We start from the raw sequence: 288,358 nt of genomic DNA on the forward strand, positions 1-288,358 counted from the left end.
ATTTTACCGCACACGGAACGGTGTAAACGCACCCCCCCCAAAAGAAATTCATGAAACGCTGGTTTTTGTTCATTCTGCGTCCCAAAAATCGGAATAAAAAGCGATCAAAAAATTTCACGTGCCCGAAAATGGTACCAATAAAAACGTCAACTTGTCCCGCAAAAAATAAGACCTCACATGACTCGGTGGGTCAAAATACGGAAAAATTATAGCTCTCAATATGTGGTGATGCAAAAACTATTTTTACAATAAAAAGCGTCTTTTAGCGTGCGACAGCCGCCAAACATAAAAACCGCCATAAATAGTAAATCAAACCCCCCGTTATCACCCCCTTAGTTAGGGAAAAATAATAAAATTAAAAAAATGTATTTATTTCCATTTTTCCATTAGGGTTAAGGCTAGGGTTAGGGCTAGGGGTGAGTTGGGGTAGGGTTAGGGTTAGGGTTAGGGTAGGGTTAGGGTTAGGGCTAGGGCTAGGGTTAGGGTTAGGGCTAGGGTTAGGGTTAGGGCTAGGGTTAGGGCTAGGGTTAGGGCTAGGGTTAGGGTTAGGGGCGTGTTGGGGTTTGGGTTGGAGTTAGAATTGGGGGTTTCCACTGTTTGGGCACATCAGGGGCTCTCCAAATGCAACATGGCGTCTGATCTCAATTCCAGCCAATTCTGAGTTGAAAAAGTCAAATGGTGCTCCTTCCCTTCCAAGCTCTGCTATGCGCCCAAACAGTGTTTTACCCCCACATGTAGGGTATCAGCCTACTCAGGACAAATTGCAAAACAATTTTTGGGGTCCAATTTCTCCTGTTACCCTTAGGAAAATAAAAAATTGGGGGCAAAAATATCATTTTTGTGGAAAAAAATGATTTTTTTATTTTCACGTCCGAGTGTTATAAACTTCTGTGAAGCACTTGGGGGTTCAAAGTGCTCACCACACATCTAGATAAGTTCCGTGGGGGGTCTAGTGTCCAAAATCGGGTCACTTGTGGGGAGTTTCAATAGTTTAGGTACATCAGGGGCTCTCCAAACGCACATGACACCCGCAGACCATTCCATCAAAGTCTGCATTCCAAAACGTCACTGCTTCCCTTCCGAGCCCCGACGTGTGTCCATACAGTAGTTTTCTCCCACATATGGGGTGTCAGCGTACTCAGGACAAATTGGACAACAACTTTTGGGGTCCAATTTCTCCTGTTACCCTTGGGAAAATGAAAAAATTGGGGACTAATTGATCATGTTTGTGGAAAAAATATGATTTTTTTATTTTCATGCCCTGGCATTATAAACTTCTGTGAAGCCCTTGGGGGTTCAAAGTGCTCACCTCACATCTAGATACGTTCCTTAGTGGGTCTAGTTTTCAAAATGGGGTCATTTGTGGGGGGTTTCCACTGTTTAGGTACATTAGGGGCTCTCCAAAGGCAACATGACACCCGCAGACCATTCCATCAAAGTCTGCATTCCAAAACGTCACTACTTCCCTTCCGAGCCCCGACGTGTGCCCATACAGTAGTTTTCTCCCACATATGGGGAATCAGCATACTCAGGACAAATTGGACAACAACTTTTGGGGTCCAATTTCTCCTGGTACCCTTGGGAAAATAAAAAAATGGTGACTAAAAGATCATGTTTGTGGAAAAAATACGAATTTTTATATTTTCACGCCCGGGCGTTGTAAACTTCTGTGAAGCACTGGGGGGGTTCAAAGTGCTCACCACACATCTAGATAAGTTCCTTGGGGGGTCTAGTATACAAAATGGTGTCATTTGTGGGGGGTTTCCACTGTTTAGGTACATTAGGGGCTCTCCAAAGGCAACATGACACCCGCAGACCATTCCATCAAAGTCTGCATTCCAAAACGTCACTACTTCCCTTCCGAGCCCCGATGTGTGCCCATACAGTAGTTTTCTCCCACATATGGGGTATCAGCATACTCAGGACAAATTGTACAACAACTTTTGGGGTCCAATTTCTCCTGGTACCCTTGGGAAAATAAAAAAATGGTGATTAAAAGATCATGTTTGTGGAAAAAATACGAATTTTTTATTTTCACGCCCGGGTGTTATAAACTTCTGTGAAGCACTGGGGGGGTCAAAGTTCTCACCACACATCTAGATAAGTTCCTTAGGGGGTCTAGTTTCCAAAATGGTGTCATTTGTGGGGGGTTTCACTGTTTTGGTACATCAGGAGTTTTCCAAACGCGACATGGTGTCCGATCTCAATTCCAGCCCAAAACGTCAAATGGCGCTGCTTCCCTTCCGAGCTCTGCCATGCGCCCAAATAGTGGTTTACCCCCACATGTGGGGTATCAGCGTACTCAGGACAAATTGCACAATAACTTTTAGGGTCCTGTTACCCTTGGAAAAATAAGAATTGAGGGTGAAAAGATCATTTTTGTGGAAAAAATATGATTTTTTAATTGTATGACTTTATGTTATAAACTTCTGTGAAGCCCATTGGGGTTCAAAGTTCTCACCACACATCTAGATAAGTTCCTTAGGGGGTCTAGTTTCCAAAATGGTGTCATTTGTGGGGGGTTTCCACTGTTTTGGTACATCAGGGGTTTTCCAAACGCGACATCGTGTCCGATCTCAATTCCAGCCAAAAACGTCAAATGGCGCTGCTTCCCTTCAGAGCTCTGCCATGCGCCCAAATAGTGGTTTACCCCCACATGTGGGGTATCAGCGTACTCAGGACAAATTGCACAATAACTTTTAGGGTCCTGTTACCCTTGGGAAAATAAAAATTGGGGTGAAAAGATCATTTTTGTGGAAAAAATATGATTTTTTAATTGTACCGCTGTACGTTATAAACTTCTGTAAAGCCCTTGTGGGTTCAAAGTTCTCACCACATATCTAGATAAGTTCCTTGGGGGGTCTAGTTTCCAAAATGGGGTCACTTGTAGGGGGTTTCCACTGTTTAGGTACATCAGGGACTCTCCAAACGTGACATGGCGTCCAATCTGAATTCCAGCCAATTTTGCATTGAAAAAGTCAAAAGGCGCTCCTTCCATTCTGAGCTCTGCCATGCGCCGAAACAGTCGTTCCCCCCCACATATCAGGTATCTGCGTACTCAGGACAAATTGCACAATAACTTTTGCAGTTCAATTTCTCCTGTTACCCTTGGTAAAATAAAAAAAATTGAACCTGAAGTATTTTTTTTATGAAAGAAAGTTAGATGTTCATTTTTTTTTAAATATTCAAAAAAATTCCTGTGATGCACCTAAAGGGTTAATAAACTTCTTGAATGTGGTTTTGAGCACCTTAAGGGGTGCAGTTTTTAGAATGGTGTCACTTTTGGGTATTTTCTATCATATAGACCCCTCAAAGTGGCTTCAAATGTGATGTGGTCCTAAAAATAAAATGGTGTTGTAAAAATGAGAAATCGCTGGTCAACTTTTAACCCTTATAACTTCCTAACAAAAAAAAATTTTGGTTCCAAAATTGTGCTGATGTAAAGTAAACATGTGGGAAATGTTAGTTATCAAGTTTTTTGTGTGCCGTATCTCTGTGATTTAAGGGCATAAAAATTCAAAGTTGGAAAATCGCGAAATTTTCAAAATTTTCGCCAAATTTCCGTTTTTCTCACAAATAAACGCAAGTTATTTGAATGAAATTTTACCACTAACATGAAGTACAATATGTCACGAGAAAACAATGTCAGAATCACCGGGATCCATGGAAGCGTTCCAGAGTTATGACCTCATAAAGGTACAGTGGTCAGAATTGTAAAAATTGGCCCGGTCATGAACGTGCAAACCACCCTTGGGGGTGAAGGGGTTAAAGTAAGGGGTCTAGGGCTTGAGACATTATTACAGGATGGGCCTTGGATGTGAAACATTATTACAGAAAGGGTCCTAGAATGGGGATCATTATTATAGGAAGAGGCCAAGGATAGAGGACATAACTACAGGATGAAGGAAATTATTTCAGAAAGCAGCCCAGGATGAAGGACATAATATCAGGGAAGGGCCAAACATAGGGGACATTATTGCAGAAAAGAGCCAATAATGGGAGACATTATTATAGAACGAGACCCAGGCTGGAAGACATTAATACCAGACGAGACTAGGATGGGGGACATTATTACAGGATGGGGGCTAGGATGCAGAACATTGTTACAGTAAGGCACCCAGGATTGAGAACATTATTGCTTGAATGAGGGCCAGAATGAGGGATGTACATTAATAGTTTATGGTGGCAAATGGAGGACTTAGTTATTGTAGGGCGAATTAATGGACATTATTACTGCTGTAATATATTTTACTTGTGAGGATATTGTTTCTCTGGGGGGAACAAAAGGGAGGTCCTGTTACTGTGCTACTTTTTTTCTTCATCTGGAGTCATATAGAAAGCGGAGAAAAAATGGGAAATGTGCTTCAGAAGTGATCAGCTATAGATGTTTGTGTTACTTTCTGCAGAGACGAGTCCTGGCTGGAAGAAGTGAAAGTGGTCTGCGCCGGATGAAGAAGAAAAGCGAATTACTTTAAGTAGAAATGTCACTGGTAATTCACTGTATTACCTGTATATAAAGGTCCTGTGAATAATGTCACCGGTGGCAATGTTAGTGTTATTGTATTGTAGTTTTTATTAATCAGTATTGTCGTATTTGGTCATTCTGGAGTGGTAAAAAGTAGTCTGGTCATAGTGTAGCGGTATTATTTGTCCCTTTTTCTGGAATTATTCAGCCACAATGTGATAATAATATGTGGTCTGGTCATTGTGTGGTAGTATTTGTCCTATGAATGCGCTATTATTCACTCCCTGTTGGGTAGTAATAAGTAATATTTGTCCGTTGTATGTGGTATTATTGGTATATTGGTCCTGGAATAGTGGATTGGTTTGTGTATGAAGATAGTTTGTTCTCTCTTATATCAACAAGGAGAAGATTCTTTATTTCCATCAAAGATTAAATACTTTGAAGTTTAACCCCCTTCATTGTCTGTGACATACTGTTACACAGTGTTAAAGATACACTTATAGAGGTTCTCTGGTAAAAATAAATTATCATCTACCCACAGAGTTTGTGATAACTTGTTGATCAGTGGAGGTATGACTGCTGGGACTGTCAGAATGTGGAACTTTTATCCCTATTAGAATTGAGCAGCATGTTTGACTTGACCACTGATCCATTCATTCCAAGTGGCAACTTAGCACTCTATTTGGCTTTTTCTGGCAGGCCCAAATAAGATAAAAGTGCTTTGTCGGGAAATAAAGTTTACCTATTTTTCTGAGTGTTGCGGTCCCCAATGGTCGGACTCCAATGATCAATAAGTTGTCACCGATCCTGTGGATGGGTGATAACTTGTTTAAGAAACTCGTTTAATTCACTTTAACTATTAATTGTATATCAGATCAGTTATGGTGTATGCACAATAGATGTGAGAGAGCCTACTGTATTTTACACATGATGATCCATTACATAGGGGATAATGCTTAAAAGGTATTTGCATATAGTTGTAGTGTGGGCCCCTAGAGTCAATTCCTCCTGTGGACCCCCATACTCAGTAAGGTTGAAAAAAGAAACAAGTAATTCAAGCTCAACCTATAGCTTAACATGTTAATCCAGAAGAAGACACAACCTCCCTAAGGTTGATGTTAATTACTCCATATTAGGGGAAAAATTCCTTGTCGACTTGACATAGGACAATCAAATTAGTTCCCTGAAATAAAGTTCCATCACAGAATCTAAGCATTATAATGTGTAATATATTTTTCAAGATAGATATCCAGGCCCTCTTTGAACTTTTTTAGTGAATTGACCATTCCAGCTTGTTTTGGCAGAGAGTTTCATAGTCTCACTGCTCATACCATAAAGATTCACTATCTGTAAGGATGATTAAACCTTCTTTCCTCTAAATGTCGAGAATCCCCCTTTGCCATCATTGCAGTCCGAAGTATACAGTAAGAAAAATATTAGAAAGATCTCAGTACTGTCCATTAACATAATTGTACCTTTTAATAAGAACCCCCCTAATTCTTTGTTTTTTTTCAATCTGAATAACCACAAGTTTGATAACTCTTGAAACTGCAGTTTACCCTTTCTCTTAGGCCGGTTTCACATTTGCGCTTTATGGTGCAGCGACGGCCTGCGCATGGCCGCTGCTAAGCCCCGCCCCCTGCCGGCTCCCTGCCCGCCCCTTCCGGTCATCGCCGCCTTCTAGCGCACATGGACGCTTGCGATCTGCGCACCCTATCTTTACCATAGGGTGCGCAGATTGTGCGCTAGCAGGATTTTGCCGTGCGCTGCGCACTTTTGAAGGTGCGCTGTGCACGCCGAAATGCAACATGCTGCGTTCGGCGCACACGGGCGCACCTTCAAAAGTGCGCAGCGCACGTCAAAATCCTGCTAGCGCACGGCCAGCGCACGATCTGTGCACCCTATGCTAAAGATAGGGTGCGCAGATCGCAAGCGTCCATGTGCGCTAGAAGGCGGCGATGACCGGAAGGGGCGGGCAGGGAGCTGGCAGGGGGCGGGGGCCTAGTGGCGGCCGTGCGCAGGCCGTCGCTGCGCCATAAAGTGCAAATGTGAAATCGGCCTTAGCAAGGGCTCATTCACACTAGAGTATAAACTGTACTGGTGCAATCCAATAAAAATGTTCGCTTATGTGGAGTGGACAAAGTACTCTGTACTGGATCCGTTATCCTCAGGCCCATGTTTGCTCGTACTAGGACATTTTTCAGATTATCAGATCTTCTGTTGAGAAAAAAAGTGGATAAGCACATCCAAAGATAAAAAATTATTGAAGATTTGTCATATAAATATAATGAATAGTGGTACAGAAACCGTTCTTATGTGTTTCTGGAGCTAAAAGAGCATTAAGATCTTTTGATGCATATTAATGGTGGAACCAGAAATTAAGGAATAGTGGGATAGGAATTGCCAAGTAACCAATGTCAATACAAAATTCTTTCTGTTCCTTTGAAAAGGGAGTATGTTTATAAAGAAATTATTCCAACACAAAGATACCAGTAGAGTGATAAATGGTAATATATAATCTATTTACGTCTAAGGCTAAGTTCACATTTGCGCCGTTTTGCGCAGTGTTTCGAGCACACATAAAATGCATGCAAAAAACGGTTGCAAACGCTGCGATATTTTCTCGCATCAGCATGCGCATAACAACAAAAAAACGCAGCGTTTGTATGCGTTTTCAAGCGTTTTCCATGCGTTTGCGTTTTTTATGCGCATGGGTTGTCTAGGTGTCACATTTCACAGGAGGAAAATCCTTGCAAAATTCTTGCAACAGGCTCCACCAATGGGACATCAGTGGGCGTGTGTCATGGGAATTCTTTATATAGACCCTGTTTACAGCCGAATTCTTCACATTTGCTTGCCTTTTCTCTTATCAACATAGATCTGCGCTGGAAGAGTTTTCACTTCAACTTGGATCTAAACATTGCCATGGCTCAGGCTTATGCAGTTGCTTGCCAGCAACAAAGAGAGAGAGAGAGAGACAGTGAAGACGGAAGCGGCGGCATTTGTGGATACATCCGATTATTGAACTCCGGGAGAGCCGTGGAGTGTACCACACCCTCTACAGCGAGCGACAGGCAAACCCGGAGAAATTTACTGACTATACCCGGATGTCACAACAATGCTTCAGGAATTTACTTGTTCAACAATCCATCCGGAGACAGGACACACAGCTCCGTCATGCGATTCCTCCAGAGGAATGGCTCCTGGTCACATTACGGTACGTATTGCAAGACTAATGCCTGTATAATTTTCTTTGTTTGACAAAAGCCTGCAGAATTATTTTTATGCCATGTACTAATTTTTATTTTTTATTTTTTTGTTTTAAAAAACCATATACATAAATAGAGTTGAGCGACTTTTGCTTTTTTAGGGTCGCGTTTCGTTTCGTGAAACCCGACTTTTCCAAAAGTCGGGTCGAGCAAGATCGTCCGATTATAGGGAAAAGTCGGGGTCGTCCCGAAACACGAAACCCAATGTAAGTCAATGGGGAATAAAAGTCGGCAGTGAGAGGAGGACAGGAAACACACCTACAGTGCCCATTTGAATGCCAAAAGCATCAATTCTTCTTACTTAAGCTTGTCAACCTTAATTAACTTCATAATACAAGTTACGCACTGAAAAATGGGGGTTATTTGGCTAAATTTGTGGGGGGGGAGGGCTGGCTGCAGGTTTTCATGTGCCCTGGGCGAAAGAGCGCCCCTTTAACACATACCACAACTCATCATGCTCCGATACGGCAGAGAAATAGTGGTATAGTACAATAAAAAATACCTCACTTTTTACATCTCATGACGAGGCCCATCTATTTCTCCATACAAAATCATTGGTCCCATATAATGTTTGAAACAGTATATGATGAGCTCCACATAATGCTACAGTATATGTTGGTCCCCATGGATGAAGCTCCACTGTCTTATGGGCCCAAATAATGCTCCAAACATAATGGGCCCCATTTCTACTGCTCTAGTGTATAATGGGCCCTGTAAATGCTGCTCCAGTGTCTGATGTCCACCTTTGGAATGTTCCTGTGTATGGTAGGCCCCATCTATCATTCTCCAGAGTATAGTGCTCCCCAAAAATTGCTGTCCCAACATAGAAAACAATCAAATAAGTCTCCTCGCTAGGGAATCCCTGTACTTGTCTGGACAGGTGCTGTAGCTTGCTTAACAGCTCGCCAGCCGTTCTCACGCCCAGTATGGATTGCACGTGATTGCACAAAGGTTAGAAAGGGTACCGTATCCCTGGATAACATGTATGGATAGCGTACACATTCAAAATATATGTCTATACAGCATGAGGCAGGCTCAGACGGTGTTAGGCCCAGCATGGATTGCACGTCATTGCACAAAGGTTAGAAGGGGTACCGTATCCCCGGATAACATGTATGGATAGCGTACACATTCAAAATATATGTCTATACAGCATGAGGCAGGCTCAGACGGTGTTAGGCCCAGTATGGATTGCACGTCATTGCACAAAGGTTAGAAGGGGTACCGTATCCCCGGATAACATGTATGGATAGCGTACACATTCAAAATATATGTCTATACAGCATGAGGCAGGCTCAGACGGTGTTAAGCCCAGTATGGATTGCACGTCATTGCACAAAGGTTAGAAGGGGTACCGTATCCCCGGATAACATGTATGGATAGCGTACACATTCAAAATATATGTCTATACAGCATGAGGCAGGCTCAGACGGTGTTAGGCCCAGTATGGATTGCACGTCATTGCACAAAGGTTAGAAGGGGTACCGTATCCCCGGATAACATGTATGGATAGCGTACACATTCAAAATATATGTCTATACAGCATGAGGCAGGCTCAGACGGTGTTAGGCCCAGTATGGATTGCACGTCATTGCACAAAGGTTAGAAGGGGTACCGTATCCCCGGATAACATGTATGGATAGCGTACACATTCAAAATATATGTCTATACAGCATGAGGCAGGCTCAGACGGTGTTAGGCCCAGTATGGATTGCACGTCATTGCACAAAGGTTAGAAAGGGTACCGTATCCACGGATAACATGTATGGATAGCGTACACATTCAAAATATATGTCTCAGGAGGCAGGCTCAGACGGTGTCAGGCACAGTATGGATTTGACGGCCCAGATTACACAGTGGAGGAGCAGGGAGAGGTAAAGATTGCAAATGCTGGGGCCCTGGCCAAGCAAGGGGGGCCCACTCGTGGGCGTCGGTACTGGCACTGGGCCCCTCATAGTACAGCGGTGTGTCTGACGGCGGGTGTGCACCACCACCGTCAGAGACACTTGATTGCACTATGAGGGACCCTGTGCCAGTGCCCGCGCCCAAGAGTCGGCCTACCCACCTGTCCAGGGCAACGGCACTCGCACGGTGTCGTGCGCTAGGTGGTGACCCCGGCCATGGGGGGGGAGGCAGCACAGTTAGGGAGTTTTAGAAAGTGGCATATGTTGATGTTGGACATTCAACTGATGCAAAAGGCGAAATAGGTGAAGTACCAGGAAGAGGTGGACCAAAGCAAGCCATTTTTCTGTCACCCTATGTGTCATCAGGGGAAGGTGGGACAAAATCCTTGGAAACCCATGCGTGGTTCATTTTAATGAAGGTTAGATCATCCACATTTTGGGTTGACAGACGGGTCCTTTTTTCTGTCAGGATTGATCCAGCTGCACTGAAGACTCTTTCCGATAGCACACTTGCAGCTGGGCAAGCGAGCTCCTGTAAGGCATATTGGGCCAATTCAGGCCAGGTGTCGAGTTTAGCGGCCCAATAGTCAAAGGGGAATGACCTGTGTGGGAGAACATCGATATGGGAGGAAAAGTAGTTTGTAACCATAGTTGACAACTGCTGTCTCCTGTCACTTTCCATCGATGCAGTATTACCAGTTGTGTGAGCGGTATTTGAAAATTCAGTCCACAACATTGTCATGAAACCCCTGTCTCCAACGCCACTTCTGCTGTGTGCACCACGAACACCTCTGCCAAGCTGCCCCCGGCCCGTACGGCTCGTGTGAGAACCATCACCGCTGCTGTGTGCTGGGAATGCCTCAAGCAACCGATTTACCAGAGTTGCTTGTTTATTAGCCAATATTAGGTCAAGGTTCTCCTGTGGCATGATGTTTTGTAATTTGCCTTTATAGCATGGATCCAGGATGCTGGCCAACCAGTAGTCGTCATCGTTCATCATTTTGGCAATGCGGGGGTCCCTTTTTAGGATCCGCAAGGCATAATCTGACATGTGGGCCAATGTTCCCGGTGTCAATGATGCACTGCGAGTGCTGGGTGGAGGAGCACTTTCTGGCAAATCCACATCCCTCCAGTCACGCACAAACCCTGTACCAGACCTTGCCACGCCAACATTTTCACTTGCCCCACGAGATGCATCCTCCTCCCCTAAGTAATCATCCCCATCATCCTCCTCCTCCTCCTCCTCTTCTTCCTCCACCTCGTCCAGGAGAGGTCCCTGAGCAGACAATGGCTGAATGTCATCAAGGATTCCCTCCTCCTCTTCCTCCTCATCAACATTGGCTGCAGACGCCTGCTCCTTATGGTGCGTCAAAGTTTGCATGAGCAGACGCATAAGTGGGATGCTCATGCTTAGTATGGCGTCGTCTGTGCTTACCAGCCGTGTGCATTCCTCAAAACACTGAAGGACTTTACAAAGGTCTTTCAGCTTCGACCACTGCACGCCTGTCAACTCCATGTCTGCTCTCAAAGTGCCTGGCCGTGTATCCTCCCACAAATGCATTATGGCCTGCCTCTGCTCGCACAGCCGCTCCACCATGTGCAGGGTGGAGTTCCACCTTGTTGCAATGTCGATAATGAGGCGGTGGTTGGGAAGGTGGAGCAATCGCTGCAGCTTCTGCATACGAACGGAGTGTACAGGCGACCGGCGGATGTGCGCGCACAGTCTTCGCACCTTCTGGAGCAGGGCTGTTAACTCTGGATAATTTTTGAGGAAGCACTGCACCACCAGGTTCAAGGTGTGAGCCAAGAAAGGTATGTGGCTGAGTTTTGAAAGGGCTATGGCTGCCACAAAATTACGGCCGTTATCACTAACTACCTTGCCTGCCTCAAGATGTACACTGCCCAGCCATGACTCAGTTTGTCGCTTCAAGTACTCGGCCAGCACCTCGGCGGTGTGTCTGTCGCCCAAACACATCATCTGCAACACAGCCTGCTGACGCTTTCCACTAGCTGCTCGATAGGGGGACACATCGTGTGCAACAGTGGCAGCTGCAGATGGAGTGCTCGTACGACTGCGCTCTGTGGACGAGCTGTCGCTTCTGGAGGAGGAGGAGGAGGAGGAGGGTCGAACGCCTACAGCCAACTGTTTCCTATACCGTGGGCTAGGCAGCACTGTCCCACCACCGCTGTCCCCTGTGGACCCTGCATCCACCACATTAACCCAGTGCGCAGTGATGGACACGTAACGGCCCTGGCCATGCCGACTGGACCATGCATCAGTTGTGAGGTGCACCTTTCCGCTCACTGACTGCTTGAGTGCATGGACAATGCGGTCTTTCACATGATGGTGGAGGGCTGGGATGGCTTTGCGAGAGAAGAAGTGGCGACTGGGTAGGTCATAGCGTGGTACTGCATAGGCCATGAGTTCGCGGAAAGCTATGCTTTCCACCAACCGAAAGGGCATCATCTCAAACGAGATTAGTTTGGCAATGTGGGCGTTCAAACCCAGTGTACGCGGATGAGAGACTGAGTACTTTCTTGACCTACTCATAGTGTCTGGGAGGGTGAGCTGGACTTGAGAGCTGCATATGGTGGAAGTAGCGGTGGACAGGGCGGACTGAGAGAGGGTTGATGATGGTGATGGAGTTGGTGTTCTTTCTGATGGCCTAGAATCAGTCTTTCGTTGATATAACAGTGGGATTCCCTGACTGCTGTGGCCTTGCAACGACACCTCAACATTTGCTGCTGTGCTAACCGGTGGGCTTACAGTGGGGGAAACAATGTAGCGTTGCTGACTACCTTCGTTGTGATCAGTTGCACATGTGGCACTTGAGGTGTGGTGTTGTGTCCACGCTTGCAAGTGCATGCTGGTTAAATGTCTAAGCATGCAACTGGTATTCAAATTTTTCAGATTTTTCCCTCGGCTAAAGGTCTTTGCGCACTTCTTACAGATAACCTTGGCCTGATCATGAGGATTTTGTTCAAAAAGGTGCCACACTGCACTCTTCCTACTTTGGCAGACATTTTGCGGCCTAGCACGCTGTGATCTTTTGACCCTCTGGACAAGCTGTCCAGCAACTCTTTTGATGTTTGGAACCTGTCTTTGGAGTGCTCCGGGCCTGCTAGATAACAGCTGTTGCGATGTCGATGTCTGCTGTGGATGCTCCTCATCTGAGCTATTGGAAGCAGCACCCTCTTCCCCCAATGGATGCCAATCTGGGTCAACAAGTGGGTCATCCATCACCTCCTCTTCTATGTCATGTGCACCTTTCTCTGTGTCACCGTGTATGGTGGTATAGTGTGCGGGAAGGGGCACCTGAGTCTCATCAGGGTCAAAATCTGGCTCTGTACACTGCGAGGACAATGTAGTGCTCTGAGTGAATGTACCAGCAGAATCATCCATCAGCGGCTGTGCATCAGTGCACTCCATGTCAGATTCATCTTGGCCTGGGTAATTCACCATTTGACTTGATAATCCAGGCATGGTATGTGAAAACAGCTCCATGGAGTAATCAGTAGTATGGCCTGCGTCATCCTTCAATCTTGGTTGGGGTGAAGGACACAAGGAAAGGTGTGGTTCATGAACATGAGCCTCCAATGACGACTCAGTGCTTTTACTTTTTACAACTGAAGAAGAGGAGGCGATAGAGCTGGAGGCTGAGTCAGCAATGTAAGACAAAACTTTTTCCTGATGCTCTGCCTTTAAAAGCGGTTTGCCAACTCCTAGAAAACTAAGCGTTCGAGTCCTTATGTAGCCAGACGATGATGCAGGGTCAGCACCTCCTGCATTCGGTCCTATTTTGCTCTTGCCACTACCATCAGATCCACCACCAACACCATCATTACCAGCTGCCAACCCCCGCCCAATTCCACGGCCTCTTCCACCAGCCTTCCTCATTTTTGGTAGAAATGTAGACAAAATCCAACAAACTATATAGTAATGTAAAACAAGGTACAAGGTGTCTATAGGACTTGTGGACAGTGGACACTTGTGGATTGTGTGTGGCCCACTGCTATCTGAGCGCTATGTGACACGCTCGATGGCACAGCTGCCTGTGACCAAAGTGACGAGAGGATAATGGAGATTTTGAATCTCTGCGTACACTTGTGGACAGTGGACACTTATGGATTGTGTGCGGCCCACTGATATCTGAGCGCTATGTGACACGCTCGATGGCACAGCTGCCTGTGACCAAAGTGACGAGAGGATAATGGAGATTTTGAATCTCTGCGTACACTTTTGGACACTGGACACTTGTGGATTGTGTGCGGCCCACTGATATCTGAGCGCTATGTGACACGCTCGATGGCACAGCTGCCTGTGACCAAAGTGACGAGAGGATAATGGAGATTTTGAATCTCTGCGTACACTTTTGGACACTGGACACTTGTGGATTGTGTGCGGCCCACTGATATCTGAGCGCTATGTGACACGCTCGATGGCACAGCTGCCTGTGACCAAAGTGACGAGAGGATAATGGAGATTTTGAATCTCTGCGTACACTTGTGGACAGTGGACACTTGTGGATTGTGTGCGGCCCACTGATATCTGAGCGCTATGTGACACGCTCGATGGCACAGCTGCCTGTGACCAAAGTGACGAGAGGATAATGGAGATTTTGAATCTCTGCGTACACTTTTGGACACTGGACACTTGTGGATTGTGTGCGGCCCACTGATATCTGAGCGCTATGTGACACGCTCGATGGCACAGCTGCCTGTGACCAAAGTGCCGAGAGGATAATGGAGATTTTGAATCTCTGCGTACACTTGTGGACAGTGGACACTTGTGGATTGTGTGCGGCCCACTGATATCTGAGCGCTATGTGACACGCTCGATGGCACAGCTGCCTGTGACCAAAGTGACGAGAGGATAATGGAGATTTTGAATCTCTGCGTACACTTTTGGACAGTGGACACTTGTGGATTGTGTGCGGCCCACTGATATCTGAGCGCTATGTGACACGCTTGATGGCACAGCTGCCTGTGACCAAAGTGACGAGAGGATAAGGGAGATTGGATTGCTTTTAAAAAAGCAGTTTGCGGAGCAGTGGGTAAACAGCAATGCCAGCGTGTCAGGAAGCCTTAAAAGGCAGCCCAACAACCAACACCACTGATACACCACAATATAGCCTCCCCTTGCACTGCACACACAGTGACTTGTGTGTTGTGCAGGCCAAATCGCTAGCAGCAGAAGCAGTTTTTTTGTCTTCTTCCCTGCCTAACGCTCTCCCTACAGAATCAGCAGCAACCTCTCCCTATACTAAGATCGGCAGAAGTAAGATGGCGGTCGGCGTGCACGCCCTTTTATACCCCCTGTGACGCCCACCAAAGCAAGCCAATCACTTGCATGCCCTTCTGAAAGATGGTGGTGACCCGTGCCTATGTCATCACGTTGCCCACAGTGTCCGTGGATCCTGATTGGCTGAAAAAGAGCGCAAAACAAACTTTTGAAACGCGACTTTGGCGCGTAAGTCGCCGACCTCGTGGCCGACCTCATCCTAGGGTCGGGTTTCGTTTCAGGAAACCCGACTTTGCCAAAAGTCGGAGACTTTTGAATTTTTTCGACCCGTTTCGCTCAACTCTATACATAAATATTAATTTTTGTTCTTTCTCTGTTTCACAGATTCCTGGCTACTGGAGAGAGCCTCTCTTCACTCCACTTCCAGTATCAGATTGGAATATCCACCTTGTAGGGAATTGTTGTCTACACCTGCTGGGCTTTGTGGAACGTTCTCTGTCCAAAATTTATGCCCCTGCCCACTGCCGAAAAGTGGATGGAAATAGCAGAAAAATTCTGGACAGTCTGCAATTTCCCCAACTGTTTGGGAGCAGTTGATGGGAAACACATCCGGATAATCAAACCCAAAAGAACTGGCTCTGAGAACAATAACTACAAAAAGTACTTTTCTACAGTACTCATGGCCATTGTGGATGCAGACTGTATGTTTGTTGAAGTGGACATTGGGGCATTTGGCCGTGGGAATGACGCCAAGGCTTTTAAGAACTCGGACATGGGCCACAGGTTGTATGGATACCATTTCAATTTCCCCATGCCACGGCCTCTTCCCCACACGGAAGGTCTGCCACTGCCATTTGTAATGGTTGGGGATGAGACCATTCAAATGTGTGCCAACCTGCTGAAACCCTACTCCAGCCGGGACTTGGACCACACAAAAAAAATCTTTAATTGCTGACTGACCAGGGCCAGAAGAACTGTAGAGTGTGCCTTTAGTATACTTGTCTCCAGATGGTGCATTCTCGGTACAACCATTAATCTGAAATTGGAAACTGTGGATGAGGTGGTGAAGGCGTGTGTGGTTCTTCATAATTTTGTGATGGCTAAAGAGCACCCGATCTTTGAACTCAATGATGCAGCTCCTAACCCATTGCCTGAATTCAATCAGCACCCTCTCCGGTCATCCGTTGATGTTGGCCAAATGAGGGACCAATTTGCGGCCTACTTCATCTCAGATGTAGTATGGGTGGAATGGCAAGATCAAATGTTGTAAAACATTTTCCTTGTGTGTATGTTAATAAAAAACCTGTTTTGATACCTGTACCGAGTGCACTCTGTCTTTTTACACTCCAATACAATAATCAACTGGCCAGTTGTACCAGTAAATTCATGATGCTATTTTGTGCATCATGAATTTACTAGTACTCCTGACCAGGTGACTATACATACACACACACAAGTTGTATGACCTTTATCATCTCTACAGTTTGCATTCAATTTGCAGCGACGGTGGAGATAATACAACTAATATTTGTGTCACCTGGCCTGATGTTACAAATTGTGATTTGACGATGCATTAGCACCTGTCACTCTTTATGACACCTGACCATGTGACTATAAATATTATTTGTAGGATCACCACTGTGGCTTGAGTTTGAACACAAACTGGAGAGATAATAAAGGTTATACAACTACAATCCCCATGTCTGGTATCATGCTGAAGTGAGGACGCCCAAAATAACGCATCCTAACTTCAGAATGTTATTACACATGGGCAGGTGAATACACATATGAGTTAAACTGCAGCATCGCTCCAGTGTGTGTGAAATAGATAATGCAGACTGAAGCGATGCTGCAGGTTAACTCATATGTATATTCACCTGGCCTGGTGTGATAAATAGTTATGATACAAGGCCAGGGTATTGTAAATATGATGTGTATTTTCCCCATCATCTCCTCAGTTTATTAACCACACACTGAATAGATGATGTGGTTAATTACAAGGTATATCTAGAATCCCCTGGCCTTGTGTCACAAATAGTTAAATGATGATGGTAAAAACTCACCATCCTCAATTAACTTTTTATGATACCTTGCAAGGTAACAATAGATACTGTATGTCTTGCACTCAACACCATCCTCTATTCAGTCTGTGCAATATTAGCAGAATGAAGAGACTGGTGGTGAAAATACAAGTCATATATTTGTGTTTTTGACTACACATATCTCCAACAACCAACACGTCTGATGCACAAAAAAACACTGAAGTCACATGACTTTGCCCCCATTATATCAGCACTCTGGTATATACTGAAAGCAAAGCAATAAGAGACCAATATAACATCGGAGAGAACAAACTGACACAAGCAGTAACATATGGGCAGTGATCCAGCACAGCCCCAGCAGGAGCAAGCTGACCCACACAAAGCAGAGATAGACAAAACTAGATCAAATGCAAAAAGATTAGCAAATGAAACACTTAGCTGAATCATGCAGGAACAGAGCAGGAGACATCAGACCTCAGAAGGCACAGGAAGAAAATCACCAGCAGGGATTGAAGGAAGTCAGCTGTCTTAAATACACCAGTCAGAAATCCCAGATCTCCAATCATCATCATCATTATCAGGTGGCAAGCCTCTGTCAATCTGACCTGCTCCACTACCTTCAGTAACCACCAGAGGGAGCCCAGAAAGACAATTCACAACAGTACCCCCCCTTGAGGAGGGGTCACTGAACCCTCATCCATGCCACCAGGCCGGTTAGGATGGGTCCGGTGAAAAGCACGAACCAATCTCTCAGCATGAGTGTCAGAAGCAGAGACCAAAGAATTATCTTCCTGACCATAACCCTTCCACTTGACCAAGTACTGGAGTCTCCATCTAGCCAAACGAGAATCCAATATCTTCTCTACCTCATACTCCAAATTACCTTTAACCAATACAGGGTCAGGAGGAGCCGCCATGGGAACTATTGGCTCCACAAACCTCTTCAACAAAGATTTATGAAAAATGTTAGGAATCTTAAACGTAACTGGAAGAGCCAAATGGAAAGAAACGGGGTTAAGGATTTCCAAAATCTTATAAGGTCCAATGAATCTTGGCTTGAATTTTGGAGATGCAACCTTCACAGAAATATTTTTTGAAGACAACCAAACCATATCACCCTCTTTAAACCGGGGACTAAAGGTCCTATGCCGGTTGGAAAACTGTTGGGCCTTTTCCTCAGAGTGGGACAACTTATCCACTACTTGGTCCCAAATCTGCTGCATTCTCTCAGCCACAGAATCCACACTTGGGCAGGCCAAAGATTCCATCTGCCCTGAAGAAAATCGAGGATGAAACCCAAAGTTACAGAAAAAAGGCGATATCAAAGTGGCAGAACTAGCCCTATTGTTTAGCGCGAATTCGGCCAAGGGCAAAAATGAGACCCAGTCATCCTGATCAGCAGATATAAAACATCTCAAATAGGATTCCAAAGTCTGGTTTGTTCTCTTAGTCTGCCCATTGGTCTGAGGATGAAATGCAGAGGAGAAAGATAACTGAATTCCCAGTTTGGAGAAAAAAGCTCTCCAAAATCTGGAAACAAACTGGACCACCTGTTGTAAAAACAAGGGCATCAATTCAGAAGAAGATGGCAACTTTGGGAGTGGTACAAGATGGACCATCTTAGAAAATCTATCACAGATCACCCAGATACAAGTCATTCTCTGAGAGACAGGAAGATCATAAATAAAAACCATTGAGATATGGGTCCATGGCCTCCTGGCACAGGCAGGGGCATCAACAAACCACTAGAAAGAGAACAGGGCTTGGACCGAGAAAAAGTCCCACAGGACTGCACAAAATTCCTGACATCACGAGATAAGGCAGGCCACCAAAAAGACTGACTCACCAAATCTCTGATACCAAAAATAACTGGATGACCAGCCAACGTGGAGCAATGAACTTCAGACATTACTCTTTTCCTCCATTGGTCAGGGACATACAATTTTCCCAAAGGGCAACGTTCAGGTTTGTCCTTCTCAAATTCCTCCAGTGTACGTCTCAAATCGGGTGAGATGGCGGAGAGAACTACACCCTCAATTAGAATGGTAGTGGACTCAGTCACATCAAGAGAATTCACAAAGAAACTCCTAGAAAGGGCATCCGCCTTAACATTCTTAGTGCCCGGAAGAAAAGAGACCATGAAATTAAAACGTGTGAAAAACAAGGCCCACCTAGCCTGTCTAGGATTCAAGCGTTTGGCTGATTCAAGATAAATCAAATTCTTGTGGTCGGTGAGGACCACAACTTGATGTCTAGCTCCCTCCAACCAATGTCTCCACTCTTCAAATGCCCATTTCATGGCCAACAATTCCAGATTCCTCACATCATAGTTACGTTCAGATGGGGCAAATTTTCGAGAAAAGAAGGCACAGGGATTCATCTTAGAAGTCACCAGATCTCTTTGGGACAAAACGGCTCCTGCAGCATTCTCAGAATTATCTACCTCCACCTGAAATGGGAGTGAAACATCAGGTTGCCGTAGAACCGGAGCAGAAGTAAATCTCCGCTTAAGCTCCTGAAATTGCGAGACTGCCTTTGGAGACCAATTCACCACATCCGCGCCCTTTTTGGCCAAGTCAGTCAGTGGTTTAACAATAAGAGAAAAATTACTTATAAATTTACAGTAGAAATTAGCAAATCCATAAACTTCTGGAAAGCCTTCAAAGAAGTGGGCTGAACCCAATCATAAATGGCCTGTACCTTGGCTGGGTCCATTTCAATAGCAGACGGGGACAAAATGAATCCCAAAAATGAAATACTCTGTTCACCAAAGAGACACTTCGATATCTTAACATACAGAGAATTTTCCCTCAAAATCCGGAACACAGTCCGGAAATGTTCCACATGAGAGTCCCAATCAATGGAAAAGATCAAAATATCATCCAGATAAATGATCAAAAACTTATCCACAAAGTCCCGGAAAATATCGTTCATAAAAGTTTGGAAGACAGAAGGGGCATTAGTGAGCCCAAAAGGCATCACCAGGTACTCATAATGTCCCTCCGGGGTATTAAACGCCGTCTTCCATTCATCCCCGTGCTTGATGCGAATAAGATTAAACACCCCCTGAGGTCAAGTTTGGTAACCAACAGGCAATTTTATCTCTGGAAAATAAATCAGAAATCAGGGGTAATGGGTACTGATATTTAACAGTGATTTTGTTAAGGGAACGATAGTCAATACATGGCCTTAATGAACCATCTTTCTTGGCCACAAAAAAACCCCCAGCACCTAAAGGTGAAGAGGATGGTCAAATATGACCCTTCTCCAATGACTCCTTGATATAAGATCGCATAGCGTCATGTTCGGGTACCGATAAGTTGAAAAACCGACCCTTGGGACATTTACACCCGGGCATTAACTCAATTGCACAGTCATAACTCCTATGAGAAGGCAAAGACGCAGACTTACTCTCACTAAATACATCAGAAAAATCAGCCAAATAGTCAGGAATATCATGAGACTGGGGAGAGGTGGAGAAAACAGGAGTGTCACTAAGAACACATTGACAACCCCAACTCACCACAGACACCGATTTCCAGTCCAAAACAGGATTGTCAGAGACACCGCACTGCACTTGCTCATAGAGCCAGTGCGCGTGTCCTGAGTACAGAAGCAGTGCTAAAAGCTACCTGTGGACCAGGGCAGCAGAGGTGACCGTGCGTGCTTCAGACTAATAGTGTCAGGGTCCAGTGCTGGAAAGTAAAGAGGCACAGGACCTGCGGACACTGAAACTGAATAGTCTGCACGGGACCTATGGTCATGTGACTGCAAGGGGGCGGGGCTTAGCGTCCTGTATTCAGATAGGACAGGACACCATACAACAACTCAGAGTCAGGCAAAACGGAGGTCACACACAGTACGGGCAAACGAGGTACAGGAGGGACAAGCAGACGGGTAGTCAGACAGAGCCAAAGGTCATACACAAGAGGGCGACGTGGTACCAAGGGGACGAGCAGAGAGAAATCGGGTCACAAGCAGAGAGTCATACACGAGAGGTAGCGCAGTACAAGAGGGGCAGGCAGAACTCGTAACAGGGACAGAACCAAATCAAAACCACACAAGCAAGCAAGATATCAGGCACAAGGCACACGTATACAAGAGGTCACTTAACTCAGCCGAGGGCAGGAGTATAACTGACACCGGACCCAGGTCCAGTGAGCACTAAATAGCCTCCTGCTGCCAGAGAGAGGCAGCACAATTAACCCATAGTCTAACCAGGACGGGTCAAAGCGAAATCCTGTCCTGGATCATGACAAGGATTATGAGTTTGCAACCAAGGAAAACCCAGAAGAATAGTATCATGCAAATTGCGCAACACCAAAAATTTACAATTCTCTTGGTGGTCCGGGGCGACCCGCATTATCACCTGGGTCCAAAACTGGGGTTTAATTTCCGCCAAAGGAGTAGCATCAATACCCTTCAAAGGGAGAGGAGTCCGCAGGGGTATCATGGGAAAACCACAATGTTTGGCAAAATCAAAATCCATCAGATTCAAAGCTGCTCTTGAATCAACAAAAGCCTTAGCGGAAAATGTAGACAAGGAGCAGATCAGGGTAATCGCCAAAAGGAACTTAGGCTGTACACTGCCCACCGCAAATTCGTGAGCAAAACGCTTTTCTCGTTTAGGGCAGACAGAAATAGTATGAGAGGCGTCCCCACAGAAAAAACACAACTTATTACGCCTTTTGAACTCCAGACGTTGCACCCTAGACAAAACCCTATCGCATTGCATGGGTTCAGAAGCTCGTTCGAAAGGCGGTAACGCCTCTCGAGTAGTTTTACGTTCACGTAAATGCCGATCAATTTGAATAGCCAATGACATAGAGTCGACAAGACCAGAGGGGACAGGAAATCCCACCATAACATCTTTTACGGTTTCTACTAAACCCTTCCGAAAGAGAGCTGCTAGGGCATCGTCATTCCATTTAGTAAGGACCGCCCACTTTTGGAATTTTTGACAATATAACTCTGCAGAATCCTGACCCTGGTTCAATGCCAATAAGGTTTTATCAGCTTGATCAATAGCATTAGGTTCATCATACAAAAACCCCAGGGCTTGAAAAAACGGGTCCACATTAGCCAGAATAGGATCTCCGGATGTCAAAGAAAAGGCCCAATCCTGGGGATCGCCATGCATCAGGGAGATGACAATTTTAACCTGCTGCACAGAGCTCCCCGATGAGTTAGGTTTCAAAGCAAAAAACAGTTTACAATTATTCTTAAAATTCAAAAATTTAGACCGATTCCCAGAAAACACATCAGGAGTAGGAATTTTTGGTTCAACAGCAGATGATTGAGCGAGATACGCAGAAATTCCCCGCACTTCAGCAGCGAGTTGCTCAACACGATCAGACAATTGCTTAGTCTCCATTTAGACAAAAAAAAATAACCTCCTACGGCCCCAGAAAAAAAAGAGGAAAAAATATACGAAAAAAATATTCTGACACTCTTTTTTTTTTAAATACTTTCCTTCTTTAGAGTACCCTAGAGTCTACAGTAAGGCTGCTGATTCTGTTATGATTGGGTCACCGAGGAGGATAGCAGGACCAGGCTAAGCCACAGAAAACCAGAGAAGTTGGTAACTAAGCGAATTGCAGACCCCTGATCCTATCCACACAACTAGCAGTAGCCGTGGAGCGTACCTACGATGCCCTAGATGTCTCAGCACAGCTGGAGAGCTAACTCAGCCTAAAGCAAGAAAGGTGAAATCTAAACTGCCTCAGAGCAGATCCCAAAGGAAAAGATAGCCCCCAAACATATATTGTCGGTGAGACAAGATGAAGCACAAATGCAGGCAGAAAAATTGACTGAGCAAATGATGGGGCCCAAACTGACTAGACAGGACTGGAAAGGAAAGACACTGCCTGCAATCACACAAAAAACCCTGAAAAAACCAACACGTCTGATGCACAAAAAAACACTGAAGTCACACGACTTCGCCCCCACTATATCAGCACTCTGGTATATACTGAAAGCAAATCAAGAAGAGACCAATATAACAGGGGACAGAACAAACTGACACAAGCAGTAACATATGGGCGGTGATGAAGCACAGCCCCAGCACGAGCAAGCTGACCTGCACAAAGCAGAGATAGACAAAACCAGATCAAATGCAAAAAGATTAGCAAATGAAACACTTAGCTGAATCATGCAGGAACAGAGCAGGAGACATCAGACCTCAGAAGGCACAGGAAGAAAATCACCAGCAGGGATTGAAGGAAGTCAGCTGTCTTAAATACACCAGTCAGAAATCCCAGATCTCCAATCATCATCACCATTATCAGGTGGCAAGCCTCTGTCAATCTGACCTGCTCCACTACCTTCAGTAACCACCAGAGGGAGCCCAGAAAGACAATTCACAACAGTACCCCCCCTTGAGGAGGGGTCACTGAACCCTCATCCATGCCACCAGGCCGGTTAGGATGGGTCCGGTGAAAAGCACGAACCAATCTCTCAGCATGAGTGTCAGAAGCAGAGACCCAAGAATTATCCTCCTGGCCATAACCCTTCCACTTGACCAAGTACTGGAGTCTCCATCTAGCCAAACGAGAATCCAATATCTTCTCTACCTCATACTCCAAATTACCTTTAACCAATACAGGGTCAGGAGGAGCCGCCATGGGAACTACTGGCTCCACAAACCTCTTCAACAAAGATTTATGAAAAATGTTAGGAATCTTAAACGTAACTGGAAGAGCCAAATGTAAAGAAACGGGGTTAAGGATTTCCAAAATCTTATAAGGTCCAAGGAATCTTGGCTTGAATTTTGGAGATGCAACCTTCATAGAAATATTTTTTGAAGACAACCAAACCATATCACCCTCTTTAAACCGGGGACTAAAGGTCCTATGCCGGTTGGAAAACCGTTGGGCCTTTTCCTGAGAGTGGGACAACTTATCCACTACTTGGTCCCAAATCTGCTGCATTCTCTCAACCACAGAATCCACACTTGGGCAGGCCGAAGATTCCACCTGCCCTGAAGAAAATCGAGGATGAAACCCAAAGTTACAGAAAAAAGGCGACATCAAAGTGGCAGAACTAGCCCTATTGTTTAGCGCGAATTCGGCCAAGGGCAAAAATGAGACCCAGTCATCCTGATCAGCAGATATAAAACATCTCAAATAGGATTCCAAAGTCTGGTTTGTTCTCTTAGTCTGCCCATTGGTCTGAGGATGAAATGCAGAGGAGAAAGATAACTGAATTCCCAGTTTGGAGAAAAAAGCTCTCCAAAATCTGGAAACAAACTGGACCACCTGTTGTAAAAACAAGGGCATCAATTCAGAAGAAGATGGCAACTTTGGGAGTGGTACAAGATGGACCATCTTAGAAAATCTATCACAGATCACCCAGATACCAGTCATTCTCTGAGAGACAGGAAGATCATAAATAAAAACCATTGAGATATGGGTCCATGGCCTCCTGGCACAGGCAGGGGCATCAACAAACCACTAGAAAGAGAACAGGGCTTGGACCGAGAAAAAGTCCCACAGGACTGCACAAAATTCCTGACATCACGAGATAAGGCAGGCCACCAAAAAGACCGACTCACCAAATCTCTGATACCAAAAATAACTGGATGACCAGCCAACGTGGAGCAATGAACTTCAGACATTACTCTTTTCCTCCATTGGTCAGGGACATACAATTTTCCCAAAGGGCAACGTTCAGGTTTGTCCTTCTCAAATTCCTCCAGTGTACGTCTCAAATCGGGTGAGATGGCGGAGAGAACTACACCCTCATTTAGAATGGTAGTGGACTCAGTCACATCAAGAGAATTCACAAAGAAACTCCTAGAAAGGACGTCCGCCTTAACATTCTTAGTGGCCGGAAGAAAAGAGACCATGAAATTAAAACGCGTGAAAAACAAGGCCCACCTAGCCTGTCTAGGATTCAAGCGGCTGATTCAAGATAAATCAAATTCTTGTGGTCGGTGAGGACTACAACTTGATGTCTAGCTCCCTCCAACCAATGTCTCCAATCTTCAAATGCCCATTTCATGGCCAACAATTCCAGATTCCCCACATCATAGTTACGTTCAGATGGGGCAAATTTTCGAGAAAAGAAGGCACAGGGATTCATCTTAGAAGTCACCGGATCTCTTTGGGACAAAGCGGCTCCTGCACCAATCTCAGAATTATCTACCTCCACCTGAAATGGGAGTGAAACATCAGGTTGCCGTAGAACCGGAGCAGAAGTGAATCTCCGCTTAAGCTCCTGAAATTGCGAGACTGCCTTTGGAGACCAATTCACCACATCCGCGCCCTTTTTGGCCAAGTCAGTCAGTGGTTTAACAATAAGAGAAAAATTACTTATAAATTTACAGTAGAAATTAGCAAATCCATAAACTTCTGGAAAGCCTTCAAAGAAGTGGGCTGAACCCAATCATAAATGGCCTGTACCTTGGCTGGGTCCATTTCAATAGCAGACGGGGACAAAATGAATCCCAAAAATGAAATACTCTGTTCTCCAAAGAGACACTTCGATATCTTAACATACAGAGAATTTTCCCTCAAAATCCAGAACACAGTCCGGAAATGTTCCACATGAGAGTCCCAATCAATGGAAAAGATCAAAATATCATCCAGATAAATGATCAAAAACTTATCCACAAAGTCCCGGAAAATATCGTTCATAAAAGTTTGGAAGACAGAAGGGGCATTAGTGAGCCCAAAAGGCATCACCAGGTACTCATAATGTCCCTCCGGGGTATTTAACGCCGTCTTCCATTCATCCCCGTGCTTGATGCGAATAAGATTATACACCCCCTGAGGTCAAGTTTGGTAACCAACAGGCAATTTTATCTCTGGAAAATAAATCAGAAATCAGGGGTAATGGGTACTGATATTTAACAGTGATTTTGTTAAGGGAACGATAGTCAATACATGGCCTTAATGAACCATCTTTCTTGGCCACAAAAAAAACCCCAGCACCTAAAGGTGAAGAGGATGGTCAAATATGACCCTTCTCCAATGACTCCTTGATATAAGATCGCATAGCGTCATGTTCGGGTACCGATAAGTTGAAAAGCCGACCCTTGGGACATTTACACCCGGGCATTAACTCAATTGCACAGTCATAACTCCTATGAGTAGGCAAAGATGTAGACTTACTCTCACTAAATACATCAGAAAAATCAGCCAAATAGTCAGGAATATCATGAGACTGGGGAGAGGTGGAGAAAACAGGAGTGTCACTAAGAACACATTGACAACCCCAACTCACCACAGACACCGATTTCCAGTCCAAAACAGGATTATGAGTTTGCAACCAAGGAAAACCCAGAAGAATAGTATCATGCAAATTGCGCAACACCAAAAATTTACAATTCTCTTGGTGGTCCGGGGCGACCCGCATTATCACCTGGGTCCAAAACTGGGGTTTATTTTCCGCCAAAGGAGTAGCATCAATACCCCTCAAAGGGAGAGGAGTCCGCAGGGGTATCATGGGAAAACCACAATGTTTGGCAAAATCAAAATCCATCAGATTCAAAGCTGCTCTTGAATCAACAAAAGCCTTAGTGGAAAATGTAGACAAGGAGCAGATCAGGGTAATCGCCAAAAGGAACTTAGGCTGTACACTGCCCACCGCAAATTCATGAGCAAAACGCTTTTCTTGTTTAGGGCAGACAGAAATAGTATGAGAGGCGTCCCCACAGAAAAAACACAACTTATTACGCCTTTTGAACTCCAGACGTTGCACCCTAGACAAAACCCTATCGCATTGCATGGGTTCAGAAGCTCGTTCGAAAGGCGGTAACGCCTCTCGAGTAGTTTTACGTTCACGTAAATGCCGATCAATTTGAATAGCCAATGACATAGAGTCGACAAGACCAGAGGGGACAGGAAATCCCACCATAACATCTTTTACGGTTTCTACTAAACCCTTCCGAAAGAGAGCTGCTAGGGCATCGTCATTCCATTTAGTAAGGACCGCCCACTTTTGGAATTTTTGACAATATAACTCTGCAGAATCCTGACCCTGGTTCAATGCCAATAAGGTTTTATCAGCTTGATCAATAGCATTAGGTTCATCATACAAAAACCCCAGGGCTTGAAAAAACGGGTCCACATTAGCCAGAATAGGATCTCCGGATGTCAAAGAAAAGGCCCAATCCTGGGGATCGCCATGCATCAGGGAGATGACAATTTTAACCTGCTGCACAGAGCTCCCCGATGAGTTAGGTTTCAAAGCAAAAAACAGTTTACAATTATTCTTAAAATTCAAAAATTTAGACCGATTCCCAGAAAACACATCAGGAGTAGGAATTTTTGGTTCAACAGCAGATGATTGAGCGAGATACGCAGAAATTCCCCGCACTTCAGCAGCGAGTTGCTCAACACGATCAGACAATTGCTTAGTCTCCATTTAGACAAAAAAAAATAACCTCCTACGGCCCCAGAAAAAAAAGAGGAAAAAATATACAAAAAAAAATTCTGACACTCTTTTTTTTTAAATACTTTCCTTCTTTAGAGTACCCTAGAGTCTACAGTAAGGCTGCTGATTCTGTTATGATTGGGTCACCGAGGAGGATAGCAGGACCAGGCTAAGCCACAGAAAACCAGAGAAGTTGGTAACTAAGCGGATTGCAGACCCCTGATCCTATCCACACAACTAGCAGTAGCCGTGGAGCGTACCTACGATGCCCTAGATGTCTCCGCACAGCTGGAGAGCTAACTCAGCCTAAAGCAAGAAAGGTGAAATCTAAACTGCCCCAGAGCAGACCCCAAAGGAATAGATAGCCCCCAAACATATATTGTCGGTGAGACAAATGAAGCACAAATGCAGGCAGAAAAATTGACTGAGCAAATGATGGGGCCCAAACTGACTAGACAGGACTGGAAAGGAAAGACACTGTCTGCAATCACACAAAAAACCCTGAAAAAACCAACACGTCTGATGCACAAAAAAACACTGAAGTCACACGACTTCGCCCCCACTATATCAGCACTCTGGTATATACTGAAAGCAAAGCAAGAAGAGACCAATATAACAGGGGACAGAACAAACTGACACAAGCAGTAACATATGGGCGGTGATGAAGCACAGCCCCAGCATGAGCAAGCTGACCTGCACAAAGCAGAGATAGACAAAACCAGATCAAATGCAAAAAGATTAGCAAATGAAACACTTAGCTGAATCATGCAGGAACAGAGCAGGAGACATCAGACCTCAGAAGGCACAGGAAGAAAATCACCAGCAGGTATTAAAGGAAGTCAGCTGCCTTAAATGCACCAGTCAGAAATCCCAGATCTCCAATCGTCATCATCATTATCAGGTGGCAAGCCTCTGTCAATCTGACCAGCTCCACTACCTTCAGTAACCACCAGAGGGAGCCTAGAAAGAGAATTCACAACAGGCGGCTGCGGGCTGGTATTTGTAGTTGGGGGCCAATATCCATGGCCCATTCCTAGGCTATGAATATCAGCCCACAGCTGTCTGCGTAGCCTGACTATAAAATATAGGGGGACCCCACATCATTTTTTTTGAGGTCCCCCTATTTTAATAGCCAGTAAAGGCTATGCAGACAGGTGTGGGCTCATATTCATAGCCTGGGAAGATACATGGGAATTACCCCCTTCAGAGGCTACAAATATTGGCCCCCGGCCGTTGGCTTTCCCTCTCTTGCCATTTTTTTTCAAAATTAAACAAATTGTTCATTAATAAACGTCGGCCTTGCTATTATTTATCTATCTGTCCATAGATATATCAAAAGATAGATATATGCCTAGATATATCTATAAATGTAGATATATTCCTAGATATATCTATGGATATATCTTTGGATAGATATGGATATATCTTTGGATATATCTATAGCTATATCTATGGATAGATATATCTATCTATCTATCTCCCATATCTATCTATCTATCAATCGAACCCATATTTATCAATCTATCTATCAGCATAAGGGCTGTGATGCCCTGAAGCAAAATGGCGGTTCTGAACAGTGTGTCCAGTAAGCATGCTCAGGCACCCTGCGGTGATTGGCTATGCAGTGATGAGTCACATGATGGAGCTGGGTAGCGACAAACAACGTTGACCATAGCAAGTAACCAGCAGTGACAGAGAGCTGCATGGATATGAGTAAAGTATACCAACTTTTTTAACTATATAAGCCTTAGTACCCTTATAGGTTGTGTAATGATTGGTTTATTGGCAAAGCTGAGTCTTTTTAAAGCACTGTATATGCACTGTTGCACTTTGTAATCCAGATCTCCGGCCATATGCACATATGTTTTATGGAGCACTTATAAATGTTACTATGGCAATGGCCATTTTGAATATGTAAAAAAGATTAATTATTTGAATTGTATGCTCATGTGTTACCACTATTTAAATTTGTACTGACTATGAGCACGTTGCTTGATAAAGACGGGTCGCCGTTGAAACGTTGCCACCTGAGGATCAGTAAAGTATCCACTTTTTTCGCATTTAATTTTGAGTGCCGCCCATTTTTTTATTTTATTAACTCGGCTGTTTGGACACTGCTGAATAGGTTTTGCGCCAATTGTATAATTTTGGCGGTGCTGCCCTTTTTTTGATTTATTCATTGTCTTATGGGTTGTGCACACGTTTTTTTCTAAAAAGTTTTTTCTAAAGAAAATTTTTTTGAAGAAATTGTAATTTTTTTTTTTTTGGAGTGGGTAATGGAGAGTACAAGAGATCCTTTTTCGTTTACATAATTAGAGGAAGATGGTGACAGGATTGTTGGAGCCATAGGAGGTGATGGGTTTTTTTTTGAATACCCCCTCGATTTTGGATCTCAAAAGAGACTAGATGTGTATTTCCTGAAGGAAGTACAGATAGTGCTTTGAAATGGTGCCCGGGCTGCCCCTTTAAGAGAAACTTGCCTGCTGCCCCTGCAAGACTTTCAACTCAGGATCCATTTTAACTGTGGGTGCCTCTCAGGGGCCACTTTGGCCTCAGGGTCTGATTTGGTGGGTGGGGCCCTTCAGGATCCGATTCGGTGGCCTGGGCTCCTCAGGGCTTGAATTGATGGCCGGGATCCCTCAGGGTCCGATTTTGTTGGTGTGGCCCCTCAGGGACCGATTTTGTGGGTGTGTCCCCTCAGGGTCCAATTTTGTGGGTGGGGCCCTTCAGGGTCTGATTTTGTGGGTGGGGCCCCTCAGGGTCTGATTTTGTGGCCGGGGCCCCTCAGGGTTCAATTTTGTGGGTGGGGCCCTTCAGGGTCTGATTTTGTGGCCGGGGCCCCTCAGGGTCCCATTTTGTGGGTGGGGTCCCTCAGGGTCCGATTTTGTGGATGGGGCCCCTCAGGGTCTGATTTTGTGGGTGGGGCCCCTCAGGGTCCATTTTGTGGTTGGGGCACCTCAGGGTCCGATTTTGTGGTTGGGGCCCCTCAGGGTCCGATTTTGTGGCCGGGGCCCCTCAGGGTCCGATTTTGTGGGTGGGGCCCCTAAGGGTCAGATTTTGTGGGTGGAGCCCCTCTGGGTCTGATGTGGTGGGTGGGGCCGCTCTGGGTCCGATTTGGTGGATGGGGCCCCTCAGGGTCCGATTTGGTGGGCGGGGCCAATCTGGGTCCAATTTGGTGAGCGGGGCCACTCTGGGTCCAATTTGGAGGCCAGGGTGGCTCAGCCTCCGATTTGTAGGCCAGGGTCGATCAGCCTCCGATTTGGTGGCCGTGGTGGCTCAGCCTCCGATTTGGAGCCTGGGGTCACTCAGCTTTCGATTTGGCGCACCGGCCCATTAAGACTCATTTCGGTGAGCCGGCCCTTTAAGAATCACTTTGGCGCGTCTGCCCTTTAAAAGCTAGTTTGGCTCGCTGGGCTTCTAAATAAACTTTGGTGCACATTCTCTCTCAGGGGCATGCGTCATGTGATGAAGCTAGATTTGCATTTGTGCTGTTGGTTTCGCTTTAAGAGCTGATATTATCTGCCAGAATCTGTGTCCTGGGGGGTCATGTGAAGTTCGGGGTCTGCCTGCGCATATCAATGAGCTTAACTGCCATTTGAATTGCCTCAGGGCATGTTTTCCCTGTGGCAACATTTTCCCCTTGAAATGCATTGAGGAAAATGTTTTTTCAAATGCAAATTGCGCAAAAACTACAAATCCGATCGACACGAAAATTACTTAGCACACCTCTCGTGGACGCTGGCTTCGAAACGACACCTCAACGGAGTCTGTGCATGTAGCGGTTTGGGCCGCATTAATTGTGGAAAATCAACTGAATAATAATAACTAGATGTGTATTTCCTGAAGGAAGTACAGATAGTGCTTTGAAATGGAGCCTGGGCTGCCCTTTAAGAGAGACTTGCCTGCTGACCCTGCTAGACTTTCAACTCAGGATCCGTTTTAACTGTGGGTGCCTCTCAGGGGTCACTTTGGCCTGTGGGGCTCCTCAGGGTCTGATTTGGTGGGTGGGGCCCCTCAGGATCCGATTCGGTGGCCTGGACTCCTCAGGGCATGAATTGGTGGATGGGATCACTCAGGGTTCAATTTTGTGGGCGGGGCCCCTCAGGGTCTGATTTGGTGGGCGAGGCCCCTCAGGGTCTTATTTGTTGGGTGGGGCCCCTCAGGGTCCGATTTGGTGAGCAGGGCCCCTCAGGGTCCAATTTGGTAGTCGGGGCCACACAGAGTCTGATTTGGTGGATGGGGCCCCTCAGGGTCTGATTTGGTGGGCGAGGCCCCTCTGGGTCCGAATTGGTGGGTGGGGCCCCTCAGGGTCCGATTTGGTGGGCGGGGCCCCTCAGGGTCCGATTTGGTGGGCGGGGCCCCTCAGGGTCCGATTTGGTGGGCGGGGCCCCTCAGGGTCCGATTTGGTGAGCGGGGCCCCTCAGGGTCCGATTTGGTGGGCGGGGCCCCTCAGGGTCCGATTTGGTGGGCGGGGCCCCTCAGGGTCCGATTTGGTGGGCGGGGCCCCTCAGGGTCCGATTTGGTGAACGGGGCCCCTCAGGGTCTGATTTGGTGGACAGGGCCCCACAGGGTCTGATTTGGTGCGCGAGGGCACTCTAGGTCCGATTTTGTGGGCGGGGCCCCTCAGGGTCCGATTTGGTGAGCGGGGCCCCTCAGGGTCCGATTTGGTGGACGGGCCCCTCAGGGTTTGATTTGGTGGGTGGGGCCCCTCAGAGTCCGATTTGGTGGGTGGGGCCCCTCAGGGTCCGATTTGGTGGGGCCCCTCAGGGTCCGATTTGGTGGGGCCCCCTCAGGGTCCGATTTGGTGGGCAGGGCCCCTCAGGGTCCGATTTGGTGGGCGGGGCCCCTCAGGGTCTGATTTGGTGGGCGGGACCCCTCTGGGTCTGATTTGGTGGGTGGGGCCCTTCAGGGTCTGATTTGGTGGGTGGGGCCACTCTGGGTCCGATTTTCAACTCAGGATCCGTTTTAACTGTGGGTGCCTCTCAGGGGCCACTTTGGCCTGTGGGGCTCCTCAGGGTCTGATTTGGTGGGTGGGGCCCCTCAGGATCTGATTCAGTGGCCTGGGCTCCTCAGGGCTTGAATTGGTGGATGGGATCACTCAGGGTCCGATTTTGTGGGTGGGGCCCCTCAGGGCTCAATTTTGTGGGCGGGGCCCCTCAGGGTCCGATTTGGTGGGTGGGGCCCCTCAGGGTCTGATTTGGTGGGTGGGACCCCTCTGGGTCCGATTTGGTGGGCGGGGCTGCTCTGGGTCTGATTTGGTGGGCGGGGCCCTTCAGGGTCTGATTTGGTGGGTGGGGCCACTCTGGGTCCGATTTGGTGGGCGGGGCCACTCTGGGTCTGATTTTGTGGGAAGGGCCACTCTGGGTCTGATTTTGTGGGTGGGGCCCCTTAGGGTCTGATTTGGTGGGCGGGGCCACTCTGGGTCTGATTTGGTGGGCGTGGCCCCTCTGGGTCTGATTTGGTGGGCGTGGCCCCTCTGGGTCTGATTTGGTGGGCGGGGCAACTCTGGGTCTGATTTGGTGGCCGGGGGCACCTCAGGGTCCGATTTGGTGGGCGGGACCCCTCAGGGTCCGATTTGGTCGGCGAGGCCCCTCAGGGGCTGATTTGGTGGGCGGGACCCCTCAGGGTCCGATTTGGTGGGCGGGGCCACACTGGGTCCTATTTGGTGGGCGGGGCCATTCTGGGTCCGATTTGGTGGGCGGGGCCATTCTGGGTCCGATTTGGTGGGCGGGGCCACTCTGAGTCCGATTTGTAGGCCAGGGTCGATCAGCCTCTGATTTGGAGGCCGGGGTGGCTCAGCCTCCGATTTTGAGCCTGGGGTCACTTAGCTTTCGATATGGCACGCCGGCCCTTTAAGACTCATTTCGGTGCGCCGGCCCTTTAAGAGCTAGCTTTGCCCACTGGGCTTCTAAATCCACTTTGGCGCATGTTCTCTCTCAGGGGCATGCGTCATGTGATGAAGCTAGATTTGCATTTGTGCTGTGGGTTTCGCTTTAAGAGCTAATATTATCTGCTAGAAACTCTGTCCTGGAGAGGTCATGTATAGTTCGTAGGCGTTGGCATAGTAACTGGGTCTGCCTGCGCATATCAATGAGCTTAACTGCCATTTCAATCGCCTCAGGGCACGTTTTGACTGTGGCAACATTTTCCCATTGAAAAGCTTTGAGACAATGCATTCCAATGACGGGAAAAGAAAATTTTCAAACGCAAATTGCGCAAAAACTACAAATCCGATTGACACGAAAAATACTTAGCACACCACTCTTGGACGCTGGCTTCGAAACGACACCTCAACGGAGTCTATGTGTGTAGCGGTTCGGACCACATTAATTGCGGAAATCAACTGGAAAATAATAAGAAGTTAGCAGCGTTCGGATTACAAGATAGTGCTTTCTTCAAAGCACTATAAATATGAGAATGACATGAAAAAAATTGTCACTCAACAGTTACATCTAACAACCTTTGATGAATATTATAAAGCACGTATGATCCCAAGAGGCTTGAGGTCAAACATTAGATCTAATCATATGATAAACAGTGTTCCTTTTTGTACACGGTTTACTCAAATCTCTGACAAATATGCAATGGACACTATGCTATTGAACATGGAGTATTTACAGGATGAGATTAAACTTTTACAAGAAAAAGTGGATGTTGTGTGTGTAAAAATCAAGAGTAAAATCAAAGAGGAGAAGTGGAAGGTGTTTTTCGTTGTAATCAAGGGGAGAATTGATAAATTGCGTACAGAACTAGAGGATAATAAACGAAAAAAGTGGATCTGTGATTCTGAAGATTATAAAACAGGAAACATCTATAACTGGCAGAAAGACAATATAAGATGGAGGAGAAGAGGTCACTGGATTAATAGGATTTATGAGAGACAATTGATGGGTAAAAATAATGTAACTAACCATAAATTTATTCCTAGCAGAATTAGATCACCCTCCTCAAGGAAAAGGTCAAAAAGGAGAGGAGGAAGGCTACAATGGAAAAGAGAAAAAAGAGAAAAGAGGCGGAAAACAGAAGAATTACAACCAATTACCGAAACCAGTGACACGATCCAACAACCAAAACTAGTGATCAATTTACCTAAAAAGGTATTGACTGACTCACAATTGTCACTTCTGAATAAGGGTCCCTCTTTCTGTATGAATACGCATGTCGATTGGTTTGACTGTAAAGTTGATCTGAACAAGTTTTTCAGAACAGTAAAGTTAAAGGAATAGTTTCATAATAAGAGTAAAAATATAAGTCAGGATGCTGACTTATGTATGGCAAAGATGGATTTGAAAAAGAAAAGTCTATTTGTACCTCCAAATAGCTCTGCAGCAATAGAAACATTTGTTGAGGCGGTTACATGAGATATTGAATCTCTGCGGTCAAAAGGAATGGAGTGTTTTACTAAACCAAATTTGAGAACAGAGGAGGTTAAAGCAATGAATGAACTAATCCATGATGACACAATTATTATAAAAAGGCAGATAAGGCTGGTTTCACACTTGCTTTTTTTTGCAGCGAGTTTCTCCCGCAAAAAAAGCATTGAAAAAACGCATACAAAAGCATACAACTGCTGCGTTTTTTTCAAGCATTTTTATGAGCATGCATGAAAAAAACGCAGCGTTTTTATGCGTTTGTATGCGTTTTTAGTGCGTTTTTACCGTGTTTGCGTTTTTTCCAAACATTAGGTGGGCCCTCACCCTAACCCAAACCATGACTTTACTAACCCTAACCCTGACCCTAACCCTAACCCTAACCCTGACCCTAACCCTTAACCAAACCATACTTAACCCTAACCCAAACCCTAAACCCTAACTAACCCTGACCCTAAACCTAACCCTAACCCTGACCCTGACCCTAACCCTAACCCTTAACCAAACCATACTTAACCCTAACCCAAACCCTAAACCCTAACTAACCCTAACCCTGACCCTAAACCTAACCCTAACCCTAACCCTGACCCTAACCCTAACCATAACCCTAACCCTGACCCTAACCCTTAACCAAACCATACTTAACCCTAACCCAAACCCTAAACCCTAACTAACCCTAACCCTAACCCTGACCCTAACCCTAACCCTGACCCTAACCCTAACCCTAAACCCTAACTAACCCTGACCCTAACCCTAACCCTAACCCTGACCCTAACCCTAACCCTAACCCTGACCCTAACCCTTAACCAAACCATACTTAACCCTAACCCAAACCCTAAACCCTAACTAACACTAACCCTAACCCTGACCCTAAACCTAACCCTAACCCTGACCCTGACCCTAACCCTAAACCCCCTTAACTAACCCTAACTCTAACCCAAACCCCTAAATTCCATGGTTAACAAAAAAAAACGCATGTGCAAAAAAAGCATACATAAGCATGCCAATGCGCACATATGCGCACCCATAGACTATAATGGGTGTCTTGCTGTAAAAAAACGCATTGCGCGCGCATGCGTTTTTTTGAGGCAAGTCGGACGCACCAAAAAATGCAACAGGATGCATTTTGTGCGCCCGAGCGCATACCGCAAAAAAACGCATGCGCGGTAAAACGCGTACAAACGCATGTGTATGCGCACATAAGCGCATCCCATGCAAAGTATAGGAAAAAAAACGCATGCGCTATTTAGCGCTAAAATACCGCGAAAAAAAAACGCAAGTGTGAAACCAGCCTAAGGGCGGGGCCCTGGTGATCATGGACAAAGAAAATTATGTGGCTGAAATTAAGCGACAGATAGGAGATCAAGATGTATACAGGAAGTTATCCCAAGATCCTAAGTTCCAGATTATTAGAAATATTGGGAATATTGTGAAACCTGCATTAGAGCAAGGATTGATTGATAAAAACATTTGATTTTTTTATTACATATTACACCAAGGACACCTATACTTTATATTCTGCCGAAAGTGCATAAGTCTATGCGAGACCCTCCAGGGCGCCCCATTGTGGCAGGGACTGATTCAGTGCTCAGTCACATTGGGGTGTACCTGGATAAGATTTTGAATCCATTGGCATGAAGGGCCACTTCTTAAAAGACACCACTGATTTTCTTTTGAAGATCAATGAGTTAAAAGTGGGGGAATGTGATTGGTTAGTATCATTTGATGTAACATCACTGTATACATCTATTGTCCATAAAGAAGGTTTGGAGGCAGTAAAACAAGCCTTATACACAACCAATTTTACTAATCAAGCCATAGTGATGATCATGTCCCTGTTGGAATTGGTATTAACAAAAAATTATTTTATGTTCTGTGATGAGTATTATGAACAAATAAGGGGCACAGCTATGGGGGCAAATATGGCCCCCTCATATGCAAACCTCATGATGGCTGCCCTGGAGGAGAGGTTCCTCTATGTGTCACCCCATTTCCCCAAAGTAGGGGGATTGGTGACGATCCATAGATGATATCTTTCTGACTTGGACTGGATCACGTGAAGAGCTGCAAGAGTTTTTTGACTTTTTGAACTCTATTAATGAAACCATAAAATTTACAATGGAATGCTCCAGAGAAGAGTTTAATTTTTTGGATGTGTTGATAAAAGAAGGATGGAGAGAGGTTGGATACTGAACATTTTTGTAAGAAGACCGATCGAAACAACCTCCTCCATTATTCTAGTCATCACCCACAAAAAATGCTGGATGCGATTCCATATAGTCAATATTTACGTGCCAAGAGAATAGTTAGCAAAGAGAAAAAACTAACAGAGACAATCGACAAGTACAGAGGGGGTACCCCAAAAGTATATTGGCTAAATAGAAAAGGAGACTGGATGAGGTGGAAAGGAGAGATTTGTTTGAGGAGAAAAAACGGGATAACACGAGTAGAATTCCATTTGTGAGTAATTTCTGTGAGGAAAGTCCACAAATATCCAAAGTCATAATGAACCATTTGCCAATTCTGAACAAGGGGTGTTCACAAGTAGAGGAATTTTAAAAAAAACCCAATTTTTGCATATAGAAATAGCAGAAGTCTGGGTGACAGATTGATTAAAGCAGATATTTTGTCATTTAAGCAAACCAAGCAGTTTACTTTAACAAACACTCAGCGGAAGGGTAGTTTTCCCTGTTTATCAGGTGTGAACTGCCCATTAATGCTTAAAGGCTCCACATTTCAAAATCCTCGTACAAGACAGACACTAAACATCGGACATTTTTTAATGTGCAATACAGACTATGTAATATACATGTTACAATGTCCATGTCCACTTTATTATATTGGAGAAACAACATGTGATCTGAAGACACGGCTAAATCAGCATAGGTGTGACATATGGAAAAAACGCAAAGATCTGCCTGTCCCTAAGCACTTTAGTGAACAAGGACACACAGAGAAAGATTTGAGATTTAGAATTATAGATTATGTACCGGTACATAGACGAGGAGGGAACTGTTATGATTGAGTCACCGTAGGAGGCAAAAACAGAAATGCTAGCTAAGTCCAGAAAACCAGAGAAGTTGGCAGCTATCAGATTGCAGACCCCTGAACCTATCAACACAACTAGCAGTAGCCGTGGGGGGTTCCTACGATGCCCTAGACCCCTCGATCACAGCCGGAGAATTAAATAGGCCTAAAGAAAGAAAGGGGAAATCTAAACTGCCCCAGAGCAGACCCCAAAGCAAAAGGCAGCCCCCAACATATAATGATGGTGAAGCAAGATGAAAACACTAACACAGGCAGAAAGATAGACTGAGCAAAGACGGGGCCTAAGCTAACTAGATAGAAAAGGACAGGAAGGCTGCTGTCTGCAATCCGTGAAAAGCCCTATGAAAATAAGAGCCAACAGACTGACAGTGAAAAAGGCCCTGAAGACGCTAGGCTTCAAAAAAGCTATGTCAGTACTCAGGAATATTCTGAAGACAGAGCTACAGGCAAAAGGAGATTCAGCTCACCCCAGCAGGGAATGGCAGAATACAGAAAAGCAAGGAAAACAAAAACAAACACAAATGCTAACAGGCAAAGCAGAAAACTTAGCTTTAGAGGAGCAGGAATCAGACTGGTGTCCTAGAAGTCCACAGAGAAATCACCTGCAGGGCAGAAGGGCGTCGGCAGCCTTATATCCAGTCCGTGACTCCACTCAGCCAGTCATCCTCATTAGGCTCAGGTGCCTGATAATCAGGCTCATTACTTTCCTTTACCAGAATAGGGAGTTCACCAGACCTCAGTGACGAAGGGGAAAATGAACTCACAACAGGGAACCGCATGGAAGTTTTTAAAAAATTGGAAATGAGATGGATATATGAGCTGGGGACATTAAAACTGGCAGGATTAAACGTTGATTTTAAGGTACATATGTTTTGAGAAACTCCTTTTTTGGTTTTAACTTTCCATGCAACCTGACTTCTGTGTGATGCATGTGCTATTGATATTTTAATATATATGGATATTTTTATAATTATATCCTTTTTTTCTTTCTCCAGATATATGATGCTGTGAAGAGAGTGACTACAAGACTATGAAGGGTACTTAATAACAGGTTTTAAGATAAGACGAATATTTTTCATTTTTCTATAGAATGAGTTTTATGGCCATTTCACTGCAGTATACTAATGCCTGGTATGTGTGAAACAGAGTGAATGGGAACTGCATAAAGAGTGACCTCTGGTGGTGAAGGGTATTCAGGAATGGTTAATGCTGTAAAGAGAGACTGAGTGATGTTGTCATCTCTTGTAAAAACAGCAACACAGCCACATTGTCACCTCGCTGGGTGCCTCTAAGGTTTGTGGCCATCCCAGGTGTAAATCCGCAACCCCAGGCACTAATACATGCATTTACATGGTATCAGCATAAGGGCTGTGATGCCCTGAAGCAAAATGGCGGTTCTGAACAGTGTGTCCAGTGAGCATGCTCAGGCACCCTGCGGTGATTGGCTATGCAGTGATGAGTCACATGATGGAGCTGGGTGGTGACAAACAACGCTGACCATAGCAAGTAACCAGCAGTGACAGAGAGCTGCATGGATATGAGTAAAGTATACCAACTTTTTTTAACTATATAAGCCTCAGTACCCTCATAGGTTGGGTCATGATCGATTTTATTGGCAAAGCTGAGTCTTTTTAACCCCTTCACCCCCAAGGGTGGTTTGCACGTTCATGACCGGGCCAATTTTTACAATTCTGACCACTGTCCCTTTATGAGGTAATAACTCTGAAACGCTTCCATGGATCCCGATGATTCTGACATTGTTTTCTCGTGACATATTGTACTTCATGTTAGTGGTGAAATTTCATTCAAATAACTTGCGTTTATTTGTGAAAAAACAGAAATTTGGTGAAAATTTTGAAAATGTTGCAATTTTCCAAATTTGAATTTTTATGCCCTTAAATCACAGAGATACGGCACACAAAAAACTTGATAACTAACATTTCCCACATGTTTACTTTACATCAGCACAATTTTGGAACCAACATTTTTTTGCTAGGAAGTTATAAGGGTTAAAAGTTGACCAGCGATTTCTCATTTTTGCAACACCATTTTATTTTTACGGATCACATTACATTTGAAGCCACTTTGAGGGGTCTATATGATAGAAAATACCCAAAAGTGACACCATTCTAAAAACTGCACCCCTTAAGGTGTTCAAAACCACATTCAAGAAGTTTATTAGCCCTTTAGGTGCGTCACAGGAAGTTTTTGAATATTTAAAAAAATATGAACATCTAACTTTTTTTCACAAAAACAATACTTCAGGTTCAATTTTTTTTATTTTACCAAGGGTAACAGGAGAGATTGGACTGCAAAAGTTATTGTGCAATTTGTCCTGAGTACGCTGATACCTTATATGAGGGGGGGAGCCACTGTTTCGGCGCATGGCAGAGCTCAGAAGGGAAGGAGCGCCGTTTGACTTTTTCAATGCAAAATTGGCTGGAATTCAGATCGGATGCCATGTCACGTTTGGAGAGCCCCTGATGTACCTAAACAGTGGAAACCCCACACAAGTGACCCCATTTTGGAAACTAGACACCCCAAGGAACTTATCTAGATATGTGGTGAGAACTTTGAACCCACAAGGGCTTCACAGAAGTTTATAACGTACAGCGGTACAATTAAAAAATCATATTTTTTCCAAAAAATGATCTTTTCACCCCCAATTTTTATTTTCCCAAGGGTAACAGGACCCTAAAAGTTATTGTGCAATTTGTCCTGAGTACGCTGATATCCCACATGTGGGGGTAAACCACTATTTGGGCGCATGGCAGAGCTCGGAAGGGAAGCAGCGCCATTTGACATTTTTGGCTGGAATTGAGATCTGACACCATGTCGCGTTTGGAAAGCCCCTGATGTACCAAAACAGTGGAAACCCCCCACAGATGACACCATTTTGGAAACTAGACCCCCCAAGGAACTTATCTAGATGTGTGGTGAGCACTTTGACCCCTCCAGTGCTTCACAGAAGTTTATAATGCCCGGGCGTGAAAATAAAAAATTCGTATTTTTTCCACAAACTTGATCTTTTTAGTCACCAATTTTTTTATTTTCCCAAGGGTACCAGGAGAAATTAGACCCCAAAAGTTGTTGTCCAATTTGTCCTGAGTACACTGATACCCCATATGTGGGAGCAAATTATTGTATGTGCACACGTCGGGGCTCGGAAGGGAAGTAGTGATGTTTTGGAATGTAGACTTTGATGGAATGGTCTGCGGGTGTCATGTGCGTTTGGAGAGCCCCTGATCTACCTAAGCTATTGAAACTCCCCACAAGTGACCCCATTTTGGACACTAGACCCCCCACGGAACTTATCTAGATGTGTGGTGAGCACTTTGACCCCCTAAGTGCTTCACAGAAGTTTATAACGCCCGGGCGTGAAAATAAAAAAATCATTTTTTTCCACAAAAATGATATTTTTGCCCCCAATTTTTTATTTTTCTAACTGTAACAGGAGAAATTGGACCCCAAAAGTTGTTTTGCAATTTGTCCTGAGTAGGCTGATACCCTACATGTGGGTGTAAAACACTGTTTGGGCGCATTGCAGAGCTTGGAAGGGAAGGAGCACCATTTGACTTTTTCAACTCAGTATTGGCTGGAATTGATATCAGACGCCATGTTGCATATGGAGAGCACCTGATGTGCCCAAACAGTGGAAACACCCAATTCTAACTCCAACCCTAACGCCAACACAGCCCTAACCCTAACCCTAGCCCTAACTCTAACCCTAGCTCTGGCCCTAACCCTAACCCTATTGGGAAAATGGAAATAAATACATTTTCTTTTAATTTTATTATTTTTCCCTTACTAAGGGGGTGATAACGGGGGGTTTGATTTACTATTTATGGCGGTTTTTATATTTGGCAGCTGTCACACACTAAAATACGCTTTTTATTGTAAAAATAGTTTTTGCATCACCACATATTGAGAGCTATAATTTTTCCGTATTTTGACCCACCGAGTCATGTGAGGTCTTATTTTTTACGGGACGAGTTGACGCTTTTATTGGTACCATTTTTGGGCATGTAACATTTTTTGATCGCTTTTTATTCCGATTTTTGGGATGCAGAATGAACAAAAACCAGCGTTTCATGAATTTCTTTTGGGGGGGTGCATTTACACCATTCCGCGTGCAGTAAAATTGATAAAGCGGTTTTATTCTTCAGGTCAGTACGGTTACAGGGATACCTCATTTAGGTCTTTTTTTATGTTTTGTCGGTTTTATGCAATAAAAACTATTTTATATAAAAAATAATTATTTTTGCATCGCTTTATTCTGCGAGCTATAACTTTTTTATTCTTTTTCTGATGATGCTGTGTGGTGGCTTGTATTTTGCGGGACAAGATGACGTTTTCAGCGGTACCATGGATATTTATATGCGTCCTTTTGATCGCGCGTCATTGCACTTTTTGTTTGGCGGTATGATAATAAATCATTATTTTTTGCTTCGTTTTTTATTTTTATTTTCTAAGGGGTTCGCAAAAGGGGTTAACTAATGGGACTGTTTTATAGGGCAGGTCGTTACGGATGCGGCGATACCTAATATGTGTACTTTTATTGTTTTTTTTTATTATTTCCAAAAAATGGATTTATTGGGGGAATTTTTTTTTTTTTCCTAATTTATTTGGCGATTTTTTTTTTTTTAAAATTATTTTAACACTTTATTTTTTTTTTTAACTTTATTACATAGTTCCAGGTGGGACATCACTGTCCTGTGACAGATCGCTGATCTGTCACATCACAGGTCACTGTGACAGATCAGCGATCTGTCACAGGCATAGACGCAGACTCCCTCATGCCTGCGCTTTGCAGGCACTGAGGAAGCCGGCTCCCTGCAGGCCCCCTAATCCCCCCCATTGCCATCTTGGATTCGGGGGCCTGCAGGGAAGGAGCCCCCCGCAGCAGCGCTGCACATTGCGCTGCCGTGGGGGGCTCAGGGAAGCACGGAGGGAGCCCCCTCCCTGCCGATGCTTCCCTTTAACCCCCAGTACAACGCGATCATGTTTGATCGTGGTGTGCAAGGGGTTAACGTGTCGAGGCGGTCTATGACCGCCCCTTACACATTGTGCCGGGTGTCAACTGTGATAATTAGCTGACACCCGGCCGCGATCAGCGGCGCTCACCACGTGGGCGCCGCTGATCGCGCTAGACGTACTATCCCGTCCGTGGGCATAGGGGCCCGGGTCCCATGGACGGGATAGTACGTCTGATGTCAGAAAGGGGTTAAAGCACTGTATATGCACTGTTGCACTTTGTAATCTAGATCTTCGGACATATGCACATATGTTTTATGGAGCACTTATAAACGTTACTATGGCAATGGCCATTTTGAATATGTAAAACAGATTAATTATTGGAATTGTATGCACATGTGTTACCACTATTTAAATTTGTACTGACTATGAGCACATTGCTTGATAAAGACGGGTCACCGTTGAAACGTCGCCACCTGAGGATCAGTAAAGTATCCACTTTTTTCACATTTAATTTGGAGTGCTGCCTATTTTTTCTATTTTATTAACTCGGCTGTTTGGACACTGCTGAATAGGTTTTTCACCAATTGTATAATTTTGGTAGTGCTGCCCTGTTTTTGATCTATCTATTTATAGATCTGTGTGTCTATCTGTCTATCTGACAAATGTAAAAGAGGAGGTTGGACCAGAAATGACATCACAAATCTTTTTTTTTTTGTTAAATAACATATCTTTATTTAGCTTACAAAAACGCATACAATCCACATGAACAAACGTATGAAAAACGCACAACTTTTTACCTGCGTTTTCTGCCAAGAGGTGCAGATTCTGTGAAGAAAATTCTGCAGGCAAATCTGCAATGTGTGCACATACCCTAACGTTACTAGTAATAGGTGTCTAATCAGTCTGTAATAAATGACTGGTGGTGGCAACTAGTTTTCCTTTGGTTATTGTCGAACTTGGTAGTAACTGTACCAAAGTATATATACACACCCTTGTGTTGGAATCGAATGTGTACTATACGTTCATTGGGAATTGGCCAATAATAACCTGCCTTGTAGCAAAAGCAGCTGCGGATTCATCCATCAACCATTAGTCAGTTGTGTGATTGTACTGAAAATTGGAGGTTATGGAGTGCTGTTAGTGACATGTTGGGTCATGAGGTTTCACTTATTGAGAAATTCTAGGTTTGCATCTCTTAGGAAACTTTCGAAGATTTTGTCCATATTAGAGGATAAACATACCAGCCTATAATATTCAGGCTTAGTTTGTAACCTTTTTTTTAATATTAGCACCACATTTACTATACACCAGACCTGTGGTACCGACAGTGTAAGTAAGTAATCAATGAATATTTCAAATAATGGTCTATCATGGTACTTAAAATCGTTGTTCCACAAACAATGAATACTTTAATCAATAGATCCTGGAATAAAAAGAAGTTCTATAATTGGATGTGTTAAAAAATGTTCCTGAGCTGAGATATTCTTATAAATGTGCCCCTGTTATGTACTGTGTAATTGTTGTGCCTCATCAGTCAGGAACATGGCTGGCGCATACAACAGCTTTTGGTGAGGGGAGAAAGCAAGAGAATATACATACAAGAAAGCATGGGATTGCAGCTTATTCTTTCTATGAGGTAAAACATTTCCCTTCCTATTTTTAAAAACAGATAGTGCCAGTCCATATCCAAATATTACCGGTATACAGTAGTGATAATACTAACATACTAATCAGTAGTCACAACCACTGTACTAGATCTGATATTACCATCATACAGTGACCATATAATGGTAATATCACTTGTTCTGTCCTCACTAAATGGAGGTAGGCTCATGTAGCTATTCAGGCAAATAAACCACTATATCGGGGTCCAATAAGGAGATTGTGGTTGAGTCTGTGCTTTTATTGAACGTGATAGTATATTGGAATGGTGAAACTGAAAACAATCATATACATACCATAAGTGCATGATACAGCAGAAATACATACTACACATGTTGTACATTATGCATGAACATTTACAAAGCTAGTAACTGACCTAGGGATACAATTCAGTAAGCTAGGCTAATATTAGAGCAGAAATTACCTACAAAAAGCATAAATACATACCGGCAATGCAGTCGCAAGGAGACAGTAATGTATGTGCTCCTTCTGGGATACAGGATGAAGGAAAATGGAGGCTGAGCTACGATAATGCATTGCAAAAGGAGACTCAGAAACAAGAAATAGAAAATAGGACTGCAAACATCACTCTGGCCGCTAGAGGGAGCCAAAACACTACAAACAAAGATTATTGTGGCGCCCCTGAGGGTTCAGTCGCCACAGAGGTACTGCACCTCCTCCTGAGGTGTGGTACCCCACCATCCAGGTAGGGTGGAGACACCTGACCACACTCCAACATCTGCATCCCACACAACACAGTAGTGTAGCAAAGCACCCTTTGGTGGTTCCCTGCTTGGAACACAAAGCGTGCTGGGAGGCGGGTGGAGTTTAGTTAGCATCAAAAGAGTGGGAAGAGTTTAGGATTTGGTCAGTCTGACAGAGTCAGAGGAAGAGTGAAAATCCCCTGAGTGGGATGGATGAAGGAAGTGCTGCAGCCGACCTCAGTGACCTGGGTCCGCTGGCACAGGAAAGGAACATTGATAGAAAGCCTGATTCTCTCCATAAGAAGGATTAGTACAGAACGTGAGGAGAGGAGGACTAAGGATTAGGGTTAGAGGAGAACCCTTCCCAAGTTCACAGCGCAAGGCCGGGGTCCGGTCCCCGAGGTTGTAAGGATACTAATGGTCCTGCAGCACACACTGGAGGAATAGAAGTTGTCACCACTTTATTCCCACACAAGACTTGGGGGCACAACAGCAATGTGAGAGAGCCAGGACTTAGTAATAAAGAGTCCCCGAAGCAGGCTACAGCTGTCTGCCGTACAAGTAGAGTTGATAGGAACATCTGACAGGAGGAACTCCAGTGTAACTCAGTACTGTGAGTACTTCACTACAGGCGCTAAGAGGGAGACGTTCAGAAAAGGCACATATGTTGGCGGAGTGTTGGAAGGGAGTACTTCATCTTGCCTGGAAGTTGGCTGAGCCCCTGACCCGGAGGACACGGCACCGAGGCGGGTACCTGTACCTGCAACAGACTGTGAGTAAAGCTTTGGAACTACATGCCCTGGTGTCCTCCACTTATTCCTGTGTCAACACACCCAGCACTGCTACATCCTTATGCCTAGCCCTGCACCATCCACGTCTCTCCCCTATCTCTTCATCTACACTGCCCTGGGACTACAGCCCTGCCTGTGGAGGGCTACACCATCATTGCTGCACCACACCATCTGTCCCAGAGGATCTGTCGGCTTAACATCTTCTTTGCCGAATACCACAGGTGGCATCACGAAACATCCATTAATAAACTTTATTCCATCACTCAACATTCCCTTTTTTACAATGGACTCCCAGGGCCACGGACCGGGTCATTGCCACTGTGACATCTCCCATTGAAACCAACGGGCCCGGTACCGAGTACCCCACCGCCCTGGCAAGGGGGCGCTCCATTATGAATATGCAAGTTTCTCTATACTCATACTAATGAATAACTGCAAAATAATGCAAACAGATAATCAAAGGTAACAAATTAGATGTCGGAGACCGAACATCACTTTTTACACCAGTGCTATGCAAATCATATATGTGTATACTGTATAGGCTCCCACCAGTGACATTATTGCTGATTGTATTCATTCATTTCCCCATTTTCTTTTCCTTTCTGGACAGTCCACCATCACCACTTCTTCCAACCATAAGTTGTGCCTACAAGGCATAACATACAGACATTTGTGGCTTGTTGCCTTTTCAGCAGCCTACTCACATTCATGTAGTTCTATAACCAGTTCTTCAGACATTAATAGTGCCCCTTCTGTGCTCTGTACAGTAATAATAACTTCCTTTTGTGCTCCATACATTAACAGTTCCCCTCTGTGTACCAACACAGTAATAGTGCCTCTTAAGCACACTATAGCAAGTGTCCCCATGTGACTCCTGTAATAAATATCACCCTTTAAACTTTATAATTATGACCCCCTCAGTGCTTTCTTAGAACATTAATTACTCCTGTGCTTCCACTATAATTACAATCCCTCAATGTGCCTCAATATAATAATGCCCTCCATCCTTTTGTTCCTTCTTATAATAATGATTCTCAGACTCTCGTTATTGTAATATTGCCCCTGAGCAGGGGTATATATAGAAAAGACATGTTTTCATAGCAAAAGTCTACCGTGGCACATAGGCACAGTCACAGAAGGGCATACGTCCTAACTTTTAAAGACACGGAGAGGGATCTGTATTACGGCACTTACAGTTACAGACAGTATATTGCCCCTACTGAAGCCCCTTAGTAATCTCATCCACTGTGATACCCCTTCTTTACAATATGATGCCCCAAAGAATGACCCCACACAGAACGATGTCACTGCATACCTTCACATACACAGTATGATGCCCCTCAGCACCCCACACAGTAAAATGACTAACACAGTCCCACACACAATATGATGGCCTTACAGACTCCACAGACAGTATGAAGGTCTACATAGACCCACACATAGTATGATGCCCTCCATAATCCTACCATACAGTTTGATAGGCATCACAGCTTCCCCACACAGTGTTAGGGCCTCACAGGTTTTACACAATGAATGATGGCTTCCTCAGCCCCCCACACAGAGGGTGGAGATTTCATGGAATCACATCCGCTTTGCTTGGAAATTTAGACTATGTTCACATGTAACATAATGCTGCATATTTTCTGCTGATTTTTGCACAGAAATTCTACTGGGCTTAACTGTCAAAGCAAACTGGATGTGATTTCATGAAAACTGCACCCCGTGTGTGTCTAAATATGCTGCTGAACTGTGCAGTTTTGGTGCTTTTTTTTCTCTTTTTATGTTGCGCATAAAAAAACACATGCAAAAAAAATGCAGTTACTTTTTATGTGCAGAATCAATTCTTTTCTCTGCTATAAAAAAACACATTAAAAAATGCAGCTTCACATCTGCACCAAAAATGCATCAAATAAGTGGGAAAAGGCCTAAAAAAATAACAATAATCAGAGGAGATTGCTATTGTGAAATTTGGTGCAGATCCTGCAGAAAACAAAAAAACACAGTATTTATGCAACATGTGACACAAGGTATAGTCAAGCTACATAAAGGTTAGAAAGTTCTGGCCTCTCCGACTATGAATGAATGAACGAAAAAAAAATCCATAGGTCTCAACTAGAGATAAGCAGGACGTTCAGATGGCGTCATGTCAGTCTGGGCTAATCAAGAGCCGTGCTGGGGATGCCGGAAGGTAAGAGATTCACAGTCTCTTATCCAACCACCGGGTATCACTGATCTAGACACTGGACCGGAGACCTGTGAATCGAGGCGCTCATATCCAGTCCCCGTTGTCCCAGATTTGGGTCTACACTCTGCAGTTTTGGGCATCTGCAGAATTTCCCTCACAGCCACCGCCATTTTGACATTTCCTCCTGCCATGGTAGAAAGAAATGGTAAATGAGCGTGGCTTGAGTGTGGCTAGGGGTGTTGCTAAAATTTGCTGCGGTGCAGCTTCATAAGTTGGGAGGTATGTACTGGAGTAAGTGATGGAGCAGAGGACACTGGTACTGTTATCAGTTTTGCCTATAGCCCAACTGGCCCTTCTTGCAGTTGCCAGATTTGCCCAATGGTTAATCAAGCCCTAGATCTGCATATAAAATGTGAACAGTGCTAATAGTATGTAGGATGATTTGCAAAGACTGCATAAAACATCTGCCATAAACAGCAAGTTTTTTTCTACTAAGGAAACTGTACAAAATTAGACTAAGCAAAGAAAAGGAACACATGAATGCAATACTGGAAGCACTTGCACATCTGACAGTGGATTAAGATGTAAAAGGTAGCCATATTGCTATGTAGCTTAGGCCGCTTTCACACTTCCGTTTTTGACAATCAGTCAAGATCCGCCGATTTGGAAAAAAAACGGATCCGCCATTTTTCTTTGCGGATCCGTTTTTTTCCCCATTGACTTTCATTATTGGCGGATCTTGACGGATTGCCGTCCGTTGCATCCGTTTTTGTGCGGATCCGCTAAAATGTTGCTGCCCGTCAACATCCTCAAAGACTTCCAAACGGAGCTTGCAAGGTTTTTTTGGCCGGCGGATCCTCCAGACACTGATTTAACCCGAAATTCTGTCTGGGTGCCGGACAATAAAAAAAAAAAATTCTCTCACTCTCTCTCTCTCTCTCTCTCCCCCCAGCCAGCGGTTCCTTTAAATTTCCTCATTCTGTGGATCCGTCAAAAAACGGATCCTGTGGCATCCGTTCACATCAGTTAGGAACGGATCCGCTTTTCCGCCTTTTTGGCGGATTCTAACTGACACAAAAAACTGAAGTGTGAAAGAGGCCTTACCTGATTCATAACACTTATTAAAGGGAATCTGTCACCCCTTTTTTCGAATATGAGCTGCCGGCACCGACATCAGGGGCTTATTTACAGCATTCTGTAATGCTGTAGATAAGCCCCCAATGTAACCTGAAAGATAAGAAAAAAAGAGTTAGATTATACTCACCGGGGGGGGCGGTCCTGTCCGATGGTCGTCGCTGTCCGGTCCGGCGCCTCCCATCTTCATACGATGCCGTCCTCTTCTTTCCTTCCTGTCGTGGCTCTGGCGCAGGCTCACTGCTCTGCCCTGTTGAGGGCAGAGCAGAGTCCTGCAGTGCGCCTATGCAGGAGCCGAGGGAGAAGTAAGGGGGAGGACAGCAACGTATGAAGATAGGAGGTGCCAGACCGGACCGCAACACCCATCAGACCGGACCGCCCCCCCCGGTGAGTTCAATCTAACTCTTTTTTTCTTATCTTTCAGGTTATATCGGGGGGCTTATCTACAGCATTACAGAATGCTGTAGATAAGCCCCTGATGTCGGTGCCAGCAGCTCATACTCAAAAAATAGGGTGACAGATTCCCTTTAATGCACTAGAGACAAGACCTGAGACAGATCTGACACTAAAATTTGTATAGACCTGGGATAGTAGATTCATACTAGAAAAGAAAGGAACTTATGCAAGACTCCACAAAAGTTGACCGGGGAATCACTCTGAATGATTTAATTATATTTAGTGTGAGTCAAAACTGCCAGGAATGAGTTAAAAAATTAGAATCTTACATTTACATCTCCATAGAGAGAGAGAAAGCGAGATAGAGGTGGGGAGAGAAACAGAGACAGGGAGAGAGAGAAGAACAGGGAGAGGGAGAGAGAGAGACAGGGAAAGAGAGAGAGGAAGAACGAGAGAGAAAGTGCAAATGGTTTATTGCTTTGTAATGCCTTCTGTGCCCTCACAATTCAGCAAAATGTCAGTGTAAATCAAATCTCAAAAAATTTGGATTCCCTTGTATCTAAATATTTGAGGAAATTTGTGGTGAAATTGATTTGTTTTGCTCCAGTGCTATAAGCTGTCCTACATTCTCAGGCTTTGAGGGTAAAAAGGAATGTTTACATTACTGATATCTTACAGCCGACATATGTTAAAAAGCAAAAATACAAGTTTCATAATTTATTATTGATAGGTCCAACAAAGCAAAACTAAGCTGCAGCTGTCGGTTTATGATATGACGACCAATTAAAAATAAAAACAAATGTATCTTTGTTCTTTTTACTACAATCATCAATTTATTTCATGTCAACCTTTCGTACATAGCTATTATCATTAAGATTATTATTTTAATAGGAATATGCCCTTTACACACGAGTCTAAAAGTACTGTCACACTTAGCGATATCGCTATAACTTGTGACGTTATAGCGATATTGCTAGCGATATCTCTGTGTGTAATACCTACCTACGACCGGCTCCCCCTGCTGGTTATCGCTGATTGCGCGAGAACGTTCAGGACTGTTTCTCGTCGTCAGCTTCCTGCGGCGCTTCCTGTGGAGAGACGAGCGACGCATGGAGCCGGGCGGGAGGACGTCAGGATCGCCTAGTGTGACAGGTAAGGGTGGTTTCACATTAGCGCTTTTTAAGCGCACGCACGGCCGGGGGTAGCTCCGCCCCCGAGCCGGCTCTCTGTCCGAAAAGTTTGATTTTGGCGCGCACGGCGCACCGTCAAAAGTGCGCAGCGCAGGTCAAAGCGCAACTAGCGCACGGCCTGCGCACGATCTGCGCACCCTATGCTAAAGATAGGGTGCGCCGATCGCAGGCGCCGCTGTGCGCTAGGAGGCGGCGCTACAAGCAAGGGGCGGGCACGCCGGGCAGAGAGCCGGCTCGGGGGCGGAGCTACCCCCGGCCGTGCGTGCGCTTAAAAAGCGCTAATGTGAAACCAGCCTAAGTAGCGATCCCCAACCCCTGCGATGTCGCTTGTGAGATCTGCCTGTGTGGCAGCTCACTAGCGACCACTTAGCGATGCACCAGCGATCCTGACCGCGCCATATTGCTGGTCGGGATCGCTGGAGCATCGCTAAGTGTGACAGTACCTTTATGTTATTTGAGATTGCCCAGAAAATAATTGCAGTAAAAAAACCTACAAGGGGTTGCCAAGTAAATATAAGCTATCTCCTATACATAGGATAACTTGCTGATCAGTAGGTGACCACCAATCAGCAGAATGGGGAATTTGAATACACAATGGAGAAATGTCATCTCTTACAAAATGATTGGACACGCACTGCTCCATTCATTCTGAATAGGGCTGAGTGCATAGTTCAGCAGTGCCATAGGGAATGAATGTAGCTGTAGCTGAGCATGCACTCTACCGCTCCATTCTAACTGAATGTCCCAGAAGTTGGACACCCCTCAGCCAGCACTTTATCACATATCCTGTGGACCAGAACCATTGCTAGTGTCGTGTACCAGTTTAATGACAAATTACACAGACGATGATAGGAAACAAGTGAAAACGAAAGGACACTTGTGTAATACAATAGATATTTGGGCACTGTTATAATGTACTATCCTTAAAAAACAATACGTTGTAGACTATAGACACTTTTTCACTGGAATGTTTTTTGGTATTAAGTAGGGAAGAGGGGAGGGTAGGAGCTTGACACGCTGTGAAAAAAATAGGAATTGTTGCAGACAAATAAACCTGGTGGATACTGTACCTGCCAGTGACTTCAAGCAAAATTGAAAGGGTGATTCCAGAACATCCACCCATGAAAATAAAATCTTATTTTATTAGAACAGTTTAAAAATGTTTGAAATAAGTGGGAAAGCGCTCCAACGTTTACGCGTTTCTGGGGCACTTCAGCGCTCTTAGTCATAGGTTTGGAGGGTGTCCCTCTTATTTTAAACATTTTTAAAATAATAAAAGAAGACTTGCGCTGGAATCACCATTTCATCTCTTTTTTGTTTTTTGGTATTGTTTTTTTTTTTTTTTTATAAAAATGCAAAATTATATGGTAATTAGATGCAGCGACACAGAGGCACAGAACAAGGGTTAACAGGGATAAACAATTGTTTGATTTAATTATTACAGGGATAAATCTTGTCCCAGGGAGCAACAGGGGGCTAATCAGATTAATGCTAGGGATTACAAAAGGATGGACAATTTAGGGTGGCAGTTTATATCTAATCTATTTCACTTAGTTTGAGTTTGATGCTTGTCACTTCCTCTAGACCAAATGCTGGTAGCTGGCTGAGGCTGGTGCTGAGGTCTTCCGGCTTCCCCACTTAACAAATCAGTCTTCTCTCTTCTGGTGATGGCGGGCAGTTACTGGTCTGACCCGCTGAGCCCCTAGTCTATCACGATGCTCTGTTGCCAAGAGTATTTCACAGAAGTTTTCCGCTCCGCGTGTCCTCTGCTGCACGACCGACAACGGTCCCGGGTCCTTTCTACACCTGACCCTTATCACTGCCGCACAGTCTTTCATTATTCGCGGCACGATGCAGGTCCTCACTCTCACCTCTCTCTGGTGAGAACACCTTCTCCCTTCCCGCACAAAACCCCTTATACTCTTCTGGCTCACCATGCCCTCTCTACGCAGGTCATGGGTCTCCTCCGTCCTCAATTTCCTTCCCCTCTGCAACAAAAGGCTTGGCCCCAGTAGTTCCGGATCTGGTGCCCTGTCAGCACCCACAGCCCAGTCTTCTCCCCTATACCCCCAGTCTCCTTTAACTTTCCATTCCACGAGCGAGAGCTTTTTCACCAGAAATTCACATTCTTTCACTTCTTAAATGATTCTGTTATGAATAGGTCACCGAGGAGGATGGCAGGAATAGGCTATGCCACCAGGAAACCAGAAAGGTTTCTTAACTTAGTGGATTATATACCCCTAATCCTAATAACACAACTAGCAGTAGCCGTGGGGTGTACCTACGATGCCCTAGATGCCTCGGCACAGCTGGAGAACTAACTAAGCTTAAAGCAAGAAAGGTGAAATCTAAACTGCCCTGGAGTAGAACCCCAAAGGAATAGATAGCCCCCAAACATATATTGTCGGTGAGACAAGATGAGGTACAAACACAGGCAGAAAATAGACTGAGCAAATGATGGGGGTCAAACTGTCTAGATAGGATACGAAAGGTAAGACACTGTCTGCTATCACGCAAAAACCCTAAAAAATCCAACACGTCTGATGTACAAAAACACTGAGGTCTCACGACATCTCTCTCACTATATCAACATTCTGGTGTGAACTGGCAGCAAAGCAAAAGAGACTAATATAACAGGGGACTGAACAAACTGACGCAAGCTGTAACATATGGAGTGGGGTCCAACACTGCCCCAGCAGGGAGCACGCTGAACCCTCACAGCATAGCAGAAAGAGGCAAAACCAAATCAGATGTAAAGGATTAGCAAATGAACAACTTAACTGAAAAATGCAGGGTCAGGCAGGAGACAGCAGACCTCAAAATACACAGAAAGAAACTAATCACCAGCAGCAACTGAGGGAAGCCTGCTCACTTATATCCTCCCAGTCATTAACCCCTGATTTCCAATCATCGTCGTCAGAAGGCAGACTTCTGTCAACCCGGGCAGCTCCACTACCCGCAGTAACCACCAGAGGGAGCCCCGACTCAGAAGTTAGATCAAGAGAATTCACAACAGATTCGTTGCCAAATGAATTGAAATGAACTGTTGTTCTCTCGGATCAGCATAATCCAGGTTGACTGATGGGAGGTGGGGAGCTACTTTGATCTGATGAGCCTGCTGCGCCTGGAGCTTCAAGCATTGGCATCTCGGTGCTCATTTCCCTGGGGGTCGTAGGTATTGAACTGTTGCGGTCTGCGGCGAGGCCGGCATCTCTTCTTCGTCCAAGTCGAGAACCGTCGAAGTGAGCATCTTGATAGTTTTCTGCGATTCTTCTCCACCCTCAGGCCATTTTGACAGGCAGGACCGCAACATGCTGAGGTGAACTACTCTGGTAGGCACTCCTTCTGCCCATTCAGGCTGGACTTCATACACCGGCCCGTCAGAACCGACATGTCGTGTCACTCGTTGTAGGGTGCGCTCCCATTGCTTTTCCAACTTTCCTTGGGGCCATTTGTTCCAAAAAAACACCCAGTCCCCTGGTCTTAAAGCTGTCCCACGAATAGGTGACGTCTCATGTTGCTTGAGTTCTTGAAACTTCGTCTGCACGAGCTGGCGGAGGGTTTGAAGTCGATGCTCTCAGTCCCAAAAAGACACCCCGTCCATGGGTAGTCCTCCACAGGGTCCAACTCAGTGTTCTCTCGCCCCTTTCGCCCGAACAACAAGGTATGCGAAGAGAAACCTGTTGTACTGTGCACCCACACCTACTAATTCAGCCACAAACTCAGGCCTTCGTATCTTCCGATTGTCCTCTAACGTTTGAAGCATCTGGATCAGCATCCGATTGAAGTGTTCACAGGCCGCATTCCCCTGAGAGTGGTAAGGAGTAGTTCTTCACTTCTCAATCCTATATAAACGGAGTAACGCTTCAATCACCCGGCCTTGCAGGCAGGCACTTTGGTTGGAGTGGATACTCTTTGGGTAACCATACACCTGGATGAAATCCCTGCAAATTGCCTGTGCAGCTGATCCAGGAACCTCAAAACCCTGTCTTGCCCTGCACCTAAACCCTCACTAGGGAATTGGTCAGCGTGGAAACTAATCCCACCACTGCACTAAACACACATAAGGAAAAGTGACAAAACAGGGGAAACACCACTTAGCTTTGCTCCGTTACGTACGCTCCCAGCAAAAGAACCCACCACCTGCGTGCATCTTTTCCTCCACCATGTCCGACATCTGAGTCCAGCTTTTCTGCCAAAAAGTCCAGCATGCTTGAGTCGAGCTCTCAGCAACCAAGTCCAGCACCGTGAGTGCGGGCACTCCTTGTCGACACCATCGCTGCGACTCCACCATGCCATGCCAGCACTCCTTGCATACACCATCGCTGTGCACTGTCCAGAAACAGACCTTCTCCGCATCATAGTGCAGCCTTAGAGCAACCAGAGTCCACCACCTCCATGCAGCTGTCCAGAAACGGAGTCCTGCAAATGAGTCCAGCTTTTCTGCCAAAAAGTCCAGCATGCTTGAGTCCAGCTCTCAGCAACCAAGTCCAGCACCGTGAGTGCAGTTCTACGCCGCAACTGCCACTCCACCAAGCCATGCAGGCATTCCTTGCTGACACCAGCGCTGACTCCACCACGCTATGCCAGCACTCCTTGCAGACACCATCGCTGACTCCACCAATCCACTCTAGGACTCTCTCTGAGCTGCCTGTGACTCTCCTTTAGCTCCATCCTTCACCCAGGCTTGCTTGCAAATTAAAACTTTACAATATCACCAACAGTGATTAACACACCTGATACTCTCTTATAGAGCTGTCACACCTGATACCTAATTACGTGCACAAACTAAGATAACCAGAGTGCAATGACCCTAATGGCCACCGGGGGGAAAACTACAACTGAAATCACCACAGTGCAATGACCCTAATCGCCACCGGGGGCAAAACCACCTTTGGCACAGAGCCAAAGGAAAAAAAAGGTTACCTTGTGCATTCAATCTGTCAGATCCAACCTGGATCATGACAATACCATGCTACCAAGAGAGAGGATAGGTCATATGGCAAATTCCCTTTTAAACATTGTGGAGGTCACCTGTGGCAACTAGAATAAAGGTCTTAAGCCCTCCACGACTCTTCATAGCCTAACTAAAGTGCTGAGTAGCGTTAAAGTTGAGGTTGTCAAGCATGTGTCCAGCAGATTCTTTATATAAAATATATGGGGCCAAGCATTGTACTTGGCTGTCTTCCTCAGTGCCTTTGACTTCAAATGGAGTGGGACTGTACATCCTAGACGACTGCTCAATTCAATGATGTCCTCACTGCAGTCATGCAACGAGCAGGAAGTTGTTACCAAGGCCCCTCGTTCCTTTGTTTTATGAGGTCAAATTAACAGGAGAGGGGATATTTATCACCTCTCCTGTGAGTAAGTGTCTAATGAAGGAAAAGGAATGTGAAACATTGTCTTCTGACTGCAAACTGGTTCATGGTTATGATGGCTGGATAAGATCCGAGACACACATGTCTTAAAAGGGTTGTCCCATAAACAACATATTTCATTTATTCACACAATAGGTAATATATCTGACTACTGGGCCACCCCTAGTCATGAGAAGGGGGTGCTCCATATAAAAGGAGTATTAGTTTGAATGTGTAAACACCACTTTTACAGACAGCAAATGATACAGTGGTCCCATGCTCAGGTCCCTATCCTGTGCTTTATAAACAACATATTTTATCTATTCATAGGTTATTATATGTCCAATTGCTGGGATAACCATGATCATGAGAAGGGGTGCCCTGTGTAAAGGGAGTATTAGTAAGAATGTGCAAACATCACTTCTATCGACAAAAGATGATGCAGTGGTCTGATTATCATGCCCCAATCCTGTGGCCCATAAACCTCATCTATCAGTGATAGATAGAACTATTCACACAAACCGAAATTACACTCATCCAATGAAAGTTATTAAACACTGAGGTTTCGTTATTTTCATCTTCAGCTGGGGGTAGCTATCAAGATCCCATCAATGCACATTTAATATTTACCTCACATATGTTCCTGCTCTGGCTGTAGAAGTTACGTGAGCAACCTGCTTGCAGGACATCAGCTGTCATTTCCTCTTCCTGTACAAGAGCGCATTATTGATAGAAATATTTCTGACAGGAGAGAGATCAGTGCTGCCTATGTTGTTATGCAAAATTATCTATAGTTAGCATGCTATGATTTTATCATTAATTATTATGCTATTCAGATAGATGATAGGTCTCTATATAATATAAAAATATGCTAAACATCTCGCTTTGGCACATGTTAATTGGCAACAAGCTTAAATAAGAATGTAATATGTTATTTACATTGCAACAATCCTCAACCAATAAGATAGCCACAGGAGTCGAGCAATCTATTTTTCCATAGAAAAGGTCTCCACTTTTCTGGAGCCCCATAGAATTCACTCTTCTTAAGTACAACTTGGTTCACCTCTGAGATTCCTCGATAGTCATTTAACACAAATGCCTCTAAGATTAGAACCAGTTAATGCATAATCCATCTTTGCCTTTGGCATGTAATGGGCCTGTCAAAACTATTTATCAACTGCACATATAAATAATTCAAAGTAGGAAATGCTGCTACCTGGTTAAGTGATTTCTTCCATCTTTCCACAGCCTCCATCAATTCATTTTAAAAGTTGGAGTGGTTACCTGAGAGAGAAGGGAATTTTCTGCAAGTTTACCACGTCACTGCTATGGGACCATCTCTGTGCTTTTTAGAAGTACATTTATCTGATTGATTGTTCTGAGTAGTTATTAACCCTTGACTAGTGTTGAGCGATACCATCCAATATCGTGAAATATCGGATAGGATTGGATGGGACTGATACCCAAAAAGTATCGGATATCGCCGATTCCGATACCGGAAACCAGTCAATGGGACAGAAATATCGGAATTAAAATAAACCCTTTCTTTCCTTGTAGGTTAATTCTACATGAAGAAAAACAACTAATAATAATGTAGAATGTATTGGGGGAGGTGGAGGAGACATTAAAGGCATAGAGGTTTAGCCCAATCAAATGGAATAGCAGGAATTAATTTTTTTTTTTTAAGACGTTCGGAGTTACAAAGATATTGACTATGTAAACCTTTTTTATATATTGTCAAATATGTATGTTTCACTACTTCCATGCTCTTCACCTTCTTTTTTACTTCTCCCACACTTTCTCCTTCATGATCCTCAGCAGCAGCATCTTTTTCATCAACTTCTTCTTTACCTTATTCATCTTCTTCTTCACCTTCTTCCTATTATTCTTTTTTTTACATTCTTCATATTCTTCTTAGTCAACTATTATTCTTCTTCATATTCTACTTCTTCATCTTCTTCCTATTCTTCTTCTTCTTCATCATATTCTTATTTGTGACAGGCATTCCTGTAGTTGTTAGCTATAAAAGTTTGAAGATTACACCAGCCGTTCTGCCTGTCACAAAAGATTTACAACAGGATTTGTCCGCGTTCAGTTTGGTCTGCAGCAGCAGGCATTTTCCAGGGGCACCACGATGAGGAACGGACTCACCCCCATACACTGCTTAGTCTTCTTCTGCTTAGATTTTAGATAATATATTTTGCTCTGATTTTTAGTCTTATGCTTAATGTTCTTCTGCTTTTTGCTCTTCTGCTTCTTGGTCTTCTGTCTCTTGCTGTTCTGTATCTTGGTGGTTGTCTTCATGTTCTTTGTCCTCTTGGTCATCTTCTTCAGGGTCATCTTTTTGGTCTTCTTTGGGGTAGTCTTCAGGGTCGTCGTCAGGGAGATCCAGAGTGATTACCAAAAACCATTTCAAAAAGTTTGAACTTGGAAATCTAGCAGAAGGTACAAGAAGGCTGAGGAACTGCCAAGAACCAGCTGACGGTACTGGAACATGGATGGGTAGCAGAAGGAACAAGAGCCAATGGCACTACCGAGGACCAGCTGATGGTACTGGAACCCGGTTACTAAGCAGGAGGTACCTGTGCTAGAAAGCACTACCAAGGACCACCAGACGTTGCTGGAACTCGGATACCGAGAAGGAGGCACCTAAGCCAAAGGCACTGCCGAGGACCAGCTGACGGTGCTGGAACCCAGATGGGTAGCAGAAGGTACCCATGAAAAACAAAGTTGCAAGGCCGCGAGCCGTCCACAGTTACCGAAACCCACAGTCCTACAGGGGGTGCTTGTCCTATTGGCACTACGGAACCAGCCTTTATTGCCAGGTCCCGCAGCTCACATAGGAAGCATCTAAACTGCAGGCACCATAGAGTCAGCTAACCCAACCGCAACACGACAGGACAACGTATTGGTGGCAAAGTGACATTGACACTACACGGAAACAGCTGGCATGCTGGAACCATGCTGGGCAGGAGGGAGTACCCGTGCAAAAGACACTGCCGAGAACCAGCTGATGGTGCTGGAACCCGGAGGGGCAGCAGAAGGAACAAGAGCCAATGGCACTACCGAGGATCAGCTGACGGTACTGGAAACCATTTACTAAGCAGGAGTTACCTGTGCTAGAAAGCACTACCAAGGACCAGCAGACATTGCTGGAACTTGGATACCGAGATGGAGGCACCTAAGCTAAAGGCACTGCCAAGAACCAGCTGATGGTGCTGGAACCCGGAGGGGCAGCAGAAGGAACAAGAGGCAATGGAACTACCGAGGACCAGCTGACAGTGCTGGAACCCGGATGGGTAGCAGAAGGAACAAGAGCCAATGGCACTACCGAGGACCAGCTAACGGTACTGGAACCCGGTTACTAAGCAGGAGGTACCTGTGCTAGAAAGCACTACCAAGGACCAGCAGACATTGCTGGAACTTGGATACCGAGATGGAGGCACCTAAGCCAAAGGCACTGCCGAGAACCAGCTGACGGTGCTGGAACCTGGAGGGGCAGCAGAAGGAACAAGAGGCAATGGAACTACCGAGGACCAGCTGACGGTGCTGGAACCCGGATGGGTAGCAGAAGCTACAAGAGCCAATGGCACTACCGAGGACCAGCTGACAGTACTGGAACCCGGTGACTAAGCAGGAGGTACCTGTGCTAGAAAGCACTACCAAGGACCAGCAGACATTGCTGGAACTCGGATACCGAGATGGAGGCACCTAAGCAAAAGGCACTGCCGAGAACCAGTGGACGGTACTGGAACCCGGATGGGTAGCATAAGGTACCAATGAAAAACAACCCGCGAGCCGGCCGCAGGTACCGAAACCCACAGTCCTACAGGGGGTGCTTGTCCTGTTGGCACTATGGAAACAGCCTTTATTGCCAGATCTCAAGGCCCACATAGGAAGCACCTAAACTGCCTGCACCATAGAGTCGGCTAACCCGACCGCAACACGACAGGACAACGTATTGGTGGCAAAGTGACATTGACACTACCCGGTAACAGCTGGCGTGCTGGAACCAGGATGGGCAGGAGGGAGTACCTGTGCCAAAGACACTTCTGAGCAGCAACTGGCGGTGTTGGAGCCCAGGGATTACAGTAGAAGCAGAGTGTATCCAGAGTCCTTAATTGGAGCAAGTTTAAAATCTGGAGTAGTGTGAATGTGGACAGAGCAGGCGAAATTGCCGGACACACAGCAGGGGATCAGCTGACGTTACTGAACCCCACTAGCACTGGAGCATGTGTTTTTCTCTGTGCAGACGGCACTTCTGAGCAACAACTGGCGGTGTTGGAGCCCAGGGTCATTCATGGAGTAGGCTAAGGCCTAATAGAAGCAATTTTAATATCTGATGTTGGGATGAATGTGGAGGGAGCAGGACATATTGCCAGACACACAGCAGGGGAGCAGCTGACGTTACTGAACCCCACTAAAATACAGGAGCTAGTGTTTTTCTCTGTGCAGACGGCACTTCTGAGCAACAACTGGCGGTGTTGGAGCCCAGGGATTACAGTAGAAACAGAGTGTAGCCAGCGGCCTAATTGGAGCAAGTTTAAAATCTTGAGTAGTGTGAATGTGGACAGAGCAGGCGAAATTGCCAGACTCACAGCAGGGGATCAGCTGACGATACTGAACCTCACTAACACTGGAGCATGTGTTTTTCTCTGTGCAGACAGCACTTCTGAGCAACATCTGGTGGTGTTGGAGCCCAGGATCAATCATGGAGTAGGCTGAGGCCTACTTGGAGCAAGTTTAAAATCTGATGTAGTTTGAATGTGGAGGGAGCAGGAGACATTGCTGGAAACACAGCAGGGGAGCAGCTGGCTTTACTGAACCCCAATAACACAGGAGCTAGTGTTTTTTTCTGTGCAGACGGCACTTCCGAGCAACAACTGACGGTGTTGGAGACCAGGATCAATCATGGAGTAGGCTGAGGCCTACTTGGAGCAAGTTTAAAATCTGATGTAGTTTGAATGTGGAGAGAGCAGGAAATATTGCCGGACACACAGCAGGGGAGCAGCTGGCGTTACTGAACCCCACTAACACAGGAGCTAGTGTTTTTTTTCTGTGCAGACAGCACTTCCGAGCAACAACTGATGGTGTTGGAGCCCAGGATCAATCATGGAGTAGGCTAAGGCCTACTTGGAGCAAGTTTAAAATCTGATGTAGTTTGAATGTGGAGGGAGCAGGAGATATTGCCGGACACACAGCAGGGGAGATGCTGGTGATACTGAACCCCACTAACACAGGAGCTAGTGTTTTTCTCTGTGCAGATGGCACTTCCGAGCAACAACTGGCGGTGTTGGAGCACAGGGATTACAGTTCAGGTGGTAGAAACATGAACACAACAGGAGACATGGATAGTGTTGCCAACCAATTATTTATTCTGGAGGAGGACTGGCAAATTCCGGCGAGATCCAGGCCTTGTTCATTTTCAGAAAAGTAAGCCGGTCAACGTTATCGGAGGATAGTCGCGTGCGACGGTCTGTTAGTACACCACTTGCGGCACTAAAGACACGTTCCGATAATACACTAGCAGCAGGGCAAGCCAGCACCTCCAATACATAATGGCTAAGCTCTGGCCATGTATCCAGCTTAGAGACCCAAAACTTGAAGGGGGAAGAGCCGTTTGGGAGCACACTGAGAGGACAAGACATGTAGTCTGTCACCATCTGACGGAAACGTTGCCTCCTGCTGACTGGAGCCGTCTGTGATGGTGTAGACATTTGTGGTGGGCACACAAAACTTTGCCACATTTGGGCCATACTAGTCTTGCCTTGTGCTGAGGCGCTGCCTCTGCTCCCTCTTTGTGCAGAGTTTCCTCCACTGCCTCGACGCACAAAGCTGCTTTCTAAAGCACTAGCAGCACTGCTCTCGGGTGGAATGGAGAACATGATGGAATGCACCAGTGTGTCTTGGTAATCCCGCATTTTACGCTCCCGGTTCAACAGTGTTATGAGGCTTTGTAAGTTGTCCCGGTAGCGAGGATCTAGGAGGGTGTACACCCAATAATCAGCTGTGTTGAGAATGTGGGTGATGCGGCGGTCATTTCTCAGGCACTGCAGCATGAAATCAACCATGTGCTGCAGACTCCCAACTGGCCAAGAAACGCTGTCCCCTGCTTGAGGCGTCATCTCTGCCTGCTCTGCATCACCCCACCCTCACTCTACATACTGACTACTACAGTATTGTGTACCTCCCTCGTCTGGAGACAACCGCTCCAACATATGTAACATTGAATTCCACCTGGTGGGTAGGTCACATATGATGCGATGTTCCGGAAAGCGGAATTGGCGTTGCAGAGCTGCAATGCACGATCTTGCCATGCTGGAACGCCGCAAGTGAGCGCACTCTATGTGGACCTTGTGCAGCAGTGCATCAAGATCAGGATAGTCCCTTAGAAAGCTCTGCACGACCAAGTTGAGTACATGTCCCAGACATGGGATGTGAGTGAGGTTGCCTAGGCCCAGAGCTGCCACCAGATTTCGGCCATTGTCACACACTACCAAGCCTGGCTGGAGATTCGCTGGCAGAAACCACAAGTCGCTCTCCTGCTTGATGGCATTCCAGAGCTCCTGCGCTGTGTGGCTTCGATTCCCCAAATAAATTAATTTCAGTACCGCATGTTGACGTTTGGTCACGGCTGTGCTCATATCGGTCGTAACAGGTAAGCGTTCACGGGTCCATGTGGCGGTAGACCATGACGGCTCCTGCAGCACTGATTCTGAGGAACTGGAGTATGAGGAGGAGTCAATGTGTACAGGCTGGATTCCTGCAATCCTTGGAGTTGGCAGAACACATACAGCGCCACTCTCAAGATCTGTACCCGGCTCCACAACATTGACCCAATGGGCAGTGAGGGAAAGGTATCGTCCCTGTCCATGGTTACTGGTCCACGCATCGGTGGTCAGGTGGACCTTGCTACTGACGGCGTTTAGTAGCATATGTTTAATTTTTCCCTCCACATGCTTTTGCAGGGCAGGGACGGCTTGCCTGCTGAAATAAAAGCGGCTGGGCACGGTGTATTGTGGGACTGCCAATGCCATGAAGTTACGGAAGGTGTCAGTCTCCACCAGCCTGAATGAAAGCATTTCAAGGGCCAGTAGTTTTGCAATGCCATCATTCAGAGCCTGTGCTCGGGGATGGTTTGCCGAGTATGGCCGCCTTTTCTCCCATGCCTGTGCTACAGATGGCTGGAGAGTGGCCTGGGAGTGTGAGGATGACAGGGAACGTGATGCTGTGGGTGGAATGTCACTGGGTCTCTGGACAACAGTTCAGAGGTTCTTCCATGGCAATCCTGTGAGGAAGCCGAACCAGCTGTGTGTGAGCTGGAGGAAGAGGCTACAACACGAGTTGAAGAGATGGTAGGTGGTGCTGTAGGTTGGCCTATGTCTTCAGTGTGTCTTTGTAACTCCACCACGTGCTTGATCCGCACATGTTTCCACATATTTGTGGTATTCAGCTTGCTGACACTTTTCCTTCTTTTGACTTTCTGATTACACAGCTTGCATTTGACAAAGCAAATGTAATCTGCAACTGTGTCAAAAAAGGACCACGCACTGCAAGTCCTGGGAGCGCCCGTTTTGGGTTTTGGAAGAGGAATGCTCCTAATGGGTGCCAAAGTGGAGGCTACAGGCAACCAAGTCTGCCCCCTCCCTCTCCCTCCTGTTTTGGCCGTTCGGGGAATCTCTTCCTCAGAGCTGCTCCCACCACCTTCCTGTTCCTCACGCCATGATGAGTCAAGGACCTCATCATCTACACTCCCCTCTTCAAACACCTGCTTCTCTTGGGTCGTCTCGCCAGCACAGTACGCACCAGAAAGTGGCACCTGGGTCTCATCATCTGATGAGTACTGAGGTGTGCTGACCATAGGCACTGGCCCACCCGCCTCTTCAGATTCAGAGGGACAAAGCAGTTGCTCATCACTGCATACTCCCTCTTCTTCACATTCTAGAATGCTGCTTGGCTGACCCCCTGTTTCCAAGCCAAGAGATTCAGAGAACAGAAATAGAGATGGCTCCTGTCCAGGGCTCTCTGACTGCCTGGGCAATTTGGCAGGTGATGAAGAGACAGATGGTTGCTCTTCAGTGCTCTGGCCCTGAGAGGATGTGGAAGTAATTTAAGTTGATGCGTTAGCTGCCATCCATCCGACAACGGCTTCAATTTGTTCATCCCGCAGCAGTGGGGTACGGCGAGGTCCTACAAAGCTGTGCATAAAGGACTGCTCCCTGGTAAAACTGGGGGATGCTGAGTCACTGGTTCCCGCTGCAGGCACAGAATCCCCACGTCCTCTCCCTGCTGAAACTCCACGCCCACGACCACGTGCCTTACTCCCTGTCTTCTTCATCTTGGTACACTGATAAAGATAGGCAGAAAAGTACAAAGGGGGGGCTTAGTGTGCTTATTCCTGAACAGCTGATAACAGGTATAAGAAACACTAATTTTATAAAGTGTGTGGACTACACTTTAATATGAGCTAATGTGGCCCACACAACGGTCAAGTGGAGTGTTTGGTGAACTTTATTTATGTGTTTTTTTTCAAAAAAACAAAAAGGATATGACCAAAGATGTGAAAGCGATAGTATCACAAACTTTTTGGAGCTATTACATTGCAGGAAGGTAACCTACAATGCAATAGATGAGGCTCCAAAAAATAGGCTAATACTAATCTGGCTGGGGCTGCAGGGCACAAGCCAGAAAAAAGGCTCCTCTATCTACTCCTTATATAGTGTTTGCAACCAATCTAGCTGGATACAGATGGAAGCACACTAATAGGAGATATTCTGGAAAAATAAGCAGCACTACAGCAAAAAAGAACAATGTATGAGGCAGTGACGCACACTGCGCAGACTACAACCAGAGGTGGCTGCAGAACACACTACAGCGTGAGCTGCACTCACACACAGAGACCTCACAGACAACTGTGCACTAGCACTGAAAGGCTGCAGAAAGGCTCTGCTGTCTACTCCTGTATAGTGTTTGCAATCAATAAGATGGATACAGATGGATGCACACTAATAGGAGAATTAATGAAAAATGAGCAGGAATAAAACAAAAATAAATATGTATGAGGCAGTGATGCACGCTGAGCGGCCTACAACCAGAGGTGGCTGCAGGACACACTACACAGTGTGAGCTGCACTCACACAGACCTTGCAGACAGCTGTGAACAGCGCTGCAATGCAAAAGAAAGCTACAGTGGTTGAAAATGAGCAGCAATAAAACAAAAATAAATATGTATGAGGCAGTGATGCACGCTGAGCGGCCTACAACCAGAGGTGGCTGCAGGACACACTACACAGTGTGAACTGCACTCACACAGACCTTGCAGACAGCTGTGAACAGCGCTGCAAGGCAAAAGAAAGCTACAGTGGTTGATAATGTAGCCTGGGTAAAGCACAATATTATATAGCAAATCGCTATCTCTAACTGTCCCTCAGAGTCTTGAACAGCAGCCTGTCCCTAACTGAATTCACAGCAGAGTGAACCCAAAATGGCGGCGGCTTTTATAGTGCATCATGACATCATTTCAGCAGCCAATCACAGCCATGCCATTAGTTAACATGCCTACATGCCTAACAGGATGTACCCACACTTCTGAGGATTCCTCATTGGCTGAATCAAATCAAACTGGCTCATAGCATTATGGGAACTTCTGATTCCGGTATTCGATATGCAAAAAGTATCGGCACTCAATATCGGAATTCCGATACCGCGAATGTCGGCCGATACCCGATATTTGCGGTATCGGAATGCTCAACACTACCCTTGACACATATATGTAAAATAATAGCACAAACAGAAATAATAATTTCATCTGATTTTTCAGAAAATTGATGTGCCAATTCTACATTTCCATATGCTGTTCATTTGTGGTTTGTGTACAGTACCTATGGTTCAACATACAATAAAGAATATCAACTATCATTTAGTATTAACATTTTTTCCACAGTATCAAATTATCTACATCTATGATGTTTTTTGAAATAAAATAACTGCTACTCATTCAAAGTCTACTAGGGCTTTACCAATGGTTCTAGAAAGGAAGAATTGTTTCTTAATTGTTTTCATTACAGGAAAAATTTATGTTTGTGTCATGTTAGCCAAGAGATAGAAACATTTTACAATTTGAGAGTTCTCCATGGTTGATACCTTTTAATGGCTAACTGAAATAACTTAAATGATGTAACAAATAGCAACACAGGTCTCTTCATCAGGCTCAGTGGAACACAAAATCTGAAGTGTCATATATACTGTATTTATACACAACAGGACAAAGAATAGTACAGTAAATAAGTGACTGAAGCAGAACTATCGGTTTGGGAAGGGGAAAAACACTTGTGGCAGTAAATTTTGGAGCAGTTCATAGACAATGAGTGTGAAAGTTTTCTTGTCCTATGAATGAGGTCTGGTCCATGGTTCTGATGTCACCAAAAGGTCTGAGGAGCATGGCCTTAGTTGATGTAAAAAAAAAATACAAATCCATGAGACAAACTGATGCTGTGCATCACCTGTATATGAACAGTGCCTCATGCAAGTCTTTATTGTGCATTAATATACCAAACAACCACTCTCTCCATGGTTTGGTAGGCTGTAAGTGGTTGTCTCATTGGTAAGTTTGCATCTGTGTTGCCGCCATCTTAACTACATGGGTCCACTGCATTTGTTTGGAGGTCTGGGCAAGTAAACAGTCCCGGCCTTTTTTTTCTACAGTTTTTAAATTTTCAGAGAATTTTTAAGTCCTCTTTTTGTGTTTTCATTGCACAGCCTGAGTTGTGGCTGAGGATGCAGTGGTTGTCATAGTTGCATCAGCTGCTACTCAACTGTGTGCCTCTGGGTTCACACAAAGTAAGATCTGCAACCTCATCATCATTCTCTCTGTTCTCCTACTCCTCAGCCTGACAGTCACTCTCCTCCTCTTCCTGCCCTGACAGCACAGTACAGTACGTGTGTGTCTAAGGTATCTAAGTCTCATCAGGATCACCTCCACCCCTGGGAATTAACATCTGTTGACTAGGGTCTGGATTGGGCAGTTGGAGAGTTGTGATGTGAGGGAAACAAGGGTAATTGGGGTGCCACCTCTAAGAATTACACTGTGATTGATGTTAAGGTGGAGAAGATGAGAAGAGGCCACCTGATGAAGCACTTGCCATCCACTGGAACACATGCACTTTCTGGCCCTCATCTACAAGGTGTACTGCTGTGCAGCTGTCAAAGAAAGGGAGTCAAGTAGCCTGTCCAGTTACAGAAGTTGTCAGTTGTCTTTGGATAGTTCAAGCCGGTGTTTGTTCAGTAGAGCTTTCAGTAACATTACACATTAAGTTAACAAAATAAAAAGAATAATAGTCTGCTGCTTCTCTGACTTCTCCCCAACCTCCCCTCATCAAACACATCCCTCCACTCATCATACAGCACCACTATCCTAGCTAAAGTCCTAACAAAAGCATTAGTGAAACTCGATCATTTACCGAGCTTTGGCTGAATTTTGCTGAATTTTAGGAAAATGTTCAGTAATCCGAACACAAATGTGCAAGGTTTGTGCCAAATTTGAGATTGGCAAACTTTTTCTGAACAACTTCACTCTTCTGTTTATCTGGGATTTGAAGTTACATTTCAATAAAAGAAATTTCTTATCCATGATGTTGTGATCAGGGCTACAAAAATGTTCGGTTACAGATAGATATATGTTTTTTCTTTTATTGTGAGGGGATGAGAATTCATCCTTGTTCTAAGCTTTTGTCCTTCCTCACCTACAGTAGGTACGGAAAGTATTCAGACCCCTTTACAATTTTCACTCTGATTCATTGTAGCCATTCGGTAAATTCAAAAATGTTCATTGTTTCTCATTATTGTACACTCTGCACCCCATCTTGACTGAAAAAAAAAACAGAAATGTAGAAATTTTTGCAAATTTAGTAAAAAAGAAAAACTGAAATATCACATGGTCATAAGAATTCAGACCCTTTGCTCAATATTGAGTAGAAGCACCCTTTTGAGCTAGTACAGCTATGAGTCTTCTTAGGAATGATACAGCAAGTTCTTCACACCTGGATTTGGGGATACTCTGCCATTCTTCCTTGCAGATCCTCTTCAGTTCCTTCAGGTTGGATAGTGTATGTTGGTGGACAGCCATTTTCAGGTTTCTCCAGAGATCCTCAGTTGGGTTTAGGTTAGAGCTGTGCCTGGGCCAGTCAAGAATGGTCACAGAATTGTTCTGAAGCCACTACTTTGTTATTTTAGCTGTGTGCTTAGAGTCATTGTCTTGTTGGAAGGTGAATCTTCAGCCAAGTCTGAGGTCCAGAGCACTCTGGAAGAGGTTTTCATCCAGGATTTCTCTGTACTTGGCCACATTTATGTTTCCTTCAGTTGCAACCAGTCATCATGTCCCTGCAGCTCAAAAACGCCCCCATAGCATGATGCTATGATGCTACCATCATTTTTCACTGTTGGGATTGTATTGTGCAGGTGATGAGCAGTGCCTGGCTTTCTCCACACATACTGCTTAGAATTATCAACAAAAAGGTCTATCTTCATCAGACTAGAGAATCTTATTTCCCATAGTCTGGGAGCCCTTCATGTGTTTTTTAGCAAACTCTATGCAGGCTTTCATATGTCTGGCACTGAGGAGAGGCTTCCATAGGGCCACTCTGCCAAAAAGGCCCATCGGGTGGAGGGCTGCAGTGATAGTTGACTTTGTGGAACTTTCTCCCATCTCCATACTGCATCTGTGGAGCTCAGCCACTGTGATCTTGGGGTTGTTCTTTACCTCTCTCCCACGATTGCCTAGTTTGGCTGGATGGCCAGGTCTAGGAAGACTTTTGGTGGTCCCAAACTTCTTCCATTTAAGGCTTATGGAGACCACTGTGCTCGTAGGATCCTTGAGTACTGCAGAAATTCTTTTGTAAGCTTGACCAGATCTGTGCCTTGCCACAATTATATCTCTGAGCTCCTTGGCCAGTTCCTTTGACCTCATGATTCTCATTTGGTCTGACATGCATTGCAAGCTGTAAGGTCTTGTATAGACAGGTGTGTGCCTTTACAAAACAAGTCCTATCAGTTTAATTAAACACAGATGGACTCCAATGAAGGAGTAGAACCATCTCAAGGAGGATCACAAGGAAATGGACAGCATGTGACTTAAATATTAGTGTCTGAGCAAAGAGTCTGAATACTTATGACCATGTGATATTTCAGTTTTTCTTTTTTTAATAAATATGCAGAAATTTCTACATTTCTGTTTTTTTCAGGCAAGATGGGATGCAGAGTGTACATTAATGAGAAAAAAATGAACTTTTTATAAAGAACCCTGACCTAAACCCAATTGAGCATTTCTGGAGAGACCTGAAAATGGCTGTCCACCAACATTCATCATCCAACCTGATGGAACTGGAGAGGATCTGCAAGGAAGAATGGCAGAGGATCCCCAAATCCACATGTGAAAAACTTTTTGCATCACTCCCAAAAAGACTCATGGCAGTACTAGCTCAATACTGAGCAAAGGGTCTGAATACTTATGACCATGTGATATTTGTTTTTCTTTTTTAATGAATTTGCAAAAATTTCTACATTTCTGTTTTTTTTCAGTCAAGATGGGGTGCAGAGTGTACATTAATGTGAAAAAAATGAACTTTTTGAATTTACCAAATTGCTGCAATGAAACAAAGAGGGAAAAATTTAAAGGGGTCTGAATATTTTTCAAACCCACTGTACCTCAATTAGAGAACAATAAAATTGTCATACTCCTTATCTATGAACCGCTCCACTATTTACTGCCACAACTGTTTCTGATCTTCCCATTGTCATGATCCATGCTGGATCAGGACTGATAAAAAGCACAGGTAACCTTTTATTTTCTTAAGCTGTGCTTAAGTTTGTTTTTTGCCCCCGGTGGCCATTAGGATTATTGCACTGTGGTGTTGTTTGTTCTTAGTTTGCCCCTGGTGGTGAGCGTCATTGCACTCTTGTTTCTTTAGTTTAGTGCACATGATTATAATGCAGGTGTGATTGCTCTGGCTGCTGTAAAAGAGTCACAAGTGTTGCAATCAGTGTTGGTGATAGTTTTCATTTCAACCATCCTTGGTGGAGGAAGGAGCTGGAGAGTGTTCCTTGCAGCACTGTCTTAGCCCTGGTGTGGAAGGAGTCATAGGGGATTTCCTTGTAGCTTGACAGAGCGTGGTGGCAGTGATTCAGGAGGAGAGCTGCATTCTGGTGGTGGACTCTGTTGCCAGGAGCAAGTGCAACAGAGTAAAGCTAAGTGGTGTTTCCCTGTTTGTGTTTTTCCTTAGTGTGTATTAGTACAGCGGTGGGGCCAGAGCCTGCGCCACCCTGCTCCCTAGCAAGGGATAGGTGTAGGGTGTGCTAGGGCGACAGGTTCCTGATCAGCGCCCGGTGCGGAACCGACATAGGGAACGTTAGGAGCGTTAGGGATACTGACTCAGGGGAGTGCAGGAGGTCTCCACGTCCCCTTTCCCTATCGCAGGGCCCACCGTTGTAACTGTTTCCCCTTTACCGGTGTCTTGTTGTTTTAGTTACCGGCCTGCGGGCCGTGTCACACAGGACAGTATCACGTGCCGCGTCTTGTTGTTTTAGTTACCGGCTTGCGGGTCGCGTCACACAGGATGGGTCATCATGACACCAATATTGATAGTTCTGCTTTTGTCACTTGTCTTATCTATTGCATTATTCCTGTGTCCTGTTGTATTTAAATTTGCAACTCTTCACATTTAACTCTTCCCCCAGTGCCACCCATTTGGTAGCGCTGGATCATACTGGAGTGAAAATGCTAAAAGTTACAAATGTACTGCACAAAAATTTACTACCTTCACGGTGTTTCATACCAGTATTTGCCTAATTAGTCCCTCAAAAGTATCAATGAACACTACAATTTGTCTTGCAAAAAAAAATAAGTCTCATAAAACTCAGTTGAAGAAAAATGTAAAGATTACTCTGTAGAAAAATGATGTTATTGCACAAAAGTAGCAAAACATAACAAAAAAAAATTAATTTAGTAATTAATTAACCTCCTTGAAAACTGGTCAAAATACAATGGTATTATGACTTTAATTAATCACAGGATTCCAATAAATGATTATTTAAATGAATTGATAGAAATGAAAATAAAAATTCATTGTCCCTAGCAAAACACAAATATCAACCATATAATATCTGATACTCCTGTCCAATGGTTATATTGCAAAAAGACAAGCGCAACCTTATGGAGCTGTAATTAAAGATGCTATAACTGAAAGGAGTAAGCAGAGGAAACACACATATGTACCTTAAAATGAAATGAGTTTTCAGTACTTAAATTCCCAAATGTTCAATATGCTCTAAAATGCTATCAGTGATCATCAGGTCTCTAGCATCCTAACGCTGCCATTCAATTTAATGGGACTGTTTGAAAAGTCTCTGTATATCTTATGCTCACTCTAAATTTCACAGCAATAACGTTCTTCTAATTACCTCCACTAAACTGTCATCTACAGACGTGTCGGAATACAGCCACTGGGAATATGGAAGTGACTGGTGGGTTTTATTAAACACTTCAATGGGTACATGTATGTGTCTAGCTCCTGGGACCCTTTTTATATTTTATTGTAAGCATTACACAGCTAGACGGCAAATTGCATGCCTTTGCTTTACTTATTGCCGAGTCCGAGGAGAACAGATCGCAGTACTCTCTATTCTTCATTTTAGCCTTTCTTAATCTCTACTAATGCAGTTTAAATCCCGTCAGAAAGTGCCTTCTTATGGAAATCCAGATATCGTAAAACTGTTAATTAATCAGCATTTCAAATGCTAAATGGCCCAAAGAACGCCCGAGAATGACTCTGAATTATAAGAATCACTTGACTGCTAATGTCTGGAGCTGTTGCTTCCACTGCCGATTATGTTGAAGGAAAATGAACATTGGTCGTGAAATATAATAAGCCACAGAACTCCAGAGCGAAAGCATTCAGCCGTCAGTGCAAATAACTACAGCTCTGGAGAAATTATAGAAATTACGGGCTCACCTATTAGGCATGAGGACTACTGCGATGGGTAACATTAACACTTAAGTGCTTTTTATTATTTCTTAATTATCATTAATGAGAAATTAGACAAAATGTTCCAGGAGATAAGTATCATTTTATTGTAAGGGGTTTTGATCATAGGGATTTTTTTTTTACCAACTGTGTGGCTTCATTCAGATAAGAGTATGATATCCAATCTTAAGATATGATTTACCGTGTGGATTTCAGTTGCATCATCCAAACTCCCCATGGTTCCGCAAACCCAAACTTCAGCTGGAATAGATCTTATACTTAAAAAAATCATTAAAATATATCCTTTCTACAAGGTTTAAGACATTCGAATTCTGAATTCATAGAAAAATACTAAGCTAATTAAGCCATTTAGGGCATGTTCACACAATATTTTTTGGCACAGTAATGTCAAAATGACTTGCTGTGCTTATGTTCTGTCTTTTTGAACTTCTTTTGACTGCTTGAGACTTTGAAAGCAGTGAAGAGGCTAAAAGAAGTGACCTGGTCATTCTTCAGAGCCATTTTATACATATGGTTTAAAAAAGGACAATGCAGACGTCAAAAAAGACTCTTCAGGAAAAACACCGCTGGCGTTTTGCTGGTGTCTTCTGTTTCAAAAACTATGCGGATATTCCAGCATCTATAAGACGCCATATTTTAGATAATTTTTACATGGCAGTATTTTGGTCAGTATTTCGCACCAGCATTAATATATAAGATCAAGAGCTCATATTTTTGGTCTGAGTGTTGCCTGTGAAAAAAATGGACAGCACTCAATGCTATTCAATGGGGCAGTGCAAATGAGCGATTTTTTTTCACTGACCAAATCTGCGCGTGAAAAAAAATTGCAGCATGTCCTGGTTTCTTCTGTAAATTGGATGATGCTTACCCATTCAAGTGTGTTAAAAAAAATCTGATACCATACACAGCATAATATAGCAGTTTTTTACAGATACATTGCAAATCTGTAGCATAGGAAACTGTAAAAGGTCTTGAAAATGATTAATTAATAACTGCCGCTGTAAGAAAAAATGGATTGTAAACAGACTGCACATGGATGACAAATAAAATAAAAATCGTTTGATTTTTCTGGATGAAAATCTGATGATTTTTTACACGGTTAAGTAACTTTCTTATTGGTCTTCGTTAAATATTTTCTATCATTTTTTGATGCTGCAGATTGTCTGTAAAGCCTTTAGAGACATAACTAGGGGTTCAGTCCAGGGAGGACCAAAACACCTGAGTGAGCTTACAACTTGGGTAACAATTGCTGAAAGACCACTGCCTCAGAGCAATGTTCACAAATAGAGTTCATACTAGACAGTTGGTGTCTGGTGCTAACTGCCGAAGACGGAATTCTCCCGGAAGTCCATTGTAATGTTTGGAGTTCCGAGGAAAAAGATAGAGAATTGTCCAGATCCAAAGTTTGGGTCCCCATTGTTTTCAATGGTGTTTGGGTTCTGGCTAGAATTCTTGTACAAGTCTGGTACCTGAACCAAACTTTGGACTAAAGTTCTGGTCGGGTACGAGATCCCGAACTTCCACGGGTCCGCTCATCACTACTTGCAAGCTCAATAGAAAGGTAAATTGCAAAGTTGCTTATTTTTGGAACATTTATGAACAGGAGATAGGTTTGGACTCTTTTAACATTCAGGCCATACACTTGAAAAAAATAGACACTGCCAGAACAGAAGTCTGACAAAGTACAAAATTAATCCATCTTCATTATAGTGAATAACTCTACCGAGGTTCTTGCTTTTTAGGGCTTCAGAAGGAACCACAATTGTGATTTGCCTTCCTCAGGGTGATTTTAGGAAGCGAGGCTGTGCCATAGGAAAATGGTATCTCCCAAACTATTTTTCATTTTCTTCTGTTTTAAAGAGAAAATTGACAAATTTTCAGTCCTCCCAATCGCTAAATTTATTATGTCACCGGCTCCTGGGCTCTGCATACCCTTAGGGTGTGTTCACACCATGCCTTCTCATATAATAATCATTGAGACCAAAAAAAATGTGCACTGATTTAAAAACAAGTAAAAACAGAATGCCCCGAAGAAAGGCATAAATCAGTGCACATTTTTGGTCTCAATAAAATTGAAATTTTTTATAGAGGTGTGCTTCTGTACTCTCTTTTACGCTGTTGCACTATGCCTTCTCATTTTGCATTTTTGCCAAAATTTCATCAAAATGCGTCAAAATAGCATTTTTTATGATTTTGAAAATTTGTAGCAAAAATTCATTGCAAATACATGATATGAAGATACCCTGTTCTAATGCCCATTTTCCCATAATGCAATAATGCTGTAATTTTGGCTTTTGGTTTAAAATATCTTGCCGAAAACCATATAGTTTTATTGCAATTTCAGAAATCCACAGCCAAAAAAAATCCCCATAGTAGGAAGGCCACGTGCACACATTGAGTAACTGATGATTTTTTTTACCTCAGTATCTGTTAGTCAAAACCAGGAGTGGGTGATAAATACAGAAGTGGTGAGGTGTTTCTATTATTCTTTTCTTCTGATTTTTCCTCACTGATTTTGTCTTACAAATACTGAGGTAAAAAACTCAACAAATACTCAAAGTGTACACGTGCCTTAAGCTGCATGCACATATTGTGACTTTTTACCAGTCTATATTACTGGGAGAAATATCCCCACAAACAAAAAAAGATGCAAATTGAATTAAGCTGAAAAATGAATATTAGATGGACTAAAAATGAATGAAGAAATGGAGATTTCCTAAGGAAATTAATGCCATTTTATCAACTAAAGGAAACCACTATTATACAGTATGTGAATTCTTTTTTCCCGCTTAATGGTGTACATAGGGTTTAAATAAAGGGAGCTTTTGCTACCTCACCTGAGAGCAGCATAATGAAGAGAGTGAGACCCTGAATCAAGCAATGTATCACTCAGTTTACTGGGTGCAGCAGTTGTGAAACAATCAGAATTTTTGCATTTAGCAATGCCTCAGAGCTTAGAAAGATTCACCCGCCCACACCAGGCTCTGTGTGTACAAAGTCCATAGATAGTGAGCTGCTTATCGGAGGAAGGGGGTGGAGTCGGACTTACAAGTTCACCAGCTAGTCACAGCAATGATAATCACCAGATGATAAAACCTTCAATGTAAGTAAATAACACAGCTTGACATGTGATGCATTGTTGAATTCTGTGTTTTAACTACTACCTTATGCTGTCCTCAGATTACATTGAAGAAACCCGCTGACATATTCCCTTTAAGTATTTTAAATATTTGTATGACTACACTAATACATGCATGGTTGCATGTCTAAACATTTCCAGTGGTTAATATGTCACAAATATAATCATCACTGGGGGATACTGTGCAGCCTGTATTATTTCAGCTATGGTCATCAGTTAAGCAATGATGGTTGTGCTAAAAAAAAATCAGCTAAAGAGATGTCAGATGAGTTTTTCTATTACTTTTACTGAGGCATGCAGATGTCATTAGATAAAATTCTTATAAGGTGAGTGTCGGACTGGGGTGCCAAGGGCTCACCAGTAACATTGACTATGGGTGGCCCACTCTTCAAATGCGTACAAATATTACACGACCCTGGTTCACAAATTTACCTATATCTCTATATAATAAGAAACTGGGTAGTTTGGTTAATGAATGATGAGATGCTGCTTTTTCTGTATGGAGTGAATTATGCCAAGTACTGCCCATATAGTGGGGTTGGAGGCCCAACGGGGGATTGCCCTGTTACCCTATGGGCCAGTCCAAGCCTGCATAAGGGTGTTATTAATTATTGTAAAAGTAATATGATAATTGAGACATGTGATCACCCTTTGTAGGAACTGGTAAATATTCCCAGAGAAGGTTTGAAATGATAAAAACATGTTGTGCATTGAATATGTTTAAAGGTAAAGCAATATGAGTCATCTATATTGTTAAACAGCAGTTCTTTTGTATTTAGGTTCATATCAGGCTAATAAGGTGATCTGCTGCATGTGTCTCAGCGGGGCCTATTGGATGCAGATGTGTTTGTGTCATGCAGACATCACACAGACATAAACTATCATATGCATCCAAGTATGTCTATAAAAGAGAATTAAGACCTTTATCACTTTGCCTGTAATTGATTAATGTTGTTTTTCTTTCCCTTGCCTCACCCTGCTGGTGATCTCTGGGAGAAATATTACATATTACTGTATATGTTTATACTGATAATCGCTCACAAAAGTTCCAGTCTATGATGTCTCATGTCATCAAGCATTAGTTTAGAGGACACAGCTGTGCAGCATCATTTTTTTTCCTATGGTATAAGTTGTGACACTGCCTAAGGGATGGAGGAACTGTATCCATAAGCTGATTGCACATGAAGAATTATTCAATCACTTTAATAATGTTCTAATAGTCTGCTTCTTTAATTTCCTGCAAAAGATTGCCAAAAGCAATGCCACTACCATGCAAGTAGAAGGAAGTTCAAACTTCCTAGTAAATGAGAATGGTGAAGAAATGTTATATTAATAATGCTATATTTTACAATTTTACAACATAAAACAGATAGTGAATCAATGTATTTAGGGACTGGCAGATGATTTCAGAAAGCTACCCCACAGATAAAAACGATGGACAGAGGATTTTATAAGTTGTAAGATCCACTGATTACCAGCTCTTCAGAGTATGATTTGTCTTTAAGAGGATAAGCCCATCTAATATATAAAGCTCAAAGTGTGTATGTATGTGTGTATGTGTGATGAATGTGTGTGTGTGTGTGTCCGGGATAGGCATCCGCACCATCGCAGCTACAGCCACAAAATTTGGCACAGTCACACGTCTGGACCCCGAGAGCGTCCTAAGCTATGTTGGGAGGCAAAATTTTAACTCCGCGCGTTCCAATTCACCAAACAATTTTGCCCCTATGTACATACTGGGGGAAAAAGTGTGTGCGTGTCAAGCCCCGCCCCTCATTGTGATGTCATAATGCCCCTATTTGCATACTGGGGAAGCAGTGTGTGCGTACAAGCCCCGCCCCTCATTATGATGTCACAACGGTTGCCATGGCGACGCTGATGTCATCATAGGTTGCAAGCCCTGCCACCGCTCATTATGATGTCATAATGGTTGACTATGGGATGGAGGATGTGTGATGGGTATATGGGCACTGGACTATTGGATGGAGGATATGTATGATGGGTATATGGGCACGGGACTATGGGATGGAGGATGTGCGATGGGTATATGGGCACTGGACTATGGGATTGAGGATGTGTGACGGGTATATGGGCATGGGACTATGGGATGGCGGATATGTATGATGGGTATATGGGCACGTGACTATGGGATGGAGGATATGCATGACGGATATATGGGCACGGGACTATGGGATGGCGGATATGTATGATGGGTATATGGGCACGGGACTATGGGATGGAGGATATGTATGATGGGTGTATGGGCACGGGACTATGGGATGGAGGATATGTATGATGGGTATATGGGCATGGGACTATGAGATGAAGGATATATGATGGGTATATGGGCACGTGACTATGGGATGGAGGATATGCATGATGGGTATATGGGCATGGGACTATGGGATGGCGGATATGTATGATGGGTATATGGGCACGCGACTATGGGATGGAGGATATGTATGATGGGTATATAGGCATGGGACTATGGGATGGAGGATATGTATGATGGGTATATGGGCGTGGGACTATGAGATGAAGGATGTATGATGGGTATATGGGCACTCGACTATGGGATGGAGGATATGTATGATGGGTATATGGGCACAGGCCTATGGGATCATGGATATGTATGATGGGTATATGGGCACGGGACTATGGGATTGCGGATAATTATAATTTGCTATAACTAACCACAGTTAGTTACTATGCCCGGGCAGCGCCGGGCTCTTCAGCTAGTTTAATATAAAGGGAAGCTTTCACAAAAAATGCAATTTGCCTGGTAAACAGCATTTAAATCTTCTTAGGCTGGTTTACGCTTAGAGACTAACATACTGTATGTAGGTAAAGTGGAGAGTATCAAAAATTACTTTCATCCAATAAAAAATCTGTGAAGGCCGGGTTTTAGCACCTAAGACGATTGTGAGCGGGGGCACCATAAACTTACATAGTTTATTAGGGTGCCAACCTACGCAGTTAGGTAAGGTATAAATAGCGGGTAGCTATTAGGGAAAGTATTAAGGTTTAATTATCCCTACCCCAACCTACCTTTTAAACCCTGGTTTTCATTTGTGGCCTAATGTCTATACATAAGTCTATATACAAATTAAGCCTTTTATTTTGGGAAAGTTGCTTTTATGACCAGAAACACATATATAGTTTCCTTTTTAATAAGGTAATAATAAAGTAAAGATTTTTTTATTGGATGAGAATCTTTTTTGGTTTACACTAAGAACAGCAACAGTGAGAAAATATAATTGCAGTGAGCAGTTACAGCCAGCGGTCACTACACGATGAGCGTGCTGTTATCACAATTGTGAGGCCCATCGGGGACAGCGATGATAATATGTGCAAAACTGTAAAGCACTGCGAAATATGTTGCGCTCTGTTTTTTAAATTATTGATTTAAATAATTAGAAAACATTGTGGGGGGCTTCACTTTTTTTGATAACCAGCCAAGATAAACAAAACAGTTGAGGGCTGTTTTTACCTGCGCTTGTTATCAAAAATAGAGGAGACTCCATATCTTTTTTTTTAAATGGTTTGTCGGCCAATGACAGCCATGACAATACTTCACATGGCTGTGATAGGACTGGCTGTGCAGACACAGGAAAAGCTTGTTGATTGCCTGCACTGCAGCCTTTCAAGAAGCTTTGTTCGGGCTGCCGAACCCGAGCAGTAGCATGGACTTCGGGGAGAAGTCCATGTTTGGGGTACATGCACAGACACTAGGTGTCTAGTATGGACCCCGAACGTTACCGTTCAGGTTCGCCCATCTTTATTACTTAGCCCACTACTGGTTTTGAAGGCATTTATCTTTATGTGAGCTAGGACAGTGTTCATAAAAGTATACCCAAATCTATGATGCCAAGGGTGGGTTTACTAAGTTTCTAAAAATTCTCTATCTAGCCTGTAGTTTAAGTTCATATTGTTACAAAAATAGTAAATCCTTATTTTATACCAGAGAGAATGAAAAAAAATTAGATTGCAAAGAAACATCATGGTATGGCATTAGATCATTTTCAAGAAGAAATGCAGCATTCCCAATTTGTCTACTTGACTGTAAATATCATATATAGATGCCTTGTAGACCTCACAACACAGCAGCTTAGGTTTTAGTGTGTGAACTTGTGACCTGTAACTTGCCTCTGACCCCACACATCATTTGGTTGCGCTACGGCTCAGCGCTGTGTGCATCGCAGTCCCATTTTCTTGGTGTATGTATACCTAAGTGTGACAACCCCCACATCAACACAGCCTTAGGGAAAGGTTCCATTGGCAGAAAACACATGCACAAGGCTGTGTCCAAGAGGGAAATCCAGACAGCTGAAGTTGTGAAATGTTGCTATTTAAGCAAAATAAATAACAAAGCGTATTTGATTTACACATCCAAGTACATGCTTCAAATCATGTGAAAGCCATAGTCACCAAAGAATGTATCAAAACCACAATGAATAGAGGAGAGGAGGTTAAGAAAAAGCCTTATACAAATGTCCTCATCCCAGGAAAGAAAAGAAATATATATATTTTCTCTGGACCATTTTAAAGAGTCGACATCCTGTGTTAGAGTTCTCTAATCATCACCAGCACAATTTACAATCAGAACACACAGAGAGCCAGTTCAAACCAGCTCTTGTGTTGATTTTGGCTGGGACCATCGCAGCTGCCACTGGAGACATGGGGGACTCGGCAGAGAGCCTAAGAAGGAGGGTGGGATTGGGAAGCTAACCCGGACGAAGCATGAACACACAGGCCTGCTTCATTTCAACACACGGCACTCAGGGGCTTTTTCGCTCTCCCCTCCTTTTTCTTTTAATAGTCATTTCATTTTACTACCTCACTATTTTTTTTTCCTGCAACCTGAAATGAAATAAGGACCTCTCATGAGCCACTGCGCTCCAGGCATAAGGAATTGTAATATCTGGCTTCCAAAATCTGTCCCGTCAAAATGTGCTTCTGATTAGGTGGCTTAATTACAGCTGTGAAAACAATGTTGATGTAGTCTCTGAGATTCCAGAGTATGTCAGTCGTTATTAGCTAACCTTGGAGGGCAGCCACGAGTTCAAAAACAGCAAAACTATACAGTCACTATGCTTGATAACTTTATTTTTTTGTTATTTGTCAGGACAGCCTGCCAGAAGAAACACCAAACTTTGCAAAATATTTTTCCAGTTCAAAAGCTGCAGACTCTGGGACACTCATGTTGACACTTATGCTTTAGAAATCGCACTAAAAAGGCCAAAAAAAAGGGCATTGGAAAAGGATTCATAAAATTTGACTGACGCGTGGCTTAATTTTAATTTCTCTAACTCAATTTCAAACTCGATCCCGCATGTTGGTTTTAGCGCCCTCATTTTATAGCGGTGAATTTTTCTTGACAGTTTCATTGGCTGTCAGGAAATATTTGCCATTTACTTACAACCTAGGGAAATAAGGGAACAGTTCAAAAATATTTATGTATTCATGTACTGTACATATGTTTTAGAACTTCCTACATCCTTGAACTGGTAAAATGAAATGTTAACAGGAGTGAACACATTAGCCTATTACTATGTCATTTCACTTTTAGATTTGACTTGACATTAGCATATTGTAAGAATTTGCTAAAAATGTTAAAGGCCAATGAAATCCTATATTCCCTTTGTAATATGTTCTCGAAATATTCAGGCAGTTGTTGCAGCGCCTCTTTTCTCATGCTTTTTGTCACGTGATCATATTTGAGATGTATTTCTAGTCTTAAAATATAGCTCCCAACTGTAGCATAGCATTTAATTACAGCAAGCAAAATTTTTAGCATATATAATGTAGGCCATGAAAAAAAGACAAAATCTAAAGTTTTTAATGTTCATGATCGCTAGGTACATTATTTATCACTTATAAACAAGACATTTTGGTATTGCCCATTCTAGAGGCCCAAAAATGCCTTGTGTCTCTGTTACACTAATGAAATGCATAGCTCAACTATAAAGCATATATACTACTCAAAAAAAAAGGGAACATAAACAGCCTGTTGCAAATGGAATAGTGTTCCCTTTATTTTTTTGAGCAGTATAGTTTGAATTTTGAAATTAGAAATATTACAATTCAGTGTCACAATTATTTTATTTTATATATAATGAAATGTTGCATGACACAAACATCAAAACATTTAAATCATGCTTAAACATCTGATAGGAAGATTGCTGTAAAATTATTGTCTGTTGGAGAATTTAAATTCAGATGATCAAATCTTTTGAAATTTAAAGTTGCTAGGTTCAACAAAGTTTTCCAGGAAATACAATTTACAGGTAATGGATTTGCCACTAATCGGAATTGCTGTTTTTTTTTACTGCGTATTTGTCAGGGTACATTTGTCTCTTGTGCAAGCAGATAAAATTTAGTGTAGAAAAAAAATCTAATTCTACCTCATCAGGTGAAGCAAAAATTGATACCTGGGTTTTTTCAGCACTTTTTGCATCACCTATTACTTTCAATGGGTTAAAAACTCTGAAAAAAGCTGAAAGAAGTCACATGCTCCATTCCGCAAAACTCAAGGTTTTGCACAAAATACTGAGGACAAAAAACAAGCTGTGTGCATTAGATTAGTGAAAATGTGCATAAAAAAGCTGATAAAGCACAACGGGCATCCTGCTGTGACTGAGATGAGTAATGTATCATGTATTTGATAATGCCCTCCACTACCTCCCCACTTATACGTTTGCCAGAGGCAAAGGAAGCCAATCGTGGCATGTATTTGTTATTAGTACTGCCCAGATGACTAAAAAATAAAAGTATGGTAGTACGTATCCAGATATCTGTTATAGTGTTTCGTACAAAACTCTTTTAATCATCATGACCATGCATCTTATAGAAAGGAAAGTTACGTATATGAAAGGAATTCCTAGGGAAAAAGGGGGGGTGGAGGTGAGTGGTCACACCCACATGGAAACTGATATGTATAAAAGTAACTAAGTCAAGTACAGAAAATTGCAAATAAAAGCATAACAATACAATATACGTAAGATAACTGTTCACATATATCAAAGGAGTCAGTTTTCCCTCTTGCACCTGTAAGGGGTATACCGGGACCGTGTGATGCTCACCCCTTTTACCACATGTATATATGTTGTCTTATATGTACATGACTGCTGTGTAATCTTGTATTTTTTTTACTGTATTTTATCTAGTGCTATTATTTGTAACATAGGGAAAGTGTAGTACCTTGGTCAGTCACTAGATGGGGTACATGACGCCTTAGTGTAATAAATAGTGTATATACTTAACTATAGGAGGAGCTAACTGGGGGTAAGGCAGGAACAGTTTCCTGGTTAGTGTCAGAGGGGCTAGGGAGCCCGTACAGTTCAGGTGGGTTTGGAGCCCAAGCTACACAGTAGCTCCATAACGTTTAAGTGTGAAGCCCAGCCATCCAGGGCCCAGCGGGCCAGAAGTATAGCTTAAGCAGCAGTGTGACAGCAGTGATAGACCAGAGACTAAAGCAATGGTCACAACAGTACTGGGATGCAGGTGACTCTACAATGTGGCAGTTCACTGCATAGGCAGATACCCTCGTATCCAGGGCGAAACGAACGAGGGAATTCCTAGGCATGGTGAGTCTGAACAGGGAGAACACTACATTACCACAAGAGGCGGGATGACCTGGGCAGATACTGAAGGCCATAGGAAGGAGTGCAGGGAAAGTGGAGAATGTGGACTGTATGGAACCCTATGATGTGCTGCGACAAGGAAGAAGTAAAGTTCTACATTTTAAGTTGCAACTGGACTGTGTCTCTGTTTGGGTGCAATCATATGGAAAGGGTCTACACCAGCTCAGAGGAGATTCTGAAGGTGCAGAGAGCAGAGATGCAAGTACACTGATTAAAGGACGTTCTTAGTATGTGATGAGAGACCAGGGTGCACAAGAGCCATTAGTCACAGTCACGACTATGGCCCTGACATTCCCTCACACACCCTCCACAAAACTTGAAAAGCACCAATTTACATCTCCTGTCTCAGTAACGGAAAAATCTGCACTCACTGAATACAAATTTTATTCTTGAATTTAGACTAAACGATTAATTCTTTGATGCCCTAAAGAAGACTTTACCAAATTCATATATGCAAATAGCCTCTTCAGAGTTAAAGGACAGAAACTCTAGTGCTACCTATCCAATTGGTAGCAGCAATCCTAAAAGTCAATATGGAGCCTCTAAAAAAGCCTAGAATAACAAGAAAAAAACAGATTTTTTTTTCCCCCCATACAGATCCCAGTCTCTATATTATGCCCCCTCACCACACACCCCCTCCTTGGTATATTGTCCCCTCCTGGCTGTGGCTTACACTGTTCCTCAATGTTACCCCCCCCACTCTACTCAGTCTCTATTCTGTGCCAACTCACACTTTTCTTCCACCATACTGACTACTCGCACTATACCCCTCAATAGTCTCCTGACATGTTTCCCCCTCCCTCCTCATACAGCTACCCTCTCACTTTCCATCCTGCCTTCTCACACATCTCTCCGACTCCTCATACTGTGTCCGTACCCATCCCACCACCCTTGCTCCTAACACTTTGTCTGCACTCATACCTTCACTCACCATAATGTGTTTGCACCCATCCCCTCAATACATGCCCCCATCTCACCCATTCCTCCTTGTATTGTGTCTTCAAATTTCTCCCATTCCCTATACAGTGTCTGCAACAGTCCCTTCTTTACTTTCCAAACTTGTGTCCTCAAATCATCTCGTTATACTAAATCTCCCCCGAACCCGTCACTAAATATTCCCATCACAGTATATCTCCCACACAGACAGTAAATACCCTACACACAGGAAATACACCCCCACACAGGAAATACACCCCCAGGCAGTAAATAACCCCAGCCCTGTTTCACTAAATCTACCTCCCCATCTTCAGTGTCTTCAGCCCTTCTAACCTGTAGCACTTACCACCAATGTTCTCCACACCAGTGAGTGCCGTCAGCAGTGTGATCACATGACCTGATCATGCTGCTGACATTGCTCTGACCTGGCGGTCAGAACTTCAAAGGTACTCGTGTCTAAAAGACGCAAGTACAATTGATCAGTACAATTGATCACTTGACAGCTGGCTCAGAGAACTGCCGACATCCAGTCCAGGGGGCGACAGAATGCAGCCACCAGGGAAGACACTGTACCTTGTCGAAGTTCTCTGATCTTCACCTTCAGAGCCTTCTTTTCAAAGATCATCAGGTCTATTTCCTTATTTTTCTCAGTTGTAGTCTTTATCTCCTCCCAAAATGTGGGTTGATATACACTAACAGTGTGTGCCTTATATGAGAGACATACAGGTGCTTTACCTTTGTTTTCTCATGTTTAATGCCTTGGTTCTGTTTCTGAATTAAATTGTATCTGCTTACATGTAATGTTTGTACTTGTGCCAACTGCAACCCTTTGTTGAGAAGTAATCTTTCAAGTCTACACCAAAAGTAAAACTGCTGGTAATATTAATTGTTTGTGTTTTAGTATTTAGGACTCTATACCTTTACAACTGTTACTGCAGCTGACAAAAATTATTCCTACTTCTTTGTTTTGGAGTTTCATGCATTATTCTTCTAAAATATAAACACATTTTCTATTTGGCTTCTCACTATTCCACAATCTAGGGTTTTCGCTGCTGATCTAGAAAAGAAAATGCTTTCTAAATAAGGCCAGGTTCAAATAGCGTTAATGCAGTCCGTTCAACACATAGCGTTAACGGACTGCGTTAACGCTACTCCCTAACGTGCTCGCGTTATGCGATCGCGCTAGCGCAGATGCTCCATCTTTGCTAGCAGTGACGGACCCTCGAACGCTGTAGACCACGTCCAGGGGTCCGTCACAGAATGACGGCACATCGCTAACGCATGCCGATTATAACATGCGTTAGCGATGCGCTACTTTATGGCCCTCTATGGGTGCGTTAACACATCCGTTACATAGCGCTAATGCCGCTATGTAACGGATGTGTTAAACGTACCCCTCTAACGCAATGTAGACCCAGCCTAAGTTGATGCTTCAGTCAAGGTTGTATTTTTCTTTTCAGCCACCCTATTTTGCTGTGGTGTACCTGTGTCATTTTTTTGGATCCTCTGTCTCATATTGTGCAAAAATCACTGCAGTCTGTCATTACATCTGTCAGGAGAAGGAATGTTTTTCTGACCTTCTGGGGGCTTCTCCTTTTTTCTTATGTAGGATTCCTCTTGCTTATGATTAGTCAATGTCATGCAGGGGAAAAAAGTACATGCCACCTGAGAAGCATCTTTGGAAATGCCCCTCTAGGTTTATCCTAAATTGTAACAAATTATACAAGCTAATATCTCTACAAGGAAAAAGAGAAATTAAAAAAAAATCTTTATTCATTATTTAGCCCTGCAGCCACTATTAGATGATCAAACTGGCGAAAGGTCCTCTTTAATCTACATATGAAAATTATGATCATTATCACCTGCTTGGTATAATTGGTTACCCATACACCTTAATATAATCCTACAAAATCCCCCTTACTTTGCTCAAGTGTTCCTAGAAGAATTGATGCTGTTTTGATGGCATAGGAAGGTTACACCAAATATTGATTTCCACACTTCCAAAGGAAAAAGAGGACAACACTGCTGGTACTGCTGAATGTATATGCCATTGGTGTTATAGAATATTGCAGGCTATACCTCAAGATTCCAGGTGCCCCTCCAGAAAAAAACAGCATAATCACTTCCACTGAAGAGAGAAAACAGATAGCACTCACCAATCTTGAAAATGTTCCACTCTTTATTCAGAAATGTTTAAAATATCATGGCCGGGAGAGTGAGGACAGGAGTGTGCAGGTGCTGACAACGGCCGTTTCATGCTTACAGCGCAAAACGGGTCAAACGATTGACCCGTAGAAGCGCTACAATCGCGAAATGGCTGTCGTCAGCACCTGCACACTCCTGTGCTCACTCTCCTAGCCATGATATTTTAAACATTTCTGAATAAAGAGTGGAACTTTTTAAAGATTGGTGAGTGCTGTTTTCTCTCTTCAGTGGAACCAAATATTGATTTGATTTAGATTTCTCTTTTAATATTCCTCATAACATTTTGTTAGTTAATAAAAATAAACCATTAAACCCTAACCAATATGATATACAGTTGAGATATATGATGGCTTCCTGACTTTGAGGCTCAGACACTGAGCTCCTATCTATCACTGCAGATGATTGCTGTGTTATTCAGTCATCATATGCCACTAACAGCTGCCTGTCGAGCGTAGCTTCACCCACGGCTGGTAACCTGTTAAATGCTGCTGTAAATCTGTTACAGCAGTATTTATAGCACACGTACCTGTGGATGAATTGTTCACATCGCCCATCCGTGTGCTCGAGACGTGATTGTGGGACGTCTATGGGTTTTCATGACAGCCAGAAAAGGATATAAAGAAAAACAACAAGTTCAAATCGCGACCCTTTTCTCCCACTAAAAAAATGAAGAAAAATAAATAATACAAAAAAATACACATGTGTAGTATTTCAACATTTATAAAAGTCTCATCTTTCACAATATAAAATTAATTAACAATCAGTAAACTGTGTAATTAGAAATAAAAATCAAAACACCGGTATTTTTTTGACAGTTGCAACAGCAAAAAATATGCAATAGGAGGCAATTAATACATTGTATCTACCCCAAAATGGAATCTAGCCCTCACACAGCTTCATTTTCTGAAAGTTGAAAACGTTACGGTGATTGGAAAACAACTACACAAGCTTTTTTTATTTTTACAAATTTCAGATTCCTTTCATCAGAAATAACCATCATTTTTTTTATTTTTATAAATACGGTAGTAGACATGGAAATAAGAAACTTTGTAACATATCTTATCAGATAAATCTTCTTCTTTTTCAGCCAGGACTGATTTTTCATTCTCAAAAATCTCAATTCAGGGTAAAATCTGTATTCAGTGAAGACTGATTGTTACATTGCGGAGATATAAGAAGGAAGTTGCTACTGATAAGATCTATGCAAAGGGGTGGAGGTGAAGGGAGTAAGATATAGGGTTAAAGCTCCTCAACCCCTCTGGTCTACATAGAATCATCTGCTGGCTCCTGTATCAGTAATATGGGAAAGTCTGTCTTCACTAAATACAGATTTTACTCGGGAATTGAGAATTTTGAAAATGAATGACCAGTGCAGGAGGACAAAGAAGCAGGTTTCTTAGGTTTCTTTATCTCTGTTAATTTGAAGCATTTTTTCCACACCAAAAGCCTTTTGAACATTAATATATATATATATATATATATATATATTTATACTGTATATATATTTATGTACATACATGCAGAGAGAAAGAGAGACAGAGAATCTTACTGTTGAGTAAATCGATTCAATGCAAATTGGATTTTAGATGATTTTTTTGTGAAATTCACAGGTCTCAGCAAATTCACAGCAAATTCAAAGATGTTGTTGCTTTCTTTTTACACATTGCAAAAGATTGCATTGGTCGCAGAATGCTGAAACGACCTCAGGTGTGACTGTGCAGGATGTCTCGCAGCTATGACAGCACATAGTATAGTGCAGCCATTCAGGAAGGACTATCAAAGCCTGTATAAAAGCCTTGTCAGGGAATGCAGGTGTCATTTTAAAGTGATTTTAGGATAGTTAGAGAGTGCTAGTGTTCACAGCTCACAAATAGAGTTAGGAAGAGAAAGCCATAAAACATTAGACAAATACTCTAAATGGAAATGTACTGTATCACTGTAGTAGTGTGGAAGATTAGTGTAATAGTCTGGGAATAATACAGAGATTCAATTTATAGGGAAAGAGAGATTCCAGTAGCAGTGCCAAACTTTGTGTGATCGAACAGTGATATGGTGTAGTTGGCATTTGTCTTGTTGCATTTGAATTATATTTTAACATATTTTTCTTCATAATGTAATGGAAAACAAAAGAAAGACAGCACAACACTTTATGCAGAAGAAAACATCTGAAATCAGTGATAAATGGCGTACTTGATTGCCACTGCATGGAGATGATACATTTCTTGAGCAATCGTTTTAGGGAAGGGAGATTGGCAAAACCATACACACAACCATGCATGTTGTTTTCTGCATGTGTATAATTCCTACCTATTTAGAATTTATTGTTACGTCCTTTGTGTCAAGGATTGAATAATCATGGTTGAAAATATTGTCAAAAGGTAATTGAAGTGTTCTACAAAATATATTGTTAAATAAAATGTCAATGGACAAGGTAGTGTAAAAGAAAAAAAAAATTCTATACCAAAGCTGAGAACGTGGTAGCTGATAACACCAGCACCACCACTGACACCAGCCATCTAGACATTAGTGCTACCAAATACAGGCCAAAATTGGCCTTCTTTCCCCTCAGCAACCATATTAGTGTGGAGGAAGAGAAGGGCTTTATAAAATAACTAGCTGAAGAGCCCGGCGCTGCCCGGGCATAGTAACTAACTGTGGTTAGTTGTAGCAAATTAAATTATCCTCCTTCCCAGAGTCCCGTGCCCATAAACCCATCACACATATCCACGATCCCATAGGCCCGTGCCCATATACCCATCATACATATCCTCCATCCCATAGTCGAGTGCCCATATACCCATCACACATCCTCCATCCCATAGTCCCATGCCCATATACCCATCATACATATTCTCCATCCCATAGTCCCATGCCCACATACCCATCATGCATATTCGCCATCCCATAGTCGAGTGCCCATATGCCCATCACACATCCTTCATCTCAAAGTCCCATGCTCATATACCCATCATACATATCCTCCATCCCATAGTCCCATGCCCATATACCCATCATACATATCCTCCATCCCATAGTCCAGTGCCCATATACCCATCACACATCCTCCATCCCATAGTCCCGTGCCCGTATACCTATCTGCCATCCCATAGTCGCGTGCCCATATACCCGTCAAACATATCCTCCATCCCATAGTCCAGTGCAAAAATATACCCATCACACATCCTCCATCCCATAGTCCCGTTCCCATATACCCATCATACATATCCTCCATCCCATAGTCCGGTGCCCATATACTCACACACATCCTCCGATCCATAGTCAACCATTATGACATCATAATGAGCGGCGGCGGGGCTTGCAACCTTTGATGACATCAGCGTCGCCATGGCAACCATTGTGACATCATAATGAGGGGCGGGGCTTGACACGCACACTGCTTCCCCAGTATGCAAATAGGGGCATTGTGACATCATAATGAGGGGCGGGGCTTAACGCGCACACACTTTCCCCCAGTATGTAGATAGGGGCAAAATTGTTTGGTGAATTGGAACGTGCGGGGTTAAAATTTCACCTCACAACATAGCTTAGGATGCTCTCGGGGTCCAGACATGCGACTGTGCCAAATTTTGTGGCTGTAGCTGCGACGGTACGGATGCCTATCCCGGACATACACACATACACACATACACACACACACACATACATACATACACACATACATACACACTTTGAGCTTTATATATTAGATTGACACATCAGTTGTCTCAGTTACACCAGGATGATGTTACCTCTGTCAGAAACACCTTAAGTTTGAGTCAATGTTCTCACAGGATCCACTGCCTGATCACAAATGACTGAGAGTCAAAAATAAAAAACACAATGAAAAGTCTGTCAGTGTACTTTATTATTAACCCCTTCACCCCCAAGGGTGGTTTGCACGTTCATGACCGGGCCAATTTTTACAATTCTGACCACTGTCCCTTTATGAGGTCATAACTCTGGAACGCTTCCATGGATCCCGGTGATTCTGACATTGTTTTCTCGTGACATATTGTACATCATGTTAGTGGTAAAATTTCATTCAAATAACTTGCGTTTATTTGTGAGAAAAATGGAAATTTGGCGAAAATTTTGAAAATTTCGCAATTTTCCAACTTTGAATTTTTATGCCCTTAAATCACAGAGCTACGGCACACAAAAAACTTGATAACTAACATTTTCCACATGTTTACTCTACATCAGCACAATTTTGGAACCAAAATTTTTTTCCGTTAGGAAGTTATAAGGGTTAAAAGTTGACCAGCGATTTCTCATTTTTACAACACCATTTTATTTTTAGGACCACATCACATTTGAAGCCACTTTGAGGGGTCTATATGATAGAAAATACCCAAAAGTGACACCATTCTAAAAACTACACCCCTTAAGGTGCTCAAAACCACATTCAAGAAGTTTATTAACCCTTTAGGTGCGTCACAGGATTTTTTTTGAATATTTAAAAAAAAAATGAACATCTAACTTTTTTTCACAAAAAAATACTTCAGGTTCAATTTTTTTTATTTTACCAAGGGTAACAGGAGAAATTGGACTGCAAAAGTTATTGTGCAATTTGTCCTGAGTACGCTGATACCTGATATGTGGGGGGAAAATTGGCTGGAATTCAGATCGGACGCCATGTCACGTTTGGAGAGTCCCTGATGTACCTAAACAGTGGAAACCCCCTACAAGTGACCCCATTTTGGAAACTAGACCCCCCAAGGAAATTACCTAGATATTTCGGTGAGAACTTTGAACCCACAAGGGCTTTACAGAAGTTTATAACGTACAGCGGTACAATTAAAAAATCATATTTTTTCCACAAAAATGATCTTTTCACCCCAATTTTTATTTTCCCAAGGGTAACAGGACACAAAGTTATTGTGCAATTTGTCCTGAGTACGCTGATACCCCACATGTGGGGGTAAACCACTATTTGGGTGCATGGCAGAGCTCGGAAGGGAAGCAGCGCTATTTGACATTTTTGGCTGGAATTGAGATAGGACACCATGTCGCGATTGGAAAACCCCTGATGTACCTAAACAGTGGAAACCCCCCACAAATGACACCATTTTGTAAACTAGACCCCCCAAGGAACTTATCTAGATGTGTAGTGAGCACTTTGAACCCCCCAGTGCTTCACAGAAGTTTATAACGCCCGGGCGTGAAAATAAAAAATTCGTATTTTTTCCACAAACATGATCTTTTAGTCACCATTTTTTTTATTTTCCCAAGGGTACCAGGAGAAATTGGACCCCAAAAGTTGTTGTCCAATTTGTCATGAGTATGCTGATACCCCATATGTGGGAGAAAACTACTGTATGGGCACACGTCGGGGCTCGGAAGGGAAGTAGTGACGTTTTGGAATGCAGACTTTGATGGAATGGTCTGCGGGTGTCATGTGCGTTTGGAGAGCCCCTGATGTACCTAAACTATAGAAACTCCCCACAAGTGACTCCATTTTGGACACTAGACCCCCTAAGGAACTTATCTAGATGTGTGGTGAGCACTTTGAACCCCCAAGTGCTTCACAGAAGTTTATAACGCTCGGACGTGAAAATAAAAAAATAATTTTTTTCCACAAAAAATGATATTCTTGCCCCCAATTTTTTATTTTCCTAAGGGTAACAGGAGAAATTGGACCCCAAAAATTGTTTTGCAATTTGTCCTGAGTAGGCTGATACCCTACATGTGGGGGTAAAACACTGTTTGGGCAAATGGCAGAGCTTGAAAGGGAAGGAGCACCATTTGACTTTTTCAACTCAGAATTGGCTGGAATTGAGATCAGACGCCATGCTGCATTTGGAGAGCCCCTGATGTGCCCAAACAGTGGTAACCCCCAATTCTAACTCCAACCCGAACCCCAACACACCCCTAACCCTAATCTCAGCCCTAACCCTAACCCTAGCCCTAGCCCTAACCCTACCCTAACCCTAACCCTAGCCCTAACCCTAGCCCTAACCCTAACCCTAATGGAAAAATGGAAATAAATACATTTTTTTAATTTTATTATTTTTCCCTAACTAAGGGGGTGATAACGGGCGGGTTTGATTTACTATTTATGGCGGTTTTTGTATTTGGCAGCTGTCACACGCTAAAAGATGCTTTTTATTGTAAAAATAGTTTTTGCATCACCACATATTGGGAGCTATAATTTTTCCATATTTTGACCCACTGAGTCATGTGAGGTCTTATTTTTTGCGGGACGAGTTGTCGTTGTTATTGGTACCATTTTCGGGCATGTGACATTTTTTGATCACTTTTTATTCCGATTTTTGGGATGCAGAATGAACAAAAACCAGCGTTTCATGATTTTCTTTTCGGGGGGGTGCGTTTACACCGTTCCGCGTGCGGTAAAATTGATAAAGCGGTTTTATTCTTCGGGTCAGTACGGTTACAGCGATACCTCATTTAGGTCGTTTTTTTATGTTTTGTCGGTTTTATGCAATGAAAACTATTTTATATAAAAAATAATTATTTTTGCATCGCTTTATTCTGCGAGCTATAACTTTTATATTTTTTCGCTGATGATGCTGTGTTGTGGCTCATTTTTTGCAGGACAAGATGATGTTTTCAGCGGTACCATGGATATTTATATGCGTCTTTTTGATCGCGCGTTATTACACTTTTTGTTTGTTGGTATGATAATAAATCATTATTTTTTGCTTCGTTTTTTATTTTTATTTTTTAAGGGGTTCACTAAAGGGGTTAACTAATGGGACAGTTTTATAGGGCAGGTCGTTACGGACGCGGCGATACCTAATATGTGTACTTTTATTGTTTTTTTTTTATTTCCAAAAAATGGATTTATTTGGGGGAATTTTTTTTTTTTCTAATTAATTTGGCGATTTTTTTTTAATTATTTTAACACTTTTTTTTATTTTTTTAACTTTATTAAATAGTCCCAGGTGGGACATCACTGTCCTGTGACAGATCGCTGATCTGTCACATCACAAATCACTGTGACAGATCAGCGATCTGTCACAGGCAGTGCAGAAGGTTTCCTCATGCCTGCGCTTTGCAGGCACTGAGGAAGCCAGCTTCCTGCAGGCCCCCGAAGGCCCCCGTCGCCATCTTGGATTCGGGGGCCTGCAGGAAAGGAGCTCCCCGCAGCAGTGCTGCACATTGCGCTGCCGTGGGGGGCTCAGGGAAGCACGGAGGGGTTAAATGGGTTCTTAGTTACCATGTTGTTACTATTTGTTTCTATGGTGAGGTCACTTTAACATTGTTAAGGCTATATTTGTGTTAAGGGGAATGAAAAAGGGTTGGATACAGTAATATGAGATCTTATAGATATAGAGTGAACGTGATTTGCGGTAAATGTATTTGCCACAAATAAAATTATTTTCTAAAAAGTTCACCTATCCTGGCGATATTATTTGTCTAAAATTGAATTTTTAGTACATATTAATACGGTTTCTCCTGTGAACACTACATTGTGGTTTCTGTTGAAATCCCTGGAAAACTGTATGGGAACCCTGAGTAAGCCCCAACGGATACATTTGGAATATAGTTATTCAGAGATTCTTACACCAGTACATCGATGTAGTATATTAATGTCATAGTTACATTGGTTGAAAAAAGACCTAGGTCCATCAAGTTCAACTTTTCTCCACCAATTGTACATTTTGTCACTAATTTAATTATAATCTACAATGTTATGCCTATCAAGGAAATCGTCCAGCCCTTTTTTTAAAAGCTGTTAGTGTCTGCCATTACTACCTCCTGTGGTCGGCATTCTACAGTCTGACTGCCCTAACTGTAAAGAACCCTTTCCTACTTAGCTGCCGGAATCACCTTTTTCCACCGATAATGAGTGCCCCCTGGTCCTTAATATGGTCTTTGCAAGGAATAAGTAATGTGCACTGACCACACATACATTTATACCAATAAAAAGAGATCTCCTTTAAGGCGTCTTTTTTCTAAGCTAAACAAGCCCAACTTTTCCAACCTTTTATCATATAAGAGGCCTTCCATCCCTTATAATAATCTAGCCTCACTTGTATCAGTCTGTTCACCAACCTGTGCTATGGTGTGCACATCCTGTGTGTGTCTGTTACAGATTTTAGCTTGCAGCAGAATGAGTCAGCACTCAGACTTGGTTTGATAATAAACTCTTTTAACTGGCAGCCATTATCTTCATCATTAACATGGAGGACTATAGAAAGAGAATGCATGCAAACAAATTAGAGAGGTCACACAATATAGTCTAGAACAAAGTGTCATCTGCTGTTTGCTAAGTATACCTTAGCACTCTTCCAACATAAGCCTGCAGCTGTTGCATGATCAAAAATGTAGACGGGGCATGAGTTTTCATTTATGTGAAATACTCAATTTCAGGATCTTCACTATTTTCAACTAAAACAGGACCAAATATGCAATAAAATGTAAATTTGTTGACACAGGAAGAGGAAATAATGTACTTCTGTTTTATAAAAAGTCAGAGCTCTTTGGAAAATATACTTTATACCTTGGTAAACTCCTTTAAGTTGTCATGGAATTTAAACCGCTAAGCAGATTTTTCAATTCCATCATCTATGACTATCCTTAGTTAACGTTTAATCCAGTTGAGCATATTTTTATAGACTTGTCATTTCCTATGTTGAGCAAACTGAAAAAAATTACCTGGCCTAGATCATTGGCATTCTCAAGTTTATACAATCCTAGAAAGGTCAACTTGTATAAGGTATTCTAAGCACCCCTATATCTCTAGTTGTTTAAACTATATACTCTACCTCACAAGCTGCCATGAAGCAGTCCTGGCACCTCATTGACTTGCAGTGTGACAAGCCATGGGAATAGGATGAACTGTGCTTTCTCTTCAGAGTCACTCATTGTATCTGTTGGAATAATTATTAAAACTTTTGTTGAATTGCTCTTGGTGTCTGAACCTAAGCTGACTGCATATATGCAGCCAAAAACAATAAGCACTGTATTCCCAGCCTGAACACTCTCCTTTTGTTTATAGCTAATAGAACTTCATCCAGAATGTATAATTGGCCTCTCACATTTACAGAAAGCATACATTTTAGATGCTGACTAATACTTAAAATAACTAGTGGAATGTCTCTGCGTATTGGATTTAATAACAGCTACAACCACCAGCATTCTGCTACCCTTACATGATCATTTACTTGCATGTTACATTAAACACAGCATACATTTGGGAAATGACAGGAACACACAAGATGAAAATACTTCTGTTTCTCTCATTAGATAGAGTCAGTCTTCAATGCGAAATAAAAAGAAAAGAAATATTTCCGTCGCTCCCAATTCCTGTCTGTAGTGGTCATATTTCTTGCAGCAAACAGCGTTTAACCCCTTAACGTCCAATGACGGGCATAGCCCGTCATTGGACGTCTTTCCTGCTTTGATGAGGGCTCCGGCGGTGAGCCCGCATCAAAGCAGAGACATGTCAACTGTTTTGATCAGCTGACATGTGCCCGCAATAGGCGCAGGTGGAATCGCGATCCACCTGCGCCTATTATCTAGTTAAACACCGCTGTCAAACGCTGACAGCGGCTTTTAACAAGCGCTGCCGGCCGCGTGGCCAGAAATGCATGCATCACTGACCCCCGTCACGTGATCGGGGGTCAGCGATGCGTTGGCATAACAACCAGAGGTCTCCTGGAGAACTCTATGGTTGTTGATGCCGCATTGCTATGAGCGCCACTCGGTGGTCCGCGCTCATAGCAATGCAGTAATTCTGCTACATATAGGCGATCTGCTCATCGCCTATATGTAGCAGAGCCGATCAAGTATGGGATGCTTCTAGCCTCCCATGGAGGCTATTAAAGCATGCCATAATAAAAAAATGTTTTGAAAAATAAAACAATTAAAAAATTCAAAATTCAAAATAAAACAATAAAAAAAAATCACACATACACATATTAGATATAAGATATCTCCGCATTCAGCATCGCCCGATATATCAATAAAAAAAGGATTAACCCCATCGCTAAATGGTGTAGCGAGAAAAAAAATCAAAACCCCAGAATTACGTTTTTTTGGTCGCTGTGACATAGCATTAAAATTCAACAAAGGGTGATGAAAAGAATGTATCTGCACAGAAGTGATATCATTAAAAATATCAGCTCGGCACACAAAAAATAAGCCCTCACCCAACCCCAGATCATGAAAAATGGAGAAGCTACGGGTCTCAGAAAATTGCAAATTTTTTTTACCACTTAGTTTAAAAAAACCTAGAGATGTTTGGTGTCTATAAACTCGCAATGACCTGGAGAATCATAATGGCAGGTCAATTTTAGCATTTAGTAAACCTAGCAAAAAAGCCAAACAAAACACAAGTGTGGGATTGTACTTTATTCACCGCACTTGGAATTTGTTTTACCGTTTTGTGGTACATGACACGGTAAAACCAATGATGTTGTTCAAAAGTACAACTCGCTACTCACTCGCCCTCACATGGCCATATTGAAAGAAAAATAAAAAAGTTATGGCTCTGGGAAGAAGAGAAGGGAAAAATGAAAATACAAAACCAAAAATACCCCTGTTCATTAAGGGGTTAAAGCAAAACACTGGTGTAAAAAGTATTTCTTCTTGTTACCTTAAGTGATATATACATATAATTACATAATGCTTAATGGTGCTGCGTGAAGCCTTCATTTTGGCATTTAGTTTGAACACATATTAAATTTTCCACCATTGTCCTGACTGCTCATCTAAGCATACAGTAGTCTAAAGGTACTGTCACACTTAGCGATGTACCAGCGATCCCGACCAGCGATATGACTCGGTCAGGATCGCTGGTGCATCGCTAAGTGGTCGCTAGTGAGCTGCCACACAGGCAGATCTCACTAGCCAGATAGCAGCGGACGGGGGTCGCTACTTACCTGTCAGACGAGGCGATCCTGACGTCCTCCCTCCCGGCTCCACGCGTCGCTCGTCGTCACAGCAGGAAGCGCAGCAGGAAGCTGACGACAAGAAACAGTCCAGGCCGTTCTCACGTGATCAGCGATAACCAGCGGGGGAGCGGTCGGAGGTAAGTATCAGACATAGCGATATAGTGACGTGACGTTATAGCGATCTTGCTAGCGATATCGCTTAGTGTGACAGGCCCTTTAAACTAATTTGTTGCTCTAATTTTTCCAAGCTGGTTTTGCCACGTATGGCAACCAGATAAAGCAAGAATAATAATATATGAAAGGAGACTAGAAACAGTGGCATAGAGTGGGTTGCTAGCCTCCGAGGCAAGAAAGGTATTGCCTTCTCTAATTCCATAATAAAGCATTCTCAGTTCCCTGTTAAAGCAAACAATTCACTATAGAAAATTCACTTAAAAAATGATTCCCCTTAAGTGCATTTTTTAGAAAATACTAATGGTCTCTAAGTGCCCACTCCAAAAATGATGACACCACCTTTGTGTCATCTCACCACGAAAAAACTAAGTCTAATCCAAATGATCGAGTCATATTCTCCTCTGAACACAGAGTTGAACGGCACAGGAAGTGCAATGCAGTGACATTTGTGCCATGACTCTATCTTCTTGTATGTGATAGGCGGTCATAACTAACTGGGATAGTGTGGTCTGCAGGCCTATTCCCTCCTTTGGCCTACACTGCTCTATGATAGTGTGGGGAGGAGGACTCCTATGCAGTGACCGGGCAGGTACCAAGGGGACCGCCATCAGGGTTCCTGAGGGAATGATACTGCGAGAACAGTAAAGGGAGAGACTTGACTGAAGTTGTCAGGGAAACAGGGGGCGGGGCAAGGGTAAAAGGAGCAGGGGGCGCGCTGAAGTGGCAGTTGACAGAGAGCAGGACAACAGACAGGAAGCCGTGTGAGACAGAGAGGACCGAGGGAGTGGACGGTGTGTTGTGGAGAGACCGACAGGGCCCTGTGAAAGGAAAGCTACGGACTTACCGACTAGTGACACGTGAGAGCCTTGCACCGGCAGCCGCTCCCCTCATACAGTCACATACAGCTGTCCCCGCTGTTTCCCATCCTGCTGTGACAGGTCCACGACCTCCACTGACCACTGCGATTAAAGACTATTCTTTTGCAGCGGTCAGGACAATGCCCACCTGCCTTCTCCCACAGCTGCGGCCCTGTCATCACTGGCCCCAGGGGGCGCCACCTCGCTACAGGCGGCAGTAGAGACCCCCTCCGGTTTGCTGAAGGACTCTGGGCAGAGACTGGTGAATGGTTACATTTAGAGACTGTGTCATCACCGCGCCCACCGGCATTGTTCCTTCAGGGCCTGTTGCGCCCCATCGGCACCGTTTCTTCAGGGCCTGTTGCGCCCCAACGTCATCGTTTCTTCAGGGTCTGTTGCGCCCCACCGTCACCATTTCTTCAGGGACTGTTGCGCCCCATCGTCACCGTTTCTTCAGGGCCTGTTGATCCCCACCGGCATCGTTTCTTCAGGGCCTGTTGCGCCCCACAGTCATCATTTCGTCAGGGCCTGTTGCGCCCCACCAGCATCGTTTCTTCAGGGCCTGTTGCGCCCAGTTTCTTGCTGGAGTGTCAAGGCAGCCGCATCAGTGACCTCTACGTGACCACACCTATGAACCTGACAGACGCTTGGAAGGATAAGTTTACGATAGGAGATAAGGACCCCCAGTTTGGTCATACATGGCCTATAGCACCCCAGGCAAACCGGGTTAGTCGCATCCATAATAAGAAAGTGTTGTTAGGTTTGTTGAGTCCCTGCTTGGACTGGTTATTGTTAACCCCTTTTGTTTGCTCAATATAGCCCCAGCGGCTACAGTTTATAAAAGTTGTTTCCACAAACCACACTCAGTCTCGTGCCTCGTCACTGCATCCTGCGAACCTGTTGAACCCTACACTTGGCGTAGTCGTCAGGATGCAGTCTCCGAGCACAGACTGGTGCCCCAGATCAGCGTAGAGCTGTAAACTCTACAAATGATGAGGGTCCCCATACCAGCATATCATTGGGGGCCATGCTGAACAACCTGCCTAAATTTTCCGGCTCCAATACTATGCTATGGAGCTGGACAGAGCGGATGCCGCGGCTTTGCTGGATGCACCCAATGACCCCTGATCTGGAGGCCGAGGTGGCACTCATGGCACTGGACGGGGAGGCGCAGAGGTCAGTGATGTTGAAACCTCCGGGGCACTGCAACACTTTTGAAAAAGTGTTACAGATAGTGGAACAGACCCATGGGGACCCTACTAATGTGGGAGAGTTAAGAACCCGTTTGTTTAGTCGGATGCAGGAAGAGGGGGTGACGATCACAGAGTATATGAATGTCCTCCAGGAATTGCATACGGCTATAGAAAGAAAGGACGGGGTAGGGGCAGGACCTGTTGACATTACCCTACGTGACCTACTGGTGACTGGTTTGCGGGATCCATTAGTCAAACAGGCACTGCGGGAACAGATCAGAATGAATCCCCGAATAGATTTTTCAGAAGTTGGGAGTCAGGCATGTACTTGAGAGCAGGAGCAGGGGATGGCGGCTCCCATGGGGAAAGTCCGAGGTGTGGAGGCCTCCGCGAATGTAGTCAAGGAACCTCAGTGGGTGGAAGAGATGAAGCAAGAGCTGAAAAGTATTAAGGGCGAGTTGGCCGAAGTAAAGAGAAGAACCGAGACCGGGACTGGACGACCTAGCTTTAACCCCGGCTTCTGGGGATCATGCTCCCCGCTGGGTGGTCGACCCACACAGGCCCGGTGTTTTGAGTGTGGAGAACCAGGCCACTTTGCCCGAGAGTGTCCATGGCGTGGGAGATACCCACCCCGGCTGCCATTAAACTAAAGGGCTCCGGGCTGGGGGGAAGCCGCTCGGAGCCGAAAACCACAACTAGGGGTGGTGGAAGTCACGAAGATTTGGTAGCAAAATGCCCGGTGGTTTGGGCAGAAGTGGAGGGCTGGGTCGTCCAGTGCCTGGTGGACACAGGGTTACAAGTAACCACTATGCCCGCAACATATTTTCAACAGAACTTCCCGGAAGCAGCAAGGCCTCAGTGGGGGCCCGTGATCAGACTAGTAGCTGCCAACCAACTGCCGGTCCCAGTTGCCGGGGTGGTGTGGGTGCAAGTGACGCTGTGCGGTAAATCCCTTGGTCGCAGAGGGGTGGTACTGACTCAAGGAGAGGATGATAAGCAACATCCCGTCACCCTAGACATGAATGTTCTACGAGAGTTCGGCAACCTACCGCTCAATGATGCTACACAGAGGATTCTGAAGCAGTGGGGTTATCGCACAGCCCACGGGTACATCAGGACCGCCAGGAAGGTGAGGCTCTGGGTAAGGTCATCACGCCAGCGACTCCCCTGCTTGTGTTACCTCCTGGACAGACTGTGGTGGCCCTGCCCATTCGAACCCCGATACCCTTGGAGGGCGTGGAGGTGCAGGTGGAGCCGTATCACTCGGAGCGCTTTCCTCCTGGCATACTGGTGGCCCGTTCCCTGGCTTGCAAAAAGGAGCCATCCTGGTGCGCTGCGTTAACCTTGAAGACCAAGACACCATTCTGAAAGCACGGACTGTGCTGGCCAAACTAGTAAGGCCTTTAGAAGAAGTGCTGCCAGCTCCTATGGTTCAATTACGAGTACACCCCGAGGATCTTTGGGAAGTAACAATACGAACCTTACAGGCTCACGAAGTCTCGGCACAAGAGAAGGGACGAAATATTTTGGAGCAGATGCGGGCTGATCTTTCTGGATTAACTGCAGCCCAACTCTCACAGATAAAAACATTGCTGGGACAGTACCATGAAGTATTTGCTAGTCATGAGGACGATTTTGGGTGTACCACCGCCATCACTCATGAAATCCCCACAGCAGGAGCGGCCCCTATCCGGGAACGATATCGACAGATTCCGCCACAACTCTATCAAGAGGTGAAAACTTTGCTGGCTCAAATGCTGTGAAAAGGGGTGATACGGGAAAGTCAAAGCCCCTGGGCAGCCATAATCGTGTTGGTCCAAAAGAAAGATGGTACACTATGATTCTGTGTGGATTATTGTAAACTGAATGCTTGCACTATTAAAGACTCATATCCACTGCCCCGCATAGAAGAATCCCTGTCAGCCTTGGGAAAAGCAACATATTTTTCAACCCTGGACTTGGCCAGTGGGTACTGGCAGGTGCCCATGTCAGAAGAAGATAGAGCCAAGACAGCGTTCATATTGCCCATGGGACTGTTTGAGTTTAATCGGAAGCCGTTCGGGTTGGCCAACGCCCCTGGATCCTTTCAACGATTGATGGAGCGGTGTCTGGGAGATCTCAATTTTGAGGCTACGTTGATCTATCTGGATGACATCATCATCTATGCCGCCACCTTTGAGGACCACCTGAAGCGGTTGGGACAGGTACTCAGCCGGTTGCAAAAGTACGCGTTGAATGTGAAGCCTCAGAAATGCCACCTATTTCGCTCTCAGACTGAGTATCTGGGTCATGTCATTTCGGCAGAGGGTGTGAGACCATCCCGGGAGAAGGTGGCTGCTATCCAGGAATGGCCTACCCCCGAGACAGTGAAAGATGTGCTGGCTTTTCTGGGGTTAACCCGATATTACCGTCGCTTCGTAAAGAATTTTGCATGTCGAGCTTGAGCCCTGCACGACCTGCTGAAGGGGGCTCCCGCTGGGGCCAATAGGTGAAAAATCCAGTGGCAACACCCTCAGGAAGAGGCCTTCCGAGACCTCAAGGCTGCGCTCTTGGATGCCCCAGTGTTGGCTTACGCGGATTTCTCTCAACCGTTCATCTTGCACACTGACGGGAGTCTTCACGGGCTGTGGCCTGTGTTGTCACAGGTTCAGGATGGCCGGGAGAGGGTGATCGCATATGGAAGTCGCTCACTCCATGACTCCTAGCGTAACCCTGACAATTACAGCTCCTTTAAGCTCGAGCTCCTCGCAGTGGTGTGGGCTATGACGGAGAGATTCGCAGAGTACCTAGTGGGCTCCAAGGTGGTAGTGCGAACTGACAACAACCCGCTGGCTCATTTGGAAAACGCCAAATTGGGGGCTCTGGAACAGCGATGGATGGCCCGGATGGCGAAGTACAATTATAAGATTATCTACAAAAGAGGGGCTGAGAATGTCCATGCAGACGCCCTCTCCAGGATTTGACATACAACTCCAGGACAGAATCAAGACGAAGAATTAGAAGGAGAGGAAATACCGTTCGCTCTCACTGCTGCCATGCTTACAACTGGCAATAAAAAAAATATCTTCCTCTGAGACCCCAAGGGGCATATTGGAACAATCCCGGGATAAGTGGATACAACAGCCACAAGAAGACGAAGAGGTTGGCCTTCTCAGGACATGGGTCGCCGCTGGACAATTACCCACTGACTCTCAATGGCAAAATTTGACTCAAGACCTGTTGCTTATGCTGCGACAATGGGAGAGGTTGGTTATCCAAAAGGGATTATTGTACTGTAAAGTAACATCGCAAACAACCTTAATGACGGTTTGGCAGGTGGTTACGCCCGGAGCTCAACTACACGAACTGGCTCGAGAGGCTCACGAAAAAGGGGCCCACTTTTGAGTTAAAAAGACTTTGCAATGGTTGCAACAGAAAGCTTATCACCCACGCTTGCCGGCTGTTGTGGACGAAGTTTGCCGGACGTGCCGTTTATGTGAATTGGCCAAACCGCCCGCTCAGCGAGCCGCAACACAGACAATTGTGACTTCAGCACCCCTTCAGCTCCTGACGGTGGATTACCTGACCATTGGTCCCGCATTCCAGGGATACGAACACTGCCTCGTCATGGTGGATCATTTCACCAAGTTCGCTGTGGTCACCCCCACTCGGGATCAGACCGCAGAGTCAACTGCCTTCGCAATTTGTAGAAACTTTCTACAAGTATACGGCTGTCCTCAACGAATACATTCTGATCAGGGAGCATGTTTTTTGGGAAAAGTCATGGAAGAACTACATCTCCTCTATGTAATTGACAAATCCCGGACCACACCGTATCACCCGCAAGGGAATGGGGCTTATGAACGATTTAATCGGACATTGATTCAGATGTTGCACACTCTGGAGAGTGACAAGAATGCCCAATGGCCCGAATATGTTTCTGAATTAGTTTGGGTCTATAACAATAGGGTACATCGAGTGACTGGCTATACCCCCTATTCCCTGTTGTTTGGACGAGAAGGTAAAGGGATCACGGAGGTGGAGTTAGACCCCAAAGAGCCTCAGCCCTGGACTGGAGTGTCGTCTTGGGCCCGAAATCATCGTCACCGGCTGCAAACTCTTCACCAAATTGTACACACCAAGCTCCGAGACTGGGAGCACGCAGGGAAGAATGCAACCCCACCTTCTCACCTCCAAAGCGGTGACCGGGTGCTTGTACTAGATCAACGCCCCCAGAACAAATTGGAGCCGCGTTGGGAAGAAAATCCTTATCAGATCTTACGCCGTATCCATCCAGACGGACCGGTGTACGAGACACGACCTGAGAAGGATGAAACATTGCCCACTCGTATTGTGCATCATAATATGTTACGCCCATGTACTTCCTCCGACCCGAAGCAACCGGAGCCTACCCCGTCGACATCCGTGCAGTCTTCCGTATGTTGGGACCCGGACGACGACGAAGATTGTCTCCCAGGACACAGAGGCACTCCTCTTAGTAATGAATCATCTGACACAATTAGCCCACCCGCACCAATCAGCCCACCGATGTCCACCACCCCAGACGACTCTACCCTGTTGTGAGTTCATTTTCCCCTCCGTCACTGAGGCCTGGTGAACTCCCTATTCTAGTGAAGGAAGGTAGTGAGCCTGATTATCAGACACCTGGGACTAATGAAGACGATTGGCTGAGTGGAGTCACTGACTGGATTTAAGGCAGCCTACGCCCTTTCTGCCCTGCGGGTGATTTCTCTGTGGACTCTTGGACACCAGTCTGATTCCTGCTCTCCTAAAGCTAAGTTTTCTGTTTTGCCTTTTGCATTTAAGATTTGTTTTTGTTTTTCTTGCTTTTTGGATTCTGCCACTCCCTGCTGGAGTGTGCAGTGTTCCTTGAGCTCTGTCTTCTGAAAGTACCTGAGCGCTGGTTTAGTTTTTGAAGCTTAGTTGCTTCAGGGCCATTTTTATATCAGCTTGTTGGCTTTTGTCTCTGATATGGTTTTGACAGATTGCAGACAGCAGCCTTCCTATCCGTTCCTATCTAGGTAGTTTTTGGGCCCCGTCTTTGCTCAGCCTGTCTTTCTGTCTGTGTAAGTGTTTTCATCTTGCTTCACTGTCATTATATGTGGGGGGCTGCCTATTGCTTTGGGGTCTGCTCTGGGGCAGTTAGATTTCCCCTTTCCTTCTTTAGGCCTATGTATCTCTCCGGCTGTGATCGAGGGGTCTAGGTCATCGTAGGAACCCTCCACGGCTACTGCTAGTTGTGTTGATAGGTTCAGGGGTCTGCAATCTGATAGTTGCCAACTTCTCTGGTTTTCAGGACTTAGCTAGCATTTCTGTTTTTGCCTCCTACGGTGACTCAATCATAACAGAATCACCCGCCCAACCGCAGATCCTGGGGTACTCAATAGCAGGAAAGAATTGTGTTTAAAAAAAAAAAAAAAATGGTGTATATTCTTTCCTCTATATCTCTGAGGCCGTAGGGGGAATTTTTTTTTCTCTCAATGGAGATAAAGCAAGTGTCTGATCGTGTGGAGCAGCTCGCTGTTGAGGTGCGAGGAATTTCCGCCTATCTTGCTCGTTCACATGCTGTTGAACCAAAGATCCCCACCCCTGATGTATTTTTTGGGGATCAATCTAAATTTTTGAGTTTCAAAAATAATTGTAAATTATTTTTTGCTTTGAATCCTAACTCGTCAGGGAGCCCCGCGCAGCAGGTTAAAATTGTCATCTCTTTGCTTCGCGGCGATCCCCAGGATTGGGCGTTTTCTTTGAAACCAGATGACCCTATTCTGACTAATGTGAAAGCATTTTTTCAAGCCTTGGGGTTGCTGTACGATGAACCTAATGCTATTGATCAGGCTGAAAAGACCCTGTTAGCATTGAACCAGGGTCGAGAATCTGCAGAGTTGTACTGTCAAAAGTTCCAAAAGTGGGCGGTCCTTACTACCTGGAATGATAGTTCCTTGGCTGCTCTCTTTCGGAAGGGTTTGTCAGAAGCCGTAAAAGATACTATGGTGGGATTTCCTGTTCCCTCTGGTCTGGAAGATTCTATGTCTTTAGCCATTCAGGTTGATCGGCGTTTACGTGAACGCAGGATTACACGAGAGGTGTTGCCACCGGTTGAACAGACGTCTGAACCTATGCAATGTGATAGAGTTTTGTCTAAGGCGCAACGTCAGGAATTCAGAAGGCGTAATAAGCTGTGTTTTTTCTGTGGAGATGCCTCACATGTTATTTCTGTTTGTCCTAAACGTGAGAAACGCTTTGCACACACGTTTTCTGTTGGTGGGGTTCAGCCTAAGTTTCTTTTGGCGATTACTCTGATCTGTTCCCTGTCCACATTTTCCGCCAAGGCTTTTGTGGATTCGGGAGCAGCGCTAAACCTAATGGACTTGGATTTTGCTAAACGTTGTGGATTTCCATTGACACCTCTGCAGACGCCTATCCCTTTGAGGGGGATTGATGCTACCCCTCTGGCTAAAAATAAACCTCAGTTTTGGGCCCAGTTGGTCATGCGGGTCGCCCCAGACCACCAAGAAAACTGCAGATTTTTGGTGTTGCATGGTCTGCATGATGCCGTTGTTCTGGGGTTTCCCTGGTTGCAGATTCATAATCCAGTTTTGGATTGGAAGTCTGTGTCTGTGGTGAGTTGGGGTTGCCGGTGTACCTTTAGTGAGGCTCCGTTTTTTTCCACCTCTCCTCAGTCGCATGAGGTTCCTGACTATTTGGCGGACTACTATGATGTATTTAGTGAGAATGAGTCTGCGTCCTTGCCTCCTCATAGGAGTTATGACTGTGCAATTGAACTAAACCCGGGGTGTAAATTTCCTAAGGGTCGGCTCTTCAATTTATCTGTACCCGAGCACGAGGCTATGCGGTCCTATATTAAGGAGGCGTTGGAGAAGGGTCATATTAGACCATCCTCTTCACCCTTAGGTGCCGGTTTTTTTTTTGTGGCCAAGAAGGATGGTTCTTTAAGGCCTTGTATTGATTATCGTGCCCTCAATAAAATTACTATTAAATATCAGTATCCGTTACCCCTGATTTCGATCTATTCTCTAGAGTCAGAGGTGCTTACTGGTTTACCAAGCTTGACCTCAGGGGGCGTATAATCTTATCCGCATTAAGCAGGGGGATGAATGGAAGACGGCGTTTAATACTCCGGAGGGACATTTTGAGTACCTGGTGATGCCTTTTGGGCTCACTAATGCCCCTTCTGTCTTCCAGTGCTTCATGAACGATATTTTCCGAGACTTTGTCGATAAATTTTTGATTATCTATCTGGATGATATTTTGATCTTCTCCAAGGATTGGGATTCTCATGTGGAACATGTTCGGACTGTGTTCCGGATCTTGAGAGAGAATTCTCTGTATGTCAAAGGATCAAAATGCCTTTTTGGAGTACAGAGAATTTCTTTTTTGGGATTTATTTTGTCTCCGTCAACTACTGAAATGGACCCGGCCAAGGTACAGGCCATTTATGATTGGGTTCAGCCCACTTCTTTGAAGGCCCTGCAGAATTTTTTGGGTTTTGCTAATTTTTATCGGAAATTTATAGCAAAATTTTCTAGTATTGCCAAACCATTGACTGACCTGACCAGGAAGGGTGCGGATGTGTTGAATTGGTCTCCGGAGGCGGTTGCTTCCTTTCAGGAGCTGAAGCTTAGATTTACTTCCGCCCCGGTTCTGCGGCAACCTGATGTCTCACTCCCGTTCCAGGTAGAGGTGGATGCTTCTGAGATTGGTGCAGGAGCGGTGTTGTCCCAAAAGGATCCGGTAACATCTAAAATGAATCCCTGTGCTTTCTTTTCCCGTAAGTTCTCTTCATCGGAACGTAACTATGATGTGGGGAATCGGGAACTGTTGGCCATGAAATGGGCATTTGAGGAGTGGAGACATTGGTTGGAGGGAGCCAAACATCAAGTTGTGGTCCTCACTGACCACAAAAATTTGATTTACCTAAAGTCGGCTAAACGCTTGAACCCTAGACAGGCTAGGTGGGCCTTGTTTTTTACACGTTTTGATTTTGTGGTCTCTTTCCTTCCTGGAACTAAGAATGTCAAGGCAGACGCCCTCTCTAGGAGTTTCTTTGCTGATTCTCCTGTGGTGACCAAGCCTGCCACCATCTTAGGCGAAGGGGTAGTTCTTTCTGCCATCTCGCCCGATTTGAGACTTGCTCTGCAAGAGTTCCAGGAGGACAAACCTGAGCGTTGCCCCAGTGGAAAGTTGTATGTTCCTGACCAGTGGAAGAAGAGAGTGATGTCTGAAGTTCATTGCTCTGCATTGGCTGGTCATCCAGGTATTTTTGGTACTAGAGATCTGGTGAGTCGCTCTTTTTGGTGGCCCACCTTGTCTCATGATGTCAGGAATTTTGTGCAGTCCTGTGGGACTTGCTCCCGGTCTAAATCTTGTTCTCGCTCTAGTGGGTTGTTGATGCCTTTGCCGGTCCCCAGGAGGCCATGGACCCATATTTCAATGGATTTCATCTCTGATATGCTGGTCTCTCAAAGAATGACTGTTATTTGGGTGATTTGTGATAGGTTCTCTAAGATGGTTCATCTTGTACCACTCCCTAAGTTGCCATCTTCCTCTGAGTTGGTGCCTCTGTTTTTGCAACAGGTGGTTCGCTTGCACGGGATTCCTGAGAACATTGTATCTGACAGAGGAGTTCAATTTGTGTCTAAATTTTGGAGGACGTTCTGTTCCAAGTTGGGAATTCAGTTGTCCTTCTCCTCTGCTTTTCACCCTCAGACCAATGGGCAGACAGAGAGAACAAACCAGACTTTGGAGTCGTATTTGATGTTTTATTTCCGCTGATCAGGATGATTGGGTTTCATTTTTGCCCTTGGCCGAATTTGCTTTAAATAATAGAGCTAGTTCTGCCACTTTGATGTCACCTTTTTTTTGTAACTTTGGTTTTCACCCTCGATTTTCTTCAGGGCAGGTGGAGCCTTCTGCCTGTCCAGGTGTTGACACTGTGGTGGAGAGAATGCACCAGATCTGGGACCAAGTGGTGGATAAGTTATCTCTCTCCCAGGAAAAGGCCCAGCGGTTTTCCAATCGACATAGGACCATTGGTCCCCAGTTTAAGATTGGTGATATGGTGTGGTTATCATCAAAAAATATTGCTATGAAGGTGGCTTCTCCTAAGTTTAAGCCTAGATTTATTGGACCTTACAAGATTTTGGAGATTATTAATCCGGTCTCTTTTCGTTTGGCTCTTCCTGTCACATTTAAGATCCATAATGTGTTCCATAAGTCCTTGTTGAAGAGATTTGTTGAGCCAGTTGTGCCTGAGGTGGCACCTCCGGACCCTGTATTGGTTGAAGGTAACTTGGAATATGAGGTAGAGAAAATTATGGATTCCCGTCTGGCTAGACGGAGACTCCAGTATTTGGTTAAGTGGAAGGGTTATGGTTAGGAGGATAATTCCTGGGTCTCTGCCTCTGATATTCATGCCAAAAGATTGGTGCGTGCCTTTCATCGGGCTCACCCTGATCGTCCTGGTAGCGTTGTTGAGGTTTCGGTGACCCCTCCTCAAGGGGGGGGTACTGTTGTGAGTTCATTTTCCCCTCCGTCACTGAGGCCTGGTGAACTCCCTATTCTAGTGAAGGAAGGTAGTGAGCCTGATTATCAGACACCTGGGACTAATGAAGATGATTGGCTGAGTGGAGTCACTGACTGGATTTAAGGCAGCCTACGCCCTTTCTGCCCTGCGGGTGATTTCTCTGTGGACTCTTGGACACCAGTCTGATTCCTGCTCTCCTAAAGCTAAGTTTTCTGTTTTGCCTTTTGCATTTAAGATTTGTTTTTGTTTTTCTTGCTTTTTGGATTCTGCCACTCCCTGCTGGAGTGTGCAGTGTTCCTTGAGCTCTGTCTTCTGAAAGTACCTGAGCGCTGATTTAGTTTTTGAAGCTTAGTTGCTTCAGGGCCATTTTTATATCAGCTTGTTGGCTTTTGTCTCTGATAGGGTTTTGGCAGATTGCAGACAGCAGCCTTCCTATCCATTCCTATCTAGGTAGTTTTTGGGCCCAGTCTTTGCTCAGCCTGTCTTTCTGTCTGTGTAAGTGTTTTCATCTTGCTTCACCGTCATTATATGTGGGGGGCTGCCTATTGCTTTGGGGTCTGCTCTGGGGCAGTTAGATTTCCCCTTTCCTTCTTTAGGCCTATGTATCTCTCCGGCTGTGATCGAGGGGTCTAGGTCATCGTAGGAACCCCCCACGGCTACTGCTAGTTGTGTTGATAGGTTCAGGGGTCTGCAATCTGATAGTTGCCAACTTCTCTGGTTTTCAGGACTTAGCTAGCATTTCTGTTTTTGCCTCCTACGGTGACTCAATCATAACACTACCCCAGTTGAACTTAGACGCTCCAAGCGGTCAACAGTCGGCAAACCCCCTGAACGATATGAGCAAGATGAATTCATATGGCAACAAACATTGAAACCCCTACAGACTGATCTCAATAGATTAAGGCCCTCACCCATGGACTGGCGAGCTTACAGGGTGGAGGAGTGTGGGGAGGAGGACTCCCATGCAGTGACCGGGCAGGTCCCCAGGGGACCGCCATCAGGGTTCCTGAGGGAGTGATACTGGGAGAACAGTAAAGGGAGAGACTTGACTGAAGTTGTCAGGGAAACAGGGGGCGGGGCAAGGGTAAAAGGAGCAGGGGGCGTGCTGAAGTGGCAGTTGACAGAGAGCAGGACAACAGACAGGAAGCCGTGTGAGACAGAGAGGACCGAGGGAGCGGACGGTGTGTTGTGGAGAGACCGACAGGGCCCTGTGAAAGGAAAGCTATGGACTTACCGACTAGTGACACGTGAGAGCCTTGCACCAGTGGCCGCTCCCCTCATACGGTCACATACAGCCGCCCCCGCTGTTTTCCATCCTGCTGTGACAGGTCCACAACCTCCACTGACCGCTGCGACTAGAGACTATTCCTTTACAGCGGACATGACACTGCCCCCTGCCTTCTCCCACAGCTGCGGCCCTGTCATCACCGGCCGCAGGGGGCACCACCTCTCTACAGGCGGCAGTAGAGACCCCCGTCCGGTTTGCTGAGGGACTCTGGGCAGAGACTGGTGAACGGTTACATTTAGAGACTGCGTCATCACCGCGCCCACCGGCATTTTTCCTTCAGGGCCTGTTGCGCCCCATCAGCACCGTTTCTTCAGGGCCTGTTGTGCCCCATCGTCATCGTTTCTTCAGGGCCTGTTGCGCCCCATCGTCACCGTTTCTTCAGGGCCTGTTGCGCCCCACCGGCATAGTTTCTTCAGGGCCTGTTGTGCCCCACCGTCATCGTTTCTTCAGGGCCTGTTGCACCCCACCATCATCCTTTCCTCAGGGCCTGTTGCACCCCACCGTCATCGTTTCTTCAGGGCCTGTTGCACCCCACCGTCATCGTTTCTTCAGGGCCTGTTGCGCCTCACCGACATCGTTTCTTCAGGGCCATGTTGCGCCCAGTTTCATACTGGAGTATCGAGGCGTCAAGGCAGCCGCATCAGCGACCTCTATGCTGCCACACCTGTGAACCTGACAGACCCCTGGAAGGATAAGTTTATTATAGTAGATAAGGACCCCCAGTTTGGTCATACGTGGACTATAGCACCCAGGGCAAACCGGGTTAGTCGCATCCATAATAAGAAATTGTTAGTAGGTTTGTTGAGTCCCTGCGTGGACTGGTTATTGTTAACCCCTTTTGTTGCTCAATATAGCCCCAGCGGCTACAGTTTATAAAAGTTGTTTCCACAAACCACACTCAGTCTCGTGCCTCGTCACTGCATCCTGCGAACCTGCTGAACCCTACAATAGGATTCAATGCCATTTATAAAAAAAACCTCATTTTTAAATTAGTATGGGATAAATAAAGATTTTCTAACTATGTACATCCAGAGTGGGCCTTGGAAATCTTGTCCTCATCTCTTGCTGAAAAATTGTTGGAAGATGACCATGTACATGGCTGTGAAAATATTTTCATCTAAGTATATTGAATCCATAATCTGCTTACCCATATTAAAAGCCAATTGTTAGATTATAAATTTCTTAGTGTTGGCCAGCATTGCAAAAATGGACTGAGTTGGGCGAAAACGGGGCAGGTTGCTGTCTGGTCGTCTAGTTCAAGATGAGCTGTAGGATACATTATGTCACAAATCTTACTTTAGTATATGACTGGAGAAGATTTGTGGTTGATGAGGCACACAGAGGGACATGCCACTTTTAAAAAAGCATATAGCTGCTAACAGAAGCAATTACAGTACCTGTCTGTCATACCCAGCTCCAGTCATTGACCCCTCCTGCCAGAGAGTCAGCTACTTTCTGTCAATAGAGCAGCAGTTTCTCTTCCTGTTGACAGGGTGGGACTACTGGTACATTGCTGATTGACAGCCGGCTTCCCCCCATTAGGCAGCAGAGAGACAGCTGTCAATCAGCATGACACCAGTAGTCCCACCCTGTCAACAGGAAGGGAAACTGCTGCTTTGTTGACAAAGAGCAGCTGAATCTCCAACAGAAGTGGTCAATGACCAGTGCCGAGTACAACAGACAGGCAGTTGCCTCTGTTAGCAGCTACGTGCCTTTTTTTTTTTTAAGTCCTGGATATCCCCTTTAAGAATCTCCTGATTCATCAAGACATGCCTCTTAATGAATCAGGTGAGTCTCATTCCAGCATGTCCCCTCATCTTGACTGGCATGAACAATGCCAGTCTTGATAAGTCGGAACCATGGTTGTTTACTTTCTGGTGTTGGTGACCGATCTTGTGATATGCCACTTCAGCACCAAACCTTACATACTGGATTTTTTACTGGACAAGGAAAGAAAAAAAGATTGAGCAACCAAACATTTTGTTTCTCCAAAAATGAGCCAGTGATTCCACTAGGTTCCATTGGTGCAATTCTTTATTGAATCAAATATGGCACTTTAGACATACACATACTAGAGCCATTCAATTGGCAGGGAAGTATAAGATCTGTCTCATTCATTTCTTAAAATGATATAGTAAAATGTTGTTATGGGCAACAAAAACAAGTTTGATGTTTGTTCATTTTAATGAGTAGGCATTAGCTTGTCCAAGCCACAAGATGGATACAGGGTTTGTTTTTACATGGAACATTCTGTCTTTGACATTAGTGTATGCTGCTAAATTATTGGTAATAACTTTTGAATTTAGGGGAAACTTAACATAATGACATTTCTGTTATGATATCCCAAACTACACGACAACTCATAACCATCCAATGCATTCTTTCTTACCAGCCATTAACAAAAAAGCAAAGTATCTTTTATGTTCTGTATAACAGCCTATAATAAACGTACTGTATCAGCTCTGAGAGAAATACTAAAATGTGACAGAAGATGAAATTCTAATATTTTTCTCAATTTCATGTAATTAGCAAATCTTATGATTTTCTTCAGTGTTAGGCCACGTTCACACGTTCAGTACTTGGTCAGTATTTTACATCACTATCTGTAAGCCAAAACCATTAGCGCTTGAGAATCGCAGAAGTGGTGACGGGTTTCTATCATACTTTTCCTCTGGTTGTTCCACTCCTGATTTTGGCTTACACATACTGATGTAAAATACTGACCAAATACTGACCGTGTGAATGTGGCCTTAGGACTCATGTAGAAGACTGTGTTTTTTCTCCGATTGCTGTCCATGAAAATAAAAGACCGCACTTGGACCAATGTAAATCAGCGAGGCAGAACTGACCTATTGTTTTCTCTGAATCTGCATGTAAAAAAGAAGTATGCATAGCTCCCTCCAAAAATTCGGATGAGACTCGCCCATTCAAGCTCATGGATGCGTAAATAAAAATTGGATACCATACGCAGCCACAGTATAGCATTCAATTTTTACGGAGTCATTGCAATTCTGCAACATAGGGAATTGTAAATGGTCCTGTAAATGCTTAAAATAGCTGCTGCTATAAAATTCTTTATACGTACCTGTGGACCTACCCTTAAAGCTACACAGATTTAACTTTTATTTTTCTAGTGTGAGCTCTGGCTGCTGCTGCAGTCAGTCACTGGTCTCAAAGGTCTTGTGTGTATAGAGTTTGGTAGCAGTGTTCACCTGGGTAACTGGCATGTGACTGCTGCAGGGAAGTAAACATAGACATGCAGGGAACTGTGGAGTTAATGCAATCATTAGGTATATTATTGTATTTTTGTTATTTTTTTATCTTTAGACTAATTTTTCTGATCCTGGTAAACATAATTTAAAACAATGCAAACATAGAGAATTTCTTTAATTAGAATCCTTACAGTACAAGAGAAACAGCATTTTTATACTGTACACACGTAGTCAAAATTGTTGGTACCCCTCGGTTAATGACAGAAAAACCCACAATGGTCACAGAAATAACTTAAATCTGACAAAGTAATAATAAATAAAAAATCTATGAAAATGAACAAATGACAGTCAGACATTGCTTTTCAACCATGCTTCCACAGAATTAAAAAAAAAATACCTCATGAAATAGGCCTGGATAGAAATGATGGTACCCCTGAAAATATTATGACAAAAGGGACATGTTAAATCAAGGTGCGTCCCCTAATTAGCATCACAGGTGTCTACAATCTTGGAATCAGTGAGAGGGCCTGTATACAGGGTTACAGATACTCACTGTGCTGTTTGGTGACATGGTGTGTATCACACTCAACATGGACCAGAGTAAGAGAAGGAAAGAGTTGTCTCAGATTAGAAAGAAAATTATAGACAAACATGTTAAAGGTAAAAGTTATAAGACCATCTCCAAGCAGCTTGATGTTCCTGTGACTACAGTTGCACATATTGATGGCAAATCAAAGAGACAGATAATACAAATGGTAACAAAAGAGCCCAGAATAACTTCTAAACAGATTAAAAGTGAACTTCAAGCTCAAGGAACATCAGTGTCAGATCGGACCATCCGTCATTGCTTGAGCCAAAGTGGACTTCATGGGAGATGACCAAGGAGGATACCATTGTTGAAAAAAAATCATAAAAAAGGCAGTCTGGAATTTGCCAAACTACATGTTGACAAGCCAGAAAGCATATGGGAGAATGTACTATGGGCAGAGGAGACAAAAATGGAACATTTTGGCAAGGCACATCAGCTCTATGTTCACAGATGGAAAAATGAAGCATATCAAGAAAAGAACAATGTCCCTACTGTGAAACATGGAGAAGGCTCTGTTATGTTCTGGGGCTGCTTTCCTGCATCTGGCACAGGGTGTCTAGAATCTGTGCAGGGTACAATGAAATCTTAAGACTATCAAGGGATTCTAGAGAGAAATGTGCTGCCCAGTGTCAGAAAGCTTGGTCTCAATCGCAGGTCATGGGTCTTGCAACAAGATAATGACGCAAAACGCACAGCTAAAAACACCCAAGAATGGCTATGAGGAAAACATTGGACTATTCTGAAGTGGCCTTCTATGAGCCCTGACTTAAATCCTATTGAGCATCTTTGGAAAGAGCTGAAACATGCCGTGTGGAAAACGCAACCTTCAAACACGAGACAACTGGAGCAGTGTGCTCTTGAGGAGTGGGCCAAAATACCTGTCGAGAGGTGCAGAAGTCTCATTGACAGTTACAGGAATCGTTTGATTGCAGTGATTGCCTCAAAAGGTTGTGCAGCAAAATATTAAGTTAAGGGTACCATCATTTCTGTCCAGGCCTACAGGGAAGCATGGTTAAAAAGCAATGTCTGACTGTCATTTGTTTATTTTCATAGATTTTTAATTTATTATTACTTTTGTCAGATTCAAGTTATTTCTGTGACCATTGTGGGTTTTTTCTGTCATTAAACGAGGGGTACCAACAATTTTGACCACATGTGTATATGTTCATTTTTCCCAATGAATCTTTAGATTTTATTTTTATCTTTTTACTCAATCAAATGATTTAAAAATAATTAATATTGGTTCTACTTTAGTTTAATAAAAAGAACAGCTGTCATATAGAAAATACAAATAAAAAAGTAAAACATAAACATGTAAACTAAGAGAGAGAAAAAAAGCTTTCTTAAAATTTATCAAACAATGGAAAACCCTCTATAAAGAAAAAGATACACCAATGTTCTGTAAGTAACCTTCCTATTTGTTACCCACATCCAAACAGCATTATCTTTAGACAATTATTATTATAGATTAACAGTGCAATAATGTATGGCCCGGATGACCAGGTCGCAGAATCCACAAAGTAACATGCAAAGCTATAAAAAATCGTCTAGTGGGAAGACTGAAGCATTAAAATCAAAGCTAGTCTTTTCCAGTCTATTTTCACTGGCCTCTATCTTATGAATAATTACTAGTAGGTATCCTTTGTGAGTTACGCGAAGCAATTGTAGCATTGTTTAGATAAGAGAACAGAAGAGGTGCAGCCTGCCTAACCCTCAAATTCATTCCCTGTGCACAGTGTCTTAGTAGTCCGCTGCAGAAGTGGTTCATGAAAAATGTAAGAACGACAGATGAATAAAATATTTTTTCCATATAATAATGGGAAGTCTCTTGACCTGGTAACCCAAAGGGTAGTAAGTGGCCATGTACATAAAAGACATCTGTTTCGTGTGTAGCTTTTGGTTTCCAATCTAGTTATGTCACCAGAAAAGTATTTGTATGGATTATTAAATTAGTGTCTTATTTATGTTACATAGTTACCTTTCAATACTAGTTTTAGGGATAGTCCGAGTCCTCACAAAAGGTCTGTCAAAACAGTTCTTGATATAGGAGTGGTCCTCATTTCCCTATAACCCTGTTACACCAAGATCATGGAAATGATCTCTCCCATCCATCAAAGTGTTTCTATTATTACAGAGTGAGTCATGGGAAGAGGCAACACCCTATGATATAAAGGTAACAACACACAAAGCTGTAATATTTCTTGCAACACATCTAATAAGGCACTGGCTGCACAGTACCATGTGACATGTGACACTGAATACAGTGTCACATCGCAAATTATGACTTCTTATGTATTTGTGACCTGCGACATTTTGAAACAGAAAGTCACAAAGGTTTCCAACTATGTTGGATTTTCTGTCCATTGACTCAAGTCACGCGCATCCTACTTGCCCTAAACATCAGTGCAAGTCACGTGCTAAGGATAAGTTCACATGACCAATTTCTCCACATCTGAGAAAAAAAGTCCAACTATACTGATCAGACTCTGATCAGAGTTTTATTAGAGTGGCATGAGTTTTTCTCGGACATGGAGAGGAAAAAGAAAAAAGCTTCTCCACCTTCTCCAATCTGTCAGTGCATGAAAATAGGACCATACTCGGTCCATAGACTTGCAGTGATGATGATGATTATTATTATTTATTTACAGTATATAGCACCATTAATTCCATGGTGCTGTACATGAGATGGGGTTACATCAAAATGCAAATATTACTTACAGTAAACAAAACTAACAATGACAGACTGGTACAGAGGGAAGAGGACCCTTGTGTTCTTACATTCTGCAGGATTATGGGGAAGGAGACAGTAGGTCGGGGGTTGCAGTAGCTCCGATGATGTTGAGGTGGCCGTGTGGTCATTACAGGTTGTAAGCTTTTTTGAAGAGATGGATTTTCAGGTTCCGTTTGAAGGATTCAAATGTGGTGGATAACCGGACGTGTTGGGGCACAGAATTCCAGAGGATGGGGGATATTCGGGAGAAGTCTTGGAGGCGATTGGGTGAGGAGCAAGTAATCGTGGAGGAGAGAAAAAGGTCTTGGGAGGACCGGAGATTATTTGAGGGAAGATATTGAGAGATTAGTTTGCAAATATACGGAGGAGAAAGGTTATGGATGGCTTTGTAGGTCAGTGTTAGTAGTTTAAACTGGATACGCTGGGAAATTGGGACCAAGTGAAGGGATTTGTAAAGAGGGGAAGCAGGAGTGTAGCAAGGAGAGAGAATAATTAGGCAGCAGAATTAAGGATAATGGACTGGAGGGGTGCAAGCGTGTTAGAAGGTAGGCCACAGAGGGGGATGTTGCAGTAGTTGAGTTGGGAGGTGATTAGGGCATGCACAAGCATTTTGGTAGAGTGAGGCTTGAGAAAAAGATGGATTCTGGAAATATTTTTGAGCTGGAGGCAACAGGAGGTGGCGAGAGCTTGGATGTGTGGTTTGAAGGACCGGGCAGAGTCAAGGGTTACTCCGAGGCAGCAGATTTCTGGGACGGGGAAAGTGTGAATTCATTTATTGTGATAGATAGATCAGGTAGAGAAGGTATGCAAGATGGTGGAAAGATAATTAGTTCAGATTTGTCCACATTGAGTTTGAGGAAGCGAGAGGAGAAGGAAGATATGGCTGATAGACATTCTGGAATTCTGGAGAGCAGAGAGGTGACATCTCTGCCAGAGAGGTAGGTCTGAGTGTCATCAGCATATAGATGGTACTGGAAGCCATAGGACTTTATGAGTTGTCCAAGGCCAAGGTTATAAATTGAGAAGAGAAGGGGTCCTAGGACAGAGCCTTGAGGGACACCAGCAGAGAGGGGGCGAGATGAAGAGGTAGTATGGGAGAAGGAAAAGCTAAATGTGCGGTTGGTAAGGTATGAGGAGATCCAGGATAGGGCAAGGTCTTTGACACCAAAGGAAGAGAGGATCTGTAGTAGGAGGCAGTGGTCAACTTTGTCGAAGGCAGAGGACAGGTCTAGAAGAAGGAGTATAGAGAATTCTCTGTTAGCTTTGGCTGTAAGTAAGTCGTTCGTACATTTGGTCAGGGCAGTCTCAGTGGAATGGTGGGGACGGAAGCCAGATTGTAGGTTGTCGAAGAGCGAGTTAGATGCAAAGTGAGAGGAAAGTTCAGCGTGGACGTGCTGCTCAAGGAATTTGGAAGCAAATGGGAACAAATATATGGGGCGACTCTGGACATAGCACTTGGGTCAAGAGATGGCTTTTTGAGGATAGGTGTAATTGTGGCATGTTTGAAAGCAGAGGGGAAGGAACGAATAGTTAGTGATAGATTGAAGAGATGGGTTAGGGATGGGATTAGTGCAGTGGTGATGTTGGGAAGGAGGTGGGATGGGATGGGGTCAAGTGCACAAGTGGTGAGGTGTGATTTGGAGAGAAGATGAGCAAGCTCTCCTTCAGTGATTTAGATCTGACATTCGAATCAAATTCGGACATGTATTTGATTTTTCCGTGGACCACTGTGTCCGAGGAAAAAAATGAACATTTGCACAGCCCCATAGAAAATTTTCAGTATGAGTGCTAGCTGTGAAAACTACGGATACCACTTGTATAAGAAGATTGGTCATGTGCATGAGCCCTAAGAATTATCTGCAATTTGGCCATTTTTTATAGCAAAATCAGAGCTTTAAAGAAGTTATGCGAAAGCAAGTCGAAGATAAGTTGCAGAACAGTTTTTGGAAGCTAACTTGTCAGAGAAATACTGTCATGCAGCACATCAACATGTAGCCTCAACGTAACAACTCAACTTATTATTACATTAATAAGGAAGACCGTGAGCGTTTAAAGAACTGTCATATTAACAACGCAGAGGGGATGGTGACTCATAGAAATCTCTAAAGAGAAGTGTGTCTTGCTTTAGCCATTATGCCCTGCAACAGGCATAACACAGTGTAACATGCAGAATAAATGAAAGCAAAGAAAAAAAAATCAGTTCAGATTAAAATAAATACAAAAAAAGACATGACAAAATGGAATGTTTCATTAAATTATATCTACTAAGTCATCTAAATTTCTGTAAATGACTGCAAAAAATAAAAAAAACAGAGAAAACTGTTTCATAGGGCAAAATCTCAAGTGTGAAATAATGGAATTCACTTATTCTGCTACTGTAGTTTCAACTCTCACATTGTTTTGTTCTGTTTAAGACAAAACCCCTACTTATAAGATACACAGAGAGATACTACTGATGACTCTTTACCAGTACCACTCTGGCCTGTGGGTAATTACGGTATGTTGGCTGAAAAGGGTCAGAATTGCCGTGCTTCTCCTTATACATACAAAGTAATAAGATGGCTCCATGATAGGTAAAATGGTTGTCCCCTACTCGGACAACCGCTTCTCAATCACCATAATTCCTCTATTTAAAATAATAACTATATCCACCTCCATTGGAGGCGCCATTCTAGTGATGTTGGTGCCTTCTCTTCTTGGGCTTATATGACATTGCTATGTCACGCAAGCACTGGAACCAATTAGTGTCTGCTTTCATGTCAGTTCATTTAGATGTAACTGACATCCGGAGGGAATCAGAGATCAGCAGCACCCTCTTACTTCTTCTAAGTGTCAGTTTCGAGTGGTGGACAATACCCTTAAGATACTGTAGAAAAATATGTGATGTGGCGGCTATTGTTGCTTTGGTCTAGTGCCCTGGAGTCATGGGGACTCAACCTTGCAGCATGGGTGCTGTGAGGCACCAGTTTGCCCGTCCTACCGTTGCATTGTCTCTGAGATGGTGTTTTTTTGCACGTCACCACACTCTTTAGGCTAGGGTCCCACTGAAAGGTTCACCCTGATGTGGTAGTGGGCTTCATACAGTCTGAACAGAATGTTAAACTAAGAACATCATGTTCAGTTTCGTAAATTTTTCTATAGCGGCATTAGATCAATGTATGATTTTTGATGTAGACGTTCCTCCAGATCATCCAGGAGCAGCCAGAGGTCGCACAGTTCGAGATCATCTAGCTGGCATTAGCATTGTCATTGTGTGACAGGTTTTGCACTTTGGGCAGGTCATGCTATGGGCGAGTCAAGGTTGCGTGGTCACAAAATTCCTTGCAAGGATCGTCGCAAAGTTCCATCATGCGGTGAGATTAACTTCACTGGGTTTTGGGGTTCCAGGTATAAAGAAGGGGAATTAGTATCAGCTATTAGAGCTTTGCTGTCAAAACTAGAGCTGTCAAAACCCTCACCCTAATTGATTCAACCTGTAGCAGCATCCAGAGCTGGTCTCCACAAGGAGGTTTTTTTCTGTGGTATCAGCCAGCTGGGGGCCAACTTAAAAGATGAGACAAATAAAAAAATCTGGTCTAACCAATACATGGCTATTTGATCTTTGATTTCCGTTGACCAGCATATGGTTGATAAAGAGTGGAGACCAAATAGGGACAGAACTTTTGGCAGGCAGCCTAAGGTGGCCAGGACTATGGGTATTTGAATTCAAGCCTTCACAGTGCTGGGTTGTGTTATGGGTCAGCAGCACCCTGAACACTGCGCTGAATTGTTTATTTATATGGATTCAATTTATAATGCATATAAATCACATGGTGATGATGAGCAGTTCTGCAAGTTCTTAGCGTTGCAGCCAGATATTGAGTAGGGAGTTAAAGCGCGAACATACTGTATATTCCCAATAAAAATATTTTTATTCAATATTGTTAAAATTCACCAACCCAGTGTATAGCATAACACAAGCCAGTATACATATAACCTGTCCAATTCCATACAATAGCCTGTTATCCCTTACTGGCAGTGGAGGTTGGCACCCTAGAAGATACGATTGTTTGGCGCCCCCACTCCGCGACGGAGTGGGGGCGCCAACCCTATTTGCCCACCCTATTAATCTTCAGATGGGCAAGCAATAAGCATAGTAAAGGGACAAATAGTTAGAACTTAAGAAGAATATAATACTGAAAGATTATAAAACCAATAATTCTTTGTCTATAAATACAGGTCAAAAATACTCCAATTCTAAGGGTATAATACCCTATGATGAAAGCTGTATATCAACAAAAACAGTTAAATATATGCCCCATGTAGATACCACACATAAAAAAATGGGAGTTACAGAGACAACAATTGGTGTAGTAATAGTCTCTCCACTACACAAAAGACAATTTAACCATGTGACGAAAGTACGCAAAATTCAATGCGACATTTTTTAATTTTTTAGGATGTTAAAGCCACCGATGTGTGACTTCAGCTTATGATGTCTCAAAGGAAGCCCCCATTTCAATCCGAGGCTGCTGTTCCTTATTCTCAGGATTGGCCATGCTCAGCAGTGGCCATGCAAAGACTCGAGGTATGCTGGCTTTTTAATGAGGATCTCTTCAGGTTCTACAGCTTGTGCAATTGGGTCGCCCTCGCACACCCAGGGCAGCGGGGTACTCGGTATCGGGCCGGTGTCAAGGCGGGAATGTGTCACAGCAGCGGTGACCCGGTCCGTGGCCCTGGGTGCCCAATATCAATGGCGGTGATGTTAATGGTGTTAAAGTTTATATGAATAGTTCGTGACGCCACCCGTGGTGTTTGGCAAGTAAGATGGTAAGCCAACGCAGCATAAAGATCCGCTGGGACTGATGGTGTGGTGCAGCAGAGATGGTATAGCTCCCCACAGGTTGAGCTGTAGTCCTAGGGCAGTGTAGGTGCAATGAATGAGGAGAGGCGCAGAATGGTATGGAGGCTGGTACCCCGGTGTAGTGGTGCTGGAATAACTGGAGGACACCAGAGTATGCGGTTTCAAAGCTTTACTCACTGTTTGCAGTTCACACAACTGCCTGCCTCCGTACTGTGTTCTCCAGGTCAGGGCTCCAGCCTACCTCCAGGCAGGATAGGACTCTCCCTTCCACACTCCGCCAACATGTACCTTACTGAACGACTCCTCCAATGCGCCTTTAGGTGTGAAGCACTCCAGTAGTTAGTTATCCTGGAATGCCTCTCTCTAGGTGTTCCTAGTCTTTACTTGTATGACAGACAGCTGTAGCCTGCTTCGGGGACTCCTCACTGCGTCCTGGCTCTCTATTTGATTGCTGTTGTGTCCCAAGTCTATGATGGGAGCAAGGCGTTAGCGGCTCCCTACTCCTCCGGTGTCTGTTGCCGGACATAAAGATCCAATCAACCTCGGGGACCAGGCCCCGGCCTTTGCGCTCTTTGGACTGGAAGGGTTCTCTCTCTTTCTCAACCTGCTTCAAACTGTCCTTCTATTCTCCTTCGATCCGATCTGTTCTCTCTCTCTTATGGAAGGTTAGGTTATCAATCTTATCAGTCTCTTTCTCTGGTCTTTCTCGTGCCAGCAGTCCAGATCACTGGGACCTGCTGCAGCACGTCCCTCAGACACCCATCTTCTCTCTTCTCTCTCCTCTAACCAACTCACCACAAACTTTCACTCTTCCCACTCTTTTGGATCATGTTACTCCACCCACCTCCCAGCACATCTCGTGTTACGAAGCAGGGTTCCACGAGGGGTGCTCTGCTAACCCCCAGCATAAAGCTGTTAGGTGGCCCCACTGAACTATCCTGTGTGTGGAATGCAGGTGTGGAGCGTGGTCAGGAGTTCCCACCTTGCTTGGATGGTGGAGCACTACACCTTAGGAGGAGGTGCAGTACCTCTGTGGTGACTGAAGCCTCAGTGGCGCCACACAAGTACAAGCACGAATGCTCAGCCTGTGGAGGTCAGCACCCAGCATTCTGTAGCAGCAAACCAGGTAAGGCAATCAGCTAGTCAAAAGCTCCCTCTGAAGGGAAAGGCTCCGGTGAATGTGGTCGAGATGTCCCCAAGGCTAGACCAGTATCTCAATAAGTCATCAGCGGTTGAAATGTGTGTCAGTTTCATGTTCTTTTTTTTCCATTCATTTCTTCTATTCCAGAGAGCCATTCTTTGCACATAATTTTAGATCAGCGGTGAGAACCCAGCCATCAGAAAAGAAAAAAATTGTGAAAGACGTGTCCTTTGACCATTGACAAGGCCCTTTCTCGATCCCTCCTTTTCTCAACCTGAGGGTATCTCTACTTGGTTTTGTCCCAAAAAAGGAGATGAATAAGTTTAGCTTGATTCACCACTTGTCCCATCCAAGAGGCAGGTTGGTAAATGATGCTATAACTAAAAAGGATGTGTATGTGGTTTCTGCTTCATTGGACAGGACAGTTTCTTTAGTTGGTGAAGCTGGACCCAGGGCACTTATGGCGAAGTCGGACATCGAGTCAGCTTTTCTTCCTCCTCCCGTTTCATGTAGATTGTTCCCACCTATTGGGCTGATACTTAGAAGGGTTTCTCTATTATGAAACCTGCTTGCCAATGGGATACTTAATATCATGTCATTACTTTGAGTTATTCGGCTCCTTTTTGGAATAGGTGGTACAATACAAAACTGGGTCCAGAACTGTCATATATTATCTGGATGATATTTTATTTGTTTCTACCTGGAATACCAGTGGGTGTCAATTTGTCCCTGATTCTTTCAGTCATATTATGCAGCATTTTGGTATTCCACTTTCTCCTGAGAAAAAAACTAGTCCTACATGCCCTTTGTCCTTCCTGGGCATAGAGATAGATACTGAAGAAATGGTTTTCAGGCTTCTGGCATCATTCATTACTTGCTTCTTCTCAGGTCAAAAGGGGTATCCCACTCGGTGGCTCAAAGAAAATTACCTAGCTTAAGTTTTTATTTTCATCTGTGGAGCTTTTCTGACATGATAGAATGTGTTCTTCACCCAGCAAGCCCTTAAGGGTTGGAAAAAAGAGTTTGTCAGAAATGAATGTCATCGTCCAGTCTCTTATAGCTTGCTGGGTTGTTTAATTTCTGCGGTGGAAATAGTTTGTTTGGGTTCTTTTGAGTCCGCTCTGAGCAGTGCAGCTTTTTTCTTTGCTCTCTTTGGTACATTGTGGGTCAGGGAGCTGGTTGCTCTAAAACAAAGAAAGGGGGTTAACTGGAGGATGATGTCATAACCAAGAATGGTTTAGTGTGTGGGTTCCCTTGAGTCAGGTAGATGGACTAGTTTGCCCTGTTTGCATTGTTTCTGCTTATTTAGCCATCCGGCAGAAAGGGATTAATTTTTTAGCTCATGTGGATGGTTCTCCTTATACCCGTTTTCGGTTTAAGGTTGTTTGTAAAAACTGTCTTAGGAGTGTGGGGGTTTGCCTATAGATTTTTGTACTCTCTCATTTAGGATAAGTGCGGCTACGGAGGCTGCCAGGGCAGGCATGTCTAACGGGAATGTGCTTCCTACGGTGTGGTTGTTGGAGCATTCATACATTTTTTGTGCCACTCAAATTGCTGCGTGCAGACCAGGAGGAAAGAACTTAGGCTTTTGAGGCATCAAAGTGATGTGGAGATGCATTCGGGGTCTTACATGGTCTCAAGTGTTGCCAGAAGCATTGGAGCTGAGCAGAACTGTTTATTCAATAGTTATTTTGTTAATTCATGCTGGAGGTAATGACTTGAGCTTTCTAAAAATGGCTGAGTTAATGATCCTTATACGTACTGATCTGGATCATATTATGTTTTTTTTTTCTCTGAGTTAATTTTAGTTTGATCAAATAATCCCGAGAGTTAAATGGCAGGGTGCCAGAGATGCCGCTGCAGTTGAAAAAGCCCGTAGAATGATTAACTGTTGCATTTCTTATTTTGTGCAATCAAAATCCGGTGCTGCAGTTCGCCATAGGCAGTTGGAAGGTGATAACCGCCGTTTGATGGGTCAGGATGGCGTATACTTAAATGACATAGGTTTGCATATATTTATATGAGGTCTCTAGGATGGCGTTGAGCAAGCTTTGTTATTGCTTAGTGGTGGTCGGGGCTCAGTGTAGGTTTACACAAGCTCATTCATGGCAGTGCAAATTATCGATTTGGAGAGTATTTAGCTGAAGACGTACTTGCCCTCTGAGAGAAGGTGGTGCATACCGTAAGAATCCTGGATGTTACACATGTTTTATGGTTTTAAGAGAATAGTTATTTATGAGAATAAAAGGAATAAATAAGATGCGGCCAACTCCGTCCACTAAAGAAGTTATGTGGCTTATTGGGAGGGAGGCATGTTTTCCTAAAGGTGTTCGTTGGTTTCAGCAGTCTTGAGGAACAAAAGCCTTATAGGAGAGGGGTCCCTGACTGCTGAGTCCAGTGTTGCAGAGGCTACTTTGGTTAAAAACACCTTCACTCATTTTTATATATCACCCATGGTTATATGAGGCTGCTCCTCATGGTTAATGGCGGGTCTGCAGATTGCTGTTCAGCTATTTGCCATAATCATCACCATTAACAGAAATTCACACTTGAAATAGATCACTCTGTTTGTAATGGCTCTATATAACATCAGAGTTTCACATTTTGTATTGAAGTACTGAAATAAATTAACTTTTTGATGATATTCTAATTTTGTGAGAAGCACCTGTATATATGTGTGTGTCAGTGACATCTATAGCATGCTGCAATTTTGCACACATTCTGAAAATGGCTGAGAAAAAAAACGCTGATGTTAGCTGCCCTATAGATTAACACTGGGCATTCGGCCATATTCTATGGTAGTTTGACTCTGGCTTAAGTGTGCAAATTGCATATCTGCTTGGAGGGTGGGGGTTGGCCAAACTCATTCATGATCCAGGTGCCAGAAAACCTAGATACACCTCAGCCTGGATGTTACACATGTTTTACGGTTTTAAGAGAATGGTTATTTATGAGAATAAAAAATATGTGGCTGTGGAGAAACAGTGTCAGTGGGTGCTCTCGTCCACTGGCCCGGCTGCCTTTAGCAAGACTGCATGGACCAGGGCTCATACCACTGAACACCCGCTCTATCTCGCGGTGGGTAATACACTACACAGACAACACAGAGTTAGGGTAAAACAGTGTGGCAATACTTTATTGAACCACAACACCCAATAACAAATAGAAAAATCCCAGTAATTACACCAAGATGGTGCATATTACAGGGCCTCACCCTTCCCTTCCGCTGACTCGCAAGGATAATGGTAGATGTTATGTCCGAGTTCCCAGATTTGCTACTCTACCTGTGATACCCACACAGAGAGGAGGTAACAACAAGCGTAGGGAGATAACCGAGAGCAGTCCTGTGTTCTTTCAGCTGAGTCCAAAGTACCCTGAGCTGAGATCCTGAAGAGTGACACCAACCAGAAGATCTATTCTTAGATTTACCTAGTGTCTTCACTCCACCCTCACAGCCTTTCCCTATCTACCTTCGATGCCAACAAACTGGTTATAGAATACAATACATAAATAGCATATCAGCACACAATAAACAAAGATAAATCTACACTATGTACAAGTCACTATTACACACTTACACAGTATGTTAAATGGGATGCAAGTCTGTCTTCTTGACCCACCAGACATAAACACTTAAATCCACAAGCCAATATACAGATAAAAAGTCAATTCTTCTTGGTTTGCAAAAACATGGTTGTCTGGGAAATTAAGATAAAATCTGGTTTCTTCAAAGTGGCCAACCCTGTCCACTAAAGAAGTTAAGTGACATGTGCTTTAATGGTTATTGTGAGAGGGTGGCATCTGTTTTCCTAAAGGTGTTTGTTGGTCTCAGTAGTCTTATCTGGTAATGCTGCTCAGCTACAAAGAAATGAACAGGTTGAGGTGCAGCACCAATTTACAGTTTACTATGTTACAAAACTGCAATGTATCCACAAGCAAGGCTGCCACTAAGAATTTTGGGACCCCATACTGGCAAAATTTTGGGGCCCCCTTGAGACTCCACCCAGTCTCCACCCCAGCTCCGCCTCCACCCCTCAAACTGTTCACAGCCCCACCGCTCTCTCTTGGAAAAACTCCACTTCTCACCAATCACACAATAACAGTTCCCATCACCAGATCACACATATAGCCAGCAGGCTTTGTTTTGGCCAAAAGATTTTTTAAGCCGCTACCACAACACAGTAGACTCTTTTGATAGGGCGATACTCTACTCTAACCTATTAAACATTTGTTAAAATATGCAATACAATTTAGGTATATTTTTAAATTTTTAAAATGACCAATAATATCACACATGGGACACATACCACCGTACCATGACCAGACACCATATTACCACCACATAGTGACCAATACCACATACAAAGAACAAATACCACCACACCATGTCCAGACCACATATTAAAACCACAGAGACTGAATAATATCACATACAAGGGACAAAAACCATCACTCCATGACCAGACCACATATTACCACCACATGGTGACCAATAATACCACATACAAGGAACAAATACTACCACAGCATGGCCGGACAAAATATTACCACTACTTTGTGACTGAATACTACAATACTGATCAGTAATAAAAAAACACACAATACTATTATCACCATATGTGCTATTATACACAGGAGAGCTGTACTTAGTATGCAGTGTCAGTGTAAATGTAATACAGTGATCATTGGTGACATTTTACACAGGACCGCTGTATATAGTATATAGTGTATAGTATCCGTGTATAGGTAACACACTTACTCACCAGTGATGCCTCTAGGTGAAGTCTTTCATCTTCATCCAGCACAGATCGACATCACTTCTTCCAGCCAGGGCTTGTCTCTGCAGGAAATAACACAGTTTTCTAGAGCACTGCTTGCAGAACACATTACTTAATTTTTCCCAACGTCTACACTACACCAAATGAAGAAAAAATGGCAACATAGTATCACTCTGCACAGTAAGAGAATCGCCTCCCCATTTAAAACAGCATACTCAAAAAATAAAATAAATTCATCACCGCAGTAGTAATATCCCTTAATTAGCCCCTATGGTAATAATATCCCCCATCCTGGCCCTTCTGTGTCTCATTCCTGGCTCCAGCCATATGTTCTCCCATCCTGCCCTCATGAGTATTTATTCTGTCCCATATGATCTCCCCATCATGTCACAACTGTCCCATGATCCTGCCCCATCTGTCCTATGATTCTTCCTCATCTGTGTCATGATCCTGCCCCATGAACCTGTACCATCTGACTCCATCCTGCCCCATGATCCTGCCCCAGCTGTCTCCATCCTGCCCGATCTGTCTCCATCCTGCCCCATATGTCTACATCCTGCCCAATGTCTCCATCTTGCCCCATATGTTTCCATCCCACACCATGTCTCCAATCATGCCCCCTGTGTCGCCAATCCTGCCCCCTGTGTCTCCATTCCTGCCCCCATATCTTTTATCCTGCCATCATGTCTCCAATCCTGCCCCATATCTTTTATCTTGCCCCTATGTGTCCAATCCTGCCCCCATATCTTTTATCCTCCATCATGTCTCCAATCCAGCTCCCATATCTTTTATCCTGCCACCATATCTTTTATCCTGCCCCCATGTCTCCAATCCTGCCCCCATGTCTTTAATCCTGCCCCCTGCATCTCCAATCCTGCACCGTGTGTCTCCATTCTGCACCCCGTGTCTCCAATCCTGAACCCGTGTCTCCAATCCTGCCCCCTGTGTCTCCAATCCTGCCCCCTGTGTCTCCATTCTGCCCCCTGTATCTCCATTCTGCCCCCTGTGTCTCCAATCATGCCCACTGTGTCTCCAATACTGCCCTGTTGTGAGTTCATTTTCTGGTCCACCAGTTGTGAGTTCTCCTTCCAGGCTCCCTCTGGTGGTAACAGGAGGGAGTGAGGCTGATTTAATCAGTAGAGATCTGCCACCTGATAATGAGGATGACGATTGGACCTCAGGAATCTCAGACTGGATTTAAGACAGCCGACGCCCTATTCTGGTGCTGGTGATTCCTTCTGGCTTGTCAGGTCTTGGTTTTCAGCTCTGTTCCAGTCATCTAAAGCTAAGTTTTTCTGCTAATGTTCACCCTTGATTTTGTTGGTCTATTCAGTTTTTTGTGTGGTCAGCCAGCCCCGGCTGGGGCTGCGCTAAATTTCCACTCTTATTTATCTGTATTTGCCAATTTGCTTTTTGTCTCTTATTAGATTAGCCTCTTTTTGCTCTGTCTCAGAATATTTCAGAGTGCTGATATAGTGGGAGAAGTCTAGTGACTTCAGGGTTAATTTTGCTATCAGAAGTGTTGGACTTTATTTTTGTAGGGTTTTTTGCAGATTGCAGACAGTGTCTTTCCTTTTCTATCCTTTCTAGTTAGTTTGGGCCCCATCGTTTGCTCAGCCTATTTTCCTGCCTGTTTGTGCTTTCATCTTGTTTCACCGTCAATACATGTGTGGGGGCTGTCTTTCCCTTGGGGTCTGCTCTGGGGCAGTTAGTTTTCCCCTTTTCTTGCTTCAGGCTTATTTAGTCCTCCAGCTGTGACGAAGCATCTAGGAATATCGTTGGTATGCTCCACGGCTGCTGCTAGTTGTGTGGCTAGGATCAGGGATCTGCAGTCTGCATAGTTACCAACCACTCTGGTTTTCTGTGACTTAGCTTGTTTTGTTTTTTTATCCTCGGTGACCCATTCACAACATTGCCCCCTGTGTCTCCATTCTGCTCCCTGTGTCTCCATTCTGACCCCTGTGTCTCCATTCTGACCCCTGTGTATCCATTCCTGACCCCTGTGTCTCCAATCCTGCCCCCTGTGTCTCCATTCTGACCCCTGTTTCTCCATTCTGACCCTGGTGTCTCCACTCTGACCCCTGTGTCTCCATTCTGACCCCTGTGTCTCCATTATGCCCCCTGTGTCTTAAATAAAGCCCCCTGTGTCTCCAATCCTGACCCCTGTGTCTCCAATCCTGCCCCCTGTGTCTCCATTCTGCTCCCTGTGTCTCCATTCCGCCCCCTGTCTCCAATCCTGCCCCCTGTGTCTCCAATTCTTCCCCCTGTGTCTGCAATCCTGCACCATGTCTCTAATCCTGCCCCCTGTGTCTCCAATCCTGCCCCCTGTGTCTCCAAACATCCCCCCATATCTTTCATCCTGCCCCCTGACTCCATTCTGACACAAGTGTCCATCCTGCTGGCTTGCCACTTTCAATAAAAAAACAAAAAACCTTTCTCCTTACCTGGTCGCGCTCCTAACCGGGCCCGCATGGCAATAGAGTGTATATAAGGCAAAATAATTAACCTAAAACAAAAATGTTCCTCCACCACTTGGGCTATGCTCACACGCAGCGTTTTTGATGTGTTTTTCAACTTTAGCATTGCTTTCAACTAGAGATGAGCAACTTTGCCTTTTTTAGGGTCGAGTCGGGTTTCATGAAACCCGACCTTCTCAAAAGTCGAGTCGCATGAAATCAGCCGACTATAGGCAAAAGTCGGGGTCCGACTGAAACACGAAACCCAATGCGAGTCAATGGGGAAGCAAAGTCGTCAGGGAGTGGTGGACAGTAAACACACCTACAGTGCCCATTTCAATGCCAACAACATCAATTCTTATTACTTAAGCTTGTCAACCTTAATTTACTTAATAATAATAGTTACGCATTGAAAACTGGTTTTTTTTGGCTAAAGTTGTGGGGGGTAGGGCTGGCTCCAGGTTTTCGTGTGGCCCGGGCCAAAGAGTGTCAGTGGGCCCCTTTAGTATATACCACAATTCATGATGCTCCGATATGGCAGAGGAATATTGGTATAGTACAATGAAAAATACTTCACTTCGTACATGACATGACTGATATCTATTTTAAATTCACCAATAGCTCAAAAAACGGACAGTATATTACTCCATACAGTATTATGGCCACCACATAGTGCGCCATACAGAATAATGAGCCCCATATATTTCTCTATACAGAATAATTGGTCCCATATAATGTTCCATACAGTATATGACGAGCTCCACATAATGCTACAGTATATGTTGGTCCCCATGGATGATGCTCCACTGTCTTATGGGCCCAAATAATGCTCCATAGATAATGGGCCCCATTTCTAATGCTCCAGTGTATAATGGGTCCTGTAAATGCTGCTCCAGTGTATGATGTCCCCCATTTGGAATGCTCCAGTATATGATGGGCCTCATGGATGATGCTCCAGTGTATGATGGGCCCAAATAATGCTCCATATATAATTTGCCCCATTTAGAATGCTCCAGTATATGATGGGCCCCATGGATAATGCTCCAGTGTCTTAAGGGCCAAAATAATGCTCCATATATAATGGGCCCCATTTCTAATGCTCCAGTGTATAATGGGCCTCTTAAATGCTACTCCAGAGTCTGACGTCCCCCATTTGGAATGCTCTAGTATATGATGGGCCTCATGGATGATGCTCCAGGGTATGATGGGCCAAAATAATGCTCCATATATAATCTGTCCCATTTAGAATGCTCCAGTATATAATGGGCCCCATGGATGAAGCTCCGGTGTCTTATGGGCCCAAATAATGCTCCATATATAATGGGCCCCATTTCTAATGCTCCAGTGTATAATGGGCCCCGTAACTGCTGCTCCAGTGTCTGATGTCCCTCATTTGGAATGCTCGAGTATATCATGGGCCAAATGGATGATGCTCCAGTGTATGATGGGCCCCATATCTCATTCTCCAGTGTATAGTGCTCCCCAAAAATTGCTCCCAACCTTTAAAAAAGTTAAATACCTCTCCTCGCTGGGCACTGCTCTACTCTGGACTCCTCAGCGTCAACATCTTGGACTGTTTAGGCAGAGGGCATACAGACGTGATGTCATCGCGCTCTCTGACCTGAATGTCGCTGTCAGGAAACGCAGAAGACGTCACAGCGGTGGAGCAGGGAGAGGTAAGTATTGCAAGTGCTGTGGCCATGAGCAAGCAGGGGGGCCACTCGTGGGCGGCGGCTCTGGCACAGGGCCCCTCATAGTATGCCACTGTGTCTGACGGCGAGTGGGCCCTCCCACCGGCAGAGACACTTTTGCATACTATGAGGGGCCCTGTGCCAGTGCCGTCGCTCATGAGTATGCCCCCCACCTGCTCAGGGAACAAGCACTTTCATCTGCACCTTCCTTTGTGTCACTGTGTAAGGTGGTATAGTATGCAGTAAGGGGCACCTGAGTTTCATCAGAGTCAGATTCTGGCTCTGTAGAGTGCGATGGGAATGTAGTGCTGTGGGTGAATGTACCAGCAGAAATATCTAGCAGTGGCTGTGCATCAGTGCACTCCATCTCTGATTCATGTTGGACTGGGGAATTCAGGATTTGACTTGATAACCCAGGCATGGTATGTGAAAAGAGCTCCATGGAGTAATCTCAAGTGTGGGCTGCCGCATCCTTCACTTTTGGTGGGGGTGAAGGGCACAAGGAAAGGGGTTGTTCCTGACCAGAAGCCTGCACTGACGACTCAGTGCTTGCAGGTTTTGAAACTTCAGAAGAGGAGGCGATAGAGCTGGAGGCTGTTTCGGCAATGTAAGCCAAAACCAGTTCCTGATGCTCCGACTTTAAAAGCGGTTTACCTACTCCCAGAAAAGGGAGCCTTCCAGGCCTTCCAGAGCCAGACCATGCCGCAGTCTCAACACCTCCTGCCTTAGCTGCTATTTTGCTTTTGCCATAACCAGCAGATGCACCACCACCACCATCAGTACCAGCTATGCCCCCACGCTCATGTACACGGCCTCCTCCACCATACTTCCTCATGTTTGGGAAAATGTACCAAAAATACCAGCAGAGATATGGTACTGTATGAGAAGCGTACAGCTGTGTAAGGTGTATGGAAAAATTTAAATCTCTGTATATATTTCGTTACTCACAGACGCTCTCCCAGTATGTATTTGACCGTAATCCAACCAGCAGATAAATGATACTGTATCAGAAGAATACAGCTGTATACGTTTTTGGTGAAACTGTCAATCTCCATATATTTGTTTCCGGAGTCACAGACAGACGCTCTGGCAGTATGCATTTGACCATAATGCAACCAGCAGATATACGGTACTGTATGAGAAGTGGACAGCTCTATATGGTGTATTGAAAAATGGAAATGTCCGTATATGTATTTCTGGAGTCTCACACACACACGCTGTGTCTGTATAGATGTGACAGTAATGCGAACAGCAGATATACAATACTGTTTGAGAAGCGGACAGCTCAATATGGTGTATGGAGAAATGGAAATGTCCGTATATGTATTTATGTCTCACACACACACGATGACTCTGTATAGATGTAACTGTAAAGCGAACAGCAGATATACTATACTGTTAGAGAAGCGGATAGCTCTATACGATGTATGCAAAAATGGAAATGTCCGTCTATGTATTTACAGACTCCCACACACGCGCTGTCTCTGTATAGATCGGACCGTAATCCAAACAGCAGATATACGATACTGTCTGAGAAGCGGACAGCTGTATATGGTGTATGTATGGAAAATTTTAAATCTCCATCTATTTTTTACGGAGTCAAACACAGAATTCACGTATTTGTCCGTGATACCAGCTGGTACACGGTAGTGTGTGAGGAGCGTACAGCTCTATACAGTGTATGTATAGAAAAATTAAAATCTACGTCTATTTTTTTCCGTAGTCACACACAGAGGATACTGTTTGACAAGGTGTATGGAAAAATTGAAATTTCCGTATATGTATTTACGAAGTCTGCAAATAAAGTCCGTGGAGCCTCATTTAAGAGTCTCAAACACGGGACTAGCCAGATCTTCCACCAGGGAAGGACCCAGCCAAGGAGTGGCTCCTTTCGGAAACCACCATTACCACCATATTAAGTGGCCCATTAAGTCAATATCCAGCAAGATGGAGACATTGGGCAGGATGGAGACATATGGTGCAGGATGGAGACAGATCAGGCAGGATGGAGACAGCTGGGACAGGATCATGGGGCAGGATGGAGTCAGATGGTACAGGTTCATGGGGCAGGATCATGACACAGATGGGGCAGAGTCATAGGACAGATGGGGCAGGATCATGGGACAGTTGTGGCATGATGGGGAGATCATATGGGACAGAATAAATACTCATGAGGGCAGGATGGTGATTCCTTCTGGCTTGTCAGGTCTTGGTTTTCAGCTCTGTTCCAGTCATCTAAAGCTAAGTTTTTCTGCTAATGTTCACACTTGATTTTGTTGGTCTATTCAGTTTTTTGTGTGGTCAGCCAGCCCCGGCTGGGGCTGCGCTAAATTTCCACTCTTATTTATCTGTATTTGCCAATTTGCTTTTTGTCCCTTATTAGATTGGCCTCTTTTTGCTCTGTCTCAGAATATTACAGAGTGCTGATATAGTGGGAGAAGTCTAGTGACTTCAGGGTTAATTTTGCTATCAGAAGTGTTGGACTTTATTTTTGTAGGGTTTTTTGCAGATTGCAGACAGTGTCTTTCCTTTCCTATCCTTTCTAGTTAGTTTGGGCCCCATCGTTTGCTCAGCCTATTTTCCTGCCTGTTTGTGCTTTCATCTTGTTTCACTGTCAATACATGTGTGGGGGCTGTCTTTCCCTTGGGGTCTGCTCTGGGGCAGTTAGTTTTCCCCTTTTCTTGCTTCAGGCTTATTTAGTCCTCCGGCTGTGATGAAGCGTCTAGGAACATCATAGGTACGCTCCACAGCTGCTGCTAGTTGTGTGGTTAGGATCAGGGATCTGCAATCTGCATAGTTACCAACCTCTCTGGTTTTCTGTGACTTAGCTTGTTTTGTTTTTTCTCCTCGGTGACCCATTCACAACAGAATCACCAGCCATACCGCAGACTCTAGGGTACTCAAAAGCAGTAGAGAGTTGTTAAAAAAAAAAGAAAAGTGTCAGAATTTTTTTTTATATATATTTTTTCCTCTTTTCTCTGGGGCCGAAGGAGGATTTTCTTTTTCCTAATGGAGAATAAGCAATTGTCTGATTGTGTGGAGCAACTTGCTGCTGAAGTGCAGGGAATTTCCACCTAGCTAATTCAGTCACATGCTGCTGAACCTAAGATCCCTACTCCTGATGTGTTTTCTGGGGATCAGTCTAAATTTCTGAATTTTAAGAATAATTGTAAATTATTTCTGGCCTTGAAGCCTAACTCATCGGGGAGCTCTGCAGCAGGTTAAATTGTCATCTTCTTGCTGCGCTGTGATCCCCAGGATTGGGCTTTTTCTCTGACACTTGAAAATCCTATTCTGACTAATGTGGATGCATTTTTTCAAGCCTTGGGGTTGTTGTATGATGAACCTAATGCTGTTGATCAAGCTGAGAGAACCCTGTTGGCATTAAACCAGGGTCAGGATACTGCAGAGTTATACTGTCAAAAATTCCAAAAGTCCTTACTACATGAAATGATAGTGCATTGGCAGCTCTCTTTTGGAAGGGTTTATCAGAGACCGTAAAAGACGTTATGGTGGGATTTCCTGTTCCTTCTGGTCTGGATGATTCTATGTCATTAGCCATTCAAGTTGATCGGCGTTTACGTGAACGTAAAACTACACGGGAGGCGCTGCCACCTTTTGAACAAACGTCTGAACCTATGCAATGTGATGGGGTTTTGACTAGGGCGCAACGTCAGGAGTTTAGAAGGCATAATAAGCTGCGTTTTTTCTGTGGAGACGTCTCTCATACTATTTCTGTCTGCCCTAAACAAGAGAAACGTTTTGCACACACATTTGCTGTGGGCATTGTACAACCTAAGTTTCTTTTGGCAATTACTCTGATCTGCTCCTTATCCACGTTTTCCACAAAGGCTTTTGTGGATTCAGGAGCAGCGTTGAATCTGATGGATTTGGACTTTGCTAAACGTTGTGGTTTTTCCATGACGCCTCTGCGGACGCCTATTCCTTTGAGGGGTATTGATGCTACTCCTTTGGCGGAGAATAAACCTCAGTTTTGGACCCAGGTGACAATGCGAGTTGCCCCAGACCACCAAGAAAATTGTAAATTTTTGGTGCTGCATAATTTGCATGATACTATTGTTCTGGGTTTTACTTGGTTGCAAACTCATAATCCAGTTTTGGATTGGAAATCTAGGTCTGTTGTGAGTTGGCGTTATCAGTGTGTTCTTAGTGATGCTCCTGTTTTCTCCACCTCTCCTCAGTTTCATGATATTCCTGATTATCTAGCCGATTTTTCTGATGTATTTAGTGAGAGTAAGTCTGCGTCTTAGCCTCCTCATAGGAGTTATGACTGTGCAATTGAGTTGATGCCTGGGTGTAAGTTTCCCAAGGGTCGGCTTTCCAATTTATCAGTACCCGAACATGATGTTATGCGATCCTATATTAAGGAGTCGTTGGAGAAGGGTCATATTAGACCATCCTCGTCACCTTTAGGTGCTGTTTTTTTTTTGAGGCCAAGAAAGATGGTTCATTAAGTCCGTGTATTGATTATCGTTCCCTTAACAAGATGACGGTTAAATATCAGTACCCGTTACATCTGATGTATGATTTATTCTCCTGAGTTAAGAGTGCCTGCTGGTTTACTAAGCTTGACCTCAGGGGGCGTATAATCTTATTCGCATCAAGCACGGGGATGAATGGAAGATGGCGTTTAATACTGCGGAGGGACATTTTGAGTACCTGGTGATGCCTTTTGGGCCAACTAATGCCCCTTCTGTGTTCCAGTCCTTTATGTATGATATTTTCCGTGACTTTGTGGATAAGTTTCTGATCATCTATCTGGATGATATTTTGATCTTTTCTAGTGATTGGGATTCTCATGTGGAACACGTCCGGACTGTGTTCCGGATTTTGAGGGAGAATTCCGTTTGTTAAGGGATCGAAATGCCTCTTTAGTGTACAGAGGATTTCATTTTCGGGATTTATCTTGTCTCCATTGACTATTGAAATGGACCCGGCCAAGGTACAGGCCATTTATGATTGGGTTCAGCTTACTTCTTTGAAGGCCCTCCAGAAGTTTGTGGGTTTTGCTAATTTCTATCGTAAATTTATAGGTAATTTTTCTGGTATTGCCAAACCACTAACTGATCTGACCAAGAAGGGCGCTGATGTGCTGAATTGGTCTCCTGAGGCTGTCTCAGCATTTCAGGAGCTTAAGCAAAGATTTACGTCAGCTCCAGTTTTACGGCAACCTGATGTCTCACTTCCATTTCAGGTGGAGGTAGATGCTTCTGAGATTGGTGCAGGAGCTGTTTTGTCCCAAAAAGACCCTGTGACTTCAAAGATGAATCCCTGAGCCTTTTTTTCTCGAAAGTTCTCCCCATCTGAACGCAACGATGACGTGGGGAATCGGGAATTGTTGGCCATGAAATGGGCATTTGAGGAGTAGAGACATTGGTTGGAGGGAGCTAGACATCAAGTTGTGGTCCTCACCGATCACAAGAATTTGATTTATCTGGAGTTGGCCAAATGCTTGAATCCTAGACAGGCTAGATGGGCCTTGCTTTTCACGCATTTTAATTTTGTGGTCTCTTTTCTTCTGGGCACTGACGCCCTTTCTAGGAGTTTCTTTGCCGATTCTCTTAATGTGACCGAGCCTACTACCATTCTAGATGAGGGGGTAGTTCTTTCTGCCATTTTGCCCGATTTGAGACGCGCCCTGGAGGAATTTCAGGAGGATAAACCGGAGCGTTGCCCTATGGGAAAATTGTATGTTCATGACCAGTGGAGAAAGAGAGTGATGTCTGAAATTCATTGCTCCGCATTGGCTGGTCATCCAGGTATTTTTGGTACCAGAGATTTGGTGAGTCGGTCTTTTTGGTGGCCCGCCTTATCTCATGACGTCAGGAATTTTGTACAGTCCTGTGGGACTTGTTCTCGGTCTAAACCCTGTTCTCGTTCTAGTGGGTTGCTGATGCCCCTGCCAGTACCCAAGAGGCCATGGACCCATATCTCAATGGATTTTATTTCTGATCTTCCTGTCTCTCAGAGAATGACAGTTATCTGGGTAAATTGTGATAGATTTTCGAAGATGGTCCATCTTGTACCACTCCCAAAGTTGCCATCTTCCGCTGAGTTGGTGCCCTTGTTTTTGCAACAGGTGGTTCGGTTACATGGGATTCCTGAGAACATTGTGTCCGACAGAGGAGTCCAGTTTGTTTCCAGATTCTGGAAAGCCTTTTGTTCCAATCTGGGAATTCAGTTATCCTTCTCCGCGTTTCATCCCCAGACCAATGGACAGACTGAGAGAACAAACCAGACCTTGGAGTCTTATTTGAGATGTTTTATATCTGCTGATCAGGATGATGGGGTCTCATTTTTGCCCTTGGCCGAATTCACACTGAACAATAAAGCTAGTTCTGCCACTTTGATGTCACCCTTTTTCTGTAATTTTGGGTTTCATCCTCGATTCTCTTCAGGGCAAGTGGAATCTTCGTCCTGCCCAGGTGTGGACACTGTGATTGAGAGAATGCAGCAGATATGGGACCAAGTGGTGGATAAGTTGTCACTCTCTCAGGAAAAGGCCCAGCGATTTTCCAACCGGCATAGGACCATTGGTCCCCGGTTTAAAGTGGGTGATATGGTTTGGTTGTCGTCTAAGAATATTCCTATGAAGGTTGCATCTCCAAAATTTAAGCCAAGATTTATTGGACCTTATAAGATTTTGGAGATTCTTAATCCTGTTTCGTTTCGATTGGCTCTTCCAGTTACGATCAAGATCCATAACGTATTTCACAAATCTCTGTTGAAGAGGTTTGTTGAGCCAGTGGTTCCTATGTCAGCACCTCCTGACCCTGTGTTGGTTGAAGGCAATGTGGAATATGAGGTAGAGAAAATATTGGATTCTCGTTTGGTTAGACGGAGAATCCAGTATTTGGTCAAATGGAAGGGTTATGGCCAGGAGGATAATTCTTGGGTCTCTGCCTCTGATATTCATGCCAATAGATTGGTTCATGCTTTTCACCGGGCCCATCCTGATCGGCCTGGTGGCGTGGATGAGGGTTCGGTGACCCCTCCTCAAGGGGGGGTACTGTTGTGAGTTCATTTTCTGGTCCACCAGTTGTGAGTTCTCCTTCCAGGCTCCCTCTGGTGGTAGTACACATGGGGATAAGAAGAATTCACTAATTATCCCAAAAAGAAGCAAACCAGCTAACCATATTTATAAAAATATTGTTTTATTAAATATCAAATATACCAATTTTCATAAAAAATTGCAGACTACATAATACTTTGCCAATAACATACCCCAACGGGGAAAATGCACAGACCATAAATACAGACAAATATTCTTCTATGAATAATCATAATATCCCTGCATAATAAATAACAAAAATCCAATATTAAAGCTCTCCTAAGCAGAAAACAATCTAGCCTTGTCGTTATAGGGCATCTCCGACGTTTATAATATATAATCATATGTCTCACTCTATGTATTAGAATTTAAGGGACAAACACCTTGTATAATTGCAGACGTGAGACACAGTGTCAGTACCATATAAAGCCATCGGGAAGGGATAAATCCCCACAGTGATAAAGCGCCAATATAACATAGGCAGGAAAGAGCTTGTCACCAATTAGAATAACATAGTAGAGAAATCACCAGGCTAATAATTACCTTAGACCGATTATGCAGAGGTAGATGGTCCTGTGCAAGAATCCCCGCGCCCCGACGCACGTTTCGCCCTCTTGCTTCTTCCGGAAGAAGCTAGAGGGCGAAACGCGCGTCGGGGCATACAGACGTGATGTCATCGCGCTCTTTGACCTGAATGTCGCTGTCAGGAAACGCGGAAGACGTCACAACGGTGGAGCAGGGAGAGGTTAGTATTGCAAGTGCTGTGGCCATGAGCAAGCAGGGGGGGACCACTCGTGGGCGATGGCTCTGGCACAGGGCCCCTCATAGTATGCCATTGTGTCTGATGGCGAGTGGGCCCTCCCACCGGCAGAGATACTTTTGCATACTATGAGGGGCCCTGTGCCAGTGCCGTCGCTCATGAGTATGCCCCCCACCTGCTCAGGGAACCGGCACTTTCATCTGCACCTTCCTCTGTGTCACTGTGTAAGGTTGGTATAGTATGTGGGAAGGGGCACCTGAGTTTCATCAGAGTCAGATTCTGGCTCTGTAGAGTGCGAGGGGAATGTAGTGCTGTGGGTGAATGTACCAGCAGAATTATCTAGCAGTGGCTGTGCATCAGTGCACTCCATCTCTGATTCATGTTGGACTGGGGAATTCAGGATTTGACTTGATAACCCAGGCATGGTATGTGAAAAGAGCTCCATGGAGTAATCTCAAGAGTGGGCTGCCACATCCTTCACTTTTGGTGGGGGTGAAGGGCACAAGGAAAGGGGTTGTTCCTGACCAGAAGCCTGCACTGACGACTTAGTGCTTGCAGGTTTTGAAACTTCAGAAGAGGAAGCGATAGAGCTGGAGGCTGTTTCGGCAATGTAAGCCAAAACCAGTTCCTGATGCTCCGACTTTAAAAGCGGTTTACCTACTCCCAGAAAAGGGAGCCTTCCAGAGCCAGACCATACCGCAGTCTCAACACCTCCTGCCTTAGCTGCTATTTTGCTTTTGCCATAACCAGCAGATGCACCACCACCACCATCAGTACCAGCTATGCCCCCATGCTCACGTACACGGTCTCCTCCACCATACTTCCTCATGTTTGGGAAAATGTACCAAGAATACCAGCAGAGATATGGTACTGTATGAGGAGCGTACAGCTGTGTAAGGTGTATGGACAAATTTAAATCTCTGTATATATTTCGTTACTCACAGACGCTCTCCCAGTATGTATTTGACCGTAATCCAACCAGCAGATATATGGTACTGTATCAGAAGAGTACAGCTGTATACGTTTTTGGTGAAACTGTCAATCTCTGTATATTTGTTTCCGGAGTCACACACAGACGCTCTGGCAGTATGCATTTGACCATAATACAACCAGAAGATATACGGTACTGTATGAGAAGTGGACAGCTCTATATGGTGTATTGAAAAATGGAAATGTCCTTATATGTATTTCTGGAGTCACACACACATGCTGTGTCTGTATAGATGTGACAGTAATGCGAACAGCAGATATACGATACTGTTTGAGAAGCGGACAGCTCAATATGGTGTATGGAGAAATGGAAATGTCCTTATATGTATTTATGGAGTCTCACACACACACACGATGACTCTGTATAGATGTGACTGTAAAGCGAACAGCAGATATACAATACTGTTAGAGTAGCGGATAGCTCTATACGATGTATGCAAAAATGGAAATGTCCGTCTATGTATTTACAGACTCACACACACACGCGCTGTCTCTGTATGGATTGGACCGTAATCCAAACAGCAGATATACGATTGTCTGAGAAGCGGACAGCTGTATATGGTGTATGTATGGAAAATTTTAAATCTCCATCTATTTTTTACGGAGTCAAACACAGATTTCATGTATTTGTCCGTGATACCAGCTGGTACATGGTAGTGTGTGAGGAGCGTACAGCTCTATACAGTGTATGTATAGAAAAATGAAAATCTACGTCTATATTTTTCCATAGTCACACACAGACGCTGTCTCTGTATAGACTTGACCGTAACCAAACAGCAGATATAGGATACTGTTTGACAAGGTGTATGAAAAAATTGAAATTTCCGTATATGTATTTACGAAGTCTGCAAATAAAGTCCGTGGAGCCTCATTTAAGAGTCTCAAACACGGGACTAGCCAGATCTTCCTCTTTCCTGGCTAGTTCCGTGTTTGAGACTCTTAAATGAGGCTCCACGGACTTTATTTGAATATTTGTATTTCCCAGAGAGCAATGCACCTAGGATTTCACTGATTGAGCGCCTTTGCCGGCTGCCGCAGTGTTTTCTTTGACTGGTCTCCCTGAGGTCAGTGATTGTTTCGTGATGTTGGTCTACTAGGCAGTGCTCCCACTTAGCCAGAATTCTACTCCACACTGATGAGGGGCAACACCCCGAAACAGCTGTCTGTGGATGGATACCTGGCCTTGGTATTTCCCTTGTCATATCTGTAAACTCGTAAAGAGCTGGATATTGACTTAATGGGCCACTTAATATGGTGGTAATGGTGGTTTCCGAAAGGAGCCACTCCTTGGCTGGGTCCTTCCCTGGAGGAAGATCTGGCTAGTCCCGTGTTTGAGACTCTTAAATGAGGCTCCATGGACTTTATTTGCATATTTGTAATTCCCAGGGAGCAATGCACCTAGGATTTCACTGATTGAGCGCCTTTGCCGGCTGCCGCAGTGTTTTCTTTGACTGGTCTCCCTGAGGTCAGTGATTGTTTCGTGATGTTGGTCTACTAGGCATTGCTCCCACCTAGCCAGAATCCTACTCCACACTGATGAGGGGCAACATCCCGAAACAGCTGTCTGTGGATGGATACCTGGCATTGGTATTTCCCTTGTCATATCTGTAAACTCGTAAAAAGCTGGATATTGCCTTAATGGGCCACTTAATATGGTGGTAATGGTGGTTTCTGTATAGATTTGACTGCAATACAAACAGCAGATATACAATACTGTTTGATAAGCGGACAGCTCTATACGGTGTATGTATGGAAAAATGAAAATCACCGTCTATCTTTTTACGGAGTCACACACAGATAGCACGTATTTGTCCGTGATACCAGCCGGTACATGGTAGTGTGTGAGGAGCGTACATCTCTGTACGGTGTGTGAAAAAAAGAATGCTCGCTAACTGTGCAGAAAAAAGGAATACAAGTATTTTTGCTTTGAAAAAGCAGTCTGCACAGCAGTGTGCACACAGCAGTGCAGCTATCAGGTACCCTTATAAGCTAGCCTAATAACCACCAGAGATGCTGCACACAAAAGTGTGAAAAAATAAACGCTCGGTAACTGAGCAGACAAAAGGAATTAATTTTTTTTGCTTTGAAAAAAGCAGTCTGCACAGCAGTGTGCAAACAGCAATACCGCTATCAGGTAGCCTATAAGGCAGCCTAATAACTACCAGAGCTGCTGCACACAAAAATATCCTCCCCTGTCACTGCACACTTACTATTTTGTTGTACTGTGAAAATCGCTATCAGAAGAAGCACAGTTTTTTTTTTCCTGCCTAAACACTCTCCCTATTGAGAACGAGCAGCAGCAACCTCTTCCTATGCTAAGATCGGCAGAAGTAAAGGGGCGGCACGGTGGCTCAGTGGTGGGGTGGCACTTTGGCTCAGTGGTTAGCGCTGCAGCCTCGAATCCCACCAAGGACAACATCTGCAAGGAGTTTGTATGTTCTCCCCGTATTTGCGTGGGTTTCCTCCGGGTACTCCGGTTTCCTCCCACATTCTAAAGACATACTAATAGGGAATTTAGATTGTGAGCCCCATCGGGGACAGTGATGATAATGTGTGCAAACTGTAAAGAGCTGCGGAATATGTTAGCGCTATATAAAAATAAAGATTATTATTATTAAGATGGAGGTCGGCGTTCAGGGCTTTTATAGCCACTGTGCTGTCACACAAAGCAAGGCAATCACTGCAATGCCCTTCTCTAAGATGGTGGTGGACGCTGCCCATGTCATCGCGTTGCCCATCCTTGATCATTGGCTGAGAAAAGGAACTGGAAGCATTATGGCAAACGCGACTTTGGCGCTCGAGTCGGCGACCGCATGGCCGACCTCACGCTATGGTCGGGTTTCGATCTGCGAAACCCGACTTTAGCGAAAATTGGCGACTTTTGAATTTGACCAACCCATTTCGCTCAACTCTACTTTCAGCCAATACAAATGCATCCACTGGGAAAAGTCATTGTAACATTTAACAACCCTAGCTGGCCATGTGGTGTGTGACAAATAGGCAGACACATCTTGTTTCATTTATGAACGAGGGACTCTTAAAGTCAAAAAGCCTATTTTTAGAGGGCAACCAGGTGGCAACAGTGGGTCTCCAATACTGTTATTGCCTATGCAGTGAGTGGATGGTCTGCCAAGAATTACGACACACCCCAATACCCTTTTCACGAGAGGTACAGGAGGGCTTCCTGAAAGAATGTTGCAGTGAATGCAAGGCCTTGCCTGCCCCAAAAGTAACATGCACCCCAATAAGCTTTTCAAGCCACGTACTGGATGGCCACAGAAAAATCCACTTCACATTATTCATTTTGTACTCCCAAACTCTTTTCTTATGCATTGACTGCAAGGCCTGCCATGCTACCAAGTCATATGAACCCCAATAAACCCTTGAACCCAGGTACTGGATGTGCACAGGAAAATCCACTTCATATTATTCATTTTGTACGCCCATACTCTTTTCTTATGCATTGACAGCAAGGCCTGCCCTGCTGCCAAGTCATATGCACCCCAATAAGTCTTTGAACCCAGGTACTGGATGGGCACAGAAAAATCCACTTCACATTATTCATTTTGTACTCCCATACTCTTTTCTTATGCATTGACTGCAAGGACTGCCCTGCTACCAAATCATATGCACCCAATAAGCCTTTGAACACAGGTATTGGATGGGCATGGGAAAACCCACTTCACAGTCTTCAGTTGGTCCTGCCATATTGTTTCCTTATGCATTGAATGCAAAGGCCGCCTTCACCCAAATTTGCACGCACCCCAATCCCCCTTGGAACAAACATGGAGGAGGGCCTCATAAAAAAATGTCACATTACAAAGGAGTGGGTCTCCTAGAGTTGTAATGCCCATACAAAAAGTGTATGGGCTGGCAAACATTTTCACCTGTGGGGTACACCTCAACCTTTTTCATAACAATTATTTTACAGCCTGCATAACCACCCACCCTTGCTAAGAATTTGACACTGGCTGTAGCAGCATGGAACTTGTTAACCCTGGTGATCTAGTGGCGGTGGATGATGGGACGTGGAGGAAGACCTCATTAAAATGTATGCCCAATTTAAAGGAGTGGGTCACCAAGACTTGTAATGCCCATACACATAGGCTGGCATACATTTTCCCCTGTGGGGTACACCTCAACCTTTTTCATAACAATTATTTTATGGCCAGCATAACCACCCACCCTTGCTAAGAATTCAACACTGGCTGTAGCAGCATGGAACACGTTAACCCTGGTGATCTAGTGGCAGTGGATGATGAGATGTAGAGGATGGCCTCATTAAAAAATATGCCCAATTTAAAGGAGTGGGTCACCTATACTTGTAAAGCCCATATACTTAGGCTGGCAAACATTTTCCCCTGTGAGGTACACCTCAACCTTTTTCATAACAATTATTTTACGGCCAGCATAACCACCCACTCTTGCTAAGAATTCGACACTGGCTGCAGCAGCATGGAACACGTTAACCCTGGTGATCTAATGGCGGTGGCTGATGAGACGTGGAGGAAGGCCTCATTAAAAATATGTCCAATTTAAAGGAGCGGGTCTCTTAGACTTGTAATGCTCATACACTTAGGCTGGCAAACATGACTTATGGATATGGGACGGACCCCCACTCCATCTTAAAACCACCATAACTACAGTAAACCTAGGCACAAGAATAAATACACAACACATTATTTTGATTGTCAAAATGGCCACAGCTTTATTTAAATCACAGGATTAAAACAATCACAGTAGGAGTCAGGTGAAGTGCTAGTACATTGGGATTCACAAGTACTGTGATATCCCCAGCTGTCTGACATACAGAACCAGGACAGACAGCCATAAAGGGGCAGCACGCACTGGCTTGCCATTCAAGCAGAGCCAGTAAACTTTCAGGGCACCAATGACCCTATTATCCTCACTCCTGTGCTTAACCACTGTGCCCGCCCCTGATTGACGTTACCATTACAAAGTCCTTGAGGCTGGCCACCAAAGCCGAGCCTGTTCACCACCATGAGGTTTTACATCCTCTATTAGTTAAAATGAGTCCACCTTAACTTGTCTGCAACTTCCACCTGACTCCTAAACCGCCACCAAAGAGGCCATTTGACACCTTAAATGGATTCGACCCCCATCAACCATGCCTAATAAAGCCATCAACCATTTCTACATGCTATGGAAAGACTGTGCACACAAGTAATAAAAAAATAAAATTCCAGAGCTCTGACAGATTAATTTTATCAATGCCATGCTACCAAGTTATGATCGATAATACGGTAACTACAGCAAAATAACAGTTGCTAAACATCTTGCAATGAGGATCCCATAATGGGGAATGTGGAAAGTAAACCATAATTAAGGTCGTAGCTACAATCTGAATACCTGTTTAATGACATCTGTCATGCCTCAAAAATTATTATACTGCATGTATTGTAGCCAGCTCTAATAATTCACCAATTCACAGATTTTAGTTCTAGAAATCACCATTATTTACAGTAGCTGTGCAGTAAAATTTCTTAAACCCACTTACTATCACTACTCGAAAAGTGATGAACATATCAATAGGAAGAAATTATAAATAGGGAGTAATTAAAACTATACACAATATAACATCAACATTATAACCGACCATAAAATAACATTCAGAATATCTGGAAGTAGTAATTTAAATAAACCTAAAGCAGAAAATGTCTACAAAAGCATTATTAATAACCCTGCCATGCCATTGTTAATTGTTTTTCATGCACTTGATAACATTTACTGTTGACCTCTCCAACTGTGTCAAAGGCATTGGGAATAGGCATATTGCCCTTCGTGTTAATGCACTTGATTACTTTACCCTTAGCCGCTCCCACTGGCTCAAGGGCACCGGGAGTAGGCATACTGCCCTTTGTGTTAATGCACTAGATTATACCCTTAGCCGCTCCCACCAGCTCAAGGGAATCAGGAGTAGGCACACTGCCCTTTGTGTTAATGCACTAGATTATACCCTTAGCCACTCCCACCAGCTCAAGAGCATCGGGAATAGGCATACTGCCCTTTGTGTTAATGCACTAGATTATACCCTTAGCCGCTCCCACCAGCTCAAGGGCATCGGGAATAGGCATATTGCCCTTCATGTTAATGCACTTGATTACTTTACCCTTAGTCACTCCCACTGACTCAAGGGCACACAGATTAGGTACATTGCTCTTCAGTTTCATGCACTAGATAACTGCATTGCCCAGACGACAACCTTGAAAGAAACATGGAAAGAAACATGGTTTGGTCAATATAAACAGTCAAAAACCGTGCCTCGGCATTCTCAAGTCGCATGAAAAAAGAGAGGGTCCTTGAAGCTATAGATTTTATTGAAAAGCATGCTTACCTTATTCTCTTCTCCCCTCCAGTCGCTGTTCCTGGCTCAGAGGAGCCAATTTATTCTGTAGGCATGCAAAATATCATTGCCATGACCCCAGGGACATTACCCTAACAGGGTCCTATAAAATATAAATGCTTCTGGAGACCAGGGGGCCATACCGTGATGGTTACCCCTCCATACCAGGGGGCCATACCCAAGATGGTTACCCCCTCCACACCAGGGGGCGATACACAAGATGGTTACCCTCCACACCAGGGGGCCATACCTGAGATGATTACCCCTCAAAACCAGGGTGCCATACCTGAAATGGTTACCCTTCCAAACCCAGGGGGGTCATACTGTGATGAACACCCCCCCCCCCAAACAAGAGGTCCATACTTAATATGGTTACCCCTGCTGACCAATTTATAAATAAATAACTTCAAGGACCCACTAAAAGGAAAACAAATAACTGTTTTTTTTTGTTTTGTTTTTTTGTTTTTTAAATTTTTAATTCATGTTCTTATTAAAATAAACATAAAATAAACATCAAAGCATAAATAACATTAAGGCTACTTTCACACATCAGGTTTTCGGCGTCAGGCGCGATCCGGCGTCGTGCCGGAATGCCGGATCCGGCAAATGTTTTGTAAAACCTGATGTGCCGGATCCGGTTTTCTGCCGGATCCGTCTTGTTCTTGACAGACAAAACCGGATCCGTCTCATCTGGTTCATCCGTTTTTCTATCCATTTTTCGACGGATTACGCCGGATCTGGTTTTTAAAATTGACCCTTGTGGCCTTCCGAACGGGATTGGCTACTGGAAAACTATATATAGCATGTTCCTACAGCCCTTCTTTGACAGGTTGTAGAGGAGAAAGTGCAGGTTGGAGAGAAGAGCAAGTTACTGGCGAAGATGGATGTTGTCATTGGAAATATTACCACTAGAAGTTCTGTGACGGTTTCAGTAATGAGGGACAATTTTGCACTATACTTTGTCACCTCAAGGCAGAGTACACTGGCAGGATGACAGAGTGTGAAAGATTTGTGCCCTAACCAAACTTGTGTACCTTCTGGACCAACAGTATATACCTTTGCCAACCAAAGTTGGCTATCTTGTCATGGTCTTACTATTTTTAGCTTTAGGCCACAGGTGTGTACCTGGTTGTGTTTTATGCAAAGTATTTCACCTTTTAACAAAAGTTGTGTACATTGTTAGGAAATCACCAACAATAAACACAACTTTTCAGGTGAAATACTTTGCTTCAAACACAACCAGGAACACAACTGTGGCAAAAAGCTAAAATTTACCCACAGTTATATACCTGGTTTTGAATACCTTTTTACCTTTTAAATACCCTGTATTTAAACTTTTTTTTAAACATATTTCGCCGCAGAAAGAAATGACAGACAACCAGTGTAAACAATAATTTAACTTTTATTTAAAATATTTTTTTTTGTGTAAACTGTTTTTAAAGTTAAAAAAACTTTTTTAATAAAGGTTTGAAACCAACCAAATGGGCATTTTTATTACAAAAAAAACATTATAACTCGGTGTAGTGTGGGGTGGAAATACTGCTGGAGGGGCTGCGGGACACTTCGACAATGGGAGTGTGGAGAGAGGACTGGGATCGTGGTGGGGAAGGAACAGTTAGAGGTGATGGTGTGGAAAAAGCTACAGAATGGGTGGACATGTGGGAGGCAGAAGAGGTGGTGGGCGGTGGAGTGGAGGGTTGGGCAGGGACTGTAGGAGCAGATGATGTTGATGGAAAGTTGTATGGGGAAGGAGTTTGGTACGGGGAAGGAGTTTGGTACGGGGAAGGAGTTTGGTACGGGGCAGGTTGCTGGAAGTGGGGAGATGTCTGGTACTGGGGAGGTTGCTGGTACTGGGAAGGTTGCTGGTACTGGTGAGGTTGCTGGTATGTAATAGGAGGGGGAGGATGGAAAGTGGCTGGAGGGGGTGCAGATGTAATAGGAGGGGGAGGATGGAAAGTGGCTGGAGGGGGTGCAGATGTAATAGGAGGGGGAGGATGGAAAGTGGCTGGAGGGGGTGCAGGTGGAGGAACTACAGTGGTGGGAGGTGGAGGTTGGGAGGTAACCTGCTGTAGAGCACCGTGGCACGAATGCATTACATGCATCTGCTGGGTAGGAGATAGTGTTGCCATGCACTCCACAACAGACCTGAAAAAGGTGTGGTTTGGCGAAGATCTTGCTTCTGAATGCATGGTTTGCAGAAGTGTCTTCACCTCCAGAATGCTGGAGTTGATCTGCTGAAAGCCTGCGGAGATTTGCTCTGACAAGACTTTTAGACAGTTCTGGAAAGATGCATTCAGATGCAAGAACTCTGGCGCATAACTCTTTTCCTGACCCCTCTGCCGCTGCCGCCCAGTACCCGCAGGTGTACTAGAGGTGGCAGGGGCAGAAGGGTGGGGTAAAGGGAAAGCGATCTCCTCACCAGCAGCTTCATGTAATGTAGGTGGCCACGATGCTCCTGTGCTGGTGGATGGGACAGATGGGTCGAATGTGTGGGAAGGCTGGGAAGGTGCAGATGTACCGGGGCGGTCGAAGTGTCCCTCGGTGCCGGTCTCCTCAGGGATCGCCTCAGAAGGGTCCAATCGTGCAGGCTCCCGAGTGCTGCTCACCGTGCTGTGGAATAAAGAGAAAAAAAAACAATTAAAATACTGACATGGTATGGCCCTGGCTGAAAAAAAAAAGTTACATCTAACATTTTTTTTCACATGTGGTGTGTAATATTTACCTTCTAGTGACCATTGTTTCCTGGAGGAACGACAGGGCTTGTGCGTACTTGTACTTGCTCCTGCGTCCTCCAGATCCACTCGGGGCCCGCATCTCTTTATTGAAATCCTTCTTGAAACGATCCCTCACAGACCGCCACCGATTCACAATTCTGTTCCCTGAAACGAGAAAGGAGTGGTTAGTATACAACATCAGTGTTTCACAAACTCCAGTCCTCATGGTCCCCAGGGGTCATGTTTTCAGGATTTCCATAGTAAATAGAAATCCTGAACACATGATCCGTGGGGACCACGAGGACTGGAGTTCGGGAAACACTGGTTTACATCAAGCAACCGGTACTGTATATACTTACGCTCTTTAATCTGGGCCCGAACATCGAGGTCCTCCCAGCGGCCCACAAGGAGCGAACAGATTTCCTCCCAGAGTCGTCGGGTAATGATAAGGTCAGCGTGGCGGCGATCAGCCATATTCCAGAGCGGCTCCCTTTCTCTGACGAGATCGATGAGGTGGTCCACATCGAGTCCTCCATCCTCACCGTCAGAGTCGGGAGCACGCTGTGAAGGCTGTTAAAGAAAAAGACAAAAATAACATAATTAGCCTCCACAAAAGAAATGAAATAAAAAGTGCAAAAAAACAAAGCAAAAATATTTATACTTACACGCTGGTGACCGCCGCGTTGCTGTCGCCGATGACCCTGGGAGGCACTGCGAGGACCTCTTGGCCGAGCACCAGATTGGGAAGACTAGAGAAGAAAACAAAAAATGTTATGTCTTTGGATGTAGGCATTTGTTTGCTGTGTGTGGTCTGCAGAACATTGTTTTCTATGTGTTGTGTGTAGTGTGATGTTGTGTTTCTGCGTTTGATGCAAAAAACTTACCAATTGTGAGCCCAATCCAGGTGTCTGTCCACCCCTTCCTTCTTCTTCTGGGAGCTCCTCTTCATCTTGTGAATCCTGTTTTGAAATAAAAGGCAATGAATAGACATATATTACAGAGATGATGGATTTTGGAAATAAAAACTTACCGTCAAACGCTGACGATGCGAGGGAGGGCTCCCAGAAGATGATGTGCTGTCTTCCTGGTGGCCACACTCCATGCCTGCTGCCATTGCTGCTGCTGCTGCTGCTGCATCTATTGGGCGGCTGTTGAATAAAGAGAAACAAAGGGCCAATGAATATCTTGATATTCAATAGCCCTAGTTTGGAGGAATGGGGGATTTGATAATTACCGTCTCTCATCTGCTGCTGGCCTCCCCTCCTCAGCATGTTCCATTTGCTGCTCCATTTGGGGTGGTGGTGGTGCTGATGGTGCTGCAGTGGTCTCCTGCCTTCTCCTGTTGCGCTTGGTTGCTTTCTTGGGTGGCATGTTGGGTGTGGCTGTGGGTCCCACTGTCTTGCTTTTATATATGTCTTGTGGGCAGAGCTACTGAGCATGCTCAGACCAAAAAAAACGGATCCGGCCACCGGATCCGGCTTTCGCCGGATCAGGCGCATTGCGGCGCTCATAGGCTTTCATTGTGTGAAAAAGACGGACGCGCCGGATTCGGCGTGTCCGGCTTTTTCGCCGGAGACAAAAAACGTTACAGTAGCCGTTTTTTCCAGACGCCGGATCGCGACACATTGCCGGATCCGGCGAAAACCGGATGAAACGCATGGCCATCCGGCGCGATCTGGCGCAAATGCAAGTCAATGGGGGGGAAACCGGATCCGGCATTGCATTTCGCCGGATCCGGTTTCTGTCAAAAGCGCCGGATCGCGCCTGACGGCGAAAACCTGATGTGTGAAAGAGGCCTAACACGCTGGGGGGAGTAATTGAAGCTCCCAAATCTGGTGAGTACCAAACACAAAATGTACCAACAATTACTCCCAGCCGTTACCCCATTAGCTCGGGAGCACCATAGCCACAAGGGTTCCAATGTTCACTTGAATTTCCTGGGGATCAGATAAACCCTTGCCGAAACTCCCCTCCACATTTCACCAGGTCCAGAACCATATTAACTTCCAAAAAGAGAAATCCATATCCCAATGGATCCCCCAGACCAATTTCTAACCAACTTCAAGGACCCCCCCAACCACCAGGCTCCAGGTAATCCACTCAGGCCTGTGCTATCCGCCATCTTAAGCAATATAAAATATGCACTTGGTGGGTATACACCGACCCCTTTTTTTTGTTTTTTAATTATTATTCACGCCTTTACTAAAACAAACATACAATAAAACATCAAAGCATAAATAATATTAACACGCTGGTAGGAGTCCTTGAAGCTCCCAAAATCTAGAGATTACCAAACATAAAGTGAACATAAAATGTACCAACAATTACTCCCAGCCGTTACCCCACCAGCTCGGGAGCACCATTACCACAAGGGTTCCAATGTTCACTTGAATTTCCTGGGGATCCGACAAACCCTTGCCGAAACTCCCCTCCACCATTCACCAGATGCAGAACCATATTAAATTCCAAAAGGAGGAAACCATATCCCATTGGATCCCCCAGACCATATTTAACCAACTTCAAGGACCCCTCCAACCGCACAAGATGTGGGATAAGTGAGGGTGAAACCATGCAGGTTTACATCCAAGGTATACAACAGGTTAATAATGGAAAATATCCCATTGTAAGGTCCAGAAATAGATAGAGATGGGCAATGCTGTGTTATATGCTGTAACAATAAATGAGAAGCCGCCTGCTCCTCTACAGCAGTTACAGACAGACTCTAATCACCAGCTGCACATAAATGGTAAGAAATATGTAGGTCTAATATAAGCTGCCTACAGCCGTAGGTGTGTGAGCAGAAAACTGCAAGTTCTGTATCCCAGTCAGTCACTCTACTACATACACTTACAATAGACAAGAGACAGGGCTGAAAACTGTGCCCATGATGTGTCTTCCAGAGCAATGTGCAGCATCACACTAGTGCCCCCTCACTGTCCGCCATGTGCTGAGTTATTAGTGTCCACTCAAATGTGCCGAGTTACTTCCCGATTATTTGTTTTACACATGATAAAACATAAACCATTCAGGCCTGTGCTATCCACCATATTAGGTAATATAAAATAAGCTCTTGGTGGGTATACTCTGATCATGCAACATACGAGGGAGACAATATACAGAAACAGAGAGGAATAAAGGCAGCAATAGCTACAGAAATTAAGCACTAAGCTGGAAGTCATGTCCAGATTATATGTACAGCCAGGAAAATGACCTGGAGACACAGGATGTCTATACCCAGCATGATCCATATATAGCAGAGTGAGGAGTGATATCATGTATACAGACCTGTGGTACAGGCTAAGTATACAGCACAGGAATAGAGCTTTTACACATATACAACATATAGTGAGTAACCTGGTTACACGGGATCTGCACACCCAGCCTCACAGTATGTAACAGAGATGAGGTCACATACAGATCATCAGACTCCATAACTGGGAAGGGGGGATAATCAGCACACAGCAGGGTCAGTATACAGTGCACTGACATGAAGTGCAGCCTCTCATCATCATACATATACCATCCCCAGACTGCCCCTCTCACCAGTGTCTCTAATACATGGGACTGCCCAGCTCCACCATAGTAATGGCAGACACTGTATGTGTCCTATTATACATATACCATCCCCCGACTGCTCCTCTCACCAGTGTCTCTAATACATCTGACTGCCCAGCTCCACCATAGTAATGGCAGACACTGCTCTGTCCTATTATACATATACCCAGAACTCATGAAGACTCTGTATAATACAGCAGTAATGTGGTATATCAGAAATGTCTGCAGGGAGGACACACAAAAGCTGCCTCTGCAATAAGTGAGGGAACATGGCAGCTAAATGAATTTCGGAGGTAATCTTGATCCCAGATATGATATAGGAGCTGATACTACACTAGTACACACTACACAATGTCTGAGGTGAATGCAGAGTAGTATATCAAACATGTCTGCAGGGAGGTCACACAGAAGTTGTCTCACAGTCTGTGAGGAAAATGTAGCATGCACATGAGGGACATTGCAGCTACATAAATTGCTGAGGTAATATTGATCCCATACATAATGTAGGAGCTGATACTACACTACTACACGATGTCTGAGGTGAATGTGCTCCTATCATCTGTAAATGTGAGGTGATAACCCCAGTATTATACTCCCTGAAACTGCAGACATGCTTCCTCCTGTTCATCCTGTGTAAGAAAGAGGGAGAGAGACAGATTTCCTGTTCTATATAATCCCCTCGCTCCTCACAGTATCCCCCCGGCACAGACATACTGGGCTTCTTACTCTGAAAGCAACATCACTCTTGCTAAAAATCTATACCACTATACCAAAAAAGCTGCAGGAGTAAAAGTCCACCCATCCCCAAGTCATGTCCTCCTCCGCCTATGGCTCCAGTGGTTTCTTTTTCCCCAGTGGGGTACACCTCAACCTTTCTCATACCAATTATTTTACGGTCAGCATAACCACCCACCCTTGCTAATAATTGAACACTGGCTTTTGCAGCATGGAATGCGCTAACCCTGATAATCAAGTGGCGGTGGATGATGAGACGTGGAGGAAGGCCTAATTAAAAAAAAAATGCCCAATTTAAAGGAGCGAGTCTCCTAGAACATTTTCCCTAGTAGGGTGCACCTCAACCTTTTTCATAACAATTATTTTACAGCCAGCATAACCACCCACACTTGCTAAGAATTTGACACTGGCTGTAGCAGCACAGAACACCTTAACCCTGGTGATCTAGTGGCGGTGGATGACGAGACGTGGAGGAAGGCATCATTAAAAAATATGCCCAATTTAAAGGAGCGAGTCTCCTAGACTTGTAATGCCCATACACTTAGGCTGGCAAGCATTTTTCCCCGTGGTGCATAACTCAACCTTTTTCATAACAATTATTTTACAGCCAGCATAATCACCCACCCTTGTTAACAATTCAACACTGGCTGTGGCAGCACGGAACACGTTAACCCTGGTGATCTAGTGGCGGTGGATGATGAGACTTGGAGGAAGGCCTCATTAAAAAATATTCCCAAATTAAAGGAGCGGCTCTCCTAGATTTGTAATGCCCATACTCTTAGGCTGGCAAACCTTTTCCCCTGTGGGGTACACGTCAACGTATTTTACAGCCAGCATAATCACCCACTCTTCCTAAGAATTCAACACTGGCTGTAGCAACATGGAACATATTAACCCTGGTTATCTAGTGGCGGTGACTGATGAGAAGGCCTCATTAGAAAATATGCCCAATTTCAAGGAGCGGGTCTCTTAGACTCATAATGCCCATATACTTAAGCTGGCAAACATTTTCCCCTGTGGGGTATGCCTCAACCTTTTTCATAACAATTATTTTACGGCCAGCATAACCACCCACCCTTGCTTAGAATTCAACACTTATAGTAGCAGCTGGAACACAATAACCCTGGTGATCAACTGGCGGTGGATGATAAGACATGGAGGAAGGCCTCATTAAAAAATAGGCCCAATTGAAAGAAGCAGCTCTCCTACACTTGTAATGCCCATACACTAAGTGTATGGGCTGACAAACATTTTACCTTGGGGTGGTACATTTTTTTTTTAAATATGGTGATGGGCATAACAGCCTTGCCAAAAACTAGAGTGGCTGGAGCATGACGGAATATGTTCACTCTGGTGTTCTAATGGTGGTGAATGGTGAGGATGAGGATAAGGAGGAGGAGGATGACACCAACTAGCCAAAATCAGGAAGCGTATACCCATGTGTGCGTGTGAAGAGGTGCATGGGAATACACACAAAAAGACACTAGATTGGAGGTTATATTTCGCTGTCATCATTTGGTGGTGTCGAGAGTCTGGTCTAATCCAGCCCTTGTTTATTTTTATAAGAGTCAGCCTGCCTGCATTTTCCGTTGTCAGGCGAATGCGCTTATCTGTGATAATTCCACCAGCGGCACTAAAAACCCACTCTAACAAAACGCTAGCGGCAGGGCAGGCCAGGACCTCCAAGGCGTAGAGAGCCAGTTCATGCCATGTGTCCAGCTAGGATACTCAGTAATTAAAAGGCACAGAGGAATCATGGTGGACGTTGGTACAGTCAGCAAGGTCCTCCCTCAGCATCTTAGAAAACATTCCATTCCTTGTGACATTACCCCGCGCCTCAGGGCAAGGGCGATGGGAGGGTCTGAGAAAACTGTCCCAGAACTTTGCCAGTGTTCCCCTGCCTTTGCTGGATTGGAGTTGTGGCTCTCTCGCCTGTACTCCTTGGTTGTCCAACAAACTGTTATGTCTGCCGGCAGCGTTTTGAGATGGAAATTTTTTTTAATAATTCTGCAACAATGGCCCTCTGGTACTGCACCATTTTAGCACACCTGTCTGCCTCTGGAACAAGAGATTGAAAGTTCTCCTTGTAGCATAGGTCTAAAAGTGTCACTACCCAGTAATGACTGTTACCCAATATTTTTACAATACGAGGGTAATGAGAAAGGCAGCACAACGTAAAGTCAGCCATACGTGCCAGACGGGTAACAGGCAAGCCTTCTGTGTCCTCACAACAATACGACTGACCAAGGTGGCCTCGTCCTCCTCTTCCTCCCTGTCCTCAGGCCATCCAAGATGAACAGACGGTATGACAGTTGTGCTTGTAGTACCGTCTATAGCGCATGAAAGTAGCTACTGTTCTTCCTCCTCCTACTCTTCCTCATTGTCAACCAATCCACGTTGGGATGACATGAGGCTGAGGTGTGTGTAATCATCCTGTATGGTTCCTTGCTCCATGTCCTCTTGCTCCGCCTGCAATGCATCCTCTTTCATTGTGAGCAGAGAGCTTTTCAGAATGCTGAGAAGCGGGATGGTGACACTAATTATGGCGTTATCACTGCTCACCATCTTGGGGGACTCATCAAAATTTTGGAGGATGTTACATATATCTGACATCCATGTTCATTCCTGAGGTCTTATGTGTGGAGTCAAACCTGAATAACGGCAGCCTTACTGATGTTGGTAATCAACAACTGCCCTATTTTGCTCACAAATCCTTTCCAACATTTGCAGTGTAGAGTTCCAATGCGTGGGGACATCACACACCAGTCAGTGAGCCGGAATCTGCAATCGCTGCTGAAGCATGGCAAGGGCAGCTGAAGCTGTAGCTGACTTTCTAAAATGGGCACACAGGCGGCGTACTTTCACAAGCATTTCCGGCAGCTCCGGGTAGCTTTTTAGAAAACGTTGAACAACAAGGTTAGCACATGGGCCAGGCATGGTACGTGTGTCAGTTCGCCTCGCCTCAGAGCCACCACCAGGTTTCTGCGATTGTCACGCACAACCATGGCTGGCTGAAGGTTCAGCGGTGTCAGCCACACATCTGCCTGCTCTTTCAGAGCTGTCAACAACTCTTCAGCATTGTGCGGTTTGTCACCTAAGCAAATTAGCTTCAGCACAGCCTGTTGCCGCTTGGCTTTGACAGTGCTGAAGTGCTTCCAGCTTGTGACTGATGTGCTTATTTCGGAGATGGAGGCTGAAGAGGAGGAGGTGCAGGAGCTGTACACTGTGGGGCAACCCTGATTGATGTAGGGCCGCAATCCTTGGTGTAGGGAGGACGTGTTCCATCCCAAGGTCTGACTGGGTCCCGGCTTCCACTATGTTAACCCAGTGTGCTGTCAGCGAGATGTACCATCCCTGGCCGCAAGCATTTGTCCACGTGTCCGTGGTTAGGTGTACTTTCCCATTAACTGCATTGTTGAGGGCACGGGTAATGTTGTGGGACATGTGCTTGTGTAATGCCGGGACGGAACAGCTGGAGAAATAGTGGTGGCTTGGGACTGAGTACCTTGGGACGGCCGCCGCCATCAGGTTGCGGAAAGCTTCTGACTCCATGAGGCTAAAAGGCAACATTTTAAGCGCAAGCAGATGAGAAATTTGTGAATTTAGTACTGTGGCCTGTGGGGCATTGGCTGCGCATTTCTGCTGACGTTCCAATGCCTGGGGTATGGAAAATTGAAGGCTGCGCTGGGACAAGGACGTGCTTGATGATGGTGCTATTTGACTGTGGGAAATGGCAGGTGCAGGGCAGGAGGCATCTTCGCATGCATCGCGGACAGGGGCTTGGCTTGCACGCACAACAGTAGAAGAGGCAGTGGTGTCACCCGCAGACACTGTTCCTGGAGCCTGGGGTTGGGCCCACAAAGTCGGGTGCTTTGCTGCCATGTGCCTGATCATGCTGGTGATGGTAAGGCTGGTAGTTTTGCTACCACTGCTGATGCTGGCATGACAGGTGTTGCAAATGGCCTGTTTGGGGTTATCAGCAGAGTCTTTAAAAAAACAACTAGACTCGGGAAGACCTAACAGTTGGACTGGCAACTTCCGTCAAGCTGGTGTTATGGGGAATGGTTGCCTTCTGTCTGCAGCCACCACACTGCTACCTGCCTGGAGGGGTGCTATGCCTCCCTCCCCCTGTGTGCTGCTGTCCTCGCTCTGCATGTCCTCCTGCCAGGTTGGGTCAGTTACTATATCATCCACCGCCTCATCTTCCACTAACGCACCATGGTCCTCCTCCTGACTTTCTGGCAATTGTGTCTCATCTTCGTCCACCTCTTGTGACTGTGGCTGCTCAAATATTTGTGCATCGCTACATGGAATCTCTTCTTGCCCCGCTTCAAGTGGACCAGGAGAGAGGCACAAATCTATAAATGTAAAGCTGAACAGCTCTTTAGAGTATCCAAGTGTGGAATCAGTTGTCTCAGGGCACTCAGCATGGTGGGAGGAAGGAGGATCAGGTTGAGGAATATGGAGTCCAGATGCATGGCTACTTAGACATGACCGTGTGGAAGACAGGGTGCTGGTGGTGGTGGATAAGTAACTGGAAGTATTATCAGCTATCCAACCAACAACCTTTTCACACTGCTCTGGCTTCAATTATGCTGTCTTGCTGTGATCCCCTAGGACTTTGGACACTAAGATCCAGGGAGAAGATGTGGGTGTTTTTGGTGGCCCAATTTCAGCTTGCCCATGGCCTCGGCATGCACCATCACCATCACGTTCACTTCCCTGTCCCTTGCCACGCGCCTGGCCCATTGTGAATGGACTAGAATATTATACACATTCACTACAAATAGCTGAATTGGGAGCGAACTTGTATGTGATATGTGTGCAGGAAAACCACACTTTAAACTATCTGGACTGTAGCTAAAAATGTTTTTTTGGTTATCAAATTGGTGTCAATAAGTACAGTAAGATACTACAAAAACACTAGAATATGTAGGCCTAAAATGGCCAAATTTTTTGCATAGATAGATGAGGCCTGTCCCGAGATACCACACTCCCAAATATGTGGCCTGTTTTTTTTTTTAAATGCAAAATAGTGCTGTTTATTACTAGAGTGACAGACAGCAAAAAAATGGGATTTAGGCCTAAAATGCCCAAATTTTTAGCACACGAATGTATGAGGCGTGTGACAGATATACCACACTATAAAATATGTGACCTGTTTTTTTTTAAATGCAAAATAGTGCCGTATATAACTAGAGTGAAAGACATGAAAAACACAGGAATACTGGCCTAAAATGCCCAAACAGAGCAAAAAGATACATGAGGCATTTCACGGAGATACCACACTGCCAAATATGTGGCCGGTATTTTTTTTATGCAAAATAGTGCTGGACATAACTAGAGTCACAGACAGGAAAAAACACTGGAATACTGGCCTAAAATGGCCAAACTTGGAGCACGCAGATATGAGGCCTGCCACGGAGATACCACACTGCCAAATATGTGGTCTGTTTTTTTAATGCAAAATAGTGCTGCATATAACTAGAGTGACAGTGTTTGGCGTCGGATTCCTGTAGCTACACAATAGGAGTCCAGAACCTCACATACTGCTTTACAGCAAGTCACTCCTGAGGCTAAGTGCCGCTCTACTGAGCATGCTCATCAGACGATCTCCCATTGGAGCTCGGGAGTCACGTGCTCAGGTCCTTCCCCTGATCTGATTGGTCCACCTCAGAGATCTGGAAGGTCCCGGCAGCGCATGGCTATGAAAGGACCGCATGGCCATTCGGCCATGCGCTAGTATAGACATTACTTGCTAGATGTGTGAATGGTGACGGATGCATGATTCTGGTGACTGACTCATTTGAAACCTCTTCCCTCTGATATTACGCATGTGGATAGGGAATTAGTTCAGCAGTCAGCGCCAGTCAGTAGCAAGCTTTAGGCCACTGTGCACACCGCGCCTCTACACTAGCGTCCGATTGTGCTACTCCTCACGGCACTATCGTCTCGCAGCAGTGTCCTACGCCGCGCTGCAGTTGCAGCTCTCTTTTGTGCCCGCAGTAGCGACGCCGCACACATGGTAGTTCTAGACGGACGCAGTTCTTTCCGCCTTTGGTCCAGCACCTGTGACCTGATACCGTGTGTGCATATATCTGAGACCTGTGATGCTAACAGGCTCAGCCTTTTTGTGTTTACCCTTACTGGCATCTCTGTGATTAAACAGTGATTGCTCTGCGCACCTGGATGACGTTTAACCCCGTGCGCATTATTCCGCCATATAGCACGTCTGCCATTACTCAGCAGCAGTTATAACATCTTCAACAGCAACTCCTACAGTACATTTGCCAGCTAGAGGGCCGGTTGGCTACTCTTGAGTGCTATCTCAGCTGCGAAGTCTACTGAAGCTGCTGTACAGGCAATCGCAGAGGCTGTTTCACGTATGTCCACGCCCTCCCCTGCGCCGACAGTTTCCCGCCTCCCGTTGCCCGATAAATTTTCTGGTGATAGTGCCTCCTGCAGGGGTTTCGTGAGCCAGTGCTCTATCCAGCTGGAGTTACTGGCTGTGTGATTCCCTATGGAACGGTCTAAGGTGGGGTTTATTGTTTCCCTACTGTCGGGCAGGGCATTGGAGTGGGCCTCGCCACTATGGGAGCGTGGTGACCCTGAGGTTTGGACCGCTGCTCAGTTCTTAACATCTATCAAGCAGGTCTTCCTGGGACCACGGGTCTCGCACGATACCTCTCTTCAGCTATTGGCATTAACTCAGGGATCGCTCTCAGTCAGTCAGTATGCTGTACGTTTTCGGACTCTGGCTTCCGAGCTGGAGTGGTCTGATAGAGCTCTCATCCCTGTGTTTTGGAGAGGTTTAGCAGAGCATGTTAAGGATGCTCTATCTACCAGAGAGGTTCCTGCAATTCTGGAGGAGCTGATTGCCATCTCCACCCGCATTGATCTCTGTTTTTCGGGGCGCGGGCTGCAGCATGCTCAATCCAGACGGAAGGTTACTCCGGCTCCAAACCTCTTTGAACCTTTGGAGTCACCTGAGCCAGAGTGCTAACTTCCAGAGCCCATGGAGGTGTCTCGCGTCAGTCTCGAGGCGCGCCCGGCCCTAAGCTCCATTTGCGGTTGCTACTGTCAACACCCTGTTCCCCATGATAACAGGGCCCCGCAGTGGTCAACCTCTGTGCCGCCTGGCAAGACCTTTGTTCCCCCTTGCCTTCGGCCGAAGGTTCTCGCGTGGGCACATGCGTCCAGGGTGGGTGGTCACAGTGGCTACATGCAGACCACAAAACTTCTGGCAAGGTCTTATTGGTGGCCGCACAGGGCTCGGGACACTAAAAAATATATTTGGGCATGCGCCTCTTGTGCTCGGAAAGCCTCCCCTACACAGAGAGTGAAGATGCCTGCCGATACTCTGCGGCGTTCTTCTCCAACTTTGGTTTTGGGCCTTTGTGCCGCTCCCGTTGTCTCTCAGGTGTCCCTTCTCAAACCTGGAGATTTGGCTGCCTCTGATGCCCTCCACGTGTCCCGGTTTCCTGTGTCACCTGCCGGGACATCAGACTTGCCTTGACGAGTCTGAGGCTTATGCCTCTGATGGGCACAAGGTGGTGGATTGGAGGGCTCAGGAGGGGAGGGACCCTAGGAAGGGGGGTAATGTTAGGTGTCGGATTCCTGTAGCTACACAACAGGAGTCCAGAGCCTCACATACTGCTTTGCAGCAAGTCACTCCTGAGGCTAAGTCCCGCTGCCGCTCCACTGAGCATGCTCATGAGACGATCTCCCATTGGAGCTTGGGAGTCACGTGCGCAGGTCCTTCCCCTGATCTGATTGGTCCATCTCAGAGATCTGGAAGGTCCCGGCAGCGCACTGCTATAAAAGAACCGCTTGGCCATTCGGCCATGCACTAGTATAGACATTACTTGCTAGATGTGTGAATGGTGACGGATGTATGATTCTGGCGACTGACTCATTTGAAACCCCTTCCCTCTGATATTACGCATGTGGATAGGGAATTAGTTCAGCAGTCAGCGCAAGCCTTAGGCCACTTTGCACACCGCGCCTCTACACTAGCGTCCGATTGTGCTACTCATGGCACTATTGTCTCGCGGCAGTGTCCTATGCCTCACTGCAGTTGCAGCTCTCTTTGGCGCCCGCAGTAGCGACGCTGCACACATGGTAGGTCTAGACGGACACAGTTCCTTCCGCCTTTGGTCCTGCACCTGTGACCTGATATCGTGTGTGCATATATCTGAGACCTGTAATGCTAACAGGCTCAGCCTTTTTGTGTTTACCCTTACTGGCATCTCTGTGATCAAACAGTGATTGCTCTGCACACCTGTGTGACGTTTAACCCCGTGCGCATTATACCGCCATATAGCACGTCTGCCATTACTCAGCAGCAGTTATAACACCTTCTGCATGGTGGACCCCGAGCGGCGAACGCACTTTTTAATTTTATTTAGTGCATTTCGCGGTTCCTAACAGACAGACAGCAAAAAAAATGGAATTTAGGCCTAAAATGCCCAAATTTTTAGCACACGGATGTATGAGGGATGTCACAGATATACCACACTATAAAATATGTGGCCTGTATGTATTTTTTTTTCGGTTCAGCAAAATGGTGTCAAGAAATTGTGTAAAACACTCAAAATAATTTCTACTCTACCGTACCACATAAAAATGTCATACATACAGTGTCTGAAGGCCTTGCACTGATATGTATAGAGCGACGTACACTCCCCTGCCTACCTAATACTGCAACCTATATACTCCAGAATTAGTCCTTAGAAGGACTGTTGGTTTAGCTATATTTGAGTAGTTTAGGATGGCAGACCCCACCAGAGTTGTATCTAGGCTTTCTGGCACCCGGGGCAAGAAGTCGGTTCGGCGCCCCCCCCCAGTACTTATGCGATTTCCAAACTTAGTCATGTACTGACGAGCTGCTCTCCCTAATGATCTCAAAGTTCAATGAAAAACTGAGAGAAGCAGGAAGAGAAGCTCGTTGTCACAAGACCATAAGTATGAAAATCGCATATGAGTGAAGAGTCCATGTGATGACTACTGGAACCTGCAGAGCTGAATCCTGACATTGCAGCTTCTGAATTCTCACAACAAATGCCCTGCACTTAGGATTCTCCCATACCGGTGGCAAGATGGCAAGAGTACATGGTCATGTCAGCACAAGCATGTGATTTATATACTTCTGGCCACATTCCAACTAGACGTGCCCGGCCTTGCTCCGTTCATTTTCACTGAGTGAGGCCACACATGTCTAGTCAGCATGTGACCGCATGTATGTAAATTACCGGCATGAGAGAATCCTAACAGCGTTCAGTGAGTTCTGTGAGAATTCAGAAGTCTGCAGTCACATAGAATGACTGCAGACTCAGCACAAACCTGGACAACCCCTGTAATGCTCCTGACATAAATAAAAATATAAGAATTAGTCAGTATCACAAATAATACTTACCAATAGTCAGTCAAAGAAAAAAGAAACATCCGACACTGTCCCTGAGAATGAAATACCCGCAAAGCCACTTAAAACTGCTATCAGTGTGACACCTGTAACCCTTGCTGAACGGGTGCTCTATCCATGTGAAGAAAAAACATGAAATATCATAGTAGAAAAAGACAGCAGGATGGCACTCACCTTTCTCTTGAAATGATTCACTTTATTTCATATTAATAAAGCATAGGCAATGGCACGGGAGAAATGCAAAAAGACGGACGACAGCCGTTTCGTTCACAATGCAATTCAAAAGGGCACTGTTTTCTCATCCACAGCCATCTCTCCAGACTTCCATATTCTCCGGTCTTCTGCAGCAAATCTCCACACGATGCCCTTAAAGATAGAAGTGTCATTATAATGCTCCTAAATAAAAATATCTGCAATATACTGTCGCCTCACACTATTCCCCTCCCTCCTCATACTGTCTCCTCTAACATCCCACCTGTTCACCATACCGTTTCCTCATATTATTACCCCCTCACTCTCTATACTGCCTGCTCACACATACCCCTTGACTCCCCATACTGTGTCTGCACACATCCCATCACCCTCACTCCCCATATTGTGTCCACATATATTTTTTTCCATCGCTACTCATACTGTGTCCACATTCATTCACCCATTTGGCTCCCCATACTGTCTGCACCCATCCCCCACTCACCATACTGTGTCTGCACCCATCCCCCATACTGTTTCCTCATACATGCCCTCATACATACACTCTTCATTTGTGTCCTCAAATCTCCCCACACACATAAGTATCCCCCATTCCCACTACAAATCCTCTCACACATTAAATATCCCTACTCCAAATCCCCCCAGACATTATGTTCCCCCATCCCCACTCAAAATCCCCCCACACATTATGTTCCCTTATCCCCACTTATCCCTATAATATCCTCAGGTTTCCCCCATAATATCCTCAGGTTTCTCCCCATAATGTCCTCAGGTCCCCCAAAATATCTTCAGGTTTCCCCCATAATGTCCTAAGGTTTACCCCATAATGTCCTCAGGTTCCCCCATAATATCCTCAGGTTTTCCCATAATATCCTCAGGTTTCCTCCATAATGTCCTCAGGTTTCCCACATAATGTCCACGGGTTTCCCCCATAATATCCTCAGGTTTCCCCCATAATGTCCTAAGGTTTCCCCCATAATCTCCTCAGGTTTCCCCCATAATATCCTCAGGTTTCCCCATAATATCCTCAGGTTTCCTCCATAATGTCCTCAGGTTTCCCCCATAATGTCCTCAGGTTTCCTCCTCCACCCCCCCATATGTTCCTCAATCTTTCTTCACCAAATCACATTAATATGTCTGCACCCTGGGCCTGGCCTTGCTCCGAGTCCGTCTCACACACTGTCCTCAGTAAATTAACTCCCCCTGCTCCCTCCCTATCCATTCCATGGGACTCTGCAGGCAGCCATCCCCCTATCTTCCCTTGCACAGTCGTCGGTGGTGTCTTCAGCTCCATTACCCGTCTGGAGCACTTACCGCACCAACCGCAATGCTGCCTCAGCTCGCCTCTGAAGAGCCGGCTTGTGACGTCGCAGCGTGATCATGTGACCTGATCACGCTGCTGGCAGTGGTGGCGCATGGGCGCAGCGGCGCTTACACCTTCACAACAAGTGAGTCAGAGACAGAGTCTGTCAGACAGTGTGTATGTGTACTAGCGTCTTAAGATGCTAGTACTCAGACGTGCAGCACTTTCTCTGCGCCGGCTGTCAGTTTGACAGCCGGCTCAGAGAATGGGAGAGTCTGAGTGTGGGGGCGGCAGAATGTCGCTGACGGGGAGTCTCCTCCTTGGACCACCGCATCAGGCAGCCCGATGGCGCCCCCTGTTGGCTGCGCCCGGGGCAAATGCACCGGTTGCCCCCCCGGATATGCCCCTGGACCCCACACTGACTAATAAATCCCCAAATCTGACCCTATATTGGCAGCAGTTCTCCCTACTCTATCTCAATCCGGAGGTAAATGCTCTGAGCAAGGCGACGTCTGGTCTCTTATACCCCTGATGATGCTGTGCAGTCAGCAAATCACTGCAAGACCACAACAAAGATGGCTGCGGTGTTACAGTGCCTAGTAGACAATCCCTGCATGGTGATTGGGTCTCTAAAGACTGCCAAAAATGCAGCGTGGAGACCCGAGTTCCCACCGAGTAATTCCGGAAATGCTCGGTGCTCGCCGAGTACACCGAGTACAGTGATACTTGGGCGAGTAACGAGTAGTGGCGAGCATGTTTGCTCCTCACTACTCCTCACCATTAGAGGTACCATTGGGAAAAGGGTTAGCTATGGCCCAATCCCAAGGGAGGGCCTCTTTCCCTAATCATGTACAGTCATAGTGTGACATTGCTCCACTTCTGGTTTTGGCTTACGTATTCTGATGTTAATTAATGACCAAATAATGAACGTGTGAACGTGGCCTAATAAGAAGAATTGCCCAGCACAGACAACATTTTGAAACAATTCTAAACAACAATTTGAGGGGAAATTTTTAAAACAAATCTTTGCTGAGTCATGTCGATACTGGTGCAAATTTGCTGCTGATATTACATGTGTTATGAAAAGATGAAAAATGTTTATATTTTTGAAATTCACAGTAAAGTATACAATCTACTATACATCTTAAAAAGGAGAAAACGGAGTAACGGATACAAAATATATGCAAAAGTATAAATTTTATTAGTACTCACATCAAGTGCTGACAAGTATACAAGTTGACTAAAATAGGGGGGATAAGCCCCAATGATACAACAATCAGGACAGACAAGGACAGGGTAAATAAAATGATACCAGTGCTCGAAATCTACATGGCACAACGTTCAGTCAGCCCATGGGCATTGCACATAACAGACATGTGTCTAATGGTAAAAGATAGTCAAATATGGCATACTCAATTAAATGTGTATTGTACATAGTTGTACATGTCTAGAGCGCAAAAAAAAAAAAAAAAAAAAAAAAAAACATCCAGAGGGGTCAATGTGCAAGTCCAATGGACACTGAACATAAATGAATCAATGACATGTGGAAGGATTCTTACATAGTAAATAACATGTGTATCAGCATATCAAAACTGCGCAATTGTGCCAGAGAGAACCCGGGAGACGACCCGCCCAGCGGTCCAAGCTTGATAAAGCACCTGTGGCGGGCGCGAAACGTACGTCGGGTGTCGTTGCATGGGCCTCCACCTCCTCTGCTCCCCGGTAAGCAGCCTGCCTTTACTTGTTTCCACACTTCGGTCATTTGGACCGCTGGGCGGGTCGTCTCCCGGGTTCTCTCTGGCACAATTGCGCAGTTTTGATATGCTGATACACATGTTATTTACTATGTAAGAATCCTTCCACATGTCATTGATTCATTTATGTTCAGTGTCCATTGGACTTGCACATTGACCCCTCTGGATGTTTTTTTTTTTTTTGCGCTCTAGACATGTACAACTATGTACAATACACATTTAATTGAGTATGCCATATTTGACTATCTTTTACCATTAGACACATGTCTGTTATGTGCAATGCCCATGGGCTGACTGAACGTTGTGCCATGTAGATTTCGAGCACTGGTATCATTTTATTTACCCTGTCCTTGTCTGTCCTGATTGTTGTATCATTGGGGCTTATCCCCCCTATTTTAGTCAACTTGTATACTTGTCAGCACTTGATGTGAGTACTAATAAAATTTATACTTTTGCATATATTTTGTATCCGTTACTCCGTTTTCTCCTTTTTAAGATTAGCATATGGAGTGGTAATCCATGCACAAGGCGTTTTTGGACCATGGTCACCGCCTTGTCTCGTTCTCTGATACTGGGCATTATCATATATGTAATCTACTATACATAATGCACACCTTAGCTACTGCACAACCTCACACCAAGATTAAGAACATGCTTTGTTCGAAACACATCTGGTGATCATATGTCTTTGGCTAGTTTCACACTAGCGTTCTCGGGCGCACTGCAGGGCCGCCGCTAAGCCCCGCCCCGGCCGTGCCCCCTCCAGTCAGTTCCTCCTCAGATCGCATAACGCTGCATGCAATCAGTGTACCCTATATTTAGCGTTGGGTACGCTGACTGTGCGCTGGTTGTGCGCTGGTATGATTTCGCAGGCGCTGCGCCCAGTGCACAAAAATGCAACACAGCGCGTTTTTGCGCACTGGGCTCAGCGCCAAAAGGGCATAGCACCAGCAAAATCATACCAGTGCACAGTCAGCGTACCCACCGCTAAATATAGGGTACACTGATTGCATGCAACGTCATGCGATCAGAGGAGGAACTGATCGGAGGGGGTGCGTCCGGGAGCGGGGCTTAGCGGCAGCCCTGCGCTCGAGAATGCTAGTGTGAAATTAGCCTTACCCACTGTTTTCTACTATGGATCATGTATGAATATCTCTTGGCTAGTTATTTATTTTTAAAATGATTGGAATAAAAAATCTACTTGTTTTATTGATATCCAGCATGCCAGGAGCTGAATCTTTTCTTTCTACAAGCTCATAATACCTCAACTGCTGCAGAACCTCATAATATGGACCTCAGTTGCTGCTGAATCCCATAATACATACCTCAAGTGCTGAAGAACCTCATAATACATAATTCAGTTGCTGCAGAACCTCATTATAGACATCGCAGCTGCAGCAGAACTTCATAATACAACCTTCAACTGCTGCAGAACTTCAGAATATACTGTACATAATACACAGAACCTCATAATATAAAGTTCAGCTGATGAAGAACCTTAGAATACAATATAAGCTGCTACATAACCTCAATATAGATGCCTTAGCTGCTGCAGAACCTTCTAATATCTCAACTGCTGCAGAACCTCATAACACGCACCATAGCTGCTGCAGTCCCTCATAATACACTCCTCAAGTGCTACAGAACCTCATAATACATACCTTAGCTGCAGCAGAGACTTATAATGCATAATTAATATAATTTCAATACTAATACCTCAGCTACTACAGAATCTTAGAACAGACACCTCAGCCACTGCAGAACCTTATATTACACATCTCAGCTGCAAACATCATCTCGAGTTGGCGGAATCTCTTTTATCTCCCAATAAAACCATCACATGGTCATTTGCTTGAAGATAGAAGTGAGGCTATCTCGAAAAATAAAACAATGACATTTATAGTAGTAATAAACATCCGTGATCACTAATATACAAATTTCTTAATCTGATCGGACCTGATAAATGCAGTATAGAGTTTATAAAGCATACAGATCTAGTTGGAAATTATTTATATTGTTGATTTTTACATCATTTCATATTTGCTCCTGTTTTCATTCTCCATTCATTTTGTCTTATCTCCAAGTATACAGAAACCTCTCTATATTACCAGTTTATCTATTTGTAGGTCTAGCGTATAGTCATCTGCAGACCCCAGAAATTAAACAGCAGCTATGCTCGGTGCAATTCAAAGATCATCGGGTCTTGCTGTCACACGGGGTTAGGCATTTTGCTGCTCGCGAGCAATTAAGAGGGCAGGCAGACACCAAGCACCTTTACCACCTATTATGAAGCTTTTTTTCCTGCTACAGTGTCAAGTGAAAGCAAGTTAATTGGGTGAAGCTGTAGAGCATGTTAGGGGCATAGTAAAGGGTTTTCTGGCTGACAGCTGAATGTCAGTAGAAGTTAATCAAGTGTGGCTGAGTGACAGAGACCTGTCACAAAGTTCAAGTGGGCTGCGGAATAGTTAGGAAGCCGAGAAACGGGTCCATCTCACTTTTTCTCCCTCATTGCATTCAAGCACCTTGAAGATTTCACACTGAATGTACTCTAACTTTTACCTTTTTACCATCTGGCATTTAAATGACCGAACAAAAGAAGCTAATGTTTGCATAAGCAATTGTAAGCCATTTTTGTTACATTGCCGTCAAGCCCTACTACGTCTGGCAAAAGAGAAAAATGGAGAAAGTCTTATGGAAACATTGACAGCTTTAACCCTGAAAATAAACCCATTAGTTCACAGACATGGCATATTCTCTCATTATAATATGAAATTAGTTGGAAAAGTTTTAGAAAAACTAATAAACTATGAACTGTTCAGTATATGTTTTTATAAAAATGTGGTGGAGACTTTATGTGTACACCGAAGTGCTCTTGTGAACAGCAGTTCTTTATTTTACAGCTTTTCCATGCATCACAGGGGTGGCCTTCAATGTTGTGTAGCCTGTAATCCTCAATAAAGCTAAGTATTGTCAGAAATACAATTAGATATACTGTATATTACAGTGTCTCAGTGGTTAGCACAACTGCTTCACAACATTGGAACTATGAAGTTGAATTCAGTCATAGCGATTGGCATAAATGTTCTCATCTTTAGATAGGCTTCATGATATGACAAGCTTAATTAAAATATCGACCTATGAAAATGTCTTGATCATAAGGTCCAATAGGTACAAGCATTAATATTATTTAAGAATATATTGGTGCAATCTAAAAGAGGCAATAAAAATAAGTTAATTAAAAGCTAGATAGAAGCTTTTAACTCCCATGTGCTGGTTATATTGTGCATAGAACCTTATAGGCACTAAGCTGCCCAGATAATCTAATGTAATATGAAGAATTTACAATGTTCCTTATGTATAACATATAGGGTTAAATATAGGACACTGGTATAGATAGAGCATTAGATATAGATAAGGAATTGGAAAGGGCAGTGGTGGGCACTATAGAATCAGGAAGTAGATAGGTACAGATTAAGAAGCAGGACAGTTAACATAAGGAGGACTTCCTGATTAAAGTCAGTGAGAGTTAGAGGGAAAGTAAGAGATTACATGGAGAGAGAGTAGTAGTTGGGGGTCTGAGGGTATGAGAAGTACTGGCTGTTCAGCAGCAAGAGAAAGTCAGCCATAAGCTTGGAGCAGACATTCCTGGAACGTCCAGGGCCTATGGTCCAACTGAGGCACTAAGAAGTATACCTCAATATCTTCCTTCGATAGGAAGTCAGATGTGAAATTTCAAAAGGGAATTGGGAAGGAACTCTTGGCAGCTGCAGAGTTGGACAGAGTATCCCAGGGGCTAAAGATGTCAGAACAGGAAGGTATAGCTCAGGGAAAGCAAACAGCGGACATCAGAATGTGCTGTGCTATGGACTTTGAAAACGGAAAGGTTTCTGCCCAATACAGAATGTCTCATTATAATAAAAATGGACAGTTAAGTAAAGTTCTTTATTATAAAACGAATTGGGTTTCTGCTAATAAGTGTGCGGCTGCTCCTGAAGTTGAAGCACTGGAGAAAGCAAAATGGGAGTGTTATTCACAAAACACATAGCACAGGAGAATCATGGGACATTGTTTATTTTTGGGGTGCCAGGGTGTGGGAGAACAATAGTCCCTCATTCATGACTACTGCCCTGAGCACATTATACCGCCAATGTAATGGTGATGTCACACCAAGAGATGAGCAAATATGTTCGGAAATTGATCGCCGAATCCAAATTTGCCATAAGCGTGCCATATTTGTACCATATTGGTGTCAAGTTTATGTTTGATGATCATTTCTGGACATATTCGCTCATCTGTACTTCCATTGACTCCAATGGTGTTCGGCTGTGTTCCGCAAATATTGCAAATAAGGCGTTCATAATCCAAACAGAATATTGAAATATTCACTCATATCTAATCACAGCTACAGTGCTTATCACTGATGTAGTAATCACTGAGATTACTGGCTCCATCATGAGTAGCTGAGCTCACACAAAGAGCTGCTAAGCTTAGTGATTGGCTGCAGAGCTAGAGTTCAGTGTCTCTGACAAGGTAGATGTTATGAACCACCGAGCTCTCAGACAGAGCTAATTAGCTCAGTGATTGACAGCAATGGTGATGCGCACTTTAGTCACGATATCACCACTGTAGTCAAAGCACAGAGACCAGATCAATGGAAGTGAGCCTGCACTGGATTGGGTGAGGGTTAGGTGAACTTCAAGCTCAAGGAACATCAGTGTCAGATTGCACCATCCGTCTTTGTAAGAGCCAAAGTGGACTCAATTAGAGACGACCAAGGAGGAAACATTGTTGAAAAAAAATCCTAAAAAAGCCAGACTGTAATTTGCGAAACTACATGTTGACAAGCCACAAAGCTTCTGGAAGAATGTCCTATGGAGAGATGAGACAAAAGTGGAACGTTTTGGCAAGGCACATCAGCACTATGTTCACACATGGAAAAATGAAGCGTATCAAGAAAAGAACACTGTCCCTACTGTGAAACATGGAGGAGGCTCTGTTATGGTCTGGTGCTGCTTTGCTGCATCTGGCACAAGGTGTCTACAATCTCTGCAGGGCACAATGAAATCTCAAGACTATCCGGCCAGAGAGCTCATAGTCACTGTGCACATAACAGTGCACAATGACAGGATTCTACTGAGCATCTGTTCAAATTGACAACCAACACATGCTTTGTAGTAGCTCCATAAATGGTCACTTTTGGCCACCGCCAGCACCAAGTGAGGCTGATTAGCGGGGTTAACAGATGTTGTACCCCCACCAATCAGACATTGATGACTTATCCTAAGGATGATGTAAAGATATAGATGATGTATAGACAAGAAAGAACAGGCAGAGTTTGACTGGACCAAGGCGGTGCTGAAGATGATCTGGATTTGTATTGGTCCGGACCATGCAATTTACATGCAGCATGGGAAATGTATAAAACACATTTTCAGAGTACCTCTGATGGTATGAAGAAGTTGTAGAAGCGCAATCATATGTTCTTAAAGATGATGGGCAGTGTTTGTAAACGAAATATCTGGTGACAAAATCCCTTTAATTCATTATTGTCTCATCTCACCCACCCCACCCCCACTTTTAACTCATTATACTTTCCTATCTCCCACCATCAATTTATTAGTATGTGCTCTCCACTCCCAATTCATTAATTTTATTGGAAAAAAAAGATTCCATACCTACCTCTCCATGCAATTTCAATTGTCTCTATATCTTCTTGTCACCGGTGTGTACACACTGACTTGATGACGTTATTGCGCCGGTCGAGGTGACAGCACTGACTGATGATGCTATTGCTCCTGTGCCAGTGTCAGCATGTCACAAAACAGACTGTGGAGGCTCCCCTGGAGCGCTGCTGTCATTCTGTATTGCTAGCAGCAGAGCTCCAAGAAAGATCCCTGCCTAGACATATGTAATGCCAATGGTGGCGTACTCAACACTGCAATGAGGGAAGTCAAGCCATGCCCCCCCAGAACCCTGAGCATCAGCCAAGATTGCCCTCATTATAATCCACCTATGGGCACATTGCTTTGAGTGTTCCTGTAAAGAAAGCATATGGCTAGTTATCCTCTTTAACATTAGCAAATTAATTTTTATGCTTTGTTCAGATGGATTTTTAGAGCATATCGGATCCAAAAAAAAAGCCACAAAAGTTGTCTAAAAATGCTTGAAAAACTCTTCCGTTCTTATCAATGTAGAACCACTTTGCTTATCATGTAGAGTTTTGTGAGCGTTTTGAAAAAGAGCTAGTGGTAAAAAGGAAACTGCATGTTACTTCTTTGGAGCAAATCCTGAAGGAAACCTCTCCAAATTAGCCACTTTTAAATGAAAAGAATGCTTTGCAAAGAAGGTTTTAGGTAAAAAAAACTCTTTCAAAAACTTTTCAAAACTATTTCAGGAAAATAAAAACTCTACCAATGAATGACGGAGTTTCTGCTTGAAAGTCACAATAAAAGGCTTGTCAGGAGTGAAATAAACTATTTTGCTGATCCTTTTTTGCTTTCTTATAAATCCTGTACAGCCCATTTAAAACTTATTCAAATTGGAGAATAACAAAATATGCAAAAAAGGAAAAATAGTTACCCTATATTGTATTTTTTTTTCAATTTTGTCATTAATTGCATTTAACTTGCAACCTGCAGGACATTTTCTGCATTGCATAAAAAGTTTTATAACTACACAAGGAAATTCCTAGGGAATTGGAAATAGTTGGATGGTAATGTTGTAAGAAGAGAATATATAGATCAGAACTTTTAACCTTATGTGTAATGTGCTGGCAGCAGCCATGTGGTGTTAAGCTGGGCAACAACATTTTCCAAGAAAACTATTTTATTCTAATTGCTCCAAACACTTTCTCTTTATAATAAAAATGAAAATGGCACACTTTTACCATTGCATGTCTGGGTCATAGATCAGATGTGTGTTCCAAGCAGAAAGTATCTTGTATTCACACTGCTTTAATTAAAACTGTTGCTCAGGTTACCAGGTGTAGAGCACCTTGGAGCATGGCGCAGAGCCCCTCAAATTTTGAAGGGTCATTTAGGCTTCTGTTATAAGTTTAGGAACATATGCTTTATGCCAGAGTGAATTGCTTAAAGCAAAATGTCAGTTTAAAATCACATCTAGACTTTTGGAGGATATTGTTAATTTATTTTTCCAAAGGCTGTCTGAGCTCACTACTCCCATGTGCTGACGGAAGTTCATGTCATGTGACATTTTGCAATAATCTGTTCAGTCAAAAGTAAGACTTGCCAGGAAGCATGTTCCATGATTTTATACTAACCTTTGACAGAATATTTGCTAATATATTTAGAGATTTAAAAAAATTGTAAATGGAGCACAGCATTGAGAGGTGACTACTTATTCCAAAGTTTCTCTCACCCCAGGAATTCTTCAGCAGGGTGAATATTTCATTTTACTTCCTTAGCTCTGTATCTTAATGCCTCGGTTTTGGTAGAGTGCCCTTTTCTTGGGTGCCCACAGGTCTCACCAGCCATGGTAATAAAAATATCCACAGAGATATAGACTTCAGTCTAGGAAAGGATTCACATTAGAGATGTAGAGAGGATTGGCGTTAGGTCCTGGCAGCGAGAATCGCCTTATCGTGGCTGTCGGGTACACATGAATTGGCCAATTTATGCACTAAGCATTCTCAAATTTTCATATTTCTAGTGCAGTAATACAATTCAATTTTCACATTTCATGTTTGCTTTCTATAGCTCTACAGAATGCTGCCTTATTTGTTTCATTGTATATGAGTTGGCTACTCTTAGTAAGCACCTGTTGAGACGTAATTTATGTTTGGATGTGACGGTCAGTTTTTTTTATATTTGTATGCTTAGCCTTCTGACTGAGCGCTCCACCCCTTAACCTCAGGTGTTTTTAATTACAGCAGGATCTTACCCCTCCACAGAGATATAGACTGCAGTCTAAGAGAGGATTCAAATTAGAGATGTAGACTTCAGTCTAAGAAAGGATTGGTGTTTGGTCCTGGCAATGAGAATCACCTTAACGTGGCTGTCAGGTACACATGAATTGGCAAATTTATGCGCTTAAAATTCTCAGTCTTTCATATTTCTACTGCAGTAATGCAATTCAATTTTCATATTTCATGTTTGCATGCTATAGCGCTACAGAGTGCTGCTTTATTTGTTTGATTTCACCAGCCATAGTGACACCCTATAACATGGCTCACCAGACACTTATGGCTCTGTTTCTTGAAAGCAGCCAAATATATATTCACTTGCAGAACAATTTCTGGTAAATCCATCCGATACATGTGGTACTTCTGCAGCATGTCCATGAAATTCTACAAGCCCTAATCAAATGAATGAAATATCACATACAGGAAACATGTATATCTTTGTACCGTGTTAGCCAGTAGATGGAAAATATTAAGATTTGAGAGTCCAAAGTGGTTGCTTGATACCTTTTAATGGCTAACTGAAGAGATGGTAACAAATCAATAACTTCATATCTCAGAGAGACAGAAGAGTCAGGGAGTACAAACTTATGACAACCTTTGACACAGTGCAGGAATGAATATGTTGCATGGATTCATGTCTTTCTATATTAACTAAGGAATGTGCTCTTCAGACCTGGTGGGGGCATCACAACCATGCACCAGACCACAATCACAGGAGAATAAGGGAACCGTTACACATAGTGATGCACCAGCGATCCCGACAACGATATGGATCGCTGGTGCATCGCTAAGTGGTTGCTAGTGAGCTGCCACACAGGCAGATCTCACCAGCGACATCGCAGGGGTCGAGGGTCGCTACTTACCTGTCAGACGTGGCGGATCCTGACGTCCTCCCGCCCGCGTCCACGCGTCGCTCGTCGGCGCCACAGGAAGCCCAGCAGGAAGCGCCCGACGAGAAATGATCCAGGAGCTTCTCGCGCGACCAACGATCAGCAGCGGGGGAGCCGGTCGGAGGTAAGTATCACATGCAGTGATATCGCTAGGAATATCGCTGCAACGTCACAAAATCGGTGACTTTACAGCGATATTGCTAGCGATATCGCAGTGTGTAATGGGGGCTTAAAACTTTCACACTCCTTATCTATGAACTGCCACAACTGTTTATCTCTCTCCCAAAATGTTAGTTCTGCTTCATGTCACTTGTCTTATCTATTTCATTATTCCTGTGCCCTGTTGTGTATAAATAGGCGACTTCAGATTTTGTGTTATTCAATGCCTGATGAAGAGACTTGAGTAGTCTCAAAAGCTTGCAATGTCTTACCATATTTTCAGTTCGCCATTAAAAGGTATCAACCACTGAGGACTTTCAAATCTTAATATTGAACTATCACAGAAATTTCTGCAGCCACATCTGCACCATAAAAACTCATCTGAATTATCGATATTTATAAAATTAAATGTATGTGTGTGTGTATCACCAACCAATCACAAAGCATCTTTCATTTCACCAGAGCTATTTAAAAGAAGCTGAGCTGTGATTGGTTGCTATGAGCAACAGTTTTCCCACTCCACGACAACACCTCAGCAGATACTGACCGGGTAGGAGAAATCTAGCATCCCCGGGAACATAAGCTCCCAGCCATTGTCTGTCCCCAGAAAGGAGCAGAGAGCACATGACAGAAATGAATCACCCCCTCCAGTGCCCATATACCCATCACAGATCCTCCATCCCATAGGCACATCTTCCCTCTTAAAGGGATCTCCGGTATAGAAGTTAGGACAAATCCCTCAGGGCTCTGATTCTGACCCCAGGATTCTATTAAAGGGATCATTGGTATGCAAGTCAGGGCAAATCCACTCAGCGCTCTGATTCTGATCCCAGGCTCTCTTAAAGGGATCACCAGTATGGAAGTTAGGGCAATTTCACTCAGTGCTCTGGTTCTGACCACAGTCTCTCTTAAAGGGATCATTGATATGGAAGTTAGGGCAATTCCACTCAGCACTCTGGTTCTGACCCCAGGCCCCTATTAAAGGGATCCCCAGTATGGAAGTGAGGGCAAATCCAAACTGCACTTTGGTACTGACCCTAGCCCTCTCTTAAAGGGATCTCCGGTATGGAAGTTAGGGTAAATCCCTCAGCGCTCTGATTCTCACCACAGGCTTCTATTCTATTAAGGGTATCATTGGTATGGAAGTCAGGGAAAATCCACTCAGTGCTCTGGTTCTGATGCCAGGCCTCTCTTAAAGGGATCCCCGATATGGAAATTAGGACTGTTCCATTCAGCGCTCTGGTTCTGACCACAGGCCGATGGGATGATGTTGGATATTAGGGGTAGTAGCCCGGTGGCTCTGGCTGATGGGATGATGTGGGATATTAGGGGTAGCAGTCCAGTGGCTCTGGCTGACGGGATGATGTGGGATATTAGTGCTAGTAGTCCGTTTGCTCTGGCTGACAGGATGATGTGGGATATTATAGTGAATGTGGCTATGTGGAGTGGGCAGGGCTGTACACTCAGCTTTATATATCTATAATATAACGGGCTAAGCGTCACTCTGTCTGAAGCCTCTATAGACTGCTCAATTGCGACGCGCCTGCGCACTCTGCAGTCTTGCTCCAGACAGAGTGAAGCATCCCCCCCAAGAGATCGCGGTATGCACTGAACGCATACCGCGATCTCTGCAACACCTTACTGAGCCGGTGTTGCTGTTGCCGCAGGGTATTGCACCATCATGTGACGTCAGGAGAGGGCGGGTTGTGGCGCCGGAATCGGTGGGTGAGGGAACCATGCATACCAGGATTGGGGGGTGAGGGGACCATGTATACCAGGATAGGGGGGTGAGGGGACCATGCATATTAGGATAGGGGAGTGAGAGGATCATGCCTACGAGGATTGGGGGGTGAGGGGACCATGCATACCAAGATTGAGGGGTGAGGGGACCATGTATACCAGGAAAGGGGGGTGAGGGGACCATGCAAACCAGGATCGGGGGATGAGAGTGCCATGCATACCAGGAGAGGGGGGGTGAGAGGACCATGCATACCAGGATTGGGGGGTGATAGGACCATGCATACCAGGATAGGGGGGTGATAGGACCATGCATTCCAGGATAGGGGGGTGAGAGGACCATGCATTCCAGGATAGGTGGTTGAGAGAACCATGCATACCAGGATAGGGGGGTGAGAGGACCATGCATACCAGGATTGGGGGGTGAGAGGACCATGCATACCAGGATTGGGGAGTGAGAGGACCATGCATACCAGGATAGGTGGGGGAGGGGACCATGCATACCAGGATAGGGGGGTGAGGGGACCATGCATACCCGGATAAGGGGGTGAGGGGACCATGCATACCAGGATTGGGGGGTGAGAGGACCATGCATACCAGGATTGGGGGGTGAGGGCACCATGCATGACAGGATTGGGGGGTGAGGGCACCATGCATACAAGGATAGGGGGGTGAGAGTACCATGCATACCAGGATTGGGGAGTGAGAGGACCATGCATACCAGGATAGGTGGGGGAGGGGACCATGCATACCAGGATAGGGGGGTGAGGGGACCATGCATACCCGGATAAGGGGGTGAGGGGACCATGCATACCAGGATTGGGGGGTGAGAGGACCATGCATACCAGGATTGGGGGGTGAGGGCACCATGCATGCCAGGATAGGGGGGTGAGGGGACCATGCATACCAGGATTGGGGCGTGAGAGGACCATGCATACCAGGATTGGTGGGTGCATACCAGGATAGGGGGGTGAGGGGACCATGCATACCAGGATTGGGGGGTGAGAGGACCATGCATACCAGGATTGGGGGGTGAGGGTAGCATGCATACCACAATAGGGATGAGGGAGTACCATGTATACCACAATAGGGATGAGGGGGGTGCCATGCATACCAGGATTGGGGGGTGAGGGAACCATGAATATCAGTATATGGATAAGGGGGTACCATGTATACCAGGATTGGGGGTGAGGGTACCATACATACCAGGATAGGGATGAGAGGTGCAGCACATACCAGGATGGGAGACCATATACCAATAAAAATGCCCGCCACCCAGGCGTAGAATGGGTTCATAGCTAGTATAGATATAATCATTATAATTTGTTATAACTGACCGTAGTTAGTTACTACGCCTGGGCAATGCCAGGCTCTTCAGCTAGTCTTAAAAAATTTCTGTTTTTATGTCATCGGTATAAATGATTATAGTTCACATTCAAGAAAGAATCAAAAGAAAATGTTTTACAGACTTTTTTCCAGCAAATATATTATTATGTTCTTCTCCATTACAACAAGAGAACACAAAATGACAAATTTGCAAAAATACTCTGCAGTAAAAAACATAACAGTGATCAGCAAGTGCTGTATAACAAATACAGGGTATTTAGTCGATACATTTTTTGCAAAAAATGTATGCAAAGCCGCTTCACCACGTCACGGTAACCCTTCACGAAGCAGTCCCTATCTAATGTATTTAAAACTCGAACATGTGAACAGTGTTTAAATGAACAGGATACAGACAGGCGCCTCATAGTATATGGGCTTGTGGTGTAAGACAGCTCATTTATGTGCATGTCACACAGGAGAGGGGTGGGGTCTCCCAAACCATGCATAGCAAGGAAAAACAGATTAAAAACATATGTGACATGCACAAGTGTGAACAAGTCAGTAAGACAATGCTCACACCACCCAATGGCTGAAACACAACATGAGAACACAAAATGACAAATTTGCAAAAATACTCTGCAGTAAAAAGCATAACAGTGATCAGCAAGTGCTGTATAACAAATACAGGGTATTTAGTTGATACATTTTTTGCAAAAAATGTATGCCAAGCTGCTTCACCACATCAAGGTAACCCTTCACGAACTAGTCCCTATCTAATGTATTTAAAACCTTAGCATGGTTTGGGAGACCCCACTCCTCTCCTGTGTGACATGCACATAAATGAGCTGTTTTACACCGCAAGCCCATATACTAGGAGGCGCCTGTCTGTATCCTGTTCATTTAGACACTGTTCACATGTTCGGGTTTTAAATACATTAGATAGGGACTGCTTCGTGAAGGGTTACCGTGACGTGGTGAAGCGGCTTTGCATACATTTTTTGCAAAAAATGTATCTACTTAATACCCTGTATTTGTTACACAGCACTTGCTGATCACTGTTATGTTTTTTACTGCAGAGTATTTTTGCAAATTTGTTATTTTGTGTTCTCTTGTTGTGTTTCAGCCATTGGGTGGGGTGAGCATTGTCTTACGGACTTGTTCACACTTGTGCATGTCACATATGTTTTTAATCCATTACATACAAGTAGTTAAAATATTTGTGCAACACTGAACTATTATATTTATTTGTTCTTGACTCGTTGCATTACAGATATTCTCTATTGAAGTACTTAGCTAGTTTAGCTACATCTACAGTGTTTACAGTTACAAAACAACTAAAATTTGGAGTTCAATACACAAATTTATAAAAAATATCAAAATATCTTTATTAGATAATGATACAAATAAACTTAAAAAAAGCAGACAAAAAGGACATATGACCTTAGTGTAGACACATGGGGTCCAAGGCATATGATGACATGATATTAATCATCATGGCAGTGAAAGAAAGGCATTTTGAATCATGGAAATATTAATGCATTTCAATCAATGTGATACAATAATTGTGCTGATATCAATGCACATAGTGGAAAAGCCTATCATAGAAAATAACCCCCCGGCTTTCAGTGACAAGACACGTAGAGAAGGGGAAACCATGCCTTTAAATGCTTTAGTGTTTAACCATAATGAAGATGACAGAGAGCCAAGGAGCCAGGCGCACCCTCTTTGATGCGCGTTTCACGCTTGCTTTGTCAAAAAGGGAATGAATAGGAGATTCCCTGACTGGCGTTTTATAGTAAGTCCTATCACGCGGCATATTCATTCAGTGCATGCATGCTGCTTCACTGCTAGAACTTCACACTCTGGCATTCACCAGGCGCGCACGTCATGGGGAAATCCCTAGATGACGTCAGCGGACATGCGTGTCTGGAATATTGAAGCCAGTGATGCAAGGCCCTTTCAGAGGGTACGGAGCGCACAGTGGAGAAAAAGTAAATAAAAAAGAGGAAGAGGATGCATGTACTGGATGGTAATTGTAGAACCATTGTCGGGAGGTGGACTCATCAGCACATTCGGTACTTACTGTGCTGGTAGCTGCTTCCTCCCTGGTGCATCCCACATTCCTCCTGGAGTTCAAAGGATTGGAGACAGAGTCCAGGATAACTTCAAACAAATCAGATTTATTTTCCTCCGGACACAGCACATCCAATACACCATTAGCACGCTTGACACGGTAACAGCAATACATCTTGTACAGCTTCACTTAGTTTCTTCAGCTACTCCAGAATGGACCACAAAGTAACAGTGGGACAAGGAGCCTGGTGAAAACGGCAATTCGATCTATCTCCCTGGAACCGACTTCAGTCCAGACACAGAATTATCTACTAGGTCGTCCACCCCCCTCTGGTTATCCTGCCCATGCACTCGCTGGTGGCCCACTCCACTACTTCATCAGCACCCAGACTTTTGCTGACGCTTCCACAGTGACTCATCCACTGGCTTCTCTATTCTATCAGCACCCAGACTTTGGCTGATGCTTCCACAGTGACTCATCCACTGGCTTCTCTATTCCATCAGCACTGTTATGAGTGAGTCACCGGAGGAGGAGAAAACAAAAATACAAGCTAAGTCCAGAAAACCGGAGAGGTTGGTAGCTATCGGATTGCAGACCCCTGATCCTATACACCACAACTATCAGTAGCCGTCGGGGGTTCCTACGGTGCCCTAGACCCCTCGTCACAGCCGGAGAACTACATAAGCCTAAAGAAGGAAAGGGGAAATCTAAACTGCCCCAGAGCAGACCCCAAAGCAATAGACAGCCCCGAACGTGTATTGTCGGTGAAAAATAGATGAAAACACAAACACAGACAGAAAGACAGGCTGAGCAAACGATGGGGCCCAACTAACTAGATAGGACAGGACAGAAAAGATGCTGGCTGCAATCTGAAAAAAACCCTACCAAAAATGACCCAACCGTCTGATAGGGAAAAAGGCCCTGAAGTCGCTAGACTTCAAAATCACTATATCAGCACTCAGGTATATTCTGAAAACAGAGCAAAGAGATCAACTGATCAGAGACAAAAATGGAATTCAGCCAGTCCCAACCAGGACTGGCTGAATACAAACACTAAGGTAACCAGACAAAATCTCATGGAACAACAGCAGGGCAAAAACTTAGCTTTTAGTAGACAGGAACTAAACTGGATGCAAGAGCTCAGAGCAGAAAGGATCACCAGCAGCCCTGCAGGGCGTCGGCTGCCTTATATCCACTCAGAAATTCCAGATGTCCAATCACACTCCGCCTGTTCAGATGACAGGTTCTTCCCATCCCAATCAATTTCACTACCTCTCTTCACCAGCAGAGGGAGTTCATCAGACATCAAAGGTGAAGGGGAGAATGAACTCACAACACAGCACCCAGACTTTGGCTGACACTTCGACAATGACTCATCCACTGACTTCTCTATTGCTGCAGATACCGTACACACTTCACTTCTTCTCTGCTCTGCACAATTCTCCCACAACTAGTCTGGATGTCCTAGGATTCACTTCATGCTTTTGTGTGGCAGCTACACAGCCCAGGAACAGAGACATCCGAGCAGCACACGGGGTCCACCCCTGACTGGCTATAATCAGGAAATCTCCCTCACTAGTTCCCAGCTATCACTCCTCTAATTAACCCTGAAGTGAACTAAAACTGTGCACTATTTTTAGGTGCTCTCAGTGCCCCCATCTAGTGTCCTTTCTAATAACTGCACTGTCCCTAACTTGTAAATCACAATATTGCAATTAACATGTATATACAGCTTACACATAATGCACAGATACGTAAATACGAGACATTCAAATATGGCAATCATGTACAAGCAAACAGTAATATCAACATTTACAAGGCTAGGCCCTGACCCTCTTACATAACCATCATGGTGATGAACAACCCAGAGAGAAGCATGGATTACAGTACCATTAGCATGAATAAAGATAAAGTGAAAATAGTGCATGTGATTAAAGTGCAAGAGTGCTAAGAACATATATAATGAGAAATATTTTTCTCAAAAGTGAAAAAACAATAACCTAGCAGTGATTGCGAACAATATGTGCAGGAATGCGATACTAGTGAATATAAATATAGGACCAGTATAAAACATGGAAAAATTCCATATAACATGACATAAATATATAATAAACGCAATGACAAAATCTGTGTCACAAGACACTTGTGATGTGTGTGATTACTACCCAAAAATAATTAAGGATGTTATATAAAAGATGACAGGAGAAATGTCATACAAAATATCACCTTAAGTCATAAAAATAATAAAACCATGCCATCAACAGTTAGTTGCCACCTCTTAAAAAATGATACAGAATGCAAATCCATTGATACTATGTCTTGAATGTCCAATGATTCAGTATTTCCACAAATACACATATAGATATCAATTGATGTAATTGAAAAATATGATTTGACGTGTCCACTGTCCACCATTCCAGTCCTTTGAATTCATTACATTATAAATCCTCAGTTACAGCCAGCCATGGAAATGAACCTCGATCAAAGGGTGCAGAAGATTAAACATAAATAAAAGAAAGAGAAAAAACACAATTAAAAAACGAAATAAAAACATATTAAAAAACAAATCTAAATTCTACATTAACTGCATAGGAGAAGACACAGTAGAACTGGATCAGACTACAAAATGAAGCATAACGTAATTTCTCATTCAACCCCACTGGGGACATTGAGTCAAGAGCAACAATCCACTTGCATTCTGTCTGTGCTAACAGGCATTTTATGTTCCCTCCTCTGCTTCCACAATGCACCTGATCGATCCCAATGATCCGTAAACCCCCAGGGTCACATCCATGCAAAAAGCGAAAATGTTTTAGAAGGGTTTTCAGAGTGCTAAGATCTTCAACTTTTTTGAGCATTCATGATGTCCCTCACATGCTCTCTAACTCGAATACGCACTTGTTACGATATCTAACCTACATAGATTTTAAAGCAAGGACATGTGGCCAGATATATCACATATGTACTATTGCAGCCTATGTGATGCCGAATCTGGAATCTTTTATTATTTGATGACAAAAAATGGGTACACCTGATTAAATTCTTTTGTTTGCATGCTATCCAGTCACTGCAGGGGTAACACCCCCACAGTGAATGCCCATTATTTGGATTTACTGGATTCATTGTTTTTGATATGTAAGGGGGTGGAATGATACTATTGCCTTGCTCTTTTGTCCTTTAATGTTCTTAATGTTTTCTACAATAACTTAGTGGTACTGCTACATGCTGTCATGTATTACCACTCAGAATTAATGGTATTGCCACACTGTGAAATGTGTTACCATGTGCTGTAAATATGTTGTGTTTCATTGTAATATGCTATGTTTTAGATAGGGAAAGTGTAGTGCACGCTTTGGACACTAGAGGGGGGCACTTTAGTTTATAGAGCTCTTAGTGGTATAGGGTTAAGTGTAGGAGGGGCTGCCAGAAGTTAAGGTTAGGTGAAAAGGAAGTTAGTTCAGATGGGGCCAGGGTGCCCAAAGAGTCCACATTGGCTATAGGCCCAGGATGGCACGGCAGCCACACAAAGTTAAGCAGCGACAGTCCAAGTTTATCCACGGTTATTGGGCATCAATTCAGTGGACCAAAAGCAGTAGAGAAGATGTGGCAACTCATAGCCTGGGCAGATGCTCTCAGGGTGGGAGTTGGATGGAGTGAGGAACAGAAAGATGCTGGAGCTTCACAGGTAGCAGCACAGATGGGTTGAATGCTTTTCCAGAGACAACTAATCCAGGTGGCAGATGATTTCAAGTCTGGGGTGTAACAGGCAGAATTGTTATGAACTGGTCACCAAGGAGGATGGCAGGAATAGGCTAGGCTACCAGGAAACCAGAAAGGTTGTAAACTTAGCGGATTGCAGACTCCTAATCCTAGCAACACAACTAGCAGTAGCCGTGGGGCATACCTACAATGCCCTAGACGCCATGGCACAGCCGGAGAGCTAACTAAGCCTAAAGCAAGAAAGGTAAAATTTAAACTGCCCCAGAGTAGAAACCCCAAAGGAATAGATAGCCCCCAAACATATATTGTTGCTGAGACAAGATGAAACACAAACGCAGGCAGAAAATACCAAGAAAACCTCAAAAAGAGGAAAAAATCCTCCGAAAAATTCAGATACAAACCAGACAGGCCTCAATGCATCTGCACTAATACAGGCCTGTCTGGTTTGTATCTGAATTTTTTGGAGGATTTTTTCCTCTTTTTGAGGTATTCATGTTAGAGTAGGACTGGCAAGTGTAAGGAACTTTGACGCAGTTTGCCAGCTTCCGTATTAAAGCCTTAATATCAGCCAATACCTTACATATATTGATATGTTTTTTGTGCACTTTTTATATTTCTTTCAGGGTGCAGTTGGGCCCAAATGGTTCTGCAAACTTGTGGCCTCTGTTCACACGGGATGCATTCTAGTTGGCACTGGGCAGCCCCCCTATATGGTGTTACTAAGAGGTTGTGAACCAGAAGCCCTGCATTCCCTGTGTGAACACTGCCACATGCTGATTATTTCTTCTGGACTGGTGTACAACACGGCCAATCCCTGATTGTAGGCTGGCTGTTTCATTTGGTATTTATGCACCTGTGCAGCTGACATTTTACTTGGGTCAGCTGCACCCTGTATTAGTGCAGATGCATTTAGGTCTGTCTGGTTTGTATCTGAATTTTTTGGAGGATTTTTTCCTCTTTTTGAGGTTTTCATGTTAAAGTAGGACTGGCAAGTGTAAGGAACGCAGGCAGAAAATAGACTGAGCAAATGATGGGCCCCAAACTGACTAGATAGGATAGGAAAGGAAAGACACTGTCTGCAATCATGCAAAAACCCTAAAAAATCCAACACGTCTGATGTACAAAAAACACTGAAGTCTCACGACCTCTCCCCCACTATATCAGCATTCTGGTGAGAACTGGCAGCAAAGCAAAAGAAACTAATATAACAGGGGACTGAACAAACTGATTCAAGCTGTAACATATGGAGCGGGGTCCAACACAGCAAAGCAGAAAGAGTCAAAACCAGATGAGATGCAAAGGATTAGCAAATGAACAACTTAACTGAAAAATGCAGGATCAGGCAGGAGACAGCAGACCTCAGAATGCACAGGGAGAAACTAATCACCAGCAGCCACTGAAGGAAGCCTGCTCACTCACAATACTCCAATCAGTAACCCCAGATTTCCAATCATCGTCGTCAGGTGGCAGACTTCGGCCAGCTCCACTACCCACAGTAACCACCAGAGGGAGCCCCGACTCAGAAGTCAAATCGAGAGAGTTCACAACACAGAAGGAATTGTCATCATGGCAAGGTTAGGCCAGGAACAAGCTGGGAAGCAGTCTAAGACGGTCCGGTCCGGGTATGTGCCGTATAGAAGTGTCAGCAAAGTAGGGAAAGCTGAGGAAGGAAGTAAAGATGAATGTGTCATCTAAGATGTGTCAACTGTGGATATATTGTGTGAAGTTGTAAGCAAAGAAACCATTCAAGTTACCATGGACTGTGTCTCAGTTACTGGGAGTCGCATCGGAGAGGGGCCATCGCCGCTTAGGAAGTGCTCAGTTACAAAAACTGCAAGCACAGAGTCGTCAGTGCAGGTCTCTGGTCAGGAACAACACCTTTTGTTGTGTCCTTCACCGACACCAAAAGTGAAGGATGCTGCAGCACACACTTCAGATTACTCCATGGAGCTCTTTTCACATACCATTCCTGGGTTATCAAGTCAAATCCTGAATTCCCCAGTCCAAGATGAATCTGACATGGAGTGCACTGATGCATCGCCACTGCTAGATGAATCTGCTGATACATTCACCCACAGCACTACATTGCCCTCGCAGTCTACTGAGCCCGAATCAGACCCTGATGAAACTCAGGTGCCCCTTCCCGCATACTATACCACCTTACACGGTGACACAGAGGAAGGTACAGAGGAAGGTGCAGATGACATTGAAGACGAGGTCATGGATGACCCAGTTGTTGACCTGGATTGGCATCCATTGGGGGAAGAGGGTGCTGGTGACAATAGGTCAGAACAGGAGAAGGATCCGCAACAGGCATCGTCATCGCAGCAGCGGTTATCCGGCAGGCCCGTAGCTGTCAAAAAACTTGGCAAGAAAACTAAAAGAGTTGCAGGACAGCATGGCCAGACGGTAAAATTAGCACAGCGTGCAAGCCCTGAAAATTTGTACCATAGTAGGAAGAGTGCAGTGTGGCACTTTTTTGAACAAAATCCTTCTGATGACGCAAAGGTTATCTGTAAGAAGTACCGAAGGACCTTTAGCAGAGGGAAAAATCTAAGAAATTTGAATACCAGTTGCATGCTTAGACATTTAACCAACATGCACTTGCAAGTGTGGATGGACTACAAAAGCTCAGGTAGCACATGTACACCAGCTCCGACTGAAGTTAGCCGGCAACGCACCATGGCTTCCCCCCACTGTAAGGCCACCTCTAAGCACACCACCGTCAAGAAATGTTGAGGTATCGTCGCTAGGCCAAACCAGTCATGCAAACACAATATTTTCGCGAGGAAACACTGAATCTAGGCCATCAACACCCTCACCATCACCAACCCCTACTCAGTCCGTAATGTCCAATGGTAGTTCCTCCATATGCAGCTCTCAAGTCCAGCTCACCCTACCAGACACTCTGAGTAGGACAAGAAAGTACTCATCCTCTCATCCGTGTACACTGGCTTTGAACACCTACATTGCCAAACTGATCTCATTAGAGATGATGTCATTCCGTTTGGTAGAAAGCGAAGCTTTCCGAGAGCTCATGGCCTACGCTGCCCCATGCCATAACCTACCCAGTCGGCACTTCTTTTCTCGAAAAGCCATCCTTGCCCTCCACTGGCAAGTAAAAGATCGCATTGTCCATGCACTAAAACAATCAGTGAGTGGAAAGGTGCACCTCACAACAGATGCATGGACCAGTAGGCATGGCCAGGGCCGTTACGTGTCCATCACTGCGCACTGGGTTAATGTGGTGGATGCTGGCTCCACAGGGGACAGCGGTGGTGGAACAGTGCTGCCTAGCCCACGGTATAGGAAACAGTTAGGTGTAGGCGTTCGACCCTCCTCCTCCTCCAGAAGCGAAAGCTCGTCGACAGAGCGCAGTCGCACGAGCACTCCATCCACATCTGTCAGTGTTGCACACGAGGAGTCCTACTATCGAACAGCTAGTGGTAAGCGGCAGCAGGCTGTTTTAAAAATGATTTGTTTGGGGGACAGTAGACTCACCGCGGAGGTACTGGCCGAGTACTTCGACAAACTGAGTCTTGGCTGGGCAGTCTACATCTTGAGCCAGGCAAGGTAGTCAGTGATAATGGGCGGAATTTTGTGGCAGCCATAGCCCTTTCAAAACTCACACACGTACCTTGCCTGGCTCACACCTTGAACCTGGTGGTGCAGTGCTTCCTAAATAATTATCCGGAGTTAACAGCCCTGCTCCATAAGGTGCGAAGACTGTGCTTGAACATCCGTCGCTCAAACGTCCACTCCAGTCGTATGCAGAAGCTGCAGCGATCACTCAACCTCCACAAGCACAGCCTAATCATAGATGTTGCTATAAGATGGAACTCCACCATGCACATGGTTGAGAGGCTGTGTAAACAGAGGCAGGCTGTAATGCATTTGTGGGGGATACACGGGCAGGCAGTTTGAGGGCAGACATGGAATTGTCGGGTGTGCAGTGGTCAAAGCTGAAAGACCTCTGTTAAGTCCTTCAGTGTTTTGAGGAATGCACATGGCTGGAAAGCGCAGATGACGCCATCATAAGCATGAGCATACCACTTATGCGTCTGCTAATGCAAACTTTGACGCACATCAAGGATCAGGCATCTGCAGCTGAGGAGCAACAGGAGGAGGAGGAGGGAAACTTTGATGACAGTCAGCCATTGTCTAGTCAGGGAACTGTCATGGACGAGGTGGAGGAAGAAGAGGAAGATGAGGAGGAGGATGAGGGGGATGATTATTTTGGGGAGGAGGATGCTTCTCAGGGGCAAGAGAACATGTGGGCGTGCCAAGGTCAGGTACAGGGTTTGTGCGTGACTGGAGGGATGTGGATTTGCCAGAAAGTGGTCCTCCACCCACCACTGGCAGTGCATTATTGACACCTGGAACATTGGCCCACATACAGTATGTGACTATGCCTTGTGGATCCTAAAAAGGGACCCCCCGCATTGCCAAAATGATGAGGGGTGAAGATTACTGGTTGGCCAGCATCCTCGATCCACACTATAAAGTAAAATTACACAACATCATGTCACAGGAGAACCTAGAGCTAATATTGGCTAACAAACAAGCAACTCTGGTAAACAGGTTGCTTGAGGCATTCCCAGCACACAGCAGCAGAGCTGGTTCTCCCACGACCCGTAGCGGGCAAAATAGAAGAGGTGTTCGTGGTGCACACAGCCGAACTGGCGCTGGAGGCAGGGGTTTCCTGACCATGTTGTGGTCTGATTTCTCAAGTCCCGCGCACACGACAGCTAATACAGAATCGATTGCAAGTGACAGGAGACAGCAGTTGTCAACTATGGTTGCAAACTACTTCTCCTCCCATATCGAGGTTCTCCCTCACAGGTCAATCCCCTTTGATTATTGGGCCTCAAAACTGGACACATGGCCTGAATTGGCACAATATGCCTTACAGGAGCTCGCTTGCCCTGCTGGTAGTGTGCTATCTGAAAGAGTCTTCAGTGCTGCTGGATCAATCCTGACAGAAAAAAGGACCCGTCTGTTGACCCAAGATGTTGATGATCTAACTTTCATTAGCATGAACCATGCATGGGTTTCAAAAGATTTTGTCCCACCCTCCCCTGATAACACATAGGTTGCCAGAAAAAAGGCTCGTTTTTGTCCTCCTCTTCCTCTGACTTCTCCAATTCCTCCATTTGCAGCAGCTGAAAGTCCAGCCTACACATTAACATATGCCATTTTTTAAACCACCTGAAATGGGCTGCCCCCACACCCCAGGCCCGGGGTCAACACCTGCCGCACCCGGGCAAGTGCTGTTGCTCTGAACAGGTGTGTGGCCCAACCCTTGGGTGACGGCACTGGCACAGGGCCTCTCATAGTACAATAAAGTGTCTCTGATGGTGGGGGGGCCCACTCGCCGTCAGACACACTTCGCGTACTATGAGGGGTCCTGTGCCAGTACCTGCGCCCACAAGTGGGTCCCCCCCTGCTTGCTCAGGGACACAGCACTTGCAATACTTACCTCTCCCTACTCCACCGCTGTGTAGTCTGGCCAGTTAAATCTGTCACAGGGACGGCCACTACAAATTTGGTGTACTGATCGATGATGGTTAAGATGTAGCTATGTCCTGTCCTGCTGGCCTCTACCTTCAGATTACCAATGGCTACCATTTGTAATGGACGTCAACTCCCAATCGGATGCAATGGTGCTTTATTATCACCTTTCACATTTTTCATAGACGTATCACATTCCTGCCATCATTTTTCAATGTGTCCTGTCATGGCAATCCAATAGAATCCCCTACAGCCTGTGACTTGTGTGTTTTGCACTCCAAAGTGACCAGACAGATCATAATAGGCAGTGAGGACCATGTCTACAGTTCTCCCTGTGATCACAATTTGCTGGAGACGAGTTACGGTGATGGGATCGACGCAACTGCGATACAGCAACCCTTTTTTCACTAATTTGCGTTTCAGCTGTATCCACAGTTAAAGTTATTGAAGGTCAGCATCGCCTCTGCGAATTCTCCCGGGAGGTTTTCCCATGATTACAAATTCAAAAACATCTAAAATCACTCGACTTTACGTCTGTACTTTTATCCATCTATCTTCCTCTAGCGGAGAGCCTGGACTGGCAGACTGACACTGAAATATAAACGAAGATTTCAAAGTACTCCAACACTGTACACTGGTGTACGTTTCAAATACATTTCCCTTTTTCTCATTTTTATATTCAGGTGTAATCCATATTGAGCCTGTGAGAGTTTGCGTCTTACTCTAGTAAAATACAAGGAGATTTAAAATGACACTAACACTGTATGCAGCTGACCGATTGTAAAACATTACCCTTTTTCAAGTTTTTATTTTGTGTAATCCATACTGTGCCTGTGAACGTCTGTCTGTAACTCCAGAAATATATTTGTAGATTTAAGATTAACCCAACACTATATACAGCGGTACGCTTGTGATACCTTACCCATTTACTGCTTTTTATATAGTGGTCTAATCCAGGGGTCCCCAACCACCGGTCCGCGGCCCAGCACCGGGCCGTTGCAGTGCCCTTGCCGGTCCACGGACACAAGGGGAGCTGGCGGCGGTGCAGCAGCTGATACTCACCTAGCGGTCCCTGTCGGTGAGGGGCTTCATCCAGCGCTGAGCTGTCAAGTGTACTGCTCATTTAAGGTCATGAATATGGACGCCACTCATCTCCCATAGGCATGGCGTCCATATTCATAGACCTTAATGAGCGGTAGCACGTGACCGCTCCGCACAGGAGCTGAAGTGCGCGAGATGCAGGGAGGGAAGTTCAGCGACGGGAAGGAAGGTCAGCGATGTGAGGGTAAGAATGATGGGGGAGGATGGGGGAGCCGAGCGAAGCCATATATACAAGGGAGGGAGAGTGGGAGCGGAGCCATATATATATGGGAGAGAGAGTGGGAGCGGAGCCATATATATATAAGGGAGGGAGAGTGGGAGCGGAGCCATATATACAGGGGAGGGAGAGTGGAAGCAGAGCCATATATACAAGGGAGGGAGAGTGGGAGCGGAGCCATATATACAAGGGAGGGAGCGTGGGAGCGGAGCCATATATACAAGGGAGGGAGGGTGGGAGCGGAGCCATATATACAAGGGAGGGAGAGTGGGAGCGGAGCCATATATACAGGGGAGGGAGGGTGGGAGAGGAGCCATATATACAAGGGAGGGAGAGTGGGAGCAGAGCCATATATACAGGGGAGGGAGAGTGGGAGCAGAGCCATATATACAGGATGGCAGCCGAGCCATGTATACAGTATGGGAGAGTGGGAGCAGAGCCATATATACAAGGGAGGGAGAGTGGAAGCAGAGCCATATATACAAGGGAGGGAGAGTGGGAGCGGAGTCATATATACAAGGGAGGGAGAATGGGAGCAGAGCCATATATACAAGGGAGGGAGAGTGGGAGGGGAGCCATGTATACAGGATGGGACAGGGGAGCCATGTATACAGGATGGGAGAGTGGGAGCAGAGCCATGCATACAGGATGGGAGAGTGGGAGCGGAGCGATGTATGCAAGGATGGGAGCAGAGCCATGTATACAAGGATGGGACAGGGGAGCCATGCATACAACAGGGGGAGCCACACAGAGCTGGACAGGACGGGGGGAACCACACATACATTTTCTGATGATTAGAAAATAATCAGGATGTACAGTACTCCAGTACAATTTTTCTTAAGTGCTCAATGCTACATTTCCTTGTAGGTTCCAATCATCATTAGCAGTGACGGTCATCAGTAGAAGTAGCCCAGTGCTCCCACTGAAACAGAGAAACAAGCCAGGTGCTCCCACTCATTCAAAACCTATGGTGAGTTGAGTCACATTTTAAATGTTATAATTAAATGATAAGTATGCACTGCTAAACTACAACCAAGTCCATTGCCCCGCCCACTTATGACCAAAGCCCCGCCCCTGTCACACCTCCATCCCCGCCCTGCCGGGCCACGGAAGAATGGTCTTGCTTGAAGCCAGTTCCTGGTGCAAAAAAGGTTGGGGACCACTGGTCTAATCCATACTGGGCCAGTGAGAGTCTGTTTCTGACTCTGGAAATATCTACTGAGATTTACAATTACCCCAACACTGTATGCAGCTGTACGCTTCTGATCCATTACCCTTTTACTGCTTTTTATATTGTGTAATCCATACTGACCCTGAGAGCGTCTGTGTCTGCCTCCTGAAAAAAAATAAGGAGATTTATAATGTTTAAACAATACTATATGTACCTTGTATCTGTTGATACAGTAACCTTTTTATACTTTTTATTTTCTTGGCTAATGCATACTGGGACTCAGAGCGTCTGTGTCTGCCTCATGAAATGTCTACGGAGATTTAGAATGTTTAAACTATACTATATATACCTTGTATCTGGTCATACTGTACCCTTTTTCAACTTGTTACATTATTGTCAAATCCATACTGAGCGTGTGAGCATATGTGTCTGCCTCCTGAAATACATACGGAATTTTTTTTGTACTTTCAGTAGACTATATATACCTTGTATCTGTTGAACCAGTACCCTTTGTGCCCAAAATTCATCCTCCACCCACCACTCAAAGTGCATCATTAACACCTGGAACATTGGCACACATGTGTGATTATTTCTTGCGGATCTTCTTTTTATATTATGGTGTGATCCATACTGAGGCTGTGATTTACTTTTAAAATATATATGTAGATCGCCAAATGACCCCAACACTGTATACAGCAGTACGCTTTGGATCCATTCCCCTTTTACTGCTTCTTATATTGTTGTGTAAACCATACTGGGCCTCACAGCGTCTGTGTCTGCCTCCTGAAATAAATACGGAGATTTTGAATGTTGAAACTATACTATATATACCTTTGATCTGGTGATACTGTACCCTTTTTGTACTTTTTAGTTTGTTGTCGAATGAATACTGGCCATGACAGCGTCTGTGTCTGCCTCCTCAAATATATACGTAGATTTATAATGTTGAAACTATTCAATATATCCCTTTTATCTGGTGTTAAAATGAAATGCCACGCAGGACCGGGGGTTACTCAGTATCGGGCCTTTCAGGCTCTTTTAAGGGGGAAGTATGTCACGGTGGTGATTGGGACCCGGTCCGTGGCCCTGGGTGTCCAATAAAGAAGATGACAGTTCAGATGAGGGGGAAGATGGTATGATAATTAATTTGGAAAAGGGGGATCATGACGCCCCCTGTGGTACTCGGCTAGGGTAGCCGATGCTGCAATGCAGATCCTCTGTGCCATTGTTAAGGCAGACAAGATGATGAAGCTCTCCTCGGGCAGAGCTGTATCCCAGGGCAGTTGAGATGGGGTTTGTGAGCCGTTGACAGAGATGGTGAGTGTAGCGTGTGTAGCAGGCGAGTTGTAAAAGCCACCAAGGACGCAGTTGGGTGCAGTTTCTGAGTTTTTCCTCAAAAATTTTGCACACAAGATGACCCGATTGGTACTGTGTCATCCGAGGGAGGGGTCCGGCAAACTCAAAGGTAGATCAGGAACACCTGTTCAAGACTCCTCCTTATGTATCCTTTCTAGGCCATGTCTCTGCGCTGATCTCTCCCTTCCGTCCTGCTGTGGGCCTTCTCAAACAGTGTCCCAAGACGGCAGCCACAGATCACACCGGGCGACGTGGGTCATGCTCCGGGGTCCTTTATTCCAACTGCTGCCTTTTTGAGTATTGAATGCAGCTGCGACTGAGGCACTAAAAGTTACCTCAGCCTCCATCTTTCTAGCTGAGCCCTGTATTTCTCCACTACCTTCATGAGCCACCTTCCCCAACGAGGCTTGGTCCTTCCTTCTCCATAAACGGGCTTCACAGGTGGCTTATTGCACTTCCCATGCCCCAAGGACCCCTTCCTTCCAGTCTATGAGCTTGGACAAGATATTTCTCTCTTCTCTGACCCTAAGCCCTCTCACATCAATCCTGCTCTTACTCTGTCCTGTCACCGACTGACAACTCTCTAGAAAGATCCATTTACCTCAGACTAACTCCACTGTTATGATGAGTAACCAAAGGAGGAAAAAACAAAATACCAGCTAAGTCCAGAAAAACCAGAGAGGTTGGCAGCTATCGGATTGCAGACCCCTGGACCTATCCACAACAACTAGCAGTAGCCGTGGGGGGTTCCTACGGTGCCCTAGACCACTCGATCACAGCCAGAGAACTAAATAGCCTAAAGACAGAAAGAGGAAAAACTAAACTGCCCCAGAGCAGATCCCAAAGCAATAGGCAGCCCCCAACATATAATGACGGTGAAGCAAGATGAAAACACTAACACAGATAGAAAGATAGGTTGAGCAAATGATGGGGCCCAAGCTAACTACATAGGACAGGATAGGAAAGCTGCTGTCTGCCATCCGCAAAAACCCTATGAAAATGAGCCAACCGACTGATAAGAAAAACAGGGCCTGAAGTTGCTAGGCTTCAAAAGACTATATCAGCACTCAGGTATATTCTGAAGACAGAGCAAAAGATCAACAGATCAGAGACAAAAATGTAATTCAGCTCACCACCGGCCGGGGATGGCAGAACTCCCAAAAAACAAGGCAAAACAAAAACAAAACTGAAGAGTACAAAGCAGAGCAGAAAAACTTAGCTTTGAGATGCAGGAATCAGACTGGTCTCCAAGAATCCAGCAGGAAAATCACCAGCCAGGAAGAAGGGCGTCGGCAGCCTTATATCCAGTCCTCAATTCCAGCCACCCAGTCATCATCTAGCTGCCCAGGTGTTTGGTAATCAGCCTCACTACCTTCCTTCACCAGAGGAGGGAGTTCATCAGACCTCAATGGTGAAGGGAAAAATGAACTCAAAACACTCCACCCATCAACTGTCAGCTTGCTCTCTCTGATTGGATGCCCACAATCACTCCACTACCTAAGCTCCTCCCACTGTACCTACCTTCCACACTAACCCCCAAGACCCTTTCCTAGTCAGTCTGGAATGAGGCCATCCTCCCACCGGGTACACCCAGAAAGCACTGACTAACATGTGTGTGTGTGTTGAGTGCAGGGTTAGGAGTCCTGAGTAGTGATCCCTCCTTACCTGAGGGTGGGATACCACACCTTTGGATGAGGTGCAGGACCTCTGTGGCAACCGTACCCTCAGGGGCGCCATAGTACCCTTTCTCAAGTTTCTATATTGTCGGATCCATACTGGGCCTGAGAGCGTCTGTGTTTGCCTCCTGAAATGTAGATGGAGAATCAGTATGTTTAAACTATACTATATATACCTTGTATCTAGTGATACTGTACCCTTTTGCAAATTTTTATATTATTGTCTAATCCATACTGAGCCTGTGACCATCTGTGTCTGACTCATGAAATATATACAGAGGTTTACAATTATCCCTAGACTTTATAGAGCTGTCCACTTCTGAAACCATATATCTGCTGGTATTTTTAGTCCATTTTCACAAAAATTATTACGTATGGTGGAAGAAGCCGCTGACGTGGATGTAGGGGGGTCAGCTGGTACTGATGGTGGTGGTGGTGCATCTGCTGGTATTGCCAAAAGCACAATAGCAGCTAAGGCAGGATGTGTTGAGCCTGCATCATCAGCTGGCACAAGAAGGCCTTTAAGGCTCCCTTTTCTGGGAGTAGGTAAACTGCTTTTAAAGAGGGAGCATCAGGAACTGGTTTTGCCTTACATTGCCGAAAAAGCCACCAGCTCTATCGCCTCCTCTTCTGAAGTTTAAAAAAATGCAAGCACTGAGTCATCAGTGCAGGCTTTTGGTCAGGAACCACCCTTTCCTTGTCTTCTTCACCCCCACTAAAAGTGAAAGATGCGGCAGCCCACACTTCAGATTACTCCATGGAACTCTTTTCACTGGCTATGCCTGTGTTATCAAGTGAAAATCTGAATTCCCCAGTGCAACATGAATTGGAGATGGAGTGCACTGATGCACAGCCACTGCTAGATGATTCTGCTGGTATACTGACCCACAGCACTACATTCCCCTCGCACTCTACAGAGCCAGAATGTGACACTGATGAAACTCAGGTACCCCTTCCCACATACTATACCACCTTACATGGTGACACAAAGGAAGGTGCAAATGAAAGTGCCGGTTCCCTGAGCAGGTTGGGGGGTCCTACTCGTTGGCGATGGCAGTGGCACAGGGCCCCTCATAGTATGCAAAAGTGTCTCTGCCGGTGGGAGGGCCCACTCACTGTCAGACATACCGTCGTACTATGAGGGGCCCTGTGCCAGTGACGTTGCCCACGAGTGGACCCCCATGCTTGCTCAGGGCCACAGCACTTGAAATACTTACCTCTCCCTGCTCCACCGCCGTGACATCTTCCGCCTTTCCTGACCGTGACATTCAGGTTACAGAGCGCGATGACATCACATCTGTATGCCCTCTACCGAAGCAGTACAAGTGCAGAGAACTTTAAAATGGCAATGCTGCGGAGTCCAGAGTAGAGCAGTGCCCAGCAAGGAGAGGTATTTAATTTTTTTAAATGTTGGGAGCATTTTTTGGGGAGCAATATACACTGGAGAATGATATATGGGGCCCATCATACACTGGAGCATCATCCATTTAGCCCATCATATACTGGAACATTCCAAATGGGGGACATCAGACACTGGAGCAGCATTTATGGGCCCATTATACACTGAAGCATTAGAAATGGGGCCCATTATATATGGAGCATTATTTGGGCCCATAACACACTGGAGCATCGTCCATGGGGACCAACATATACTGGAGCATTCCAAATGGAGGACATCAGACACTGGAGCAGCATTTACGGGACCCATTATACACTGGAGCATTAGAAATGGGGCCCATTAAATATGGAGCATTATTTAGGCCCATAAGACAGTGGAGCATCATCTATGGGGACCAACATATACTGTAGCATTATGTGGAGCTCATCATATACTGTATGGAACATTATATGGGACTAATTATTCTGTATGGAGAAATATATGGGGCTCATTATTCTGTATGGCACACTAGGTGGTGGCCATAATACTGTATGAAGTAATATACTGTCCGTTTTTGAGCTATTGTAGAATTTAAAATAGATATCAGTCATGTCATGTAAGCAGTGATGTATTTTTCATTGTACTATACCTATATTTCTGTGCCATAACGGAGCATTATGAATTGTGTCATGTGTTAAAAGGGCGCACTGACACTCTTTGGCCAGGGCACACGAAAACCTGGGCCAGCCCTCCCCCCCACAGCTTTAGCCAAATAACCCCCAGTTTTCAATGCGTAACTATTATTATAAAGTAAATTAAGGTTGCCAAGCTTAAGTAATAAGAATTGATGTCGTTGGCATTGAAATGGGCACTGTAGGTGTGTTTACTGTCCTCCACTCCCTGCCAACTTTGCTTCCCCATTGACTTGCATTGGGTTTCGCGCTTCAGTCGGACCCCGACTTTTCCCTATAGTCGGCCGATTTCATTTGACCCGACTTTTTAGAAAGTCGGGTTTCATGAAACCCGACTCGACCCGAAAAAGGAAAAGTCGCTCATCTCTAAACATCACACCAGCAGATCATTCCATCAAAATCTCCATTCCAAAACATCACTCCTTCCTTTCTGAGTCCTGCCATGTGCCAAAACAGCAGCATACTCAGGCAAAAAAAATCACAACAAAATTGTAAAAATTAAAAAAATTGGGACTAAAAGAACATTTTTGTAGGAAAAATTATTTTTTTTATTTTCATGGCTCTACGTTATAAACTTCTGTCAAGCACTTGGGGGTTCAAGGTGCTCAGAACACATCGAGATAAGTTCCATGAGGGGTCTAGTTTCCATAATGGTGTTACTTTTTGGGGGTTTTCACTATTAAGGCACATTAAGGGGCTCTCTTAATGCGACATGGCGCCCGCTAATTATTCCAGCAAATTTTGGATTCAAACAGTCAATTGTTGCTCTTTCCCTTCCAAGCTTTGCTGTTCGCTCAAACTTTACTTTTCATCCACATATTGGGTATTTTTCTATATTTCGGCCAATAAAGTCATGTGATGGCTTGTTATTTCCGGGACAAGTTGAAGTTTTTATTGCTACCATGTTCAGGCACATGACATTTTCTGATCGCTTTCTATTGTGATTTTTGTGAGGAAGAATTAACAAACACCAGCAAATCAGGAATTGTTTTTGAGTTTTTTTTTATGCCATTCTGTGTATGGTAATTTGATAATGCAGATTTGTTCTTCGGATCAGTACGATTACAGCGATACTCCATTTATATATTTTTTTGTATGTTTTGGTGCTTTTCCACAATAAAAACAATTTTATAGGAAAAAATAATTATTTCTGCACTGCTTTATTCTGAGAGCTATAACTTTTTTTTTATTTTTCTTCTGATAGAGCTGTATGGCAGCTTGTTTTTTGTGGGACAAGGTGTTGCTTTCAGGGGTACCATTTTTATTTACATACGTTTTGTTGATTGTGCTTTATTGCACTTTTTATTCAGCAGTATCATAATAAAGCATTGTTTTTTGCTTTTTTTTACAGTGTTCACTGAAGGGGTTAACTAGTGGGACAGTTGAATAGAACGGGTCGTTACAGACATGGCGGTACCAAATATGTATACTTTCATTGTTAATTTTTTTTACATAAGTACATGTATTTATTGGAAAAATTTTCCCTTTTTTGTTATTTGGGGATTTTTAAAAAATATTTTTACACTTTTTTTAATATTTGTACTTTTTTAAAATAATTTTTTCAACTATTTTACATTGTCCAAGGATGGGACATCACTGTACAGGATCAGGTAGCTGATCTGATGTTCTGAAATGCATCTGCACTACACAACATAGAAGCAGCGACTAACAGGCAGGGAAGGAGGCACCTCAGGTCCTGCTCTGAGCAGGCACTGACAGGCTACCTTCCCTGAATGACTCTTGCGGCCATCATGCGGCTGGGGGTCTCCATGGAGACCATCAGGACAATGCGATCGTATTGCGTTGTCCTGATGGAAGCACGCAGGGAGCCCCCTCCTTGCGTGATGCTCCTCTATATTGCTGTCACCACTGACAGCAGCATGAGGTGTTAAATGCCCGCGCTAGCACCGATAGTGGGCATTGCTGCAGGGTGTCAGCTCTCACACAGAGGATTTCTCTGGAGTAAGGCTGGGTTCATACTGCGTTAAGGCAGTCCGTTTAATGGATTGCGTTACACCGCGGCATAACATGGTGTAACGCAATCCGTTAATGCTGCCATTAACTCTTATTATCGGGCGCATCGCCAATGAATGCCATAATCGGCATGCGCTAGCGATGTGCTGTCATTCAGTGACGGACCCTCGGACGTGGGCTGCAGCATCTGAGGGTCCGTCACCGCTAGTGCAGATGAAGCATCTGCGCTAGCGGTATAGCACAACGCGATCGCGTTTTGCTATGGCGTTAATGCAGCCCGTCAACGCTATGCGTTGAACGGGCTGCCTTAACGCAGTATGAACCCAGCCTAAGACATTCAACTTTCTATTACTTGCATGCCCATGTTGACAGCTTAGTGTGGATTTCACTGACAAATTTCCTTTAAATTTTGTTCTTTTGTATTTCTTATTATTGAGGGTCTTATTAGGGTCTCATAGCTAAAAGTGATAGACAAAAGTAAACAAATATTTTTTGTGGGCCTAACAAAAGTCCAGAGCTATAGCTTGGTACTAGAGTCTATTTCTTATTCATTGATTCACAAATACTCTAGTTGACCTTATTGCTAACATCGAACAAAATAGACTTGGCCACAGTTTCTGTATAGTTAGATCAGTCCTCAGAATAATTTCCTATCATATGCCCAAGAAACCCTATTTTGGCAATAAGTGAGGAAAGTCACTAATAGACTGCTAACTCTTGGCAAATTATATTCGGAAAAAAACTTTCCTCATTTTCTATTAACCTATTAAAGGATATCCATATCTACTGGGACTAAGCACTTTGTTCAGATGTTAAAATATGTTTGTCCCTGGCTAAGCAGTTATCATAAGTTGTGACAGCACAATGTTACTACAAGTATATATCCAAAGACTTATTTGTATGAAGTCTGGGCATGCTTTCATCTCAGTTGACATATACTAAGTCGTTTACATCTTAATAAATTAATAATGCATTATTGAATTGCACTGTGGATGAGGCAACATGTTTCTTACGTGACTTATCATTTTAAAACATTAGCTTAGTACCCATGAAAAGTTGGCCTGCTCAATGCCTGGTTCTCATGGGCACTACCTTGAACTTGCTGTTGCATTAGATGTTCTTGAAATACCGACACAACCTGTTTTTTTCTGCTTTTATAAAGCCATAAGGTACCACAGCTTCCATGGAATCAGGAAATCAAAAGCGTCAACTTCAAAGAAAATTGCTGAGTTAGTTGTTAGATGTAACCATTGATTTTTTTTCTGCAGCACTACAAAAAAAGTGAGGCATACAATTGTGGAATTCCAAGTATTCTCTAGATTCAGTGTAATTTAAGAGTATTGGGAGTTAAGGAAAAGTGTTTAAGTGATACTGCTAAAACTAAAATGACTTTATATTAACTTTAACTTAAGTGCATTTAATTGTACCAATGCGAGTTCAAAATAAAATGCCTAAAAACACTTCCTTTTGTTCTCTGATTTTAGAGATGAGTAAATTAATTTGACGTAAATTTTATTTGTATTGAATATTAAGAAATTCAAACTATTTGCGATGCGACTTGTACGAATCATCAAAAATGCTTGTTGCCATTTTGCACAATCCAGATGATTGCATCAGCCAGGGAAGGTTCGTATGACCTTGGGCACAGCTAGACTGGTTTCCCCAAAATTCCATGCAATTATATCAGGGTAAAGCACAACCAATATGGAAGGACTATTATGCCCTATTTAAAAGCCAGGGCAGGGAATGCAGCAGGCATTTTTGGGTGAATCTGAATAGTGAAAGGACATCACAGCTCACAGAATAGCAAGAAAGATAGGGAGCAAAAAATATAAAAAAAATTGACAAATACCACAGACTGACAGTCTGAGAATAAGGGTATAACATCTGAGTGCAGTCTGATGTTTCACACGCATCTATTGACTTTTGTGTTGTACACCAGTGTAAGCATACCTTAATACAGAGAATCAATTGGGGGGATAGATGTGTGAAAGAGAAACAGATGAGAGTAGGCAGTAGCAAAACCAGAATTTGACCACAAAGAGATTTAGCTTAAATTACAATTTATTTTCTTTCATCATGGAGAAGCAAGCAGCAAGTCAACAATATTTCTTAATGTTTTGCCAACTGTTTAGCAATAAGGTTCGGATACGGCTTTAAAGAAGGCATCACTTAGATATGACACAATTTTATTATACAATGATTAATTTAAATGATAAAACACCAAATTAATGGAATGGCAGATATAATATTACCCTGTTTTGTTAATTCATTTCATGTGAATCATACAATTAATATGAATTATAGCACATATAGAAATAAGCATCAATACTGTACATTACCAAGTATTGTAACTAGAGTTGAGCGAAACGGGTCTAAAAAATTCAAAAGTCGCCGACTTTTGGCAAAGTCGGGTTTCATGAAACGAAACCCGACCCTAGGATGAGGTCGGCCACGAGGTCGGCGACTTATGCGCCAAAGTCGCGTTTCAAAAGTTTGTTTTGCGCTCTTTTTCAGCCAATCAGGATCCACGGACACTGTGGGCAACGTGATGACCTAGGCACGGGTCACCACCATCTTTCAGAAGGGCATGCAAGTGATTGGCTTGCTTTGGTGGGCATCACAGGGGGTATAAAAGGGCGTGCACGCCGACCGCCATCTTACTTCTGCCGATCTTAGTATAGGGAGAGGTTGCTGCTGATTCTGTAGGGAGAGCGTTAGGCAGGGAAGAAGACAAAAGAACTGCTTCTGCTGCTAGCGATTTGGCCTGCACAACACACAAGTCACTGTGTGTGCAGTGCAAGGGGAGGCTCTATTGTGGTGTATCAGTGGTGTTGGTTGTTGGGCTGCCTTCTAAGGCTTCCTGACACGCTGGCATTGCTGTTTACCCACTGCTCCGCAAACTGCTTTTCTAAAAGCAATCCAATCTCCCTTATCATCTAGTCACTTTTGTCACAGCTGTGCCATCAAGCGTGTCACATAGCGCTCAGATATCTGTGGGCCTCACACAATCCACAAGTGTCCAGTGTCCAAAAGTGTACGCAGAGATTCAAAATCTCCATTATCCTCTCGTCACTTTGGTCACAGGCAGCTGTGCCATCGAGCGTGTCACATAGCGCTCAGATATCAGTGGGCCTCACACAATCCACAAGTGTCCAGTGTCCAAAAGTGTACGCAGAGATTCAAAATCTCCATTATCCTCTCGTCACTTTGGTCACAGGCAGCTGTGCCATCGAGCGTGTCACATAGCGCTCAGATATCAGTGGGCCTCACACAATCCACAAGTATCCAGTGTCCAAAAGTGTACGCAGAGATTCAAAATCTCCATTATCCTCTCGTCACTTTGGTCACAGGCAGCTGTGCCATCGAGCGTGTCACATAGCGCTCAGATATCAGTGGGCCTCACACAATCTACAAGTGTCCAGTGTCCAAAAGTGTACGCAGAGATTCAAAATCTCCATTATCCTCTCGTCACTTTGGTCACAGGCAGCTGTGCCATCGAGCGTGTCACATAGCGCTCAGATATCAGTGGGCCTCACACAATCTACAAGTGTCCAGTGTCCAAAAGTGTACGCAGAGATTCAAAATCTCCATTATCCTCTCGTCACTTTGGTCACAGGCAGCTGTGCCATCGAGCGTGTCACATAGCGCTCAGATATCAGTGGGCCTCACACAATCTACAAGTGTCCAGTGTCCAAAAGTGTACGCATAGATTCAAAATCTCCATTATCCTCTCGTCACTTTGGTCACAGGCAGCTGTGCCATCGAGCGTGTCACATAGCGCTCAGATATCAGTGGGCCTCACACAATCTACAAGTGTCCAGTGTCCAAAAGTGTACGCAGAGATTCAAAATCTCCATTATCCTCTCGTCACTTTGGTCACAGGCAGCTGTGCCATCGAGCGTGTCACATAGCGCTCAGATATCAGTGGGCCTCACACAATCTACAAGTGTCCAGTGTCCAAAAGTGTACGCAGAGATTCAAAATCTCCATTATCCTCTCGTCACTTTGGTCACAGGCAGCTGTGCCATCGAGCGTGTCACATAGCGCTCAGATATCAGTGGGCCTCACACAATCTACAAGTGTCCAGTGTCCAAAAGTGTACGCAGAGATTCAAAATCTCCATTATCCTCTCGTCACTTTGGTGACAGGCAGCTGTGCCATCGAGCGTGTCACATAGCGCTCAGATATCAGTGGGCCTCACACAATCCACAAGTATCCAGTGTCCAAAAGTGTACGCAGAGATTCAAAATCTCCATTATCCTCTCGTCACTTTGGTCACAGGCAGCTGTGCCATCGAGCGTGTCACATAGCGCTCAGATATCAGTGGGCCTCACACAATCTACAAGTGTCCAGTGTCCAAAAGTGTACGCAGAGATTCAAAATCTCCATTATCCTCTCGTCACTTTGGTCACAGGCAGCTGTGCCATCGAGCGTGTCACATAGTGCTCAGATATCAGTGGGCCTCACACAATCTACAAGTGTCCAGTGTCCAAAAGTGTACGCAGAGATTCAAAATCTCCATTATCCTCTCGTCACTTTGGTCACAGGCAGCTGTGCCATCGAGCGTGTCACATAGCGCTCAGTTATCAGTGGGCCTCACACAATCTACAAGTGTCCAGTGTCCAAAAGTGTACGCATAGATTCAAAATCTCCATTATCCTCTCGTCACTTTGGTCACAGGCAGCTGTGCCATCGAGCGTGTCACATAGCGCTCAGATATCAGTGGGCCTCACACAATCTACAAGTGTCCAGTGTCCAAAAGTGTACGCAGAGATTCAAAATCTCCATTATCCTCTCGTCACTTTGGTCACAGGCAGCTGTGCCATCGAGCGTGTCACATAGCGCTCAGATATCAGTGGGCCTCACACAATCTACAAGTGTCCAGTGTCCAAAAGTGTACGCAGAGATTCAAAATCTCCATTATCCTCTCGTCACTTTGGTCACAGGCAGCTGTGCCATCGAGCGTGTCACATAGCGCTCAGATATCAGTGGGCCTCACACAATCTACAAGTGTCCAGTGTCCAAAAGTGTACGCAGAGATTCAAAATCTCCATTATCCTCTCGTCACTTTGGTGACAGGCAGCTGTGCCATCGAGCGTGTCACATAGCGCTCAGATATCAGTGGGCCTCACACAATCTACAAGTGTCCAGTGTCCAAAAGTGTACGCAGAGATTCAAAATCTCCATTATCCTCTCGTCACTTTGGTGACAGGCAGCTGTGCCATCGAGCGTGTCACATAGCGCTCAGATATCAGTGGGCCTCACACAATCTACAAGTGTCCAGTGTCCAAAAGTGTACGCAGAGATTCAAAATCTCCATTATCCTCTCGTCACTTTGGTCACAGGCAGCTGTGCCATCGAGCGTGTCACATAGAGCTCAGATATCAGTGGGCCTCACACAATCCACAAGTGTCCAGTGTCCAAAAGTGTACGCAGAGATTCAAAATCTCCATTATCCTCTCGTCACTTTGGTCACAGGCAGCTGTGCCATCGAGCGTGTCACATAGCGCTCAGATATCAGTGGGCCTCACACAATCCACAAGTGTCCAGTGTCCAAAAGTGTACGCAGAGATTCAAAATCTCCATTATCCTCTCGTCACTTTGGTCACAGGCAGCTGTGCCATCGAGCGTGTCACATAGCGCTCAGATATCAGTGGGCCTCACACAATCTACAAGTGTCCAGTGTCCAAAAGTGTACGCAGAGAATCAAAATCTCCATTATCCTCTCGTCACTTTGGTCACAGGCAGCTGTGCCATCGAGCGTGTCACATAGCGCTCAGATATCAGTGGGCCTCACACAATCCACAAGTGTCCAGTGTCCAAAAGTGTACGCAGAGAGTCAAAATCTCCATTATCCTCTCGTCACTTTGGTCACAGGCAGCTGTGCCATCGAGCGTGTCACATAGCGCTCAGATATCAGTGGGCCTCACACAATCCACAAGTGTCCAGTGTCCAAAAGTGTACGCAGAGATTCAAAATCTCCATTATCCTCTCGTCACTTTGGTCACAGGCAGCTGTGCCATCGAGCGTGTCACATAGCGCTCAGATATCAGTGGGCCTCACAAAATCTACAAGTGTCCAGTGTCCAAAAGTGTACGCAGAGATTCAAAATCTCCATTATCCTCTCGTCACTTTGGTCACAGGCAGCTGTGCCATCGAGCGTGTCACATAGCGCTCAGATATCAGTGGGCCTCACACAATCTACAAGTGTCCAGTGTCCAAAAGTGTACGCAGAGATTCAAAATCTCCATTATCCTCTCGTCACTTTGGTCACAGGCAGCTGTGCCATCGAGCGTGTCACATAGCGCTCAGATATCAGTGGGCCTCACACAATCTACAAGTGTCCAGTGTCCAAAAGTGTACGCAGAGATTCAAAATCTCCATTATCCTCTCGTCACTTTGGTCACAGGCAGCTGTGCCATCGAGCGTGTCACATAGCGCTCAGATATCAGTGGGCCTCACACAATCTACAAGTGTCCAGTGTCCAAAAGTGTACGCAGAGATTCAAAATCTCCATTATCCTCTCGTCACTTTGGTCACAGGCAGCTGTGCCATCGAGCGTGTCACATAGCGCTCAGATATCAGTGGGCCTCACACAATCTACAAGTGTCCAGTGTCCAAAAGTGTACGCAGAGATTCAAAATCTCCATTATCCTCTCGTCACTTTGGTCACAGGCAGCTGTGCCATCGAGCGTGTCACATAGCGCTCAGATATCTGTGGGCCTCACACAATCTACAAGTGTCCAGTGTCCAAAAGTGTACGCAGAGATTCAAAATCTCCATTATCCTCTCGTCACTTTGGTCACAGGCAGCTGTGCCATCGAGCGTGTCACATAGCGCTCAGATATCAGTGGGCCTCACACAATCTACAAGTGTCCAGTGTCCAAAAGTGTACGCAGAGAATCAAAATCTCCATTATCCTCTCGTCACTTTGGTCACAGGCAGCTGTGCCATCGAGCGTGTCACATAGCGCTCAGATATCAGTGGGCCTCACACAATCCACAAGTGTCCAGTGTCCAAAAGTGTACGCAGAGATTCAAAATCTCCATTATCCTCTCGTCACTTTGGTCACAGGCAGCTGTGCCATCGAGCGTGTCACATAGCGCTCAGATATCAGTGGGCCTCACACAATCCACAAGTGTCCAGTGTCCAAAAGTGTACGCAGAGATTCAAAATCTCCATTATCCTCTCGTCACTTTGGTCACAGGCAGCTGTGCCATCGAGCGTGTCACATAGCGCTCAGATATCAGTGGGCCTCACACAATCCACAAGTGTCCAGTGTCCAAAAGTGTACGCAGAGATTCAAAATCTCCATTATCCTCTCATCACTTTGGTCACAGGCAGCTGTGCCATCGAGCGTGTCACATAGCGCTCAGATATCAGTGGGCCTCACACAATCCAAAAGTGTCCACTGTCCACAAGTGTGTGCAGAAATTCTAAATCTCCCCTGTCCTATAGACACCTTTTACCTTGTTTTACATTACTATATAGTTTGTTGGATTTTGTCTACATTTCTACCAAAAATGAGGAAGGCTGGTGGAATAGGCCGTGGAATTGGGCGGGGGTTGGCAGCTGGTAATGATGGTGTTGGTGGTGGATCTGATGGTAGTGGCAAGAGCAAAATAGGACCGAATGCAGGAGGTGCTGACCCTGCGTCATCGTCTGGCTACATAAGGCCTCGAACGCTTAGTTTTCTAGGAGTTGGCAAACCGCTTTTAAAGGCAGAGCATCAGGAAAAAGTTTTGTCTTACATTGCTGACTCAGCCTCCAGCTCTATCGCCTCCTCTTCTTCAGTTGTAAAAAGTAAAAGCACTGAGTCGTCATTGGAGGCTCATGTTCATGAACCACACCTTTCCTTGTGTCCTTCACCCCAACCAAGATTGAAGGATGACGCAGGCCATACTACTGATTACTCCATGGAGCTGTTTTCACATACCATGCCTGGATTATCAAGTCAAATGGTGAATTACCCAGGCCAAGATGAATCTGACATGGAGTGCACTGATGCACAGCCGCTGATGGATGATTCTGCTGGTACATTCACTCAGAGCACTACATTGTCCTCGCAGTGTACAGAGCCAGATTTTGACCCTGATGAGACTCAGGTGCCCCTTCCCGCACACTATACCACCATACACGGTGACACAGAGAAAGGTGCACATGACATAGAAGAGGAGGTGATGGATGACCCAGTTGTTGACCCAGATTGGCATCCATTGGGGGAAGAGGGTGCTGCTTCCAATAGCTCAGATGAGGAGCATCCACAGCAGACATCGACATCGCAACAGCTGTTATCTGGCAGGCCCGGAGCACTCCAAAGACAGTTTCCAAACATCAAAAGAGTTGCTGGACAGCTTGTCCAGAGGGTCAAAAGATCACAGCGTGCTAGGCCGCAAAATGTCTGCCAAAGTAGGAAGAGTGCAGTGTGGCACTTTTTTGAACAAAATCCTCATGATCAGGCCAAGGTTATCTGTAAGAAGTGCGCAAAGACCTTTAGCCGAGGGAAAAATCTGAAAAATTTGAATACCAGTTGCATGCTTAGACATTTAACCAGCATGCACTTGCAAGCGTGGACACAACACCAAACCTCAAGTGCCACATGTGCAACTGATCACAACGAAGGTAGTCAGCAACGCTACATTGTTTCCCCCACTGTAAGCCCACCGGTTAGCACAGCAGCAAATGTTGAGGTGTCGTTGCAAGGCCACAGCAGTCAGGGAATCCCACTGTTATATCAACGAAAGACTGATTCTAGGCCATCAGAAAGAACACCAACTCCATCACCATCATCAACCCTCTCTCAGTCCGTCCTGTCCACCGCTACTTCCACCATATGCAGCTCTCAAGTCCAGCTCACCCTCCCAGACACTATGAGTAGGTCAAGAAAGTACTCAGTCTCTCATCCGCGTACACTGGGTTTGAACGCCCACATTGCCAAACTAATCTCGTTTGAGATGATGCCCTTTCGGTTGGTGGAAAGCACAGCTTTCCGCGAACTAATGGCCTATGCAGTACCACGCTATGACCTACCCAGTCGCCACTTCTTCTCTCGCAAAGCCATCCCAGCCCTCCACCATCATGTGAAAGACCGCATTGTCCATGCACTCAAGCAGTCAGTGAGCGGAAAGGTGCACCTCACAACTGATGCATGGTCCAGTCGGCATGGCCAGGGCCGTTACGTGTCCATCACTGCGCACTGGGTTAATGTGGTGGATGCAGGGTCCACAGGGGACAGCGGTGGTGGGACAGTGCTGCCTAGCCCACGGTATAGGAAACAGTTGGCTGTAGGCGTTCGACCCTCCTCCTCCTCCTCCTCCTCCTCCAGAAGCGAAAGCTCGTCCACAGAGCGCAGTCGTACGAGCACTCCATCTGCAGCTGCCACTGTTGCACACGATGTGTCCCCCTATCGAGCAGCTAGTGGAAAGCGTCAGCAGGCTGTGTTGCAGATGATGTGTTTGGGCGACAGACACACCGCCGAGGTGCTGGCCGAGTACTTGAAGCGACAAACTGAGTCATGGCTGGGCAGTGTACATCTTGAGGCAGGCAAGGTAGTTAGTGATAACGGCCGTAATTTTGTGGCAGCCATAGCCCTTTCAAAACTCAGCCACATACCTTGCTTGGCTCACACATTGAACCTGGTGGTGCAGTGCTTCCTCAAAAATTATCCGGAGTTAACAGCCCTGCTCCAGAAGGTGCGAAGACTGTGCGCGCACATCCGCCGGTCGCCTGTACACTCCGTTCGTATGCAGAAGCTGCAGCGATTGCTCCACCTTCCCAACCACCGCCTCATTATCGACATTGCAACAAGGTGGAACTCCACCCTGCACATGGTGGAGCGGCTGTGCGAGCAGAGGCAGGCCATAATGCATTTGTGGGAGGATACACGGCCAGGCACTTTGAGAGCAGACATGGAGTTGACAGGCGTGCAGTGGTCGAAGCTGAAAGACCTTTGTAAAGTCCTTCAGTGTTTTGAGGAATGCACACGGCTGGTAAGCGCAGACGACCCCATCCTAAGCATGAGCATCCCACTTATGCGTCTGCTCATGCAAACTTTGACGCACCTTAAGGAGCAGGCGTCTGCAGCCAATGTTGATGAGGAGGAAGAGGAGGAGGGAATCCTTGATGACATTCAGCCATTGTCTGCTCAGGGACCTCTCCTGGACGAAGTGGAGGAAGAAGAGGAGGAGGAGGAGGATGATGGGGATGATTACTTAGGGGAGGAGGATGCATCTCGTGGGGCAAGTGAAAATGTTGGCGTGGCAAGGTCTGGTACAGGGTTTGTGCGTGACTGGAGGGATGTGGATTTGCCAGAAAGTGCTCCTCCACCCAGCACTCGCAGTGCATCATTGACACCGGGAACATTGGCCCACATGTCAGATTATGCCTTGTGGATCCTAAAAAGGGACCCCCGCATTGCCAAAATGATGAACGATGACGACTACTGGTTGGCCAGCATCCTGGATCCACGCTATAAAGGCAAATTACAAAACATCATGCCACAGGAGAACCTTGACCTAATATTGGCTAATAAACAAGCAACTCTGGTAAATCGGTTGCTTGAGGCATTCCCAGCACACAGCAGCGGTGATGGTTCTCACACGAGCCGTACGGGCCGGGGGCAGCTTGGCAGAGGTGTTCGTGGTGCACACAGCAGAAGTGGCGTTGGAGACAGGGGTTTCATGACAATGTTGTGGACTGATTTTTCAAATACCGCTCACACAACTGGTAATACTGCATCGATGGAAAGTGACAGGAGACAGCAGTTGTCAACTATGGTTACAAACTACTTTTCCTCCCATATCAATGTTCTCCCACACAGGTCATTCCCCTTTGACTATTGGGCCGCTAAACTGGACACCTGGCCTGAATTGGCCCAATATGCCTTACAGGAGCTCGCTTGCCCAGCTGCAAGTGTGCTATCGGAAAGAGTCTTCAGTGCAGCTGGATCAATCCTTACAGAAAAAAGGACCCGTCTGTCAACCCAAAATGTGGATGATCTAACCTTCATTAAAATGAACCACGCATGGGTTTCCAAGGATTTTGTCCCACCTTCCCCTGATGACACATAGGGTGACAGAAAAATGGCTTGCTTTGGTCCACCTCTTCCTGGTACTTCACCTATTTCGCCTTTTGCATCAGCTGAATGTCCAACATCAACATATGCCACTTTCTAAAACTCCCTAACTGTGCTGCCTCCCCCCCCATGGCCGGGGTCACCACCTACCGCACGACACCGTGCGAGTGCCGTTGCCCTGGACAGGTGGGTAGGCCGACTCTTGGGCGCGGGCACTGGCACAGGGTCCCTCATAGTGCAATCAAGTGTCTCTGACGGCGGTGGTGCACACCCGCCGTCAGACACACCGCTGTACTATGAGGGGCCCAGTGCCAGTACCGACGCCCACGAGTGGGCCCCCCTTGCTTGGGCAGGGCCCCAGCATTTGCAATCTTTACCTCTCCTTCTCCTCCGCTGTGTAATCTGGGCCGTCAAATCCATACTGTGCCTGACACCGTCTGAGCCTGCCTCCTGAGACATATATTTTGAATGTGTACGCTATCCATACATGTTATCCAGGGATACGGTACCCTTTCTAACCTTTGTGCAATGACGTGCAATCCATACTGGGCCTAACACCGTCTGAGCCTGCCTCATGCTGTATAGACATATATTTTGAATGTGTACGCTATCCATACATGTTATCCGGGGATACGGTACCCTTTCTAACCTTTGTGCAATGACGTGCAATCCATACTGGGCCTAACACCGTCTGAGCCTGCCTCATGCTGTATAGACATATATTTTGAATGTGTACGCTATCCATACATGTTATCCGGGGATACGGTACCCTTTCTAACCTTTGTGCAATCACGTGCAATCCATACTGGGCCTAACACCGTCTGAGCCTGCCTCATGCTGTATAGACATATATTTTGAATGTGTACGCTATCCATACATGTTATCCAGGGATACGGTACCCTTTCTAACCTTTGTGCAATGACGTGCAATCCATACTGGGCCTAACACCGTCTGAGCCTGCCTCATGCTGTATAGACATATATTTTGAATGTGTACGCTATCCATACATGTTATCCAGGGATACGGTACCCTTTCTAACCTTTGTGCAATCACGTGCAATCCATACTGGGCGTGAGAACAGCTGGCGAGCTGTTAAGCAAGCTACAGCACCTGTCCAGACAAGTACAGGGATTCCCTAGCGAGGAGACTTATTTGATTGTTTTCAATGTTGGGACAGCAATTTTTGGGGAGCACTATACTCTGGAGAATGATAGATGGGGCCCACCATACACTGGAACATTCCAAAGGTGGACATCAGACACTGGAGCAGCATTTACAGGGCCCATTATACACTAGAGCATTAGAAATGGGGCCCAATATGTTTGGAGCATTATTTGGGCCCATAAGACAGTGGAGCTTCATCCATGGGGACCAACATATACTGTAGCATTATGTGAAGCTCATCATATACTGTTTCAAACATTATATGGGACCAATGATTCTGTATGGAGAAATAGATGGGCCTCGTCATGAGATGTAAAAAGTGAGGTATTTTTCATTGTACTATACTGCTATTTATCTGCCGTATCGGAGCATGATGAGTTGTGGTATGTGTTAAAGGGGCGCTCTTTCGCCCAGGGCACCTGAAAACCTGCAGCCAGCCCTCCCTCCCCACAACTTTAGCCAAATAACACCCATTTTTCAGTGCGTAACTTATATTATGAAGTTAATTAAGGTTGACAAGCTTAAGTAAGAAGAATTGATGCTTTTGGCATTCAAATGGGCACTGTTGGTGTGTTTCCTGTCCTCCTCTCACTGCCGACTTTTATTCCCCATTGACTTACATTGGGTTTCGTGTTTCGGGACGACCCCGACTTTTCCCTATAATCGGACGATCTTGCTCGACCCGACTTTTGGAAAAGTCGGGTTTCACGAAACGAAACGCGACCCTAAAAAACCAAAAGTCGCTCAACTCTAATTGTAACATCACTTCTCCACTGGAGGGACCACAGTGTCACCAAGAAGGAAATACTCTGGTCTTGTCATCACAGAAACCGTGCACCCACAATACCTTCTGGAAAATGTCCCTACCTCACTGACACAGGGCCCACCTTTTTATACACAGCTTCCACATCCTCCACTATTACATCTGTGCGGTATGTTTAGGCTGAATCATCAGTATCTTGCAATTGCACAGTTGGTTGTTGTCTTGATAACAGCACAAGACTTCAAGGTCTGTTTGTTATAGACTCCTACAATCTTAAAGTTTGTTTGCACCAACCCAAGATTTATTTGCCACTGGTATGTCTCTTAACAATAGCACAATGCTTGAAGGTTGTCTGCTACTGATTACAACCCAAGATCTGTTTGCCTCTAACAATCAATGTTGCACTAATCAAAGTTCAACATATGTTGCTTGTCACAAAGTTAACTCTTCATGATCATAGCATAACGCTCTAAAATGGTGGCATGTGATCTGCATGACTTCCATAATCACCTATTCTGAAAACTGGATACCTATCGCAACCCAGTCACGCACTCATACTCGTCTCATTTGTATCACAATCGGTCCTCGATTATTGATGTCATGCATGACCATTGCTACATGAAACCATCAAAACATTTTGGTCTCCCTTGTCTCCGAGCATCATACTATTATTGAACACAAGACTTCCTTGTTCAAGCAACATAAATATTCATTAAAGATATTAAACCATAGTATATTGCAATATATAGTGTTTGGATTCAAACAACCATATTTCATATTTGCAATACTTTCCACCCTTGGTCTAGTGACCATACTATATCAAAGCATATAAACAATATATTATAATATGTAGGCTATAAGATATCCATATTTTTATTAGCACCACACTTAAAAAAAAATCTAGACTAATTGTAAGTCAGAGAAAGTATGTGTATCAAAATAAACTATTCTAAGTTTTTGCATTTATTGTTCGTTTGGAACAGGCTAATAATTGTGGAAAAAAATTAATAAAAGTGCAAACATTTAGCTGTGACTTTCTACCTAACAAGTTGTGCATGTCACAAACTATTCCATAGTCACAAAGTATTTAAGGCTGAAGGGAGACTTTACGTCCATCTAGTTCAACCCATAGCCTAACATGTTGATCCAGAGGAAGGCAAAAAAGCCCATGCGGCAAACACTAAGCTCCACATTGAGGAAAAAAAAATTCCTTCCCGACTCCACATACGGCAATCAGACTAGCTCCCTGGATCAGCACAATATCAATGAGACTAGTGTATATACCCTGTAATATTATACTTTTCAAGAAAGGCATCCAGACCCTTCTTAAATTTTAGTAGGGAATCACTCATTACAACATCACATGGCAGAGAGTTCCATAGTCTCACTGCTCTTACAATAAAGAATCCGCTCTCAAAATGTGGTGATGCAAAAACTAGTTTTTACAATAAAAAGCATCTTTTAGTGTGACAGCAGCCAAACATAAAAACCCGATATAAATCTAGTATTGCTGTAATCGCACCAACCCGAACAATAAAGTCGCCTAATCATTTAAACCACAAGATGAAAGGCATAAAAAATAAATAAAACCAATTCTTCACATACTGTTGTTTTTTTTAATTCTGCCTCCCAAAGATCACAGTAAGGCTCGGCACACACTTATCCTGCGCTGTGCGCTGAGCGTTTACACCAAGGTTTCTGTGTAAATCTCTGAAATACATGATTTAGGCTAGTTTCACACTTGCTTTTTTTTGCAGCGCGTTTTTCCCGCAAAAAAACGCATTAAAAAAACGCATACAAATGCATACAAACGCTGCGTTTTTTTCCAGCATTTTAATGCGCATGCAGGAAAAAAACGCAGCGTTTTTGCGCGTTTGTATGCGTTTTTTGTGCGTTTGCGTTTTTTTACAGATTTTGGAAAAACCCCACAAAAAAGAAAAAACAACCATTCAACAACACACAAGACCAATGGGACTTCATTGTGGGTGTGGTATGTTAATATATATACACCCTGTCTACAGTATTCTTCACATTTGCTTGATTCTTCTCGTGACCATGGATCTGCGCTGGAAGAGTTTTCACTTCAACTTGGATTTGGACATCGCGATGGCTCAGGCGTATGCAGTTGCTTGCCATGAACAAAGGAAGAGAGAGAGGCAGCGAAGACGGCGGCGTTTGTGGATACATCCGATTGTTGAACTCCGGGAGAGCCGTGGGGCATACCACACCCTCTACAGCGAGCTACGTGCAAACCCGGAGAAATTTACTGATTATATCCGGATGTCCCACGAAAGTTTCATGGATTTGCTTGCTCGTGTCCAACAATCCATCCGGAGACAGGACACACAGCTCCGTCGTGCGATTCCTCCTGAGGAACGGCTACTGGTGACATTACGGTATGTTTTAAAAACAAAGGGGTGTGGTCTGATGTTTTTTTTTGTAAATTTAGTATTCAAAACCTTGGGTAATTAGTTTTCGTGAATGTACTAATATTTTTTTTATAGTTTTTAAAAATAATATACATAAATATTAATTTTACTTCTTTGTCTGTTCACAGATTCCTGGCGACTGGAGAAACCCTATCCTCACTACACTTCCAGTACCGTATTGGAATCTCTACCTTGTCTGGAATTGTTGCTGACACCTGCCGGGCTCTCTGGAATGTTCTTTGCCCAGAATTTATGCCCCTGCCCACCGCTGAAAAGTGGATGGAAATTGCTGACAAATTCTGGACAGTATGCAATTTTCCCAACTGTTTGGGAGCTGTTGATGGGAAACACATACGGATCATCAAACCCCAAAGAACGGGATCTGAGTACTATAATTACAAAAAGTACTTTTCAATAGTACTCATTGCAATTGCGGATGCCGGATGTATGTTTGTAGCAGTGGACATTGGAGCATTTGGCCGTGGTAATGACTCGCAGGCTTTTAAAAACTCAGACATGGGCCGGAGGTTGTATGGCAACCAATTTAATTTCCCTATGCCACGGCCTCTTCCTCACACCGAAGCTCCGCCACTGCCCTTTGTAATGGTTGGCGATGAGGCTTTTCAAATGTGCGGAAACTTACTGAAACCCTACTCCAGCCGGGACTTGGACCACACCAAAAAAATTTTTAATTACAGGCTGACCAGGGCCAGAAGAACTGTCGAGTGTGCTTTTGGGATTCTTGTTTCCAGATGGCGAATTCTGGGCACGGCCATTAATCTTAAACTTGAAACAGTCGATGAGGTGGTGAAGGCCTGTGTGGTTCTACATAACTTTGTGATGGCTAAAGAGCACCCGACCTTTGAACTGGACGATGATGCTCCTAACCCATTGCCTGAATTCACTCAGCACACTCTCAGGTCATCCGTTGAAGTTGGCCAAATGAGGGACAAATTTGCGGCCTACTTTATTTCTGATGTAGGACGGGTGCACTGGCAAGATGAAATGGTGTAATGTTGTTGTTTATGGTAATAAAAATCCTTATTTGATACCATTACTGAGTGCACTATATTTTTTAAACTCCGATTAATTAAAAAACTTCCCATGTATAACTGAATTTTGTTATGTTCACACACCTGGGCAGGTAAATACACATACGAGTTAAAATGCAGCATTGCTAGTCTGCGTTAAATATATTGGAATGAGCAAAGCTGCAGGCCATGAATCAGGAAACCATTTTTTTTCAAGAAAAAATTGTGCAAATAGTTTAAAACAAAGTATGTGATTTTCTCAAAACACAACACTCAAAACCCAACCCCAATGAAAGTCCATGGGGAATACAAGTCAGCATTGAGTGGATGAATGTAATCTGCTCCATTAAAAGTTATTACACTAGGCCTTTGAATGACTATACTAGGCCGTGGTATTTCAAATATGAGTATACTAGGCCTTGGGGCTAGTAGTATAGTAATATGTGAAATACCACGGCCTAGTATAGTCATACCAAGGCCTACTGTAATAACTCGATTTTTAACAACTAGCATCTTGTTTCACCAAAAACAAACTGGTGAAACTAGAAAGAAACTTATTTTTTAGACAAGTTTCAACAGTTTGTTTTTCATGAAACCAGATTCTATTTTGTAAAACTAGAGTTATTACACTAGGCCTTGGAATGACTATACTAGGCCGTGGTATTTCAAATATGAGTATACTAGGCCTTGGGGCTAGTAGTATATGTGAAATACCACGGCCTAGTATAGTCATACCAAGGCCTACTGTAATAACTCGATTTTTAACAACTAGCATCTTGTTTCACCAAAAACAAACTGGTGAAACTAGAAAGAAACTTATTTTTTAGACAAGTTTCAACAGTTTGTTTTTCATGAAACCAGATTCTATTTTGTAAAACTAGAGTTATTACACTAGGCCTTGGAATGACTATACTAGGCCGTGGTATTTCAAATATGAGTATACTAGGCCTTGGGGCTAGTAGTATATGTGAAATACCACGGCCTAGTATAGTCATACCAAGGCCTACTGTAATAACTCGATTTTTAACAACTAGCATCTTGTTTCACCAAAAACAAACTGGTGAAACTAGAAAGAAACTTATTTTTTAGACAAGTTTCAACAGTTTGTTTTTCATGAAACCAGATTCTATTTTGTAAAACTAGAGTTATTACACTAGGCCTTGGAATGACTATACTAGGCCGTGGTATTTCAAATATGAGTATACTAGGCCTTGGGGCTAGTAGTATATGTGAAATACCACGGCCTAGTATAGTCATACCAAGGCCTACTGTAATAACTCGATTTTTAACAACTAGCATTTTAAACAACTAGCATCTTGTTTCACCAAAAACAAAGTGGTGAAACTAGAAAGAAACTTTATTTTTTAGACAAGTTTCAACAATTTGTTTTTCATGAAACCAGATTCTATTTGGTAAAACTAGAGTTATTACACTAGGCCTTTGAATGACTATACTAGTCCATGTTATTTCACATATGACTATACTAGCCCTTGGTTTGGTTTTTAACATGTATTTACCCATCAGTGTGTGTGAGCGGCGCAAACAACATTAATGAAACTTATTAATGGTGAACCACAAATGTAAATTTATTTTTTATCACAAAAAAAAAATTTAAAAATTATTTTTTACGGCGTTTGGGGGCAGATGGTTTCAATTTGGGGGTGTGCAGGGAATATGCAACACTTGCAGTTGAAGACGGTGTTTGAGGGGAAGGGGCAACAAAACTTGTGGGGGAAGGTAGTCCAGTTAAGGGAATTAAACTTGGAACACTTGTAGGAGAGGAAATCTGTTCAGTTACATTAGTTGTAATGGCATGTCGCCGTAGGCTTGTGTGCCTGGACCGACTTTGGCCCAATGCCCGCCTTGATTGATTTCGCCTTGAAGTAGGGGCAAATATGGAATGTAGGTCCCCCGTCTGCTGGTATGGCTGCTGCTGCTGAGGTGGCGGCTGCTGCTGCAGAGGTTGCGGCTGCTGCTGAGGTGGCGGCTGCTGCTGAGGTGGCGGCTGCTGCTGAGGTGGCAGCTGCTGCTGAGGTGGTTGCTGCTGCTGAGGTGGTTGCTGCTGCTGCTGAGGTGGCGGCTGCTGCTGAGGTGGTTGCTGCTGCTGCTGAGGTGGCGGCTGCTGCTGAGGTGGCTGCTGCTGCTGAGGTGGCGGCTGCTGAGTTGGCTGCTGCTGCTGAGGTGGCTGATGCTGCTCTTCTTGGTCAGTGCTCGTCCTTGCAGGAGGACTGGTGGCGGCAGTGATGGCCCAGGTTTGCAGAGTGGTGGTGGCAGGGCTACTACATGTTGTTGTAGCGGCAGGGCTGTTCCATGTTTGCCTAGTGGTGGCTGAGCTCCACGCATGCATGGGATTGGCGGTGGTGCTCCAGACAGGAGCAGCGCTTGCCATGGTGGTGTCGGTGAAGTGACCAGCTGCACTCAGACTTGTGGTGGTGTAACGGTGGGTGTCCAGCCTTTGAAGAGAGGTGTCCGTGCAGTGGTATGCAGCACAAGTCGGTAGTGAGGTGAAGCGAGTCAATGGTGGCACAGGTGGAAAGGACACCACTGACTGCTGACCATACCGATTATGCTGCATAGCCTGCAAGAAAGCATTGTTGCAGGCCTGCAGCACATTCAGCTGTTGATCAGGACTAAGGTGTTCCGCCATGCCCTTTTCAATCTTACTAAAAAAATGGTGTGCTGGTCTGTTGAGGTCGGCCTCCAGACGGTCAAGGCGCTGTTCTACAGAATTGAAGCGGTGTTCAAAGTGGTTAAAACCACGTTCCATCAGTGCAAAACCGCTTTCAACTCTGTCGGACAGTGACTTGAGGCTGGAATTAAATGTCTCGCTCAAATGCATAAACTCGGGCAAGACATTCCTGTCCAAGGCCCTCTGCCGCTGGCGGGTAGTGCCCGCATAACCAGTGGCAGAGACCTGGGACAGGGGAACACCTGATGGCCCAGCTTCCTGGTCACCAGCTGTGTGTGTGTGGGACCTGCAAGGTGCTTCCTGGCTGTCGGATGGCTGGGACGGGTCAGAGGACGTCCGACGAAGGACCGCTCCAGGGCCAGGTTGCAGGGTGCTGCTCCAGGTGCTGTGGAAGAAAGGAAAATCATTACTACCATGCCTTTACAAGAAGCATCAGCTGTGGATTAGAAAAACACAGATTAATAAAAATAAAAACCCAAAATGTATAATACTTACGATCTTGTGGCAAGGACCGGTCTTAGGAACTGCAACGCGTGATAGTGACGGTATCTAGTTCTGGTCCTTGACGCAGATCCACTGCGAACCTGGCCCTCAGCACGAACATCACTGTTGAAGCGGTCCTTGATCGAACGCCAACGTGTTCGGACTTTGTCCACTGTTGATAAAAAAAAACAGTGCCGTCAAGTACAACAGTCACTGCTTCACAATTTAGCAATACAATACTCAAAGCAGTCACTGTACACCCCGATGACACTGTTGGGTTTCCTGCTAGAATACACCTAGCACGAAACCCAACAGTGCCGTCAAGGACAACAGTCACTGCGGCACAATGTAGCAATACAATACTCAAAGCAGTCACTGTAGACCACGATGACACTGTTGGGTTTCCTGCTAGAATACGCCTAGCACGAAACCCAACAGTGCCGTCAAGGACAACAGTCACTGCGGCACAATGTAGCAATACAATACTCAAAGCAGTCACTGTAGACCACGATGACACTGTTGGGTTTCCTGCTAGAATACGCCTAGCTCGAAACCCAACAGTGCCGTCAAGGACAACAGTCACTGCGGCACAATGTAGCAATACAATACTCAAAGCAGTCACTGTAGACCACGATGACACTGTTGGGTTTCCTGCTAGAATACGCCTAGCACGAAACCCAACAGTGCCGTCAAGGACAACAGTCACTGCGGCACAATGTAGCAATACAATACTCAAAGCAGTCACTGTAGACCCCGATGACACTGTTGGGTTTCCTGCTAGAATACGCCTAGCACGAAACCCAACAGTGCCGTCAAGGACAACAGTCACTGCGGCACAATGTAGCAATACAATACTCAAAGCAGTCACTGTAGACCACGATGACACTGTTGGGTTTCCTGCTAGAATCCGCCTAGCACGAAACCCAACAGTGCCGTCAAGGACAACAGTCACTGCGGCACAATGTAGCAATACAATACTCAAAGCAGTCACTGTAGACCCCGATGACACTGTTGGGTTTCCTGCTAGAATACGCCTAGCACGAAACCCAACAGTGCCGTCAAGGACAACAGTCACTGCGGCACAATGTAGCAATACAATACTCAAAGCAGTCACTGTAGACCACGATGACACTGTTGGGTTTCCTGCTAGAATACGCCTAGCACGAAACCCAACAGTGCCGTCAAGGACAACAGTCACTGCGGCACAATACAGAGCAGGGAAATACTCACTAAACGCCTTTTTGGCGGATGCTGTGGCGCTGTCCCAGCCATCCATCAACGCTGCGGCCACCTCATTCCATAGCCGCCGTGTCACCACATTGTCCTTGTACAGCCGGTCACGGCTGTCCCACAACGGCGAACGCTCCTGGACCAGGCTGATGAGCTGCTCATTATCCAGGTAGACGTCTTCATCCCGTTGTGGAACCTAGACAAAACACATTCATTAGAATAATCAAATTTAAATTGACTAAAAAGTTACAAAAAAAGAAAAAAAAAAAAGAGTAAAAATAGAAGATAAAAAAAAAAAAAAAACATTACAAATCATTTGATACTTACATTACGTATCACCACCGGGACTTGGCTTCGCTGCTCCTGCTGTTCGCCCTCACTATTCCCGTCCGCAGATGATGATGACGATGTCTGAAAGTTGAAAAAAACGTAAGAGATTTGGAGAAGCAGCAGATATACTTACCAGATGCACGAAAATAATCACCTCACGGTCTGCTTGCGCCAATTCCTGCCGCGATGGGGAATACTCCGATTCTGAAGACATACTGCATGTAAAAATAATAAAAATCATTAGTACATACATAATTTAAAAGGACAGGCATATAATGTAATATACTCACATTCTTCGCTGATATAATGGGTTCTTGGTTGAATGTCTGCTCTTCAATCTGTCTAGTGTAGTAGTGGCAGAGTTTTGGCAGGCACCTCCTTTATATAGCCTTTTTTTTTTGGACTTTAGAAGATTCTAACTAGGATAAAAAGTGGACACCACCCAAAAAACGCTGCGCTAAAAAAGCGCATACCTGCGCATGCCAGTGCGCACGTATGCGCATCCATAGGCTATAATGGCCATTTTTAGCGCAAAACGTGCGCATACGTGCGCATGCGATTTTTTCAAGGGCCAAAAAATGCAACATGCAGCGTCTGGAAAATACCAACGCACACCCCAAAAAAACGCAGCGCATGAAAATCGCATACATGCGCTTACAAGTGCGCAGGTATGCGCACCCATGTTAAATATAGGGGAAAAATCGCATGCGCACGTATGCGTTTTTTTCCAGCGCTAAAAACCGCAAATGTGAAACCAGCCTTAGATGGAACCTCTGGCAGAAGATTCCCTATAATGAGGCAGATGGAGGCACTGTGAGCGCCACTGGATCTGTTATCCCATGGTATCCATTTTTTTAGGATTGCTTGAAAGTGCTATCGGCCACAGTTTTGGCACTTCTGAAAAGAAGGACACCACTGAATAGAGGCCAGATGGAGTCCAGAGTAACTGTGCTGCCTCATTATAGTGAATAGATCCATCGGCGCTTCATCTGTCACGTCACTCAGAGATTTAGATGGAAACCCTGATCTATGTGCGTAGAGCGCTGGATAAATGTGATCATAAATGTTATGTAAAATGTTTCCATTTTACATAACAATCCACAAAAAAGCAAGTCCAAACTCAGGTCCGTCATCTGTTAACAGAAACATATGGGGCTTCCACGTTACTGGTAGCACAAAGGCTCTGGAAAAGTAAAATGGTTGCTCGCTCCCTAAAAGAAATTCAGCAAATTCTCCACTCCCAAATCCAAATGCCCTTACTCCCTTCTGAGCCCTACTGTGCCTAAACCACATTTAGCGCCCATATGTTTGACATTTCTGTAGTGATGAGATCCTACCTAATTTACAGGTGCATGTCTCCAGAAGCATGAGCTGGGCATAATGTACAGGTCACTACAACAGCAGTTTGCAATTTTCACTCAGCAGCATCCACTGCTGCTTGTTTCTGGAAAACACCCATGGAGTCAAAATCTTCTGTACTAGTGATGAGCGAGTATACTCGTTGCTCGGGTGTCCTCCGAGTATTTTGGCGTGCTCGGAGATTTAGTTTCTGTTGACGCAGCTGCATGATTTGCGGCTGCTGGACAGGCTGAATACATGTGGGGATTCTCTATTAAACAGGTATTCCTCACATATATTCAGGCTATTCAGTAGCCACAAATCATGCGGCTGTGTTGACAGAAACTAAAGCTCCGAGCACGCCAAAATACTTGGAGGACACCCGAGCTACGAGTATACTCGCTCATCACTAGTCTCTACACCTGTAAAAATATTCTCAAAGGGGCATAATTTCCAAAATGGGGACACTTGAGGGGGATTCTGCTTTTCTAGCACTTAGGAGCTCTGTATATGGAGTCTGCAAACTGTTCTAGTAAAATCTGCGCTCCAGGAGGCAAATAGTGCTCCTTCCCTCCCATATTGCTAAGCAGTGCTGTACAGTCACATATGGAGTATTTCTACATTCAGCAGAAATTGTTGGACAAAGTTTGGTGAAATTTTTATGGTTTTCCCAGTATGAAAATGTGAAATTTGGGACTAGCACAATTTTGGTGGTAAAAATGTAAATGATTATTTTTTCACTGCCCAATGGTATAAAATTTTGTGACACACATTTGGTGTCAATATAATCACTGCACCCAAAGGAGAATTCATTGAGAAGTTTAGTTTGTAAAATGGGGTCACTTATGGGGGGCTCTGCTGTTCTTTTACCTCAGGGGCTCTGCAAATATGACATGGCACCTTCCAACCAGCGCAGCAAAATCTGGACTGCAACAAGCTACTACTTCCCTTCTGAGCTTTGGACTGTGCCTAAAAAGTAGTTTTTTACCACATATGGATAGCGATGAACTCAGGAGAAATTGCAAAACAATTTTTGGGGTCCATTTTATCCTGTTACTCTGGTGAAAACACAAAATTTGGAGCTAAAAAAATTTTTTGTCGGAACAATTTGATTTTTGTATTTTCACAGCTTAACGTTATAAACTTCTGTGAAGCACATGGTGGTTCACGGTGTTCAGTACACAACTAGATAAGTTTCTAAAGGTGTCTAGTTTCCAAAATGGTGTCACTTGTGGGTAAATTTCACTGTTTAGGCACATCAGGCATTTTCCAAAAGCGACATGGCATCCACTAATTGTTCCAGTTAATTTCATATTCAAAAAATAAAATGGCGCTCCTTCCCTTCCGAGCCCTGCCATGCACCTGTAGTGTGAATATAAAAATGGCTATTTTGAGTCCATATTGAAATATACAGAATGCATTCATACCACTACATAGCTGCATTTCTGGTCAAACATTTAGATAGACAGACAATGCTCACAGTGACACAATCTTGAGAACTGTTTGTTTATTACCCGAAACCCTTTCACTTCACAAACAGTTCTAAGTTTCTATATGTTTGTTGTTTGCTATTGTAAAACATTAAGGTTTACTTAACCTCTGTCTGTGGTGGTTTTATCTAAATCCTTGTGGCTTTTATATTCTAAGGGTTTATGGCCCATTGTCTGATGATTCCATGGTATCGCAGTTTCAACCGATCCTGAAAGCTGGCCACTGGAAGGGCAGGGTGAAACTAGAGTTACTACATAGTGTAAATCACTATATAAGTCCAGAGAAACATGACTAAGACAGAAGCTAAAACTGGGGTACATGTACAGTGTGGTGATACCTGCATAATTGGGGACGCCCGTGCAGTGTTGTGAATATCCCAGGGGTTCTCTGTCTTTGTGTTGCTTCTTCCAGATGGATGATGTTTAAAAGCCTCTTGGTGATGATGTGAGTATACTGTATGTAGTTAATCTTTATATCTACTTAATCATTACATGTAATTAATCTTTATACGTACTTAACCTTTGTATCTTAAAATACATAAAAGTGTACGCAATCATACTATTCATTCATAATATTCCTTTAATTTTGTACTTTGAAATAAAATTGCATTATATCTCAAGTAGTAGCCTTCTTTAAAGCGTATCCGAACCTTAGGCCGGAGTCACACTGGCGAGGAATACGAGCGAGTGAGAGGCGCTAAAAGCACGCATTAGATACGGACAAATGATTCTCTATGGGGTCACTCGCACCAGGCGTATATTTCTCATCCGTATCCTACGCTCCGTGCCAATCGCAGCATGCTGCGATTGTCAGCGTACTACGCCCGTAGTACGCCAATGCAAGTCTATGGGTGCGCAAAAAATACGGATTACACACGGACCACACGTGTGACCTGCGAGCAATACGCAGGTCTTTTGGCTGGTGACAGGAAATGGGCCAATCCATCATCAGGAAGCCTAGACATGCAAATGAGCTCAAAAAGCGCTCCAGACATCCAGGAAGTACGCCTCCACGGAGTACAACAGCAGCATGGCGTCCACGTACATAAATGTGGAGATGCTCATTGTCCTGGTGCAGGAGCATCCCAAAATATGGGACCCACGTGATGCAAATTATGCTAACCGGGCAAGAAAGGAGGCGTCATGGAGGCGCATCTGTCGCCAGATGTACCATGACTTTGGTGACCGACCACGTGATGAGCAGCATAAAATTCGTAAGTGCAACGCAAAACATCATTAACCTTAGTGCGCAAGAAAAAGGAATCTAGAATCAGCACCCCCCTTCCTGTGCATGTACTTTTAGCCTCATGAGGCCGTTACATTTGGATGTGACACGTGGCTTCACACAGCCATAATTTGGGGTTAGGCCACAAGCTCCTCATCCTCCTAGCCAAAAAAATTATTAAGTGTAGCTAATAAGACCCTGTGTATCTGCCCAATTACATATGCCACCATGGGTAGAAAGCACACCCCAGAAGGCCCCATGCCTAGACTACTGGTAGAAAATGTAACCTCTCAAATATGTGAATTTGACAATATTTCCTGTCACATTGCAGTGGAAGATGTGATGAAACGCTGGCGAAGCATCCGGGACCAGTTCCGCCGGGAACGCCAGCAACGTCCAGGAGTGGGGATGCTGGATATGTAAAAAGGAAGTACATATACTATGACCGGCTGTCCTTCCTCACCCCAATTCTGGATCTGAGACCGTAAGTAGATACCTCACACCACATTACACAAATACATTACACAAATACTTTACAGGGACAAAAATATTGATGTATTTTTGCCTCTGTTCTATTTCATAACAGAACTCAATCCAACCTTACGGATCGAGGAATGGCCTCAGAGGCAGAGCCCATTATAGATCCTGTAGGGGATGAGGTGGCTGGCCCATCTTCTCCCCCTACAAGAAGTGTTGTGAGTTCATTTTCCCCTTCATTACTGAGGCCCGAGGAACTCCCTCTTCTGGTAAAGAAAGGTAGTGAGCCTGATTGTCAAACACCTGAGGCTGATGATGAGGACTGGCTGAGTGGAGTTACGGAGTGGATATAAGGCTGCCGACGCCCTTCTGCCCTGCGGGTGATTTCTCTGTGGGATCCTTGGAGACCAGTCTGAATTCCTGCTCCTCCAAAGCTAAGTTTGCTGCTCGGCCTTTTGCTTTTGTGCTTTGACTTTGTTTTTGCTTTGTTTTTCTGGATTTCTGCCATTCCCTGCTGGGGTGTGCTGAATTCATTTAGCTCTGTCTTCTGAAGATACCTGAGTGCTGATTCAGTTTTTGAAGCCTAGCTGCTTCAGGGCCTTTTTCATATCAGCTGGTTGGCTTATGTCTTTGATAGGGTTTTGGCAGATTGCATACAGCAGCCTTCCTGTCCTTTCCTATCTAGGTAGTTTTGGGGCCCTGTCTTTGCTCAGTCTATCTTTCTGTCTGTGTTAGTATTTTCATCTTGCTTCACCGTCATTATATGTTGGGGGCTGCCTATTGCTTTGGGGTCTGCTCTGGGGCAGTTTAGATTTCCCCTTTCTTTCTTTAGGCCTATGTATTTCTCCGGCTGTGATCGAGGGGTCTAGGGCATCGTAGGAACCCCCCACGGCTACTGATAGTTGTGTTGATAGGTTCAGGGGTCTGCAATCTGATAGTTGCCAACTTCTCTGGTTTTCTGGACTTAGCTTGTATTTCTGCTTTTGCCTCCTACGGTGACTCATTCATAACAAAGAAGGATGGCTGAAGATGAGGCATGACAGGACAACACAATGGCTGGCCAACACACAACACCACCAGGACGGTCTGCTGCTGCCCCATCACCCATCCTGGAAGAGCCGGGCAACTTGAGCAGCAGCCCAACTGCCCAGATCAGGGCCTCCCCACAGGCTGCTCTTACATCACGGCGAACAAGAAGAAGGCGCCAGGTCACTATTCAAGAGAGTAGGACCAATGTGGACACAGGGGTGCTCTATTATTTATCTAGAGTAACTACAGATGATGGGGAGGAGGCCTATGCACGTAGCCTCACCCTTTATCTCCGTGCCCTTACCCGTGAGGTCAGGCTCCGTATTAGGGGATGTATTCAGATCCTGCTTGATGCAAGCACCCCCCCAATACCCCATATGAGGTTTTTGAATTTCTGGAGAGGTGGCAGCTCTCACCACGAAATCTAATGCGCATGAGACCATCCACACAGATGCTTGCTCAAGCAGGGTCCAAACAGCCCCTAATACGTGGGCCAACACCTCAACCCCTTCCTCCCCCTACCCAACCTTCTATTCCGCAGCCCCAAATGTCAGCCTCAAGCCAACCCCACCAATATGGCCACTTGTACCCACCCAGTGTTGGAGGCTGGTCCCAACCCGGTTGGGGATGATCTGGCTATCTTGGTGGGTATGAGCCACGTGCCTACCACAGTCAACAAGAAGCCCCTCACCATCATCATTACTCTGGCCAGTATCCCCAACAGTCCCAGGAGGCAGGACAATTCCAGCATCATGGGCAACAGTATGGCCCCACACAGGGCGATGTTGGCCACAGTGTCCAGCAGCACCCACAGGCTGTTCTTCCACGTTCCCCTTCCCCAACCTACGCGGATTTATGATTCTGATGGCGGGAGATGTCCAGTGTGTTTTAACTGGTGCTCCAAATAGAAAGGAAAAAACAGGTGTTCTCCATCACCAACATTTTGTACATAATTTAACATTCTAATTTTTAAACAATGTTTTCCAAACATATGAAACTATCCATCATGACAGGCAAGGCTACCTCACGCCTTTCAGACAGATATTACATGTGTGTACAAAAGAGAATATTTCAACGCACTATACTGTAAAATGAAAGGATGACAAGACACTACTCACTTGCTAATGCCTAGGAAAGGCGTGCTGGCCTTAGTGAAGTAGTCACCTTTTTTGCTAGCAATCTCTAGTAAAACAATTCAAGGCGACCAGCATTCAGAATATCACGCTCTCTCTATGTCTTAACAAGTGAGTTTTGTTTTTTCATCCTTTCAAGTATAGCATGGTTAAATATTCTCTGTTCTACAGACAGGTAATATCTGTCTGAAAGCCGTGAGGTAGCCTTGCCTGTCATGGTGGAATCTTTCTATGATTGGAAAACATTATGAGGAAATGTGAGTGTTATCTTTTAGCATTTATTTTGGTGATGGAGCTCACCTTTTTTTGGCAAATCTAGTTTAATCTTGTCATGCAGCAATGTTGTTATTGCCTAATCTTTTTTTGTGTTTTGTTATGTAATGTTACTAGAGTTGAGCGAAACGGGTCGAAAAATTTCAAGAGTCGCCGACTTTTGGCAAAGTCAGGTTTCATGAAACGAAACCCGACCCTAGGATGAGGTCGGCCACGAGGTCGGCGACTTACGCGCCAAAGTCGCGATTCAAAAGTTTGTTTTGCGCTCATTTTCAGCCAATCAGGATCCACGGACACTGTGGGCAACGTGATGACATAGGCAGGGGTCACCACCATCTTTCAGAAGGGCATGCAAGTGATTGGCTTGCTTTGGTGGGCGTCACAGGGGGTATAAAAGGGCGTGCACGCCGACCGCCATCTTACTTCTGCCGATCTCAGTATAGGGAGAGGTTGCTGCTGATTCTGTAGGGAGAGCGTTAGGCAGGGAAGAAAAAAAAAACTGCTTCTGCTGCTAGCGATTTGGCCTGCACAACACACCAGTCACTGTGTGTGCAGTGCAAGGGGAGGCTATATAGTGGTGTATCAGTGGTGTTGGTTGTTGGGCTGCCTTCTAAGGCTTCCTGACATTCCTGCATTGCTGTTTACCCACTGCTCCGCAAACTGCTGTTTTAAAAGCAATCCCAATTTTTTTTTTGTCCTGCTGAGAAGAAAAAAAAACTGCTTCTGCTGCTAGCAATTTGGCCTGCACAACACACCAGTCACTGTGTGTGCAGTGCAAGGGGAGGCTATATTGTGGTGTATCAGTGGTGTTGGTTGTTGGGCTGCCTTTTAAGGCTTCCTGACAGGCTGGCATTGCTGTTTACCCACTGCTCTGCAAACTGCTTTTTTAAAAGCAATCCAATCTCCCTTATCCTCTAGTCACTTTTGTCACAGCTGTGCCATCGAGCCTGTGACATAGCGCTCAGATATCAGTGGCCCTCACACAATCCAAAAGTGTCCAGTGTCTACAAGTGTCTGCAGAAATTCAAAATCTCCCTTATCCTCTAGTCACTTTGGTCACAGCTGTGCCATCGAGCCTGTCACATAGCGCTCAGATATTCATTGGGTCTCACACAATCCAAAAGTGTCCAGTGTCCACAAGTGTGTGCAGAAATTCAAAATCTCCCTTATCCTCTCGTCACTTTTGTCACAGCTGTGCCATCGAGCCTGTGACATAGCGCTCAGATATCAGTGGGCCTCACACAATCCAAAAGTGTCCAGTGTCCACAAGTGTGTGCAGAAATTCAAAATCTCCCTTATCCTCTAGTCACTTTGGTCACAGCTGTGCCATCGAGCCTGTCACATAGCGCTCAGATATTCATTGGGCCTCACACAATCCAAAAGTGTCCAGCGTCCACAAGTGTGTGCAGAAATTCAAAATCTCCCTTATCCTCTAGTCACTTTGGTCACAGCTGTGCCATCGAGCCTGTCACATAGCGCTCAGATATTCATTGGGCCTCACACAATCCAAAAGTGTCCAGTGTCCACAAGTGTGTGCAGAAATTCAAAATCTCCCTTATCCTCTTGTCACTTTGGTCACAGCTGTGCCATCGAGCCTGTCACATAGCGCTCAGATATTCATTGGGCCTCACACAATCCAAAAGTGTCCAGTGTCCACAAGTGTGTGCAGAAATTCAAAATCTCCCTTATCCTCTAGTCACTTTGGTCACAGCTGTGCCATCGAGCCTGTCATATAGCGCTCAGATATTCATTGGGTCTCACACAATCCAAAAGTGTCCAGTGTCCACAAGTGTGTGCAGAAATTCAAAATCTCCCTTATCCTCTAGTCACTTTGGTCACAGCTGTGCCATCGAGCCTGTCACATAGCGCTCAGATATTCATTGGGCCTCACACAATCCAAAAGTGTCCAGTGTCCACAAGTGTGTGCAGAAATTCAAAATCTCCCTTATCCTCTAGTCACTTTGGTCACAGCTGTGCCATCGAGCCTGTCACATAGCGCTCAGATATTCATTGGGCCTCACACAATCCAAAAGTGTCCAGTGTCCACAAGTGTGTGCAGAAATTCAAAATCTCCCTTATCCTCTAGTCACTTTGGTCACAGCTGTGCCATCGAGCCTGTCACATAGCGCTCAGATATTCATTGGGCCTCGCACAATCCAAAAGTGTCCAGTGTCCACAAGTGTGTGCAGAAATTCAAAATCTCCCTTATCCTCTAGTCACTTTGGTCACAGCTGTGCCATCGAGCCTGTCACATAGCGCTCAGATATTCATTGGGTCTCACACAATCCAAAAGTGTCCAGTGTCCACAAGTGTGTGCAGAAATTCAAAATCTCCCTTATCCTCTCGTCACTTTTGTCACAGCTGTGCCATCGAGCCTGTGACATAGCGCTCAGATATCAGTGGCCCTCACACAATCCAAAAGTGTCCAGTGTCCACAAGTGTCTGCAGAAATTCAAAATCTCCCTTATCCTCTCGTCACTTTTGTCACAGCTGTGCCATCGAGCCTGTAACATAGCGCTCAGATATCAGTGGGCTTCACACAATCCAAAAGTGTCCAGTGTCCACAAGTGTCTGCAGAAATTCAAAATCTCCCCTGTCCTATAGACACCTTGTACCTTGTTTTACATTACTATATAGTTTGTTGGATTTTGTCTACATTTCTACCAAAAATGAGGAAGGCTGGTGGAAGAGGCCGTGGAATTGGGCGGGGGTTGGCAGCTGGTAATGATGGTGTTGGTGGTGGATCTGATGGTAGTGGCAAGAGCAAAATAGGACTGAATGCAGGAGGTGTTGAGCCTGCGTCATCGTCTGGCTACATAAGGCCTCGAACGCTTAGTTTTCTAGGAGTTGGCAAACCGCTTTTAAAGCCAGAGCATCAGGAAAAAGTTTTGTCTTACATTGCTGACTCAGCCTCCAGCTCTATCGCCTCCTCTTCTTCAGTTGTAAAAAGTAAAAGCACTGAGTCGTCATTGGAGGCTCATGTTCATGAACCACACCTTTCCTTGTGTCCTTCACCCCAACCAAGATTGAAGGATGACGCAGGCCATACTACTGATTACTCCATGGAGCTGTTTTCACATACCATGCCTGGATTATCAAGTCAAATGGTGAATTACCCAGGCCAAGATGAATCTGACATGGAGTGCACTGATGCACAGCCGCTGATGGATGATTCTGCTGGTACATTCACTCAGAGCACTACATTGTCCTCGCAGTGTACAGAGCCAGATTTTAACCCTGATGAGACTCAGGTGCCCCTTCCCGCACACTATACCACCATACACGGTGACACAGAGGAAGGTGCACATGACATAGAAGAGGAGGTGATGGATGACCCAGTTGTTGACCCAGATTGGCATCCATTGGGGGAAGAGGGTGCTGCTTCCAATAGCTCAGATGAGGAGCATCCACAGCAGACATCGACATCGCAACAGCTGTTATCTGGCAGGCCCGGAGCACTCCAAAGACAGTTTCCAAACATCAAAAGAGTTGCTGGACAGCTTGTCCAGAGGGTCAAAAGATCACAGCGTGCTAGGCCGCAAAATGTCTGCCAAAGTAGGAAGAGTGCAGTGTGGCACTTTTTTGACCAAAATCCTCATGATCAGGCCAAGGTTATCTGTAAGAAGTGCACAAAGACCTTTAGCCGAGGGAAAAATCTGAAAAATTTGAATACCAGTTGCATGCTTAGACATTTAACCAGCATGCACTTGCAAGCGTGGACACAACACCAAACCTCAAGTGCCACATGTGCAACTGATCACAACGAAGGTAGTCAGCAACGCTACATTGTTTCCCCCACTGTAAGCCCACCGGTTAGCACAGCAGCAAATGTTGAGGTGTCGTTGCAAGGCCACAGCAGTCAGGGAATCCCACTGTTATATCAACGAAAGACTGATTCTAGGCCATCAGAAAGAACACCAACTCCATCACCATCATCAACCCTCTCTCAGTCCGCCCTGTCCACCGCTACTTCCACCATATGCAGCTCTCAAGTCCAGCTCACCCTCCCAGACACTATGAGTAGGTCAAGAAAGTACTCAGTCTCTCATCCGCGTACACTGGGTTTGAACGCCCACATTGCCAAACTAATCTCGTTTGAGATGATGCCCTTTCGGTTGGTGGAAAGCACAGCTTTCCGCGAACTCATGGCCTATGCAGTACCACGCTATGACCTACCCAGTCGCCACTTCTTCTCTCGCAAAGCCATCCCAGCCCTCCACCATCATGTGAAAGACCGCATTGTCCATGCACTCAAGCAGTCAGTGAGCAGAAAGGTGCACCTCACAACTGATGCATGGTCCAGTCGGCATGGCCAGGGCCTTAACGTGTCCATCACTGCGCACTGGGTTAATGTGGTGGATGCAGGGTCCACAGGGGACAGCGGTGGTGGGACAGTGCTGCCTAGCCCACGGTATAGGAAACAGTTGGCTGTAGGCGTTCGACCCTCCTCCTCCTCCTCCTCCAGAAGCGAAAGCTCGTCCACAGAGCGCAGTTGTACGAGCACTCCATCTGCAGCTGCCACTGTTGCACACGATGTGTCCCCCTATCGAGCAGCTAGTGGAAAGCGTCAGCAGGCTGTGTTGCAGATGATGTGTTTGGGCAACAGACACACCGCCGAGGTGCTGGCCGAGTACTTGAAGCGACAAACTGAGTCATGGCTGGGCAGTGTACATCTTGAGGCAGGCAAGGTAGTTAGTGATAACGGCCGTAATTTTGTGGCATCCATAGCCCTTTCAAAACTCAGCCATATACCTTGCTTGGCTCACACCTTGAACCTGGTGGTGCAGTGCTTCCTCAAAAATTATCCAGAGTTAACAGCCCTGCTCCAGAAGGTGCGAAGACTGTGCGCGCACATCCGCCGGTCGCCTGTACAATCCGTTCGTATGCAGAAGCTGCAGCGATTGCTCCACCTTCCCAACCACCGCCTCATTATCGACATTGCAACAAGGTGGAACTCCACCCTGCACATGGTGGAGCGGCTGTGCGAGCAGAGGCAGGCCATAATGCATTTGTGGGAGGATACACGGCCAGGCACTTTGAGAGCAGACATAGAGTTGACAGGTGTGCAGTGGTCGAAGCTGAAAGACCTCTGTAAAGTCCTTCAGTGTTTTGAGGAATGCACACGGCTGGTAAGCGCAGACGACCCCATCCTAAGCATGAGCATCCCACTTATGCGTCTGCTCATGCAAACTTTGACGCACCTTAAGGAGCAGGCGTCTGCAGCCAATGTTGATGAGGAGGAAGAGGAGGAGGGAATCCTTGATGACATTCAGCCATTGTCTGCTCAGGGACCTCTCCTGGACGAGGTGGAGGAAGAAGAGGAGGAGGAGGAGGATGATGGGGATGATTACTTAGGGGAGGAGGATGCATCTCGTGGGGCAAGTGAAAATGTTGGCGTGGCAAGGTCTGGTACAGGGTTTGTGCGTGACTGGAGGGATGTGGATTTGCCAGAAAGTGCTCCTCCAACCAGCACTCGCAGTGCATCATTGACACCGGGAACATTGGCCCACATGTCAGATTATGCCTTGCAGATCCTAAAAAGGGACCCACGCATTGCCAAAATGATGAACGATGACGACTACTGGTTGGCCAGCATCCTGGATCCACGCTATAAAGGCAAACTACAAAACATCATGCCACAGGAGAACCTTGACCTAATATTGGCTAATAAACAAGCAACTCTGGTAAATCGGTTGCTTGAGGCATTCCCAGCACACAGCAGCGGTGATGGTTCTCACACGAGCCGTACGGGCCGGGGGCAGCTTGGCAGAGGTGTTCGTGGTGCACACAGCAGAAGTGGCGTTGGAGACAGGGGTTTCATGACAATGTTGTGGACTGATTTTTCAAGTACCGCTCAGACAACTGGTAATACTGCATCGATGGAAAGTGACAGGAGACAGCAGTTGTCAACTATGGTTACAAACTACTTTTCCTCCCATATCGATGTTCTCCCACACAGGTCATTCCCCTTTGACTATTGGGCCGCTAAACTGGACACCTGGCCTGAATTGGCCCAATATGCCTTACAGGAGCTCGCTTGCCCAGCTGCAAGTGTGCTATCGGAAAGAGTCCTCAGTGCAGCTGGATCAATCCTGACAGAAAAAAGGACCCGTCTGTCAACCCAAAATGTGGATGATCTAACCTTCATTAAAATGAACCACGCATGGGTTTCCAAGGATTTTGAGCCACATTCCCCTGATGACACATAGGGTGACAGAAAAATGGCTTGCTTTGGTCCTCCTCTTCCTGGGACTTGACCTATTTCACCTTTTGCATCAGCTGAATGTCCAACATCAACATATGCCACTTTCTAAAACTCCCTAACTGTGCTGCCTCCCCCCCCCATGGCCGGGGTCACCACCTAGCGCACGACACCGTGCGAGTGCTGTTGCCCTGGACAGGTGGGTAGGCCGACTCTTGGGCGCGGGCACTGGTACAGGGTCCTTCATAGTGCAATCAAGTGTCTCTGACGGTGGTGGTGCACACCCGCCGTCAGACACACCGCCGTACTATGAGGGGCCCAGTGCCAGTACCAACGCCCACGAGTGGGCCCCCCTTGCTTGGGCAGGGCCCCAGCATTTGCAATCTTTACCTCTCCCTGCTCCTCCGCTGTGTAGTCTGGGCCGTCAAATCCATACTGTGCCTGACACCGTCTGAGCCTGCCTCCTGATGTATAGACATATATTTTGAATGTGTACGCTATCCATACATGTTATCTGGGGATACGGTACCCTTTCTAACCTTTGTGCAATCACGTGCAATCCATACTGGGCCTAACACCGTCTGAGCCTGCCTCCTGATGTATAGACATATATTTTGAATGTGTACGCTATCCATACATGTTATCCGGGTAAACGGTACCCTTTCTAACCTTTGTGCAATCACGTGCAATCCATACTGGGCCTAACACCATCTGAGCCTGCCTCCTGATGTATAGACATATATTTTGAATGTGTACGCTATCCATACATGTTATCTGGGGATACGGTACCCTTTCTAACCTTTGTGCAATCACGTGCAATCCATACTGGGCCTAACACCGTCTGAGCCTGCCTCCTGATGTATAGACATATATTTTGAATGTGTACGCTATCCATACATGTTATCTGGGGATACGGTACCCTTTCTAACCTTTGTGCAATCACATGCAATCCATACTGGGCCTAACACCGTCTGAGCCTGCCTCCTGATGTATAGACATATATTTTGAATGTGTACGCTATCCATACATGTTATTCGGGGAAACGGTACCCTTTCTAACCTTTGTGCAATCACGTGCAATCCATACTGGGCCTAACACCGTCTGAGCCTGCCTCCTGATGTATAGACATATATTTTGAATGTGTACGCTATCCATACATGTTATCCGGGGAAACGGTACCCTTTCTAACCTTTGTGCAATCACGTGCAATCCATACTGGGCCTAACACCGTCTGAGCCTGCCTCCTGATGTATAGACATATATTTTGAATGTGTACGCTATCCATACATGTTATCTGGGGATGCGGTACCCTTTCTCACCTTTGTGCAATCACGTGTAATCCATACTGGGCGTGAGAACGGCTGGCGAGCTGTTAAACAAGCTACAGCACCTGTGGTTTGCACACGTAAGTTTTTCATTTTTTCAGGAATGACGGTTAGGCCTAATTCCGGAACTGCGGTTGACCTGCACTTACTGGGAAATCATTGTTCGCAGGTAATAATTGTAATCGGTGATCCCCATCACTAACGTTGTTCAGCGGGTTATCTGCACCTGTAAGCGACAAACGCTGGCCTTTTCAGTGTAGCGCACATGCAGCCACGGAGATGTAAGGGCATGACACACCAGTTATTGGCCAATCTCATGTGCCAGAGCCTCACGTGTCCCTCTAGTAAGCCGGACTCGGACCGCGGGGCATGACGGAGTCTCGTTCGTTAACGGAATTAAGCTTGCAATGTGTGCATCTGTTCTGTAGCTGGCATGGTTGAGGTTTCCCAGGTGGAGTCGAATTTAACCGTAGGCTCCACTCCTGGTGGTGCCCTTCTGGACATTCCTTTAAGGTTCAGCTTTGCAACCATACTGCCCACGTAAAACAAACACTTTGCCTTCATGAACGCTGTTTGGAGGGTCATGACTCGTGGGAATAACGCCTCCCAATCAGTTAACCTGCTAGAGAGATCGTTCGTTGCTCCCAAGCATGACATCACACTCCCTAGGAAGAAGGTAATGCCACTGTGGCGACCGTACTCCTGGGGGCGACACAAGTGCACTGATGCCCAGCCACTGCTCGATGAATCTGCTGGTACATTGACCCAGACCACTACATTCCCCTCGCACGCTACACGACCTGAATCTGACCCTGATGAAACTCAGGTTACCCTTCCCATATACAGTTCCATCTTACACGGTGACAAAGAGGAAGCTGCAGATGAAAGTGCAGGTTCGGCCCACCCGCCATCAGACACACCACCGTACTATCAGGGGCCCTGTGCCAGTGCCGTCGCCAACGAGTGGGCCCCCCCTGCTTGCTCAGGATCACAGCACTTGCAAAGTTGAAATACTGTGCAGTGAGATGGAAGATGGGGACGACGAGGAATCCAGACATGTACAGGGATTCCCTAGCGAGGAGACTTATTTGATTTTTTTCAATGTTGGGACAGTAATTTTTGGGGAGCACTATACTCTGGAGAATGATAGATGGGGCCCACCATACCCTGGAACATTCCAAAGGTGGACATCAGACACTGGAGCTGCATTTACAGGGCCCATTATACACTAGAGCATTAGAAATGGGGCCCATTATGTTTGGAGCATTATTTGGGCCCATAAGACAGTGGAGCTTCATCCATGGGGACCAACATATACTGTAGCATTATGTGGAGCTCATCATATACTGTTTCAAATATTATATGGGACCAATGATTCTGTATGGAGAAATAGATGGGCCTCGTCATGAGATGTAAAAAGTGAGGTATTTTTCATTGTACTATACCGCTATTTCTCTGCCGTATAGGAGCATGATGAGTTGTGGTATGTGTTAAAGGGGCGCTCTTTCGCCCAGGGCACATGAAAACCTGCAGCCAGCCCTCCCCCCCCACAACTTTAGCCAAATAACCCCCATTTTTCAGTGCGTAACTTGTATTATGAAGTTAATTAAGGTTGACAAGCTTAAGTAAGAAGAATTGATGCTTTTGGCATTCAAATGGGCACTGTAGGTGTGTTTCCTGTCCTCCTCTCACTGCCGACTTTTATTCCCCATTGACTTACATTGGGTTTCGTGTTTCGGGACGACCCCGACTTTTCCCTATAATCGGACGATCTTGCTCGACCCGACTTTTGGAAAAGTCGGGTTTCACGAAACGAAACGCGACCCTAAAAAAACAAAAGTCGCTCAACTCTAAATGTTACTTTTCAAAAAAGTTAAAGAAGGCACAAAGGGTTATTTTGCCCATTGCCAAAATGTTCTTATGGCAATATTTTGTTTGCCTTTAAGCAAACCAAAAAAAAAAAAGGCAAAACTAAAAATTTGTCTACTCTAGTTAACGTCTCTGTGTGATTTTTCACAATCCCTCACAACATACTAACATACACTAACCAATGCAATGAAACACTCATAGAATCATAAGGGGTTGAGTAATATATATTTAGACACAATTAAAGAAACAAATTATAACATAGACACAGCATGCTCTTGCCAAGAAGTTGCCCCCTCAGGTGAGATAAAGTAATTAGTGAAAATATCACGCACTTTTAGGCCAGAGAGCGGTCTACATTAAGGGTTCATAGGTGGTCTCACCCTGCGCACATTGTCCGGCCTATGCACAACACCATCAGAGGAGGAACAATCATGTATCCTGGTAAAGTTATGCAGAACAACACAGGCTTTCACAACTTCATTCACCTTTTGCTCACTCAACTGAATGGCAGACTGGAGTACCCGCCATTTGGCACAAAGAATCCAAAAGGAACACTCCACCAGTCGCCTAGCACGTGATAGGCGCAAGTTAAAAATTCTGCGCCTGTGGTCAAGGTTGCGCCGGGGATATGGCCTCATGACATTGCGCGATAACTGAAAGGCCTCATCTGCCACAAGGACATAAGGGACTGATTCTTCAGGGGAGCCTAGTAGCTGGCGTGGTGGTGGTAGATCCAACTGGTTGGTGCGTAGCCGCCGAGCCATTATGGAAGTATTGAAGACTCTAGAGTCTCCCGTCCTTCCATAGGCCCCAATGTCAACAATTATAAACTTGTATTGAGGGTCTACCAGAGCCAACAATACAACAGAAAAGCATTGTTTATAATTGAAGAATTGGGAGCCAGAGTTCGGCGGCTTACGCACCCTGATATGTTTGCCATCCTGGGCCCCAATACAATTTGGAAACTGGCAGTCCTCCTCAAAGTCCCTTGATATCCTCAACCAGTCTTCCATCCTGGGCTCGGGCATGACCACTTGATGGAGTCTTGTCCAGATTTCTGTACATGTAGACCTCACTATGCCTGAAATGGTTGATCTTCCAATGAGAAACTCATGGTGGAGGGCGGCATAAGACAGCCCAGTGGACAGGAAGCTGTAGAACAACCGAAATTGTTAAGTTTAGAATGCATAAAGTCCAAAAAAAATCAGTTACATGCCGACCAAACTTGGTAGGAATTGAGATAGAATAACATACACATATTTGGTGGCACAATGAGTAAGTGATATGCAGGACATATTAGATCTAACATTCTGGTGTGTAAGTTGAAACATATTTGGAGTAAGATGAGGGCATTAAACATTTTCCAAGAAGGCCAAAAAACATAATTTAGCACACACATTATAAACATAGAGAATGTGGTTGTGTAGTACATACCGTATTGTGAGTAGAAGTCGCTCCTCTGCAGATATCGCTTTGCGCATCCTTGTGTCCTGAAAGGCTATCCCAGGGCGCACTGTCTCCAAGAGTCGATCAAATGTGGAAATGCTCATGCGACAGTACTGGTAAAATTTCTCCGGATGCTCCCGCAGAGAAGAATAGAGGCGGTGAAAATGACCTCTTGTGAGTTGTTGCCTCAAAAGTGGATGTACCCACATGCGTCTCCTCCTCCGCGGATCCACTATCACTGGGTATGGTTGCCCAAAGCGCCGTGACAAAAGCCAGGTAAAGAGAACCTGCTCAGTTGTATTGAATCTCAGACCCTCTGCCATGTTGCACAAAGAGCACCAACACACCTCGTGAAAGCAAGGTCACAAATGGACAGAATGGAGGCAGCCACCTGTTTCTGAGTGTATAAATAGGGTGCAGGCTAATGATTTAAATTGTTTGCAGGCCTCAAAACAGTTAAATGTCCATTTTGCAAGGCTGCGAGAAAATCTCGCCATACGGATTGCATACGGATGCCACATGGATTACATATGGATGCAGACATGCACAAAATACGCGACCTCACCTGGCTTACGGATGACCTGCGGAGCACTATTTAGGGGTCATTCATCCGTATTACGCATGTAAACTACGGACCGTATTTTGCGCAGGTTAGTGTGACTCCGGCCTTAGTGTTAAAAACTTGGCAATGCAGCAGCCAAACATTGGTTTTCTTCCACATATTAGGTATCTGCGCACTCAAAAGAAATTACAGATCAAACTGTGTAGTCCATTTTCTCTTGTTACCCTTGCCAAAGTAAAAAAATAGGTCTAAAGGAAAATTTTTGTGAAAGAAAAGTAAATGTTTATTTTTTTATTTCCACATTCCAAAAATTCCTGTGAAGCACTTGAAGGGTTAATAAACTTCCTGAATGTGGTTTTAAGTACCGTGAAAGGTGCAGTATTTAGAATGGTGTCACTTTTGGGTATTTACTATATATATACATATAGGCCCCTGAAAGTCACTACAAATGTGAGATGGTCCTTAAAAATATGGTTTCTCAAATTTTGTTGAACAAATGAGAAATCGCTGGTCAACTTTTAAATTATATTTCACAAATTGTGCTGATGTAAAGTAGACATGTGGCAAATGTTATTTATTAACTATTTTGTGTGACATAACTGTGATTTAAGGGCATAAATATTAAAAGTTTGAAAATTGCAACATTTTCAAAATTTTCGCAAAATTCCCATTTTTTTTTACAAATAAACGCAAGTCATATCAAAGAAATTTTACTATTGTCATTATGTACAATATGTCTTTCGAAAACAGTATCAGAATCAGTGGGATCCATTTAAACTTTCCAGAGTTTTGACCACATAAAGTGACAGAGAATTGTAAAAACTGACCTGTTCAGGAAGGTGAAAACAGGCTTTGGGGCAAAGGGGTTAATGAAAGCTCAACTGAACAAACACCTTCTCATCCTATCCAAAGACCACTAACAACATTTGTTACTGGATGGGCTACTCGACTCCTTGGCAGCCGCATAACAGTACACCTTGCAGATGAGGCTCAGAAAGAGCATGAGCTACAATGGATGGCAAGCGCTGCATAAAGAGGCCTCTCTTCCTCTTCCTCCACCTTAATATCACACACAGTACAATCATCAGAGGTGACACCCCAATCCCCCTTATTTCCCCCCTTGGTTCACAAATATCCAAATGCCTAACTCATTTTGGGGAACCTCAGATGGGCCATTCGGCAGAGCTGTTTACAAATTCTATTCCATGGGCATCTCAGGTTTGCTCTGAAGAATTACAAAATTTATAGGAGGAAAGCATCTGCACCGATGCACAACATTTTTTCATGTTGGATCCGGGGCCGGAAGAAGTAGGGTGAAAGCAGAATCCAGACCCTCGATACCAAGTAAAGCAACCATGACAAGCACTGCATCTTTAGCCACAACTCTGGCTGTGGCCATCACCGGTCTTGGGTGTCCAGTCTGCAGCGTCGGCAAGGGTTGCCTAGCCTGGGCCTTTTTTGAGACTGAAAAATTTGACCCAACTCACGTTATCTGCTAAATTTAAAAAAAAAACTCAGTAGAGGCAAAAATTGCAATAATTTGACAACTACATGCATGAACCGCCACATGTGCAATCAACATGCCTTAGTCTGGGAATCTCACTGCGCTAAAATGCCAACAAGTGGGCTTAGCCAACCACCATCTGTCCCGTGAACCACATCTTCTGCTTCTTCCTCCTCCATCACCGTGCCAAGTCTTCTCACACACGTCTCCAGGTGTAGAAAATCCCCTTTTTTACCCCCTACAGTCTGGGTGAGTGAGAGCCTATCAGCTGTTACGGAAGTGGACATACCTGCTGCTAGCACAACATATCTTCCTCAATTCACCATGAAACCTTCGCCTGCCCCTCACTCACAGTTCCACTGTTGGTTCTGTTCACCCTACTCCACACTCTCAGCACAGCAGCCAACCCCTGCTCCCGCAGTTGTGGTCACAAAAAAGAATGTTTCCTCTTACACATGCCAAAGCTATGAGCTTAAACTCTTCCATCTTCAATCTTTTGAAAAGAAAAGGGGGAGACAGGGCGCTTCCAATGCGTAGGTCTGTATGGAAAGTAGATGAGTGCACAGCAAGTGTTAGGCTCACCTGATAGGGTTGGGAGAGTCACAACACCTATAATCGCATAAAACAGCTGCAGCAGTCTGCATGAGGTCCAAGGACTTGGTACAAAGAGAAGGCTGGTAGTGCAATAAGAGACTGCGCTGCTGTGGTAGAATTCAAGATATGTTTATTGCCAATGCTTTCCTGAGCCAGTCCCAGCTCACTTCATCAGGGCCCTGATGAAGTGAGCTGGGACTGGCTCAGGAAACGCGTTGGCAATAAAGATATCTTGAATTCTACCACAGCAGCGCAGTCTCTTATTGCACTACCAGCCTTATCTTCAATCTTTTGACCTCGGAAATGCTGCCTTTCCACTAATGGATACAGATGGTTTCTGAAAGTTTAAATCTGTTGTAGTCCCTCAGTGCCAGTTGCTAAGCTGCCCTTCTCTAAGAATGCTGTGCCTGTGCTTCACCAGCATGTCACCGACATCATCAGCCATTCCCTCAAAAAAAATCTATGTTCCAGGGTGTATTTCAAACCTGACACCTGGGCGAGCAAATGTGGGCAGGGGTGTGATATCTCGCCGAATGGGCACTGGGTGATTCTGGTGGCTGTGGGGGCAGGTGGTCAAGAAGCTGCTCCACAAATTTTGAATCCCCAAGGATTGTGGGGCAATCTTCTGTATCTAACACTTCCTCCACTGATTTTGGTTCCTTCACCTCCTCTAGGGCCTCCACCTGTAACTTCAACCTCTAGCATAATCAAACACGAATTTCAACTGTGCAGATAAAATCTCTCCCACCTCTATATTGCACAGCCATGGTTCACAGCAATCAGTCAGTGTTAAAATTAATATTCCTTGGAGATCGCAGTCACATAGCTCAAGAGCTGTGGCCTGCTATCCAGGCTGAGTTAGAGCAATGTCTGTCTCCACTGAAGTTGGAGCCTGGGAAGGAAGTGTGTGATAATGTTGCAAACCTGGTAGCAGTCCTACACCGGGGCAACCTCACATCCTAAACCTGGTGGTACAACAATTTCTCCGCCACTATCCCAGCCTGGATGCGATGCTGCAGAAAGCATGGTCACTGTGTGCTCACTTCTAACCGATTGCACCCCGCAGGTAATCAGCATGCATCGCCACAGAGGTCTTTCAGACTATTGGTTAAACGTTAGATTTGCGATGTTCGAATACAGTGGAATTCCACTCTGCACATGTTGCAGTGACTCTGGCAGCAGCATCGAGTCCTGGTTCATTATGTCCTTTTGCATAGCCTGGGCCAAGTACATATGTGGTGCAAAACATGCTTGTGGAATGGGCACAGATAAAGGACCTCTCCACCCTTTTGTACAGTTTTGAAATGGTTTCTAAGATGTTTAGCGCTTACGATGCCATCATCTGCATCGCTATTCTGGTCATCTACATGTTGGAGCACACTTTGAAAAGACTGTGTGAGCAGGTGGTGGTCGGAGAGGAAGAGGTGGAAGCAGAGGAGGATGTGGAAGGGATAACAATATCTCAAAGTTCCGGATTGTCATCGCTCAGGCGGATGCCATGGGAGGGTGGATTACAGCAATCAAGGGGGACTTATGGTACCAAACAAACTGTTAGTGAAGGGGCAGAAGCCGAGGAACAAATGGAGGAGGATGACAAGGAAGGGGTGATGGACGCGCAAGTCAGGAGAAGAAGAGGATAACGATCCCCTCTCTGTTGTCCATGGTTGGTGGGACAGAATGGATGAAGCAACCTTGAGGGTTAGCCCACCAACAACACACCATTGACTTAAACCTCATGAAAACACCAGACACATGAGCACTTTCCTGCTGCAATATCTTCAACAACATGTTTATTTTTTTAGGGTTAGAAATTTTGCTGACTACTGGGTTACCACTCTGTTAGATCCATGGTACAAGATTAAATTTTGCCAGATGCTTTATCCCCTGGAAAGGGACGCTCGCATTGCTGGAATATCGAAACATGCTTGTAGACAATCTAAAGAGTGGTTTTCCCCAAGACAGCAGTGAGGCACTCAGTGTACATCGCAGTTCTAAATGTTCAACCCTGGGAACAAGAAGGCATCATTGCCAAAACATTAGCAATTTCTGCACATTTTTTAGACCAGCCCATGCATCAGCAGGAGAGAGTACCAGTCTGACACATTGTGAACAACTGGAGAGAATGTTGCAGGAATATCTGGAGCTCAATATCAATGCTATCATTGTGGGTTTTGCATTTTGGTCTTCAAAAACAGAAGAGTAGCCTGAGCCCGCCTGTCACACCTTGAAGATAGAGCCAGCCCTAATGGAACAACTGCCTGCAGGGCTTCTCATCACTTGCACATTAGCCACCGTCCATGACGATAACATAGTGGTGCAGTGTGTCAACCTAGGGAAGGACGATCTCATGATCTCAAGAAAGAGTGAAGTGGCACAAGTACTGGGTATGCCAGAAGAACTGATGCAACCAGAGGCTGTTCAGTTAGTGGTGAAAAAGGAGATCACTGGACTGTAGCCGTTACCGTGTCCTCAGAGCCCTCGTCCAGCACCATGAAAGAAGGGCGCCGTATCCTGGAACAGATGTGGGCTGAACTGACGGGACTCTCATTACAACAGGTGCAACAGGTGGAAGCTATGCTGGGGCATTACCAGGACGTCTTTGCCCATCATGACGATGATTTCGGGTGCACCATAGCCATAACTCACAAAATTCCTACAGGAAATGCTGCACCAATTCGGGAGCTCTATCAACAGATCCCGTTGTAAATGTACCAGGAAGTGAAAGAGATGTTAGCACACATGCTGCAAAGTGGGGTCATATGAGAGAGCCAAAGCCCATGGGCAGCCCCTATTGTTTTAGTGCAGAAAAAGGACAGAACCCTGCGTTTTTGTGTTGACTACCCGCGACTGAATGCCTGTACAGTGCGGGACTCTTATCCTCTACTGAGAATTGAGGAGTCGTTGTCTGCCTTGGGAAAAGCTAAGTATTTCTCATCGTTAGATGTGGCCAGTGGATATTCGCAAGTGCCCATGGCTGAGCAAAACCGGCCAAAGACAACGTTCATACTGTCCATGGGGTTATTCGAATTCAATCGAATGCCGATCGGTCTTACCAATGTGCCTGGAACTTTTCAGCGACTGATGGAGCGGTGCTTAGGAGACCTGAATTTTGAAGCTACCCTCATTTATTTGGACAACATCATTGTCTATGCATCTACTTTTGAGAAGCATCTCAGACGGCTGGAGCAGGTGTTGAGTCGGCTTCAGAAGCACGGCCAGAAAGTGAAACCTCAGAAATGCCACCTTTTCCGCAAGCAAACTGAATACCTCAGACATGTTTTATCCACTGAGGGAGTGAAACCTGAGTGATAGAAGATAGCGGCAGTACAGGACTGGCCCACTCCGAAGACAGTGAAGAACGTGTGGCCCTTTCTGCGGCTTACGAGGTACTATCCACGGTTTGTGTAGGACTTCACTCGTATGTTAATCCACTGCTGGAGTTATTGAAAGGAGTGCCATCTAGTGCAAAGAATCGGATCATCCAGTGGGGGGATAGCCAGGAAGAAGCCTTCTGAGACCTGAAGATGGCCCTGACTGAAGCACCCATACTCGCCTATGCATACTCTCAACTTTTCATCCTTCACACCAATGGAAGTCTCCAGGGACTAGGAGCTGTATTGTCAGATGTTGGAAAGAAGGAAGTGAGTGATTGCCTACGTGAGCCGGTCACGCCATGACTCAGAACAAAACCCGGATCATTATAGTTCTTTCAAGTTGGAATTACTGGTGTTAGTGTGGGCGATGACCGAGAAGTTCGCGGAGTACCTGTCCAGTTCTGAAATCTTGGTATGCACTTACAGAAATCCACTAGCCCACCTAGAAAATGCGAAATTGGGGGCCTTGGAGCAAAGATCGATAGCCCATATGATGAAATACCGATATACGATCGCGTATCGAAAAAAAGGGGCTGAGAATACACATACCGATGTTCTATCCAGAGTGACCCACGAGCGCCCTGAACGTGACCAGGAAGAAGAGTTGAAGGCAGAAGAAATCCCAGGGTTCAGAAACCTCGCCAGGATGTTGGCGGCGACGTAGGAACAGGTAGAAGAGGCAGCGGGAAAACACCTGTTGGGATGACCATGAGATGACTGGGTGCAGTTTCAACAGGAAGACAGAGAACTTGCTCAGTTGAGACAGTGGGTGGCCCTAAGATGACTCCCCAGCCTATGTGAGCGAGACACTTTGTCCTCAGGAATGCTGCAGATTCTCCGGCAGTGGGAGAGGCTCCAATTAGAAGATGGTTTTCTGTATCAGAAATTACAGTTGGTACGGGAGTTGGGGGGTCACCTGGCAAGTGGTACTCCCATAAAAGCTAATCAGTGAGTTGGCCATGGAAGTTCATGCCAGAGGGGCTCACTTTGATCAGGAGAAGACGTTTCAGTGTTTACAGAAGCTCGTCTTTCATCCCCGTTTGAAGATTACAGTGGAAGAGGCCTGTTGGCAATGTCAAAGTTGTGAATTAGCTAAACCCCTAGAATAGAGAGCCCCTACACAGATCATTGTGACCTCTGCGCCTCTGGAATTGTTAATGATCGACTACTTGACCGTGGGTCCTGCCCATCTCGGATACGAACACTGTCTTGTGATGACAGACCACATCACCAACTTTGCTGTGGTGACTCCAATCCGGGACCAGACAGCCGAGTCAGCTGCACAGGTCATCTGTCGAGATTTCACCTCAATGTACGGTTGTCAAAAAGGATTCATTCCGATCAAGGTGCTTGCTTTCAAGGTCGAGTGATGGAGGAGCTCCACCACCTGTATCAGATTGAAAAGTCCCGGAAGATGCCGCATCATCCACAGGAAAATGGAGCCTGCAAGCATTTCAACCAGACACTGATTCAGATGTTGAGAATGTTGGAAGAAGACAGGAAAGTTCGTTGGCCTGAGTATATAGCCGAGTTGGTCTGGGTGTACAACAGCCAAGTGCACAGCACAACCGAATACACGTCATACACCGTGCTGTTCGGCCAAAATGGAAGAGATATTACCGAGCTGGAGTTGGACCCAGAGGAGGATTACCCACAGATGGGGATGTCCACCTGGGTCCGTAAATATCGACACCGCTTGCACACTCTACATCGATTGGTACAGACCAAGTTTCGGGAACTTGAGCACCATGAGACGACGCCACTGCGAGGGACAGCTCTCAAGGCTAGAGACCGAGTATTGGTCCGAGACAAGCGATCTCGAGGCAAGTTATAGCATCAATGGGAATAAACGCCATATAGGGTGAAGTGCCGACTTGGATCTAATGGTCCAGTCTATGAAGTTCAGCCTGAAGGGGAAGAATGGGCCCCTACCTGAGTAGTCCACCAAAGTATGCTATGTCCTTGTCTGTCACAAGATCCTGAAAAAGAAGAGAGAGCACCAAGTGTCCCCAAAATGCCCACTCCAGCGTCCTTTGATTGTGATGAAGAAGAACCTTCTGCCTCATCCTCTCACCTGGACGGTCCGCTATCCACCGGCACAGGGTAAGTGCAAGAACCTGAAACTCTTGAGATGGCTGCTCCATTGAACTCTGACGAGTCCGTGTCCTCAACTGCCCAACCTGACTTGCACCGCACAGAACCAATGACTGCTGTAAAACCTCCTACTCGTTATGAACAAGACCAATTTATTTAGCATTCAACAGATTGAGGAGTGTCAACATCTACTGCAAGAACTCTCGCCTGTGGAATGGCGAGCTAGAGGAGAGGGGGAATGTAAGGAGGAAGACCGGGCTGCGGGTACCTGTACCGAGCCGGGTCCAGAACTGTTGAGGCTGCCTCCCATGTTGACTGGGGGAAGGGAGGAAGGATCGGTCCAACCCCATGACCCGGGTAGGAGGGGCAATATAGAATAAAAACGTACTCAGCAGCGGGAAGTGTGGTGCGAACTAGCAGCGCGCAGCAGGGTGAAAAGTGTGCTCGGCCTCCTGAGTGCTGGCGCTGCTACAGGCGGGTGGCTGATGGTCGCATCAGGGCCGAGGCAGAGAGAGGTATCACACACCCAGAGACTGTGAGTACTGCACACATGCATATGAGAGAAGGCCGAGTACCGGACATTCCTTTGCGGCCTTCCCTGCCATTTGCTGGACACCTACCCACTTACTATCCCAAGAGTGCTGTGGCCTGGATTGCTTTACAGCCTGGAGGGCCAATTAGCTACTCCAAATCATTTGTACTAGAACTCTGTTTCAGTGGCAAATGAGAAGGTCAGATTTCCACTTAAAAATTGTTAAGCCTAATATAATGTACTAATATAGTGGTGCAGCCACTAGGCCCAATTAGCTACTCCAAATTGTTTGTGCTAAAATTGTGTTTCAGGGGCAAATTAGAAGATCAGATTTCCAATTAAAAATTGTTAGGCCTAATATAGTGGTGCAGCCACTAGGCACAATTAGCCACTCCAAATCCTTTGTGCTAAAACTGTGTTTCAGTGGCAAATCTGAAGACCAGATTTCCACGTAAATTAGGCCTACTACAGTGGCACAGCGACGAGGCCCAATTAGCTACTACAAATTGTTTGCGCTAAAACTGTGTTTCAGTGGCAAATCAGAAGACCAGTTTTCCCCTCAAAATCATTAGACCTAATATAGTGTTGCATCCACGAGGCCCAATTAGCTACTCCAAATTGTTTGTGTCAAAACTGTGTTTTAGGGGCAAATCAAAAGGCCAGAATTCCACTTAAAAATCATTGTGCAGAATATAGTGGTGCAGCCACTAGGCGCAATTAACTACTCCAAATCCTTTGTGCTTAAACTGTGTTTCAATGGCAAATCAGAAGGCCAGGTTTCCATGTAAAAATCATTAGGCCTACTATAGTGGTGGAGCCACTAGGTCCAATTAGCTACCCCAAATCGTTTGTGCTAAAACTGTGTTTCAGTGGAAAATCAGAAGACTATATTTCCAATTAAAAATCATAAGGCATAACAGTGTTGCTCAGGCACACTATCTTAGAAAGTAAATAGTGATTGTTCATTAAGAGACAGGTGTCTGACAACTGTGGGCCTAAGGTTGTGAAACAGCAGAGTACAAGAGGAGAAGGCTATTTACAACATGAGTGGGTAAAAGCGAGGTAGTTGTGGAAGGGGAAATAGACTTGCTGTTCGACCTGTATGTGGGTTAGGTGTTAATATAATTGAAAGCTCAACTGAACAAACATGGTCTCATCTTATCCAAAGACCACTGATAACATCTGTTACTGGCTGATCTACTTGACTCACTTTCTGTGGCAGCCACACAGTGGTATGCCTTGTAGATGAGGCTCAGAAAGAGCATGTGCTTGAGTGTATGGCAGGCGCTGCATAAAGTGACCTGTCCTCCCCTTTCTCCACCTTAACATTACACACAGAACAATCCTCAGAGGTGGCACCTGAATCACCTTTGTTTCCCCCAATGTCACAAATTTCCAAATGCCCAACTTACTGTGGGAAGCCTCAGATGGACCATTCTAAAGAGCTGCTCACACATTGTATTCCATGGGCATTAGAGGTCTGCTCCGAAGAATCCCAGAATCCAGAGGAGGAAAGCATCTGCTCCGATGCCCAAAATGTATTCATGTTGGATTCAGAGCCTGACAAAGTAAGGTCTGAGTAGAATCCAGACCCTCGTCACCAGACACTAACCACCTAGGGTAGATGTGATTCTGATGAGACTCAGATACCAGAGGCGCACGCAGACTGTACTGTGATGTCAGGGCAGGAAGAGGAGGGTGACTCTCAGGATAGGAGTGTGATAACAGAGAGGATGATGAAGAGGTTGTATACCCTACTTTGTGTGAATCCAGAGGTACGCAGCTGAGAAACTCAGCAGAGGAAATGGAGGAGGAAGATGAGGTGGTTTTGTTGTGACTTCCCACACAGACACAAAGTGATGCAATTATGACAAGCATTGCATCCTCAGCCCCGACTCTGGCTATAGCCAGCAACAATTTCAAGTGTGCATTTCGCAGGGGCGGCAAGGGTTGCCTAGCCTGAGCACTTTTTGAAACCACAAAGGATAGCCCAACACACATTATCTGGCAAATTTAAAAAAAAATCATTAGAGGCAAAAATTGCAGTAATTTGACAACTACATGCATGAATCGGTACATGCGCGATCAACATGCATTAGTGTGGGAATCTCAATGCGCTCACGGGCCATCCCATCAACCCCATCTGCTGCTTCTTCATCCTCCATCAACGTTCCAAGTGTTTCTCCGGCCACAGAGAAACTATAATTATTTACCCACCATAGTCAGTGTGAGTGAGAGCCGATCAGCTGTTACGGAAGTAGACATGACTGCTGCTTTTGTGTAACCTAGCACAATACATTACATCTTTCTCAATCTAGCATAACATCTCTGCCTGCACCTCACTCACAGTCCAGCTGTTTGTCTGTTCTCAGTACTCCGTCCTATCTCAGCACAGCAGCCAGCTCTCAATTCCCCAGTTGTGGACACATAAAAAAATGTTTCTTCCTAAACAAGGCAAAGCTAAGAGCTTGAACTCCACCATCTCAAATCTGTTGGCCATGGAAATGCTGCCTTTCCGTCTGGTGGATACAGATGGTTTCTGTAAATTAATGGCTGTCGCAGTCCTCCTGTAACAGTTGCCCAGTTGCCATTACTTCTCAAAGAAAGCTATGCCTGCGCTACACCAGCATGTTGTAGACAATATCACCCACTCCCTGAAAAAATCTGTCTGCCAGAATGTTTTTCAACACTGACACCTGGATGAGCAAACATGGGCAGGGGCGTTACATTTTGCTGACTAGGCACTGTTTGACTCTGGTGACTGTAAGAGCAGGCGGTCAAGGGGCTGCTCCACAAGTCTTTGAATCCCACTGAAGATAAGGCCATGTGCGATAATGGTGTAAACGTGGTAGAAGCCCTACGCTGAGGCAACCTCACACACATGCCTTGCATGGGTCATGTCCTTAACCTGGTGGTACAGCAATTTATCCGCCATTTTCCCGGCCTAGATATGCTGGTGTAGAAAGCATGGTTGCTGTGTGCTCACTTCCGATGATCGCACCCTGCAGATCATCGACTTGCATTGCTACAGAGGTCTTTCGACCTACCAGTTAACCGTTTGATTAGCGATGTTCCGACACAGTTAAAATACACCCTGCACATGTTGCATTGGCTGTGACAGCCCTAGTGCAGTATGTCCTTTTACATAGCCTGGACCAATGCAGTCTGGATATGGTGCAAATCATGCTTGCAGAGTGGCCACAGGTGAAGGAACCCTGCACCATTCTTCACAGTTTTGAAATGGCTACTAAGATGGTTAGCGCTGACAATGTAGTCAGCATCACTATTTTGGTCATCTACATTTTGGAGCATTTTTTGAGTAGTCTGCGTGTGGAGGTGATGGTCCCAAAGGAACATTTACAAGCACAGGAGGATGTGGGAGGGATAACAATATCTCATATAAAAGGAAAATGGTATAAAACCAAAGCCAGCTCACCAACCAGACCATCAGGTGCACGGAACTCCATCCTGATGCGATGTCATCTTGTAATAAGAGAAAAAAAAAAATTTGTTCCAGCTCCTTTAAAAAATGTAATCCTTTAATGATTCCAGAAAAGTTTTCACACGATTAAAAACTCCACAGACAGTGTGCAAATATGAGTGCAAGCGACATGTTTCTAGATATTACAGATCTTTCTCAAAGCTCTGCACTTACTGACATACAGAAACATTTAAACCCTGCACTTGCAAATCAGGAGGAGCTCAACAGCATTACAATTATTCTACAGGTGTGTGATATCACTGACTCTGACTAATAATAGATTCCTAATCTGCTTTGGCAGTAGTGTTTTAAGACAGACAAAATATATATCAACAATATATACACAAAAAAATATCCCCAATTAGCTTTAATAGTGAAACATTATTTCATTGCGTTTGTTCATGCCCCTGGGTGCTCTGGTGTTCAGTAGAGATGAGCGACTTTGCCTTTTTTCGGGTCGAGTTGGGTGTCATGAAACCCGACTTTCCAAAAAGTCGGGTCGAACGCAATCGGCCGATTATCATGAAAAGTCGAAGGCCAACTCAAACACGAAACCCAATGCAAGTCAATGGGGAAGAAAAGTCGTCAGGGAGTGGAGGACAGGAAACACACCTACAGTGCCCATTTTAATGCCAAAAACATCAATTCTTATTACTTAAGCTTGTCAACCTTAATTTACTTTATAATAATAGTTAGGCATTGAAAACTGTTGGTTATTTGGCTAAAGTTGTGAGGGGGGATAGGGCTGGCTCCAGATTTTCGTGAGCGCAGGGCCAAAGAGTGTCACTGGGCTCCTTTAACACATGCCACAATTCATGATCCTCTGATACGGCAGAGAAATGGCAGTATAGCACAATGAAAAATACTTCACTTCTTACATCACATGACTGAAATCCATTTTAAATTCTCCAATAGCACCAAAAATGAACAGTATATTACTCCATACAGTATTATGGCCACCGCATAGTGCGCCATACAGAGTAATGAGGCCCATATATTTCTCCATACAGAATCATTGGTCCCATATAATGTTCGATACAGTATATGATGAGCTCCACATAATGCTACGTTATATGTTGGTCCCCATGGATGAAGCTCCACTGTTTTATGGGCCCAAATAATGCTCCATATATAATGGGCCCCACTTCTAATGCTCCAGTGTATATTGGGCCCTGTAAATGCTGCTCCAGTGTCTGATGTCCCCCATTTGGAAAGCTCCAGCATATGATGGGTCTCATGGATGATGCTCTAGTGTACGATTGGTCCAAATATGCTCCGTATATAATCTGCCCTATTTACAATGCTCCAGTATATGATGGGCCCCATGGATGATGCTCCACTGTCTTATGGGCCCAAATAATGCTCCATATATAATGGGCCCCATTTCTAATGCTCCAGTGTATAATGGGCCCTGTAAATGCTGCTCCAGTGTCTGATGTCCACCTTTGGAATGCTCCAGTGTATGGTGGGCCCCATATATCATTCTCCAGAGTATAGTGCTCCCCAAAAATTCCTCCCAACCTTTAAAACAATTAAATAAGTCTCCTCGCTAGAGAATCCCTGTACTGTGGACTCCTCGTCGTCCCCATCTTCCATCTCTCTCCACTTGGACTGTTTAGGCAGAGGGCGTACAGTCGTGATGTCATCACGCTCTCTGACCAGAATGTTACTGTCAGGAAATGCAGAAGACGTCATGGCGGTGAAGCAGGGAGAGGTAAGTATTTCAACTTGGCAAGTGCTGTGATCCTGAGCAAGCAGGGGGGGCCCACTCGTTGGCGACGGCCCTGGCACAGGGCCCCTCATAGTATGGCTGTGTGTCTGACGGCAGGTGGGCCCTCCCACTGGCAGAGACACTTTTGCGTACTATGAGGGGCCCTGTGCCAGTGCCGTCACCCTTGAGTATGCCCCCACCTGCTCAAGGAACCTGCACTTTCATCTGCACCTTCCTCTTTGTCACAGAGTAAGGTGGTATAGTATGCGGGAAGGGGAACCAGAGTTTCATCAGGGTCAGATTCTGGCTGTGTAGAGTGCGAGGGGAATGTTGTGGTCTGGGTCAATGTACCAGCAGAATCATCTAGCAGTGGTTGGGCATCAGTGCACTTGTGGCGCCCACATGAGTACGGTGGCTTTACCTTCCTCCTACGGAGTGTGATGTCATGCTTGGGAGCAATGAAGGATCTCTCTAGCAGTTAAACCAACACACAACACAGTTCCCACTCCAGGTCAGCAGGGAGAGCTCTGAACCTGACTGCTGAGGAGCTGCTCTCTGTGGTCGGGAGGAGGGAAGTTAGGGCAGTCTGTGAAGGGAAGGGGAAGTGTGTGGACGTGAGAAGGGGAGCTGGAGGATGAGCAGAGTTAAGGCTCACTCCTAGCTGGAGCGCATGGTCCGGATTCCGGTCTCCGAGTTTGTAGGGACACTGACGGTCCTGCAGCAGAAATCAGAGGAAGTAGCAGCTGTAAATGCTCTGTTCCCAACTAAGGCTCGGAGGCCCCAGCAGCGACATGTGTGAGCCAGAAGGAAAAGGGTACGGCTGCCTGCCATACGAGAAAGTTCCAAAAGAGTCAACAGGGGGAACTTCAGTGAACTCAGTACTGCGAGTACCTCAGATAAGCGCTAGAACAGAGGCCACACTACCTATCTGCAGAGAGAGAATTCCTAATTTGCTTCCAGTCTGACCAACTCCTTCTCCATCTGTACTCTGGTTCCGGGACGGCACTTACCAAGTACAGGTAAAGGAACTGCACGACTGTGTCTGTCATCTTTCTCCTGCGCCTGGCGCACGGCTCTGCTACATCCTGCACTGCACACCATCTACCAAATCTTTCATCTGCCCTGCAACTACGGCCCTACCTGTGCAGGGCTTCTACATCTTAGCTGCACCACATCATCTGTCCCAGAGAAGTGATACTGCAGCGCTGGTCAATCTGATCAGAAACCACAGGTGGCTTCACGTATCATTCACCTATAAACGTTATTCACCCCTTTGCATGGACGCCCAGGGCCACGGACCGGGTCACCACCACCATGACACTTCCCTCTGAGACACCGGCCCAGTACCGATTAACCCCACTGCCCTGGCTTGCGACCCACACTCCATGTGAAGTGTGGCATGCTGCATCATTCACTTTTGGTGGGGGTGAAGGACACAAGGAAAGGGGTTCTTCCTGACCAGGAGCCAGCACTTGACGACTCAGTTCTTGCATTTTTTGAAACTTCAGAAGAGGAGGGCATATTAGCTGGAGTCTGTTTCAGCAATGTAAGCCAAAACCAGTTCCTGATGCTCCGGCTTTAAAAGCGGTTAACCTACTCCAAGAAAAGGTAGCCTTCCAGGCCTTCCTGAGCCAGATCATGACGCAGGCTCAACCCCTCCTGCCTTAGCTGCTATTGTGCTTTTGCCACTACCAGCAGATGCACCACCACCATCAGTACCAGCTGCCCCCCCATGCCCACGTCCACGGCCTCTTCCACCATACTTCTAAATTTTGGAGAAAATGTACCCAAAATAACATCAGCTATATGGTACTGTATCAGAAGCATACAGCTGTATACAGTCAAAGGATAATTGTAAATCTCCGTATATATTTCATGAGTCACACAGAGATGCTCACAGGCTCAGTATGGATTAGACAAGAATATAAAAAGTAGAAAAAGGGTACAGTATCATCAGATAGCAAGTATATATAGTATAGTTTAAACATTCTAAATCTCCGTATATATTTCAAGAGGCAGACACATATGCTCTCAGGCTCAATATGGATTACAACACAATATAAAAAGCCGTAAAACGGTAATGGATCTGAAGCGTACAGCTGTATACAGTGTAAAGGTCATTGTCAATCTCAGTATTTATTTCCAGAGAATGGGGGCCAATGTTCCTGGTGTCAATGATACACTTAGAGTGGTGGGTGGAGGAGGACTTTCTGGCAGAAAGGGTACAGTATCACCAGATACCAGGTATATATAGCATAGTTTAAACATTGAAAATGTACGTCTATATATCAGGAGTAGTGTTGAGCCACCCCGCTAGTGTTCGAGTTCGGTTCGGTTCGTCGAACAGGAGGTAAGTTCATCGAATGTTCGTTGAACGTTCGACGAACACCGTCGAACCCCATTGAAAACAATGGCAGGCAAACACAAACACATACAAACACATAGAAAACACTTACAAAACACCTTAAAAGATGTCCCAAAGCAGACAAAATGCGCAGAAGACACAAATAACATATGGAAAAGGGCAACTACATATAGAAAAGAGGTGGAGGAGTAAAAAGAGGAAGAGGAGACACAGATATAGGCATGTTATGCCCTTATAAAGTCAAGAAAGGCTGGAATAAAATCTAAACAAAAAAATCTAAAATTCTAAAATCAAAGAAGATCATATACCGTCGGACTTCCCACCATAAATTATGCCAACTGCCGATCGGGCGGCGTTATTCCCACGACCCTCAGAACAGCGTCCATGAAAGCAAAATGTTTGGTTTCTGGGGGCAGTATGGTTGCAAAGCTGAACCTTAAAGGAATGTCCAGAAGGGCACCACCAGGAGTGGAGCCTGCGGCTTAATTGGACTCCACACGGGCAACCTCAACCATGCCAGCCACGGAAAGGATGGACAGATTGCAAGCTTTCTCGATTCTGTGGGTGGTGGTGCATGGCCGTTTTATTTGTGCTAGCGATTTGTCAGCTTAATTCCATTAATGAACGAGACTCCGGCATGCCCCCGCGGTCAGCGTCCAGCTTACTAGAGGGACACGCGAGGCTCTGGCACGCGAGATCGAGCAATAACAGGTCTGTCATGCCCTTACATGTCCGGGGCTGCACGCGCGCTACACTGAAAGGACCAGTGTGTGTCGCTTGCAGGTGCGGATTACCCGCTGAACCCCGTTAGTGATGTGGATCTGGGATTCCAATTCTTCCCCGCAAACGAGGATTTCCCAGTAAGTGCAGGTCAACCGGGATTCCGGAATTAGGCCTAACCGGCATTCCAGAAAGAATGTGAAAAAATTAAGTGTCCAAACCACAGGTGCTGTAGCTTGCTTAACAGCTGGGCTCCTCTGCTGAGTAGCACACAGTTCTTACATAAACAGGCGGCATAGCTTGGTTCACGGGTGGGTAACTCTGCTGAGTAGCAGACAGTGCTTACATAAATAGGCGGCATAGCTAGTTTCACGGGTGGGCTCCTCTGCTGAGCAGTAGACACAGGTACTAGGCCCAAAGTATTCACTGGGCTAAATGGAGTTCAAAAATGGTTCTTACATAAACAGGCGGCTCAGCTTGGTTCACGGGTGGGCTCCTCTGCTGAGTAGCAGACACAGTTACTAGGCCCAAAGTATTAACTGGGCTAAATGCAGTCAAAAACTGGTTCTTTCATAAACAGGCGGCATAGCTAGGTTCACAGGTGGGCTCCTCTGCTGAGTAGCAGACAGTACTACAAGGCCCAAAAGGATTTTCTGGACAAGATGCGGTGAAAAATTATTAGAAACACACACGGTGTAGCTCCTTGACAGGTGTACTACACCGCTGGCTACCAGACACCGCTACTATGCCATGAAACTGTCTATTAACATTGAAAACCATTATTAATTTGAAAATATAGTTACGCTTTTGGTGAACGAACCGTTCTCAAACGGAACCTCAAACAGCCGAATTTTAAGCAAAGTGTTCGAGTTCGACAAACGGCTCGAACACCGCCCAAAACAGCTCGAATTTGAACTTGGCGAACACCAGTATACACATTTGAGGTATTTTTAAATCTTCATATATATTTCAGTCTCAGTAAGACAGTCCAGACTCTCCACAAGAGGAAACGAGATGGATACAAGTACAGACGGAAAGTCGAGTGATTGCAGAAATTTTGGAATTACTAATCACGGGAAAAACTCCTGGGAGAATTCTCAGAGGCGATGCTGACCCTCCATTACTTTGTCTGTGGAGACAGCGAAAACAGTTCTTTGTGAAGAAAGGGTTGCTTATCGCAGTACCGTGGATCCCATCACCGTTAATCATCTCCATCAAATTGTGATCACAGGGAGAGATGTAGACATGGTCCTCACTGCCTATCATGATCTGTCATGCAACTTTGAAGTGCAAAAGACAGAAGCCACAGGCACAGATTCTATTGGATTGGCATGAGAGGACACATTTAAAAATGTGGGCAGGAATGTCACACATCTGTGAGTAGGAAAACTGTGAAAGCTGATGATAAACCACCACTGCATCTCATTGTGAGTCGACATCCATAACAAATGGAAGCCATTGATCATCTGAAGATAGAGCCCAGCAGGACATTGCATAGCTACGTCTTAACCATCATCTATCAGTTCACCAAATTTGTAGTGGCAGTCCCAGTGAAGGATTTAACTGTCCAGACTACACAGTGGTGGAGTAGGGAGAGGTAAGTATTGCAAGTGCTGGGGCCCTGAGCAAGCAGGGGAGGCCCACTCGTGGGCGGCAGTACTGGCACAGGGCCCCTCATAGTACGCCGGCGTGTCTGACGGCGGGTGTGCACCGCCACCATCAGAGACACTTGATTGTACTATGAGGGACCCAGTGCCAGTGCCGTCACCCAAGAGTGGCTCACCCACCTGTCCAGGGCAACGGCACTCGCACGGGTGCGTGCACCAGGTGGTGACCCTGGCCCTGGGAGGTTGAAAAAATGGCATATGTTGATGTTGGACATTCAGCAGCTGCAAATGGAGGAATTGGAGAAGTCTGAGGAAGAGGAGGACAAAAGCGACCAATTTTTCTGGCAACCTATGTGTCAGCAGGGGAAGGTGGGACAAAATCCCTTGAAACCCATGCATGGTTCATTTTAATGAAGGTTAGATCATCAACATTTTGGGTCGACAGACGGGTCCTTTTTTCTGTCAGGATTGATCCAGCAGCACTGAAGACTCTTTCGGATAGCACACTAGCGGCATGGCAAGCGAGCTCCTGTAAGGCATGTTGTGCCAATTCAGGCCAGGTGTCAAGTTTACAGGCCCAATAGTCAAAGGGGAATGACCTGTGAGGGAGAACATCGATATGTGAGAAGTAGTTTGTAACCATAGTTGACAACTGCTGTCTCCTTTCACTTTCAATCGATGCAGTATTACCATTCATGTGAGCGGTACTTGAAAAATCAGTCCACAACATGGTCATGAAACCCCTGTCTCCAACACCAGTTCGGCTGTGTGCACCACGAACACCTCTTCCATGTTGCCCCCTACGGCTCGTGGGAGAACCATCACCAATGCTGTCTGCTGGGAATACCTCAAACAGACGGTTTACCAGAGTTGCTTGTTTGTTAGCCAGTATTAGCTCTAGATTCTCCTGTGGCATGATGTTTTGGAATTTGCCTTTATAGCGTGGATCCAGGATGCTGGCCAACCAGTAGTCGTCATCGTTCATCATTTTGGCAATGCGGGGGTCCCTTTTTAGGATCTGCAAGGCATAATCAGACATGTGTGCCAAATGTTCCAGGTGTCAATGATGCGAGTGCTAGGTGGAGGAGCACTTTCTGGCAAATCCACATGCCTCCAGTCACGCACAAACCCTGTACCTGACCTTGCCACGCCAACATTTTCTCTTGCCCCCTGAGAAGCATCCTCCTCCCCTAAATAATCATCCCCATCATCCTACTCCTCCTTTTCCTCTTCTTCCTCCACCTAGTTCCCTGAGCAGACAATGGCTGACTGTCATCAAGGCTTCCCTCCTCCTCTTCCTCTTCCTCCTCGGCTGCAGATGCCTGCTCTTAATGTGCGTCAAAGTTTGCATGAGCAGACGCATAAGTGGGATGCTCATGCTTATGATGGCATCATCTGCGCTTACCAGCAGTGTGCATTCCTCAAAACACTGAAGGACTTTACAGAGGTCTTTCAGCTTCGACCACTGCACACCCGAAAAAGCCATGTCTGCCCTTAAACTGCCTGCCCGTGTATCCTCCCACAAATGCATTACAGCCTGCCTCTGTTCGCTCAGCCTCTCAACCATGTGCAGTGTGGAGTTCCACCTTGTTGCAACGTCGATAATTAGGCGGTGCTTGGGAAGGTGGAGCAATCGCTGCAGCTTCTGCATACGACTGGAGTGTATGGGTGACCGGCGGATGTGTGAGCACAGTCTTCGCACCTTATGGAGCTGGGCTGTTAACTCCGGATAATTATTGAGGAAGCACTGCACCACCAGGTTCAAGGTGTGAGCCAGGCAAGGTATGTGTCTGAGTTTTGAAAGGGCTATGGCTGCCACAAAATTCCGGCCGTTATCACTAACTACCTTGCCTGCCTCAAGATGTAGACTGTCCAGCCATGACTCAGTTTGTCACTGCAAGTAGTCGGCCAGTACCTCCGCGGTGTGTCTGTTGTCGCCCAAACACATCATCTTCAACACAGCCTGCTGACGCTTACCACTAGCTGTTCGATAGTGGGACACCTCGTATGCAACACTGGCAGCTGCAGATGGAGTGCTTGTGCGACTGCGCTCTGTGGACGAGCTTTCGCTTCTGGAGGAGGAGGAGGGTCGAATGCCTACAGCCAACTGTTTCCTATACCGTGGGCTAGGCAGCACTGTCCCACCGCCACTGTCCCCTGTGGACCCTGCATCCACCACATTAACCCAGTGCTCAGTGATGGACTTGTAACGGCCCTGGCCATGCCTACTGGACCATGCATCTGTTGTGAGGTGCACCTTTCCACTCACTGATTGCTTGAGTGCATGGACAATGCGGTCTTTCACATGCAAGTGGAGGGCTGGGAAGGCTTTTCGAGAAAAGTGCCGACCAGGTAGGTCATAGCGTGGTACTGCGTAGGCCATGAGCTCGCGGAAAGCTTCACTTTCAACCATACGGTAGGGCATCATCTCTAACGAGATTAGTTTGGCAATGTGGGTGTTCAAAGCCAGTGTACGTGGATGAGAGGATGAGTACTTTCTTGTCCTACTCAGAGTCTCTGGTAGGGTGAGCTGGACTTGAGAGCTGCACATGGTGGAACTAGCGGTGGACATGGCGGACTGAGAGAGGGTTGGTGATGGTGTTGGTGGTCTTGCTGATGGCCTAGATTCAGTCTTTCGTAGCAATAACATTGTGATTCCCTGGCTGCTTTGGCCTTGCGACGACAACTCAACTTTTGCTGCAGGTGGTGTGCTAACCGGTGAGCTTACAGTGGGGGAAGTGATGTAGCGTTGCTGACTACCTTCATTCGGAGCAGGTGCACATGTGGTACGTGAGGTTTGGTAGTCCGTCCACGCTTGCAAGTGCATGGTGGTTAAACGTCTAAGCATGCAAATGGTATTCAAATTTCTCAGATTTTTCCCTCGGCTAAAGGTCTTTGCACACTTCTTACAGATAACCTTTGCCTGATCATTAGGGTTTTGTTCAAAAAAGTGCCACACTGCACTCTTCCTACTATGGAAGACATTTTGAGGCCTTGCAAGCTGTGCTAATTTAACCGTCTGGCCAAGTTGTCCTGCAACTCTTTTGGTTTTTGTAACCCGTTTTTGGACTGCTATGGGCCTGCCAGATAACAGCTGTTGCGATGTCGATGCCTGCTGCGGATCCTCCTCCTCCTCTTCTGAGCTATTGGCAGCGGCACCCTCTTCCCCCAATGGATGCCAATCTGGGTCAACAACTGGGTCATCCATCACCTCCTCTTCTATGTCATGTGCACCTTCCTCTGTGTCACCGTGTAAGGTGGTATAGTTTGCGGGAATGGGCACCTGAGTTTCATCAGGGTCAGATTCTGGCTCAGTACACTGCGAGGACAATGTAGTGCTCTGAGTGAATGTACTAGCAGAAAAATCTAGCAGTGGCTGTGCATCAGTGCACTCCATGTCAGATTCATCTTGGACTGGGGAATTCACGATTTGACTTGATAACCCAGGCATGGTATGTGAAAAGAGCTCCATGGAGTAATGTGTAGTGTGGCCTGCTGCATCCTTCACTTTTGGTAGGGGTGAAGGACACAAGGAAAGGTGTTATTCCTGACCAGGAGCCTCCACTGATGACTCAGTGCTTTTATTTTTTGAAACTTCAGAAGAGGAGGCGATAGAGCTGGAGGCTGTGTCAGCAATGTAAGCCAAAACTTGTTCCTGAAGCTTCGGCTTTAAAAGCGGTTTACCTACTCCCAGAAAAGGGAGCTTTCAAGGCCTTGTGGAGCCAGACGATGACGCAGGCTCAACACCTCCTGCCTTAGGTGCTATTGTGCTTTTGCCACTACCAGCAGATGCACCACCACCATCAGTACCAGCTGGCAACCCACGCCTACTTCCACGGCCTCTTCCACCATACTTCCTCATTTTTGGGAAAATGTACCCAAAATACCACCAACTATATGGTACTGTAAAACAAGGTACAAGGTGTATATAGTATTGGGGAGAATTTGAATTTCTCTAGAGACTTTAGGAGGCTGAACTATTATCTCAGGCCCACTATAGATTACACCTCGATTTAACAGGCTGAAATTGGCTGGTGTATGACAAAGTACAAGGTGTATATAGTATTGGGGAGAATTTGAATCTCCCTAGAGATTTTAGGAGGCTGAACAATTATCTCAGGCCCACTATAGATTACACCTCAATTTAACGAGCTGAAATTGGCTGGTGTATGACAAGGTACAAGGTGTATATATAGTATTGGGGAGAATTTGAATCTCCCTAGAGATTTTAGGAGGCTGACAGTGATGCTCTCAGTCGAAGTATGGCAGCAGGCAGCCTAATATGCAGGACTGCTGCACACAAAAGTGTGGAAAAATGAACGCCTGGTAACTGTGCAGAAAAGAGGAAGAAAAGTATTTTTGCTTTTAAAAAAGCAGTTTGCACAGCAGTGTGCAAACAGCAATGCAGCTATCAGGGAGCCTTATAAGTCGGCCTAATAACCAACAGAGCTGATGCACAAAAATAAATCCTCCCCTGTAACTGCACACAAACTGTTGTGTTGTACAGTGAAAATCGCTACCAGCAGAAGCAGTTTTTTTTCTTCTTCCCTGCCTAACGCTCTCCCTTATTCAGAATCAGCAGCAGCAACCTCTCCCTATGCTAAGATCGGTAGAAGTAAGATGGCGGTCGGCATGCACGCCTTTTTATAGCCCCTATGATGCCACACAAAGAAAGCCAATCACTTGCATGCCCTTCTCAAAGATGGTGATGACCGCTGCCCATGTCATCGGGTTGCCCACAGTGTGCGTCCTCCATCACTGGCTGAAAAAGGGCGCTGGAAGCATCATTTGAAACGCGACTTTGGCGCTCTGTTCGCCGACCTCATGGCCGACCTCACGCTATGGTCGGGTTTCGATTCATGAAACCCGACTTTAGCGAAAGTCGGCATCTTATGAATTTGACCGACCCGTTTCGCTCAACTCTAGTGTTCAGGTAGATCCAGAAGGCTTCACGTGTGAGGAGACATCTTTTGTCAACTCCTCCACGTTCAGACCTCTGGATCTGTTCTTTGCCACTGATTTGGAATGATGCCAGATTGCCTCCATGTGCTGAGATGAAGTGCCTTGCCGCTCCTGATATGTTGCGGTTTAGAGTGTTTTTATTGATATCTCTAAGATGCGCATTACAGAGCATCTTAGGGATATCAATAAAAACACTCTAAACCTCAATATATCAGGAGCCGCAAGGCACTTCATCTCAGCACATGGAGGCAATCTGGCATCATTCCAAATCAGTGGCATAGAACAGATCCAGAGGTCTGAACGTGGAGGAGATGACAAAAGAAGTCTCCTCACACGTGAAGCCTTCTGGATCTATTACCTGAACACCAGAGTGCCCAGCGGGATGAACAAACGCAACGAAATAATGTTTCACTATTAAAGCTAATAGGGGATATTTTATTATGTGTATATTGTTGTTATATATTTTGTCTGTCTTAAAACACTACTGCCAAAGCAGATCAGGAATCTATTATTAGTCAGAGTCAGTGAAATAATAGTAATAATAAAATAATAATAAATTTTATTTCTATAGCGCCGACATATTACACAGCACTTTCCATTTCAGAGGGGATTTGTACAGACAATAGACATTACAGCATAACAATAATCACATAGATTATAACAAATACCAAGAGGAATGAGGGCCCTGCTCGCAAGCTTACAGTCTATGAGGAAAGAGGTAGACACGAAAGGTGGGTGGTAACAATTGCCCTGATTGTTTGGACCAGCCAAAATGTTAAGTGTGTAACAGTACAGAAACAGAGGGCTAATGGATGCATAAAGCATGTGGGAACATGATGCGGGGAACCTGATTATGGTAAAACTTTTGACTGTGTCACCCAGGGATAGATTAGGTTAATGTGTTGAGGCGGTAGGCCAGTCTGAATAAATGCGTTTTCAGGGAATGCTTAAAATTGTGGGGATTGGGGACTAATCGTATTGACCTGGGAAGTGCATTCCAAAGAATTGGCGCAGCATGTGTAAAGTCTTGGAGACAGGAGTGGGAGGTTCTGATTATTGAGGATGATAACCTCAGGTCATGAGCAGAACGGAGGGCACGGGTAGGGTGGTAGACTGAGACGAGGGAGATGTAGGGTGGTGCTGAGCCATGGAGGGCTTTGTGGGTGAGGGTAATAAGTCTGTGCTGGATTCTGGAGTGGATGGGTAGCCAGTGTAATGACTGGCACAAGGTAGAGGCATCGGTGTAACGATTGGTGAGGAATATGATCCTGGCTGCAGCATTCAAGACAGATTGGAGAGGGGAGAGTTTGGTAAGAGGGACCTGTAGAATAATTGTAATGCTGTTAAGCTCCTCCTGATTTGCAAGTGCAGGGTTTAAATGTTTCTGCATGTCAGTAAGTGCAGAGCTTTGAGAAAGATCTGTAATAGATCGAAACATGTCACTTGCAATCATATTTGCACACTGTCTGTGGAGTTTTTAATCGTGTAAAAACTTTTTTGGAATCATTAAAGGATTACACTTTTTAAAGGAGCTGGAACAATTTTTTTTTTCTCTTATAACAATATCTCAACTTTCTGGACTGTTGTCGCACAGGCAGGTGCCATGGGAGGGTGGCTTTCAGCGATCAGTGAAGATGCAGGAACCGAGTATCAAATTGAGAAGGATGTGGAGATGGACACGCAACTGTCAGGACATGAAGAGGATTTTGATCCCTTATCTGTTGTCCATGGTGGGCAGGAGGTGATGGAGGAATCAACCTTGAGTGTTACCCCACCACCAACACACCATGGACTTGGACCTCATGGAAGAGCCTGACACATGAGCAGCTTCTTGCTGCACTATCTTCAACACAATGCCCATATTCTTAGGCTTAGAAAGAGCACTGACAGTCTGTTAGATCCATGGTACAAGAGTAAATTTGGTCAGATGCTCCCCCTAGAAAGGGATGTGCTCATGCTGGAGTATTGAAATTTGCCTGTACATAATCTTAAGAGTGGTTTTCCCCAAGGCAGCAGTGAAGCACACAGTGTGCATCCCAGTTGCAGATGTCCAACCCCGGGAATATCAAGGCATCATCACCAAAACATTAGCAGCAGCAGCAGTGTAAGTGGCATAAGCAATTTCTATGAGTCGTTTAACGCATTTTTTAAATTAGCCCGTGCAACAGCAGAACAGAGTAAAAATCTGACACGTGAACGACTGGAGAGGATGGTGCAGGAGTATCTACAGCTCAATATCAATGCCATCGGGGGGTTTTGACCCTTTTACATTTTGGTCTTCAAAAATGGAAGAGTGGCCTGTGCTTGCCTGTCACACCTTGGAGGTTTTGTCATGCTCGGCAGGCAGCATTCTCTCAGAAGGTGTCTTCAGCGCTGCTAGTGGTGACTGGTTCACCCCAGTTGTAGATTGGGCACACTAGGCGATGGTTTTGTTTTTAGTGTCATGTATTGATCTCGCGTTACTGCAGTCTGTACCATCTTTGTGGTGACTTGTGTGCCTGCTGTTGCTACTGCTGCTGATGTTGCAAACAATTTTTTGTAATGTGGAGACTCCAAGTTGGATCTCTATGTAGTGGGTTGTCTGTGGTGGAAGGTGTGTCAGAGTTCTATTATAATATTTCTACTCTGAGGAAACTGATGCCACTTTCGTGGTGAGTGACAAGTATTTTTTGAAATGTGGAGACTCCAAGTTATGTCTCCATTTGTAGGTTGCCTTTGGTGGAAGGTGTTTCAGAAGCCTATTATAATATTTCTACTCTGTGGAAATTTATGCCACTTTAGTGGTGTGTGACGATTATTTTTTGAAATGTGGAGACTCCAAGTTGGGTCCTCATCTGGTGGGTTGCCTTTAGTAGAAGTTGTCTCAAAGGCCTATTATACTGTTTCTACTCTGTGGAAATTGATGCCACTTTTGTGCTGTGCTATAATTATTTTTTTGAAATGTGTAGACTCCAAGTTGGGTATCCATCTCGTGGGTTACCTGTGGTGGAAGGTACGTCAGAAGCCTATTATAATATTTCTACTCTGTGGAAATTGATGCCACTTTAGAGGTGAGTGACAATTATTTTTTGAAATGTGGAGACTCCAAGTTGGGTCTCCATCTGGTGGATGTCCTGTAGTAGAAAGTTTGTCAGAGGCCTATTATACTGTTTTACTCTGGATATTGATGTCACTTTTGTGCTGTGTGACAATTATTTTTTGAAATGTGGAGACTCCAAGTTGGGTCTCCATCTGATGGGTTGCCCATGTAAGTAGGTCTCCCAGACAGGCAGGCCTGCACTTACTTTCAATCAACTACCTGTGTTACTTTCCTTACATTTTTCTACCAATATTCCTGCATGAAACATATGTTTGTGCCATTTGAGTGTGACTGGAATAATAAATCAAAATTTGGAGCTGTTGCATGAGGTCTCACAGCTAAGAAGGCTTATACCGCTCCCTTAGCCACCAGGTCCTCATTGAAACTTCAATTCCAAGCTGTAAATGCTGGCTCAGACTCTGATACCTTATGAACCAGCCATGGCTGACTGCTTTAATAACAGGTTGTACTGTGGATCCATTGATCAGTCAACTACATGTGTTACTATTCTTACATTTTTCTATCAATAGTAGTCTATAAAACTAAAATTTGTGCCATTTGAGTGTGGCTTTATTAAAACAAAAAAAAATGGAGGTGTGAGTTCTCCTAAATAAGAAGGCTTACACCACTTCCTTAACCACCAGGTCTCATTAAAACTTCAGTTCCAAGCTCTAACACCTTCACATTCTAGTTTACCTTAACTTGCATTCCATTATAGCTCTGCCCTGTATAGTAGGTTCAATGCATAGAAGAGATGCATATATGTTCTACAAATATAGTGGACAATTTTTTTTCTATATATATCTATTTTTACACATTTTATTGTAAGGTATGCAAAAGGTGGAAAAATTTAGCATTTGAGTAAATCTTACACAAAGCCTTTGAAAAAAAAAATCAATAAGCCATTTTTAGTTTCTCTCTATCAAAGTTGTTTCATTCTTGTCCATTTTAAACCAGGGCTGCAATACTTTAATGGGATTGAGAGAGCTCTTTGAAATGTATGCCAATGATTCCTGTCATTTCATGGCAGCCCGGCCATGGTTCACTGAGCCCCCTCTTTCTCTCTTGTCAGCTCAGCTGAAGACAAGCATTTAGTTGCAAACTTTAAGCAGGTTGTGCAAAACAGAAATGATATGGCTGCCTCCCCTCCCGCACAATAATGTCACTCTGGGTCAATGTGAGAAGGTCAGGGTTCTCCTTGTAAAACTACATGATACCACTTGCCCACTTGAACAAGTTAACTGCTGAATGTGATCCCGGCAGAGACAGATGATTCATTGAGTGCGAAGAAATAAAGATTTTTTTTTTGTGGTGCTATGATCATGCTTTTTTATTAGTACATTTTCTCAAACCATTGTTGCAGGTAATATATTTATTGTATACTCTGTGACTTCAATGGGATGCAGTGACCTTCAAAGCAACATGTTTTTTTTCTTCATCTTTTTTTGTTTAATTTTTCCTTGCTTCTATTGGAGGGGCCCAAGAGTGATGCCCATCTTCGGAGCTGACAGGATTTCAAGCAAGGCCATTGCCCTGATTTTTTCTGCCTTGTAGCACACAAAACTAAAATTGTATGTCAGGCCGAGATGTCGGGGAGCTGACAAGATGCCCCAGTGACATTTCAGCTGGAAAGAGCAAGTGTCTTGCAACCAAGTGGTCAAATATCAAATAATAGGTCAAGCAGGAAGGAGTTCAGTTTTAACCGCAGAGAGGCTACTGGTAACTTATTTGACAAGCTGTAGGCCGCTCTGTGCCTTGACAAAGTGATGTTCTGTTGGGTATCGCTCGACAGACTGTTCTTTATCGCCTTCAGAAGATGAGACATTTGACATTGATTAAACCTTTTAACCCTCAAAGGTTAACATTCCGCTACTTGTTTCAGAGAACAAAGCGGCTTATCATGTCCTGGAGTCTCTATTTCCATGCAGAATGTTCTGTGACGCCAAAATACATTATAGATATATATATATATATATATACATATATATATATATATATATGCACTCATACAAAAATAAATATATATATATATACAAACATGTATATAAACGCATATATACATTGTGTGATACACTACATGTATGGATAGATAGATATGAGATAGATAGATATGGGATAGATAGATATAGATATTATGAATGCAGATCTTTACAAGGATAGCTAGCGTAAGGAATATACAACATTTTAAGTGTGAAAACTAATGTTATAGTGTATTTTGTGAGAATGTAAAATATCTCATCATTGCAACATACTGTATCTAAATCCTGTGCCCTCTTTTATACTTAATTGGTATTGAAATATTGCAGAATGTTTCATGCATGTCACACAAACCCGAAAGGAAAAAGTTTTCATATTAGTCATAGGAGCTTACACTCTACAGAGGAAAAGAGAGGATCCGCTGACAAATAAAAGCTTACACTCCACAGAAGAGAGACTAACGGCTCATACTCATCTGTGTTTAAATCGGGCGAGTGCAATCCGAACGTTATTCATTCACTAAGGCTATGTGCACACACTGCGGATTCTGCTGCGGATCTGCAGCGGTTTTGGCCCTGCGGATCCACAGCAGAATTAGCTGCATTGTACAGTACCAATATATTCTATGGAAAATGGAAACCGCTGTACAGATGCTGCAGAAATTTCCGCGCGGTTTTTGCTGCGGTTTTCAATCCGCAGAAAGAATTGACATGTCATTCTTTTCTGTGGATTCCGCTGCGGTTTGCCATCTCCTCCATTGTAGAGATGATAAACCGCAGGGCAAAACCGCAGGCTAATCTGCAGATAAACCACAGGTCTTTTGACCTGCGGATTTACCTGTGGATTTTGCAAAATCCGCAGACCAATCCGCAGCGTGTGCACATAGCCTTAGTACTCATCTGTGATTTTTTTTCTCAACACAGATCAGACTGAGAAAAAAAATCACAGCATCCTCTGAGTGCCCTTGTATATCGGATGAGATTTGCCAACGCAAGTTAACCCCTTTCCTACATTAGACGTACTATTCCGTCCTTGTGACCTGGGACCTAAGTCCCAAGGACGGAATAATACGACTAGCGCGATCAGCTGCGCTCACGGGGGGAGTGCAGCTGATCGCAGCCGGGTGTCAGCTGATTATCACAGCTGACATCCGGCACTGTGTGTCAGGGACAGTCAAGGACCGTTAACCCCTGGCACACTGCAATCAAAAACGATCGCAGTGTACCGGGGGTTTAGGGAAGCATCGGCAGGAAGGGGGCTCCCTCCGCGCTTCCCTGAGCCCCCCGCAGCAGCACGATGTGCAGCGCTGCTGTGGGAGTCTCCTTCCCTGCAGGTCTCTGAATCCAAAATGGCGGCGGGGACCTTCGGGGGCCTGCAGGGAGGCGGCTTCCTCAAGCCTGCAAAGCGCCGGCATGAGGAAGCCTGCAGCACTGCCTGTGACAGATCGCTGATCTGTCACAGCGATCTGTGATGTGACAGATCAGTGATCTGTCACATGACAGTGATGTCCTCCCTGGGACAATGTAATAAAGCTAAAAAAACAAAGTGTAAATATGATTTATAAAAAAATCGCTAAATAAATAAAAAAAAAATATTCCCTAATAAATTCATTTTTTGAAAATAAAAAAAACAAACTATAAAAGTACACATATTTTGTATCGTCACGTCCATAACGACCCGCCCTATAAAACTGTCCCACTAGTTAACCCCTTTATTGAACCCCTTAAAAAATAAAAAACAAAGCAAAAAATAAAGCTTTATCATCATACCGCCAAACAAAAAGTGCATTAACACGCGATCAAAAAGCCGTACAGTTGTGGCCAAAAGTATTGACACCCCTGCAATTCTGTCAGATAATACTCAGTTTCTTCCAGAAAATGATTGCAAACACAAATTCTTTGGTATTATTATCTTCATTTAATTTGTCTTAAATGAAAAAACACAAAAAGAATTGTCCTAAAGCCAAATTGGATATAATTCCACACCAAACATAACAAAGAGGGTGGACAAAAGTATTGGCACTGTTCGAAAAATCAAGTGATGCTTCTCTAATTTGTGTAATTAACAGCACATGTAACTTACCTGTGGCACCTAACAGGTGTTGGCAATAACTAAATCACACTTGCAGCCAGTTGACATGGATTAACGTTGACTCAACCTCTGTCCTGTGTCCTTGTGTGTACCACATTGAGCATGGAGAAAAGAAAGAAGACCAAAGAACTGTGTGAGGACTTGAGAAACCAAATTGTGAGGAAGCATGAGCAATCTCAAGGCTACAAGTCCATCTCCAAAGACCTGAATGTTCCTGTGTCTGCCGTGCGTAGTGTCATCAAGAAGTTTAAAGCCCATGGCACTGTGGCTAACCTCCCAAGATGTGGACGGAAAAGAAAAATTGACAAGAGATTTCAACGCAAGATTGTGCGGATGTTGCATAAAGAACCTCGACTAACATCCAAACAAGTTCAAGCTGCCCTGCAGTCCGAGGGTACAACAGTGTCAACACGTACTATCCGTCGGTGTCTGAATGAAAAGGGACTGTATGGTAGGAGACCCAGGAAGACCCCACTTCTTACTCCGAGACATACAGTCATATGTAAAAGTTTGGGCACCCCTATTAATGTTAACCTTTTTTCTTTATAACAATTTTGGTTTTTGCAACAGGTATTTCAGTTTCATATATCTAATAACTGTTGGACTCAGTTATATTTCTGGATTCAAATGAGGTTTATTGTACTAACAGAAAATGTGCAATCTGCATTTAAACAAAATTTGACCGGTGCAAAAGTATGGGCACCCTTATCATTTTCTTGATTTGAACACTCCTAACTACTTTTTACTGACTTCCTGAAGCACTAAATTGGTTTTGTAACCTCATTGAGCTTTGAACTTCATAGCCAGGTGTATCAAATCATGAGAAAAGGTATTTAAAGTGGCCACTTGCAAGTAGTTCTCCTATTTGATTCTCCTATGAAGAGTGGCATCATGGGCTCCTCAAAACAACTCTCAAATGATCTGAAAACAAAGATTATTCAACATAGCTTTTCAGGGGAAGGATACAAAAAGTTGTCTCAGAGATTTAACCTGTCAGTTTCCACTGTGAGGAACATAGTAAGGAAATGGAAGAACACAGGTACAGTTCTTGTTAAGCCCAGAAGTGGCAGGCCAAGAAAAATATCAGAAAGGCAGAGAATAAGAATGGTGAGAACAGTCAAGGACAATCCACAGACCACCTCCAAAGACCTGCAGCATCATCTTGCTGCAGATGGTGTCACTGTGCATCGGTCAACAATACAGCGCATGCATAACGCCTTTTTGTATGACCAAACAACTCAATCTTTGTTTCATCAGTTCACAGGACCTTCTTCCAAAATGTAACTGGCTTGTCCAAATGTGCTTTTGCATACCTCAGGCGACTCTGTTTGTGGCGTGCTTGCAGAAACGGCTTCTTTCGCATCACTCTCCCATACAGCTTCTCCTTGTGCAAAGTGCGCTGTATTGTTGACCGATGCACAGTGACACCATCTGCAGCAAGATGATGCTGCAGGTCTTTGGAGGTGGTCTGTGGATTGTCCTTGACTGTTCTCACCATTCTTATTCTCTGCCTTTCTGGTATTTTTCTTGGCCTGCCACTTCTGGGCTTAACAAGAACTGTACCTGTGTTCTTCCATTTCCTTACTATGTTCCTCACAGTGGAAACTGACTGGTTAAATCTCTGAGACAACTTTTTGTATCCTTCCCCTGAAAAGCTATGTTGAATAATCTTTGTTTTCAGATCATTTGAGAGTTGTTTTGAGGAGCCCATGATGCCACTCTTCATAGGAGAATCAAATAGGAGAACTACTTGCAAGTGGCCACTTTAAATACCTTTTCTCATGATTTGATTCACCTGGCTATGAAGTTCAAAGCTCAATGAGGTTACAAAACCAATTTAGTGCTTCAGGAAGTCAGTAAAAAGTAGTTAGGAGTGTTCAAATTAAGAAAATGATAAGGGTGCCCATACTTTTGCACCGGTCAAATTTTGTTTAAATGCAGATTGCACATTTTCTGTTAGTACAATAAACCTCATTTGAATCCAGAAATATAACTGAGTCCTTCAGTTATTAGATATATGAAACTGAAATACCTGTTGCAAAAACCAAAATTGTTATAAAGAAAAAAGGTTAACATTAATAGGGGTGCCCAAACTTTTACATATGACTGTAAAAAAGCCAGGCTGGAGTTTGCCAAAACTTACCTGAAAAAGACTAAAATGTTTTGGAAGAATGTTCTCTGGTCAGATGAGACAAAAGTAGAGCTTTTTGGGCAAAGGCATCAACATAGAGTTTACAGGAGAAAAAAAGAGGCATTCAAAGAAAAAAATGCGGTCCCTACAGTCAAACATGGCGGAGGTTCCCTGATGTTTTGGGGTTGCTTTGCTGCCTCTGGCACTGGACTGCTTGACCGTGTGCATGGCATTATGAAGTCTGAAGACTACCAACAAATTTTGCAGCCTAATGTAGGGCCCAGTGTGAGAAAGCTGGGTCTCCCTCAGAGGTCATGGGTCTTCCAGCAGGACAATGACCCAAAACACACTTCAAAAAGCACTAGAAAATGGTTTGAGAGAAAGCACTGGAGACTTCTAAGGTGGCCAGCAATGAGTCCAGACCGGAATCCCATAGAACACCTGTGGAGAGATCTAAAAATGGCAGTTTGGAGAAGGCACCCTTCAAATATCAGGGAGCTGGAGCAGTTTGCCAAAGAAGAATGGTCTAAAATTCCAGTAGAACATTGTAAGAAACTCATTGATGGTTACCGGAAGCGGTTGGTCGCAGTTATTTTGGCTAAAGGTTGTGCAACCAAGTATTAGGCTGAGGGTGCCAATACTTTTGTCTGGCCCATTTTTGGAGTTTTGTGTGAAATGATCAATGTTTTGCTTTTTGCTTCATTCTCTTTTGTGTTTTTTCATTTAAGACAAATTAAATGAAGATTATAATACCAAAGAATTTGTGTTTGCAATCATTTTCAGGAAGAAACTGAGTATTATCTGACAAAATTGCAGGGGTGTCAATACTTTTGGCCACAACTGTATAAAAATAACCATGGTACTGCTGAAGACATCATCTTGTCCCGCAAAAAACGAGCTGCAACATAGCATCATCAGTGAAAAAATAAAAAAGTTATAGCTCACAGAATAAAGCGATGCAAAAATAATTATTTTTTATATAAAATTGTTTTCATTGCATAAAAGCGCCAAAACATAAAAAAAGACATAAATGAGGTATCGCTGTAATCGAACTCACCCGAAGAGTAAAACTGCTTTATCAATTTTACCACACAAGGAACGGTGTAAACGCACCCCCCAAAAGAAATTCATGAAACGCTGGTTTTTGTTCATTCTGCGTCTCAAAAATCGGAATAAAAAGCGATCAAAAAATGTCACGTGCCCAAAAATGGTACCAATAAAAACGTCAAATCGTCCCGCAAAAAATAAGACCTCACATGACTCAGTGGGTCAAAATATGGAAAAATTATAGCTCTCAAAATGTGGTGATGCATAAACTATTTTTACAATAAAAAGCGTCTTTTAGCGTGCAACAGCTGCCAAAAATAAAAACCCACTATAAGTAGTAAGTCAAACCCACCATTATCACCCTCTTAGGGAAAAATAATAAACTAAAAATTTTTTTTATTTATTTCCATTTTCCCATTAGGGTTAGGGCTAGGGTTAGAGTTAGGGCTAGGGTTAGGGGTGTGTTGGGGTTAGGGTTGGAGTTAGAATTGGGGGGGTTTCCACTGTTTTGGCACACCAGGGGCTTTCCAAATGCGACATGGCGTCCGATCTCAATTCCAGCCAAAAAAGTCAAATGGCGCTGCTTCCCTTCCGAGCTCTGCCGTGTGCACAAATAGTGATTTACCCCCACATATGGGGTATCAGCGTACTCAGGACAAATTGCGCAACTTTTGGGGTCCTTTTACTCTTGGGAAAATAAAAATTGGGGGTGATAAGATCATTTTTGTGGAAAAAATATGATTTTTTAATTGTACGGCGATATAAACTTCTGTGAAGCCCTTGGGGGTTCAAAGTGCTCATCACATATCTAGATAAGCTCCTTGGGTGGTCTAGTTTCCAAAATGGGGTCATTTGTGGGGGGTTTCCACTGTTTAGGCACATCAGGAGCTCTCCAAACTTGACATGGCATCCTATCTGAATTCTAGCCAATTTTGCAGTGAAAAAGTCAAACGGCGCTCCTTCCCTTCCGAGCTCTGCCATGCGCCGAAACAGTTGTTCCTCCGACATATCAGGTATCGGCGTACTCAGGACAAATTGCACAATAAATTTTGCAGTCCAATTTCTCCTGTTACCCTTGGTAAAGTAAAAAAATTGAACCTGAAGTAATTTTTTTTGTGAAAAAAAGTTAAATGTTCATTTTTTTTTAAAACATTCAAAAAATTCATGTGAAGCACCTGAAGGGTTAATAAACTTCTTGAGTCCGGTTTTGAGCACCTTGAGGGGTGCAGTTTTTAGAATGGTGTCACTTTGGGGTATTTTCTATCATATAGACCCCTCAAAGTGACTTCAAATGTGATGTGGTCCCTAAAAATAAAATGGTGTTGTAAAAATGAAAAATCGCTGGTCAAATTTTAACCCTTATAACTTCCTAAGAAAAAAAAATTTTGGTTCCCAAATTGTGCTGATGTAAAGTAAACATGTAGGAAATGTTACTTATTAAGTTTTTTGAGTGCCATATCTCTGTGATTTAAGAGCATAAAAATTCAAAGTTGGAAAATTGCAAAATTTTCAAAATTTTCGCCAAATTTCCATTTTTTCACAAATAAATGCAAGTTATGTGAATGAAATTTTACAACTGCCATGAAGTACAATATGTCATGAGAAAATAGTGTAAGAATCACCTGGATCCATGGAAGCGTTCCAGAGTTATTACCTCATTAAGGGACAGTGGTCAGAATTGTAAAAATTGGCCCAGGCATTAACGTGCAAACCACCCTTGGGGGTGCGAGAAAAAAATGCATGGCACATGGACCATTTCAGCAGCCAAGAACAGTAAACTCACAGCCCAAACCATCAGAATAAAATAGATGTAAGACATATATAGATAGAATAGTTAAATATAAATATGTAAGTTATATATATATATATATATATATATATATATATATCCAACAATGTAGACCAGCTCACTCCTGTGAACCACCTGGGACCTCAGCTGACCTGGTTAACTCCGCTGTGCCAGGATCTGGATGTAGGAGTCCATCCATACAAATGTGAACAACGACAGAGCAAAGTCCAGCAATAACGTGAGCAATCCAGGATGCTGTTAGAAAAATTTTTTCTCTTTCATTTTATTCATAGATCCATTAAAATACAATGGTCCAAGCCGTTCAAAACAGCAATAACGCAGGAAAGTAGTGCAGATAGGACTACGCGTTTCAGCGGTAAAACCCGCCTTCTTCACGGTCCAGAATCTAATCTGCTTTCCAAACATGGAACCTTATATAATGGGAGTGGGATGTATATATACTACATATATACTACATGCATGCTACATACATACTGCATGCATGCTACATACATACTGCATGCATGCTACATACATACTACATGCTACATACTACATACATACTACATGCATGCTACATACATACTACATGCTACATACATACTACATATATACTACATGCATGCTACATACATACTACATGCTACATACATACTACGTACATACTACATGCATGCTACATACATACTACATGCTACATATATACTACATACATACTACATACATACTACATATATACTACATGCATGCTACATACATACTACATGCTACATACATACTACATACATACTACATATATACTACATGCATGCTACATACATACTACATGCTACATACATACATACTACATGCATGCTACATACATACTACATGCTACATATATACTACATACATACTACATACATACTACATATATACTACATGCATGCTACATACATACTACATGCTACACACATACTACATACATACTACATATATACTACATGCATGCTACATACATACTACATGCTACATACATACTACATACATACTACATGCATGCTACATACATACTACATGCTACATATATACTACATACATACTACATATATACTACATGCATGCTACATACATACTACATGCTACATACATACTACATACATACTACATGCATGCTACATACATACTACATGCATGCTACATACATACTACATGCTACATACATACTACATACATACTACATGCATGCTACATACAATACATTCATACAATACATACATAGACATACAGTACATGGGAAATTCCCACACAGCTTTTACCATAAAGTGAGACTAGGGACTTTTTTTTTTTTAAGTGGCGGAGGAATACAGTGCGGAAGGATACCTACCTTCCGTCATTGGATTCCTGCAGCCCGTAGAGAGCGGCAGCATCAGCTGATGCTGCAGTTCTCTACCCAAGATCGTCGTGGGACACACTCGTGGACTGCTTCGGATCATGGGTGAGTATTTTTGTGGTTTGTTATGTTAATATTTATTCCGTAGAAGACAATGGCTTCGGGGAAAAATGTGACAAGTATTGGTAAGTATGTTACTCTATGTTATATGTACTGTATGTCTATGTATGTATTGTATGAATGTATTGTATGTAGCATGCATGTAGTATGTATGTAGTATGTATGTAGCATGTATGTAGTATGTATGTAGCATGTAGTATATATGTAGCATGCATGTAGTATGTATGTAGTATGTATGTAGTATATATGTAGTATGTATGTAGTATGTATGTAGCGTGTAGTATGTATGTAGCATGCATGTAGTATATATGTAGTATGTATGTAGCATGTAGTATGTATGTAGCATGCATGTAGTATGTATGTAGTATATATGTGGTATGTATGTAGCATGTAGTATGTATGTAGCATGCATGTAGTATATATGTAGCATGTAGTATGTATGTAGCATGCATATAGTATGTATGTAGTATATATGTGGTATGTATGTAGCATGTAGTATGTATGTAGCATGCATGTAGTATGTATGTAGTATGTATGTAGCATGTAGTATGTATGTAGCATGCATGTAGTATATATGTAGCATGTAGTATGTATGTAGCATGCATGTAGTATATATGTATTATGTATGTAGTATGTATGTAGCATGTAGTATGTATGTAGCATGCATGTAGTATGTATGTAGTATGTAGTATGTATGTAGCATGCATGTAGTATATATGTAGTATGTATGTAGCATGTAGTATGTATGTAGCATGCATGTAGTATGTATGTAGTATGTATGTAGCATGTAGTATGTATGTAGCATGCATGTAGTATATATGTAGTATGTATGTAGCATGTAGTATGTATGTAGCATGCATGTAGTATATATGTGGTATGTATGTATGTAGCATGTAGTATGTATGTAGCATGCATGTAGTATGTATGTAGTATGTATGTAGTATTTTTTTTTTTTTTTTTAACATTTAACACATTAGCCGGATGATGGGACTACTACTGTCCCATCATTGGCTAATGTGTCAATCACTGTCATGGTAGCAGGCATCGCCAGATGGGACTTGTAGTCCCATCGGACGATGCCTGCACAGACCCCCGGACATCAGCACAGCTCCCCGGCAGGCCGGCACAGCCCCCCGGCAGGCCGGTACAGACCCCCACAGGGTGCACAGACCACCAGCAGGCCGGCACAGCCCCCCGGCAGGCCGGTACAGACCCCGGGCAGTCCACACATCCCCCCGGCAGGCCGGCACAGCCCCCCGGCAGGCCGGCAGAGACCCCCGGAAGGCCCGAAATGACGGCGCATCATGATGCGCACACACCGCGCATCATGATGACGTCATTTCGGCTGTCAATCAACTTTGAACTTCCGATTCCGATGCCCGATATTGAAAAAATATCGGATGTCGGTATCGGAATTCCGATACTTGCGGTATCGGAATGCTCAACGCTACTTGAGATATGTCAAGCCAATTTACATGATAAGAAAAGGTATCTGTAGGTCCACAATTCTTAATGATTAAATTCTCAATATATATTTAGAGCCAAAGAGGCTTTATTTTTCTGATTTTTAGGGGGCTCATTCATTTTGTAACTACTACATATTAAAAGGATTGTTCAGGACTAGTACATTGATAACCTGTCCTTAGCCACACCACTCAGCTGTTACCAGATCCCATGGCCACTGGATAAACCCAGTGAACAGAACTGGAACACCATAGCTCTTTACATGGTGTACTGGCTATTTTATGGTACTCCAACGCAGCTCCTAAAAATAGGCCATCAATATATTGTATTTGGACAACTCCTTTAAGCTCCTATGCTTCTATCAATGATGTTGCAGACAGACAGAATTTTGTCAATTAACTACTGTAAGTCTAACTCCAGTCACAGAAGAAGAACTAATCAGGCTCCTTGCATCTTCTTACCCTACTACTTGCATCAGTGACCCCATTCCGTCACATCTCCTCCAGTCCCTTTCCTCTGCTGTCACCACTCACCTAACAAAAATATTAAACCTCTCTCTCTCTCTTCCGGTATCTTTTCTTCCTTATTTAAACTATCCCTCGACCAAAACTGTGCTGCTAACCATAGACCTGCCTCTAATCTTCCCTTCATCTCTAAACTCCTGGAATGCCTGGTCCAGTCTCGTCTTATCCGCTATCTCTCAGATAACTTTCTTCTCGACCATTTACAATCCAGTTTCCGCTCTTTCCACTCTACTGAAACTGCCCTCACTAAAGTCTCTAATGATCTACGAACAGCTAAATCTAATGGTCACTACTCCATGCAAATTCTTCTGGATCTCTTTGCAGCATTCGACAATGTGGGTCATCAGCTCCTCCTCACTATGCGCCGCTCCATCGGCCTCAAGGATACCGCTCTCTCTTGGTTCTCCTCCTATTTCTCTGGCATCTCCTTCACTGTATCTTTTGCTGGTTCCTCCTCCTCTCATCTTCCTCTTACTGTTGGGGTTCCGCAAAGATCAATCCTAGGCCCCCTCCTCTTCTCTTTGTATACTGCCCCTATTGGTCAAACAATCAGTAGATTTGGTTTCCAGTAACATTTCTATGCGGATAACACACAGTTATACACCTCCTCTCCTGACATCACGCCTGCCTGTTTAGAAAACACCAGTGATTGTCTTACCACTGTCTCTAACATCATGTCCTCCCTCCATCTGAAACTGAACCTGTCAAAAACTGAACTCCTTGTGTTTCCTCCCTCTACTAACTTACCTATGCCCGACATTGCAATCTCCTCATGTGGTTCCACCATTACTCCCCAGCAACATGCCCGCTGTCTTGGAGTCATACTTTATTCTGAGCTTTCATTCACTCCCCACATCCGATCACTGGCTCGCTCTAGTTAACTACACCTCAAAAACATTTCTAGATTTTGACCCTTTCTTACTTTTGGCTTTGCACCAACTCTTACGGTTTCCCTTATTAATTCTTGTCTGGACTATTGTAACTCTCTACTAATTGGTCTCCACCTTACCAAACTCTCCCCTCTCCAATCTGTCTTGAATGCTGCAGCCAGGATCACATTCCTCACCAATCGTCACACCGATACCTCTACAGTACCTTGTGCCAGTCCTTACACTGGTTGCCCATCCACTCCAGAATCCAGTATAAACTTATTACCCTCACCCACAAAGGACTCCATGGCACAGCACCACCCTTCATCTCCTCCTTCATCTCAGTCTACCTTCTTACCCGTGCCCTCCGTTCTGCTAATGACTTGAGGTTAACATCCTCAATAATCAGAACCTCCCACTCCCGTCTCCATGACTTTTCACGTGCTGCGCCAATTTTTGGAATGTACTACGCAGGTTAATTTGATTAATTCTCAATACCCACAGTTTTAAGTGTAGCCTAAAAACACATTTTTTAAGATTGCCCTACTGCCTCACACATTAACCTATCTATCCTTGTGTTGCCCATTCAACATTTTTAATATAACCAGGTTCCTCGCATCATGTTCTCACATGCTTTATGCACTTAATAGGCCTCTGTGTCTGTACTGTTACATACTTAGGCTGATAACCAGTTCATGCAACATTACATGAACACCCGATTCTTACACTATGGCCGGTCCGAACAGTGAAAGCATTTGTTACCGTCCACCTTTCGTGTATCCCTTTTTCCTCATAGATTGTAAACTTGCGAGCAGGGCCCTCATTCCTCTTGGTATCTATTTTGATCTAGGAAAGATGTATATCTTTGTAACGTGTTAGCCAGTAGATAGAAAAATATTCAGAATTGAGAGTCCTCATTGGTTGATACCTTTTAATGGCTAACTGAAAAGATGGTAACACATTGCAAGCTTTCGAGACTACTCAGGTCTCTTCATCAGGCATAGACTAATACAAAATCTGAAGAGTCACATATTTATGCGCAATACAGCACAGAAAAAATGCAATAGATGAGACAAGTGACGTGAAGCAGAATTATGATTATGGGAGAGGGAGAAACATAAATATTGGACCAGTTCATAGATAAGGAGTCCGGATGTTTTATTGTCCTCTGATTGGGGTCTCCTAATGTGTTGTGATGCCCCCACAAGGTCTTAGGATCAAATTCCTTTATTGATGTAAAAAGACATAAATCCATGCGACACATTCATTTCAGCTTTGAAAGTGTCAAAGGTCGTCATAAATTTATACTCACAGACTCTTCTCTCTCTCTGAGATGTGAAGTTACCTTTCAATACCAGTAATTTCATATCCCTGGTGTTGTGATCAGGCGTACAAAAATGTTTTGCCACAGGTAGATCCATTCTTTTTTCTCTTATTGTGTGACGATGAGCATTTATCCTTGTTCTAAGCTTTTGCCCTGTCTCCCCCACATACAGACCCCCAGTTGGACATTTAGTACAAATAATTAAGTACACCACATTAGATGTAATGCAGATGAAAGTACCTGGGATCTTGTAGTCCTGATGTGAATTGGGGATCTTTATCTTGTCCATGGTCATCATTATAGATGGACAGGATTTACATTTTTTCTGGTTGCAAGGAAAGGTTCCTCCAGCTGTAGGAGAGGACAGGGAGCTCTCTCAGAGAGAGCGAAAAGTCTGTGAGCATAAATTTATGATGACCTTTGACACTCTCAATGCTGGAATGAATGTGTCGCATGGATTTATGTCTTTTTACATCAATTAAGGAATTTGCTCCTAAGACCTTGTGGGGGCATCACAACACATTAGGAGACCCCAATCAGAGGACAATAAAACATCTGGACTCCTTATCTATGAACTGGTCCAATATTTATGTTTCCCCCTCTCCCATAATCATAATTCTGCTTCACGTCACTTGTCTCATCTATTGCATTTTTTCTGTGCTGTATTGTGCATAAATATATGACTCTTCAGATTTTGTATTAGTCTATGCCTGATGAAGAGACCTGAGTAGTCTCGAAAGCTTGCAATGTATTACCATCTTTTCAGTTAGCCATTAAAAGGTATCAACCACTGAGGATTCTCAATTCTGAATATTTTTCTATTTTGATCTATGTGTTTATTGTTATGCTGTAATGTCTATTTTCTGTACAAGTCCCCTCTAAAATGTAAAGTGTTGTGTAATATGTTAGCGCTATAGAAATAAAATTATTATTATTATTATTAAGTCTGTGCAGGCAATGCCTTTTATTCAAATGTTGCTCAGGAGTCTTCTGCTATATAAGGGCTCATTCAGATGTCACTTATTTTCACATACGAGATAAATGGACCAAGCTTCATATGTGTTTTTGATCATAGTTCCTTCAGATTTTCAACAAAGTGACATCAATTTCATAACAATTTGGTCATTGTTTCATCAGTTTTTCTTTATCAGTCCGTATAAAACCGGAAGCACTCAGATGGCACCCGAGTGGTGTTCATTTTTTTCATGAACCCATAGACTTTCATTGCGAGTTTGATCAGATACGTGGGTCGAAAACGTAAATGTCTCCACAATGTTACATGGACCATCTGGTCCTCAAAAAATAACTGACATGCGAACAGCAGCAAAACACACATTGCACTCTTACATAAAAAACTAATGTGTGAATGAGGTCTAACAATTTTTGGCAGAAAGTGTGCCTTTTTCAGCCACAATACTATTTTTGTGCTGTGTGGCAGGGATGGGATTCAGCTAAATCTGCAGTTCGGGATGGGGTCCTGCCTGCATTCAATTATATCTGTGTCATTAGGACATAATTGGACATAATTGTGGATATGATAGAATAAACAGTTGGTAAAATGATGCAAAGACACCTTCGTTTCTCCGCACTATCGCAATACTGTTGTGATACAGTGAGGCCTAGCCTCTTGTAATCAGATGTAGATCCTGCCCAAGCATGCTGGTGGTGCAGTCCATGTAATGATGTCATCATTCTAACATCCATGTGCAAAACCTAGGCCAGACTTGCATGGCTAGAGGACAATGTAGGACCTGTAGGAGGTGAGTATTCTTGTGGCATAGTATATTTTTGTTGATGCACAATGTTATTTTTTAGAAATGAGCTAATCGAATAGATGCAAGTCGAATTCATGTTAAATATCATGAAACTCACAATTTTCTGAGTTGTTGCACAATTTGTACACAAAAATGCTTGTGCATGCCCTCATCATCTCCCGCCTTGACTATTGCAACATCCTTTTCTGTGGCCTCCCTTCTAACACCCTTGCACCTCTCCAGCCCATCCTCAACTCTGCCGCTCGACTAATTCATCTCTCTCCTTGCTACTCCTCCGCTTCTCCCCTCTGCAAACCTCTTCACTGGCTCCCATTTCCTCAGCGTATCCAATTCAAATTACTAATACTGACCTACAAGGCCATCTACAACCTGTCTCCTCCATACATCTCTGAACTAATCTCCCGATACCTTCCCTCATGTAATCTCCGGTCCTCCCAAGACCTCCTTCTCTCCTCCACACTTATTCGCTTCTCACCCAACCGCCTCCAAGACTTCTCCCGAATAGCCCCCATCCTCTGGAATTCCCTGCCCCAACATGTCCGGCTATCAATCACACTCGGATACTTCAGATGGAAACTGAAAACCCACCTCATCAGGAAAGCCTACAGCCTGCAATGATCCCCGCTGCTTCAATAGTCTGTGGGAGACTAGAAGCTGCAAACTGTTAATCGCCTCTGCTACACACAGACGATGATCAGATCGCCTGTGTGTAGCAGTCCAGCAATGACAACCACAAGGGTCTGTTGCAGACCCTGGATTGTCATGCCAACCCATCAGCAACCTGTGGTCATGTGACACGGGCGCCGATGGGCAGGATTAGTGACCTGCTTCTGGCGCAATCACAATAAATGTCACTGTCAGAAATTGACAGTAGCATTTAACAGGATAACAGCAGCGGGTGGATCGTGATTCCACCAGCAGCTGTTAGGGGCACATGTCAGCTGTTCAAAACAGGAAAGATGTGGGCTCAATACGTGAGCCCACATCAAAGGGAGAGACATGACATGCACCGTACATGTACGGCACATGTTGTGAAAGGGTTAACAAACTGGTTTCCTCCTCATGGGAATGGAAGGGTCCAGTGCCACACAGACTGTGGCAGGGAAGAACCTGAAGGTATCTACAGTAACCATGTCATGATCCATGCTGGATCAGGACTGATAAAATGCACAGGTAACCTTTTTTTTTTTCCTAAGCTGTGCATAAGGTTGGTGATAGTGTTCATTTCAACCATCCTTGGTGGAGGAAGGATCTAGAGAGAGGTCCTGGCAGCTCAGTCAGAGCCCTGGTGTGAAAGGAGTCATAGGGGATTTCCTTGTAGCTCTGACAAAGCTTGGTGGCAGTGATTCAGGAGGAGAGCTGTATGCTGGTGGTGGACTCTGTTGCCAGGAGCAACAGAGTAAAGCTAGGTGGTGTTTCCCTCTTTGTGTTTTTCCTTAGTGTGTATTAGTACAGCGGTGGGGCCAGTGCCTGCGCTACCCAGCTCCCTAGCAAGGGATAGGTGTAGGGTGTGCTAGGGCGACAAATTCCTGATCGGCGCCCAGTGCAGAACCGGCATAGGGAACGCTAGGAGCGTTAGGGACACTGACTCAGGGGAGTGCAGGAGGTCTCCACATCCACTTTCCCTATCGCAGGGCCCACCGTTGTAACTGTTTCCCTTCCCTTTGTCTTGTTGTTTTAGTTACCGGCCTGCGAGCCGTGTCACACAGGACAGTATCACGTGCCGTGTCCTGTTGTTCTAGTTACTGGCCTGCTGGTCACGTCACAAAGGACGGGTCCACGTGACAAACCACATCACACACACCGAAGGACACTGTTTTTCTGTAATGTACCGGAGTGTCGGACTAATGACACTTGCCTACGTTTACCATCACAGGCATGTTTACATTTGACATAGTCTGCCGGATGCGAAAGAAGAAAGAAAGCAGGGTAAACTATACCCATGGAGCAGGCGAGAGAGTTCCTGAATACATGTGGCCCAAGATGGATTTTTGAAAGCATTGACTCTAAAATGGCGGCTGCGGTGAAGAGAAGAAAAACTGCCTATCATAGGGGTGGATGGCATCTGAAGGCACAAGTGTAAGCATACAGGGGTGTCGGCCCAAAGAAGGATGTGCCCTGCAGCTAGGGTCCAGCCAGAAGTAGGAGGTGCATACCTCTGGAGGGTGAGGAGCAGGGTAAGGCAGTACCATTGGGTGGATGATGGTGAAGGCATCAAGTGTGGCTGAAGGCAAAGTTGACAGGAGACAAGTGTGTAGCTGCTGTCATGTCAGAAGGCCTGCCCTGGAAAAGGCAGAATAGTGACAGGAGGTGTGCAGCGAAGAGAAGGCTGGTGCCATTAGTCTGCTTGAGCTGTGTCATGATCCAGACTAGGTTTTGTGTACTGTCTTTACATGTTTCCGGTCTGGTCATTTCAGGGGTTAACTTTTCTCAGCCTCAGTCTAGTTTCAGGTTTGCTATTTCACTCCGCTCCATCCTGCAGGCGGTGTCAGCTATAGTTCTGTAAGGGGGTATGTTCTGTCTCCGACATTTAATTCATAATCCCTGATTATCTGCTTGTTAATGTTTACAGTGTTCTCTGGCTCCATCTAGTGACCAGAGTCATAACCGCAGTGTTATTGTGTGTTTTACTTTCACTTTGCTATTTCCCTCCGTTTCAAGTGCATTCTGGTAAGGTTGCAAAGCATCCTGGTAGCCTTTTGCAAAGGATTATGGTTAGTTCAGCCCCCATTTTCACTCCAGTCCACCATTTTCCTTCAGCCTGCATTCAGGAAGTATCTCATTTCTCTTCTCCCCTTGTGAGAGCATCGCTGATATGTATTTATGTTTCCTGTATCCAATTCCTGTCTCATACTAGCATGCTTAGTTAGTTCTCCCCTGGTTAGCTATTAGTGCAGATGATGTATTATGTATATGTGAATCCCTGATGAACCCATTATTGATTGTATGCATGTAGTTTCACCGCGCCAATATACCATCAGTTCAATAAAGCACAGATTCAACCTACAGTCTCCTTAGTGGACCCCGGTATAGTGGTTTAGCTGCCTGTAGAAGTTACATGAATTCTGCTTCATTTAGTGAGGACAGAACAGTGAAACAGCGGCTACCCAGCTAGTGGGAGCTCAGAGAAAGAAGAGTCTTCCATCCTGCAGGGGCCAGTAAAACAACAGCCATCCAGCAAGTGGAATTCAGGGAAAAGACAGCCCTCCATCCAGCTTGCAGGAACTAGTGAAACTGCAGCCACTCACCTAGTGAGATCCAAGTCACCGGCTACACAGAGACTAATACAGCTACAACAATCTCTGCACAGCCAAGCATTCCTCCAAGCCACCATGTCCCACAAATCACACAAGACAAAATCTGTTACCTCCGTCTCCTCAAAGACTACATCCATCAGCAGCGCAGTCGCCATTGCACGCGAAAATGCTGAAGCCGCCAAAATGCGAGCAAGCTTTGCTGTAGAAGAGTTGGAACTTAAATTAGAGAAAGCAGGCCTAGAAGATCAAGAGAGAAAGTCACGCATAGACAGAGAAAATCATGCTTAGAAAGAGATGAGCAAAAGAGAAGGTTATGCATAGAGAGAGATGAGCAAGAGAGAAAGACGCAGTTAGAGAAGGCACGTGTGGATGCCGCCTTAGAGAGCCTAGCAGTAAAAAGAGAAGCTGCTGCAGCACTAGCCGAAGCATAATCGCTAGAAGCCACACACAACCCTGAGCTGCATAGCTGAAGCAGTACGTCAAGTCTGAAGTTGCCACTGTAAGATTCGCCACAACGCACATCTCAGTATGTCAATAAACTTCCTGATCCAAACTATAACCAAGAACACGACACATCCAGAGAAGCAAGTGAGAGTCATCATGAGGCTCAGCTCCAGGAAAACGTGGAGCAAAACAATTCTGCTAATGACTACCTTGCCCCTCACCATGTAACCAACGTGAATCACCTTGCTGACACACCTCACGTCAGACTGAAGCAATATGACACCGGCTGGCACCACCCTGAGGATACTAACCGGCATGAATGCACCTCAGATCACTATCAGGGTGACCCATCACCAGTATACTCTGTTGACAACCGGTTAACAACAGAATTTGCTAAGTTCTTCACACGACGTGATCTGGTTGCCAAGGGGTTCATTAAATTCACTGAACACGCTGAAGGTTAGAGCTTGGAAAGCTTCCTTCCAGAATGTCACTAGAGACTTAGGGCTACAGGACAGGGAAGAGATAGACTTCTTAGTAAAATACCTAAGAGAAGAGTCAGTGAAACACGTAGTAAGGATCAGAGACATTAATATAAACCACCCTCAAATTGGCTTCAAAGAGATCTGGAAGAGGCTGGATGAGTGTTACGCTCAGCAGAGGTAATAGAGACAGCCTTGTTCAAAAGAATCGATGACCTTCCTAAAATATCTAACAAAGGTCTCCAGAAACTTAGAGAACTAGGTGACCTGCTAAAGGAAGTCCTAGTTTCCAAATGTGAAGGTGACCTACAAGGACTTGCATTCCTTGACAAAGCCAAAAGTGTTAACCCTATAGTCCTAAAGTTGCCCTACAATCTACAGGAGAGGTGGCGAGTGTAACCAGATCCCAGACAATAGATCTGAAATACCTACGCCAGATGTGGCAATCCATCACGCTCAATTGAAACGCATAGCACACCTTATACCGGAACGCGACCATCAGGCTCAAATAATACTGCTGTTGTGAAGAGATATCCTACAGGTCCATAAAGTGAGATGTCATATCAATGGACTCCACAATGCTCCCTATGCTCAAAGGGACACATGCACGCCCCATCTTCTGTGACAAGCATGTTAACAAATACATTGGAGAAAGGACGCCCATCTCTGTTTCAACCTTGCAACGAGTTCTGTTATGAATGGGTCACCGAGGAGGAACAACAAAAGCTAAGTCCCAGAAAACCAGAGAGGTTGGTCACTATGCAGATTGCAGATCCCTGATCTTAACCACACAACTAACAGTAGCAGTGGAGCGTTCCTACGTTGTTCCTAGACGCCTAGTCACCGCCGGAGGACTACATAAACCTAAAGCAAGAAAAGGGAAAACTAACTGCCCCAGAGCAGACCTCAAAGGAAAAGACATCCCCCACACATGTATTGACGGTGAAGCAAGATGAAAACACAAACACAGGCAAAAAAATAGGCTGAGCAAACGATGGGCCCGACTAACTAGAAAGGACAGGAAAGGAAAGCCACTGTCTGCAATCTGCCAAGAAACCCTAGCAAAAATAATGTCCAACACGTCTGATAGCAAAATTAACCCTGAAGTCACTAGACTTCTCCCACTACATCAGCACTCTGAAATATTCTGAAACAGAGCAAAAAGAGGCCAATCTAATAAGGGACAAAAAGGCAAATTGGCAAATACAGATAAATAGGAGTGGAAGTTCAACATAGCCCCAGCAGGGGCAAGCTGACCACACAAGAAACTGAATTGACCAACAAGCGCAAGTGTGAACATTAGCAAAAAACAAACTTAACTTAAGAAGACTGGAAGAGAGCGAAGTCCAAGACCTGAGAAGCAGACTGAATCACCAGCACTAGGATAGGGCGTCGGCTGTCTTATATCCAGTCTGATACTCCAGAGATCCAATCGTTATCCTTCTCATCAGGTGGCAGATCACTACCACTTAAACCAACCTCACTACCTCCTGTCACCACCAGAGGGAGAACGGAAGAAGAACTCTCAACTGGTGGAGCAGAAAATGAGCTCATAACAGAGTTCCATGTCAAGGAACTACCACACAGCATCCAACTGCCCAATCATTTAATAGACTTTATTCATGACAGCAGTATGGTGTCAGGAAGCTATGAGGATCAGTTGGGGTGTACAGTCTTCCAGAGATCTAAACAAGATAACCAAGTAGCAATGTCGGTAGAGGACAAGTTGTTCTTAGAGGTAATGGACAAGGGACTTGTAAAAGATGAGACCAACAGCTGGGTCGCACCTCTTCCCTTCAGAACCCACAGACCACGTCTACCGAACAACAGAAATCAAGCATTAAAATGTTTCTCCTCTCTCAAACATAATCTGCAGAAGAAACCAGAGATGAAAGATCACTTTTTCTCCTTCATGTCAAAGATTTTTGAGAACTGCCATGCAGAACTAGCTCCCACTCTCAAAGACTCTGAACTGGTTCCTACCCATGTTTGGAGTATACCACCCTAAGTAACTGGGCCAGATTAGAGTGGTGTTTGACTCCAGTGTTAAGTTTGATGATATCTCCCTGAATGATGTTCTACTGACAGGACCAGACCTCAATAACAAACTGCTGGGAGTACTTATGCGCTTCTGTAAGGATTCCAATGCCTTCATTGCTGACAGCCAGCAAATGTTCCAATGTTTCCTTGTGAGAGAGAGAGACAGGAACTTCCTAAGATTCATCTGGTACAGAGACAATGATCCTACTAAAGAGGTCACAGAGTATCGCATGAGAGTGCACATCTTTGTCAATAGTCCTTCACCTGCAGTTGCCATTTATGGAATCAAAAGGTCAGCTCAAGAAGGAGAAACAGAATGCGGATCAGATGTCAATTCATAGAAAATGACTTTTATGTTGATGACTGTCTGAAAGCCATGCCTTCAAATGAGACTGCCATCAGTCTTCTCAGAAGAGCCCAAGAGATGCTTGCTTGCTCTAACCTCAGGCTTCACAAAATAGCCTCAAACAGCCAAGAACTCATGAAAGCATTCCCTTCACAAGACTTGTGTAACAGTCTCAGAGACCTAGACCACCTGGGGTCAGACCCCACACTAATGCAACGCAGCCTCGGGCTTCTCTGGAAACTACAGTTAGACACTTTCACCTTTCAGGTCAGCCAGGAAGAAAAGCCTTTCACATGCAGAGGTGTCTTGTCTACCATCAACAGTCTGTACGATCCCTTGGGTTTCGCTGCTGCTGTTACTATACAAGGCAAAGCCTTACTAAGAGACTTAACTAAGGAAACATCTGACTGGGATGCACCTCTGCCACCTGATAAGAGAATCCAGTGGGAAGTATGGAAGAACTCTTTAGCAGCCCTCTCCAACCTGAATGTTCCAAGACCAT

General features: G+C 44.7%; 1 protein-coding gene across 1 annotated transcript; it reads right to left on the reverse strand.

Moving 5' to 3' along the window:
* Positions 1–84,256: 84,256 nt before the first annotated feature.
* LOC141055733 (uncharacterized) lies at positions 84,257–220,775 on the reverse strand. Its single transcript, XM_073552422.1, has 9 exons — positions 220,703–220,775; positions 220,567–220,627; positions 220,410–220,493; positions 219,585–220,278; positions 218,865–219,024; positions 217,723–218,754; positions 84,604–84,721; positions 84,442–84,535; positions 84,257–84,324 (listed from the first exon to the last, which is right to left on the reverse strand). Exons 2-9 carry the CDS (start codon positions 220,624–220,626, stop codon positions 84,257–84,259), a joined length of 2,310 nt encoding a protein of 769 aa, XP_073408523.1. The 5' UTR covers position 220,627; positions 220,703–220,775.
* Between the last annotated feature and the right edge of the window lie 67,583 nt (positions 220,776–288,358).

Source organism: Dendrobates tinctorius, unplaced genomic scaffold, assembly GCF_039654945.1.
Source record: "Dendrobates tinctorius isolate UK_male_01 unplaced genomic scaffold, ASM3965494v1 ptg000191l, whole genome shotgun sequence".
Classification (NCBI taxonomy): Eukaryota; Metazoa; Chordata; class Amphibia; order Anura; family Dendrobatidae; genus Dendrobates; species Dendrobates tinctorius.

What these genes read in the sequence shown, in the direction of transcription:
- LOC141055733 (XM_073552422.1), bottom strand. Translation starts at nt 220,626, where the DNA reads ATGTCTTCAGAATCGGAGTATTCCCCATCGCGGCAGGAATTGGCGCAA. An exon ending in TTAAACATGAGAAAACAAAG is followed by an intron (nt 84,536 to 84,603) that starts GTAAAGCACCTG and finishes ACATTTTGGGAG; the next exon opens with GAGATAAAGACTACAACTGA. An exon ending in GATCAGAGAACTTCGACAAG is followed by an intron (nt 84,325 to 84,441) that starts GTACAGTGTCTT and finishes TGCGTCTTTTAG; the next exon opens with ACACGAGTACCTTTGAAGTT.